Source organism: Anabrus simplex, chromosome 1 (genome assembly GCF_040414725.1).
Source record: "Anabrus simplex isolate iqAnaSimp1 chromosome 1, ASM4041472v1, whole genome shotgun sequence".
In the NCBI taxonomy this organism is placed as follows: domain Eukaryota; kingdom Metazoa; phylum Arthropoda; class Insecta; order Orthoptera; family Tettigoniidae; genus Anabrus; species Anabrus simplex.
In genome coordinates this window covers 68,239,557-68,527,914 of record NC_090265.1, presented here as the reverse complement: position 1 = coordinate 68,527,914, position 288,358 = coordinate 68,239,557, and the positions used below count along the sequence as shown (strand labels likewise).

At 38.0% G+C, this 288,358-nt stretch overlaps 1 protein-coding gene across 2 annotated transcripts; it reads left to right on the top strand.

Annotated features, from left to right (window-relative positions):
* The first annotated feature begins 112,262 nt into the window (after positions 1–112,262).
* On the top strand, positions 112,263–287,054 carry Sgt1 (suppressor-of-G2-allele-of-skp1). 2 transcript variants are annotated; one of them, XM_067156303.2, is made up of 6 exons: positions 112,263–112,430; positions 136,289–136,480; positions 207,137–207,244; positions 224,510–224,603; positions 251,006–251,196; positions 285,977–287,054. In XM_067156303.2, exons 2-6 carry the CDS (start codon positions 136,301–136,303, stop codon positions 286,082–286,084), a joined length of 681 nt encoding a protein of 226 aa, XP_067012404.1. In that variant the 5' UTR covers positions 112,263–112,430; positions 136,289–136,300; the 3' UTR covers positions 286,085–287,054. The 2 variants fall into 2 exon arrangements, with proteins under 2 accessions (XP_067012404.1, XP_067012395.1); XM_067156294.2 differs by having other exon boundaries at positions 112,278–112,354.
* The last annotated feature ends 1,304 nt before the right edge of the window (positions 287,055–288,358 follow it).

The following is a 288,358-nucleotide window of genomic DNA, read 5'->3' as shown; positions in this document are numbered from 1 at the left end:
TATACTGAGGGAACTGCATGAGAAGAAACACAAGATATGGGAGGAATTCTACGTTACTGACGCTATGACAAGCTGTGAATGGACGCAGGGAGGATACGAACTCTGCCACACAGTGACAAGACACTCAGTGCATGGATTTCACCACAAGCCGTGCAACATCCAGAGTTTTCACGAGGTTGGCACGAACTGTACATGCGCAAGATGCGGTGACCAATGTGAGAGATAGGCCTACCACGGGTTAAACTGTAAGATGAGAACAGAGTCGCTGGTGAAATTCTGTTTTGAATAAGACCTGTAAATAAGATTTGTAAATTCATGTATTTCACATACTAAATGGCCAGTTTGGCTGCAATAAACATATTATTATATAATATTACCTGTATCTTTAACTAAAGTACAATGTGACCCTATTATAGAAAACTTTGCGCATCACCACTGCTGATACCAACAGGAAAAATCCTATTTGCTTTACGTCGCACCGACAGAGATAGCTCTTATGGCGACGATGGGATAGGGAAGACCTAGGAGTAGGAAAGAAGCGGCCGTAGCCTTAATTATGATACAGCCCCAGCATTTGCCTGGTGAGAAAATGGGAAACCACGGAAAACCATCCTCGGGGCTGCCGGATGAAATGAAATAGCGTATGGATTTTAGCGCCGGGAGTGTCTGAGGACAAGTTCGGCTTGCCAGATGCAGGTCTTCTGATCTGACACCTGTAGGCGACCTGCGCGTCAGGATGAGGATGAAATGATGATGAAGACGACACATACACCCAGCCTCCGTGCCAGCGAATTTAACCAATTCAGGTTAAAATTCCCGACCCTGTCGGAAATCGACCAAAGGTCAGCATGCTAACCATTTAGCCATGGAGCCGGACTCACGGATGCAATACAGGGAAGAAACCTGACCTCCAATTAAAATCAACATTCAAACAGATAACCAGAATAACTCAACGACTTACATATAACGGCGCCTTCGGACTGTGTTAAAAACAGGAAATATATCGTAATAGTTCCTGAAGACAATCATGAAAACACGAAAAGACCCCCAGCCATTTACAGAATGTAAACATAAGAGATATTAAAGCCCTAGGATCAGAAAACATCATGGTAAACTTTTACTCGAAAACACAAAATAACATAGAGCTCGGGTAGTAAATAAGAGACTGCCAGAAAGAAGTGTAACGCCTACCAGTTAAGAATTATCTGGCAATGGAGCAGATATAAACAATTACAAAATAGTATTCATAAGAAACAATAGTCGTACCTGAAGCTATTATACCTTTAAGTTCCACATAGTCAACCAGAATTGTAAGAAAAATAAGTTCTGTCCATTAAAATTCACTGGCAGCGTAAGAATGACACCAAATTACTGTACCGAATACACACTTAACAAATTGACATACGTCTTTAGCCAGATCAACTCAAACGCTTTAACTGTCACAATATCACTCCCTACAACAGGTTTCATAAATATGCAATTAAATCAAAAATTAAACGATGAAATCCAATAACAACCCAATAAGTTCTCAAGTAAACAATGACACCTTCACAACTTCCTTCCAAGTTTCAACTACAAGTCACAGATGATGTCAAAGATCTTCCAAAAAAATTACGAAGTCTTTTACATCTCTCAAAGAATAAATAAGAACAGGGATTCAACCTTCGAGCAAAGAAATAGGAAGAGAGGGCGCTCCGTAAGTTTCAAACGGCCGAGCGTGGCACCAACATCAAACTCTGAGGGAACAGCTGATGAAGGACCAAACAAGGTAGTTTTCCATAAGAAGTGCATTGCGGAGTGTTTTTAAATCCCGATTTAAGCGTGCTGCTTATGATAATTGATTTAAACTATTAAGGATGGTGATAAATGTAATTCCCTAAGAATATTTTCGTCCCCTCTTGTATGAAAAGTGCTAAGTATCATTTTATATGTTTGATAATCTGATGCGTTTATGTATCGGTTAAGCGATACAGTGACATGAATAGGTCTCACGTTGTTAACTAATTTTAGTTACTTGTCTCCTAATTTCACAAGTTTCATTTTTCTCCGTAATATTCGTCTGAAATAGTTATATTAAAAATATTTTCACAGTGCTGCAAGTAATAAACTCAACAAATCATACGGTACCAGTAACCTGCATTTCTAATAATGCAGATTTTATGCTGGTTAAGCCGTATATATCAAGAAACGTGACCGATAATAACGCAAACGTCCCCACTGCACCTATAATAATGATCGTCAAAGAACCTCTGAAATTACCAATACTTAATGTAGGTGATAACATCAAGGTTCTGTCGTTAAAAAAAAAAAAGAGCTATCACCATCATCACACTTATTCACAGACCTTCACATTTAGTTTAGTGATGTACATTCAGGCATGATGATAATTATTCTTACAGGGTCTAACATCTAGGTTATCAGCCACTAACATGCATGAACGCACATACAACAACCTGACATCTAGGTTATCAGCCACTATCAAATATGAAAACGCACGCACACACACACACACACACACACACACACACACACACACACACACACACACACACACACACACACACACACACACACACACACACACACACCCACACCCACACCCACTGTTATTCGCTCTCCCCAAACATTCGTATCTTACATTAAATAAATGATGTTGTTGTTACTTCATTTGAGTGGCTTGGGACATATTGGCCATCATCCCGTTACACTTAGGGTGTTTGTTGAATTTGTCTGATAATCTACTGTGTGTAACTAGTTTTAATATTCCATGATTCAGGCAGTTGGGAGGGAATTTAAACGACGTACCATCAGGGCATTTTCATGGAAGGAGTATTGAAAAAGCCGGGGAAAATCACTACTCTAAGGATGGCCAGTCAGCACCGGGGTTCGAACTATCTATCTAGGGATAACCGGCTCAGTCGCGTAGTCATGGTGCGCGGATTACGGCTGTGCTGCGAGGTTCAGAAATACATTTACGCTACCAGGAAAAACGAGTTTGTCAAAAAAAGTTCAAAGTAAGATAAGCCCACGATGTAGTTATAAGTCAGAACTGAACTATATGTAGGCCTTACTGCAACACCCCCTAACAATGATGAAAAATTACGTACTGAAGAGATCGTCCTAGGGAAGTGCGCACACAAGACAATGTTAAAAAAGCAAATAATTCAAAATAGATCACATAATAACACATCAAATATCCAAGGAAGGAGGAAGAGGGCTGGAACCTACCAATAAAATTAGAGGTGGGGCTCACTAGAAATTGCGAAGGAATTCACCAAAACGTCACCAAAATTCAAGATTTTAAAAATAAATATATACTTGAGTAAATCATATTTACATGTCATAAAAATAAAAGAAATCTTTTATGCCCTGAAAAAATAAAATGAACTTGAAAGAATGAAAATCTTAATCTGCACACGCGGGGAGCTCCTTAGAAAAACGCGGCACCACCAGATCAGATCCTTCATTGCCGCAGAACTGAGAAAGAAGGGATTCAGTGTACATGAGGAGGTACACGGACTGGCCGTAAATGGTAGTTCGCAAAGAATTGACATCATAGCCTTTAAAGAAAACAGCTCTCAAGGATTCATATTAGATCCGACGGTCAGGTTCGAGCACCATAGCGGTCAGCCAGAGGAGGTTAATCTAGAAAAGATTAACAAATACAAACCAACTATCCCTTACTACAAATCAAAATACCACCTTCAGGAAATTGAAATAATAGGGATAATGGTCGGAGCTCGCGGTACCATACCTCGTCACTTCGTCGCCACATGGAAGCGCTTCCAACTCCCATTGAAGCTCATCCCGGAAATCGCGACCCTCGTCCTCCGAGCCTCCATCAAGATCATGAGGCACCATCTCTACAGCTAATTTTGAATGTTCTTTTATTAATACATATGTACATAAAATTGATATGTTTTACCTAATTCCTTCATTTTAAAAGAAAATCCTGGTGCACCGGATTGCTTAAAACCTCACAAGTTACTAGTAAATATTGTTAAACAAAATTAAAATTTTAATTAGAATACCAAAATTGCTTAATAGAGGGCTTCCGACACACTCTAGTGGAAGTGTCACGTTTACTCCGAGTGTTTGGCTGTATTTTTATGGTGATCTTTGGAAAAAAAAAAAAAAAAAAAAAAGAGAGAAAAGATGGCTGACAGACTGTAATATGTGATATTGTATTTTCCGTCATATAGTGTTTCGTTTTTAAAGCAGTTGTGTTTATTATATGATTAACTGGTTATAGCTATATCGGGTAGGCATAGGTCCCTAACAAATTGTGGCGACCCTGCCAGGATACGTATTAATTCATACAACTTGTAGATTGTACTGAAATGGAGAAGTTAACGAAAGCTCGGAGGCCGGTAAGAGCGACTTTTACGAAAACGTACAATTTGCTCGTGCAAAATTTAAGTCAAGAAATACAAGACGGCATTCATGAAGACACGTTGCAATACTTGATAAATAAATTGAAAAGGTTAGGAAAGGAACTGGCACCGTTGGACGAAAAAGTGTTCAATTTGTTGCTTATAAGAGAAGGAAACTACGTGTATGACCGTGAGTACGAATCTATAGACAGTTTTCGAGACAAATAAGATGATGCAAGACAAAAATGTGCCCTGTGGTTACAAGCTAATAATGCCAATGTGTTGGAAATAGTGTAAGGTAGATCAACTGTGTCAGCTGAGAATAAAAACAAAAGGCAATTGAAATTACTAAAGATACAACTCGTGAAATTCGATGGGGAGGTTAGGAATTGGTTGGAATTTTGGGGACAATTTCGGCGCATCCATGAGGACTGTGAAATTGAGGATGAAGATAAATTTCAGCACCTAATCCAGTCCACGAATGTTGATAGCCGAGCTGGAGATTTAGTTACCAGTTTCTCCCCCCCCCCCCCCCCCCACTGCTGAAAATTACTCTAAAGCAGTAGGATCCCTTAGGGGTAGGTTTGGAAGAGAAGATTTATTGACAGAATTCTATGTCAGGGAACTCATGTCTTGTAGTAAAAAATGTTTCTCAGACAAGGCAGAAGTCTATGCTTGCTAGTTTATACGACAAGCTAGAAGCACAGCTGAGAGCTTTAGAATCAATAGGCGTTACTCGAGATAAATAGGGCTCGATGCTCTTTCCGTTAGTAGAATCTTGCTTGCCTAAGGAGTGCATCAGCGACTAAAACGGATTAGGATAATGGACATGCTGACAAACTGACCACGTCATTGGTTATCTGAAGGGTGAAGTAAAGAGTGAAGAGAGAATTGCATTCGCTCAAGCCAGTTTTGGACTCTCTAATAAATCGAGGAGTGCTAAGATTAAAGAACGGGAGCGGGAGGAGCAAGGTTTAGCTACTGCTAGTGTAGTTTTCGCTGGAAAGGTAAACAGTTTGGAGGTTGTCTTCTGTAATAAACCGCATGACAGCAAAGGGTGGCATCTGGCTCAAGAATTGAACTTAAGGGATAAACATAAAAGGTTGTCAGAGAATAAAGCTTGTTTTTCATGTCTGAAGGTGGCACATAGGGCTGCTAATTACGAAACTAAAATGTCTCGTGTGCAGTGATAAACATGAGGCTATTATGTGTCCCAAATTAGATGTAAATAAAGGTAGTTATAAGTGTGATGAGAAGAACCAAGAAAGGGGTTCAAACTTGTCAGGTGGTCCAACTGTAACCCTTAACAACTAAACGAGTGATGTTTTGGAAGTACTGTTACAAACTTTTGCAGTTAGGTTAAGTCATCAAGGGAAAGAAAGAACTGTACGGGCATTGCTGGATACAGGCTCGCAGAGATCCTATCTACTGGAGAAAACTACCGTGGAAACGGGTTATATTCCATCAAAGACTGAAAAATTGAACATAAGCTTTTTGGGGTGCTTCAATCAGTGCAAACGATCATAACCTGTATGAGATAGCTATTGTCAACCTACGTCATTCAATTTCTCAAAACATTAAGGTACTCGGACAAAAGGTAATTTGTGGTACAATCCCACGGTTAAAAGGGGGTCCTTGAATGGATGAGACGAGAGAAAGGAAAATGTGGCTCTCTGATTATGGTCCAGAGTCATCGGAGATTGAGTTACTCGTTGGTGAAGACAACGTGGGAAGTTTATTGACCGGGGAAACAATCAAATAGAGGTCTGGTTTGGTTGCTGTTAGGACCACATTTGGTTGGACAGTGATGGGATAGCTATGGAAGACAACTGAGAACCCTAACACAATGTCTATGGTGAACTCTCTGTTTGTGAGAACGGCTTCTTTGGGTGAACTATGGAACTTGGAAAGCATAGGAATTCGTGATCCGACTGAAACGCTGTCGAAGAAGAAAACTGAAATGGCAACATTGAAACATTTCCAAGGAAATATTTAGATAGATGAGGAAGGACGTTATGAAGTCGCACTTCCATGGAAAGAAGATCGGCGGCTATTGTCAGACAACAAGGATGTTGCATCCAAAAGACTGGTTTCTGTAACACACCGCTTAATCAAGGAGGAAAATATGAGAAGTACTAGCAGGTGCGCCATGACTGGCAAGGTGAAGGGATAATTGAAGAAGTTAAGAAGCTGGCCAGGAAAGCTCTCAGAATGCTGGGTACTTTTTACCGCACCGAGGAGTTTTTAAGGAAGGACGACTACAGCAGTGAGGCCGTTGTTTGATGCTTCATGTAAATTGAAAGGAGGACTTTCACTCAACTACTGTCTGGAGAAGGGACCTAATCTATTAGAAGTAATTCCATGTATTTTGAACCGGTTCCGTTTAAACAGGACTGGCGTGATCTCAGAAATAAAGAAGGCCTTTATTCAAATCGCAGTCTCTAAAAGGGATCGAAATTTTTGAAATTCCTGTGGTGGGAGAGTTTTGCTGAGGGAACTCTTAAATTGTACCGCCACAAGCGGGTTGTTTTTGTAGTTAACTGCAGTCCGTTTCTTCTTGGAACTGTACTAGATTTTCAATTAAGAAACAATTCATGCTTCCGTGAAATCGCACATAAACTGATAACATCTCTGTATGTGGACAACAGCGTCACTTCCGTGAGGACAGAAGAAGAATTTAAACTGTTTGTGAATGAGTCGAAGGAGCTACTGTTGCAAGAAAAAATGGCCTAAGGGAATGGGAGTACACCAGCTTGACTCTGGAGGATGAAGTACCTAAAGTGGCACCTGTTTTGGGTTTGTTGTGGGACCCCGTAGCTGATGTTTCGTCATGTAAAATGGTGAAGTTGAATGACTAATGTTCTCACAAGGAGGACATTTTTGTCAATGACTCGAAGTATTGGTTTTACTTGTCCGGTTTCCATAGTACCTAAGGTTTTACTACAGAAAAGTTGGAAAGAGAAAGTGAGTTGGGATAGTCCGTTAAGTGAAGACACCCAAATCTAATTCAATAAGTGGTTGAATGAGTTGTCCTCTGTTGATAAAATTAAAGTGCCTGGAAGATGTTCTAGTTGTGAGGACAAATCATCATGGAGTATGCATGAATTTTGTGATGCCAGTCAATAGGCTTATGCAGCCGTTATTTTCTTAATATCTTTCAATGGAAAAGAGTTTGAATAACGACTGGTCACAGCAAAATCAAGGGTAGCTCCCCTAAAGAAAATAAAGATACCGAGACTGGAGTTATTAGCCTGCACTATAGGCTCAGGTCGCGCCTTTTCTGTGAAAGAAAGTTTGAATCTGACGGACATCCCGGAGTATCATTGGAGTGACTCTTCTTCTATGCTATGTTGGATGAGCAGATCAATCAATCAATCAATATATCAATCAATCAATACTGATCTGCATTTAGGGCAGTCGCCCAGGTGGCAGATTCCCTATTTGTTGTTTTCCTAGCCTTTTCCGAAATGATTTCAAAGAAATTGGAAATTTATTGAACATCTCCCTTGGTAAGTTATTCCAGTCCCTAACTCCCCTTCCTATAAATGAATATTTGCCCCAGTTTGTCCTCTTGAATTCCAACTTTATCTTCATATTGTGATCTTTCCTACTTTTATAGACGCCATTCAAACCTATTCGTCTACTAATGTCATTCCACGCCATCTCTCCACTGACAGCTCGGAACATACCACTTAGTCGAGCAGCTCTTCTTCTTTCTCTCAATTCTTCCCAACCCAAACATTGCAACATTTTTGTAACGCTACTCTTTTGTCGGAAATCACCCAGAACAAATCGAGCTGCTTTTCTTTGGATTTTTTCCAGTTCTTGAATCAGGTAATCCTGGTGAGGGTCCCATACACTGGAACCATACTCTAGTTGGGGTCTTACCAGAGACTTATATGCACTCTCCTTTACATCCTTACTACAACCCCTAAACACCCTCATAACCATGTGCAGAGATCGGTACCCTTTATTTACAATCCCATTTATGTGATTACCCCAGTGAAGATCTTTCCTTATATTAACACCTAGATACTTACAATGATCCCCAAAAGGAACTTTCACCCCATCAACGCAGTAATTAAAACTGAGAGGACTTTTCCTATTTGTAAAACTCACAACCTGACTTTTAGCCCCGTTTATCAACATACCATTGCCTGCTGTCCATCTCACAATATTTTCGAGGTCACGTTGCAGTTGCTCACAATCTTGTAACTTATTTATCACTCTATAGAGAATTACATCATCCGCAAAAAGCCTTACCTCCGATTCCACTCCTTTACTCATATCATTTATATATATAAGAAAACATAAAGGTCCGATAACACTGCCCTGAGGAACTCCCCTCTCAACTATTACAGGGTCAGACAAAGCTTCACCTACTCTAACTCTCTGAGATCTATTTTCTAGAAATATAGCAACCCATTCAGTCACTCTTTTGTCTAGTCCAATTGCACTCATTTTTGCCAGTAGTCTCCCATGATCCACCCTATCAAATGCTTTAGACATGTCAATCGCGATACAGTCCATTTGACCTCCAGAATCCAAGATATCTGCTATATCTTGCTGGAATCCTACAAGTTGAGCTTCAGTGGAATAACCTTTCCTAAAACCGAATTGCCTTCTATCGAACCAGTTATTAATTTCACAAACATGTCTAATATAATCAGAAAGAATGCCTTCCCAAAGCTTACATACAATGCATGTCAAACTTACTGGCCTGTAATTTTCAGCTTTATGTCTATCACCCTTTCCTTTATACACAGGGGCTACTATAGCAACTCTCCATTCATCTGGTATAGCTCCTTCGGCCAAACAATAATCAAATAAGTACTTCAGATATGGTACTATATCCCAACCCATTGTCTTTAGTATATCCCCAGAAATCTGATCAATTCCAGCCGCTTTTCTACTTTTCAACTTTTGTATCTTATTGTAAATGTCATTGTTATCATACGTAAATTTTATTACTTCTTTGGCCTTAGTCTCTTCCTCTATCTTGACATTATCCTTGTAACCAACAATCTTTACATACTGCTGACTGAATACTTCTGCCTTTTGAAGATCCTCACATACACACTCCCCTTGTTCATTAATTATTCCTGGAATGTCCTTCTTGGAACCTGTTTCTGCCTTAAAATACCTATACATACCCTTCCATTTTTCACTAAAATTTGTATGACTGCCAATTATGCTTGCCATCATGTTATCCTTAGCTGCCTTCTTTGCTAGATTCAATTTTCTAGTAAGTTCCTTCAATTTCTCCTTACTTCCACAGCCATTTCTAACTCTATTTCTTTCCAGTCTGCACCTCCTTCTTAGTCTCTTTATTTCTCTATTATAATAAGGTGGGTCTTTACCATTCCTTACCACCCTTAAAGGTACAAACCCGTTTTTGCATTCCTCAACAATTTCTTTAAACCCATCCCAGAGTTTGTTTACATTTTTATTTACCGTTTTCCACCGATCATAGTTACTTTTTAGAAACTGCCTCATACCTGCTTTATCAGCCATATGGTACTGCCTAACAGTCCTACTTTTAAGACCTTCCTTTCTATCACATTTATTTTTAACTACCACAAAAACAGCTTCATGATCACTAATACCATCTATTACTTCAGTTTCCCTATAGAGCTCATCTGGTTTTATCAGCACCACATCCAGGATATTTTTCCCTCTGGTTGGTTCCATCACTTTCTGAATCAGCTGTCCTTCCCATATTAACTTATTTGCCATTTGTTGGTCATGCTTCCTGTCGTTCGCATTTCCTTCCCAATTGACATCTGGCAAATTCAGATCTCCCGCTACAATCACATTTCTTTCCATGTCGTTTCCCACATAGCTGACTATCCTATCAAATAATTCCGAATCCGCATCAGTGCTACCCTTTCCCGATCTGTACACTCCAAATATATCAAGTTGCCTATTATCTTTAGAAATGAGCCTTACACCTAGAATTTCATGTGTCTCATCTTTAACTTTCTCGTAGCTTACAAATTCTTCTTTCACCAGAATGAAAACTCCCCCTCCCACTTTTCCTATCCTATCTCTACGATACACACTCCAGTGCCGTGAGAAAATTTCTGCATCCATTATATCATTTCTCAGCCATGATTCAACTCCTATTACAATATCTGGTAAATATATATCTATTAAATTACTTAATTCTATTCCTTTCTTTACAATACTTCTACAGTTCAACACTAACAATTTTATGTCATCCCTACTTGATTTCCAGTTTCCTGCTCCCTTATCACCGCTCCCTAGGCCATCCCGTTTCCCTGAATGTACCTCCCTATTACCCTTCCAAACAAATTTCCTAACTTATACGTACCACTGCGGTTTAAATGAAGGCCATCCGAGCGCAGATCCCTTTCTCCTACCCACCCATTAGGATCTAGAAATTTCACTCCCAGTTTCCCACATACCCACTCCATAGTCTTATTTAAATCCCCAATCACCCTCCAGTCAGTATCCCTCCTACACAGTATTCCACTAATAACAATCTCCGCTTTCTTAAACTTCACCCGTGCTGCATTTACCAGATCCCACACATCTCCTTGGGAAGCTTGGGGAGTATTCGTCACTAACAGAGTGAAATAAATTAGATTAATTACTAATCCTAAGCGTTGGTTTCATCTACTAGGCACAGACAACCCAGCAGACCTTCCTTCGAGAGGTTGCTCTACTTCGAAGCTGATTTCTTCTCGTTGGTGTGAGGGACACGCTTAGTTAAAGTTGGAAGATAACAGTTGACCATCGCGCATTGTAGAAATTAATGAAGAGGAGATCTATGAAGAAAGAGGAAAAGGCCTTGTTACCACTACTATTCTTGTCTCCCAGGAAAAGCAGTGGAATTTGAGATTCTTTTCTCAGTATTCAAGAATCGTCAGAATGGTGGTCTGGAAGCTGCTGTTCATCAACAATGCGAGAAAGGACGTAGAGCAGAATGTTGCTTCTGAATTGGATTGTTTTGAAATTTCAATGGCGGAGAGACGACTGTTGAAAATTGTTCAAGAAGAGAAATTTACTGAAAGGGACAACAAAAAAACATTGTGCCTTTTCAAATACCAGCTGGGCCGGTTAAGACAAAAATCACCAACAGAAAGAATAAATACGACTTCCGTACACCTCTTTTCTCACCCTCTGACTGAGGTGATAATCAGAGAACATAATTTGAGAGCTTCTCATTCTGGTGTTCAGATTCTACTTGCCATACTGCGGGAGCACTACTGGATACAAAAGTGGAGGAAGAGTTATAACCCTTCTCGCCTCTGTCTGCAAAGATTGTGTTTTGATTGGTATCAAAAGGTGGGAGAATATCACGTTTACTCTGAGTGTTTGGCTGTTGTTATGGTGATCTTTGAAAAAAAAGAAAAGAGAGAAATTTGGCTGACAGTCTGTAATATGTGATATTGTATTTTCCGTAATATAGTGTTGCTTTTTTAAAGCAGTTGTGTTGATTATATGATCAACTAGTTATATCTATATCGGGTAGGCATAGGTCCCTAACAGGAAGGATCATTCCCCGTAAAAACCCACATAACGTAGATCCAACAATGCATCACCATAAACTCAAACCCCACAAAAAACGGACCAATATGCTAAACACCATACCGCACAGAAATTAAAATAATATCAACTCAAATAATTTATGAATTAAATCACCCAACAATGTAGGCATGGAAATTAATAAATACCCAACCCAAAATAAATAATATAATGAGGCAGAACACGCAACCACAAGAAAGAAGACACACGATCTCGCCTTAATACCACAAACAATCCATAATTATATTCACAGCGGACACAACAGCGGACGCTAATCCAGACGAGTTAATAATGCCAAATTTCAGTTGCGTAACTGCCACACAACGATAAGATAAGATAAGCTAAGATAAGATAAGATAAGATAAGATAAGATAAGATAAGGTAAGATAAGATAAGATAAGATAAGATTAGCAAATAACCATCACAAGAGTAGATAAGGCCCAAGCAAAGATCGCTCCACACTAGGGGTGTCCAAACCCTCAATTAAAACCCAAGATTTACATTATTAAGGAACTACATCTTTGAAGTTAATGTGGGTATCCCCATCTAATAAGGTAATAATGAAATAAAACCACCCACAGTAATGCAGAAATATGCAATCCTAATCCATAACTCTACGTATAAAGCAAATAATAAAATCTACGAAATATCATACTCATAATAATCATAATATTGGAAAAAGGGGTGGTGTTTATTGCAAACGTAGTACTTAGGTTGGAACACGGGTAACAGGATGCCGAAACACACCAAATGATGCACAAAAAATAATATGAGAATCATAACATCAAACAAAACACGATAATGTACACCAAATAAATACCGCAATAACAGCAGTGAATAAGAAATTTACCAACAGTAACCGCACACGTATAAAAAAAACTCAGGGAAAACACATGCAGGTACACCAGAAATAAGATTACATCAAAGGAAAACACAAAATTTAGAAAAAGCAACGAGGAGTTTTGACGGTTACCTAGACCCAACAATGCACTTCGCCGTTATACACAGCACATACTTGAAGTTTGAACGCCATCACCAAACAGTGACATAATTTCAACTACAATAAATACACTCATAGAATACAGTAACACACATCAAGAATGTAATATTTACAGTAATAAATCCTAAAGGCGTACATTCATGGTGACCAATTATTCACAGGTAACCCCCTCGTGTTTCACCTTGTACCGGTTGGTACACCTATACGCCGCACATTTAATTTTCCGCCTTAAAGTACTCCTCCACACGAGGCGGTGTGGACAGGACGGCTGCGATCATGCGACATCTTGCGATGAACTCTTTTTTGGCCTTCAGCTGCGTATAGGGGCGTGTCTTAGAACCACGTGATCAAGTAAGTTGCCAAAATGGCGGTTGGCGGCAATCAGTAATTTTGTTGACGAGAAAGTTACCTTTACATGTGCAACATTATTTCTTTATAAATGTGTGAACTTATGGTGTAGGTAAAATATCGTTATCGTTCGAGCGGGATAAACATTTCAGAAGCGTGTGCAAGATTTGGTGCTTGAAAAGTATAGTAAATGTGATACATGTTTTGTTCTTTTGATGAGATATCTCTTAGCACTCGTGCACGCTTATTTGTGCAATATGCTGTAAATTCCGATGAATTACAGTTTCAGATAATAAGGACGAGCTGACAGTCGTAGTGAAAGGACGTATGTGTCTCTCGCTGCGCTTTCTCTCTCCTTGCCAGGCGCTCTGTACTTTTGAAGTATCAGCCAGGCACTTGTACTTATTAGTACATCTTCGAAGGAGCATTGTCTGAGCTGTTGCACTTTTCATTGCTCGCTCTTTCTTCTGTTTCAGGATTTCTTACAGGAGGACCAGGATGGAGAAACTATCAGCTCCAGCGAGACCGGCCGACTACAACCACAAGGGAGCGGTGGGGAAACTACAAGCGGTGCTCAGGCTGTTGGACGCCCCCGATTCTCGACGCCGTCGCTGGTGGTGTACAACCGGTTGGGGAAGAACACCTACCGGGGAACGAGCGACATAATCGATCTCCTTAGTGTGATCGCTGAGTTCCTGGGAGAGAAGATCACCGAGATCATCGGCAAGGTGATCCCTACCTGGGCGGTCATCATCCGCCCTAAGGACGCACACCGCTTCGAGGTCTACGCGGAGCTGGTGTCCCAAATGTACCAGGTCGCACGGCTACCAGGACTCAGGGAGAAGCTGGACGCCTGGGGCAGCCACGAGGATGCAGCCACCCAGTCGGAGCCGAGTACCGAGGACGACGACGGCGGCGCTTCCCAGCTACGCGACGGCGCGACCCCTGTTGGACCGCTGTGCTCTACGAAGTACATGCAGACCAACAAGGCCGCCAACCAGGACCATCGACCACCTACCAAGGCGAAGTGGTCGCAGACGCAGGCCTACCAGGAAGAACCTGTTACCCGGGCGCAAACCAGGAGAGCGCCCGTGATGGTGGAGAGCAGCACAGCTGTGGAGAAGGACGCCCTCTGGCGTTCCGAGGCTGCTGCCCAGGCCCAGCTTGCCTGCATGTCAGTCGAGCTGCAGACCTCGATGTGCCCCCCTCAGGACAGGGAACGCAGTCGAGTGTTAGCACCGACCGACGCCTCCGCCGCCAGCCAGGAGAAGGATGAAGACGGCGACGCAGCCTGCATGTCTGTCGAGCTGCAGACCTCGATGTTTGCCCCACAGGACAGGGAACGCAGTCAAGTCTTAGCACAGACCGACGCCGCCGCCGCCACCAGCCAGGAGAAGGAAGAAGACGGCGACGCAGTGGAGCCACCAGCTACCCCGGTGTCACCAGGCCGGGAGGAGGGCCACCAGGACGAGGCCTCATCCCCTGCCGAGAAGAAATCCCCGGGAAGAAGACGACACCGGACCAGGAAGCAGAAGACGACGCCGGCCCACCAGGAGAGGGCCGCCCAGCCGCAACCCAAGACTGCTCTAAGGACAGCAGTCAACCGAGGAGGCAATCAGGAGAGGACCTCAGCGGGTAGCGGCAGTCAGGTGAGAGTAAAACGTCCCCCTCAGCAGCTCTTGCAGTGTTTCCGCTGTCTGAGGTGGGTCCACCGTCAGGTCAGCTGTGGACTCGTGGTGAGGTGCAACCGCTGTGGTGGTGATCACCACTACACGGCCTGCGCAACACTTAGGGAGGCGCCGGTGTGCGCCAACTGCTCGGGGGGCCACCCGGCCTCCCATCGCAGTTGCCCTATCTACCGGGCCATGGCGCGGGCAGAGAGGAAGGAGGCCCTGCGCCATGACCCACCCCCTTCCAGGAGGCCCCCGCTTCGGCGGGCTTGGCCTCATTCTCCGGGTTCGGAGACTGGGTACGAGGTGCCCCAAGGAGGTGGAGCCGTGCTACAGGCCCTCGTGGTAGTCGACGCATGGCTCCGCAGCCGGCAAGGACCGCGCTAGCCACAGCAGTGCCCAGACGGAATGATCCCCAGACAATGGAATGGCGAGGAATGGGATTATGTTTTGTGCATGTTACCTGTTCCTAACTAACACAACCTCTGGTCTTTTTCCAGCCCACATCCTTGCATGTGCTATCAAAAGATGTCAGGTTTTACATGTAGGCTCTTTCTTCTTTCTGCCTATGTGGTTTTTCCCTGACCCTTCAATACCATACTTCAACACCATATACCTAACACAAACTCTTGCCGTGGTAGCGAGTCTGACTCGAAAACCGGCAGATACTCCTTGTGTCACTTCCCAATCCTCGCTGCTATCTCTTTCTCCTTCTTAGAAATAATAGCATGTAGGAGGCCATGTAGACTGAGTCGATGGTCACGCGGGGGGAGCGGGTTACGGGGGCCCCCCGAACATTAAAAAAAAGTTTGAGATAATGCTGCAATGCAGCATGCCTCGTCACTGGCGTGAAAGGGTGCAAGTCCAATTACACCCCAGGAGAAGCGTCTGTTTCTTGTAAACGTATCGGCAATATCCGACCTGTGTCAAGCAAGAAACCTTCCCTGGGTGTCAAGGAACTTTATTCGAAGTGACATCAATAACATACGACACATAACAATTTTGAATCACCTGCAGCTTTCTAGCAGTGAGAAAGGCCGAGAAAGAGGAGCAGACGGAAGGAGACAAGCAAGAAGATCAAATCAAAATTCAAATCCATAAACAGACCCTACAGTGCACTTGTGAGATAAAGCATTTGCCATTACATCTAACACTTCCATGCTTCATGAACTAATGGCGTCAGCTAAGGACTGCATTCAGAAAGACATGATTAGAAAGAAGTGAACACAAGTTTCTTTGTTTCATCTGTGGAGGAAAGCTTAGTGTTGTGAAGTACTGTATAGTCTATTGAGTGTTGTGGTGGAAAAAAGTTTGGAGTTGTTGTGGAGTTGTGTAGTAATAAAGCGCAGTAATAATAATTAACAAATCAGTGTACTAAAGTACTGCGTACATCAGTCTGGATAACCAAGTGTCATAGGTAGGCAAATGTAGGTAAGCTCTAAATAATACTTTACATTTCTGTATACTGTACCATTTCTAGTGTAGCAGTGGTCACGATTGGTATGTTTAGGAAAAACGTCAGAACGCTGTAAGCTTTGCCGGCTTTTAGTATCCCGCATGACACTACCATTGGTCTGGATAGGTTAGGGTAAGTTAGTGACAAAACAATTGGTTTGGATAGGTTAATGACAAAACCATTGGTTTGGATAGATTAGGGTAGGTTAATGACAAAACCATTGGTCTGGATATAATTCTGTTCCTTTTAGCAAATATGGCAGCCCTGTACTTGCACACAATGTGAGCTCTGTCAGAGACCATACGAAGTTTGTCCGGCGAATAGGAGCACATCGCAAACATTGGCCAGTGTTTAGGAAAACAGCACATGGTCGCATTCACCTGATGTACACAGTCTCGAATTTGGTAAAGCAAACTTACGCATTCTTAGTGACAAGACCAGAGCTTGGCCTGGATTTTCAAAGATAGGTTAGAGCTAAATTACATTTTTTTCTTGCCGTGCGGGCAGTATGCGCCACGGCCATCGTTACGAGCCTCTCTAAGGGAGTGTGGCCCCCGAAGCGGGCCACTGTTCTCATGACAGAGCTTGGTCTGGATTTGCAAAGATAGGTTACAGCGAGTTAGGAATTAATGGTTCTCTTACTTTTAGCGAATATAGCAGCCCTGTACTTGCACACGATGCGAGCTCTGACGGAGACATTTGAAAGCTTGTCCGGCGAATAGGAACTCTTCGCGAACATTAGCCGGCCAATAGGAACACAGCACATGGTCGCTGTCATCTCATTTACACAGTCTCAGTTTTAATTCTTCTATATAAGTTACAATACTTTTTGGGGCGGGATGGTGGGTTTCTGGCAAGCATGAAGGAAGGATTTACCCTTTCTGCTACTTAAGGTATCGTTGCACATCATTCTTATATGATTTTTACCATCCCTAAGTCTGCACACCGGGTACGGAAGTAACACCTCGAATTTCATTCTGCTATATAAGTAAGAATACAGGACCTTTTTTTTAGCCCGCTCAGCAAAGTTCAGAATAGGTTACATTTTCCAGCGCACGCATCTAGGCGCGATTGCACTGTCATTTGTTTCTCTCTCGCTCGCGTCTCGCGAAGGGCTTGATCATGCGGTGGACAGAGCTGCCAACTGTTCATATAAAGAACTAGTCCTAGCGCAGCGGCGCTACTTTTGAATTTACGAATCTTGTGACAAAGCCATTGGTCTGGATGAAGCAAAGGGGGTCTGGGGGGCTTCAGGTTAGAAGCAGCGAAGCGGCCTTAGGCCTCTAGTATCCCGCGTGGCAAAGCCATTGTTCTGGATTGGTTAGACCATCGGTCAGTGACAGAGCCATTGGTCTGGATTGGTTAGACCATTGGTCTGGATCAAGCAAAGGGGGTCTGGGGACGTAAGCCCCTAGGTTAGAAGCCGCGAAGCGGCCCTAGGCCTCTAGTATCTCGCGTGACACCTCCGTTGGTCTGGGCAGTTGCGTATTTCTTGTGCGCGGGTTGGTAACGGAATTCATTTTCTTCATTGCTACGAGTGACATATTATCCCATTGTGTCTCACCCTATCGAAATGCTGGAACGTAGTTAGGCGATGAACTATAGCGCGTGATAAGTTGTATTAGGTTATAAAAGCAAAATTACTTTTGGGGGACCGCGGGTGGGTTCTTAACTGTCGCAGTGAACACATCTCTCCTCTACAAGGTATTCCACTTAAAATTTCCAACATATTACACCCATGCTATAAAAGTAATGCAACTCTTACTGAATTTCTACCATCATCATTGATGTCCCACTCTAGTCGCCCGGGTGTGATTAACAAGTCTCCTCCACTCCTTTCTGACCTTCCACTTTTACTGCTCCATTACTTCCGCTACATCTAATCCAGCTTCTCTAATGTCCTTCCAAATCTGATCCTACCACATTCTTCTCGGTCTTCCAACTGGTCTCTTTCCCTTAACTTCTCTTCTCGCTACCCGTTCCTTTCTCATTCTTTTTACATGTCCGAAATATCTCAGTCTTGCTTTCTGTATGTTCTGTACTAACGGTTGTATAATATCCGAAAACTAAGTCCGAACATTCGCTACTGCGCATGCGCAACTAATTTCATTATTTAACATTTAACTGTGGACAAGAAAAATCATTGTGACGTCAAAGGTATATCACACCATCCCCTGTACCCCTATAGACAGGCCATGTAGTACACCTGCAAGAATGTGACGTAAGTAAGGTCCGCAAACTCTTCCTCGTGGAAGGAAGGGGTCGTAACACATGCGGTGGTTATACAGATATGCGTGGCTCATAATGGATTATTGAAAAAATACATAACCATGGCAAATAAAAACAGTGAAATTTTTAAGTACAAATGGAATCATATGATTTAATTTTTCATCACTAAAGAGTTAAGTATTAGCGTTAGGGGTTGAAGGCAATCGCCAAGTGGTTATGTTCCTTAGGTTGGTACTTCTTATGTGCATGTGTAGATCGAAGATGGACGAGCGGTTACTTGCAGCAAATACCACGTGGTCGTGATAGTTGTGTCATTACTGTCAATTTGAATTAGCATATTTAATTAATGGCACGTATATGCACACTGTACGGTCTTGTGTAATTAAGGAATGATTCGTATATTCAAGGTGGATTTATGAACGTTTTAGGCGTTTAATTGCATATCAAAGTGAGATGAAAGTAATCTCGATTGCTTTCAAATTAATGCTGGCTGGCTTTGTAGACGATGTCAGTAGTACGTGCTATGGATACCTAAGTAACCTTCTGTGAGTACCATTTGAACACACTACTTTTTCTATTCTTGCTACTGTGTGAATTTGCAATGTAATGTAGCCTCCGTTTTCTGTGTGGGTAATAAAACTTTTTTGGCTGGGACGCGTCCCTGGCAAGCATAAAGGAAGGATTTCTTCCTATCTCTGTCATGTATCGTGTCATCGTTCGCACATGCTTTTCTGATTCCTAAACATGCTATATTTCTAGAAAATAGATCTCAGAGAGTTAGAGTAGGTGAAGCTTTGTCTGACCCTGTAATAGTTGAGAGGGGAGTTCCTCAGGGCAGTGTTATCGGACCTTTATGTTTTCTTATATATATAAATGATATGAGTAAAGGAGTGGAATCGGAGGTAAGGCTTTTTGCGGATGATGTTATTCTCTATAGAGTGATAAATAAGTTACAAGATTGTGAGCAACTGCAACGTGACCTCGAAAATATTGTGAGATGGACAGCAGGCAATGGTATGTTGATAAACGGGGCTAAAAGTCAGGTTGTGAGTTTTACAAATAGGAAAAGTCCTCTCAGTTTTAATTACTGCGTTGATGGGGTGAAAGTTCCTTTTGGGGATCATTGTAAGTATCTAGGTGTTAATATAAGGAAAGATCTTCACTGGGGTAATCACATAAATGGGATTGTAAATAAAGGGTACCGATCTCTGCACATGGTTATGAGGGTGTTTAGGGGTTGTAGTAAGGATGTAAAGGAGAGTGCATATAAGTCTCTGGTAAGACCCCAACTAGAGTATGGTTCCAGTGTATGGGACCCTCACCAGGATTACCTGATTCAAGAACTGGAAAAAATCCAAAGAAAAGCAGCTCGATTTGTTCTGGGTGATTTCCGACAAAAGAGTAGCGTTACAAAAATGTTGCAATGTTTGGGTTGGGAAGAATTGAGAGAAAGAAGAAGAGCTGCTCGACTAAGTGGTATGTTCCGAGCTGTCAGCGGAGAGATGGTGTGGAATGACATTAGTAGACGAATAGGTTTGAATGGCGTTTATAAAAGTAGGAAAGATCACAATATGAAGATAAAGTTGGAATTCAAGAGGACAAACTGGGGCAAATATTCATTTATAGGAAGGGGAGTTAGGGATTGGAATAACTTACCAAGGGAGATGTTCAATAAATTTCCAATTTCTTTGAAATCATTTCGGAAAAGGCTAGGAAAGCAACAGATAGGGAATCTGCCACCTGGGCGACTGCCCTAAATGCAGATCAGTATTGATTGATTTTGATTGATTGATTTGAATTCTACATGCACCCACGTTCGTAAATTGGGAACCGTTAATTCCTCCATAATGACCGTGTGCTCAAGCTGCATCAAAGCGATGTCTGATGTTTTCTTCCTTTGTTTTTAATTTCCAGTATTTTAATGGTTCGTTGTAATTTTTATGGTGAATTTATATCATCAGCACGTATCATGTGATGTGGAGTGATAGTTTTCTGCTATAACTCATGGTGTGCATAGTTTCTGCTTTTATGTAAATTTAAATGTCAGATGTTGACTCATGATGTCATGGCTTCATAATGGCCACCGTGGCAAGACAGTCTTAGCGCTTGAAAAATATTTGCATTTAATAATTACATAGGTTTTTTTTTTTTTGGACATGGCAGAATTTGCCATTTAGGTTTAAAAATTCTGAGACCGGAATTGGAGATAGTCGGCTTATCTACCAGACCCGAGCAAAGTTTTGGGTGCTACAGGCAGTTAAGTGGCAATAACTACCATATATCATTCTTGTACTTCATTAAGATTGAGAGGAAACTCAGGTTTAAGTCTGTAGAGTTGTAACAGGGGAGTGTACTGTACGAAATGATTTTAATTAAGTAATCTAATTAGTATATACATACATACATACATACATACATACATACATACATACATACATACATACATACATACATACATACATACATACATACATACATACATACATACATACATACATACATACATACATACATACATTATCATTATAGACTGTTATGCCTTTCAGCGTTCAGTTGCAAGCCTCTGTGAATTTACTAAACGTCGCCACAATCCTCGATTTGCAAATAGTGTTGTGGCCTCATTTAGTTCTATACCTCTTATCTTTAAATCGTTAGAAACAGAGTCTAACCATCGTCGTCTTGGTCTACCTCTACTTCTCTTACTCTCCATAGCAGAGTCCATTATTCTCCTAGGCAACCTATCCTCCTCCATTCGCCTCACATGACCCCACCATCGAAGCCGGTTTATGCGTGTAGCTTCATCCATCGAGTTCATTCCTAATTTAGCCTTTATCTCCTCATCCCGAGTACCCTCCTGCCATTGTTCCCACCTGTTTGTACCAGCAATCATTCTTGCTACCTTCATGTATGTTACTTCTAACTTATGAATAAGATATCCTGAGTCCACCCAGCTTTCGCTCCCGTAAAGCAAAGTGCGTCTGAAAACAGACCGATGTAAAGATAGTTTCGTCTGGGAGCTCACTTCCTTCTTACAGAATACTGTTGATCGCAGCTGCGAGCTCACTGCATTAGCTTTACGACACCTTGATTCAATCTCACTTACTATATTACCGTCCTGGGAGAACACACAACCTAAATACTTGAAATTATCGACCTGTTCTAGCTTTGTATCACCCAAATGACATTCAATTCTGTTGAATTTCTTACCTACTGAAATCAATTTAGTCTTAAAGAGGCTAATTTTCATACCATATCATTGCACCTATTTTCTAGTTCCCAGATATTAGACTGTAGGCTTTCGGCACAATCGGCCATTAGGACCAAATCGTCAGCACAGGCCAGACTGCTTACTACATTTCCACCTAATTGAATCCCTCCCTGCCATTTTATACCTTTCAGCAGATGATCCATGTAAACTACGAACAGCAAAGGTGAAAGATTACAGCCTTGTCTAACCCCTGTAAGTACCCTGAACCAAGAACTCATTCTACTATCAATTCTCACTGAAGCCCAATTGTCAACATAAATGCCTTCGATTGCTTTTAATAATCTGCCTTTTATTCCATAGTCCCCCAGTATGGCAAACATCTTTTCCCTCGGTACCCTGTCATAAGCTTTCTATAGATCTACAAAACATAAACACAACTGCCTATTCCTCTCGTAGCATTTTTCAATTACCTGGCGCATACTGAAAATCTGATCCTGACAGCCTCTCTGTGGTCTGAAACCACACTGGTTTTCATCCAGTTTCCTCTCAACGACTGAACGTATCCTCCCTTCAAAGATGCCAGTGAATACTTTGCCAGGTATACTAATCAATGAGATACCTCGATAGTTGTTGCAATCCTTACTGTTCCCTTGCTTATAGATAGGTGCAATTACTGCTTTTGCCCAATCTGAAGGTACCTTATCAACACTCCATGCTAATTTTACTACTCTATGAAGCCATCCCTGCATTCCCACTGTACTTCACCATTTCAGGTCTAATTTCATCTATTCCTGCTGCCTTATGACAATGGAGTTTATTTACCATCCTTTCCACTTCCTCAAGCATAATTTCACCAACATCATTTTCCTCCTCCCCATGAGCTTGGCTGTTCACAACACCACCAGGATGATTTTCTTGTACATTGAGAAGATGTTCAAAATATTCCCTCCACCTCTCCAGTGATTCCCTGGGATCTATTATGAGTTCACCTGAATGACTCAAAACACTGTTCATTTCCTTTTTCCATCCCTTCCTAAGATTCTTTATTACTGTCCAGAAAGGCTTCCCTGCTGCTTGACCTAGCCTTTCCAAGTTGTTTCCAAAATCTTCCCAGGACTGCTTTTTGGATTCAACAACTATTTGTTTCGCTCTGTTTCTTTCATCTACGTACAACTCCCTGTCTGCCTCGGCCCTTGTTTGGAGCCATTTTTGATAAGCCTTCTTTTTACGTTTACAGGCTGCTCTCACTTCATCATTCCACCAAGATGTTCGCCTTTTCCCATCTTTACACACAGTTGTTCCTAGGCATTCCCTTGCTGTTTCTACTACAGCGTCCCTGTATGCCACCCATTCACTTTCTGTATCCTGAACCTGCTTACTGTCTACTGTTCGAAACTTCTCACTAATCATATCCATGTACTTCCGTCTAATTTGCTCGTCCTGGAGATTTTCTACCCTTATTCGTTTGCAGACAGTGCAGACAGATTTCACTTTCTTTACTCTAGGCCTAGAGATACTTAGTTCACTACAGATCAGATAGTGGTCTGAATCATCGAAAAATCCTCGGAAAACTCGTACATTCCTAACAGATTTCATGAATTCGAAATCTGTCAAGATATAGTCTATTATGGATCTGGTACCCCTAGCCTCCCATGTGTAGCGGTGAATAGCCTTATGCTTGAAGAATGTATTCGTAACAACTAAACCCATACTAGCACAGAAGTCCAGCAAACGCTTCCCATTCCCATTAGCTTCCATATCTTCCCCATATTTACAAATCACCCTTTCGTATCCTTCAGTTCTATTCCCAACTCTCGCATTGAAATCGCCCATTAGCACTATTCTATCCTTGCTGTTGACCCTGACCACGATGTCACTCAATGCTTCATAAAACTTGACAACTTCATCCTCATTCGCACCCTCACATGGTGAATACACGGACACAATTCTAGTCCTAATTCCTCCAACTGACAAATCTACCTACATCATTCGCTCATTTACGTACCTAACAGAAACTATGTTCCTTACAATTGTATTCCTGATAAAGAGCCCTACTCCAGACTCCGCCCTTCCCTTTCTAACACCCGTCAAGTACACTTTATAATCTCCTATATCTTCCTCGTTATCTCCCCTTACCCGAATATCACTTACTCCTAGCACATCCAGATGCATCCTCTTTGCTGACTCAGCCAGTTCTACCTTCTTTCTTCCATAAGCCCCATTAATATTGATAGCTCCCCATCGAATTCCATTTCGTTCGCCAAGTTGTTTCCAAGGAGTCCCTCGCCTGTCAAATGGGAGTGGGACTCCATTACTCCCATAGGTCCGAGGCTTGCTTAAAATGTTCTGAGCTCGGTAAATTCATGAAGCAGGATACTGCCCTACTTGCACATAGTCCAAGTGAGGATCTCTCCTCTAACGGATTATGGACCACCGGTGAATTGTATAGTCCTAGCCGCCTGAGCACAAGGAGGGCCAGGACTCAGAATATGTCCGAGATGCCCACTCCCATCCCATAGTAACTGGTATCCCGACTATCAGGACCACTTACTAGGCCACTCAGCCGTTGCCCATGGTTCACGAACTAGGACGTGACTACAGTAACCCACAAACATGAACCACCCACAAACATGAACCCACTAAACAAATATTTCCCATCACAGAGAATTGCATTGATTATTCCATTAAAATAAAAATGTCTACAGATACCTTTCAGACCTCAAATTATGCTGTTTATTTCCCCTGCACTTTTCACGATTCCTTTTTTTCAGTCGCAATTTGTAATGTGGCTGGTCGTGTAAGATGCAGAGATTATTGTCACAGTGTATGAATACTTGTAAAATAAATAAAAATGGTAGGTTATTCATATGAGCAGATGCAAGGATCATTCGTATAAGCGCAGTTGTTCGGCAAATATTGGATGGGTCATGTGGCTTCGCTCGTTCATGTGCACGCCCGGGCATGTCTTTCTTGTTGGCCTTGGCCATCATGAATTCTAATGCTGAAGACGTCACACACACATACCCAGACTCCAAACCATCGGAATTAACCAGCGAAGGTTAAAATTCTTGACCTGGCAGGAAATCGAACCTTGGACTCTTTGGATCAAGGCCAGCACGCTAACAATTTTGACTGGACATTCATTGAAATCAGCCCAATGTATAGAATCATATAAATTTATGCTGGATGTATAGTAGCCTATTTAATAACATTCATTGAAATACAGTAATCACACTGCAGAAATGTACCCTCTGGGGGTGGGGGTGCAGAATAACACTCACGGTATCTCGTGCCTGTCGTAAGAGGCCGCTCAAAGGGGCGCCAGTGGTTTTTAAGTTGGGAGTCTGGGTTGGCGACCATGGGCCTCTTAGCCGAATCCTGACATTGCTTCCACTCACTTATGCCAGGCTCCTCAATTTCGTCTATTGTATCTGACTTCCCTTGGTCAACTCTTGTTCCTTTCCAACCCCGATGGTATTAGGTTGCGAGGAGTAGGAAATCTTTCATTTTCACGCCCTTCGTGGCCCTTCTCTTTCTTTGGCCGATACCTTCATTTTTCGAAGTGTAGGTCCCCTTCCATTTTGTGCTAATAGAGGATAGTTGCCCCGTTGTTCTTCCGTGTAAAACAATAATCACAACCACCACCTATGCAGAGAAATGTCAATGTAGGCTATCTGTGCAGTATTTAATGTAAGCTGTCCCAAAAGAATTAAGATTAGTAAATATGACAAACTATACAAGTAAACATGCGTTTAAGTGATAAATTCCTATCTTTCAGCCATTAGGAAGCCAATGATACCCCTTTATAAGAAATCTGAGAACGGTACTTCAGAAGATAAGAATAGGTACAACGTAAAACAAATATACAAGAGGAAAATTAAATTGGCAAACGTTATGACCAATGAAAACCATATTAGAAACGCTAAAAGTGTAAAGCTGCTTGGGAAATTATAAATAAGGAAATAGACAGGAATGTAAGAAAGGAACAAGTTCCCATTTCACCAGATTTTTTAATTTTTAAAAATTACAAGTTGCTTTATGTCGCACCAACCCAGATAAGTCTTATGGCAATGATGGGACAGGGAAGGGCTAGGAGTGGGAAGGAATCGGCTGTGACCTTAAGTAAGGTACATCCCCAGTACTTGCCTCGTGTGAAAATAGGAAACCACTAAAACCATCCAACAATGGGGTTCGAACCCACTACCGCATGAATGCTGGATACTGACCGTACTGACTGCAGTTATCAAGCTTGGTCAAACCAGATGTCCTTAATCATGTTTTTGTGAACTCAATACGAAATATTGCCAATCCTGGTAATCATTCTGTAGAGCGACAAGACTCAACCTACAACTATGTCTACAGTCAAAGGACTGATGAGGTCATTTAACTGACAAATCAAAGTTCACATGGGAAGAAGTGACACTGCGCGATATTAAAAAGATAGTTACAGAACTTAGTTATTCCAAAACAGAAGATTATTATGGTGTGTCCAACTCCCTTTTCATATAAATTGATTTAATAGTGCTATTATAATAATTCCCTTGTGGCTATTTCTAGCCAAGTGCAGCCCTTGCAAGGCAGTGCATCCAATCAGGGTGGGCAGCATCTGCCATGTGTAGGTAACTGCGTGTTATTGTAATGGAGGATAGTGTTGTGTGTGGTGAGTGAGTTGCAGGGAGTAGTCCAAAGGTCAGTGTATGTTTCTGTTATATATTCATGACAATCAGTCAATACTGATCTGCATTTAGGGCAGTCGCCCAGGTGACAGATTGCCTATCTGTTGTTTTCCTAGCCTTTTCCTAAATGATTTCAAAGAAATTGGAAATTTATTGAACATCTCCCTTGGTAAGTTGTTCCAATCCCTAACTCCCCTTCTTGTAAATGAATATTTGCCCCAGTTTGTCCTCTTGAATTCCAACTTTATCTTCATATTGTGATCTTTCCTATTTTTATAAACGCCACTCAGACTTATTCGTCTACTAATGTCATTCCACGCCATCTCTCCGCTGGGTGCACGGAACATACCACTTACATGTTATAATTCTCATATTTTGGTCCGTATTGAAATGTACAATGAAGTCAAATAAATATCAAAGTTCAACTACTCCACCCACTCAATACATAAAAAGAGACCCCAATAAAGAACCAAATCCGTAAACAAAACTGGTTGAAGTCTTGGAGTGGTACCGTACTTTTTGTGTTCTTGCCAACGCAATATAAAATAATATAGGTCTTACGAACTTGGTTAGGATAATATCCAGTGGCGTATCCTGGAATCTCTACTGAGGCATGCAACTAGTAACCATGCAGTTAACACAATGTATTAAGTAAATTTCAATTCTACTCCCCCTAATTACATGTAGGTGAACTCGAGCCAAACAGTTTTACTGTAAGTTTCTGGATTGAACGTGCGTACACAATTCTTGTTTTCTGTTTTTAAATTTACGAGGGTCCGCCTCTGTGGTGTAGTGGTTAGTGTGATTAGCTGCCACCCCCGGAGGACCGGGTTCGATTCCCTGCTCTGCCACGAAATTTGAAAAGTGGTACGAGGGTTGGAACGGGGTCCACTCAGCCTCGGGAGGTCAACTGAGTAGAGGTGGGTTCGATTCCCACCTCAGCCATCCTCGAAGTGGTTTTCCGTGGTTTTCACTTCTCCTCCAGGCAAATGCCGGGATGGTACCTAACATAAGGCCACGGCCGCTTCCTTCCCTCTTCCTTGTCTATCCCTTCCAATCTTCCCATCCCCATCCCGGATTCTGAAGCTCCAGTACAGTGCCCTTGAGGAGATAGAGGAGGGATCCCTCTCTGAGTCCGAGGGAAAAGCCATCCCTGGAGGGTAAGCAGATTAAGAAGCAGAAGAAGAAGAAGAAGAAATTTACGAGGGAAGGTAGAGGTCCCCTGGCTTTAACTATTTGCATCTTTTCATCAAACGAACGGCCAGTAAATGGCTTTTCAAACTGGTTTACAATTATATCCGTTTTAGACTCATCCATCGTTAATACCACATGTGCGCAAAATATAATAAAACACCGAAAACACAATGAATTAACTCACTAATTAGCCACAACTCAAGCACTGGAGGTAAGTCACCCCAGTGGCATTGGTAAATTTCGTCACGTTGGGTTCTCGCTGGGGGGTAATCTGTGGGTCCCGTTCGCTGGAAAGATGCCGACTTTCTTCAAGTTGCTAACAGATGGCAGAGGGTAGCACGGGTATGGGGTGAAAAATCCTGACCAAGTTTCAATTACAGCGACATCGTTCGGAGGGTTTCAGAACTACGTCTGCCACCGAATGCAATTTTAAGATTGAATGCCTTACATCCTTAACTCCTCCATTCGCTGTCTCTTTCTTCCTAGAGTGGTGTAGCGGCGAGACTACACCAGCACCACACGTAGTCAAGCAACTGAACCAGTACAGTTGCGCGGACCTTTTGAACTTCTGAGAGATGAAATCGTTAATATTCGACTTGAAACAACCTAAAATCGTACATCAGACAGTTCTTTGTGTTATCATAACGCATGCAATGAATGCCTTGCATTCAAGGAGAATACGCCCCTGATAATATCACTAACGGTTTGCTGATGTTCTTTGACCGCACGCTGTAACAAAACCCATTCTGAAAGGTGTTTCTTTTTGCTATTTGTTTTACGTAGCACCGACACAGATAGGTCTTGTGGAGACGATGGGATAGGAATGGGAAGGAAGCGGCCGCGGTCTTAATTAAGGCACAGTCCTAGAATTTCCCTGGTGTGAAAATGGGAAACCACGGAAAACCATATTCAGGGCTGCCAACAGTGCGGTTCGAACCCACTATCTCCCGGTTGCAAGCTCACAGCTGCGCGCTCCTAACCACACGGCCAACTCGCCCGGTATTCTGAAAGGGAAGACGTCGCAAGTCGTCGTATCACGCTCGTATGTTTGAAGGACTTCGACAATAGGGTACAGCAGCTTAAACGAACTCTTCCTCTGTCCCGATGCATAATCAGTTCCATTCATCGGTGTCGAAGCTCTAGGCAGTGAGATGTTGCTGACCCAAAAGTGAAACTCCATCCTATCTTCAACAACACGAACCTAGTACCCGCAAATTAGGATTTAATTTCCTGTTTCTAGTTTGATTGTAATATTATCGTCTGGATATCTGAGGTTGTCCAAAATGTCTAAACATGAAGACGTTTGTTTTGTGATTGTCCGTCAGAATTCTTATCACAAGGAATCCACTATAAGAGGATCGAGACGGCGGTGTTACCAGTTAATTTGTTTCTAATGCTACTTTAGAGTGAGACCATTTATTTTGCAAAATGGATCTCCTTGCATCTACACAAGTTGATCAAAGACACAGCATACCAATTTAATCATAATAAATGATATTCAGCGGCAATTATAGCAATAAATGACATCCCTCGCCTAAGAATTTTATCTGTAGAGACTGCGATCAAGTTATTCAAACTCAAGATAATTTCAATAGTTACTTATGGTTCAGAACTCACGTGGGAATTCGTAACTAAGAACGACCTAGTAAAGCTGTGTATAACAAGTAAAATCCCTTTACAAAAGATTGGTATATGAGATGGCTAGGGAACCGTTCTTCATCGAGGAATTAAGATATGAAATGACCTTGACGTGTACACAGCAAAGCTTCGCACTATTACAGACTCTGTATGAAAAGAAGAGGAATATTCCTATAGAATTCTACGCCACTGAAGCTATGACATCTAATGAATGTAAAAGCACAAACTATGAATTGATGCATACGATTACCCGTTTTGTCGTACATGGATTTCACTTCAAGCTGTGTACAAATATAAAATTCCACGACCCAACCTCAGATTGCAAGTGTAAATGGAGTGGGGGATAGTGTGACAGATATCACGCTCTAGTGTGTAATAAAAGGACTATCTCAATAAGGCAACTTTGTAGTGAGTAATAGTAGAATTGCATAAATATGTATCATGCACATTGTGCGCTTTCTATTTAATAAATATTCAGACTCATATTACAGAAAATACTTCATTCTAAAAATAATTTCTTTGTTGCAGATCAATGGCTATATAAGTAAGTACTTCAATCTAATGATAGTCTATTGTGTAAATGATCAAGTTGGAATAGATGGAATGGAAGAAAGTTACCTGCCATTTTGGGTCCAGACATACGGGAGTTCCTGTAGTCAATGTTGGATGTTGGATGAAGATTCTGGTAGTGGTGTTGTAGGACTGAAATTCCTCATTAGCTAGGGACCGAATTAAAAAATGCATATGCGCATATGCAAATGCATATTTTGAACGTTACCGAATATTTTGAACGTTAGTGCATATATAGATACATTTTCCCTTATGTGTGATCGATTATCTAAGATTTCTGAACGAAATTAAAAATGTAATGGACTCTGTGCATGTTTTACATCCTTTGGCAAGACGAGAAGACTTCACTCATCAAGGACAGTGCTTTCAGTGTCGCAGACGGATAATGATCCTTTTCACAATAGCTATTTCCTTCTTTCTGACATTTCAATCCATAAGCAACTACATAAGTAGAATCAGGCAGTCTTTTCCAGAAGAATGTTCCAAGCAATCAGTTCCAGTGTGCAAGTGTTGCCCAGTCACGTGCGTCGACGTAGAACGATCATTTTCAGCGTATAAATTAATTCTGTTCGACAACACAAAGTCATTGACCCCTGAAAACATTGAAAAACTGTTTAATAACCCACTGCCATGAATCATTTTACAAGGAATGAAACATGTTTATCAATTTAACACTGAGTTAGCATTAAATAATACGTTTGGTAAGTGTATTTTGTTTTATTTTTAGTGCATATTTTCGTGCATATTTAAAAAATTTGGTGCATATGTGCATGCATATTTTTGGAGTTTTTACTGCATATGAATCCGGGCCCTACGGAAGTTATCACACATGCACTTAATCAGACTGATGATCTCCTTGGGAATGCCAAAGATCTTAAATGCTCTCCAGATCTCAGCCCTAAAAATGCTGTCGAAGGCCTTCTCAAAGTCAACAAAGAGCAAATACAAAGATCACTGGTATTCTGCTGATTGCTCTGTAAATATCCGTAAGGTACTGACCTGATCAGCACAGGAGTGGCCTTCTCGGAACTCAGCCTGCTCTTTTCTCAGCTTATTGTCCACATACAATTCGAGCCTGTCGAGAATGACTCGTGAAAGTACCTTGCTGGGCACATAGAGCAGTGTGATACCACGCCAGTTGTCGCAAACCGACAGGTCCCCTCTCTTCGGAAGTTTGATAAGCAGCCCTTTGTTCCATTCTTCTGGGAAAGTCTCCTTTTCCCACATAGCAGAAATCAGTGGTAGCAGTAAATCTGCAGAGACCTCTGGATTTGTTCTGAGAGCTTCAGGTATGACATCATCCAGTCCAGGAGCTTTGCTATTCTTTAGGTGTTTGATGGCTTTTACTATTTCTTGTTTTGTTGGTGGCTCACTGCTGATACTTCGGTCTTCTGGTATCTCTTCAGTCTCTTGTTCTTTCCTCACTTTGTTCTGTAATCTGGTTCAGGACTTCCATAAAATACTCCCTCCATCTCTTTATCTGCTCTTCCTCGGAGGTAAGAAGGCTGCCATCCTGATTCTCAGTTGGCTTACTACCATCAAATTTCTTGCTGGCCAATTGCCTTGTGATGGTGTAGACATTTCTTACATCTCCTACTTCCGCTGCATGCTCTGCTTCTGTGGCTAGCTTGTTAATAAATGTCCTTTTATCTCTGCGAAAACAACGCTTAACTGATCGATTAATGACAGCGTATTCATTGTGGGTCCTGTCTTTAGCATCTCGCGCTTTGGCAGCATTTTTCTTGGTTTTAGCGATTCTTCTCTCTCGAGAAACCCAGTCAGGTCTTCTCTTTTACTCCAAGTACCACCTCACAGGTTGAGTTTAACGCTTCTTTACCCTTAGTCCAAAGTTGGTCGATATTCTTGACCTCTTCCTGCTCCAATTTGCCTAGCTCTTCGTACCGATTTCGAAGATCTATTGATAATCCTTCTTTGATGGTAGTCTCCTTCAGCCTGCTGGTGTTATATTTCACTCTACTATATTGACCTGATCGTCTCGCTGATGCTATCTTAATGCGTACAGTTGCTGTGACTAAATGGTGGTCACTACCAACGTCTGCTCTTCTATTTCTCACATCGAGTACAGAGGTGCGCCAATTCCTGTTTATGGCAAAATGGCCAATCTGGTTTTCAGTCTTATGATCCGGAGAGGCCCAGGTTACCTTATGGCATTCTCTGTGAGGGAAAATTGTACCACCAATGACCAATCGAAACATACCGCGCAGACTGATGAATCGTTCTCCATTATCATTTCGGGTTCCTATAACATGCTTTCCCATAATTTGATCCAGGCCTTGGCTAGCACTTCAAATTTTTGCATTTAAGTCTCCCATAACCATAAAAAATAATAATATAATTGCATAAAATAAGTATTCTAGAGTCGTGGAGGAAAATGTTTGTAGTGAGCCATAATGAAATAAAATGTCCAATAATAATAATAATAATATGGGAGGTAGCGTTGATCACGTCCGTAGGTTTAACCTCTAATTGCCATACACGTGCCTCCTGGGTGGTGCTAACTGAGCAACAGTGAAAACAAGCAGCCAGACTATTCACAGGATCTCCTGGCAATGACATATTTTCGACGAAATAACAGAAACAGTTCTTCTCAGAACTCATTAACGAGAAACATTGGTCCATCTATCAGACTCCTACAACTGAATGTCGAGAACATTAGCAAGGCAAAGTGTGACTATCTGTCAAATTCCTGTTGGACAATAACATCGACATTGTCGCCATTCAGAAAACTCATGTTTCCAACGAAGAAACATTCCGAAGCAGAGGTCGAATTCCAGGATATACTGCTCTTGGTGCAACTTATCACGAGGTATATGGTATTGTTACGTATGTTCGGAGCCACTTACACAAGGCTTCACTAATTTCTGTTAATATGAAGGAAGATGTACATACGGTTGTCATACAAGTGCATGATATAACTATAACAAATGTTTAAAAGCCACCTAAGACACCCTGGTCCGATTTTGTCTTACAAACTGCAGAACATCCTGCAATTTATATAGGGGACTTCAATAGTCACCATGAATTTTGGAAAAACTCTGACAATGATAAAAATGGAAGTATGCTTGCAGAATGGGAAGTGAACAATCTTCATCTAGTGTTCGATGCCAAAGATCAAGGTACTTTCAGGTCAGGAGGAAAGGGAACCAGGGTAGAATGTTACCCAGGAATTAGGCTGAGGCAGATGTCGAGGAAAGTAGAAGAGAGGGAGGAGGGGAAGGAGAAGGTGGTAGTGTTTCACTTTGGTACTAACAACGTAAGGCAAGCTGATATAAGTACCAACATAGTTGGAGATGTGTGGGATCTGGTAAATGCAGCACGGGTGAAGTTTAAGAAAGCGGAGATTGTTATTAGTGGAATACTGTGTAGGAGGGATACTGACTGGAGGGTGATTGGGGATTTAAATTAGACTGTGGAGTGGGTATGTGGGAAACTGGGAGTGAAATTTCTAGATCCTAATGGGTGGGTAGGAGATAGGGATCTGCGCTCGGATGGCCTTCATTTAAACCGCAGTGGTACGTATAAGTTAGGAAATTTGTTTGGAAGGGTAACAGGGAGGTACATTCAGGGAAACGGGATGGCCTAGGGAGCGGTGATAAGGGAACAGGGAACTGGAAATCAAGTAGGGATGACATAAAATTGTTAGTGTTGAACTGTAGAAGTATTGTAAAGAAAGGAATAGAATTAAGTAATTTAATAGATATATATTTACCAGATATTGTAATAGGAGTTGAATCATGGCTGAGAAATTATATAATGGATGCAGAAATTTTCTCACCGCACTGGAGTGTGTATCGTAGAGATAGGATAAGAATGGTGGGAGGGTGAGTGTTCATTCTGATGAAAGAAGAATTTGGAAGCTACGAAAAAGTTAAAGATGAGACACATGAAATTCTAAGTGTAAGGCTCATTTCTAAGGATAATAGGCAACTTGATATATTTGGAGTGTACAGATCGGGAAAGGGTAGCACTGACGCGGATTCGGAATTATTTGATAGGATAGTCAGCTATGTGGGAAATGACATGGAAAGAAATGTGATTGTAGCGGGAGATCTGAATTTGCCAGATGTAAATTGGGAAGGAAATGCGAACGACAGGAAGCATGACCAACAAATGGCAAATAAGTTAATATGGGAAGGACAGCTAATTCAGAAAGTGATGGAACAAACCAGAGGGAAATATATCCTGGATGTCGTGCTGATAAAACCAGATGAGCTCGATAGGGAAACTGAAGTAATAGATGGTATTAGTGATCATGAAGCTGTGTTTGTGGTAGTTAAAAATAAATGTGATAGAAAGGAAGGTCTTAAAAGTAGGACTGTTAGGCAGTACCATATGGCTGATAAAACAGGCATGGGCAGTTTCTAAAAAGTAACTATGATCGGTGGAAAACGGTAAATAAAAATGTAAACAGACTCTGGGATGGGTTTAAAGAAATTGTTGAGGAATGCGAAAACAGGTTTGTACCTTTAAGAGTGGTAAGGAATGGTAAAGACCCACCTTATTATAATAGAGAAATAAAGAGACTAAGAAGGAGGTGCAGACTGGAAAGAAATAGAGTTAGAAATGGCTGTGGAAGTAAGGAGAAATTGAAGGAACTTAACTAGAAAATTGAATCAAGCACACATCATTACAACATCAAGGATGCCTCCCGACAAGAAACATACCAAACATATTAGACGGCAGCTTCGAGATTTGAAAAAGACGACATCTCCCTCCTCTGAATATACACGCCCCTTCACAGTTTTAGACATTGACATGGGACTGAAGGACCTCAAACCTTTCAAATCACCTGATTTCGAAGGCATCCATCCGGAATTTCTGATTCATTTGGGAGGATATGCTAAGAAATGGTTGGCAGAGTTCTTTACTGACATCCTGCTGACTGGTCAACTTCCATTGGAGTTCAAGAAGGCAAAGATAATTTATATTCTGAAACCTGGCAAACCCAGCAACAAGGTAGAAAGCTATCGACACATCGCCCTTATTAGCTGCTGCTACAAACTTTTTGAAAGGTTGATATATAACAGAATTAGTAGCGCAATTCTAGAGCATATTCCGGTTGAACAGGCAGGCTTCAGACCAGGACGTAGCTGCTGTGACCAAGTATTGTCTCTTACACACTTCATTGAGGCAGGATATCAAATGAAGTTGAAAACATCTGTAGCATTTGTTGATCTTACTGCTGCCTTTGACGGGTACTTATCAGGCAAGTCTGTACTCTATGCAGATGACATTACTCTCATAACAGAAGATAAAGAATTAAAAAAATGTAGTTACTCAAAACAGGGTAAGGTACCTGGAGTCATTGGCACGGGAAAAAGGGAATAAATTGGTCTTAAAATGCAACAAAACTCAAGAAATTTTCTTTTATCTAAGCAATACAGCTAGGGAGTACAGCAACACGTCTATGAAATTGTTAGGATTCCATTTCAATCAGTCACTACAGATCTGCATCTTGGGCAATCACCCAGGTGTCAGGTTCCCTATCTGTTACTTTCCTGTCCTCTTCTTAAATGACTGCAACGAAATTGAATATCTCCCTTGGTAAGTTATTCCAATACCAAACTCAGCTTCCAATAAACAAATATTTACCCCAATTTGTCCTCTTGAATTCCAACTTTACCTTCATATTGCTATCTTTCCTCCTTTTAAAGAGACCACTCAAACTTATTCGTCCACAAATGTCATTCTACGCAAATATCTCCACTGACAGCCCGGAACACACCGCCCATCTGAATACGTAGTCTTCCTTCTCCCAAGTCCTCCCAGCCCAAACTGTGCAGCATTTTTGTAACGCTTCTCTTTTGTCAGAAATTGCCCAGTACAAATCAAGCTGAATTACTTTTGTTTTTTCTCCAGGTCTTGAATCAAGTAGTCCTGGTGAGGGTCCTATAAACTGGAACTATATTCTAGTTGGTGTCTTACCAGAGACTTATATGCCCTCTCCTCTACATCCTTATTAGAACTGCTAAAACCCTCATAACCATGTGCAGAAATATGTACCCTTTATTTACAATCCCATTTATGTGATTACCCCAATGAAGATCTTTCCTTACATCAACACCTAGGTACCATACTTACAATGATCCCCAAAAGGAACTTTCACCCCATCAATGCAGTAATTGAAACTGAGAGGACTTTTCCTATTTGTGAAACTCTCAACCTGACTTTCAACCCCATTTATCATCATACCATTGCCTGATATCCATCTCACAACATTGAGGTCATTTTGCAGTTACTCACAATCTTGTAACATATATTACTCTATACAGAATATCATCATCCACAAAAAGCCTTATCTCTGATTCCACTTCCTTACTCATATCATTTATATATATATATACAAATGAGCTGATGCGACTGGAAGGGTACCACACAAAAATTACCAGTAACACAGTTTGTTAATTTGTATTGTTTACTTTGGTCCTCAAGGTGGCACAGAATCTCTACTGTCTACTAACATTCCCACAATTGGCCTATTCTTTGTAGCAATTCGGACACACTATATAGCCACATGTCTTGCAATTGACACACTCCCTACAAGTCTTCCAATCTTTCTTTGAAGAGCAAACTCAACTCAAATTTACTTTCTGATGCACTTGTTTCTTTAGTATAAACAGACATCTGCTGAAAAGTTGCCCATCATCAAAATTGCCCATAACAAAAAACCAACTAAGACCATTTAACAAAAATTATTACACTTAAAAGATGACCAGATGACTGTTATTTATAGCAGACAGTGTGCGAGAATGAGCTGAACGCAATTGCACCTCAAAGCTAACTGAAGAGTGGGAGAGCACAGATAGTGGTCCAGCACCAGACTTCCAACTGCTGATACAGGAAACTGAAATTCTGTGTGTCTCGGGTCTTAAAGCCATCAGCAGATAAAAATAAAATTTTAGAAGGTATAATAACTGTCGTCCTCTCCTAAAATTCACATCTACAGCACGAACAATAAAGTAGGATAATTCCATGGGACTCAGGATGTCTTTACATGGCAAAAGAAAGGTACAATGCACACTATTTAATGACAATTATTTTAATATATACTGAAATCAAGGCATTAATTGAAATCACCATACTGTACAGGAAGTTGTTAATGTAGGCAGTACCGATACATACAGTATTTAATAACACTCATTGAAATCAACACATTGATATCATCACACTGTACAGGAAATTGTCAATGCAGTCTTTATGTACATTATTTAATAACACTAATTGAAATCAACACATTGAGATCACTACCCCTGTAGGTGGTAGGATAACACACGAGATATTCCCTGCCTGTCATAAGAGGCGACTAAAAGGGGACTCAGTGGCTCTTAACTCGGGAGCCTGAGCTGGCAAACACGGGGCCCTCAACTGGGTTCTGGCGCTGCTTCCACTTAATTTATCTATCCTATCCGACCTCCATTGGTCAACTCTTGTTCATTTCCGACCCGACATTATTAGAGTATATAACAAATTCCAACTTGCAAGTTTGGGAAGTCCCACCACTTTAAAATCTTACAATTTTTTTAGATTACAATAACATTCATTTATTTTAAAACATTACTTGGTACTGTACCCGATGCATTTACTGGGCGTATTAAAAATGGCGCCTACGGAAGGTAGAGGCCAGCCAAGGCAAAGAAATGTATAATAGGATATCGACATTGATGTATGCTAGGAGGCCATGACTAACTTAAACCTACCACTTTGAAGGCGGTGTACAATGGTGTAGAATCGATAGAATTGTTTTTTAAAAAAATAAGAAGGATCAAACAGATTATTATAAAAAATGACTTTAAAAATTGACGTGGTGAGAACAAGATATTCCGAACATCGCTCTCAAAAATAAGCGAGATTGGCAATATTTAGCGTGAAGTATTAAGCTGAGAGGACGGAAATATTGAGCGAATCGAATAGATAAACGTCGAAATACTATAAAGAGGGAATAAAATCCTGAAGCTTTGAAAAATACGTCCAGATACTGAGACGCAAGGTCGTTTGAAAACAAGAACTTGAGTGAGACGTGAGAGCTCGAGATTGAGCCACATTTAGTAAAAATTATCGCAAGGACAACCTAAAATAAGAAGCAATCACCATAAAATATATATATTCTACGCAGAACCATGACGAATTTATATTTTCCAGAATCAACGTATATTGTCTACTGTGTCGCTGAACAGATGATGGCTTGCTAAATCGGCAAAGACCAACCTGGAGGGAGATGTCATCCTGGCCGTTAAAACCACCCGACCCGTGTGGAGGAGGTCACTCTACCTGAAATACCAGTGGTGGAGATCCTGCCCAGTTCCCGATCCAAGGACTACGACCACACCGAAGAGCAACTAAGGCCCGAGATATTGAATGACGAGCTAAGTAATAGTATTAAGTAGTATAATTTCTTATGTAGAGTATTACCAGTATATACAATAGATCTGAATAGCCTAAGCGTGAGATAATTAAGTGTGCTGTGGATATAAGAAAGTGCAGTGTGAAATATTTAAGACGATATCTTGTTACAGAATGGTAACGTGTTTACTACATTATTTTATACAAGGATGAAGGAATACGATTTAAAAAATGCGACATAGTATAACCGCTGTTTTCAAAGAATCCCGGTTAGTTAGAAAGATCCATGAGTGATGTAGTACTAGTCAAATCCAGTTACGCCACAGAGGGACGCATGTTGAATTGGTTAAGTTAAGTTGCCATACTCTTTGCTGTGTAATTTTATTGAAAGGAAAGATACTGAATTTGGGGTTATATATGGAATTGTATGATAAAATGCGTTTTGAGGAACGAATTCTGCGCTATTGATGAGATACGTATCGTTGTGTTTAATTAATATTGGAGGTTAAACGCGGTAGTTGTGAATATTAAATGAATTAAATATGGTTGAATTGAAGGATAATAGTGAGATAATGGAAGTGTATATAGTATTTTAATTGATATATTGCGCAGATTAACAGGAAGAAAAACATATATGATATATTTTATGTGCGATGTTGGAGCACATGTAATGCGATTACAGAATATAAGTATGCCCCAGGGAGGAACCATAGCAAGGTATGGACAATAAAATTACGCATATTTTAATGAAGTGTGAAAGTGGTTTGACAATGATAACAACAGGTGATGGGTAAATGAATACATGATTATATCATATTCTGAATGAATTGTTATTGCATGGAAGAACAAGCTTGTATGCAAGTAGTATGATAATGTAGTGTTGAAATATCTTTGTGTTGGCATTAGCACACCTATAATGAAAAATGCTTACTGGCTATATGTATATCGAGCTGGAATACGATACATAAGAAATTATTTAGCTAGAGTAGGGAAATTATTTGATATTTACGTAGGATATCATCGATGTTTTGTTAATATGAAATATTATTAGAGCGAATACTTAGTTAGGAGCCGTAATTTAAGTGGCAATCGGACCAAGAAACTTAGTGCGTCATTCAATATTTCATTTACTTTACTGTAGTCTGCACCAACGAACTCAGATAATTTTCAACGTAACTTAGGTCACTGATATTTGTATTCAGGATACTTTATTCAAATTCAGTTCATTTCTGCGGTAACTTGAACAATGTTAAGGTTGTATTTTTCGATGAAGGTATATAATTAACACTGTGAGTGATGGAATAATTTATTAATATACCGAATTTTGACCGTGATCTGAAGACTGTGATGTAATATACTTAAGTGACCAGATGTAAATTTTAAAGGGAAGATAATTCATTTCAGGAATACGTGACCTAGAATATTAAGATGTAAACTTAGTTTAGGAATTAGGCAGCGCTGACCTTAAATATTTGATTCAACAATTAAGATATTTATTTATTAGATTGATAATTGAGAGCTTATGAGCCATATTTGACATTAACCATTTCTTTTGCGAATCTTGACAATTTAATAAATGTGTTTCTTGATTAGTTTTTATATAATGAAATGAGTTTTCATTTATACTGGTAATCAATAGTTGTACTTAGTGTGTAAGGTTCTCATTGTGCGGATATTTATTTTTAAAGTTTGACTGAAGTTTACGTTCACAAAACTACTATGGAGCGTTGAATTATGTAATTCTGAACCGCGTATGATACCGTTATTTCTCTTCGAACACACGTTAAACCAAACATAGAAAAATTAACCATTTTTCTGGAGGCATGAATACCCTGAGATATATATAACTGACTAGTTGGGAATTACTGTGGTTACCCTGACCCGTAGGGTGCAGTACATGTTTCGTTTTGCATGGAAAACATCTTCAGCTGTGATCTTGAACGACAGTTAAAATATATACAAGAACACAAGTAACATAGGTAAAACACAATACAGTAGTGTTAACCCAAAAACAGTAATTATACAGTTTCAGGTGTTTACAGACTTAATTGTGAAAAATTCTCTGCTATGAGTAGTCACGTGGAGGAGTCCAGACATACACATACCTCAATTGAACAAGATCTGGAGGTAATAAAAAGAGTGAAGAAAGGGTCCCTCATGAATATAAAATGGAGAACCTATTCATTTCCCTCAGCAAGTTCTATAATAATAATCGCAATCTGAACAAAAACATAGAAAATAGGAATCCTTTATTTGATTCAATACCTCCCATATTAAACCTACTCTGCATCAATAACAAAACAGGCTACAGAATGAAGAACTTTTCCCCATCTAGAAGGACCATTTCTTCTTCACCTCCTTTTGCACCTGCTGTTCCCCCTCCCTCCACCAAGCATGCAAGCACAAACAGATGCAACACTAGAGACCCGGTGTGAGTCAACCACGAGGGGTGTCAGGTGGTCAGTGAACTTGAGGCCTCAGTAAACATGACAGCTGAACCACTTTTGCTATCAAGCTTTTAAATTAGTTCTTTCCGCATTTCGATGGCACCACATCACAAACAGTTGCTTTACATCTTGAACACAATTAGTCCATTTCACCTAGCAAGGAAATTTCCATTAACATCAAGTGTTGAATGTTACAAAAATTTTGTTGCATAGCTTTACGCTACTGTTTTAATAATTTATTAAGAAATTTGAAGACCTCTTTATCTTAGGATAATGGCTTTTCATGAATAACACATTCTTTATATCGAGAGGTGTCAAACAGTGACAACAAAGAGAAAACCGAAGAATCTTTATACATTTTAACCTTTTATCTACTCAAGGTCACGTTGTTTTACCTATGTTACTTGTGTTTTTGTGTATATTTTAACTGCCATTCAAGATCACAGCTGAAGATGTTTTCCATGGAAAATGAAATGTGTACCAACTAACCTTTAAAAATGAATGTTATTGTAATCAAAGAAAATAGAGGCCTCAGTAAATGACAGCTGATTCACTTTTTCTACCTAGTGGTGGCTATTAGCTTTACGTCGCACCGACACAGATATATCTTATGGCGACGATGGGATAGGAAAGACCTAGGAAGTGGAAAGAAGCGGCCGTGGCCTTAATTAAGGTACTGCCCCGGCATTTGCCTGGTGTAAAAATGGGAAACCTCGGAAAACCATCTTCAGGGCTGCCGACAGTGGGGTTCGAACACACTAACTCCCGATTTCTGGATACTGGCCGCACTTAAGCGACTGCAGCTATCGAGCTCGGTAATCTAGTGGTGGAACCTCCCAAACATACAAGTTGAAATTTGTTATATGTAATAACTCCACCACAGATCAAGTTGAAATTTATTACCTGTAAGGATGGTATTAGAGCACTCAAGGCCAAGGGTGATTTCATTTTCATGCCCTTCGTGGCCCTTGTCTTTCTTTGGCCGATACCTTCATTTGTGAAATGTCGGATTCCTTCCATTTTCCCCTCTGATTAGTGTTATTTAGAGGATGGCTGCCTACTTGTACTTCCTCTTAAAACAATTATCAAAGCCTGAGATCCCTACACTGAACAGAAAAATGCAGTGGTGACACGTGACGTTTTGAAAAATGTTACAACACTCCTCCTTGACAGTATATTAGTGCTCGCGCCTTCTTTCTGTAAGCTGTACTCTATTCTAGACCTTCCAAACTGAATCATATCGGCCAGTGTTGATGTGTGCTTTTGACACCTCACGGCGTATCTTTAAAACTCTGAAACTATATAAATTCTCAATAGCTTCGTTTTTCCAAGCATTCATTCCTGAGGATAACGGAATTCGCAGCCAAAAATGCAGTTTATTCATTTTTGCATAACCAAATAACCAGTGCAGATTTCTGTACCACGAGTCATGAAAATATCGTACTGTTCTTTTTGATTCCTTGATTAAATTCTTAAGTGAAGGCGAGGGTCTTAATTTTTCAATTATGTTTCCCTTTACCTTCAAAGTTTCCTAAGGAAATTGGTGTGTCCTTTACACTTTCTATTATACATGAGCATTCTGGGCCCACCAACACATTTCTTTTCGAGGTGGAAGTGAAAGCACTCATTTTAACACTTAATAAGTTGTGCAGTACTATATGCTACCTTTACGTAAGACAAATTAAATATAAATTCACACTAACAAGAAAAGTCACATCGTATTATAATAGAAAACAATAATAACACAAATTATAAGAATGCACTTTTGAGCAAGGCAGAAAGAATGGACAGAACCAACCAACTTTGTAAGTGTTCGTTACCATTTAGCATTGTGGTAACATAATGAGAGAACGTACGAGCACGGCGGACTTGGTACGAGGGTACATCTAAGTATCAGAGGGAGAAGGGCTTTGTTTGGTGTAGTAATACTCGCCGAGGTGTTAGAAGAGATTCAACGTGTATCCACTGCCTGGAGTTGGTAACAGTCTCTTTCTCAGCTTTGATGGTGGCTATCTAATGTAATGCAGTTCTCGCAGCACGTTCCGGCAAAGAAATACATATATTAAATACACTGACTGACAGAGCAAATGCAACACCAAGAAGGAGTGGTCAGAACTTTATGCCAATTGCAGGGTAGACTGACGTCACTGAGGTATGCTCATGATGTGAAATGCGCCGCTGTGCTGCGCACGTAGCGAACGATAAATGGGACACGGCGTTGGCGAATGGCCCACTTCGTACCGTGATTTCTCAGCCGACAGTCATTGTAGAACGTGTTGTCGTGTGCCACAGGACACGTGTATAGCTAAGAATGCCAGGCCGCCGTCAACGGAGGCATTTCCAGCAGACAGACGACTTTACGAGGGGTATGGTGATCGGGCTGAGAAGGGCAGGTTGGTCGCTTCGTCAAATCGCAGCTGATACCCATAGGGATGTGTCCACGGTGCAACGCCTGTGGCGAAGATGGTTGGCGCAGGGACATGTGGCACGTGCGAGGGGTCCAGGCGCAGCCCGAGTGACGTCAGCACGCGAGGATCGGCGCATCCGCCGCCAAGCGGTGGCAGCCCCGCACGCCACGTCAACCGCCATTCTTCAGCATGTGCAAGACACCCTGGCTGTTCCAATATCGACCAGAACAATTTCCCGTCGATTGGTTGAAGGAGGCCTGCACTCCCGGCGTCCGCTCAGAAGACTACCATTGACTCCACAGCATAGACGTGCACGCCTGGCATGGTGCCGGGCTAGAGCGACTTGGATGAGGGAATGGCGGAACGTCGTGTTCTCCGATGAGTCACGCTTCTGTTCTGTCGGTGATAGTCACCGCAGACGAGTGTGGCGTCGGCGTGGAGAAAGGTCAAATCCGGCAGTAACTGTGGAGCGCCCTACCGCTAGACCACGCGGCACCATGGTTTGGGGCGCTATTGCGTATGATTCCACGTCACCTCTAGTGCGTATTCAAGGCACGTTAAATGCCCACCGCTACGTGCACCATGTGCTGCGGCCGGTGGCACTCCCGTACCTTCAGGGGCTGCCCAATGCTCTGTTTCAGCAGGATAATGCCCGCCCACACACTGCTCGCATCTCCCAACAGGCTCTACGAGGTGTACAGATGCTTCCGTGGCCAGCGTACTCTCCGGATCTCTCACCAATCGAACACGTGTGGGATCTCATTGGACGCCGTTTGCAAACTCTGCCCCAGCCTCGTACGGACGACCAACTGTGGCAAATGGTTGACAGAGAATGGAGAACCATCCCTCAGGACACCATCCGCACTCTTATTGACTCTGTACCTCGACGTGTTTCTGCGTGCATCGCCGCTCGCGGTGGTCCTACATCCTACTGAGTCGATGCCGTGCGCATTGTGTAACCTGCATATCGGTTTGAAATAAACATCAATTATTCGTCCGTGCCGTCTCTGTTTTTTCCCCAACTTTCATCCCTTTCGAACCACTCCTTCTTGGTGTTGCATTTGTTCTGTCAGTCAGTGTATTAACATTAATATTAAAGAGTACTATATTTTTATATTTTCAAACTGTTACCAGTGGTAAGAGTGGATACTAGCAAGCTTCGCCACTGGAAAAATGTCAATGTAGGCTGTATATAGAACATTAAACACCAAGGTATCAATCAGTTTATTCATTTCATCGCTTCCCAGAACTTAGGTTCCCCTTTCAAGGCAGGAGAGACTTGGTTAACAAAACAAGCCTTAACCTGATGAGACTAGCAGGCACTATAGGGATGTACACAAGACACACTCAACATCACCTATAATACATATCTGAAACGTATAATTAAATATGTAAAGGAGGTAATCACAGGAAATAAAACATGTTTACAACAGTTTGAAAGAATACAATCAAATGCCTTAAGATTAACATCAGGAGCAGTTAAATAACACCAATCACAGAACTATGCTATATACAAATAACCCACCAATACAAAGATTAATACAAAATTAAAAAAGTGCAATAAACTTAGTTAAAATGGAAGCTTCATGAAAAGCAAACTGGATACCCAGAATAAGACACAATGAATGATTAAAAAACCAAGAAACACCTATAACTGCTAGTAGAAATATTTTAAAAGCACTAAGTATACGGTACCATTTGAAATTGAAACCACCCCTGAACCAATAAGCCCATTGGACTACACCTCAATACAAACCAACCTACCCCTCCCTGATAATCTCAAAAAGAGAGATGGTATGTCAGTAATGCTGAGAAGCTCAGCACTTCGTATGCTAAACGAAGAACATCCTGAAGATCAGTGGTTAAGAAGCTAGGCTGTCCTTTGTTAGGTACTCCCAGACAATCTCTAATGCTTATGTCATGACGGGGGAGATATTGATGCGGAATAAGGCTATTGCTGTCTCTATAGATAATTGTCGAAGAACTTTGATGTAATTCATTGCTGCGACTGCTGAGGCTGCTTTGTCTCTGATGTGTTTGGTAGATAATCACAAACAAAACCCTTGAAAAATGGAAGAAAGGAACAACCCAACTTACTACAATGAAGAAATGAAAAAATGACCTATGGTACAAAAGAAGCAGTGGTGATCTTCAGATTAGAAACAGGACATAATTGCTTAGCTGCACATCTAGCTACAATCAAAATATACCAGATGGAAAAGTGTACCATCTGCAAAATTACTGGATGGACCCGAACCAACGAAAACAAGGTAACTTACCAGCCCTATACTGGACAGCCAGAAACAAGATGAAACAAGAATCTGTTGTTCCCTAATAGATCTGTACATTATTACTTAAAGCCATAGGTTACAAGACATCAATTGAAATCAACACACTATACAGAAAACCGTCAAGGTATGCTATAAGTACAGTAATTAACAACAATTCATATCATCACACAGTACAGAAAAATGTCAATGTAAGCTATTTGTACAGCACTTAATAATATTCATTCAAAGATTTTTTGTCTTTTGCAATACATATGATCTGAGTCATCATCAGGCCCACTAAGAAGATTCTTAATGGCCTGTTTTTCCCCTAGACTGGGTTTACTTACAGCTCTTTCATCGTTACGTTTCAGTCTCTTTTTTAGTGCTTTCAAAGCGAATTTGCCTATTTACAATTTTATTTGATGGTTCCTTGTCAGATACTCGTGTAGCAGACTGACACAAACCAATTAGCACATCTAGAGCTCTTTCTAATTTCAGTGCATGTTCAGCATCAGGTTTGGTATTTGATACGTATGCTAGTAAATGGTTCAACTTTGATTTAATCCTGTCATTGGAGTCATGCATTTGACTTTTGTGTAGTGCAATTAGCTTGTGATCATGTTGCTCAGTTTCATTTCGGCTTACAATTGTAGTGTTCAAACCCTTAGGTGTATTTCTTACAGCACCCAACATGCTGCAAACGCTATGTATATGTTTACACAAATTACATCTTATGTAATAATCACTGCACTCACATGTAAACATATGGACACATACTCTACAGTCTTTGCATACAAGTTCACAACCTTTACTACATACATTGTTCAACAACTTCACAGTGTAATACTGGTTACTCCTCTCAGACTTCACATCCCATACATTTTCATCCTTTGCCACAATGTTATCTTGTGTAATCAACATACCCCTTCTATGCCTATTATTAATATCTTTTAATCTATAGGTCCGCTTTCCTTTTATTTTCTTCCCCAAACGGTCAAATAACTTATCTCGCACTAATTTCATCAATGCACCAATACATTTTTCCACTCGTTTTGCTTTTTTCCTTCCAAATAAACATATTTCAAGGTTTTATGCATGGATTCAAGATGCATGTTCGTATTAATCCCTAGTCCTCTACGATAACAGTATGCCCAACACTTTGGCCTTTCAGCATAATATTCTTGGAAATATTCCCTAAACATTTTGGTGTTTTCTGTAGAAAGCAACTCATTTAACAAAGAATCCAATACCTTACAAAATTCATCTTCATCAGTTGTCTCCATTACCATTCTTATACTTTTATATACAAGAACTTTCAGAGTTTGATCCCCTTGTACCTTTTTGAGCTGCTTACACCAGTTCCTATCGACATGCCAAATACACAGCAGGCGGTGTTCAGGACGTTCCATTACATTAGTCCAAGCATTGTAAAACTCAAGAGCATCATCTGACATAAACACTTCACATGTTATTGACACTACCTTACTTTTTAGCACATTAAATAAATGTGTAAGAGTATTGGTATCAACACGATTTGAAAGCAAAAATGCCACTGGTATTCCTTCACCATATTAATCAACAACCAAAAGTGATGTTAACTGAAAATCATACTGATTGGTACCATGAGAGGAATCAATACAAATCTTCTTGTTACCAAATTGCTTCAGCAGTGACTCTTGAGCAGATGTCATTATTATCAGAACAAAATCATCATCTTTGAACATTTCTGACTCACTCACCATTTCTTGTCGTTTATAGAATAAAACAGGAGAACAGTCAGTAAACTTGGACATCTGCTGAACCCACAAATCTACACTTACAGCATCATTTTTATGAAATTGAGACTCACTTTTTAACAAAAATTCTTTCTCAATATTCCTAAGAACTTGTCGACTAAGGAGATGGATTCTTTCCACGGACTGTTCCATGTTTATGCTGCCTCTTATATCATCCAAGATTCTATTGAAAGATATGCCCTGTTGAATTTTACCTGAAATGAAATAGGCTAATATTAATACTAATTTCACAATCATCATTAGTAATATGCAGCATGCTTCCCCTATATAAAAAAACCACATACCCGCTATTTCAGCTCTTTCTGCCTTGGAAAGATTTAAGTATGTTAGTGAACATTCATGACCAATGTGTGGTGTGAATAATGTGGCTTCAAATAATTCGCTATCAGTATGTTCTCTCAGTTCAAGTGTTGAAGAACAGCATGAACCCATTTTCACCAGACCCTAGCTTCTCTGTGCTTTTCTTGAATTAGGCATTTCTTTACTTGAACCTGAACGGTGGCAAATGAAATATGACCTTTTATTTTCATTTGATTGTTTTATACCCGTTACTTCCACATAAGAGCATTGCATTTCCTTTTCTTTCGCATCCTTCCATGAAAGAAAATCTGTAAGATAAAATATAGCCTACATTAGTGTGCTTGTTTAATGAAATATTGGAAAAACATTAGTGCGCTCGTTTAAGAAAATATGGAAAAACAGGCTTTCTAATTAGTCTGTTATTGTACTGTGTACTTATCGGCTAAGGAACTGAATACTTTTGTTTCCTTGAAAATGTTTTTATTATGTGTTTCAACATAATGGTCTCGAAATCCTTCGTATGTTTTGTGATACGAATCGCACAATGAACAACTCAATTTATTTTCATCTGAAACATTAGGTTCTACTTTATGAATGTTTCGCAGATGAGCAAATAAATTCTTTCTCACTGTGAACTGTTTGTCGCAATATTCACATGTCCTTTCCATTTTTACAATGAAAAACAGTTATCTAAAATTTGAAAAGAATCACACTGCAAAATAGCTTTCAAGCCACACAACCATTAACCGTGAACTACTTGTCGCACCCAATAATCACAACGAAAAGCAGTTGTCTAAAATCGTATTCGTAAAGAATCACAATGCAACAATGGCTTTCAAGAGACATATCGAAGCTGTAGGACAGGACGGAAAACATGAACTTCCGCCATATTGGAAACTTACTTGATCACGTGGTTCTAAGACACGCCCGTCTACGCAGCTGAAGGTAAGAAAAGTTCACCGCTAGAGGTCGCATGATCGCAGCCGTCCTGTCCACACCTCCACGTCTCCTCTACTGCTGAAACTCTGAACTTTAAAACTGAATTAATTCAACCGTTTACCAGAAGATGTCACTGAGTTAATTTCGAATTGTTTTTGTTTACTAATTATCAAGAAGTGTGGACATTCTCTCACAGATGTCTCTACCAAAAATTATGATCATGCACCCTGGAGCGAAGTGAACGAAATTTTCTTGAAGATATTTTGTATTTATAAGTTTGTTCTTTACTAAATGTTTTTCTTTCATTTGTGGGTTGGTAATATTAATCTTTTCTTTCCGCCAGTTTTGAAATTAGCCAATCGTAAATTTCTGTCATTAATTTTTAGCCAATGGCGTCTTTCTTTACCAATGTCGATGTGTAACTGTAAGCTACGCAATAAACGAGTTCATGAAAAGCAAACTGGATACCCAGAATAAGACACAATGAATGATTAAAAAACCAAGAAACATCTATAACTGCTAGTAGAAATATTTTAAAAGCAATAAGTATACGGTACCATTTGAAATTGAAACCACCCCTGAACCAATAAGCCCATTGGACTACACCTCAATAGAAACCAACATACCTCTCCCTGATAATCTCAAAAAGAGAGATGGTATGTCAGTAATGCTGAGAAGCTCAGCACTTCGTATGCTAAACGAAAATACTCGAATGTCCCCCGAGAGTATAAAAACTGCTGATTTTCCTGGCTCTCCGCCACTCGTACAACATCTAGCTTGCTGTATGAAAGTATAGCAGGAGGCGGGAAGCGCCTCTTTCATCCGCCAGCAGCTCTTCTACAAGGTAATGGCCGTTTAACATCTTTATTTTGCTAGCTCAGCAGTTTAACCATCGGGGAAGGTCCGAAATATTTTCAGTGTAACCTTCCTGTCTGAAAATGTAAATTAGTGCCGGCTCATGCAAAATTTTCATATTGCTTGAACTGTAAATCGGGGATAGAGAGTGCCTTACGCTCTCGAGCTCCCCTTCCTTTTGATTTGAGGTGACTACGTTTGTAACTGTTTTCCTTCTTTATGTAATGTCTTAAATTTTTCTTGTACGAGTCACCTCCATAGTATGGGAATATCCCCTGTGTAATTGGCCTTGCGCCACTTAGGTTTTAACAAGTTTCATGTAGGAGTGCAAGTTCTCGCCTCCATTCCTTTTGTATTTAGGGCCGTTTAAATTAACCTATTATTGTTTCATTTAAGGCCCATTAGATTGGGTACAAGATACCCATGTTTCTTTGTAGGCGTGCCTTGAGGGCAGTTGATAGTAATGTTGGTTGTTGCCTTTGATAGGCTCGGAAAATTGAGAGCGGGTTAGCTCTCTTACTTGTGGTGAATGTGCCTCAGAGAGGATTGAGATTTAAAGGTGGGAGCCAGGGCTCCATTTTATAAGGAGATTTCTGCCCTTTGGTAATATGTGGTTGTGAGCTGAGAGCTCAGGAATTGTAAAAATTAGGGCTTGTGGCCCAGATTGTTAAAGTCTCTCTAAATCTAGGCTTTCTTGGTCCTGTACATGATTTGACTTGTTATTTGTTAAAATCTGAAATTTTAATGTGAAAATTGTTAAGTTTTGAAAATATAACCTTTATTAAAATTTTAATTCATCTTTCGGCCTTGTAGTTAGACCCATTCCAGCCCGCACCTTCTTTCAGCTCTGCTGATCCACCAAAACATGGTAACACACCTAATTACTACGGCACTCACAAGTCAGATTTTAAAAATCTTTACATAATTAACTCCAATGTAACTAAGATACTCTAAAACACATTTTGTCCTCCTCGCTTGGCGAGGAAAATATTCGTTTATTACCCAATACTGACCGATTCAGTCATAATATCAGACGCAGTTCGGCAGCTGACCATTGCTGCGATCAGCGTCTATACTCGAGCAGTTCCAATAGCCGATAGATACACTCCACGTTTCGCCACATGGCGCGACACAGTCTAACACCGCTATACGCTCTGGCGGAGACCGCCAAAACACACACTGTAGTTGCAATATACACACACAGATGTCGTAGGAGGCCGTGTAGCTGTCTACAATACAATTATACCCTGTAGAGGCACTACCATACAGGAAACTATGTGACGAAAAGTCACATTTGCCACATTCAGACTGAATAGATGTTCAGAGCGCTCATGCATTAAAATAAGCTAAATCCACCAGATACAAGGTTTAGTCGTCTAATTCTTCAAATAGTGTTGAATTCCAGTCTCAGCTCATATACATGCACTAGGGTGCGTATACAAGGTCCAAAAGCAGAATGAAATAATTCACCAAAGATTACAAGTAGCGATAAGAGACGCAATTAAAATATATGTCGCGTAGACAGTTGATTGTCCAATTTATATCACATTAATAGTATTTTTGTATAATAATGCCTCAGACACCCCCACCTGAAGGAGGACCACAGGGGGCCGAAACGAGGCAGGTAGCGTACAGTCATATGCGCTTGAAAAAGATCCACTCAGTCACACAGTACAAGAGCGTCCAAGGAATTCGGCGTAGGTCGCAAGGTAAGTCCAATTATTGAGACGAAACCAGTTTAGTATCAGAGTTTCTCGACGTCGAGTATGTTTCCATTCATGCATAGAGAATTACTTTTGGAACAGTCTTACTTGGGACTAGATGACATCGAAGGTTCAACACAGGGCATAGCACGGACTGTTCAGTGTGCAAGAAGACGGTGTTCAGAAGGCCAGTAAGGACAGCGTACAACGCACCAGGTGGAAAACAGACAGATGAGTTGCAAACAGCAGCACCAAATGTTGAGCTCCAATGACATCCTGCGATGTACCAGTCCTCGGGTGCTTCAGAAAACAGCAGCTTCATGATGGAGAATGCGCGCGCAAGCTGACACATGAACGAGGAAGCAGACAACGGGGGAACAAGCATACCACACATATATTAAGGAATGTGAAATGGTCCAGTCACATACATTTGGGAGTTCATTTAGTTACCAACAGGGTTCTTACGACCCGAAGTAACAATAAAGTTTTACAAAAATCACGGGGCAATAGTAAGTACCAACACTTACTCTGCCATGAGATATTGTCTTAGAATATTCCACGGTAAAAGTTTTACAATTTGCCAAGGGCTACCATAACAGATACCAACCATCAAATAATACAAGGCGTAATAAGGAGGACATAACCATCATTTTGTTACTAAGAATTACTTAAGCCATCAAGGCCATACAAATGAAATTGTACATTAAAGGATGTAGATATTAGATCATATGACTAGTGCATCATTTTTACATCTGACATAAATTAACAATTTAAGTGGGGTTTACTTGGCTGAGATGTACACGGCGGATTCTTTTAGCAGGTGAGTCATTTACCAAAATAGAAACAGGGGTCAAAAACTCAAGAATAGTACAAGAACCGTGAAAACGGGGAGCAAGCTTTCGAGTGAATTTGTCAACTGACTTTCTTTGGTAATGAGTCTTGATAAAGACTTCGTCACCAACAACCAGTTCAGAAGATCGACAGTCCTTGTTATATTGCTTATCCACTTCAGCATATGAAACTTTTAATCTATGTTTAGCTTTCTTCCACACTTTTTTAATCTCCTCAGGATCTTTTTCTCAGGAAGCAACTCATCAATCCTCAGCAAATTAGAAATGGGGGAAAATAGACTGAAAATGAACATAAGTGACATAGGAGTTTGCCCATGATACTCATGAACAGCGGAATTTAAAGCATATGTTAACCAGTGTAGAGAGGAATCCCAATTTTGATGATCCTTATGATGGAATGCAATCAACGCAGACTTAAGGTTCCGATTCACTCTCTCAGCATATGATGGGGCAGGATGATTGGGGGATGTAGTGACATGTGAAATGGACAGGACGAAACAGAATTTCTTGAACAAATTACATGGTAAGTACTTACCATTATCCATTACCAGAAATTTAGGTGGGCCAAAGGAAAAAAGATGGAGTTCAAACATTTAATAACCGTAGAAGCGTTAGCTGGTCGACCCGAGAAAGTTCAGGCAAAACGAGAATATTCGTCTACCCACACAAGTATGAATCTGGAGCCTCGCTTCGAACGGGGTAACAAACCTACGAAGTCCACAAATAGCCTTTCTATGGGGGAGGAAGCTTGGCATGTTCAACGCCGGTTTGCTAATAGCACACACATGACAGGATTTGTACCAACTCAACAATTTGAAAATACATGCCCTTCCAAATGAAGAAATGTCTGAACCTTTGACGAGTTTTAATGATACCAAGATGTCCGCCAATAGCAGAATTATGATAGTACTGAAAAACAACAGGGATTAAGAGTTGAGGACATACAATTTTCCATTTCTTGCCATTACGTGCCTTGCAACACAAGATACCATTGCGCATACGATAGGGTTTTACCATTTTACCAGCATTGATATCATTGATGATCAATTTCAATTCAGGGTCTTCCTTCTGATGCTTACTAATTTCTTGATATAACAATGGGCACTCAGACAACATTGCATTGACACAACCAGAGACACAATGACATGGTTTAGAAAAATAGACCGTTTCAGGTTCATTATTTTCTCAATAGGGGAGTCACGAAACATACGACTCAGACAGTCGGCAATGACGTTGTCAGTCCCTTTTATGTGCCGTACCTGAAACTTGAAGGCAGAATTGCTAATTGGCCATCTAGTAAGACGACCAGTTCGACGTGGGCGATTCAGAACCCAACTTATGGCCATGTTATCTGTTTCCAAGCGAAAAGTAGTATGCTCAATATACATGCGAAATTTTTCCAGAGCAATGATGACCGCCAAACGTTCAAGCTCATACGCGGGGTACTTAGATTCTAATGAACTCAATGCACGAGATACGTAAGCAATGGGGCGTCTAACAAGTTCAGATTCCTGAAGAAGAACTCCGGCGACAGCGGAACATGAGGCATCAGTTTGTACGATGATTTTTTTTGGAAAAATCTGGAATGGCCAAGACGGGAGAGTTAGACAGTGCCGTTTTCAATTTTTTGACAGCTTCTTTTTGGGACAGATCCCAAACAAATTTAGCATCTTTGCGTCTTAACGCATTGAGATGGGCAGCAATTTCGGCGAACGTTGGCACAAATTTCCGAAGGAAGTTAGCCATGCCAATGACACGAGCAATGTATTTTTGGTTTTTGGGAGGAGGGAAGTCGTGAATCGTTTGAGTTCGAAATTTATCGATCGCAACCCATTCCGGAGACACAATGAAGCCAAGAAAGGACATCTGGGTTTTAGCGAAGGACACCTTAGAATTTGGACAGACAGGCCAGCTTTCTTTTTAACCGAGTAAGCACCTCATGAATATGTTGAACATATTCCTGAAAGGTTTTAGGATAAATTATAAGATCATCCAAATAATGATACACATACTGTAATTTAATGTCCGAGTATATAATCTAGGAGGAGCGTGAGAGCTGCAGCTCCAAGCGAGAGCACAAAGTGTATGCGACAGAATTCATACAGATTACAGTCCGTTGCAAAGGCAGCTAGATGACGAGACTCTTCGGCAAGAGGAATCTGAATGTACGCACTGTTCAAATCGAATGATGTATACAATTTTGTTCCATGGAACCAGGAAAAACAAGAATGAATTACAGGTAACGGAACAAACTGGAGAGCCACTTTGCGCTTCAAGACGCGATAATCAACGACAGGACGATAACTACCGTTAGGTTTAGGAACCAGAAATATGGGAGATGAATAGGCTGAGTTAGATGGCCGGATGACACCCTCATTCAGCATATCTTGGATAATGTCCTTCAAAATTTTCATACGAGGAGAATCCAAGCGATAAGGAGGGGATCTGACGGGTATGTCATCGGACACATCAATTTTGAACTCGAGGACGTTAATCAACCCAAGCTTATCGGTGAAAACATCAGGAAATTTCTCACACAAATCACGAATTTCTACAGCTTGGTCACTAGGTAAATGCTCCAAGAAAATTTTAACGGAAACAACATTAGCCGTGTTCTCGACAGAACAAATTAAACTGGAGGCAATAATATGCCTGCCAATTAATGGAAATTTGGATCAGGAGAAAACTTGAAAAATAATGTCCTTTCATGAAGGTCAATCACCAAACCAACATGAGTAAGGAAATCATCTCCCAAAATAAGATTACAGCATAATCCCTTAGCTAATACTAACTTAAATTTCCACGTGAAGTTCAAAATTCTAATTTTGATAACAATAGACCCAATAGAACCGTTAGCAGTGACACAATTTATGATTACCGGTTATAGCACAGGAAGGTTACAACAAGGGGACTTATACCTTTCATACCAAGACATGCTGACCAATGAATATGTGCTCCCAGCACCTACGAGAGCGGACATGGGCTCACCGTTGATCTCAGCTACAATAAAAGGCAGATGAACATATAAATGGGCAGAGATATGCCGACAAACAATATTACACAGGACATCGTTAGATTGGCTAGGCAAGTTCATAGATGTTGTTGAGACAGGAGAAAAACTCACAGTATCGTTAGGGTCTGCTGGTCAAGTACTGGATTTATTGGGATTCTTTGGGCAAGAACGCTTACGATGTTGATTGGATCCACAAATGAAACCGGCGAAGTTGGGGTTTGAATAGTTCTTAGGTGTAGTGGGCTGTTTCAGGCTCGGACACTTGTCCCGAAGATGATCTCTGGCACCACATGCGTAACATTTCTTAACTGGTTTATTAACTGGAGTTAACATTTGAGAAACACTGGGTGGACGACGTAACGGTGGAGGAATGTTCGCCACACGACACGAATTCTCATATCGAACACTCTCCGCTTCGATACAAGCAGCCTCCAGATCCTTAAGAGTTACCGGTCTAGCACTAAAACACATGTAGAACCGATACTGTGGCGAAATGCCCCTGAACAAGTGGTTCACTAAGTAAGTTTCAGGGATGGATTGCCTCAAGATTTTGCAATAATACTTGACGTCTTTTATGTAGTTCGATAGATTTTCGTTTAAGGACTGCCTCCTAAAAGAACAACTCTGAATCAGGGACTGCTGGGCTGTCCAAGGGATATGTTTTTAAAATATTATCATGAAAATTTTCAACAGTAACATTTTTAGAGATGGCATCACGTAATTCGTCTTTTAATATCCCGTTACAACGAGGGAGGCAGACACTGAAGATATTCAAAGAAGTCAGTTCGAAAATATATGCTGTTTCCAACAATTCGACCCAGAACCTCATAAATCGAAGGGTCTCTGCGATGGAATCAACTGAGAAATCGGCCAAACCCTTAAATACCTCTAAGACTGGGGGGTGGTACAATGAACGAGTTACCAGGAGAGAATCCTAGACACTTATTTTCATTTCGTTGAGACAAGGTACCACTCGGACTGGGGTTGAATGTAGTAAGATGTTCGACGCTACTCGCCCGGGCATCAACATCAACGAGGGTAAGCTTCTGGACATCAATACTTCAAGTGCGTGGACATCACAAGACAAAGAAATGACTTTAGTTAACAATTCGGAAACTACTAGACGATTATTACGGCTAAGATTTAAGGAAAGCACATCCTTAATTCCATTCAAGTAGTGTTCTACACTTAGACGGCGTAATATCAGCAAACGAGGAACATAATTCAATCAAATTACCGACTGACTGTTGATCAAGCTCCGGTACATTAATGGGAAAGTGGGCTGTTTCACTGAGCCTCTCGATCCTGTCAGCATTGGTCTCCCCGCTCCCAAGGCCCCGTATTTGCAACTCGTAGGCCAACTCAGCACGTCTCAGCAATAGCGGGTCAGTTACGGTGCGTAAAGCCATCATGGTAGGGTACATGGAACAATAAAGCCAAAAAAATTAGTCGGGTCCACCTTAGCTCACACATACATGCTAAAGAATTTCATTTATTGTTGGTGTCACTTTGGGTGCCTGCGTCGCAATTTTATGACTAGCCATTCGGCGTAGTTTCAACAGATAAGCCACGCCTATAGCGACCAAATGAAACACCCCCTAACAATGATGAAGAATTACGTACTGAAGAGAACGTCATAGGGGAGTGCGCACACACGACAACGTTAAAAAGCAAATAATTCAAAATAGATCAGATAATAACACATCAAATATCCAAGGAAAAAAGGAAAGAAGAGGGCTGGAACCTACCCATAAAATAAAATTAGAGGTGGGGATCACTAGGAAATTGCGGAGGAATTCACCAAAACGACACCAACATTCAAGATTTTTAAAATAAATGTATACGTGAGTAAATCATATTTACATGTTATGAAAATAAAAGAAATCTTTTAGGCCCTGTTAAAATAAAATGAACTTGAAAGAATGAAAATCTTAATGACATGCATAAGAGTTTGTAAAATAAATATAAATAAAATTAATATACTTTAAAATAATTTCTTAATTTTAAAATAAAATCCTGGTGCACCGGATTGCTTAAAACCTCACAAGTTACTAGTAAATATTCTTAAACAAAATTAAAATTTAATTAGAATACCAAAATTGCTTAATAGAGTGTTTCTGACACACTCTAGTAGAAGGATCATTCCCCGTAAAACCCACATAACGTATCTCCAACAACGCATCAACATAAATTGAAAACGCACACAAAACGGACCAATATTCTAAACACCATACCGCACAGAAATTAAAATAATATTAACGCAAATAAATTATGAATTAAATCACCCCACATAGTAGGCATGGAAATTAACAAATACGCGACACGAAATAAATAATATAATGAGGCAGAGCACGCAACCACAAGAAAGAAGACCCACGATCTCGCCTTGATACCACAAACAATCCATAATTATCTTCACAGAGGCACACAGCTGCGGCCGCTAATCCAGCCGTGACAATAATGCCAAATTTCAGTTGCGTAACTGCCACACGACGATAAGGTAAGATAACATAAGATAAGATATGATAAGATAAGATATGATAAGATAAGATAAGATAAGATAAGATAAGATAAGATAAGATAAGATAAGATAAGATAAGATAAGATAAGATAAGTTAAGATAAGGTAAGATAAGCAAATAACCATCACAAGAGTAGATAAGGCCCAAGCAAAGATCGCTCCACACTAGGGGTGTCCAAACCCTCAATTAAAACCCAAAATTTACATTATTAAGGAACTGCATCTTTGAAATGAATGTGGGTATCCCCATCTAATAAGGTAATAATGAAATACAATCACCCACAATAATGCAGAAATATGCAATCCTAATCCATAACTCTACGTATAAAGCAAATAATAAAATCTACGATATATCATACTCATAATAATCATAATATTGGAAAAAGGGGTAGTGTTTATTGCAAAGGTAGTACTTAGGTTGGAACACGGGTAACAGGATGCCGAAACACACGAAATGATACACAGAAAAATAATATGAGAATCATAACATCAAACAAAACACGATAATGTACACCAAATAAACACCGCAATAACAGCAGTGAATATGAAATTTACCAACAGTAACCACACACGCATCAAAAAACTCAGGGAAATCACATGCAGATACACCAGAAATAAGAATAAATCAAAGGGAAACACAAAATTTAGAAAAAGCAACGAAGAATTTTGACGGTTACCTAGATCCAACAATGCACTTCGTCGTTATACACAGCACACACTTCTTGAACGCCATCACCAAACAGTGACATAATTTCAACTACAATAAATACACTCACACACATCGAGAAAGTAATATATACAGTGATAAATCCTAAAGGCGTACATCCATGGTGACCAATTATGCCCAGGTAACCCCCTCGTGTTTCACCTAATTACTACGGCACTCACAGGTAAGAATTTAAAAACTTTGCATAATTAACTCTAATGTAACTAAGATACTCTAAAACACATTTTGTCCTCCTCGCTTGGCGAGGTATACCATCCTTAATTACCGAATACCGACCGATTCAGTCATAACATCAGACGCAGTTCGGCAGTTGACTATTGCTGCGATAAGCGTTTATACTCGAGCAGTTGCAGCAGCTGATAGATACACTCCACACTTCGCCACATGGCGCAACACAGTCTAACACCGCTATACGCTCTGGCGGAGACCGCCAAAACACACACTGTAGTTGCAATATACTCACATAGATGTCGTAAGAGTCCGTGTAGCTGTCCACAATACAATTATACCCAGTACAGGCACTACCATACAGAAAACTATGTGACGAAAAGTCACATTTGCCACATTCAGACTGAATAGATGACCAATAGGCTAACTGTTCAGAGCGCTCATGCATTAAAATAAGCTAAGTCCACCAGATACAAGGGTTAGTCATCCAATTCTTCAAATAGTGTTGAGTTCCAGTCTGAGCTCAGTATACACGCAATAGGCTGCGTATACAAGGTCCAATAGCAGAATGCAATAATTCATCAAAGATTACAAGTGGCGATAACAGACACAATTATATATATATGTCGAGTAGACAGTTGATTGCCCAAATTATATCACATAATAGTATTTTTGTATAATAACGCCTCACTGCCTAGACCTAATATTTCATTTGGTCCCAACGGTACAAGTAAACATCTTAATATCTATCTATGGGAGAAGAGTACAAGTAATTTTCTGACTTATACCCGCTTTCCCTGGCAGCCTAGGTATCGTATGAAATCGAGACGGTATTTTCATTTACATATTTTAATCCTTACTTGTGAAAGATATCTTACTACACTTTTCAAATCTCTGACTGCAATTGTAAGCAGACTAAGATATGACCATTTTTTGTATTGTATTGTATTTTATATCATCCAACTGATCATACAGTGATATGCCATACTCTTTCAGCCTGGCGTACTACACTTATCACATCAAGGAAATGCGTGATTTTTAATCTTTGTAATAAGATAAAATTGCATAAAAAAGCCTGGTTTGTCGACCATGAATCCCTGAAATATCCCCGCTTACGCCGATTGCCCGTGCAATTTATGATAGGGGCCCAACATTAGCTGATTTGTACTTTGGCGCCGTGCTCTGCTGGTAGTGCCATCTCTATCTATTTGTATGCTCGAAGGATTTAACCATTTATAAAAGGACAATTAGATATGACTAATGCGACGACTACCACTGAAACACATTTTAACAACACGGCCAACTAGTTCTCCGCAACCGGTACGATCTTTATACGAACTATAGTTGGGCCCACGAGATTTGAAGTCTGACAATTGAGCGGCGAAAGCAATAACTACGAAGTACGTTGCGTTGTCATAGTTACCTCAATCTGCGGCATATCACTCTTTCATACAGGCAGAATATTTGATCAAATATTTTGCCCTAATGCAATTCAATAAACTTTTACCGTTCCTAAGCTCGTGCTAATAATTCCGGCATTTAATACATAATACGTCATTGCCGATAAATATGAGATTTCATATTCATTAATCTGAGATTAACCTCAACAAATGCACATGTCAAATAGAGAATAGAACTGTACAACTAGCCACTGATTAACTTACAAAGAAATAAGGTAACAACGAAAATAATATTCAGCAAACAATCACTTACATTAGTACATAAACCAGCAAAAACTAACGTAGCTAACACAGTACTGAAAAATATCACAAAAGAGACTGAGAGCAAGCCAACCCTCGTGGCGGTAGCATTCTTAAATGTGGCATCTCTGTTATCGTTGCCATAGCAGCAGACCATTTTCGATCAGCGTTGCTCAACCTTTCCTCGCAGGTGTCGCTAAACGTTAAATTTCAACTCTCATGGGCCAAAATATAGGCAATCACTCTTGAAGCTATGTATAACGTTAAACTTGGAACGTTTCTCCATATTCCCCCTAGGGCGCTGGAATACAAGGTTACAAACCAGGTTTGCGTTCTCTTTTTCCGAAAATTACAAAATGAAAATACAACCTTAAATGACAACTGTTGACGAGGTGCTAAGGTATCGTGTATCAAATAGAGTATTTGCTTGTATATCAAAATTTTGGAATATTACCAGAATAATATTAAGTTCATGATTGTTTGCAGATGACATCACACTTTTAATAAATGACTGAGTCTCTGCAGCAATCTCTTAACGTCGCAGAAAAGTAATCATGTAATAATGAATTACCGGTATGGAAAAAGAGTTCCTCTTAATATCCATGTGACCAAAACAGGTATCCTGCCACTCTAAATTTAATTTACAACTTAGAAACAAAATGTTTAGAGATATGCATTCAGCATGATCACGTGTGGAATAAACATATACCGTATATCAATTCAAAACTGAGTACAGTGTCTAGCTTTATGCATTGTGAAAAAATGCACAAGCAAGATAACATTAAGAAATGCATAATTTCCATGCACACATAAAGAAGGAAGTAATATTGTGGGGTATGTCACCGGATATTTAAGCAATTATAATTATGATGAAAGTTAAAGTGGATAATCCAAGCCTTTAACCATCCTCTCTTTAACCTGCATCTTTATCCTTGAAGGTACTCTGTTTTCCAAGACGAATTTAATGAATAAAGGCAGTACGGTACCTTAAAAGGGAATAGCTGTATTAAGGACCAAAACACAAGAAACAAATCATTCTTATCTTATAGTCAAATACAGGTATATAAAGAGGAGCATTTCACGCAGGGATTAATTTATACAATAAAATGCCGCAAGACATGAAATTTGCCTCAAAATAAAATCATTACAACGCTCATTAAACGTATATCTATGTATAGAGTCTACGACCATAACACATGGGACAAACAAAACATGCTTATGTTATACACAAATACAAGTAAGCATCAAAAAGGAGCATTTCATATACGGATCAAATTAAAAAAACAAACAACCACAGGAAATTGGATTTTTTCTCCTAAAATAAAACCATTGCAAAGATAAGATATTTATTTGTTATTCTGTGGAGCAATAACTGATCAAGCCCTAAATTAACTAAGATTTATACTGTAACTATCTGTAGAACGTGTCGATCACTTAGATGTTCATGATTACTGTTTAGTGCACCATTCATATATTCTCCTTTTATTGACGCACTTTAGTAGCTTGCCTCTCCCTGTCAGCGGTTTGTCGTACACGCTTCCTTGCTCTGTATCACGCTTTGCAATTTCCGTTTTCTGCATTATTGCTGATATTTCTATTTCTACATGCAAGGAAGCCAAATATTGGGTTAATATTCAAAGAATTCTGACAGACGTTAAAGCCTTCTAATTGCCGAAACGATCTCCATAACAACTCTCTTTATTTCTATTGAGTTAGTTACCGGCACTTGGATTTCAAATTCATTCGACTGCTAATGGCATGTCAGTTATTATCAGCAGTATTGTCTCTCAAGTGGACTACACAACTCGTCGCAGAAGACTCTCCTGCTACTTTTGATCGGCCGGGTGGCTACATATCTCTACTGTCCGCTCGCGCCGAGCCAACAAAGCATATAGCCCGACTCCTCGTTGGATGACAGCCTTCCTACTATCTACCACCATGACGACCACCACCATCACCACTACCTTTGCGACCCCTGCTAACACCTTCTCCTTCCTTTCCATCACAACTGTTACGTCGTCCCATTCATCGCCGCTTCTATCCACCTCTCTTCCCACACTACCTCCTGTTGGTCCACGTCGATTATTACGTATTACTCCCTGGTACTTCACCCGCCCTTCTACGTTGTCTACAACTGCCTTGCCAACCACTACGTCACCACCATCTTCCGTCGTAACAGCAGCAGCAGCCGCTCATTAACTTCCATCACCGTCAGCAACATCAGCCACGAACGAAGTCTTCAGTTTATACTGTCCCGTTACGTAGATCAACCCAAACAACTACAATAACGGCAGTAACAGAAGGGCAAAACAAACTAGCAGAAAAGCAAAGAGCTAGTTCGAGGAGAAAAATGATAAACAGGAAGCGTGAACAGACTCTCACAAAACAAACAGTAGGTAACTTACCTTAATAGATGGAAGAGTGTCACTTAAAACCCGTGGAAAGAAAAGCAGGAACCTGGTATCAACCTACTAATTTTCTAAAAGAAGAACACCAATCCTTTCGTGAAAAGGTATAAATAGAATTTATTGAATAATTAAAATATTTGAAAATTGTAACAGAAAATGTCCACATAGGAAAATACAAAATTAAAAGCTAAAATTAAATTAACACATCCAAAGAAAAATTAACGTGATTAAATTGGGCAACCACCGCACAAGAAACTCAACTAAACATAACTTGAATTGATGGCATTGGGGCCCCATGATATTAGAGGAAACAGCATAATTGAAATAATATTTGTTCATAACAATTCTCTTGTTCTTTCTTTTAAAAAGGAAAAAGAAAAACGAATTTAACCACCGAGTTCTATCCAAGGGCAGGGATAACCAGGAGACCTGGTAGAATAATCACAACATTTCACACACGAAGAAAATAATTCAGGAAATAAACCTTGAAAACGCGAGTAAGAAATGAAATCATGACAAGGAATGATCATTCAATTATAAGGTAGTAAGCCCAGGAAAAATCAAAAAAATTCATCCACCATCAGGTTATTTTTATCAACAATTACCATCATCAACCTTTGTCATGGTAACCCAAGAACTCCATGACCAACGCAAAGGCAAAGAGTACAACCGAAACAGAACCCGAAAAGGAAAAAGGAAAGCATATAATTTGGTCGAAAGTACCTAAGATAGGAAAGAAGTATAAACAATACCGTGAAAATTAAATAAAACTACAGTCTCCTTGGTTAGAACTAAGTGGTTCGTAACTTAAGCTAGTTGAGGTGAATTGAAAAGCAGTATTAGAAAATAGTACACTATCATATTCCATTTTTGTTTAAATAATTTAGATCATAACTTAATTTCACCCCAGAAGAATATTACAAGGTTATAACGGCACTAACAGCATGTGATCAAAACGAAGTGCACGTCTCTAATATCTTACGCAAATGTTTTTTTGAAAAACAGATCAATAAGATTTAGCCGAGAGTAATTCCATTATCGCAATAAGGATTTAGACACACCACATCATACCGAAAACTTCCTTTTGAGTTCATAAATGCTTAAGGTGGATGTAAGGTTGAGAGGACGCCGCAGCGCCATTTTGTACTCACGTACGAATGTACATTAAATTGATATAAATAAATAATCCATACAGTCTGTGGACGTTTACATGTTGAAACTACACAACACAAATCCTGAGGGCTAGAAGGAGAGCCCTTTCACGATGTTATTTATCCTTTTTTCCATCTCGCCGGCTGTAAAGTCGTCTAGCACGACCCACCAAGCACACTCACGATGCATCTTCTTCCAACAACAACCAGTTAATAATGGCCGCTCTCTCTAAGCAACAACGAGCTCGCCGAGCTAGGGAGCTCCCATTGGCTAGTGGGCGGAGCATCGTAGTACAAAGTTTCTGAGTAGATACCATCACATACAAGGAGCCTTCATTAGTTAAGCTCCTCGCTCAGACTAGAGCGCCAACACAGAGTAGTAGTGAAAAATTAAAACTTGAGGTACCAAGAAACAGAATAAGAGATAACACCATGTCGAAAACCTTGAGAGGAGGAGAAAAACATAATGTCATGTCCATGTCAAGTTGTGTCGTCCGCGGTGAAAGCCCACTCATCCCAGCAACCGACATTCAAGAACAACTCCGCCTTCAAGCCCTACCCGTCAAGAGGGCTTTCCGTATCTACAACTCCACCTGCCCGACATAATCAGACTTCAGCTTCACAGCGCAGCAGCTGTCGCCCACCTGATCTCCAACGGAGCACTTCTCTACGGCCGTCATCATACCGTCAAACCCTCTCGCTCACCTCCCCGCCCTAGCCTTCGCACCTCCACAACTCGTCATCATACCCGGCCAGATCATCCCCGCTTTCACCGTTCTTTCCATGCCCGTCCACCTACTTCCCCTGCTAATCCCTCCCCAACTACCCTTGCACATCTCCAACACCTCATAACTGTCCTTTACATTATCGCTTCAACACTTCACCACCTTACTGTGCCATATCATATATGCCCCAAAACATCAATTATATAATATGTTGTAATATTTTGCAGTTCATATTCGAAGGGAGTCATGATGCGACCTAGAAGTTGCGTAATGCAGTATTCCGTCATCGGGTGACATCAGTAACAGCTTCTTATCTAAGTATAGCAACAGTGAAAATGTCGAGTACTCCGTATGAGTCACTCGGGGATGCACGAGAGTGTTTGAGAGCGGCCGATTATAAAAGAACCAATTACAGCCCTGGAAGCGATATGGCAGAATGAAGGGATTTACAAAACAAATTAAGTCAGTCTTACCAACTTCTAAATTTACAGTGCTGTACTACTCTTTATTTTATCAGGCAATTTGTTATAAAGCTAGACTCCACGGTTTAAATATAAAATAGAAGCCAGTTAAACATTAAAAGAACTACCTGTAGACAGTTGCAATACTTAATTTGAATTAATAAAGTAATCAACATATTTTTATTGAATCAGCGCTTTGCAGAGTAGTGGGTGAGCAGCAACGTCATCGCGTCAGTGGAATCCCCTAAGACATGACTAATACCGGGAGCTTGGTGTATATAGTAGCCTCTGGAAATGGAAAGTCACTCTGCTTTCGAAGTGTGAACCGCGCGGGTCGGTGTTTCTGATATTAAACCAGTGGTATAGGAAAGTAACTTTTTTTAAGTGACCAGTGTGAACATATGAGTAGTAAATTTGTGAAGCTGAAACGTTTTCCTTTCTGAAAATATGCATTACATGAATGCAAGTGTTAGATTGCAGTTACGAGTGTGCATAGTATATTAACAGAGCAATTACCTTTGCTATATAAATAATATTAGGTATCACGTATGTCAAAGTGCGGTGGTGACATGGGATTATATCAATAAAACGATAGTTACTGTCGATATTTCCGTACCCGCGTATGCGTAATTTGCATACGATTTGTGCAAATACTGTGTCCGCTACGCGTTCGGTTTCGCGAAGAACTGGTACGAACCGTCGTCATCGTATCGGTACAATTAAATGGTGTGTGCGAAGCACTATTACATAATGATGAAGAGAGAAGAAGAGACTTGCAGAGTATTTGATAACGCCATGCAGTTTGGTGCAATAATGGCGTAATTTGCTGGACGCTGTGGCCTGGAATCATGAAGAAACTGAGACGCTACCAGTTAAGTTCATTTTTAATTATAGGCATGCTTAGATAGAAGGAATTAGGCTAATTCGATCCCAGTGTAATGTAATGTAAATGTAAATGTCAGTCTTGTTGTGACTGAGCTATGTTGTATTTTTATAGATTAGTGTCATGTTTCAGGGAAATGCATGTTTTATATTTTACTTTATTACCTTTTTATTAGATGGGAAAGAGGGAAATGATTAGGTGTAGATGAGGATATATATGTCTAAAGGTAACTGTGTATTCCATTTTGGTACAAGATGTAGACTCTTTTAGTATGAAGGCTACACAGCCTAAAGTTTGGTCTGGGAATAAAATTTAGTAAGGTATTTTTTTTTCCTGCATGTAGCACGTTTATAGGAATACATGGCAGTGATGACCAACGTATACGTGCACCGTCGAACTAATATCTTCTAGATCCGCAGAGAGAACTAGCTAATTGGTATTGAGTTATGTTTTTACGAGAAAAAGGCAAGATTAGCCTGTAACTGAGATTACTATATGTGAATATCGGAAAGATATAATGGTGTCAGCTGCATGGAAAAAGAGAGGTTTGATTTGCCTCAAGTGTTCATTATGATTGTGAGAATCGAACTCACGGACCCCAAAGTGTTAGGCCAGATGTGTTGAGTATCATATCTGCAAGCCGTGTTATATTGGAATATGTAGTTAAGGCCATAGGAATGTGTATGGGTCCCATTGTTTGAGTTTGAGGCCTTGTATTAATTAAATGAACAGAGAAGTGAATGGCAGCGTAATTTATGTTTTCAAACATATTAGAATTTCTCAGGCAAGATTTACCAAACCAATTAGTTAGAGTCTTTTCTGGCGAAGTAAGATGTTTCATAGCAGGCGCATAGAAGTGTTCCGTGATTTATATTACAGCGTGCTAGTGAAAGATCAACAGACGGAAGGCTGAGCCTGGGGTTCGGCGTTCTTTTTAGATGAAGGAGTCTAGTATCTTATTGTTTATACTTCAGATATTGAATACACAGATGATATTATTTTTTTTATTGCATGTCATTACAGGTTTCTCCGAGAGTGTTTTTTTTGTATTAATTTGTGTTACTTGGATTGTTGTTGATTATGTCATGGCCAGCGTTGAAAAAGATTTGTTCTTAAATATGAGTCCGAAACTCATTCTATTGGGAAGCAGGCTTCTAAGCCATCCAATTTATAACAGAACGGTCTGTTAAGTAAATTCAGTGTAGATGTAAGCTAAGGTCCCTGAAATATTGATTTGATGAAAAGTGATGTATATATATAGTTTTATTATGGATCGGATTTAGCATAATTTTATTCTGTCGCGGTATGTCCTGTAATTATAATTTAAATGATATCCGTCAGGATGCGTTAAAATGAATTTAACTGCGTAGGTCGAAGCGAAGTGTGAATTTCTTCCCCAGGTCGTTGCGTTGATTTTGTAAATGTTTTCATTTTGAAACGGGACATTGCCCGTCCTTTGTAATTTGTTGTAAATTTATGTTAATTATGTGCTCGGCACATATAAATTTTTTTTGGCATTTATTTGAGCCATATTTTAATTATTTTTTGTTTATCTCGAATTTCAATAATGTTTAATAGTCAATAAATCCATCTTACCCCTTTATTTTGTATTTTATTTCGGAAATATGATACTGTTTCCCGTTCATATACCCATGGTATTTATTTTATCCTGAGATTTTTAATTTATTTTAGCCCGATCAATTTTTAAGAACCGAACACGCAGCTCTCCGATTGGCGCCGGAGGACTGTATTTCAGACGGGAACGGTACATATTTATCTTATGGCTTCCGTATGTGGGGCGGATTATCATGTTGATTGGGTAAGCTCCATAGCCAGGATAGCGCATTGTTGTCGCCCATTATCATTGCTATGTCCGGATATTATTATTCAGGAACGGAGTAGTATATTATTTAAATTTGTGTTGTTAACCCTGAATGTGCGATTTAATATTTAATGTAGGCAGACGTTATATATTTTTGTTAAGGCTATTATATCGATATTGAAACCATGAATAGTGAAAAACGTCGCACCTATTTGGAGCCAACAGAATGATGCTCTTCGCACACATAGCAAGTTGTTATATAGGCCTTTATAGGATTTTGGAATTCGAAATTTTGGGAATGTCCATAATGGATACCTGAGCTTTAATATTTATAAATTTAGATAGGTAGAGATAATTTCGAATGGGCGGATGATAGATGATGAAGTCTGAGATTCTTATTCGATACCCAGACGGAGTCATGTGAACTGGCAACCTAACGTAGTAGACAGTTGAGTCTAAGGTCCTGTGTTCAATATTACTAGTTGGTATGAGAATACAAGAAGTCAAAATATATTTAGAAAAAATTAGTAATTACTGAATATATTAAATTACGTTCGGAAAATATCGGCATTTATATTTTTTATATGGTAGATATCGGGCATAGAATATGATAGCCGATGAGAAAGGCATGTCAAATATTGAATGATTCCATTGGAATTCGTGAACAATAAAATGATTTCACGTGAGGCAGATGCTGTTATATCCTTCTGATATAATTGATCGTAGACATAGCATGAATAATTTGTTTGTATAGCAAATTTTAAATAGCCAGTGCGTTGGTAGGTTTGTAATTTAGATTCAGTCAGGGACACGAGATAGCCTCAATCTCGGATGGAAAGGGATAACTATAGTGGCATTGTTTTTGAAGGTTGAAGGTGTATGGACCATTGTAACGGGAAATATCATCCTTTAGCTGGAGATAATATGCAAATATAGTTAGGCATTGTTGTCTAATGCATAGTTTTGAGCCCATATTAGGAAAAGCCTATTTTTATTTAAAATATTTCGGGCTATGGATTAAATTATTTTTTTATATACTTGAATACGCGTGGATTTTATTTTGAAGACGCGTGATGAAAACATTATTGACATTCGGTAGGTAGTTTCTGCATGGCGTATTGTAAAGCCATATTGTTTGTTTTCCTTGAGTAACGTAAATCGCAGAAACTGATGAAATTAATCTATAAACCTGGGGAACACACTTAAAGTTTTCGGAAGTGATTCTAGGCCGCGTAGTCGTATTTGATTTGGTATTATGGCAGTAACCTTAGCTGACCTGTTGGCTAAGATGGACTTGGCGGAGAAAGAGGCGAAGGAGCGTGAACAAGAGGCGCAGAAACGCGAGCAGGAGCGTATGCAACAAATTAAGGAGAAAATAGACTTTGTGACTGCGGAAGTAGACAGAAGCATGACAGGGATCATGGAGGCAATGGAGTTAGCAGCGGTTGAAGGTGAGAAACGTGAACAGGAGCGTATGCGGCAGATTACGGAGAAAATAGACTTGGTGACTGCGGAGGCGATAAATCGCGAACTTAAAAACATTAATGAACTTTCTGGTAAAATATCAGAGGGGAATTGTAAACTGGAGGAAAAGATTGATCATGTTCAAAAGTGCTGTCAGGAAGGGATGATACGTTTAGAAAAGCGTATGGATGATATAGAGAATAGAAATGAGGAACAGGTAGACCGGATTAGAAAAACCGTTGAGGAGTTAACTGGCAAAATAACAGATGGAGCCGTAAAGACTGAAAAGCAATTGGAGGAAATGACAAATAGCTTAGAGGAGGCGCGAACTGAGATAGGCAAGAATCGAAGCGCGATCGACCACTTAAGCGAGGCTACAGAAGAAAGATTTTCCAATATTACGGAGGAAATTAGTGCCCAGATAGCCGAAGTACAACGGAAGAATGCGGATCAGTTGGAAGCGAAGTTAGGTGAAAAACAACGGGAAACTGAGTCAAAGATGAGAACGATGGAAAAGGAATTGAGAAAAGAGGTTGTAGATCAAATTGCAGGCAAGGGTGAAGAGATCAAGAAGATGATTTTAGTAGATAGAGAGAATGCTAGAGTCAATATACAAGAAGTAGGTGCAAATATTGAGGCATGGGCTGAATCTTCGCAGAAGAATACGAATAAGTTGATATCTGTGGAAAAGGAAGTACAATATTTGAAGGAAAAAATAGAATTACTTGATCTAAGAACAAATAAGGAGATGGATAAACTGAAGTGTTCAATGCAGAATGATAGTCTTGAAAGAGAAGCGAGTCAAGCTAATGAACCAGCTCTACTTAGCGATCTGTTAAATTTACCAAGACCGGAAGAAAAATCATCTACGCCAAGAGAGACGAATGGAGGCCAAATTTATAACATATTTCGTACATCTTCAGAAGATAAACCCCGTAAATTTAGTGGACTAGATGATAGAACACCAAGGGCATTTCTTCGAGAGATAGAAGATTATATGACAGATGCGAAGGTACCAGCTGATAGAAGATTACGTACAATTAGCAAATTCTTATCTGATTCGGCTTTAGAATGGATGATGGCATTCCAATATACATTCAGTACGTATGAGGAATTTAAGGTAGCATTCTTAAAGAAATTCTGGGATGTATCTATACAGCAGTCATTACGTATGGAGCTTTATTCAAAAAAATATCCTACTACTATTCCAACAAGGTTTGCTAATTATTTTATTTCCCAAATTATCAAATTCAGAGATTTGGACACGCCACCTTCCGAATCCGAGATGATCGTAGCGATATCTAGACAATTACCGTTGGAAGTGCAGAGAACTCTAATAGCAGCAAATGTTAGAACAGCGACTGAGGCGGAATTGACTTTACGTCAGTTGGATTTAACTTCTACACAAAATCAACCAAGGATCAGACATTCGGAGGCTTTACATACGATTGATTTAACGGAAGATAGAAGTCCACCACCTAAGATGAGGAAGGGAGGTCGAGTGCAAAGTTCAGGAACGCAGACGATATCACAGCAAGCTAGACCAGTTGAAAATGAGCAATCACGGAGAGGTGAATGGAATTTCAATAATTATCCAGATGATAGAAGAGGACAAGGATATACCCACGATAGGAATGATAATAGAGGAAATAATTATTCATATGGAAGGAATGGACGAACATTTAGATATCGGCATAGAGGTTATGCAGGTCAGCGGCGACCTTACAATAGATGGGAGAATAGAAGGAATGTGGATTTTCGGAATGATTTCAGACAAAGATCTGATTATCAACAAAGGAATGCTGAGTCGCAGAGATACGTGACGGAGTTGAGAAGTAAACGACAGGACGGAGATCAATGGCAACAGGCCATACAGGGAAACACGAGTGGCCAAAACCATGGTGCAGAGAGCAATGCTTACCGCGAATTCCGGGAAGCAGAACAAATTAAAGGATTGAATCCACATGCATCAGATTTCAATACGAGGGACAATGGGGCTAAAAAAAAGCTCAATACTAGTATGCGGAGATAGTCTGAAGAAAGCAAGTAATACGGATGATGGCAGATGGGTAATAGTTTCGGTGGATAGTTGGGTGATTCAGCCTGAGGATTTGTTAGAAGAAAATGAAAAATTAAGTCAAAATTGCTTAAGGAAATTACCAGTGATTTATGTCAGAGTAGGAGGAATGAGAGTTCGAGTTTTGGTGGATACCGGCGCTACTATCAGTGTTGTTTCTCAAACGCTGATAAACGAATTAAAGACCAGGGTAAAAGTTCCTACAATACCCATTTCAAGATTAAAAGTTCGTGGAATTGTACCCGACAAAACTACTATTTGTAAAGAACAAGCTTTATTAGATCTAGAAATTGGGAATTCAACAGTATCACATCCTTGCGTTATCCTACCGCGCATGGAATATAACTTAATTTTGGGTGCTGACTTTTTAGGAACTTACAATGCTGTGATTGACATGGGGTCAAATACGTTAATTTTTCGGATGGAAGATCAAAATGAAAATTTGCAGTTAAATCAAGCAGAGGAAGAGTTTGGCGAAGAGCAGATATGGACAACAGTTGTGGACGAAGGAAAGGAAGTGGATGATTTTCCGGTAAATTGGATTTCAAATTGTGAAGAACTTAAGGAAAACTTTGAAATTATGTTAGCTAATTTAGAAGAGGATGATGAAGAAGCAAAATTTAATCAATTATTACCGACTAAAGTAGCGGAATCACCAGTAGATGATGAGCATCGGGGAAAGCTACGGGAAATACTAGTTAAACATAAGACAGTTTTTGGTTCAAAACCCGGTAGAATACCAAATTTTGAGTATAAGATTGTAGTAAATAACTGGGAACCTTTTAAACAACGCCCATATCCTGTACCGGAAAAGCTTTTTCCTCAGGTGAAAGAAATTATTGATGCAATGGAAAGGAACGGCATTATAACCAAAGCACCTAGTCCGTTTCTCAATCCAATTTTGGCAGTACCAAAGGCAAATGGGTCTATTAGGGTGTGTCTTGATGCACGAGCCATCAATAAACGCTTAGTCCCAGAGTACGTGCAGGCTCCACCGATTAAAGACTTGTTGAAGAAGTTTGGAGGAATGGAGTATTTCGGAACCGTAGATCTGACGTCATCATTTCATCATATTGTTTTAGATCCGAGTACGAGTATGCTGACAGGTTTTATGTTTGACAATCAGACATATATTTTCCAGAGATTACCCTTTGGTCTGGCTAATTCAAGTTCAGTATTGATCAGAGCTTTAGAGAATAATTTAAGTCCAGCAGTTAAAGAATTTACAGTAAAATACATAGATGATATCATATTTTGCTCCAAGACATTAGAAGAACATTTGAAGAAAATTGATTTGTTATTTGAAGATTTGAATAGAAGTAATTTTAAAGTGAATTTTGAAAAATCTCACTTTTGTCAAAGAAGTACTTTGTTTCTTGGCCATGTCATTGATGGAGAAGGGGTTAGGCCAAATCCTGTCAAAGTTTCAGCAGTACAAAATTTTCCTAAGCCAACTCGAATCAAACATATTCGTCAGTTCTTAGGCCTATGCCAATTCTTTGCAGATCATTGTATATCATATACAGATACAGTTGCTCCATTGCAAGAATTATTAAAGACAAATAATCGTTGGAAATGGACTGAGATTCATGATGAAGCTTTTCGTAAAACCAAAGAGATGCTAGCTAATGCTGTCAAATTAGGATATCCACAATACGACAGGCGGTTTATTATCCAGACAGATGCGTCAAGTGTAGGTATTGGAGCGATTTTATACCAGGAGACACCGGAAAAGGAACAGAAGACGACGTATCTTGCATTTATGAGCCGAAAACTCAGATCTCATGAGTTGAAATGGACGACCACGGAGTTAGAGATGTTATCCATTGTTGTAGCTTTAACTCAATGGCGTAAATATGTATACGGATTCCCGATTACTATCCGTACTGATCATAAGGCTCTGACGTTCATACAGAAAGCAAATGTGGGTAGCGATCGAATTTGTAGATGGTCATTATTTATTCAACAGTTTGACCTAACATTTGAGCATTGTCCTGGTAAGCTCAATGTTGTGGCGGATGCACTCAGTAGGAACCCGAACCCAGATGAAATCACAATTAATCTTACAGTTTTGGATGATGGAGATCAAGCCGTTATTAATCGTTTACGAGAAATGAGGCAAGAACAGGAGAATTATCCACCTACACGTCTTATGTTGGATTATTTTAGTAAGCAGATTGAACCCGGTACCGCGAGATTCAAGGAAGCTGAGAAGAAAGCAACATCATTTCATTTATTCAATAATCTTCTACATAAATTTATTGATGAAGATCATACAAAATTTAGAATTGTAATTCCACCAATACTTCAGGTTGATTTAATATGGTTGTCACATCATATGACTGGTCACGCAGGGATTGAGAAGGTGACGGCAGTTCTTCAGGAGACATTCATATGGCCAAGAATGAGACGAATGGTACAACAGGTCATTCGTACTTGCGATAAATGTCAGCGAGTAAAACCAAATACATTTTTACTGAAGCAGTCACCGAAGCCCATTTTGCCTAACGAACCCCGACAGCTGTTCGCAATTGATTATTTCGGTCCCCTTCCAACTAGTCGTCGTGGAGTTAAACATATATTAGTATGTCTTGATGTGTTTACAAAATTTGTAACTCTGTGTCCTGTACAGAAGGCAAACACGAGATCAGCCTTGTACCAGATTAAAAACAAAATTATAACTAAGATGGGTACTCCTCAGAAGATATTAAGTGACCATGGGCCACAGTTTACTTCGCCTGCATTCAAGCGTGAACTTGAGAAATTAGGGATTCAGCATGTACTTAGTTCAGTACGACATCCAGAATCCAATCCTAGTGAAAGAATCATGAGGGAGATTTCAAAATATTGTAGATTGTTCATATCTAAGGAGCATTGGAAATGGTTGGATGTAATACCGATTATTACTGATAGTATTAATTCGACACGTCATGAATCTACAGGCCAAATTCCTATGGTTTTGCATTTGAATGAATACCCAAATAGACCGTGGCATAATGTTATTCCGTGTCCGGTAGATCCAAAGCCATCACTTGAATTATGTGTAAGAGAGACAGCAGAAAAAATGAAAAGTCAGGCAGAGAAGAGGGCGCGCAGAACCAGAGGGAAACGTTTTCATCGTCCTTTGCGCATAGGAGAATTGGTATTGGTAAAGCGACCTGCTAGTTCTGATGCCCCGGCACGCTTTTACCATAAGTTTGCAGAGCTCTATGTTGGACCTTTTCGTATTGTTCATGATTATGGCAATAACTCTTATCGTGTACGTAACATGGATGGAACAATGGAGAAGACATTCAACGCTTCTAATTTAAAACTTTATTACCCACCTGGTCAGATCCGTATTGATGAAGTACAAGAAGATGATGACTTAGGAGATGACGAAGATGATGATGACATTGACGAAGAAGATGACCCAGTAGAAGAAGATGTGGACCAAGAAGACGAAGAAGAAGCTACAGAGAATGTAAACATGGCAAATATAGAAGACACAGACCCATTACCAGCAGAAAATTGTCATCAATGTGACGGAAATGAACGCAAGTTTCAAGCTCTTTTGGAAATATTTTTTGAAGCTCAGAAAGAGAAGGAGAGATTGCTAGCTGAACGTGAAATATTATTATCCGGGAGAATAACTGAAATGGAGCCATAGTAGTGAATCATAAAAATAAAAAAAAATACGTTTTCACATATTTTTTTTACGGGGTATGGGGAGAATGTGCCATATCATATATGCCCCAAAACATCAATTATATAATATGTTGTAATATTTTGCAGTTCATATTCGAAGGGAGTCATGATGCGACCTAGAAGTTGCGTAATGCAGTATTCCGTCATTGGGTGACATCAGTAACAGCTTCTTATCTAAGTATAGCAACAGTGAAAATGTCGAGTACTCCGTATGAGTCACTCGGGGATGCACGAGAGTGTTTGAGAGCGGCCGATTATAAAAGAACCAATTACAGCCCTGGAAGCGATATGGCAGAATGAAGGGATTTACAAAACAAATTAAGTCAGTCTTACCAACTTCTAAATTTACAGTGCTGTACTACTCTTTATTTTATCAGGCAATTTGTTATAAAGCTAGACTCCACGGTTTAAATATAAAATAGAAGCCAGTTAAACATTAAAAGAACTACCTGTAGACAGTTGCAATACTTAATTTGAATTAATAAAGTAATCAACATATTTTTATTGAATCAGCGCTTTGCAGAGTAGTGGGTGAGCAGCAACGTCATCGCGTCAGTGGAATCCCCTAAGACATGACTAATACCGGGAGCTTGGTGTATATAGTAGCCTCTGGAAATGGAAAGTCACTCTGCTTTTGAAGTGTGAACCGCGCGGGTCGGTGTTTCTGATATTAAACCAGTGGTATAGGAAAGTAACTTTTTTTAAGTGACCAGTGTGAACATATGAGTAGTAAATTTGTGAAGCTGAAACGTTTTCCTTTCTGAAAATATGCATTACATGAATGCAAGTGTTAGATTGCAGTTACGAGTGTGCATAGTATATTAACAGAGCAATTACCTTTGCTATATAAATAATATTAGGTATCACGTATGTCAAAGTGCGGTGGTGACATGGGATTATATCAATAAAACGATAGTTACTGTCGATATTTCCGTACCCGCGTATGCGTAATTTGCATACGATTTGTGCAAATACTGTGTCCGCTACGCGTTCGGTTTCGCGAAGAACTGGTACGAACCGTCGTCATCGTATCGGTACAATTAAATGGTGTGTGCGAAGCACTATTACATAATGATGAAGAGAGAAGAAGAGACTTGCAGAGTATTTGATAACGCCATGCAGTTTGGTGCAATAATGGCGTAATTTGCTGGACGCTGTGGCCTGGAATCATGAAGAAACTGAGACGCTACCAGTTAAGTTCATTTTTAATTATAGGCATGCTTAGATAGAAGGAATTAGGCTAATTCGATCCCAGTGTAATGTAATGTAAATGTAAATGTCAGTCTTGTTGTGACTGAGCTATGTTGTATTTTTATAGATTAGTGTCATGTTTCAGGGAAATGCATGTTTTATATTTTACTTTATTACCTTTTTATTAGATGGGAAAGAGGGAAATGATTAGGTGTAGATGAGGATATATATGTCTAAAGGTAACTGTGTATTCCATTTTGGTACAAGATGTAGACTCTTTTAGTATGAAGGCTACACAGCCTAAAGTTTGGTCTGGGAATAAAATTTAGTAAGGTATTTTTTTTCCTGCATGTAGCACGTTTATAGGAATACATGGCAGTGATGACCAACGTATACGTGCACCGTCGAACTAATATCTTCTAGATCCGCAGAGAGAACTAGCTAATTGGTATTGAGTTATGTTTTTACGAGAAAAAGGCAAGATTAGCCTGTAACTGAGATTACTATATGTGAATATCGGAAAGATATAATGGTGTCAGCTGCATGGAAAAAGAGAGGTTTGATTTGCCTCAAGTGTTCATTATGATTGTGAGAATCGAACTCACGGACCCCAAAGTGTTAGGCCAGATGTGTTGAGTATCATATCTGCAAGCCGTGTTATATTGGAATATGTAGTTAAGGCCATAGGAATGTGTATGGGTCCCATTGTTTGAGTTTGAGGCCTTGTATTAATTAAATGAACAGAGAAGTGAATGGCAGCGTAATTTATGTTTTCAAACATATTAGAATTTCTCAGGCAAGATTTACCAAACCAATTAGTTAGAGTCTTTTCTGGCGAAGTAAGATGTTTCATAGCAGGCGCATAGAAGTGTTCCGTGATTTATATTACAGCGTGCTAGTGAAAGATCAACAGACGGAAGGCTGAGCCTGGGGTTCGGCGTTCTTTTTAGATGAAGGAGTCTAGTATCTTATTGTTTATACTTCAGATATTGAATACACAGATGATATTATTTTTTTTATTGCATGTCATTACAGGTTTCTCCGAGAGTGTTTTTTTTGTATTAATTTGTGTTACTTGGATTGTTGTTGATTATGTCATGGCCAGCGTTGAAAAAGATTTGTTCTTAAATATGAGTCCGAAACTCATTCTATTGGGAAGCAGGCTTCTAAGCCATCCAATTTATAACAGAACGGTCTGTTAAGTAAATTCAGTGTAGATGTAAGCTAAGGTCCCTGAAATATTGATTTGATGAAAAGTGATGTATATATATAGTTTTATTATGGATCGGATTTAGCATAATTTTATTCTGTCGCGGTATGTCCTGTAATTATAATTTAAATGATATCCGCCAGGATGCGTTAAAATGAATTTAACTGCGTAGGTCGAAGCGAAGTGTGAATTTCTTCCCCAGGTCGTTGCGTTGATTTTGTAAATGTTTTCATTTTGAAACGGGACATTGCCCGTCCTTTGTAATTTGTTGTAAATTTATGTTAATTATGTGCTCGGCACATATAAAAAATTTTTTGGCATTTATTTGAGCCATATTTTAATTATTTTTTGTTTATCTCGAATTTCAATAATGTTTAATAGTCAATAAATCCATCTTACCCCTTTATTTTGTATTTTATTTCGGAAATATGATACTGTTTCCCGTTCATATACCCATGGTATTTATTTTATCCTGAGATTTTTAATTTATTTTAGCCCGATCAATTTTTAAGAACCGAACACGCAGCTCTCCGATTGGCGCCGGAGGACTGTATTTTAGACGGGAACGGTACATTACCTTCCCACGCAACTTCCTTCCCGACACTCTGGTGTAAACCTCCATCTAAAGTTATTTCCCCAAGCCGAGTGGTTCCTCCATAATATTCACATCGCTTACCCATCTCCTACACCTACAAGCATCACATTACTCTCTTCACTGCTCCTGGCCCGAGAAATCGCGTTACGATCTAGGGGGCCCGACTCGCCCTCCGGGCGGGGAATGAAAACATTTCCGTCGTCGTCAGCAGTATCGGGGTTTCATCGACATCTCCAAGAAGACATCTCTAGTGCAGAGGACTCGCTCCTCGTACAAATCCTCACACTATTTGTTCGGCCAGGTTGCCATACCATCTCTACCTCAGCACCTCGCCGAGTCGCCAAGACATCGGCTGGCCAAAGTTGATGGACGGCCAATCCCAGTCATGTATTCCCGCGTCGTTTGTGACGTTGACCTCGCTCTCTCGGACGAGGATATTTATGCTGACCTCCGCCCGACTGGTGTCTCCTTTGTTCAACGTCTCTTTTGCGGCTCTGATCCTGCACCGGAGGTCCTCCTCTACTTCAACTCGGCCACTGCCTGCCTCTCCGTTCAAGAACATGGAGCGATCATCAATCGCGCCTCCATCAAGTGCTACCTACACCGCCTCACCTTCAAGACGACTCCGACGCCGATGAAGAACCTGCAAACCGGGCTGTCCAACCGCCTTCTCTGTCTTCCTCATCGCCATGATCTACGTCTTCCCGTCCTACCACTCTTCCCATGCCCACCCCGTTACTCTTTCATCCACCCTACCTGTCCCTACTACCAGAACTACCACCATCATCACCACTTGTGCGCACTTCTCTCCTCTCCATTCTCCTACTACCACGACTTCGTCCCAAACTTCCCCCTATTGATCACTTCTCTCACCACCCTTCCCACCACTGCTCTACCACCTCACCCTTCATCGACCCAGCCATCTCCCGAGGGAATTTCCAACGCTCCTCCAGCGGCCGTAGTACGGCCACCTCCTACGCCAACGCCATCTCCCTAGACTTGCAGCTGTGTCATCAGAAGCGTAGATCCCAGCATTGAGCCTGGCATCATCGCTCAGGACCTTCGCCAGGCTGGCCTTCCAGTACGACGGGCATTCCGTATATACAACTCTGACGGACCTACCTTTCTGGTACGGATACAACTGCCAACTTCTACCGACGTCCAGCGCCTTATCGTCAGCGGCATACATATCTGTGGTCGCCATCATCGAGTGGAACCCGCCCATTCTCCCACCAAACACTCCAAAGTCCCCCTACACTTCGCCGTCGCCACCGGACTAACCCTTCTCCTCCACTACCCCGTCCTCATCTTCGTTCATCTTCAGTCCCACATCCAACACCCTACGTACTCCACCTTCTCCAGACTTCCTACCCCTTCTCCTTATTTCCCCACTTCTTCCTTATCCACATCACCTCTTTGGCCAAGGCTGTAACCCACTAGTTGGCCCGCCCCACCCCTTCAGGTTGGGGATAAAAACTTCTCGACAGACATACAGACAGGCAGACAGACAGACAGACAGACAGACAGACAGACAGACAGACAGATAGACAGCAGTATCCATTAAGGATCACACTCTACAATTATATCTCGGTGCACGTGGACATATCTTCGCAGCAGAACCTCCAGTGTTTTATGATCGGCGGGTGGTTTCACATCTCTAATAACTGCTCCTTCCGACCTGAACTCCTAGTTGGATGTTGGCCTTCCCGATACCTAAATCATGACCATCACCACACTATCACCACAAAGACTTCCACCTCACCTTCTCCTCCCACTCTATGACGACTATTATGTCTTTCCATCTTAAACCACTTATGTCTACGTCTCTATTCTTGCCACAAACATTTCCTCAGATCAGTGTACTACCTCCTCGCTTTCTGCACCGCCGTTTACCACCTGTTTCTTTGTCTGCACAGCCACCAACTACGACACCGTCAACTCCAGCAGCATCAGGATTGGCCGCCCGTCAACCAGCATCACCATCAGCACCACCAGCTACCAACACAGTTTTCAGATGCGTCGTTCGCGGCGTCGATCCACTCATCTCCGTAAGAGAAGTCCAACGTCAGCTATGCCTTCATGCCATACCGGTCGGCAGGGCGATTCGCATCTTCAACTCCAGCGGCCCAACGTACTTAGTACGCCTACAGCTACCCTCTGGAGCAGCCGTCGACCATCTCATCTCCACTGGTGCCCCTATCTACGGCTGTCTCCATGACGTCGAAACCTCAGCAGAAAACACAACAAGAATGGGGTACCTTCCTTCTGGCGCACCAACTTCAGTTATTTTTGTTTTACACACAATTAGGGAATTCCTCGTAGTAAATAAATGGATAAATGAGTAAAGTATGCTAAAATCGTATTCAGACATTACACATCGCAATTCTCACCTTCGCAACGTTCTGACTGCCAGTTAACTTGTCAATTTTTAATAGTTATAGTTTAACCATGAATTCCAGATGTACATATTCTACCATTAAAACAGACACCCAAGTTTTGTGAAAACATTAAGAACTATATAAATATCTATAGTTAACGTTATTGTAATTTTATTTATATGCGTGAAGTTTTATAATCCGTTGGGGTGCGAACACTAATTGATTTTTTGAAACAATATACATATGAAAGAAATCAGACTAAATAGATAATTTTGTTTCCTATTTATACACTTATTCGTGTACGCGATAGATGGAATATTATCATTCTCTTACGGAAGTTACCTCTGTACTGACAGAGCGTATAAACTTCCCCATTTTAAAAATTGTGTATTAATGAATATATTTATCTACTAACATCTCAGATAACAACAACAAATTATTGCTTACAACATCATGCCATAGGAAAACATTAGGTGCTTATGGTAAAATGTTCCCTCCCATACACATGTTCATAAAAAATTAATTCGTGAGAGGCAGACTTGAAGAAAGAAGTAAAAGAAATGAGTCATTGTACTGCATGTGTACTGGCCTCCTAGTTCGACAATATTACCCAATTGCAAAATTGATAAACTTTAACAGTAGAAAATAATACATAATTTGGCTATAGGTAGCTTTTCATATTCAAAATATTATGAAAATTATCTACAAATGATTTTATGCAGATTTTTAATGTTTTGCAATTGCAAGTTGTAAATTAATAAAATTCGCGTATAATATATAAACAAAAAACTATTAAATATGGAACCCGGGTGGCATCAATTTTAATAAACATACAGAAATATTTTCAGGATATCGAGCTACAATAAGGTTTTCTGATATATCAAACCTGTAAAAGATTTTTATAATAATTATGGTGCAAAAGGAAAAAATAACAGATCTCTTTCTAGGCAGCCGTGACTTTATGTTCAACACTTAACACGTTGAGTTGTAAATGGTGCTGCTCTAAAAATGTTTGAACATTTAAATACGATTAAATATTTCTGATGAATAAAATCAATCAATCAATCAATCAATCAATAGTGATCTGCATTTAGGGCAGTCGCCCAGGTGGCAGATTCCCTATCTGTTGCTTTCCTAGCCTTTTCCGAAATGATTTCAGAGAAATTGGAAATTTATTGAACGTCTCCCTTGGTAAGTTATTCCAATCCAATCCCTAACTCCTCTTCCTATAAATGAATATTTGCCCCAGTTTGTCCTCTTGAATTCCAACTTTATCTTCATATTGTGATCTTTCCTACTTTTATAAACGCCACTCAAACTTATTCGTCTATTAATGTCATTCTACGCCATCTCTCCGCTAACAGCTCGGAACATACCACTTAGTCGAGCAGCTCTTCTTCTTTCTCTCAATTCTTCCCAACCCAAACTTTGCAACATTTTTTGTAACGCTACTCTTTTGTCGGAAATCACCCAGAACAAATCGAGCTGCTTTAATTTGGATTTTTTCCAGTTCTTGAATCAGATAATCCTGGTGAGGGTCCCATACACTGGAACCATACTCAGTTGGGGTCTTACCAGAGATTTATATACCCTCTCCTTTACATCCTTACTACAACCCCTAAGCACCCTCATAACCATGTGCAGAGATCTGTACCCTTTATTTACAATCCCATTTATGTGATTACCCCAATGAAGATCTTTCCTTATATTAACACCTAGATACTTACAATGATCCCCAAAATGAACTTTCACCCCATCAACGCAGTAATTAAAACTGAGAGGACGTTTCCTCTTTGTGAATCACACATCTTGACCTTTAACCCCGTTTATCAACATACCATTGTCTGCTGTCCATCTCACGACATTTTCGAGGTCACGTTGCAGTTGCTCACAATTTTGTAACTTATTTATCACTCTATAGAGAATAACATCATCCGCAAAAAGCCTTACCTCCGATTCCACTCCTTTACTCATATCATTTATACATATAAGAAAACATAAATGTCCGATAATACTGCCTTGAGGAATTCCCCTCTTAATTATTACAGGGTCAGATAAAGCTTCACCTATTCTAATTCTCTGAGATCTATTTTCTAGAAATATGCAGCGTTTTAATTTGTTGATGGTGGTGGTTATTGCTATAAGATTCAAGATTCAAGATACCCGTCTCCCTTAATCTCGAAAATCATAGATTACGGAGAGGGTATTATTTATTGTAATCGTTTCATGATTTCATAATTTGTGATTCATGCCGTATACAAAATTAGAAGGAGTAACTTAAATAACTATTGTGAATAGTGTTAATAATTCGTACATGCGATGAATGTTCATATAAAGCAGGTGCATAGAAATTGAACAGAGAAAGAATACTATAAAGTGAATGTTGGAGTTCCATTTATATATAGTATTATGGTAGAAAAAAACCAAAACATCTATTCACAGTGATATATTTTCAGATTATCAAAGATAATATTGCCTTTGTAGAAAAGAGAGAAAACGGAAATTATTACTTGACAATACATGAAACTAGTAGAACTACTGTAACGAGGTAGTTCCATGCTATCCCTTAAGACTATGTACCTAATGGCTCTAGACTTCAACGGAGTTATATTGTCTAGGTTACCTTAGGCACAATTCGGTTCCTGGCTGACATGTATCACATCCTTTCTTTCCTTCAATTTTCTGCTCCACCTTCCCCTAATAATGTTAAATAATTTTGCAATTCTATCCGGATGCATCCATTCTCTGTTCAATAACTTTACAATTGTATACAACTGATTTTCGTTCTCAATTTTCTTTACATCCTCATCGTCTATGAATTTTTCTCGTATTTCCTTTGTCATAGGGCAATCTTTTATAAAGTGTGCCCATCCCATCTCTTCAGAGCATATTAAACATTTATTTTCATCCCTGTTCCTTGTATATGCTTTATTTTTATGTATCCCCATTAACCACCATATTATACCCCTCATTCTTTTTTTGTTATAAACTCTACACATATTCTCATTCTCCCATTTATATTACAAAATTCTTCTAATGACCTCTTACTTCTACATTGTGCATCAATGTCTTGTTTTTCAATATCCTTAATTCTTAGAACAATTTTTTTTACATATTTTCCACTTCTTTATACATTCTTTTTCCCAGTAACATCCAATCCAATCGTTTCTAAAGTATTCCGTATCCCATCCACCCAGTATCCTTGGTTCTGATGTTTCATTTGGTGTTCATATGCTATCTGTAAAATTTCGCCCCCTTCTCGCAACTTCATTCTCAACCAATACTTTATTATCCTTTTAATAATGTCCACTCGCAGACTTATATCTTTGCACATCTTTCTCACTCCACAATTAGCTGTACAGTTGGGTAGACCCTATTTTCCCAAATCTACTCGTAATTGTATCAAGTGAGTCAACCCTTTCTTCAACTCCCCAAATTTCCGCTCCGTACAACACTCTAGATTTATCTACTGCTTTAAAAACATTTTTATACACTCTGTAGTCTGTGTTGGGCATCTTCTTCTTCTCCAGTATGCTAATGGCTGACAGTGCACTTATGCCTTTTAGCTTTGATCTTTTTATTTCCTCTGACCACTTTACGTTTCCACTTAAAATCATACCCAAGTATTCTACTTTCTTGACAACTTCTATCCTCGTCTCGCCCATCCACCATTTTTCATTCTTTGATAATTTATGTCGTTTTTTGCACACCATCACCTTGGTTTTCTGTACATTGATTTTTAAATTCCATTCTTGACAGTAATTTACCACCACATTTATACTACCTTGCATACTATTGGGTGTCAAAGTGAGAAGAAGGATGTCGTCAGCAAAAATGAGGCCCGGAATATCCCGGTTCTCAAGACTTGGGTAAACCCCTGCATCGAAGCTTTTCGATTGAGAGATATCATTTATAAAGAGTAGAAACAGTACTGGCGACAACCTACAACCCTGTTTTAATCCTACATTAGAGAATATTTCTCCAAATACTACGCCCTCCTTAGTTTGTATTGCGCACCTTACTTCTGAATATATATTTTCAACTGCTGTTATCATCTTCTGGGACACCCCTATCCCTCTCATCTTGGCCACGACCGCCCCTCTGCTCACAGAATCAAATGCTTTCTCCAAATCAATAGTAGTAATGTATACTTTTCCTCCTTTCTTTTTACATACTTATCTATTATTGTTTTCAATACAAAAATATTATCTGTTGTCCTCATTCTTTCTCTAAAACCTGCTTGCAGCCTCTCCAGAATCAATTCCCCCTCTGTCCACTTCATTATCCTTTTTGCGAACACACCTGTATATATTTTATTTAATGTATCTAGCAACGTTATACACCTGTAGTTGTTAGGGTTATTTTTATCTCCCTTCTTCTTATAGATTGGGCAGACCACTCCCTCTTGCCAAGATTTTGGGAACTCACCTCCTTCAAATATTTTGTTAAATAGTTTCGCCATTCTTTCTAGGATATCCTCATTCTGCGCCAGCTGCTTCCAAAATTCGTTAGTGATACCCGAAATCGCTCCTGATTTGCCTTTCCTGGCTTTCCCTAGTACCTCCCTTATATCTTCTTTCGATATTTCCTTGTCTAATGCCGGCACAGTACACCCTAGCCCTACCGATATACCAGTATCGTTTAATCTCGGTCTCCACCTATCTTCAGCCTCTAATAGTTTCTTATAGTGCTCCACCCAGATAGCCTGACTTATTACCGTCTGCCGCGGCAGCTTCCGCATTCCACAAATCCCCTTAATTGTACTCCATACTTTTCTACTATCATTCTGTATTGCATTGCTATTTAATTCGACAACTCTCTGCTCCTGCCATTCAGACTTAGTTGCATACAGTAATTCCCTATATTCTCTTCTCAAGTTACAGAATCCCATCCTATGGTTTCCTCCCCCATGCTTACGAAACTCCTTCAAAGCTTTCATCTCTTCATACTTTTTATGCCTGCATTCGTCATTGTACCAGCCTTTTCCTATTATATTCTGCCGCTCCTTTATCCTCATCTTCTCCCCTGCCATCTTTACAGAATTTTCAATTATTTTAACTGCTGTACTCGTTTGGTTAATCTCGATCATTGAATTTATTCCAGCTTTCACTATCTGTCCTATTTCTCCATCATAATAATTCATAAACTCGTTTTTTAGCTCCTCTCTCCACCTATATTTAGTGACTATCGTTTCTTTGTATTTTATCATATTGCTTGTTGGTGTCTTACCCTCTCTAACATTTATACTGACAATAATTGGTAGATGATGTGCCTCACCCCATTCCTTAATCTCCATCCTTTTAATCACAGGCAACGCATTCCTGGAGCATAACGCCAAGTCTATGCTACTATGTGGTAGTTAAAAATAAATGTGATAGAAAGTAAGGTCTTAAAAGTAGGACTGTTAGGTAGTACCACATGGCTGATAAAGCAGGCATGAGGCAGTTTCCAAAAAGTAGCTGTGATCGGTGGAAAACGGTAATATAAATGTAAACAGACTCTGGGATGGGTTTAAAGAAATTGTTGAGGAATGCGAAAACAGGTTTGTACCACTAAGGGTGGTAAGGAATCGTAAAGACCCACCTTATTATTATAGAGAAATAAAGAGACTAAGAAGGAGGTGCAGACTGGAAAGAAATAGAGTTAGAAATGGCTGTGGAAGTAAGGAGAAATTGAAGGAACTTACTAGAAAATTGAATCTAGCAAAGAAGGCAGCTAAGGATAATATGATGGCAAGCATAATTGGCAGTCATACAAATTTTAGTGAAAAATGGAAGGGTATGTATAGGTATTTTAAGGCAGAAACAGGTTCCAAGAAGGACATTCCAGTAATAATTAATGAACAAGGGGAGTGTGTATGTGAGGATCTTCAAAAGGCAGAAGTATTCAGTCAGCGGTATGTAAAGATTGTTGGTTACAAGGATAATGTCGAGATAGAGGAGGAGACTAAGGCCAAAGAGGTAATAAAATTTACATATGATAACAATGACATTTACAATAAGATACAAAAGTTAAAAACTAGAAAAGCGACTGGAATTGATCAGATTTCTGGGGATATACTAAAGACAATGGGTTGGGATATAGTACCATATCTGAAGTACTTATTTGATTATTGTTTGGTCAGAGGAGCTATACCAGATGAATGGAGAGTTGCTATAGTAGCCCCTGTGTATAAAGGAAAGGGTGATAGACATAAAGCTGAAAATTACAGGCCAGTAAGTTTGACATGCATTGTATGTAAGCTTTGGGAAGGCATTCTTTCTGATTATATTAGACATGTTTGTGAAATTAATAACTGGTTCCATAGAAGGCAATTCGGTTTTAGGAAAGATTATTCCACTGAAGCTCAACTTGTAGGATTCCAGCAAGATATAGCAGATATCTTGGATTCAGGAGGTCAAATGGACTGTATCGCGATTGACCTGTCTAAAGCATTTGATAGGGTGGATCATGGGAGACTACTGGCAAAAATGAGTGCAATTGGACTAGACAAAAGAGTGACTGAATGGGTTGCTATATTTCTAGAAAATAGATCTCAGAGAATTAGGGTAGGTGAAGCTTTATCTGACCCTGTAATAATTAAGAGGGGAATTCCTCAAGGCAGTATTATCGGACCATTATGTTTTCTTATATATATAAATGATATGAGTAAAGGAGTGGAATCGGAGGTAAGGCTTTTTGCGGATGATGTTATTCTCTATAGAGTGATAAATAAGTTACAAGATTGTGAGCAACTGCAACGTGACCTCGAAAATGTTGTGAGATGGACAGCAGGCAATGATATGTTGATAAACGGGGTTAAAAGTCAGGTTGTGAGTTTCACAAATAGGAAAAGTCCTCTCAGTTTTAATTACTGCGTTGATGGGGTGAAAGTTCCTTTTGGGGATCATTGTAAGTATCTAGGTGTTAATATAAGGAAAGATCTTCATTGGGGTAATCACATAAATGGGATTGTAATTAAAGGGTACAGATCTCTGCACATGGTTATGAGGGTGTCTAGGGGTTGTAGTAAGGATGTAAAGGAGAGGGCATATAAGTCTCTGGTAAGACCCCAACTAGAGTATGGTTCCAGGAAGGGACCCTCACCAGGATTACCTGATTCAAGAACTGGAAAAAATCCAAAGAAAAGCAGCTCGATTTGTTCTGGGCGATTTCCGACAAAAGAGTAGCGTTACAAAAATGTTTCAATGTTTGGGTTGGGAAGAATTGAGAGAAAGAAGAAGAGCTGCTCGACTAAGTGGTATGTTCCGGGCTGTCAGCGGAGAGATGGCGTGGAATGACATTAGTAGACGAATAAGTTTGAATGGCGTTTATAAAAGTAGGAAAGATCACAATATGAAGATAAAGTTGGAATTCAAGAGGACAAACTGGGGCAAATATTCATTTATAGGAAGGGGAGTTAGGGATTGGAATAACTTACCAAGAGAGATGTTCAATAAATTTCCAAGTTCTTTGAAATCATTTAGGAAAAGGCTAGGAAAACAACAAATAGGGAATCTGCCACCTGGGCGACTGCCCTAAGTGCAAATCAGTATTGATTGATTGATTGATTGATTGATTGATTGATTGATTGATTGATTGATTGATACTACCCCCTGTTTCCATTATGTATGTCAGGTTCCCTAATTCGTCGCCATGCCACCATCCATTAAAAATATATAGTTCTATCGTACCACATAGCTCTAGTAACTTTTCTCCATTTTTATTACAACCCTTATCCTGGCTCACTCTCTTTTTACATAAACAGCTTCTGTCTCCTTGTCGTACACCGGCTTCTGGTCTGCAACCCTCGCATTGAAATCCCCCATTATTAGAATGCCTGTATCCTCAAAAATATTTTGTACTCTATTGATTTCTAATGCCAACTCATCAAAGAAAACCCTTTTCGCAAATGGCGAGGTTTCAGGAGGGTTGTAGACAAAACCAATACATAAGTCTGACTCATTCTCATCATACATCTTTATTCTGACCCACATCATTTCCTTCATTTCTGATTCTATCTGAATTATTCTAGCTTGCGAATCCTCCCTAACCATCACCATTATCCCACCCGGGTATCTGCCCCTTTCGGTTCGTCTCTCTTTTGACTTATAGTAGACTGTGAACTCTCCTATTTCTATAATAGTTTTCGGTGGAATCTAGGTTTCCACACATGCGAGAATATGCAAGCTATGTAATAACTCTTTAAAAGCTTCATTCTGTAACTTACTCCTAAGGCCTTCAATATTGATTCACCCTACTCTTATCTCTAGTTATGTCTTTCTCCCCTGTCCCTCACTCTGGCTGATCTTCTTGGACCTCGTAATCCTTGTTACACCTAGATCTTCAGCGTTCTCATCTAGAGTGTTAACACCTTCTATATCAAGGCTACCCTTATTTACATTACCTTTACTGAGCAAGAAGTCCTTGATACTCACACGTCTGCGCTTCGGTGTTGCTTCTTTCAAAGAGTCCGCACTCAGCTGCCGCTGAATGTCGCCTGGGCTCCCTTCGCCATTCGTTGTCTCAGCACCTGTTACTTCCTCTCTCTGTCCTTGTTGCATTGCTAGCTGGTTGTCCCTCACTGCTCCGCATTCTGCTGGTCTCAGCTGCCTCGTACGTTCACCTTCCTCCTCGGCCAACGTACTCGCTGTATTGTACATATTATTTAGCTGATCTACTCCCCAAGTCCTCGTCCAGTTGATGTCCCCCACCAATAATTTGTTGCGCCTTATGTAGGCCTTTAATCCTTCACGTCTAGCTTTCCCTAGGTGAAACTGTAGCACTTTCTGGTTCCTGAGGGCTTCTTTTTCCATCTCCTGTTTGACCCATATGTTCTCACCTTTCAACCGGCTTGTACTATGCAGAATCTTTCTCACTAGTAGGTTTGATACAAATCTCACTCTCACTGGTCTCTTGCCTTTTGTTTTCCCCATTCTCTGTAGTTCTTCTATATCGGCCTCTCTGCAGCTAATCTTCATCTTCTCGTTAATTAGCTCCAGCACTTTGAATACCAGGTCTTCTTTAGTGTTCTCTGGTAGGCCATATATAAAAATATCTTTCTTTCGGGTTTCCTCTTGTCTTTTTTTCTTCTCCCATCTCAACTCTTTTATCTCTTCCTCCATTCTCCTCACCTTATCCCTCAAACTTGATATTTCTTTATTATTTTGGACCGCCCTTCCTATCACTTTTCCTATCTCCTCTTTCACCATTTCTCGTAGATCTCTAGATTGCTCTCGTAATAGCTCTCTCAATTGTTCGGTTTGGGCCTTACTAAATTCACTTATCTTCTCCATGTCTTCCCAACCAACCACATTCTCATGATCAGGTCCAGGGTTCATCTCGACCCCTCCAATAACCAACAACACTGCCATCACTGATGCAGCCATCAAAATTGAAACCAAACTCACCTGCTGTCCGGTTCTGCCACTCATATTGCGTCTCGTATTCCTTCCTCTACCGTGCCAACGACCTACCGTCGCCCGGTATAATTCTATTGAAATCCCCATGTCAGCACTCACTCACTCAACAACCTTCCTCTTCGCTTGCACGATTACAACTCTTATTGCTTTAAAATGTAGTTGACCTCTGCAACATCCGGCTTCGTAGCGTAACAGTCAATGCTACTAGCTGCCGCTATCAGAGCCGCAGATTCTTTTATCAATACTGCCAGAGATTTAAACTTGACAGAAGGGCTTGTTAGACACATGTATATTGTAACCCCTCCCCCCTTGGAACTGACCCTGAAGAGGTCTGTCACCTCTGGACGAGGACAGCCGTTTTGTCCGGCTCCATGTTAAATAGTTATCATAGTATCCCACGATCCAAGAATGCAGGGTTCGATTATTACAATATTTATGCAGTTTCCTTCTTCTCATCCCATAAACTCTTCATACTCTAACAATGCTCCTTTTCTTGTTTTTCAGTCCATCCTGTATTTAGTTGGGTGGGCTTAAAAGAAAATTTACATTTGTGAACTAAGCTTCTGAATTTCATTTTATCTTGAATTGTTTCTTCATAAATGGCAATTTCATTTTGGTCTTCACTAATTTCTCTAAGGCAATTATTGTGATATTTCATTGATAAGGCTACGTTTTAATTTATCTTTGTGAGCATGTTATTATCCAGTCTATATAAGTGTACGTGAAATTATAATCGCCGTTTCCGGGTAGTATCTGTGATTTTTCTGTTCTTTGATTGATTTCATATGATTTCTTTCTCATTCAAATTCCTTTTTCGCATTTTCGTCCTGAGATTTTTCTGAGAATGTTTCATTCTCGATCATCTTTATTCGAGACTTGCAACCAATTACAATCGTTTCAGATGCGTAAAGTGCTTCTGTTTTAACTTCTGTGTCATAATGTAATAATTTTGTCTTTTTTTATATAGTCCTTTTATTGTATCTGTTCAGAAAAGGACCGTAGATGTTTATGCTTGTCAATTGTTTGCTGCTAGGCAAGGGGTAGGTGAATCTGTAGTCCACTGGGCGCATATAATAGATCAGACGGAAACAGATTTTAGAAACACCGCAGTACACGGGGAACACCAGTAGCCAAAGATCATCAGGCACGTTTACCCGAAAAATCGTGAAAGTCAGTTTTGTGCAGGGCTTGCGCGATGAACGAATTCAGAGCTTGATTAAAAGCCGAAATGCACAAACACTTGAGCAGGCTATAGTCATTACGCGTGAAGAAGAGACGGCTATATTATCTAGTAGGGATAAACCGCAAATGATGGGCCAAGCTAGAAGACCGACCGGATCGCCGGGAATTCTACCGAAGCCGAGACCTTAGGTGCAGCAACCGGCGCACAGGTCTGGTAACCAGGAATTTCATGGAAGTGCTAAAGTGGAGTGATCTGTTATAATTATTGTGACAAGGAAGGGCATATAGCACGAGACTGTAAGGCTTCGAAATTCCGAGAAACGGAGCCTCCCTTGTGCAGAAATTGCAATAGATCATGCCACACGCAGAAAGAGTGTAGGAATAAGCGCCGGGAAAAGGAAAAAACGGGTTACACGAAGTTAAAATTTGTGCTATAATTCGCTGTTATAATTGCAAGAAAATGGGTCACAAACAGTCCGAATGCTGAGGGGGCAGATGTCGACATTTGAAAGAAAATGTTTTACCTGTGGTCGCATGGGCCACCTGCAGCGTAATTGCTGGTTCAGTAAGACAGACAGTGTCTCTGGAATGAATAGGCAGGGTAACCATTCGAAAGAAAAAGTGGCCGTCCTCCCAAACCTCTAAATGTACGGAAGAGCAGAAAGGGTGAAAAAATAGTGACAAAAGGTTAAACGAAACAGGAAGGGCCAGGATGGGTCGAAGAGCGAGTCCCAAGAAATAGGAGGCCAGTGGAGGGGTGCAGGTTTACCAGTGAAGGGAAAGTCACGTATCCCACCCCAGAATAAGGACAATACCTATGGAAGGCGTAATAGATGTAAAATGGGAGTTGCCCGAGAGCAATCTATTAACGAGTAATTTGGAGCAGTCCCGAAGGGAACAGGACCGAACTGGTTCCACAGAGGTCTGTATTAGGGGACGGAAATAGTTTTATCGTTTTCTTGTGTATACAGGGGCTGATGAGACCTTCAAACGGGAGAGGGCTGTGCGAAAAGAAGAAATAAACTACCGTAAGCCAACGACAGAATTGCATGGTGTGACTGGCCGAACTTCTCGTACTAAAGGGAGTGTCATTTTGAAAATAGTAAACTACTCTTCCGAATTTTATGTTGTAGAAGACGAGTTTCGATTGTCTGTCGATGGTCTGATAGGAAGAGGCTTGTTACCGAAAAGTGTTATAAATTACCGTGATGGTTCTGTAGAGATTTTTGGAAGAAGATCCTCGTTGGGCATGAGTGTTTAGAAGTGTGTACGATAACCGTACCCCATAGTAAAATTCCAAACTCTGTAGAGAACAGAATAGAAACTGGTGTACTTGGTCAGGAGAATTTACTTCAATTTATGTTGTATACAGGAAGCAAAGTATCCCTGATAAAACGGCATTGTGTGCCACGTGAGTCAAAGATTGTCAGGGAGACTGCCTCTCAGTTAACGGGTGCAGATTAGGAACAGATCAGACTTGAAGGGAGAGTAAGATTCGCAGTGGGAGAGTCAAACTGATTTTTTTTAGAGTTGGCGAGGATGTACATCTTAACAGTGATGATATTCTTGGCAGGAATATACTAAAAGATAGCATCATAAACTTTAATGAAGGCTATACCATTGAAAAGGGAACTCAATATTACATGAAGGAAAATAGTGCTAGAGTGCATACGATTTGTCTCAAACCCAGGACAGGGACGATCGTTGTAGTAAGAACAGACAAAGAAGAGGCAGAAGTTGTGATTTTTAAACAAGAAATTCTGCCAGTGGTGTACATATCTAGCTGTATAACTAGGGCTTGCAATCATAAGGCTTTATAGAGTACAGTGAAACCTCGGAATGCGAGTAACTTGGTCTACGAGTGTTTTGCAAGACGAGCAAACATTTTAAATAAATTGTAACTGATAAGCGAGTGAAGTTCCGCAATACGAGCGTCACGTGCGCCTACTTTTCCCCTTCCCCTGTGCCTTTTTTGAATGGATGAACGTGGTCTTTGGTCCTGTTGTGAAGAAATACCTTTCAGAAAATAATCTGGCTCTCGAAGTCTTGCTGGTTATGGACAATGCTCCTGGTCATCCTCCAGCAGGAATTCAATTTCGTTAAGGGTAAGTTCCTTCCTCTCAAAACTACTCCAGTCTATGGATCAGCAAGTCATTTCGGACTTCAAGAAGCTATACACCAAAGCACTATTTCGGCGATGCTTCGAAGTGACCGAAGGAAGAAACATTACCCTCCGTGAGTTTAGGAGAAATCATTTTCCCATCGCGAACTGCCTGAAGATCATAAAAAAAAGCCGGGGATACAGTCTCCAAGAGAACAATCACTTCCGCTTGGGGAAAACTGTGGCCTGACTGTGTTCTTGGACGTGAATTTGAGGGGATTGTTGGTGTCAATGAGCCGCCGATTGTTGATGAAATTGTGTCTTTAGGGAAGACTATGGGGCTTGGCATCGCGAACAACAGGAGGAGGTTATGGAGGAGTTCTCGTCCGGGGAAAAGGAAGAAGAAAAGCCAATGGAATCTCTCACTCCAAATGAGATTCAAGAGAAGTGAAAAATATGGGAAACGGTGCAAAATTTTGTAGAGAAACACCACCCGAATAAGGCTGTAGCAGTGCGAGCGATGAATCAGTTCAATGACAATGTAATGTCACATTTTCGTGAAATCCTCAAAAAGAAGCAAAAACAACAGTCATTGGACAGGTTCCTCGTTAAAGATGCACAAAAAGAAAACCATTCCAGTGAGCCAACAGATGGCAGTGATGCCGTTAGTGGAATTCGTGCTACACAGTAACTCTGCTCATGTCATCTCTCGTCTCCCTCACATTAACAATTATTCTATGGTAAGGTGAAGTGCACTTTAATTTGTTTTACGTTATATTTTGTTTTAGAAATGGTATGCAAAAAATATTTTTGTGTTGTGGACGAATCATCCGCGTTTCAGTTGTTTCTTATGGGAAAACTTTCTTTGATATACGAGCGCTTTGGATTACAAGCATGTAGCCGGAACGAATTATGCTCGCAATCCAAGGTTCAACTGTATGTTAAATACGAGAGAGACTGAAGTTAATTTTGAGAGCCCGTTGTTTAGTATTCAAGAATTCGAACCCGTTGAATCCTCTGAAAGGGTACAGTCGAAGGTATTAACTCGGGTGATTCAGGTGCAAAAAGGTGAAAAACCCCGAGAACAGAGAGTAATAGAGCAATTAAGAGTAGATCATTTAGCACCCTGGGGCAAGGGGCAATTGTATGGTATATGTGCTGCATCCAATGTTATATATCATTTAAAGACACGGACACGGATTTAATGCAGAATGAAATTCGAATTAGGGAGAATCAGCCTCCGATTAACGTGATCCTTATAGGGTACCCGAATCTCAGAAGGAGGAAGTTCAAAGGCAAATACATACAATACAGGAAGACGATATAATTACTCCTAGCACGTCAGCTGGGCGTTCTCCATTGTTACTCGTACCAAAGCGAATGGATGCCTCAGGGAAACAGGAGTAGCTTGTGTGTATAACCTAGAGCTTTAAACTCTGTTTCTATAGGTTCTGTTTAACCAATGACGTTAATTTCAGAGTTGTTAGATGCGCTAGGGAAGGCCCGTAAGTTTTCAACAATGGATTTAGCATCAGGCTACCATAAATTATTGTTGAGATTTGAAGATCGTCAGAAGACGGCATTCTCTGTCTTATGTAAGCATAACGAGTACTTAAGATACCGATGGGTTTGAAAAATGCCTTTAGTACCTTCGTGAGGTTAATGAATGTAGCAATGTAAAATGTGTGATTTACCTTGACGACATTATTCTATATGCTAATTCTATTGAGGAACACAATCAGAGACTTAGAGACGTCTTCCAGAGATGTCGTCCGATGTTGCAGCCAGATAAATTGAATTCCGTAGAATGGAAGTAGCACTTCTAGGACACATTATTACTGCTAACACGGTACAGCCAGATGAGCGACAGATTGAGGCATGGAGTCAATTTCTCAGGCCTACAAACACTAAACAGTTGAAAGGATTTTTAGGTTTGAATAGGTATTATCGTCATTCCGGAATATAGCAAGATAGCAAAACCTCTGTACGGACGTCTAAAGAATTCTTCTTCTTCTTCTTCTTGAAAGGTGTGGTTGGACTCATGTGTTATCGTCCAGTCACGAAAACATTAATTACTTAACACTGACACATGTATCACTCGTATTGTACTTTAAAAAGTAATTGATAGAAAAAAGAAAAAGAAAAAAAAACATTCCATAGGAGTCACACAAGAAACGATGTTAACATATAGACAGAGGGTAAAGAGATTTATATCCTACCAAAATTATGATAAACATTTTGCAATGGAAGAGAGAGCATAAAGAGACTGTCAGAGGATTACAATATAATATGTGCTTCATCAAGAAACTGATTTATGCTGTTCACAAGAGTAGGAGTTAGAGAGGATAATAAACACGAAATACTTGTGGGGAAGGGGATGCCCATGTTAAGCAAAGAGGATAGGAAGCGCTGGCGGGGAACATCAAAAGCAGGACATTGTAACAGAAGATGATTACTGTCAGTATCAGACAAGCCACAAGCACAGGAAGTTGGGGGAGGAAGATGAAAACGATTTTTATATTGGGGAGTAAGGGCATGATTAAAACGTAGACGTATAATAGATGTGATATGGCGTCGAGAGTACGTACCATAATAAAACCACGGTTTAAGAGGAATAACAGGTTGTAATTGATGATAAAAACATCCCTTTTCTCGTGACGTTTCATTCCAATCGGACTGCCAATGTTGATATGCTATATCCCGCACTTCATGAATGAGATCAGAAGGGGGGATCGCAAGAAAAAGAGAGGGGGATTGTTGTGATGCTCGTTTAGCTGCCTGATCAGCAGTCTCATTCCCCATGATACCAGAGTGACTGGGAACCCAAACTAGAGTTATATAAACACCAGAACGAGTAAGGATATATAAGAGATACTTAACGCTATATAAGTACCAATTAGGGGAAGAGAGAGGCGAGCATAAGGCATACAGAACATTTTGTGCATCCGTGAAAATCGTAACCTTATCATAAGCATGTGACCTGATGGTAATGAGGGCTTGTCGAATAGCAAACAATTCGGCGGTAAAAACAGAAAAGGCAGAAGGGAGGGAAAACTCAGAGAGAGTATATGGTTGGGGGATATAAAAGGCTGCTCCAACGCCGTATGCTGATTTTGATCCGTCAGTAAAAATGCTTACTTCCCTTATGTAGAGGGAAAGTCGAATACGTTTAGTTGCAAGAGAGGAAAGAGGAGTAGAATGTGTTAGACAAGAAAATGATTCAGAAGAAGATATAATTACTTGAGGACAAAAGGACTGACTGTCATAAGGGATAGAGTATAAAGGCAATGTGGGTAAACGGAGGAGCTCATCTTCTCTTGGTATAAGAGAACGAAATGCGGTATATAAAGCAGGGACACGGTTTCCACGGGGAGATTTGGAAGAATAATAAGAATGTAAAAGTCGTAGCTTGGGGATAAGCTGAGACCGGGTGACAGTAAAATGTTTGAGGACATACTTAGCGGCTATAGTCTGTCGCCGAATCTTTAAAGGCTGTTCACCGGCTTCTATTAATAAGGCATTGGTTGGTGTAGTTTTAAGTGCTCCTAAACAGACACGTAGTGCGCGGTATTGTATTGTATTTAAACGTGCAAGGGTAGTAGCAGAAGCGGTGTCGATAAAAAGAGCACAATAATCTAGTAAGGATCGAATAGTTGCTCTGTAAAGGAGAATAGCTGTAACGGGGTCAGCGCCCCAACTTCGACGGGTGATCGTACGTAAAATAGAAATAAAACGATCAGTTTTACGTTGAAGAGAGACCACATAAGGAGTCCATGATAATTTGTGGTCCAATATGACTCCAAGGTAGGGATGCTGATTAACAAAGGGGATAGTAAGACGATCAAGAAGGGGAGGAGAACGGTTAGGTGCTCGAGTATGGGTAAATAGGATTGCAGCACATTTGGAAGGCGAGAGTGAGAAACCATGTTCATGTAACCAGATAGCAACCTCATGAAGGACACATTTAATTTTTCTCCTACACACATCAACACTATCATGTGATACGTATAAAACATAGTCGTCTGCGTAAGCTAAAACTCGTGCGTTCTTTGTAATTATACGTTCTAAATCTCGCATATAAAGCGCAAAGAGGATACCGCTTAGTATATCACCCTGTGGGACTCCATGCGAAACGTGTCTTCCTGGAAACGGGGGGAAGGGGGATTTGAGAATGAGAGTGCGAGAAGTATATAGGCGTTCTAATAGAGAAATAAAAGCAGAGGGAAAGCCAAGCGAATCAAGGCACGACCATAATAGATGTAAAGGAACGGAATCATAAGCTCCTTGAATATCAAGAAAAACAGTAATAGTGCTATGTTTACGATGTCTAGCTAGTAGGAGATCAGTCAACAAAATATTGAGTGGATCTTGTGTGCTACGTCCTTTAAAAAAGGCATACTGATATTTAGGAAGGATCTGATGTTTCTCCATAACCCAGAGAAGACGCCGTAGTAGAATTTTTTGAAAGAGTTTCCTAACACAGGAACTTAAAACAATGCCACGATAACTTAAAGGAGAAGAGGGATCTTTTCCAGGTTTAAGAATTGGGACTAAATGAAAGTTGTTCCACTGTGCCGGTACCTGTAAGGTGAGAAGGATATTATTAAAAAGAGAAAGTAAGACAAGAAGACCGGTATGGGGTAAAAGTCGGAGCATAGTGTAAGTGATACTATCAGGACCAGGAGATGAACTACGAACTACTTGTAAAACGGACTGTAATTCGGACAGTTGGATGGGTTGAAGTAAAACAGAAAATTGGGGGGATATGGGACGGAAAGAAGAAAAGGGAGGCGGAATTGTGAAGTCAGGTGTTATAGTATATAGAAAAGAAAGAAGAACATTAGGCAGAATAATCGAATGCGCAGGGTGTACAGAAGTAACACGGGTAAGTGCGCGAATGGCGTTCCAAAGGGATGTTGCAGATACGCGATGATTAAGAGAGGAGATGAAGGCCTTCCAAGACTCGCGTCTCTTTGCATCAAATATGCGTTTGATACATGCATTATGACGTTTCAATGTTAAATAATTAGCTAGTGTCATATTCTTACGATACAATTTAAATAAAGCTGTTCGCCGCAGTATTAACTTGTGACATTCGTCGTCCCACCAATGTATTTTCTGATAAGGACGGGGGCAGAGGGAGGGGATCAATTTGAATGGATGGAAAGTCTCAACATATGAGGAGAGAATGCGTAGAAGGGTAGGATAGTCTAAGGTATCGGGCGTGTATTGAAGGAAATGGGTGTGAAGGAAACTACAATACGATTGTTTATCAAAATTTCGGAAAGACCGAATATTACTGAGCTGAGAGGGTGGGGCTGAGGAAAAGGGTGGTTTACAAACACCAAAAGAAATAATAATAGGGAAATGATCACTCAGATGAGTGTCACTGAGTATATGCCACACGGTATTAGGAGTCATGTGGTCATGGCAGAGCGAAAGATCAACAGAACTAGGGGGTGAACCAGGAGGGGTGAGTCGAGTTGGGGACCCGTCATTTAAAAGGGTAAAGTGATGGGATTGAGTTGCCGTAAGAAAATTTGTCCCTTTAGATGTATCTTTAGAACTACCCCAGGCAGTATGGGAACAATTAAAATCACCAAAGAGAAAAACATTGTCTATGGAATTAAATTGGGTAAGGAAGTGGGACCAGTGAGAGGTAGAGATATAAACATCAGGAGGACAATACACATTGATGAAATATATATTTCGCACGATAATACCTAAAGCAAGAGTATTTGGAATGCAATGCGTCAGAGGAAAGGGGACATATGGAATAGACTTATGAATAAAAATGGCAAGGCCTTCACTTCCATTAGTATCAAGGCGTTCGACTCGAAAATCAGGAAGATGAAAAAGGGTGTTTGCATAAAACCACGTTTCTTGTATTATAATGATGTTAGCACATGTTTCCTGAATTAACAGTTGAAGTTCATGTTTTTTATGAAAAAGACTTCTAGCGTTCCACTGCAAAACGCGTATCATATAGGGTAAGGATATGAGCGATGCGATCTCGTAGTTGATAAATTACCGGTGAAATGGGAGACTCTCCTCCCACATTCTGAAGAAGCAAGAATAAGATTTGTTGGATTTCTTGATGTACTTGGTTTCTTTGTATTAACAGTTGAGAGTCGTGGGATCGGGGCGGGTAACTAGGACCCGAAGTAGAGGGAGGTGATGCTGTGGGAAGAGAAGATGGTGTTGTAGCAGGCGGAGGAGAAGAAAATGGAACCCGGCCCGTAGAACCAGGGTCAGGGCGTACCAAGGCAAGATAACCAGTTCTATCATAACCCGGAGTCAAAGGCGGAGGGGCAGATTTCTGGATTACTTGTGTAAATTTACGTTTTCTAGAAAAATCTTGAACAGGGGAAGAAGAGACTTGTTCTGGTACCAGGGGGGGAAAATCCTGGGGGTGTTGAGACGGATGATAATGAGGGAGGGAAGTCTTGTTCTTAGCATCTTGAAATGAGATATGTTCCGTGCTCATGACCTTCTTTATCTCTTGTTGGTATTTGTGTTCCGGACAAGTTATTGCTCCCGTTGGATGTGGGCCTTTGCAATACACACATTTTGCAATTTGAGATGTACAATGATCGGTGGCGTGCTCCATTGAGCACTTTCCGCAGCGTGCTACCTGTGCACGACATTGGGCCTGTTTATGACCATATCGGAGACATTTTCTGCAAAGAACAGGGGAAAAAATGAAAGGCTCAACATGCAAGTAGACTTGGAAAAGAGACACTTGTGTAGGCAACTTTTGGGCTCGAAAAGTAATTTTAATTGACCCAGTGGGGACATAACCAACACCATCATTGGAAACAATGCGACGATTGAGACGTTGTACTGCTTTAACCGGTACGGTTGAAGTAAGATAAAGTCGAATGTCGTCTTCAGAAAGGTTCTTATCCACATCTCGAATAATCCCCACACGAAAAATATTAGATGACGGGATGTATGCCTTAAGATGTAGAGATGTGAGCAGAGGGTGGCACAGAAAATCGTTGGCTTGGCCCGCATTATTAAAAATTATTTGTAGGCGATTACGACCTTTACGGGAGATAGACTGGACGGGAATATTACGTTCATAAAAATGTCTCCCAAGGGCCATAGGATGGAGTTGCCCTAAATTTTTGTTTTCCAGAGATTCAACGTACACAATATAAGGTCCAAGGTGTGAATGGGAATACTGTTCACGTTCCATAGGCGGCAGTACATTGACACCATTAGAATTAGAATTTTGTGATAATTGTGAGTCTGTCAAAATTGATTGAGTTGCCAGGTTTCCAGAAGATTCGTCTTGCATCCGAACTTCTTCCTCCTGCGCAACAACTAACTTATCTCCTAACAAAAGGCTTTCACCTCCACTGGAGGTAGCCATAATAACACACGGCACTAGCACTTAAACAAGAAAAAAGAATCCTCACAACCAAATACTGAAAACACGTAGCACACGACTAAGCGTATCGTAATGTGTAAGTATTAGGTAGCGACTGGAGGCACAAAGTTCTTCAAAATATACCAGTAAATAAACTTCAAACTATTTGCTGAAGTTCAAACAACACCTCTCACGGTTGCCAAGGAAAACTACGTCTAAAGAATAATGTCCCTTATGTGTGAACAGATAAACAGGAGACAGTTTTCTGTACTTTGAAACAAAAGAGAAACCGATCTTAGAGTATAGAGATTTTGCGAGACCATGTAGTAGTAGTAGTAGTAGTAGTAGTAGTAGTAGTAGTAGTAGTAGTAGTAGTAGTGGTAGTGGTAGATTTATTTCCTCCAGATTTTACTGTTTTTCAATCTAATTAATATTTACGGGGAAAAAGGTAGAACAAACAAAATATATACCATACAGGAACAATACAATCAAGACAAGATATAAATAATGGACAACTTGTAGGATTCCAGCAAGATATAGCAGGTATCTTGGATTCAGGAGGTCAGTTGGACTGTATTGCGATTGACTTATCTAAGGCATTTGATAGGATAGATCATGGGAGACTACTGGCAAAAATTAGTGCAATTGGACTTGACAAAAGAGTGACTGAATGGGTGGCTCTGCTTCTAGAAAATAGAACTCAGAGAATTAGAGTAGGTGAAGATTTATCTGTCCCTGTAATAATTAAGAGGGGAATTCCTCAAGGCAGTATTCTTGGACCTTTATGTTTTCTTATATATATATCAATTATATGTGTAAAGAAGTGGAATCAGAGATAAGGTTTTTCGCAGATGATGTTATTCTGTACAGAGTAATAAATAATTTACAAGATTGTGAGCAACTGCAAAATGACCTCGATAATGTTGTGAGATGGACAGTAGGCAATGGTATGATGATAAACGGGGATAAAAGTCAGGTTGTGAGTTTCACAAGTATGAAAAGTCCTCTCAGTTTTAATTACTGCGTAAATGGGGTAAAAGTCCCTTTGGGGATCATTGTAAATACATAGGTATTAATATAAGGAAAGATCTTCATTGGGTAATCACGTAAATATGATTGTAAATAAAGGGTACAGATCTCTGCACATGGTTATGAGAGTATTTACGGGTTGTAGTAAGGATGTAAAGGAGAGAGCATATTTGTCTCAGGTGAGACCTCAACTTGAGTATGGTTCCAGTGTATTGGACCCTTACCAGGATTAATTGATTCAGGAACTGGAAAAAATCCAAAGAAAAGCAGCTCGATTTATTCTGGGCGATTTCCGACAAAAGAGCAGCGTTACAAAAATGTTGCGATGTTGGGCTGGGAAAACTTGGGAGAAAGGAGACGAGCTGCTCGACTAAGTGGTATGTTCCGAGCTGTCAGTGGAGAGATGGCGTGGGAGGACATCAGTAGACGATTAAGTGTGAGTGGTGTCTTTAAAAGTAGGAAAGATCACAATATGAAGATAAAGTTGGAATTCAAGAGGACAATTTTGGGCAAATATTCGTTTATAGGGAGGGGAGTTAGGGATTGGAATAACTTACCAAGGGAAATGTTCAATAAATTTCTAATTTCTTTGCAATCATTTAAGAAAATGCTAGGAAAACAACAGATAGGGAATCTGCCACCTGGGCGACTGCCCTAAATGCAGATCAGTAGTGATTGATTGGTTGACCATTTAATAAATTATTTCGGCAAAACGGCAAACAATGAAAAAACAAACAGAAAATGGCTAACTATAACAGTCTACTTACTATGGACGTGCACACGAGCGGGTGTACCGTCAGTCATCTGTTCGAATTTTCCGGCAGAGTCTGGCAACTGAGCCCTGACCTAGGACACCGCTCGTACACACACGGTATCTCCCCCACTCTGCTATCGAGCAATGATAGAAGGTCTTAACTCTCTGTTGCTTACCTAAATCACTCCCTGCTGTCCTCTATTCGCAGCAACACAATAACTACGACAGGAGAAACAATATATATATCTACCCCACTACTATCTTCTTACTTTAGCTTCCTTTAACCTCTTAATGCAGCGTTTTCTGACAATCTCTAAAAACTTGTTTAAGTTCCCAGGTTCTTTCCACTCTCTCGCTGTCCAGTTAACAATCTCCTGTTCATTGTACGACCGTTGAATGTCCCTCACTCATGAATTTCTCTCACTCCGTACGAGTTCCTTACATGCTATTAACAAGTAGAAATCCTCCCTTGTCTCCCCAAACAAGAAACAAATCGAGTTGTCGTTCATTCTTTCCACCCTTTAATCCTGTAAATAACCAACATCCACCAAATTATTGCCCTTCTCTTTCATCTGTTCACATTACCTATTCTTATATCCGGCTCCATAGCTAAATGGTTAGCGTGCTGGCCTTTGGTCACAGGGGTCCCGGGTTCGATTCCCGGCAGGGTAGGGAATTTTAACCATCATTGGTTAATTTCACTGGCACTGGAGCTGGGTGTATGTGTCGTCTTCATCATCATTTCATCCTCATCACGACGCGCAGGTCACCTACGGGTGTCAAATCGAAAGACCTGCACCTGGCGAGCCGAGCAAGTCCTCGTACACTCCCGGCACTAAAAGCCATACGCCATTTCATTTCATTTACCTATTCTTATATTTACTACTTGTTTGATTCTAATAAACAAGTCAAGGACGTCCTTCTCCCACATTCAGACTCCAGCTCCTGTAATTGAATATCTTTAAACTTTCTTAACGTATTCCTCCAACAAACTGTATGCAATCTTTCCCAATCCCTCTCCCAATAATTTCCTAAGCCCAACCTCTCAATGATATTTTTTACCTTCTCAATCCAATAATCTCCAAAAAGAACTCTTCATTTGTTGCTGGTAGACAGTTTGTAAGAATAAGCCGCCCCCAACCGTTACCAATCTTCTCCAGTACCCCAACACTCTCTTCATGATATCAACCTTTATACACTCATTGCACATACCCTGACGGCTGCGTTAGCCGTACAATTTGAGAGACCCATTACAATTTTGCCAAGTCTACTAACATTCTGATTTATTATAATACGATCCTTTTCAACTCTTATATATCTGCTCCATATAACACCCTACTTAGAACCACTGTTTTAAATACCAATTTCTGTATTTTGTAATCCACCATTGGGAATTTATTTTCCATTATTCTTATAACTGAAAGTGCTGCTATCCCCTTTCACTCACTTGATTAATTTGGTCGGACCATTTACCATTCCTACTTATACTGTCTCCCTCGAATTGGGTCAAATTAGATAATTTACTACAGGTCTACATTGAATAATTTATTGTTTGCCATGAGTTGGATTTTATCATTTAGAGAGCTGTGTTAGTGCACCAGACTGTGTTTTTCCAATTCAGAGGGAGCAAGTATTGATCCGTCTTCGATTCTATCACTTGCCATCCTGGAGCGTTTGGAAGCACAAGTCGAACATCAAATAGGTGAATACCAAGGAGGGTTCAGAAAAGGTCGCTCAACAGCTGAACAGATACAAAATCTCAAAACGATCATCAGATATTGTACACTAAGGTCCAAGCAGTATGTGTCTGTCTTTGTGGACTTTAAGAAAGCTTACGACTCCATTGACCAGGAAGTCCTGCTAAACATCTTAAATTAATTTGGAGTTGATTTGAAACTGCTGGCATTAATTAGAGCCACCCTGACCGATACAAAATCCAAGGTGAAGTTCCACGGATGTCTCTCGCATTCCTTTGACATCAAAACAGGAGTCCGACAAGGTGATGGGCTATCCCCGATACTCTTCAACTGTGTTCTTGAAAAGATCATCAGAACCTGGCGGGTGAGATTACAGGAAACCAACTACAGTCCATTGAGAATAGGAACCAAATCCAAGGGGATCGCAACCGACTGCTTAGCATTTGCCGATGATATTGCTGTTCTCTCAAACGGCATAGACACCGCTAGAGCTCAAGTTGAAATTTTAAATGAAATTGCCGAGGATACTGGTTTGCAGATATCGTAACATCAAAGAGGCTCCACCAAACCTCCATACAAAATACCGGGACATCACCCGAGTAGACAAATTCAAATACCTGGGTGAGATCATCATGAAAAATGGTATGGACAAAGAAGCACTTCAGGAGCGAGTACGCAAACTTGAAATAGCCTACCAAACATCCCGCATAATCTATAACAAAAATGCCTTTACCAAAACACCAAGATACGTCACTATGAAACAGTTCTGAAGCCAGTAGTTCGATATGCAGCCGAAACCCTGTCTCTAAATGCCAACAAAGGACTCCTTGAAGAACTGGAGAAAAAAGAACGCAAAATTGTGAGAGGAATCTTGGGATCAAAGTACAGAAATGGAATCCATCAAAAGAGATCCAACAAGGAAGTCTACAACAAAATAGAGAAAATTACCGACACAATCAGAAAAAGACGGGCACGATTTTACGGTCATCTGAAAAGAATGGACGGAAGAAAGTTAACTAAAGAAATCTTTCACGTTTTTTATTCAAACCCCAAAACCACAATTCTCTGGTTTAGAAATACCAAAGAAGACCTGCAAATGCTACATATCTCAGCTGAAGGCGCCCTTAACAGAGATCTCTTCCGCAAGAAAATATTGAGGAACGGGCTAAACCGAGACGAGCAACCGAAGAGAAGACACGGTACCCCATGGACCGAGGAGCGTAAGCAGGTCCACTCACAAAGAATGAGGGAAATTTGGGCTCTAAAGAAGGCCAAATTCAGTGTCAAATGCAACAAGACTTAACGTGGTCCTTGATGAACCCAGCGAATTATATAATAATAATAATAATAATAATAATAATAATAATAATAATAATAATAATAATAATAATAATAATAATAATAATAATAATTTCAAGTGAGACCGTGGTAAAAATGTAATTAATGGTCGTGAGCCATAAACTGGCTTAGAATATTCTCGTATGCGAGATTTGAAGTGCTCTGTTCTTAATTACGCCTGGAATATTGGTGATCCTGCGGGATATTATTTTGAATAATTTGTTGCATGTGTCTTTGGAACACAGTGGATTGTAATAAATGTGGAGCACGTGTTGAATGCATTTCATGAGTGTAGGGAATAATAATAAAGTGATTGATGTTCACGAACACAATACTTGGGACTTGATAACCCGTGTGATGGTGATGATTATTAAATTCTATTTGAATCTTCGAGTAAATTTCTGGAATTTAGAAGGATCATCGTTGTCCTTTAAAGATGGTTTCTTTTAAAGTGATAACTCTAATTCGATCACTGGTCACTAATTAAGTCGATAATGTTATCGGACATGAACTCATCTACTGAATCCTATTGACCGACAATGTTTAAAAATAATTGAATAAGTGATCAAGTCAGGATTCATGAGGCCGAATGCTTTTGTGAAGTCTATAAACACTGCGTAAAACTTATCTCCTTTTTCAAGGAGTAGTAATTGGATGGCGTTAATAGCTGATCTTCTTTTCCTGAATCCGAATTGATTTTCCGGTAGATACTCATCTATTTCTCCTCTGACTCTCGCCACGATTGCTTTTGTGAATATCTTGAACGGTATATTCTCCAGAGCGATGCCTCTGTATGTGTTTGTGTCATATGGGTCACCATTTCCTTTATAGAGTACTTTAATAGTTGAATGTCTCCATCTCTCCGGTATTGAGGCCGTATCAATGCATTTATTGTATAAGTTTGTCCATTTAGGCAGTAGGAGATGAGCAGTGTCTTTTATGTACTCACTATATATGTTGTCTGGTCCTGCAGCTTTGTTTTTCTTTGTGCTTGAGATGATGTTTTGTACTTCATTTGTTGTCAGTGGAGTCCATGCTGTTGACGCTAGTGTATTGGTTCTTTGATAATTTTCTGGGATATTTGTTATTCCTTCCTTGTTGAGTATATTGCTAAAGTGTGTCATCCATTCTTCCATGTTTATGTAGTGTGTCTGTGTTTGCTTCCTGGGACGTAGAGCGAGATATGGGTCTTCTTTGCCTCTTCTACTATTCTTTTACCTTCTTCCTCCCAGTATATCCTCCCCCTGTGGGTGGGGGCGGTAGAATAACACCCACGGTATCCCCTGCCTGTCGTAAGAGGCGACTAAAAGGGGCCCTAGGGGCTCTGAACTTTGGAGCGTGGGTCGGCGACCACGGGGCCCTTAGCTGAGTCCTGGCATTGCTTCCACTTACTTGTGCCAGGCTCCTCACTTTCATCTATCCTATCCGACCTCTCTTGGTCAACTCTTGTTCTTTTCAGACCCCGACGCTATTAGGTTTGCGAGGGCTAGGGAGTCTTTCATTTTCATGCCCTTCGTGGCCCTTGTCTTCCTTTGTCCGATATCTTCATTTTTCGAAGTGTCGGACCCCTTCCATATTTTCCCTCTGATTAGTGTTATATAGAGGATGGTTGCCTAGTTGTACTTCCTCTTAAAACAATAATCACCACCACCACCACCTCAGCTGAGTCCTGGCATTGCTTCCACTTACTTGTGCCAGGCTCCTCACCTTCATCTATCTTATCCGACCTCCCTTGGTCAACTCTTGTTCTTTTCCGACCCCGACGCTATTAGTTTTGCGAGGGCTAGGGAGTCTTTCATTTTCATGCCCTTCGCGGCCCTTGTCTTCCTTTGGCCGATACCTTTATTTTTCGAAGTGTCGGACCCCTTCCATTTTTTTTCTCTCTGATTAGTGTTAGATAGAGGATGGTTGCCCAGTTGTACTTCCTCTTAAAACATTAATCACCACCACCACCACCACTTCCACTTACTTGTGCCAGGCTCCTCACTTTCATCTATCCTATCCGACCTCTCTTGGTCAACTCTTGTTCTTTTCCGACCCCGACGCTATTAGGTTTGCGAGGGCTAGGGAGTCTTTCAATTTCACGCCCTTCGTGGCCCTTGTCTTTCTTTGGCCGATATCTTCATTTTTCGAAATGCCTGGTCCCTTCCATTTTTCCCTCTGATTAGTGTTATAAAGAGGATGGTTGCCTAGTTGTACTTCCTCTTAAAACAATAATCACCACCACCACCAGTATATCCTTTTCTTTTCCCGCGTGAGCGTTTTATAGAGACTTCTTTTTCTGTTGTATACCTGATAGAGTGTAAGGCTCTTCTTGTTTGTTTTTAGTTCATGCAGGGCCTGCAGTACTTCTTTTCTTAGCAGGTAGCATTCCTGGTCGAACCATTGTTTCGCCTTTCGGTCCTTTCTTGGGGTTGCGGCTTGTATCCGCAATTCCTCTAGTGTTTGTGCCGCTTCTTCTAATCTTAGTTCCTCAGTGAGCTCTTCTATTTTTCTTATCTGGTCGACTTGTCCTTCTACTACTTTTTCGACGTCAATTTTTCTTGATAATAGGCATTTTTCTTGTTTGTTTGGTGATCGCCAATCTCCATGAATTTTTAATTTCATGGGTATATGCTTTCTTATTGGTGTGTGATTTGCTGACCATATAGGGGTTATTTCTCCTTTTATTTGCCCTTTTATGAGTGCAACATCTATCACGCTTGTTCCGTTGTGAGATATGTAGGTTGGAATGTTTCTGTTATTTAATAGGAGAAGGCCATCTTCTTGTAATTTTTCCATTACTAGTTTTGTTTTGTAATTGTGTACATCCAATCTACAGTTTAAGTCTCCTGCTATGATTGGGGATGTCTTGTGTGCTCTGAGTTATTAGTTGCCTTAATTCGTCTATTATTTCCAAGGCCGTTGTATGTGGTTGAAAGTAAGTGGCAATAATTGTGATGTGTTTTGTTGCTATTAGAAGAGAGTTTTCCAGTTGCGTTATCATTTTTATGGAACAAAATAAGAATCTCTGACAATATCTCTCTCTCAGAAGCGATATTTCAAACGAACGGGGTATTACAGGGTGATCCAATTAGCCCGTTACTTTTCATCCTGGCAGCAGAAGAAATAATGAGAATAACCCATAAGGAAGACGTAGTATTGTACGCCTACGCTGATGATATAGTGATCGGATCAAGAGGCATCACGAAACTACAAAAAGTGATAAAAGATATGGAGGAATGGTGCTACGAACATAAGTTTGAAATTAATATATCAAAAGTAAAAATGATCGTATTTAGGCAAGGAGGAAAGATCCCAGCAATGCGCGAGATCTTCATAAAGAGGCAGAAAGTAGCCGTAGTAAACGACTTCAAGTACCATGGCATTACTCTGCAAACAAGTGCCAAATGCTTTACAAAACATGTAACAGAGAAAGCAATACAGGCGGTACGGGCGATGCATGAAATCAACTACATAAGATCACGCAGCCTAGAGACGGCGATGGCACTATTTAGATCAAATATCATGCATATAATAACATATGGGATAGAAATCATATGGCCGTACCTCACAGAAAACAACCTATCCTCTCTAGAAATATTAAAAGCTCTATACATAAAAAGAGCGATCGGTGTATCCAAGACTACAAGATCAAGACTCGTCTACCTTCTAGCGCGAGAATCCTTCCTCATTGAAGACTTCAGAACACATCTGACTCTACCCAACACCAGAGCATCAGAAAATCTCCTAGCAACACTCAGCAAAAAAAGAGAAGACATTCCTTTAGAATTCTTTGGAACTGGGGCCATGATAGACCGGACATGGACAACATCCAACTTCGAGATGAGGCACGTATTCACAAGACTGGCAGTACATGGTTTCCACCATCTAATTTGTACCAACACCTCATACCATGAACCGACAGAGACATGTAAGTGCAAACTATGTGGATACATGTGTGAACGTTACCACGTAGAACTCTGCATCAAAGGAACAAAAACTATTAAAGAATATGCAATCCAAGGCGCAAGCGCGCGAGTACAGTGTATATACATGTATTATTTTTCTCTCTTTCTGTATGGCTATTTGGCTACAATAAATATATTATTAATATATTATTATTATTAAGTCAGGATTCGTATGTAAATATTGTAAATAAAATACGTGTTACCCTTGTGTGAATAAAATGTGTGAATGAAGTAGTTAGGAATTATTTCATGTGTCTAATTTTTCATTGTGCTCTAATCTGGTCGTGCGTTAATGGCGACGACGCATATTATTTCAGCGTTGGTTTGCCACCGTGTTAATTTATCTGATGTGTATTTTAAGGAACAATTTGTTGAGATTAAGTTCAAGTAAGACAAGGTTTGAATTTATTTTCCATTTAATGCTGATTTAGACGAAAGATCGTTTAGTTAACACATCAGCAAAAGCAAACGGTTTATTAATAAATGTTCAAATTAATTTACACGTGGTTATAATTAATTTGTGATGGATTTATAATTAATTTTTCGATGGATTTCTAATTGATTTCGAAAACTTTAAATGCTGTGTAGGTATAAATTAAATGTCTTCAGACGACATGGTTAACCTGTAAGCTAAGGAGGTAACAAATAATAATTATAATAATAATTAAATAATTAATTTGGCAAGTGGTTCATGAATAAATTGAGAGTTTATATAATGGAATACATCAATTTTGTGAACGTGAATCGTGTGATTACCAAAAGTAAATGTTTCCCAGATAATTTATTGACAATTATTATTAATAATAATAATAATAATAATAATAATAATAATAATAATAATAATAATAATAATAATAATAATAATAATAATAATAATAATAATAATAATTTAAAAAAATTGAAACTTTGAAATAGGCTCATATTCAACTGTAGAATTTCTACTGATTTTTTAGTGAGTGTTAACTACCTTGAAGTAATGCATTTGATCATTAGCTAACAGTGACCACGTGTTAAATTTGTAATGAATTAATGAAATTTTCAGTTTAATTTTGTTTCTGAAATAATAGATGAGACAGCTGCCAGCTGATATTGTAAATGCTATTGTGAATTATAGGAGGCTCAGTTTACATTTTCATTTAAAATTTTTTAAGGCAGTAGGGGTTGTAGTAAGTATGTAAAGTAGAGGGCATATAAGTCTCTGGTAAGACCCCAACGAGATTATGGTTCCAGTGTATGGGACCCTCGCCAGGATTACTTGATTGAAGAACTGGAAAAAATCCAAAGAAAAGCACCTCGATTTGTATCGGGTGATTTACGACAAAAGAGCAGCGTTACAAAATATTGCAAAGTTTGGGCTGGGAAGACTTGGGAGAAAGGAGATGAGCTGCTCGACTAAGTGGTATGTTCCGAGCTGTCAGTGGAGAGATGGCGTGGGAGGACATCGGTAGATGAATAAGTTTGAGTGGTGTCTTTAAAAGTAGGAAAGATCACGATATGAACATAAATTTGGAATTCAAGAGGACAAATTGGGGCAAATATTCGTTTATAGGAAGGGGAGTTAGTGATTGGAATAACTTACCAAGGGAAATGTTCAATCATTTTCCAATTTCTTTGCGAGCATTTTTAGAAGAGTCTAGGGAAACAACAGATAGGAAATCTGCCACCTGGGCGACTGCCCTAAATGCAGATCAGTAGTGATTGATTGAAGCATTGAACCTTATTTGATAAGGTTTGTGCTGTTTGTGGCTGCAATAACTTTGAACTTGTTCAGCTATAGAAATCTTTCTTCCGCTTTCCTCGAGACAAAACATTGTAAATAAATTCCATTATTCTAAAATATTAGTTTATAAATCTCATTAGGTTTAACATTTAGTTGCCAAGTGTTCTTGTCTTAGTTTAATTATTTGACGGACATTTAAACGAAGTACATAAACCAAAATAAATCTTCTTTCCCTACCGCTTTTCTCAGTTCTGTGGGTTTGTGTGTGCCAGCTGTGTCGCAGATGTGGATCTGGCCCTATTTTATGACCGGATGCCTTTCCTCACGCCTACGCCATATGGAGGGATTTGTTCACTCGACCTCGGATTTTTGGGCAAGGGCTTTTTTTTTTAAAAAGATATAACTTAAAATGATGTTGTATTTACACGTCTCATGTATTTATAATGTTATAAATTGTGGTTCAATAGTGTCTAAAAGTGCCTGAATTGGCATTAGAAACTATATTTGACTATATTCCTGTAATTCGTATTTTTATCCCTAAATCGGTTAACATGCTTTTAATATTTTCGAGAAAGTACAATATTTGCTTACTCGTTTTCAGTATCTTAAGTAAAATCTTAAAATCGTAAAGGTGTAAACCATACACTGCGGACAGCCTTAAGAACCTCCTGTAGCGAACACTTCCGTAGTCTGTCACGAGGTGGGAGATAGTATCCACCGATCTGCTGGAATAAAAATTCCATTTCAATCTGATAGAACATTTTTGTATTCCCGTTCTTTCAGTATGTGTATTATGCCGAAAGTGCCATGTTCCAAGTCATTTTAATTAAAAAGTTACATGAGTTTCACCATTTCACATCGCATGATAAAATTATAATCTGTGTTGTTTACAGCGAAGATGTGAGTGTAACTTGTTGTGTATTTCCGCCTAACGAGATGTTTTATCAATTTGGCAAAATAAACGTTGTATTTTAATGGTTGCCTATTAATGTACGTAAAATTAAACCACCTAAAATATTTTAGAACCTATTTGATAGCTCTTTCTAGGGAGCTAAATAACTTTTTAGCACCCAGTGATCTGGGGTCTAGTAATTACTATTGCATGTGTCAGTGATTGTTGGAAGTGTAGTGTGTTACCTGAATATGATGGTAAATTTTAGAACAAACAAGAACACCCAGTACACGAACCAGAAGAATTAATTAGACGCGATTAAATCTCCGATCCCCCGGAAATCGCGTCTGTGACCTTCTGAATAGAACTCAACGCTGACCATTCAGCGGAGAATTCGGACAAGACGATGCAATTATTGAGTTTTATTATGTCTATGAGTATTAACATTTGACTTTCGTAGTAGAAGATCGCAAACATAATTATTTAGTTTCATTATTTCTATCAATTTTAGCGTGCAACATGTGTAGTTTCAATCTTATCACCTGAAATTTAAGGTCAGACCGTCACGTGCGCCACTGTCAATATGTATCGCAGTTTAGAACGGAACGGGAGAATGCCGAGTTTATTTGAGTTTACCTTAGAGTAGTTAAACCATCGGCAACGGCCCTGCTCTGTCCTGCAAAGAAAAGTCTTTACCCACTCTTTAACGTGTTGCTTTTACTCGGTTGTTATAACTATTTTTGCTCTTTTTTTAAATGGATTTTTCTCTTCAATTTAGTGATATTTATTCTTTGATTTATTTGTTTGTTGAGTTTCTATGGCAAATCAGAACTCGGGAGGATCTATCTTAAATTTCTAGACTATTCTACGTCATTGTGCAATGCTGAGCAATGTTAGTGTGGAGGTGAAGCACCAGTGTTGTGTTGATAACTTTGGCGTAACCTTATAGACTGCTGTTGAATTTAGCTGTACGTTTTGGACGCTTTTTATTTTAATTTAAGTTTATGAGGTTATGTTACATTTTATATTTACAAGGGGATGATTTAATCTGTAATTATCTCAATGTTTTACCTTGTACGTTGGAAGGGGATTTTTTTTTTTTTCCTTTTGGAATACTGAAGGAACCTTTTGCAGGGGATTTCTGACTTAAATATTTCTGCAGCTTGGTTCGCTGTGTGGACGAGCTACTGTTGCTTATTGTACAATACAGGGCCGACAGTACCACATAATCTTGGTGCAGCACTATTCTGAGATCCAGGCACTGAACCGGTAATTTCTCAACGAGAGAAGATTGGATTCTTCATAGCTCGCATTGGTTCTTTGTTCGCAAGTGTGTTTTGAGTGGTTATCTTAGCAAGCTGTTAACAGTATACTGATGGATTTCATATATGTAAAGCGTTAGGTGATGAATTGTTTTATTTATCCCTGTTTTTTTTTTTTTCAATCTTGGTGAGGATACACTCCATCCGTATTTCTTCTCTTTGCGATCTGTTTTAGAGTGAAGCGAGATATTTTTGAAACATTGTTTTTATAAAGTGGGAAGGTAGATTTCTTGGGGGAGTATAATCCAGTTCTCTATCGTCTCGTCTCTTTGAACTTCACACTCTGGAAATTACATTTGTTGTTACTTTTCCCTTTCATATGTTATCACCCTAAAATATACCGATTTGCTTTCCTGAACAAAATGTTATTTTATTGAGTCTTGCCAGTCTACCTCGTCAATCTATGTAGAAAAAATTAATTCCTACAGAATTATCTTCAATCTGTTTTGCACTGTATTAAATCTATTAACTACTTTGCAATTGTAATGTTGTGTTTATTGTGAATTGACAGTTTTCTGGGTTATTCCTCTTGTATTGTGCTGTCATACTGATGTATCTGAATGAAGGTTTTAGCAACACCAAGTCGTAAACTCTTCTCGTGTGTTACTTGCCTGTAATTCAATGAGGTTTCTGGACATGCTTTGTACGTAACTTTATGGTGTTCAAAATGTACTCGTGTTATTGGAAATTGTTTCCCTTCATGAAGCAACTCTGTTAGTGTTTCATTTGATAGTCTTCTCCTTTAATCTTGGCAAAATGTATATATTTTCTTATCGAGACTGTTGGGTCTTTCTTTTTTTAAAAATTAAAGTATGTGAGAAAACTTTTACTGGGAACAAAATAGTGGGGTCCACCTATACAATACAATGTTTTAAGATGAATTATAACATTTTATTATTAATGGGACTGGTTTTGATGCTGGTGTGCTTTATTAGGATCGAAACCAGTCCCATTAATAATGTTAAAATTCATCTTAGGTGGAGCCCACTATTTTGTTCCCATTAGATTCAGTTCAATACAGATTTAATATGAAGTTTTTAAACTTGAAAGAAAACTTTTAAACATGCATCTGGATGTAATGGATTCTTTTCAGTGCTTGATTCTGGATTTGATTAGAATGCATCCACATACATTTTGTATGTTTTCACTTGCTTCTAATAGGATGAAGTTTGTGTGTGCTTACATCACTGAGGATGGTAGTCCAGTGGTTCTACCTCTAAGCAATGATCGCTACTGGTGCTTCAGGTTAGGCTCCTTACATGCAGAACTTTGCAGCATTTCTACCCAATTTTTTTTATTCTTCCTGTTTTCCCTTCATTGGAATTCGAAACTTTGCGACATGCAAGTGCGTGCTCTGTTTAAAAACAAAAATGATATGCATATATATTACTTTAAACTGTTGGACAAGGATTTTTTTCCCCTAGTGGTTTAATGTCTAAAGTTTTAGGCGATAGAAGGATGGAAAATTAATAGGATTTGGGAAGGTAACAGCTGTGGCCTTAAGGGACAGCCCAAGCATTTGCCTGGCATGAAGATGGAAAACCCTGGAAAACCATCTTGAAGGCTCCCAACAGTGGGATTTGAATCTACCATCTCCCAAATGCAAGCTCACAGCGATGCAACCCTAATTGCATGGCTAACTCCGTGATTCTGGTTCTGACAAACAGCATAGAACCTATTATATACTGAATCCAAAAATGTTTCAGGTTTGTTGCCATCAAATCAATGGTCCACAAGAAAAGTGACACAAGTCAAAATGCATCATTTTTCAGGAGAGCCATTTAAAGATTTGTAATTCTTTTGAGAGCGAGTTTCTTTTCCTCTTTCGTAAAATTGGTTATTCCTATGATCGAGAAAGACTTAATATAATATAAGTTTTAGGAAACCATGGATAGTTGAACGTCAGTGTTATTCAATCCAATGTGCAATATACATAAAAAGTTTACAGTAAAAACTGAAATAAGATGTAAATTGGTAATGTAGGAACACAACATAATACTGTAATAGGCCTAATATTAATACAGAAAACATTTTTAAAGCCAGACTGACGTCAGCTGTCGTTTCCTACATAAATCATTATAGAGGAACTATATCAGCGTAATTGCATAGGTACATATTTGCAGTAATCACCAAATCTTTAACTACAAACTATTATAATAACACGAATAAGATTTAGGAATTACATTTTAACAAGCCCTGCTTTTTAGTTTCTTTGATCAGTTTGTTTTTATACACTACCTTCAGCTGGATGTTTGCAGTAGAACTTGATCGTGTCTTTCTTACTGCATAGCACGGAACTCCGCATCTGCATAAGAAGTTTTGAAAATAATTCTTTCATGATTCTTTCCTTCAAATCGAATTGCTGAGATGCGACTAATGGTCACATGTTCACTTCAGTTTTCAGGACATTTAGACCTATTTTACATGTCAAGTCCTTTAAGTCTTAGAACATTTTTTAGTTCATTTCAGTGTCTTGGTAAGGTTTCCCCGTCTTCTTGGCTGTACGAATTAGTGTGACATATTGCTGTGGAACATAAATGGGTCCAGATTTTAGGGATTTTGTTACCTCACGTTCAGTGGTTGCATGTGCACTATCGCCTTCATTCTGGCCGTTTCCTTTAACCGAAAATTTGTGTGTAATGGTGTTTATAAATAGTTATTCACAGCAAACAAATAGGGGTATACATTGAAAAGATGAAGCGATACTTTTGCTGGCCGCAAGTTATCTGAATAGAATATTACATGCAGTTTTTTGCTCTCTGTGTTCTTAGCTTTCTCTTCTAAACCTTCAAGGTATCTCAAGAGACAAGTTCCGATTTCATTAGCACCCCGATTCCCTTAGGTCTCGTCCCATATGAAACATTGGACTGTATTACACTGAAGCTCAAATATCGTAAAATTGAAAAACGTTTATTTTTGAAGTGTAGTAAAAACTGGAGGCATCACCCCTGGGACACTGAAGTACTGCCTGTAAATCATATACAGCTACTCATGTTGCCTTTGTAAGTCTCCCAAATTCCAATATTCATCAAATATCTTCTGACGGTCTTCTTTAATTTTTGTACTGCATTTCAACCTGCATTTGTCACTACAACTTCCTCCCATTGTCTTAACGACTTTTCCACTCCTAGAACTGGATACATACTCCTCCAGAGTTTCTGCACTGCTTTGCTAATGTTTTCTTCCATTCCAGTAGTCTCGCCCGTCTTTTCCTTCCTTTCTTTTTTTTCTACGTCAGCATTATCCTCCACAGCAGGGTCTTCTTCGGATACCGCTTCTGCGGACGAAGAGGATGAAAGGTAGGATCTTGAATGTCATCATCAGATGAGATGTCCGATTCTGATTCTGATGTGTGAGAATTAAGAAATGAGCTGCTACTACTTTGTTTGCTTATATCTGAAATGAAATAAAAGGACGTTTTCAACTATTGAAGATTATTTACGTACATTAAGATTTGTTTTCTATAGATACGCAGCATACATAGTCTCTTAGCAATAAATCACATGATTGATTTATAAGGAAGAATATCTAAACAAGGTAAATGCTGTAACCTTGTTGCGGTGATGGCAAAGCCACTTTGTCTTCGGATGGGTCAGTAGAGTCTGAATTCTGTTGAAGCTGTGGTCCACAATGCGACACTAGTACCGTTGTAGTGACTGAAGTAATTCCAGTGGCATCTGAAACAAGGTTTAAAATCTGATCTGAAATGTTAGCCGGGAGCCATAACCATTTATAAGGAAACATCAGATAAAATAAAAATACAGATTATGAATATTTAAAACTACTTACATAGGTAATTCCCTTCACTAACCTGCTTGATGAAATGCTGATGTAACGTCTCTTCTTGAATCTACTGGTCAGAGTTGTCTACTCACAGTTCTTATCAGTTGACTCACCATTGCATTCCAAATGACCATATTTCATTTTTGCCAGCTTCAAGATAACTCTTATGTGCTGGGACACCATTGCTCATAATATCTGATGGCTTACTAGGAAAGAAAAATGAAAGAAAGCACGAGCAACTTCAAATATACATACCGACATCGCGGAATTACATATTAAGAAATGAGGAAATGCGTCACAAGTTCAAAGTTTACTGCAGAATTTTCCCACAGCAATGCTCTGTTTATATTGAAAAGTGACACAATTAAAGATATGCTGCCGTAGGATATCATATTGTAGAAAAATGTCTTAACCCATTAGCGCCTAGCGTTGCCATATGGCAACGATTTTCGCACCTTTTTCTTTTAATGCTGTAGGCAACAAGAAATAATCTGGAAGATTGTGGTGTCATCCGACAGTTAGAGAAGGGTTTGTAGAATCTAGTAATCATGTTTATTTCGTTTTAAAATCTATTGTTGTGACACAAAGACTGGTGGACTCTTGGTTATTTTAAGATTCATGCGAAATGGCTGCCGGCTTCACGTAAGAAGGATATAAAATGTATAAATGAAGTTCTTTCATTGGATTATATTTACAGTAGTGTTGTGCACACTTCATTATATATGTTGTAAGCATTTGAAACAGTACGGGCGCACAATGCCGTAGTAGTACTTGTTGAATCATTAGCGTTGCCATATGGCAACGCTAGGCGCTTATACTCGGTAAAATAGCTGCAGCTGTCAGATCATGATACTTTATACTGATTCATACATCTTCATTCATTTCAGGAAGGGATTTTCCCTTTTAGAAGCACTGGATATGCTACTGACTGAAGATCTCGATGGTGATATTTTTGTGGAACTGCCCTATGTAAATGTACTTACAGATGAGGGCTCCTGCTGATGAAGATGATGGTGGGCTTGTTGATAATCTCTCTCTCGAAAGTTATGTGTCAGTGCTGAAATGAAGCTTGTAAATAATGAAAGAATCGGGATTAGTTACGATGGTGAAGGTCTGTTACCAGAGGACGGAGTGCCTTTTCTCTCTACTGATGCAAAATCTGTTTCAATACCCGATGCTGCGAAAGAGCGGATAACTGATAGAAAAAATAATAAATCAAATAAAAAACCAAGATAGACTGATGGGGCTGATTTTAATATTGGGCGACTGTTGACATTTCCGGAGCCTAGTTATAGCAAGTGAAAATCCATGACTGTTGTTGACATTTTTGAATTGTTTACAGATAACCAGCTGATCGAACATTTAGTTCGAGAGTCTAAAATGTATGGGGTGTTTTTAAATTGTACGGACCCACAAATAACTTCTGATGAAATTCGTTGCTTTGTCGCCATACTTTTCATTTCTGGATATAATAGGTTGCCCTCCAAGCGTTCTTATTGGGACACGCAGGATGATATGAAGACAGTGAAAGATAGTCATTCTCTATCTCTGTGGCTAACGCGCAAGTATTGAGGGTGGGCTTTTATATGCCTCCGAAAGTATAGACTAATAGTTTGTAACTGCATCTGAAGTTCTTTGATTCTTCTTCTTATTCTTCTTCGTATTTTTGATTTTATTCTATTGTTCCAGTGAGTGTTTTATTTTGACAGGCAATGAACTGTACATATGTGTCTATATACTGTAAACAAATACTTTCTCCTTTGTTCAATAATTCTATTTTTCTTACCGTGATGTGAATAAAAACTGATATTCCATATCCTTACAATAAATAATGCTAAGATATTTCAACATTGTTATTGCACGAAAAAAAAAAAAAAAACACTTTGCAACCTAAATTTGACTTTCAAAACTCATTGTTTAAAAATAGGTAGTGCAAGCGCCTAGCGTTACCATATGGCAACATCAAATATCTTATGACCTAGCGATTCCAAAATTCTGAAACTTGTTTTATTAGTTTATTTTGGTCTCAAACATGCGGCAAAACACAATAAGTAAGCAAATCTCAGAAAAAAATTAATTCAGGCACTAATGGGTTAACTAAAAATAATTTACGGCGATGAAAAAAGATGTGTTGTGTTAGACTTACCTTATCATTAAAAGTGGCTTAACTCAAAATATGTCACTTTTCTTGATAATAAACTATAATAATATTGTCACAACTTGAGATGTGACGTTATTCAAGATAACAGCCAGTCGTGATTCTTCCGGCGGAAAAACGACATTACTCCCATCTAGCGGCCAATTTTATAGATAGATTTACGACGTTTTCCTATGTAAAAATATGCAACGAGAGCAACATGTTCCACTTCGTAACTCAAAATTGCATATTTTTTTTTGACTGGTGTCACTTTTCTTGTGTACCATCGAAATGTGGGTTAGTAGAATCATAAAATTACTTCATTAAAAGTTAAGGGCTTTATGATTAGCAGCCATTTGCTCAATCAGTTCATAAGTGTATACGTCAACCTTTATTATACTCTCAAGTTGTCGACAGTGTACTATTTAACTGGTGTTAACGTGTGGAAGCAACTCTGTACTGACTTGTTAGTTGTCTCACACTAATGTGAGCTGTGTATTGTGTTACTGATGACTCTCCTTCAATTTGTTCTGTGGCACTTCCGCACCCTGTATGCATATTTAGCATAGAAAAGCATAGGGAAATGATGTATAGTGGTACCTTAAGTAGCTGGAAAGAGAGATTCTTCCTTTATGCTTGCCAGGGACCCACCATCCTAATGAAGCAGATAGCTGAGCTGCAGGTGCAACCGTATCAGATGGGACGGGTATCTGTTGAAAGACCAGACTAACGAATGGTTCATCGAAAGGGGGGTAGCAGCCTTTCGGAAGTTGTAAGGGCGGCAGTCTAGATGATTGACTGATATGGCCTTGTAATAAACATGGCTTAGCTGTGTTGATACTGCTACACGGCTGAATGCAATGGGAAACTACAGCCTTAACTAACCCCCCAGGACATACAGCTCTCTCTGTATGAATGGTGTACTGATGATGGCTTTCTCCCGGGTAAAATATTCCGGAGGTGAACTAGTCCCCCATTCGGATCTTCGGGTGGGGACTACACAAGAGGGGGCGATCATCAGGAAGATGGATACTGATATTCTAAGAGTTGGAGCGTGGAATTTAGAGGTTTGAATTGTTGTGGTGAGTTAGAGAATCTGAAAAGCAAGATGGTTAGACTAAAGTTAGATGTATTATCTGCGCACATTTTATTGATATATTTCAAATCAAATCAAAATCTCTTTATTTGCAAATGAGGTGTCTACCTTGGTGGCAAATGGTACACTAAAATACATTGTCAAGCACTAAATTTTAAATTAACAAGAGAAGAAAATTTTTTCTAGAATACAATAATATACAATTTATGCTAACAATAAAATTTTTCTAGAATACAATAATATACAATTTATGCTAACAATTTTTTTCTATTAAACAAACAGATCATCCTTAATAAATTTATATTTACAAAATTCTACTTATAATATCTCCTATACTTACATATACATATGGAATTACTTCAACTAATACTATGCAACTGGTATAAGATTAAAATTTACATTGCATTTATTTACTTTTTTAATATATTTTTTTTTTTTACCCATTTTGGAACCTAAGTAGCATAACGACCTGCTGTGTCTTAACCTTTGTTATCTTAAGCCAACAACTGTGTCACACACACATTATATAACGTTTGTTGATGCGAATCTTATTCCTAGAGTGAATTCTATAGTTTGGCTTTGCTGTGTAAATAACAGTACTAGTACGTAAAGTGTACGCCAAATGTCGCACAGCGATGCATAAGTGATTCATAGTTTGTGTTTCAAAGGTTGCCAGTACGAATCTCGAAGATTGCTGAGGTCGACCAATTCAGCACTAGGGTGTAAATATATCCAGAAAGGTGCACAGATAATAGTTGGTATAAGTAAAGTACGTTGGCAGGAAGAACAGGATTGGGTCCGGTACACAATCCCACTATCTCCAATTCGGGTCTCAGAAATATTTTAACCTAAAGGGCGAATTCTGCCATGTCCAAAAAAGGAACTTAGATGCAAAAATTAAGAGTTTTTGCAATTTGTTCATGATTATTAAATGCCAATACTTGCCAAGAGCTACAACTGTCTTGCCAGGGTAACTATGTTTATGACGTCATAGTTCATCACGTCAACCTGTGGAAGGTCAGCCATGATGAAACAGACGTCACGAGTCAACATCTGACATTTAAATGTACGTACAAACACAAAGTACGCATCCCATGGATTACAGCAGAAAATGTGCACTGCACATCACATAATGCATACTTATGATATAAATTCACTATAGAAAGCACATTGAACCATTCAAATACTTGAAATTAAAAACACAGGAAGGAAACATCACAAATCGCTTCAGTACCACTTGAGTGCCCAATGCTATGGAGCAATTTACGGTTCCCAATTTACGAATATGCGTGCATGTTTAGGTATCCGAAAAACATGTACGAACGATATGAAACGATACGTGAATCAGCAATGAGGAGCGATACTACGTTTATGCTTGCAGTGATCCACCGACCCACGCACAAAATGTGTTATTACGCAGAAAGCAAAGGTAAAATGGAGGCTACATTACATTGCAAGTGCACACAGTAACAAGAATAGGAAGTAGTGTCTTCAAATAGTACTCAGTCAAGTACCCACCTAACGAACGTAACCACTTGGCGATAGTGGACATGACGTCACAGATGATGGAACGGTGGCCTGTTTCAGTAGCATGGATGCAGAATGTAATAAATTCACACATTATAATAAGTAGCTTACTCGCCTTATTGAGGGTATCGCTCTGCGATGTGGCGCAAAACCCCTAACAGCACTACTTACCTGTTTATTGGCGAAAAGCGTACATAATATGATTATCATTTTCCAAATATTTTTACAAACTATTCACAAGTGTTATACGCCATCGGTATGCATTAGTTTCAATATTCCATTATGTGCCATGGGTGTGTACATATTTAGAAAAACTCACTCTCATCGGGACCGCAGGTGTTACACCCCCTTCCCTCTGCACGGAAGGGTTGGCGGGCCTGGCTGACGTCACATTCTCGCGGTGTACCTCGTGCTGTTTATGGAGGTATAGAGGGTGGTGTGACGTCGGTATGACGTCACGATCATTTTTCTTGTTCACGGTGAAATGTTAAGTAATAACATTGGTGGCGTATGCGCAGTAGCAAAAATTCGGACTTAGTTTTCGGATATTAATTCCCTGTCTCTCTTTTACACCCTGTGATGTCATCACCCCTCCGTCACCAAGTAAACATGGTCGCCATGTGCTCTACCAGTCCTATATAGTGTCCTCTTCAGTGTTCTATATGGCAGGTAATAGTAAAAAACCTAGTATTTTTTCACCTCTACTCCTTCCTTGTGCCCTAATGAACATATATAATTGCATATGACGGCACCTACAAGTGAACTGGAAATAGCGTGATTGTGTAACATAACCACAGGATTTTTGGTCAGGCAACTACCGAATTATCGACACAAAATCAAACGGGGCATGCAGGAGTTGGTTTAATAATGAAAATAGGTCAGCAGGTAAGCTACGACCAGCATAGTGAAAGAATTATTGTCAAGATAAACACCAAACCAATGCCCATCACGATAGTGCAGGTCTGTATGCCTACTAGTTCAGCGGATGATGAGGAAATCGAAAGAATGTATGAAGAGATAGAAGATTTAATACAATATGTAAAAGGTGATGAGAATCCAATTGTGATGGGAGACTGGAATGCAGTGGTAGGCCAAGGAAGAGAAGGTAATACAGTAGAATTCGGATTGGAATAAAGGAATGAAAGAGGAAATCGGCCAATACTTGGTTCAAACACCACAAACGACGGCTGTATACGTGGGCGCTCCATTGAGACACTGGAAGGTATCAAGTAGACTTCATTATGATTAGGCAGAGATTCAGAAACCAGGTGTTGGATTGCAAAACTTTCTCAGGAGCAGACATGGGTCATGAAATGCCATCTGAAGTTGAAGAAATTGAAGAAAGGAACGAATGCAAGGAGATGGGATATAGACAAGTTGAAAGAAAAGAGTGTGAGGGATTGTTTCAAGAAACAAGTTGCACATAAATTAAATGAAAAGGCTGAAGGAAACACAATAGAGGAAGAGTGGATAGTCCATGAAAAATGAAGTCAGTAGGGCTGCTGAAGAAATGTTAGGAAAGAAGAAAAGATCAGCTAAGAATCAGTGGATAACTCAGGAGATACTAGACCTGATTGATGAATGATGAAAATACAAGAATGCTAGAGATGAAGAGGGCAGAAAAGAATACAGGCGATTAAAGAGTGAAGTGGATAGAAAGTGCAAGGTACGGAAGAATGGCTGAAGTGCAAGGATCTCGAAGGTTGTATGGTTCTAGGAAAGGTAGATGCTGCATAGAGGAAAATCAAGGACACCTTTGGAGAAAGGAAATCTAGGTGTATGAATATTAAGAGCTCAGATGGAAAGCCACTTCTAGGGAAAGAAGACAAAGCAGAAAGATGGCGGGAACATATTCAACAGTTGTATCAAGGTAAAGATGTAGATGATTTGGTTATGGAACAAGGAGAAGGTATTGATGTTGATGAAATGGGAGACCCAATTTTGAGGTCAGAGTTTCTCAGAGCTGTGAGAGACCTAAATGGCACTTGGAATTTATGACATTCCCTCTGAATTACTGACTGCCGTAGGAGAAACTAGCATGGCAAGGTTATTCCATATAGTGTGTAAAATGTATGAGACAGGAAAATTGCCATCGGATTTCGACAGAATGTTGTTATACCTATTCACAAGAAAGCCAATGCTGACAAGTGTGAAAACTACCACACCATTAGTTTAGTATCTCATGGCTGCAAAATTTTAACACGTATTATTTACAGAAGAATGGGAAGACAAGTTGAAACTGAGTTGGGAGAAGATCAGTTTGGCTTTAGAGGAATGTAGGAACACGTGAAGCAATCCTGACTTTACGTCTGATCCTAGAGGATCAAATTAAGGACAAGCCCGCGTACATGGCGATCTAGAACGAAGAATTATCTTCAATCTGTATAAAAATCGGTCTGCAGTGATAAGAATCGAGGGCTTTGAAAAAGAAGCAGCAATCCAGAAAGGAGTTTGGCAAGGCTGCAGTTTGTCCCCCCTCCTTTTCAATGTTTACATAGAACAAGCATTAAAGGAAATCAAAGAGGAATTTGTAAAGGAAATCATAATCCAAGGAAAGGAAATCAGGACCTTGAGATTTGCTGATGATATTGTGATTTTATCTGAGACTGAAGATTTTGAGAAGCTGCTGAATGGTATGGGTAAGAAGTACAAGATGAAAATAAATAAGTCCAAAACAAAAGTAATGGAGTGCAGTTGAATGGAGGCAGGTGATGTAGGAAATATTAGATTAGAAAATGAAGTCTTGAGGGAAGTGGATGGATATTGTTACTTGGGTAGTAAAATAACTAACGATGGCAGATGTAAGGAGGACATAAAATGCAGACTAGCACAAGGAAGGAAGAGCTTTCTTAAGAAAAGAAATTTGCTCACTTTGAACATTGATAGGCTATAGGAATTAGAAAGATATTTCTGAAGACTTTCATCTGGAACGTGGCATTGTATGGAAGTTAAACATGGATGATAACTAGCTCGGAAGGGAAGAGAATGGAAGCTTTTGAGTTGTGGTGTTACAGAAGAATGCTGAAGGTGAGATGGATTTGTTGAGTCACGAATGAAGAGCTATTGAATCAGTGAGAGGAGATAGATTTGGCTCAATTTGACGAGGAGAAGGGATGAAATGATAGGACACATCTTAAGACACCCAGAACTTGTTCAGTTGGTTTTTGAAGAAAGTGGAGTCGGTAAGAACTGTAGGGGTAGACCAAGGTATGAATATGACAAGCAGATTAGAGCAGGTGTAGGATGCAATGGTTACGTTGAAATGAAGAGGTTAGCACAGGATAGGGTGGCATGGAGAGCTGCATCGAACCATTCCATGGACTGATGATTCAAATATAGAATTTGGGTAGGACAAATTTCTGGCACATCAGCGTCTCCGAAAATTATAAAAGCCGTTAGTGGGATGTAAACCAACATCATTATTGTTACAAAAGATTGGAGGTTATATTTTATGTAACATAACACAGTTTCTTAATACAGCTAAAATATTAATGGAGAAATTAGAAATTCTTGTTTTGCTCCCCTTATTGTTATGCCACTGTGTACTGATGAGAGAACATAAGCCTGTGGCTCTCTCCAGATATCCCTGAACTTTAATACTGTGTTTCAAGAAATTCTGTCGATGTTTTCCTGTGATGTTCAGACAGACATGAATTGAACTGAACATATTTTTGACTGCCTGCCAAGAATATCAGAGGGGATTTCTCATGCTGACCGCACAACGCCTCAGTCTGCAGGCCTTGGGCTGAGCACTGGTCACTTGGTAGGCAAAGTTCCTTCTGCGCTGTTGTGCCATGGTGTTTTTTTTACTTTTTTATACCTAATTTGAAATAAAATTGAAGGATAAACCCAAAATATTTGAGTTGTACGGACAAAATTATAGTTTTACTTATATAGTTTAACACAAGATTTAAAATACAAAACCAGTACACTCAAAATATTGAAAGATAAACACACTAGACTTCAGACAAAAATCAACAAGCAGAGAATAGGAAGACTGATTCCAGGAGCAGAAAGAAAATTGGGTTCAGAAAGGATGAAACGGTATTGGGCTGACAAAAAGAAGAAAAACCTCCATGAACCTAAGTAGTCCTATGTTGGCTAAAAAAATGAAAATAAATAAATAAATTAACATAGTCTATACCTCATATGTCCTAAAAATTATTTCTCAAAAATTATACATTGTAGATATCTGGTTTCAATGTATTATTTTCTGTACAAATCACCTACCTAATCCCAGAACCATAAAAGAAAGATTTAAATTTGAATAGTGTTGGGTATTAATATTTCTACTATCAATAATATTCTTGATTATTAGACCAAATTTAATTAGAATCTTGTTAGGATGAGATGGGTTGGGGCTTGTTTCTTATTGTTTAGTTATTTACTACCAAAATGTTAAATCTCATAATGCGGGTTTTTTAACAGCTTTATCTAATCGAATTGGGGATGTAGCATTATTAATAGCTATTGCGTGAATAATGGCATATGGGAGTTGAAATTATGTATATTACTTGGATTTTGGAAAGGATTCTTTTATTATAATATTGATTAGTACTATATTTAGTGTCGTGACTACCAATTCAGAAAAGTGAAAAGTACATGCGTGTGGAGCCAAACCTGCATGAACTGCTGGAAAATTATGGTGTTCCATGTATTGTTTTCTTTTTACTGTTAAACAAGTTACTTCAAACTTATAAAGACCTGACCTTTTGCTGTCAGTTGTATTGTTTCAAGTGGTACAGATAGTTGTATATTATTATTACCACCCTATTCTTACATTTCCTAAATCGTAGTATAAAATTATCAACGTTTCGTTTGTTAATCTTGTCAAATATTGGAATTCGTACTAGGATATGATGGGTTGAATGTAAATAGTCAAAACCATTTATTGTGACCTTGCTTTTAACGATTAATTCGATATGACAAAATCTGTCTCAATCGTATATAAATGTTGTATTTTAAAAAATTGCCTAGTACGACATCGCTTATTACTTTTATCACTTTTATAAACGTTGATTTTTGTTTGTCGCGCGTTTGGGGATTGCTGACAATGTAAAGCTTATTTTCAAACTCTTGTTTTCGGTAGATTGTAGATATCAAATCAGTATGTCTGTTAAATAGTCAAAGCAAGCATAATGTGAAGATGTGGCAAAAGAAAGGGAATGGTATTTAATCTTGAAGAAAAATCGCAAATAATATGGCGATTACAAAATGGGGAGACAAATGTCATTGTCGCGAAGGTATTGGGTGAAACACTCGATGATTTCTACTATTTGGAAGGACAGAGAGGATGTCTCATTTATTAGCTAAGACCGTGTGTGACATTACTGATCAATTCAAAATTTGCTACTTCTTTCCTCACCTATTACTTAATATCGTTAGAAGAAAAATTCCTCTCAATCAGACTTCACAAACATTTCATTAATGTTTTTTGAAATTTTAACTTTATTCTGTTTATTAATCATGTAAGTGTGCAGCCTAGAAGTTCCAGATATACAGGGTGAGTTGGCTGTGAAGTTAGGGGCGCGCAGCTGTGAACTTTCATTTTGGAGATAGTGGAGGCGAACCCCACAGTCGGCAGTCCTGGAGATGGTTTTCTGTGGTTTACCCATTTTCTCACCCTGCAAATGACAGACTGTCAGTTCTGAATTTTCAACACAGCGATTTCGTCCCGTTTTTTAATTGTATCAAACTGCAAAATTTTAGACTAAGAGGTCCGCAACCTCAGTATTAAGCACTTATTGTTCATTTCCGTCTGTATCATTTGTTTTCATATCTTTTTTAACACTTTTTTTACATTCAATTATGTATAATATTAACCTTTTACCTGGCGAGTTAGCCGTGCGGTTAGGGCCGCGCATCTGTGAGCTTGCATCCGGGAGATAGTGGGTTCGAACCCCACTGTCGGCAGCCCTGAAGATGGATTTCTGTGGTTTCCCATTTTCACACCAGGCAAATGCTGGGGCTGTACCTTAAGGCCGTGGCCGCTTCCTTCCCACTCCAAGCCCTTTCCTATCCCATCGTCGCAATAAGACCTATCTATGTCGGTGCAACGTAAAGCAACTAGCAAAAAAAATTAACCTTTTTTTTTTTTTTTTTTTCACTGAATTTGTCTCAGAGTTATTTATTGCTCCATCTAATGATGGAAATGTTGTATATTGTATTGTTTTTAATTTCTGTCAACTCTCTTCTGTTTATATTTGTTCCTTCATTATGTTTGTTGCACATTTTTAGCTTGTATTATGTAAATAACTTTAACAATAGAATGGCCAGAGCGGTCATTTTGACCGTCAGGGAATTTCAAGGTATTTCCATGCTCGTAATTTTTTACGCACGAGGTTGTGCCTTTGCGACTTTTAATCCTTTAGGGTTATGTATATTCACGCCAAATATTACATCCGTAGATGATAAGGAAACACCGATATTGTCCATTATGCCTAGGAAGGCCAGGACCGCTTCACTTCCTTGATACGGAGAGCTCTATTCTCTTGCTTCCTATGATTGTGTGATTTGCAAGTGGCGCTATAAGGGCGTATGATGTAACTAAATGGTAATGGTCGCGAGTGGACGAGTTAGTGCCTGTCCCTTGTGTCGTATAGTGCGTAATGGCTTGGCGGCAAAAACTTAGTAATGTTCAGTTATTAGCAGAACTTGAAAACCTAGGGGAAGATGAATCAGGTGACGAAGATACATTATAAGATATAGACGCAATGAGTGATGATGAGGATTTTATACTTCAGCAGTGTGATAATATGTTACATAGTGATAGTGATGATATAGATGTTGATTCCCATAGGGAATCTGAAATATTTGTCCTGAATGAGTAAATTTATAATACCAATATAAATGGTCCGTTATTGGACATTATAAATTTCCCAGCTAACTCATTCTTGGTTGCCAGCGTTTCGCCCTCGTGTGCTAGGGTGGGCTCATCAGTTGGTACCTAGCACACCTACCAATACACTGGCTAGTGCATACCGTGGAGGCCACTGCGTAGGCTAACTGGAGCCACCGGCACTGCCAATGCACTAAGAGACTTTGTCTCATTATCAAAAACTGATGCCTGCTTGGCCATCAGATGATATAGATGTTGATTCCCATAGGGAATCTGAAATATTTGTCCTGAATGAGTAAATTTATAATACCAATATAAATGGTCCGTTATTGGACATTATAAATTTTCCAGCTAACTCATTCTTGGTTGCCAGCGTTTCGCCCTATGGGAATCAACATCTATATCATCTGATGGCCAAGCAGGCATCAGTTTTTGATAATGAGACAGTCTCTTAGTGCATTGGCAGTGCCGGTGGCTCCAGTTAGCCTACGCAGTGGCCTCCATGGTATGCACTAGCCAGCGTATTGGTAGGTGTGCTAGGTACCAACTGATGAGCCCACCCTAGCACACGAGGGCGAAACGCTGGCAACCAAGAATGAGTTAGCTGGAAAATTTATAATGTCCAATAACGGACCATTTATATTGGTATTATAGTGATAGTGATTCGGCTAGTGAAAATATGCACACACTGGACTTCGCACCTACGAAGTGTTGAATCTTGCAGCAGAGGACGATCTCTTAGCAGCGTGCAACCTGTTCGAAGAGGAAGGGGACGAGGTGGAAGGGGCCATGAACTGGTAACGTCTCCTTCATTTTCACCAGGGAATCAGTTATGTGGTAAGGATGGAACAACTATTTGGACTGTTATCGACAATAGTGGGAACCCCCCTGGAAGGATGGCTGCTCAGAATGTACTAAAGGAGGCAGCAGGGCCTACTTCTCACGCGAAACGTAACGTAGAGACTAATAGCAAGGTTAGTGCCTGGCGTTTATTCATTGACGCATCCATGTTGAAGCATATAAAGATTCGCGCAGAGACTGAAGCTCATAGACAGACAATGGATAATAATTGGTCTATTTGGAAGAATTAGATGCTTTTATTGCTTTGCTACACGCCCGTGGAGCTTATAAGCTTACTAGTCTAGCTGTAGATCATATGTGGTCTTCTTTATGGGGTCCCTCTGTTTTCACTAACACTATGGCAAGGAACAGGTTCAAAGAAATTCTAAAGTATATGTGCTTTGATCTCCGTAAAACTAGATCCACTCGTTTGCAGACAGATAAATTTGCTTTGGCGTCGGCTATTTGGAATAGACTTATTGAGAATTGTTATGCGTGCTATAAATCAGGAGTGAACGTCACAGCTGATGAACAACTCTTCCCCAGCAAAGCTCGGTGCAGATTCACGCTGTACATGGCCAACAAGCCGGGTAAATTTGGCATAAAATTTTGGCTACTGGCAGACGTTGATTCTAAGTTTGTGTGCAGTGGGTTTCCTTATCTTGTGAAAGATGAAATGCGACATGCCAATGAGTGACTGCCTGAAAGTGTCATGAAACTTATGGACCCATACCTCATGAAGGACGTGACTTGACGACTGATAACTTCTTTACATCGGTAAAGTTGGCTGAGAGACTGAAAGTGAAGAAAACTAGTATTGTTGGAACAAACTATCAAGTGAGGTAGGAAATCCTGGAGTCAATCAAAGCACTACGTATGAATCTGTACGAGACTGGCATACTTCAGAAGGAAGATCACACTACTCTCACAGTATATCAAGGAAAAGTGAAGAAGAATGTGCTTCTGCTAAGCACTCTACATCCGAGCGTTCAAGTCAGTGAAGATAACAAGAAACTCCCTAGTACTACTGAATTTTATAATGGAACTAAGTATTGTGTGGATGTAGCTGATCAAATGGCGTGTAAATACACCACTAGAGCTGGATGCCGAAGGTGCCCTGTACATGTATTTTACAACGTACTTGATCTAGCAGCAATAAATTCTTGGATTACAAGGAAGTTACGGGACAGAGAATCTCTCGACGTGATTATATTATTGAAGTAATACAAGAACTAAGATCTGATTTTTTTTTTAACACAAGATCCCAGTTGAGTGAACTCCCTACACTTCAGCTTGAGCCTCAGATTCAGGTTCAATGTGCCAGTCGTAAGCGACGATAATGTCAAGTGAATTCCAATTGTAAACAGAACAAAACCTCTGACACATGTTCTTCGTGCAGCAAAGTAGTCTGTGGAAAATGTTCGTGTAAGGTAATAACGTGCATAAATTGCTTGTCAAGTGCCCAAATAGGATTGTAAACAAATAGAGACTGTTATTTTTATCATAAATTTTCACAAAGGCATTCAATAGCAAGTCCGCAAAAATATTTCGTTGCTACCTATTAGAAGTGAGAGAATATGAACAATTACTAATATTTAACAATGGATTTACCTGTATACAATACATCATAATGGTTAACTGTTGTTTTAAAATAAATCATTGAACATTCGCATGTTTGCCAGATCCTGGATCCTAGGTATATGTCCTAAGCGGCAGCGGTCAAAATGACAGTCTGCGGCCTTTATAGGTATGAGGAAAGTTCGGCCGTTCTAGTGTTAACCCCACTTATTTCACTGAAGATGTCTCAAACGAGTCGAAACATGTTTGAATTTTATTACTCCATCCAATGATAGAATTATAATATGTATTGAAAGGAGAATACATTTAAAAAATTTCATTTGTAACGTGAAAACCGTCAATACGGAATTATTCTAATATCTTGTAATTAAAATGCTGGGGTTGTACCTTAAGTCCACGGCCTCTTCCTTTCCACTCATAGGCCTTTCCTATCCCATTGTCGCCATAAGACCTATCATTGTCGGTGCGACAAAAAGCAAATTCCAAAAAAATCCGCTTATGGCATTGTTAACAAGAACGAACGATTTGTGCGACTATCGCCTATAACGACCGTTATTTGGTGGTCACTTCAGAGTAGTTAAACCGGTTTCAACTGTATGTATATGATGTGCTTTTAAAAATTGTTAAGAATTGAGCAACTGGTTAAAAAAGTTGCAGTTTAATGTTGAAGTAATAATCAACTGAATATAACACTGTTCAGAGGAAAAGTCCGGGCTCCAGGTCGCCATCTGCTGAAAATTGTTTCTTTGGCACCTTTTTCGAGCTGAGTATATATCAAGATAGCATTTGATGCAGTGAATAGAGAGAAGGTGTGGGAAGCACTGAAGAAAATTGGAATACAGGATGACATGATACACCGAATCAAGAATCTGAATGAAGATACCCGAAGTAAAGTCAAAACACCTGTAGGAATGACTGAAACCTTTGATATAAAATCTGGGTTAAGACAGGGTGGTGTTCTGTCTCCTCTTCTTTTCATCACTGTGATGAACGAGATTCAGGGAAAAGTTCATCAAACCATTGGAGGTAAGAAAATGAAAGTTATATTGTTTGCGTATGATATATGATTGTGGGGAGACTCTAAAGATGATCTTCAAGGACAAATAAACTCCTGGGTAGAATCTGCTAAAGAATATGGACTCATCTTGAGCCAAGAGAAAAGTGAGGTTATGGTCATGAAGAGATACGGGCAACCAATGGGACACGTTGAGATTGAGGGCAAGCAGCTACAGATGAACCATCAATTCAAATATCTTGGAAGTGTTATCTCTGATACTGGTTCTATAGATAAGGAAATTTCCCACAGAATTCAGGCAGGTAGCAACTTTTACAAAATATCAATATCAATCAATACTGATCTGCATTTAGGGCAGTCGCCCAGGTGGCAGATTCCCTATCTGTTGCTTTCCTAGCCCTTTCCGAAATGATTTCAAAGAAATTGGGAAATTTATTGAACATCTCCCTTGGTAAGTTATTCCAATCCCTAACTCCCCTTCCTATAAATGAATATTTGCCCCAGTTTGTCCTCTTGAATTCCAACTTTATCTTCATATTGTGATCTTTCCTACTTTTATAAACGCCATTCAAACCTATTTGTATACTGTCATTCCACGCCATCTCTCCGCTGACAGCTCGGAACATACCACTTAGTCGAGCAGCTCTTCTTCTTTCTCTCAATTCTTCCCAACCCAAACATTGCAACATTTTTGTAACGCTACTCTTTTGTCGGAAATCACTCAGAACAAATCGAGCTGCTTTTCTTTGGATTTTTTCCAGTTCTTGAATCAGGTAATCCTGGTGAGGGTCCCATACACTGGAACCATACTCTAGTTGGGGTCTTACCAGAGACTTATATGCACTCTCCTTTACATCCTTACTACAACCCCTGAACACCCTCATAACCATGTGCAGAGATCGGTACCCTTTATTTACAATCCCATTTATGTGATTACCCCAGTGAAGATCTTTCCTTATATTAACACCTAGATACTTACAATGATCCCCAAAAGGAACTTTCACTCCATCAATGCAGTAATTAAAACTGAGAGGACTTTTCCTATTTGTGAAACTCACAACCTGACTTTTAGCCCCGTTTATCAACATACCATTGTCTGCTGTCCATCTCACAACATTTTCGAGGTCACGTTGCAGTTGCTCACAATCTTGTAACTTATTTATCACTCTATAGAGAATAACATCATCCGCAAAAAGCCTTACCTCTGATTCCACTCCTTTACTCATATCATTTATATATATAAGAAAACATAAAGGTCCGATAACACTGCCCTGAGGAACTCCCCTCTCAACTATTACAGGGTCAGACAAAGCTTCACCTACTCTAACTCTCTGATATCTATTTTCTAGAAATATAGCAACCCATTCAGTCACTCTTTTGTCTAGTCCAATTGCACTCATTTTTGCCAGTAGTCTCCCATGATCCACCCTATCAAATGCTTTAGACAGGTCAATCGCGATACAGTCCATTTGACCTCCAGAATCCAAGATATCTGCTATATCTTGCTGGAATCCTACAAGTTGAGCTTCAGTGGAATAACCTTTCCTAAAACCGAATTGCCTTCTATCGAACCAGTTATTAATTTCACAAACATGTCTAATATAATCAGAAAGAATGCCTTCCCAAAGCTTACATACAATGCATGTCAAACTTACTGGCCTGTAATTTTCAGCTTTATGTCTATCACCCTTTCCTTTATACACAGGGGCTACTATAGCGACTCTCCATTCATCTGGTATAGCTCCTTCGACCAAACAATAATCAAATAAGTACTTCAGATATGGTACTATATTCCAACTCATTGTCTTTAGTATATCCCCAGAAATCTGATCAATTCCAGCCGCTTTTCTAGTTTTCAACTTTTGTATCTTATTGTAAATGTCATTGTTATCATATGTAAATTTTATTACTTCTTTGGCCTTAGTCTCTTCCTCTATCTCGACATTATCCTTGTAACCAACAATCTTTAGATACTGCTGACTGAATACTTCCGCCTTTTGAAGATCCTCACATACACACTCCCCTTGTTCATTAATTATTCCTGGAATGTCCTTCTTGGAACCTGTTTCTGCCTTAAAATACCTATACATACCCTTCCATTTTTCACTAAAATTTGTATGACTGCCAATTATGCTTGCCATCATGTTATCCTTAGCTGCCTTCTTTGCTAGATTCAATTTTCTAGTAAGTTCCTTCAATTTCTCCTTACTTCCACAGCCATTTCTAACTCTATTTCTTTCCAGTCTGCACCTCCTTAGTCTCTTTATTTCTCTATTATAATAAGGTGGGTCTTTACCATTCCTTACCACCCTTAAAGGTACAAACCTGTTTTCGCATTCCTCAACAATTTTTTTAAACCCATCCCAGAGTCTGTTTACATTATTGGACATATTATGGAACAAGAAAATACCAACCAAATGTAAGAGAGTCATATATGAAACTGACTACGTACCAATGCTGACCTATGGTTGCGAAACATGGACCATGAGAAACAAAGATTTTAGTAGAATCCAGGCAGCAGAAATGAAATTTGTCCGTAGCATGATCGGCAAAACACGGAGGGACAGAGTCCGTAATGAGGAAATCCGCAAGCAGGCTCAAGTTGTAAGACTGCAGGACAAAATAACAGTGCAGCGACTGAGATGGTATGGAGATATGAGACGCATGGGTGACAACAGATTACCAAAAAAATGTACGATCTAAAACTTGAAGACAAAAGACCAAGAGGGCGACCAAGACTCGGGTACAAGGACATGGTGAAGATTGACATTCAACAGAGGACATACTTTGGAAAGCATTGAAGAAGGAGAGAAGTTCAGGGACCGCAACTGGTGGAGAAGCCTCGTTTGCCGACCCATCGCTTAAGATGGAACGACGTGGGATATGTATGTATGTATAATATCCCCCTTTGTATATATTTAATTTCCTGTTTGGTGTCGCTGAACTATTGCAAAGCACATGTAATAATACACAACCCCTTGACACTCCATACCATTTATCAAACTCGGATTAACAAGAGAATGAGGTTCGGTAACGCAGGGATCTTGAGAAGTATGGGCGATTTATGTTTTGATATTAATGTTCTTAAAATTTTAGTTAATAATCAACTCAACATTACGTAAGCAACAGAGGAAAAATTAATGTTAATGTACGAACGTTGGGGTGTCGAGAAAACCTCTTATTGCCAACATAGAAATTACTCAAATGTACTTTTGGTGTAAATGATAAGAGTAATATCCTGCGATACTCCTTTACTATGAAAAATAAAAGCCTGCTTGGTTGCCATGATCGTTAAGGCGTTGAAGTCTAAACGGTCTGACACCGATGTTAGCCAGTTAGAGTCCCGTTGGTCGAAAAAATCGTCACCATCAGAATGTTGGCTGGTAGGTGGTGGTATACAATTTCTAATCACTATATTTGCGTGCCAAAAGCCTGGATTAATTTCCAACCTCTCCCCATTGCTCATATGGAGTGAGGGCATATGGCGCTGTTGATGGTGATTCGTCTGTCGGATGGAGAATTTAAGCCTTGAGCAGTCCCCTTGGTGCTATTCGGGAGGAGTAGGTTACGTGCCTGCACCGGGTTTCACCCTCTCAATTTCTACCATCATATGTCAGGTCATTTATTTAATCTTATTAACTCCTCTGAGGTTGAAGTCAGGAAGGGTGCCTGGTCATAAAAACCCGCCATGACAGATTCATCTCACCTCACCTCATACCCGACCTCGTAGAGAAACGGGACAAGGGTTGGACACACACACACTCCTTTACTATGGAACAATCTCTTTTGCTATTGAAATTGGTTATTTTAACAGAACTGAAAGTGAAATAGAATGTACTCTCGTGGAATTTATTTCTGTATGTTGACAGCCTGCCTTTGCTGGCGAGATGTAGTGTTTACAGTGCACTATGTCTTCTGGTATGGGCTATATCAAATTTACTTTCATTGACCTGTCTCAGTCTCATCCTTAGCTTTGACAATATGAAAGTGACTCTGGTATGAGTGATGCTAGTAATACCATTGCTTATGCAGTCAGTCCCTGTTATGAATGGTATGAAAATATCGCTCATAGGGTCGGTTGGTGCATGCATTTCAGTGGGCTTGGCATACTGATATGTAATAGCAGTGGCTGGCTCAATGAGGAAAGCAACGGTAAACTACCTCACTCCTCATTTCCCTAGTACGCCTCTTCAGTAATGCCTAGGCTATTTATGACAGCTGTTGGCGGAGCTGCAGAGGATCAAACCAGCCTTCGGGCTGAATACCCAATACATACATACATGTTGACAGCATAGATGTTTATTTAGTTCAGTGTCCTGGCTCCTAGGTTTGAGTGCTGGCACCTAGATATAAAAACATTTGTCATGGCCTGGTACTGTTTAACAGTAAAGAGAAATCCCACAGGGAATCAATTTTCTCAAGATTACATTATAGGGTTTGTTCGGATTCACTTCAAGTAACTGTTGTGTTAGGTTGAATTTAGATGGTTGTAACTTTTGTTATTGTTAGAATTTACTGCATAACTAAATCTGTAGTGCATCATATTAATCATAAACAACCAAAGAATTTAAAGAGCTACAGCCATCTAAATTCAACCTAACATGATGGCTACTTGAATCTGAACTGGATTTAATCATAAACTGTTGTAAGTAGTAAAGAACTTGAGTAATTGGATTGTTTGATATTTCAGCAACCCGGTATCATGGCAGCACCTTCCGAAGAAACTAATACTCCTATGGATTCTGCTGGGGCTGGTGAAGCTCAGGCATCATCCCCTAAAATCAAATATGATTGGTACCAAACAGAGACCTCAGTAGTCATTACCATATTGGCAAAAAATATCGACAAAGATGGTGTGAAAGTAGATTTCCGTGAAAAAATGGTAAATAATGCACCAATTATTACAAATTTTAAAATTAGTACACAACCTTTTCTTACTGTGGGGAAGGGTCCAGTATTAGTAGAATTGTTGGTTTTAGGTATTCAGTTGTGCACTTAAAGCTGTAGAACATAATCTTTTTACTGTGAGCATGACCTTTTATAAACCGATCCTGAGATTTTCAGGCATGTTAAAGACACACTTTACAGGGTAAAATACTGGCATCAGGTAAAATCTATAACAATTGAAGGGACATTGACCAAACATTTTAATATCATGTATATTGAGTACTTATCCTGAAGGCTGGTTGGATCTTAAACAGCTCTACCACCAGCTGTTGTTGATAGTCTAGACCTCACCAAGGAGTCACACTTTCTTTCTTTCGTCACTGAGCTAGAAGTTATTACTAGAGACGAGAATTATAGGCACTAAAAACAGTTAAAATAGGCAGGCATATAGGCTCTTAAATTAGCCAAAATAGGCACTAACGTATAAAATAGGCAACAACATAGGCATGAAAAATACTTATAGTTCAATAACACGCTCAATTACTATAAAATGAATTTACAACATGCAACGTTTCAATGTTTTCGGGTAACAATCTTGTTCTCCTGTCGTGCAGAATGTTTTGTACTGAGAGAAATCTCTCAACATCACAGGAAGTGATTGGACAAAACTTCAATGAAGCCACTTCTGGTTTTGTTCAACTGCTTAATCTACCCCACCTCGTAGCATGCTGGCTACTTTTACCGTCGTTTTCCATCATGGATTCTGCTGCAGGATTCTTATGGAACTTTTAACTGACAGCAGCTACCTTCCCAGAGGTTCGGTCAAAATTTCTCCAGACTTCTTCCACAACGCTAAATGCATCCACCGGGGGAAAGCCACTCGTCTCCAACTCGGTGATTGCTCCCGGCAGCTTGTTGAAGTCTGAAGATGCTCCAGTTTATGCAGGAAGGGGGACATTAGCTACCACCATTATAGTGCACAGGTCTATAGAAAATTGTTGTTGGTCGCTGTTCACAGTGGACTGGTAGGAAAGCTGCGATAACACCGCTTTCTGTACTCGTGTCAAATGCATCGCAGTATTTCTATGTTAATCTATATGGTATTTTTTCACATTTAATCTGAAAAATAATAGAATTGACTTAAATTACGATGTTCTTATATTCCTATGGCTGGACTAATTGGCAATAATGCTTAGTATAAACATAATAATGACGTATGGCCTCCGGAGAGGCCTGGTGCGGGTCTTTTTCTCGTAGACAGCCTATTAGGCGACCTGCATATCTGTTAACCTAGGATGATTTCTAATGCTGAAAATGCCACACATACCCAGCCCCAGATCCATTGGAATTAACCAATTAAGGTTAAAATCCCTGACCCGACCGGAAATCGAACCTAAGACCAGTACGCTGACCATTCGGCCAACAAATCGGACAGTATAAACATGCATTTGTTTCATTAAAAATAGAGAAAGACTGTTAGTGGTGATGTTTCTAGAAGTAAAAAACTTAAATATTAACAAGAGAATTTGTAATTTACATGGAAATATGTCCTCAAAAATGTTCAGTTATAATCTGGCAGTTTCCTGTCGAGTTCACCGGGTGAAGAAAAATCATAAAAATGACTCGAAAGGATACCTGAGGAGCGTAGAGGGGAGAACCTTCCTATATGCTTGCCACGGACTCACCAAGCTGCCTCTAGCAGTATTCTTAAAGCCCGCTCACACCTAGCGGAAGCGCGGCGCGAAGGCGGAAGATATTCTTTCACTGCGTATTAGATGCAGTGGCTCACACTTGCACAGACTGGAGGGGAAATGCGCCGCGCCGAAGACAAGGAAGTTGCTTGGCTAGAATATTTCTTCCGCTCCTCCCGCCGGAATATAACTTCGGTAACATTCGTAAAGTAGTCGGATGTTTTCGTAGAGTCCATGCGGTGCACTGGCGGTACACAGCAGTGCTTGCTTCCCCTACGGATATTCACATTCCTGAGAGACGCTTAAACTGTTAAGTTACTACTTTTAATAATAAATTACATTGTTATTCGTAATTATTTAAAATTATATGTATTAACAGAACGACTTGAGTACTAGTACATCGCTGATTTTAATATCTAATATATATTATCATGTAGTTCTAGTTGTGTTTATTATATGCATGCCACTAGAATTTTGTAATAAATGGAACATTAAGAACTATTAAAATATGCAACATAATTAACTTACCTTAAACATACAACCTGTCATAGGGTCGCTGATATAGGTTTACGAAATCACGTGAAATGTTTATTTAAATGTTCTTCAACAAGCTGAAATAGCTGTTGAAATTTCTAAATGCTCATTCAAAAATACACTTCGAATTTCTCTTCATCGCGCAACAGCGATTGAAACAATGTACAAAATTCACCATTTAAATTCCTGGGTAAATTTATGTCGTGAACCCAAAATCTTCAATTTTGCCTTTGTTCTTCCCTCTCAGCATCTTCAGTCAACAGAGCAAGAGCCAACAAGCGATCCATTAGTTGCGATCGACTGAGTCACGCTTCATACACACTACTGTGACAGAATTATAACAGCTATCCAAATGGCGAGGCGCGCTTCCGATAGGTATGAGTGCATACGAGAGAAATTCTTCTCGGAACTTCTTCTCTCCGCGTCTCCCTTCCGCTAGATGTGAGCGGGCCTTTACTTACATAGAAGAATTAAAATGGAGGCGCTATAAATCTCAGATTTGTGAACATTTTGTATGTTGGTATTCGCCTGCTTTGGTCACCCGGGTCAGCTGTCATGAAGACTATTTTCTGTTGCCTGCAGTAGATCCTGCATCATGTGTGCCCACAAGGCTGCCACCCTCACTGAAAGTTAGAAAACCGCGTGATTTGAAATTGTCGTGGCATGCGCCCATAAACTACTTTTTGTCACAATTTAGCAAAACTCTAGATAGGATGCTAGAGCTTACGCACCCCAGACTCTTTGCTTGCCCCCTCCCAAGCACAACGGGTACAAACCGGACCTTACCAATCCAGACAAATGGTCTTTCCACTGGCCTGGTCTTGTAAAGATAGTCTTTGTAGCCTTGTTAAACACGCTGTGGCATCGTCCAAGCCTTGCCATCTTGTATATCTAGCCTCTGTGATATCGTCCTAGTTGCACCACATTCGATCTTCAACCATGTTTCGCGAAGGCATAGCAGAAGCGTAATAGAGTTCACTAGAGCCTACACATACTACTGGTGAAAGTTACTTACGATTTAAAAAAATTACAATTCAGTTGTAGTCCACTACTGTGGTGTAGTAGTTAGCGTGATTAGCTGCCACCAACGTAGTTCCTGATTTGATTCCCGGCTCTGCCACGAAATTTGAAAAGTGGCACGAGGGCTGGAACGGGGTCCACTAAGCCTTGGGAGGTCAACTGAGTAGAGATGGGTTCGATTCCCACATCACCGGGCGAGATGGCTGTGCAGTTAGGGGCGCGCAGCTGTGAGCTTGCATTCGGGAGATACTGGGTTCGAATCCCACTGTCGGCAGCTATGAAGATGGTTTTCCGTGGTTTCCCATTTTCACACCAGGCAAATGCTGGGGCTGTACCTTAAGGCCACGGCCGCTTCCTTCCAACTCCTAGACCTTTCCTGTCCCATAGTCGCCATAAGAACTATCTGTGTCGGTGCGACGTAAAGCCGCTAGCAAAAAATAAAATTCCCACCTCAGCCATCCTCGAAGTGGTTTTCTGTGGTTTCCTACTTCTCAGGTAAATGCCGAGATGGTACCTAACTGAAAGAAGCGGCCAATTCCTTCCCTCTTTTTTGCCTGTCCCTTCCAATCTTCCCATGCCTTCACAAGACCCCTGTTCAGCATAGAAGGTGAGGCTGTCTGGGAAAGGTACTAGTCCTCCTCCCCGGTTGTATTCCCCGACCCAAGGTCTCGCTCCAGGACGCTGCCCTTGATACGGTAGAGGTGGGATCCTTCGCTGAGTCCGAGGGAAAAACCTACCCTGGAGGGTAAAAAGATTAAGAAAGAACGAAAGAAAGACAGAAATAAAATATTTCAGTTGTAAATCTCTATTTTCGCAGGAATTGAATCAGAGTTCAAATGACCAAATTTTAATTTTCATCCACTCCGTGACAAGAGACCATTGGCGTTATAACTCCTCGTTCAGTAATAAAATTATCTACATTTTAGTAATATAAATTATTGAAAGTTCACGGCTAATACAGCATTGCAACAACAGGGTATCCACCCGTATGGGAAACGGGGAAATGTCAGGGAATTCGATAAGTAACGGGAAAACCTGGAAATGTCAGGGAATTCAGGAAGAAATGTGGAAATTCATTCTTCTGCCAGATAAAATTGACATGCCGTATTTATCCGTGGAATACAAACGCAGTTTTCAGTTTTTATAAACATTAATCTAGGGCATGTCTTTTATGCCAGAAATAAATTTTAATGAAAAGTTAGTGTGATCTCGAATGTGAAGTAATCAATAATATCAATAGCTATATGGTTGATCAATTGAATTTTCAATGTTTGATCTGCTTACTATTAAATATTCTGTGTTGTTGGGGAATGGTGAGCTCGATGAATTAGACCTATACTGCGTTCTCAGTTTTTTCCAGTAATGTTTCCAGACTCTGAAACAGCTTCGAAAGTTCAGCTGCACAGAACAAAAGTTGCATATACAATCACTCATGGTTTCGCTCTCTATTTCCATAAACAAGTTATTGAGATGGGTAGTAAGTGCACACATTTCACCGTTGGATTTGACAAGTCACTGAATAAAGTTTCTCAGATAGGCCAAATGGATCTTGTAGTTCATTGTTTCAATCCTGATACTAATGAAGTATGCACTTCTTATTTTGATTCCATGTTTCTTGGTCACTCTACCTCCTCAGATTTGTTAAATGGTTTTTTGCAGGCACAGCAAAGACTCTTATCTAAAAAAAATTACAAATTTCAGTGGATGGTCCAAATGTTAATAAAAAGTTCCTTCAGAATTTTGGTAATTTATTAGATGTAGATGTTCCTATTTTGTTGAACATTGGATCTTGTGGCTTGCATAGTGTGCACAATTCATATAAAATGGCAGTAAAAGAAACCCAGTGGAATATTGCAGAATTTCTTCGTGCTCTTCACTTTTTGTTTTGCTATGCTCCTGCAAGTCGTGCTGATTATATACATTATTCAGGTTCAAATGTATTTCCTTCGAAATATTGTGCTATAAGATGGCTTGAAAATTTTCAAGTCATTGAACATGCTATAGATATCCTACCTAATGTCGAAAAATATGTGGAAGGAACAGACAGGAAAATCCCAAGCTGTAACAGCTTCAAAATAGTATCAACTTCACTTAAAAGATAAGGTTCTTGAGGCCAAGTTGTCATTTTTATTATCACTTGTTGGAGATTTGGAACCATTCATAAAAGTTTCAGACAGATCTCCCATTTGCATCACTCCTTTATGAATCTTTCTTTGATGATAAATATCATGACAAGGTTTGTTAAGTCTGAGTCACTGCAGTCTTCAGAAGATCTCCTAAAACGTATTTAGACAGTAAAGAAAATCTTCTGCCTGCATCTAAAATTGACATAGGTTATGCTGCTAAAGCAGCACTTCGTGGCAATCCTGGATTAAATGATAGAGAGATATTAGTGTTTTGCACGGATTGTCTAAGAGGAATGGTAGCTTTGTGCAAATAGTTACTGGAAAGGTCACTGCTGACATATCGTCATCATCTGCAGTTTCCAGCTGTTGGCCGCATCTGCTCACCGCTAGCATATAAACTGACTAAATTAATTTCTTGTTTCGATCCAAGTGTAGCCAAGTAGCCTCTAAGCAGCAGACTGCTAAGGATAGCTTTAAATGCCTTTATTGAAAACAAATGGATCTCGGGTAGTGAAGCCATTCATGTACAAAGGGAGTTCACTTCTGTTTGTGAGAATGATACTTTGAAAGAAGTGAATTCTTTGTATTCTAAAGACAAGAGGTTAATCACTTTTGGCTTCGTACTGTTCTTCCAATAGTAAATTTGAAAACAGAAAAGTTGGCTTCATGATACTAATATTGTTTCATGGAAATGCTTCACTTGAATGTGGTTTTCCTGTTAAAGAAATTATAGTAGAGAACATGCTACAAGTATCCCTTGTAGCACAAAGAATAATATAGGATTCTATCCCAAACCCTGGTGGAATTGAAAAGGTCTCCATTAATAACATGCTCCATGCTGCAAGGAGTGCTCATGCTTTGTACGTTCAAAATCTAAAGGAGAAACGTGAAATATTGGAAGTAGAAGATTCTTTGCAAAAAATAAGAAAGGCCGCTTTGTTGCTGAAAGAATTAGAAAAAAAGAAGTGGAGGGTGATGGCAGAAGCTCGAGTCGTTGGTGGCTACAAAGAAGTTTCTTCGCTGAAGCAGTAATGGTAATACAAAAAAAAAAAACTTAAAAGTGAATTTAATCAGACTAAATTAAACTTCCAAGTTTTAATATGCACATTAATTGCTAGTTTATTTTTTTGGATGTTAAGTTTTAAAAATGTATTTTAATATTACTGACACTTCCTTTATAATTGTTTTTTGTCATCATGTGTCAGGGAAAAAACTTGTTTTTATGTCTGAAAAACAGGGAAATGTCAGGGAATTTTAAAATCTGGATTTGGTGGACACCCTGAACAAAATAACTTTCCACAATACATAAATTAATTGGCCTATAAATGCTACAATGAAATGCGATCAGTTCAGTCACAAAAAGAGGTAAAAGGAAAAACGAACTTACCGAGCTTGGCAGAAAGCTACCTTTCCATATGTAGTGAAATTGGGATCCCCTGTGATCCAACGCTTCAGCCAGTACGACTTCGACGATTTTTCTTTGCAATTACATTTTTTACGTCACGCTGACACAGATAGGTCTATGGGGACGATGGGATGGGAAAGGCCTAGGAGTGGGAAGGAAGCGACAGTGGCCTTAATTAATGTACAGCCCCAGCATTTGCCTGGTGTGAAAATGGGAAACCATGGAAAACCGTCTTCAGGGCTGCCGACAGTGGGGCTCGAGCCCACTATCTCCCAGATGCAAGCTCACAGCTGCGCGCCCCTAAGCGCACATCCAACTCGCCCGATGATTTTTCTTCGGGCATTGCCACAGACAACCTTCTTCTTCACAATAAATCATAACACGTTCTGAAGACCAAGCGTATGCGCACAACAGTTCACATCGAGAATGAGGTATAAGGGTTCGACGTTGATTGGTTCTCGCATATGTCTTAGAATGTTGGAGGGGTTGAAGGCTTCGAGGTCGAATTGTTCCTTGTTTCTCCTGACAGAAATTTCCCAAGAACTATCATATTTACTCGCGTATTAGACCCCTTTTTTCCCCACTTTTACAGCCAAAAGTAGTAAAGGGGGGTCCAATATGCGATAACCTCAAAATTTTGTGCAGCGGACACATGGCTATAAAGAGCTATAAATTTTACGTGTAAACATTCTGTACTATTATTTAACAAACTTAGAATGTGTTTAAGTTATACTGGCTATTTTCCTCGGAAGGCAGTATTTCTAAACGTAACCAAGACAATAAATGGTGAACACGACGACTTTTAGGCCTACGGTACATATGAAAGTCTGTTCAGTTACTTATATCACGTCTTTTGTTACATCTCATTAATTCCTCTGGTGAGGTTGACGTCAGGAAGGGCATACGGTCGTAAAAACTTGCTGTGAAGATTCGGCTCACTTCATACTCGACCCCATAGAAAAAAGGGATAAGGGTATCGAGTTATCATATACTTAAATATTGATACGAAAGAACTTAATGGCCAGTCACTTGTCTCCTTCAGTTAAGCAGTAGGCCTACCACACAGTAAACCTGATCACTGCTTTCATTTGAATTATCGCCTTGCGCCGCCAACTTCCCTGCCCTGTTACCGGCGTGTCTGCAATTCAAGTGACGTCATCTTCATTGCCATCTCGCCAGTCGCGTCAGCCGTGCTTAAGAACCTTGCTTCATTCTCTTTGAGCCATGCTCTGCAATCAAGAGCGTACGAGGTCCCGTCTTTTTGAACCTTTTAAAAATAATTTTGTTCCCGTCTATAGAGCCTAAACAGTGTGAATCTATTCCCAAATGGTTTCTGGAGGTGGTCTCTGATATTCCCAGTTACTGTATATGTAGCAGAAGCCACTCCTGAATAAAGCCGTACTGTAGAAGGCATGCCAAACCATCAGCTGATACCTAGCGTACGTTACGAGTTGTACTTCCGAATGTAATACATAGTAACTGGAAACATTCTTTTGATAACTGCGGTTGTTGAAACACACCCTTATTTTTAAGTACATTTCATGCTTGTTCTCTACATTTATCACATCCAGATTTACGTAAACAAGCTGTCCATGAGATAAGACAGACCACATTGTTTAGGTTAGGTATATTATCGCCCCGATAGTGCCAAAAGTTCCTTGACGGAAAGAATAAAAATAATAGGAAAATATACCGCATTTATGGATACCTACAGGTGTGGCGGTAATGCATTTTATTATCATAATGTTTAATTCCGTACGTCCGTTGTCTCCTTTCTTATTAACGCATACCCTAGTATGTTTTGTTTGGCGTCCCCGAAAATCGTTTAAAGTACATGGGGACATAAAATTATTATTATTATTATTATTATTATTATTAGGTACGTTGGCGGGTAAAACAATCGTTTTAATTGGATAGCTTTTATCACGTTTTAAACTTACTTCTCTCCAAATATATACCTATATTGGCCCGAGTTACGAGATATTAAACGACCACTTTGTTAATGATCTCGCCTGCTGTATAAATAGCAACAACCGTGAATATTTCTCAACTAAAGTAAACTCGTTTCCTCATCACGAGGTGGTACAGCCCTTTTTAGACACGCCCCCAGTGGAGGGGTGTTACATGTACCGCTTTTACCGCATATCACCCTTCCTCCCATTCATAAATCTCTGGCAGTACGGTACCGGGAATCGAAGTCAGACCCCCGAAAACAGCAACTAATTTTGCTAACCATTACGCTGGCAGACATTATTAACTACAAAACACAGACATGACTGATGCATGCTTGCAATGCGCGGGTTGGGCACGAAGCTAGGCCTATTCATCTATTTGTGCGACGTCATCAGAGCTGCAGTAGACCTACGCTACAGAGGCGGACATGGATTCGACGCGTTTTCATTGCGTAAGTCGTAGGGACGAAACTATTCACAAATTCGTGCGATGTCATCAGCTACAATAAGACTTGTACCAACTTCGAAGCAGAATCGTCGTTCTCTGACGAATTACGTTGGGGGGTCTTATAGGCGAAATTTATTTTTTTCATTTTCTTCATCTCGAAGAGCCAGGGGGTCTGATACGCGAGTAAATACGGTATTTCTGGTGACTTCCAAGAATTCTCATTTTTGTTCATGGGGTAAACAGATCTTGAGAAATAGGAAGATAATACTGTCAAGCACATCGGTTACCATACAATGCAGTGGAAGAAAACCGGCTTCTTTAAAATAGATTAAAAAGGCATCAAATAGGCAATTATACTCCAAATAGGCACAAACCCCTGAAATAGGCATTTATTGGCACAATAAAACCAACTAAATCCAGCTTAAAGGAACCTGAAACGGATTTATATCTCAAAAGCCTAAGTTTCTGAACACAGGAATAAAATAGGCAAATTCCTGTCTCTAGTTATTACACATCAGTATGCCATGCTGAGCTGAAATGGATGCCCCATCTGACCATGTGAGCAACATTTTCACACCATTCATAATGGACTGGCATCGCTCATATGTACTAAAATACTTGTAAGTATGGTCACGGGCACGAAAAACACTGAGATTTATTTTCAATTCCAGTCACCTCTTATATCGTTGTCTTACTTCTAAAACCTCGTAAGTCATTTTTAGCAAACTTTTCAGGAGGTGGAAAAAATGTTATAAATTTCACAGAAATTGCTCAACCGTTGTAATTTTTGAGTTTCCACATTGTTTAGCGTTAGTATCGCTGTTGAAAAGCATAAATAAGCATTTCAAGTAAGTCTTCATATATCCGGTAGACTTCCGTGGTTTTAAGAAATGAAATTCTAACCTTATCTGGACATACGAGGTTTTAAGGTTTGATTTTCGTAACATGATTAATGTTATTAAACTAGTTTTAATGTGGATCAGCTTATGGAAACCACATGCATAAATTAAAAAAAAGTATTCAAATTACTTGAAAATGCTATGAACTTTTTTCCAGAGTTCTTGTGTGTGGTAACAAGTAGAACAACAATTCTTACAATGACAAACTTAGAACTGTTGTCCGCGTACAATGTTAAATAATGTTAAGTGTTTTAGAATTCTTATCGACGTAAAACTTTGTATAATATAATTTAAACATTTCAGGTGTTATCTAAACATTTTCGTCTTCGCTCAAGAATTATCCTTTTTAACCAAGAATTTTGGTCCCTATTATTCAAGAATTTGGGCTGTCTCTAATCATATTGTAGGTTATCATAAAAAGTGGTAATCTTGAGGTATCAGCTGTTTCAGTTGCTGGAGATCCAGATATTTGTCCTTCTTTATTTTTAAAGATGCACCGTAAAGATTTTTCACTGTCTCCAATGAGTAACTTCCACTGCTCTTTCCTCGTCTTTGAGGAAGTTCTTTCCAGGCACCTGAAAGTAATAGCAGAAATTTACAATGGAGAAAATCTGAAACACACGTAGAATATTTCGCCATGAATGAAACGCATCTTTGAAGTCCGTCTTGATCCTTACTTTCAAGTCTGGGTGGTAGCGGATGCAGCAGAGGTCAGTAACTGTAGGATCCCCTTTTTTTGCGGCCTGGTCGGGTGGCATAAACTATCTTCACACAACTGTAGTCCTTAAAGAAGGAATGTGTCAAGTAAGTAATGTATGGTTTGGGTTTCAATCTTGCAGACTTTACATCCTGACAGATATTCCGCAGGCACGTAGACTTCTTTATTCCTCAGTTTTCTTTCTATTGTAGAGTGCATTGAATCACACTCCACTTGTGTATGTTCTTTAGCGAGAAACTTCTGAGTGATGGATTGATCTTTTCTTTAGCTAATAACAGAAACACATTTGCCAGTATACTATTTCTGTTTTGGTAGCCACAGCCATTGCTTTAAAATATGATCTCATCTCCTGATTCATAAGCAACATTTTTCAGTATGAAGTCACACATGATGCTTGCAAAGTCATTTGCAGTTAGTCCTCTTTCACCTTCATGCCATAAGTAGCAGTATCCTCCTCGAGTCTTGAGATCGTACAACGTTAAGTTATGTACTTTGAACTTCATTTTGTAATAGATGGCTGATGCTTGTAGATACGGGCAGAGTAAAACAGACTGCAAATCCACAGTGAACACATGCTTGGCATTGTCCTTATCGAAGGCCTTTTCCTCTCTGGCCGATTCCTTTTTGAGCCTGTGTGTTATATATAGTCCTCTTCTGACACATTTCCTGCTTCGTAGCTACAGCACATATCACATCTGTCTTTCTTGGGACAAAAGAGACCTAGATTCATTTCATCAAATACCTCATGAAATGTTTTTATTGACAAAGCTTGAACATTCAGCCTTTCACAGTAAAGCTGATATTCTCTATGCAGGGCAGCTTTTGAAGTCCATGTGGGTTCAAGGTATTTTTTTTTAAATGTAGTTGCTCGGCAGTAGTGTGATTCTAACTTCGGAATCTCTTTGGAGAACGCAACCAAATGAGCTTTGTGTTCTGCGCTCTCACTTTTGTTCTTCAGATGACGTTCTGGTCCTATTCTTCTCGGACGTACCAGGGGTTCCTTAACCAAAGCATGTTCGTCCCCATTTCTATCACCTTCTTCAGTTCGGTGTTCTTTCACCCAGTTATGCACTGACCATTCGCCTATACACAGGGTATTTAGAAACATTTTTTTACATACCCTTTTCCTGACCCCATTTTGTTTTAGGTGGAAGTAGAAGCTGCTCGATCTTAGAGGCTCATCATTCTTCTGATGTTTATTTATTCATTTATTTATTTATTTATTTATTCACAAAGCACAAGATGCAGCTACACTGAGCAAATTTCACTTGCACTGTCAACAGGCTATTTAACAAACGTAAACTTTCATAATAAAACATAAGAAACATAACAAAATATAACAAGATCAGGTACACAGCCTACTAATAACTGTCCAAATCAAAAACCATGAGAATGTCCATGTTCATAGCCAAGTCGTCGTGGGTCAAGATGGCGGTATAATCCGTACACATAAACTTATCTTTAAGATACTATTTACACACCTCGAATACACTTTTATTTGATGCTAGATCAAGCTCTTGTCTCCTATTAATATTGTTAAAGAGTGTTGGGAGGCAGCTTAGGAAAGATCGTTGAATTATTGAGTGCTGAGTGTGGGGAATGTGGAGAAGGTCTTTGGTTCTGGTGGAGCGGGAAGGAACACGGAGAGAGAAGAGCGAGACAAGATGTTCCGAGCGGTAATGTCATTTAAGATCCCGTGAAGGAATCTCAGGTCAGCTATCTGTCGCCTGATGTGCAGCGGTGACATATTAATTGCCATTAATACCTGCTGCGTAGATTGATTTCTGAGCTTGGGGTTTCAGTTCCTTACAATTGCAGCAAAGGAGGACACTGCTATGTCTAACTGCTTAGTATTGGAGGGGGAGGCTGTTGTCCAAATCGGAGAGCAGTAGTTTAAGAGAGGTTGAATGATCATGAGGAAGAAGTGACGAAGAGCAATGGGGTCAGAAATTTCTGTGAAGCGATAGAGAATGCCTAGTAATTTCATAGCCTTGGTTGTATATGTTGCTATATGGGTCTCAAATTGTAATTTCTTGTCCTTCGGACCCTGTACATCTACAAGGCGTCTTACGATCCCCTTTTCTTTCCACGAGCAATCTTTCCAGAACTCGTCGAAGATCTGCTTTCTGTCACCTTCCATGAAACTCCTGCAATGCACATTGGCTGACTTTGTACTCAAAATACAATTGCAGTGTGGTTTCATTTCCCTAGACATTCTTGCCAAGTCGTATTCCCAGCTCCAGTCCGTGGATTTCCGTGTTCTCTTGATCTTTTCCTTTTTCTTCCACGGCATGCACTGTTCCCATTACTGTATACACTGACATCTTTATGGGTTTCATTTGGGGGTTTTGAGGTATTCGCAGGGCTAAACGTTTGGTCCAATACCGTTAAAGTGGTTTGCACTCTATTTTCTTCCCTTCTTTGAGCCTCAATTACATCTTCAGGGCATTGTATTCCTTTAGCTCTATTTCCTGTAGGAGGAGAACCAGAAATTGGAAGGGTTTGGTCTGATGTTTCTTTACCAGTATTTGCAGTGCTGTTCTTTTCGTCTGCAGACTCATTTACGGCTTGAAGACAACCAGTGTTATCAACCACAAACTCTCCCAAAGATATCACACTGTTTTGAACAACATCGAAATCCATATACAATTCGCTTGCCTGAGTTTGTGAATACAATTCTTTTTCATCAGTGTCATAAGAAACCGTCTTTTCTTCACAGTCGGGGTCATATTCTTCGTGTCTTTCCTGTCATCTGTTTCTTTTACGCAATTCGCATGTGAAGTTCTTGCATGTTCCACATCAATACCCAACATACCCAGCATTCTCAAACTTCTGCAACTCATTTTCTCTGAAATGAAAAGACAACGAAGGAATGTTTACCGCCGACTCAAAGAAAATTATCTATACGAGAGTGCCTAGAGAACACCACTGATTTATGAAAGAGATGTTAAATTATTTCTTTGACCATCAGACTGCTTTACAATTTTCCACGGGCACCTTAGTTATAGATAGGTACTTACCGTATACGTGGAAATGCAGGTGGCGAACGACAGCTCACAGAATAATCACTGACATTACATAGCTTTTCTAGCAATAGGCACTAATAGCAACTCATCAATTAATACTTCGCGTGTATTGTAACACCACACTAATCTTAGCACGGTACTATTTGAGTTGATTCAACAGTCGTTTACCTACCATTCCTGCGAGTACAACAGAGGTCGACTGTTGTTTAATTCATTGTTAGAAGTGGCGGACAAACGGGCAGCTCTGTTAAGAGCAGATTTACGTGGTCTTACGTAAACTTCATTCCATCGCCTGAGATATAAAAACACGTATGTCACACCAGGAGACTTACAAGGTTTTATAGTAACATTCTAGGGTCGAGAATGATACGAGGTTTAATTTATTTTAAATAACTCTTTACAAATCTGAGAAGGATTAAAGAGGTTTTATCCAGCAGAAAGAGTAAGCATAAATCCATATAATGCGCTCCAAATCTAAAAATCATGAAAAATCGGACTTACGAGTTTTTAGAAATAAGCCGACGATATACAATTTGATCAAAATTAGCAAGGGACTAATTTTGAGGAATCTCGCAAAGTTAATTCACCTTTGTTTTGGTTCTTCACTTCACTGACTCTTCAAAATCTCTATTTGCAAATGAGGTGTCTACCTTGGTGGCAAATGGTACACTAAAGTACATTATTGTCAAGCACTAAATATTAAATTAACAAGAGAAGAAAATTTTCCTATAATACAATATTATACAATTTACGCTAACAATTTTTTCTGTTAAACACACAGCTCATCCTTAATAAATTTATATTGTTTACAAAATTCTACTTATAATATCTCCTGTACTACTTACAAATATAGTCAACTCATATACAGTATGTGGAATTACTTCAAATGATACTATACAACTGGTATAAGATAAAACTTTACATTGCATTTATTTACTTTTTTTTTTTTACCCATTCTGGGACCTAAGTAGCATAACGACCTGCTGTGTCTTAACCAGAGCCCCTTTTGCCACCACTTTTCAGTGTTCCTGAAGGGCCTTCACAGCTACCGTAGCGGTCCCAGGGCCCTCGAAGTCCCCACTGTACTTCACCCCTACAGGCAGTCCCCTACTTTGGCTGTCCAAACTCCTTAGACCAGGGGATGGAATTAATTTATTCACACACATTTTTTAATTTACATTAACCTGACTGGTCGAATGCCCTCTAACACTTCATTTATTTTCTCTGTTGCTGTTTATTCTCTTCTTGAATATTTGTACAGATATTGGAAAATAATCAAACACTACCCCTGGTAAACTGTTCCACTCCTTCACACCCTTCCCAATGAATGAAATCGCTTCTGCTAAAATTCCTTCTAATTTTATATTTGTGGTCTGTCCTGCCGATACAATTATTTTCCAACTGAGCCTCTCACGGATATCTCCCCATGCTGCTTCTCTTGTATAGGCTCAACATAATCTTACAAGTCTAGTTTTCTCCCTTCTCTTACTTAAAGTTTCCCACCCAATTTCCTTCAACATTTCTGATACACTACTCTTTCTCCTGAAATCCCCTCTTACAAATCTTTTCCTTATCCTCAGAAGCATGTATTAACCTCCTGTTGTACCAATCATGGCATCAAACATTTCAGGCATGCTTGTGGATTGAAATAATAACATTAAGTTATTTATTAGACCACCTAATCAATACAAAATCGTCTTGGATGATTTACATAAATTTGTTAGCTAATAGTGGGACATGTTTCGCCTTCTCTGAAGGCATCATCAGCCATAGTCTTAACCTTAAATTAAAAATAAGCGTCTAAATAACATGTAGTGATGAAATGAATTTTAAAATCTTTAAGAGATTTGAAGTAAAATAACATTAAAAATAACAATGATGGTTTGAAAATACAATGTGATGAGATACAATAGTGGAAGTATTAACAAAATTAACCTTAGAAGGCTGCTAAAATAAGTACAATGGAATAAAACAACAGATTGTTATACAACAAGTAGTAAGATTGCATAAAAGTAAAGTTGATAGTAATGGCGGTTATAATTAGACGATGGCGAAAAATCTTATGTAATCAAAGTAAAGAGGAGAGAGTAAAAGTCAAAGTTAGTCGAGAGATCCGAAGTTCATTATGATCTTGAAGATAAAGGATGAAAGTCAGATGCATATGGTGAAGTTGTAGAACACGTTGAGGATATGAAGTTGGTGAATAGAAGTTGAAGAACAGTTTCAAATAGGATCACTATGGACCATCTCAAAATTTGAAGTGATGTTCAAATGTTGTAAATTGTGAGTTTGTAGATATTCTAGTTGAAAAAGCATATACAAGTGGAATCTGTAAATGGAAGCAAGAAACGTAGAGTTAATTGTGTGAAAAGATATTTGAAAAATCTTGAAGTAGAATCGTATGCACTTACCACTTGACGGTGACAAAGATAGCTTGTAATATTATGAGTAAGAAGTATTTGCAACAGTAGACTTCTTGCTACGTGTGTTATAACTGAAGTTTTGTGTTGGAGGGGGATCTGTTTGCGTTGACGTAACTATTAGAGGGGGGCTGCTATTGGTGGGAGGGAAGGAAGAGAGTGTATTACTGCGCGTGTTGTAACGGTGTAAGGCTATTGGAGGGAGCGATGTTCCGGTGGGTGTGGCTATGGGTTTATTGGTTGTATTTGAATTAGAGGTACTAGCGGTGGGGGGAAGGGAGGGGGGTATATTAGCTGTAGGGGAGGTGGGAACTCTAATTGATGTGAGGTTGAAGATTTTTAAGAATTTGTTGGTGAGGGAAGTTGATTCTCGTAATAAAATAAGAATCTGTTCATACAAGGGGCTTTTTTTATCAATAGTGTCATTTAGATTTTTATCTTTATTAAAATGTTGGTCGAGGAAAATAAATAAGTTTTCATATTCTGTCATGAGTTTGCTTTTATCAACTCTTTTTAGGATATGGAGGTCTTGTTCTATTGTGGTGAATTTATGCCCGGTGTCCCTCATATGGTTGGCCATTGCGGAGAATTTGTTGTGTTTTTGGGCATTGTAATGCTCGGCGTATCTGGTAGAGAAGCTGCGGCCAGTTTGGCCAACATAAGAAAAATTACATGTAGAGCATTTCAATCTGTATATTCCTGATCCAGAGTAACTATTGTCTGTGATGTTGATAGAGTTGTGATTGAAGAATAAATTGCGATTAGTGTTTTTTGTTGTGTAGGCTATTTTTATTTCGTGCTTCATTAATGAATTGGTTATCGGGTAAATGCTATGGTTAGTGAACGTGAATTTAGCGTATTTTGGTTTGACGGGTTTTAATGGAGTTAAATTGGTAGCTAGTTTTAGTTTGGTTTTATTGATGATTTTATCAATCATATTCGTGTTAAATCCATTGAATTTAGCTATTTCCTTGATGAATAGTAATTCTTTCTTTAAATTAGTAGAGGACATAGGGATCTTTAATGCTCTATATATTAAACTGTGATAAGTGGCTTTTTTATGTGAGTTGGGATGTAAAGAATCATTTTTTATGGTTGTTGGAGAAAAGGTGGGTTTTCTGTATATTTGGAAGTCGAATTTGTTCAATGCTCGTGTGATTTTGATATCTAAGAAGTTCAGAGAGTTATTGAACTCATCTTCTTTAGTGAATTTAATATTATTATCTAAGTTGTTGAGGAATGATAGTATGTTATTGCTGTTGTTGATTTGTTTATCAATGATAGCTATGGTATCATCAACATAGCGATGCCAAAGACAGAGTCCGTTGATGTTATTAATAATCTTACTATGTTCGAGATTATCTAAGTATATGTCGGCTAGTATTCCAGATAACGGGTCTCCCATCGCTAGACCTTCTTGTTTGTAAATTTTCTTATTGAAGGTAAAATAGTTGTTGTCTAAAACGAAATTAAGTAATTTTAACCATTCATCAATTTCGATTTTACTCAATGTGCTATGTTTCAACAGATTGTTTTTTATGATGTTAATAGTATTGTTGATAGGGATATTAGTATACATGTTGGTGATGTCAAAAGAACATAAAACGTGGTTTGGTTGTAGACTGAACTTATTTAGGGAATTACAGAGTTCGATCGAGTTCTTTATGGGGTTGGAGTTGTGAAATTTGAAGTGTTTTTTTAGGAATTTGTGTAGGAATTGAGAGGTTTTATAGGTAGGACTATTGATACTATTAATTATAGGTCGAATGGGGACGTCTTTTTTATGAATTTTGGGCAGTGATCTGACTGTAGGTAATTTTGGGTTCATTACAGTTAATTTCTGATAATCTTGATCATTTAAAATGAAGTTAGAATTTTTCAGAAGGTTCTTTAAGTTACGCTGTATTTTGTTTGTAGGATCTTTGTTAATTAAGGTATAGGTATTGTCTGAAAAAAAGGTTTCAGTTTTATTGATGTAATCTTGTTTGTTCATTATTACTATGGTGTTGCCCTTATCTGCTTTTGTAATTACTACGTTGTTGCTATGGATTTTGGATTTCAGGTTTAGAATTTGTTTCGAGACATTGTGGTTATTATTAGATGTTATCTCATTAATCAAAGTTGGGAGTTTCTTTTTTACTTCATATCGTACGTCATTCTGTTTATCAATTGGGATTTGTTTATCGATATTAGTTTCGGTTTCAGCGATGGTAGTGATGATGTCTTCTGCCTTTTTGTGATTAGGCCAATTATGTTTGATGCCTTTATCTAATAGATTTAATTCTTGGTTAGAGAAGGTTGCATTAGATAGGTTGATTGTAGTGGGAATGTTAGTCAAATGGGAAGGGGACACTTTGTTGTTTGTATTTTGGTCAGGAGTTTTACATTTGTTTTCTTGAAGACTAAGTAATTTATGGTTTAGGGTTTTCTGTTTCTTGTCTAATACGTAAGATAGTTTGAGGTCAGTGTACCTTAAAAATGAGCTCCATTCAAGTGGGGGTAATTTCTGAGAGATGGTCAAATGAGTCCTATATAATTGTAAATTTAGTAAAGATTTCTTCTTGTATAATAGTTTAATTTCATTTTTCAACCATATGTTGTTTACTTTCTTTTGAGTGGCATTAGATTTTGAATAGGGATGACTTTTTCTTTGTAAAGATTTGAGAAATTTAGGTACCAACTCTAATTTCAAGCAATCTTTAAGAAACTTGATATCTCTAGAAATCTTGCCTATTTTAATTTTTAGGTTTAAGTACTTGTTAGGTTTTACTAATGCCTGGTTGGCATTGACATTACATGTAATAAATATCATTTTTGGTCCGTATTGATGATGTAGATTGAAATAATAACATTAAGTTATTTATTAGACCACCTAATCAATACAAAATCGTCTTGGATGATTTACATAAATTTGTTAGCTAATAGTGGGACATGTTTCGCCTTCTCTGAAGGCATCATCAGCCATAGTCTTAACCTTAAATTAAAAATAAGCGTCTAAATAACATGTAGTGATGAAATGAATTTTAAAATCTTTAAGAGATTTGAAGTAAAATAACATTAAAAATAACAATGATGGTTTGAAAATACAATGTGATGAGATACAATAGTGGAAGTATTAACAAAATTAACCTTAGAAGGCTGCTAAAATAAGTACAATGGAATAAAACAACAGATTGTTATACAACAAGTAGTAAGATTGCATAAAAGTAAAGTTGATAGTAATGGCGGTTATAATTAGACGATGGCGAAAAATCTTATGTAATCAAAGTAAAGAGGAGAGAGTAAAAGTCAAAGTTAGTCGAGAGATCCGAAGTTCATTATGATCTTGAAGATAAAGGATGAAAGTCAGATGCATATGGTGAAGTTGTAGAACACGTTGAGGATATGAAGTTGGTGAATAGAAGTTGAAGAACAGTTTCAAATAGGATCACTATGGACCATCTCAAAATTTGAAGTGATGTTCAAATGTTGTAAATTGTGAGTTTGTAGATATTCTAGTTGAAAAAGCATATACAAGTGGAATCTGTAAATGGAAGCAAGAAACGTAGAGTTAATTGTGTGAAAAGATATTTGAAAAATCTTGAAGTAGAATCGTATGCACTTACCACTTGACGGTGACAAAGATAGCTTGTAATATTATGAGTAAGAAGTATTTGCAACAGTAGACTTCTTGCTACGTGTGTTATAACTGAAGTTTTGTGTTGGAGGGGGATCTGTTTGCGTTGACGTAACTATTAGAGGGGGGCTGCTATTGGTGGGAGGGAAGGAAGAGAGTGTATTACTGCGCGTGTTGTAACGGTGTAAGGCTATTGGAGGGAGCGATGTTCCGGTGGGTGTGGCTATGGGTTTATTGGTTGTATTTGAATTAGAGGTACTAGCGGTGGGGGGAAGGGAGGGGGGTATATTAGCTGTAGGGGAGGTGGGAACTCTAATTGATGTGAGGTTGAAGATTTTTAAGAATTTGTTGGTGAGGGAAGTTGATTCTCGTAATAAAATAAGAATCTGTTCATACAAGGGGCTTTTTTTATCAATAGTGTCATTTAGATTTTTATCTTTATTAAAATGTTGGTCGAGGAAAATAAATAAGTTTTCATATTCTGTCATGAGTTTGCTTTTATCAACTCTTTTTAGGATATGGAGGTCTTGTTCTATTGTGGTGAATTTATGCCCGGTGTCCCTCATATGGTTGGCCATTGCGGAGAATTTGTTGTGTTTTTGGGCATTGTAATGCTCGGCGTATCTGGTAGAGAAGCTGCGGCCAGTTTGGCCAACATAAGAAAAATTACATGTAGAGCATTTCAATCTGTATATTCCTGATCCAGAGTAACTATTGTCTGTGATGTTGATAGAGTTGTGATTGAAGAATAAATTGCGATTAGTGTTTTTTGTTGTGTAGGCTATTTTTATTTCGTGCTTCATTAATGAATTGGTTATCGGGTAAATGCTATGGTTAGTGAACGTGAATTTAGCGTATTTTGGTTTGACGGGTTTTAATGGAGTTAAATTGGTAGCTAGTTTTAGTTTGGTTTTATTGATGATTTTATCAATCATATTCGTGTTAAATCCATTGAATTTAGCTATTTCCTTGATGAATAGTAATTCTTTCTTTAAATTAGTAGAGGACATAGGGATCTTTAATGCTCTATATATTAAACTGTGATAAGTGGCTTTTTTATGTGAGTTGGGATGTAAAGAATCATTTTTTATGGTTGTTGGAGAAAAGGTGGGTTTTCTGTATATTTGGAAGTCGAATTTGTTCAATGCTCGTGTGATTTTGATATCTAAGAAGTTCAGAGAGTTATTGAACTCATCTTCTTTAGTGAATTTAATATTATTATCTAAGTTGTTGAGGAATGATAGTATGTTATTGCTGTTGTTGATTTGTTTATCAATGATAGCTATGGTATCATCAACATAGCGATGCCAAAGACAGAGTCCGTTGATGTTATTAATAATCTTACTATGTTCGAGATTATCTAAGTATATGTCGGCTAGTATTCCAGATAACGGGTCTCCCATCGCTAGACCTTCTTGTTTGTAAATTTTCTTATTGAAGGTAAAATAGTTGTTGTCTAAAACGAAATTAAGTAATTTTAACCATTCATCAATTTCGATTTTACTCAATGTGCTATGTTTCAACAGATTGTTTTTTATGATGTTAATAGTATTGTTGATAGGGATATTAGTATACATGTTGGTGATGTCAAAAGAACATAAAACGTGGTTTGGTTGTAGACTGAACTTATTTAGGGAATTACAGAGTTCGATCGAGTTCTTTATGGGGTTGGAGTTGTGAAATTTGAAGTGTTTTTTTAGGAATTTGTGTAGGAATTGAGAGGTTTTATAGGTAGGACTATTGATACTATTAATTATAGGTCGAATGGGGACGTCTTTTTTATGAATTTTGGGCAGTGATCTGACTGTAGGTAATTTTGGGTTCATTACAGTTAATTTCTGATAATCTTGATCATTTAAAATGAAGTTAGAATTTTTCAGAAGGTTCTTTAAGTTACGCTGTATTTTGTTTGTAGGATCTTTGTTAATTAAGGTATAGGTATTGTCTGAAAAAAAGGTTTCAGTTTTATTGATGTAATCTTGTTTGTTCATTATTACTATGGTGTTGCCCTTATCTGCTTTTGTAATTACTACGTTGTTGCTATGGATTTTGGATTTCAGGTTTAGAATTTGTTTCGAGACATTGTGGTTATTATTAGATGTTATCTCATTAATCAAAGTTGGGAGTTTCTTTTTTACTTCATATCGTACGTCATTCTGTTTATCAATTGGGATTTGTTTATCGATATTAGTTTCGGTTTCAGCGATGGTAGTGATGATGTCTTCTGCCTTTTTGTGATTAGGCCAATTATGTTTGATGCCTTTATCTAATAGATTTAATTCTTGGTTAGAGAAGGTTGCATTAGATAGGTTGATTGTAGTGGGAATGTTAGTCAAATGGGAAGGGGACACTTTGTTGTTTGTATTTTGGTCAGGAGTTTTACATTTGTTTTCTTGAAGACTAAGTAATTTATGGTTTAGGGTTTTCTGTTTCTTGTCTAATACGTAAGATAGTTTGAGGTCAGTGTACCTTAAAAATGAGCTCCATTCAAGTGGGGGTAATTTCTGAGAGATGGTCAAATGAGTCCTATATAATTGTAAATTTAGTAAAGATTTCTTCTTGTATAATAGTTTAATTTCATTTTTCAACCATATGTTGTTTACTTTCTTTTGAGTGGCATTAGATTTTGAATAGGGATGACTTTTTCTTTGTAAAGATTTGAGAAATTTAGGTACCAACTCTAATTTCAAGCAATCTTTAAGAAACTTGATATCTCTAGAAATCTTGCCTATTTTAATTTTTAGGTTTAAGTACTTGTTAGGTTTTACTAATGCCTGGTTGGCATTGACATTACATGTAATAAATATCATTTTTGGTCCGTATTGATGATGTAGATTGAAATAATAACATTAAGTTATTTATTAGACCACCTAATCAATACAAAATCGTCTTGGATGATTTACATAAATTTGTTAGCTAATAGTGGGACATGTTTCGCCTTCTCTGAAGGCATCATCAGCCATAGTCTTAACCTTAAATTAAAAATAAGCGTCTAAATAACATGTAGTGATGAAATGAATTTTAAAATCTTTAAGAGATTTGAAGTAAAATAACATTAAAAATAACAATGATGGTTTGAAAATACAATGTGATGAGATACAATAGTGGAAGTATTAACAAAATTAACCTTAGAAGGCTGCTAAAATAAGTACAATGGAATAAAACAACAGATTGTTATACAACAAGTAGTAAGATTGCATAAAAGTAAAGTTGATAGTAATGGCGGTTATAATTAGACGATGGCGAAAAATCTTATGTAATCAAAGTAAAGAGGAGAGAGTAAAAGTCAAAGTTAGTCGAGAGATCCGAAGTTCATTATGATCTTGAAGATAAAGGATGAAAGTCAGATGCATATGGTGAAGTTGTAGAACACGTTGAGGATATGAAGTTGGTGAATAGAAGTTGAAGAACAGTTTCAAATAGGATCACTATGGACCATCTCAAAATTTGAAGTGATGTTCAAATGTTGTAAATTGTGAGTTTGTAGATATTCTAGTTGAAAAAGCATATACAAGTGGAATCTGTAAATGGAAGCAAGAAACGTAGAGTTAATTGTGTGAAAAGATATTTGAAAAATCTTGAAGTAGAATCGTATGCACTTACCACTTGACGGTGACAAAGATAGCTTGTAATATTATGAGTAAGAAGTATTTGCAACAGTAGACTTCTTGCTACGTGTGTTATAACTGAAGTTTTGTGTTGGAGGGGGATCTGTTTGCGTTGACGTAACTATTAGAGGGGGGCTGCTATTGGTGGGAGGGAAGGAAGAGAGTGTATTACTGCGCGTGTTGTAACGGTGTAAGGCTATTGGAGGGAGCGATGTTCCGGTGGGTGTGGCTATGGGTTTATTGGTTGTATTTGAATTAGAGGTACTAGCGGTGGGGGGAAGGGAGGGGGGTATATTAGCTGTAGGGGAGGTGGGAACTCTAATTGATGTGAGGTTGAAGATTTTTAAGAATTTGTTGGTGAGGGAAGTTGATTCTCGTAATAAAATAAGAATCTGTTCATACAAGGGGCTTTTTTTATCAATAGTGTCATTTAGATTTTTATCTTTATTAAAATGTTGGTCGAGGAAAATAAATAAGTTTTCATATTCTGTCATGAGTTTGCTTTTATCAACTCTTTTTAGGATATGGAGGTCTTGTTCTATTGTGGTGAATTTATGCCCGGTGTCCCTCATATGGTTGGCCATTGCGGAGAATTTGTTGTGTTTTTGGGCATTGTAATGCTCGGCGTATCTGGTAGAGAAGCTGCGGCCAGTTTGGCCAACATAAGAAAAATTACATGTAGAGCATTTCAATCTGTATATTCCTGATCCAGAGTAACTATTGTCTGTGATGTTGATAGAGTTGTGATTGAAGAATAAATTGCGATTAGTGTTTTTTGTTGTGTAGGCTATTTTTATTTCGTGCTTCATTAATGAATTGGTTATCGGGTAAATGCTATGGTTAGTGAACGTGAATTTAGCGTATTTTGGTTTGACGGGTTTTAATGGAGTTAAATTGGTAGCTAGTTTTAGTTTGGTTTTATTGATGATTTTATCAATCATATTCGTGTTAAATCCATTGAATTTAGCTATTTCCTTGATGAATAGTAATTCTTTCTTTAAATTAGTAGAGGACATAGGGATCTTTAATGCTCTATATATTAAACTGTGATAAGTGGCTTTTTTATGTGAGTTGGGATGTAAAGAATCATTTTTTATGGTTGTTGGAGAAAAGGTGGGTTTTCTGTATATTTGGAAGTCGAATTTGTTCAATGCTCGTGTGATTTTGATATCTAAGAAGTTCAGAGAGTTATTGAACTCATCTTCTTTAGTGAATTTAATATTATTATCTAAGTTGTTGAGGAATGATAGTATGTTATTGCTGTTGTTGATTTGTTTATCAATGATAGCTATGGTATCATCAACATAGCGATGCCAAAGACAGAGTCCGTTGATGTTATTAATAATCTTACTATGTTCGAGATTATCTAAGTATATGTCGGCTAGTATTCCAGATAACGGGTCTCCCATCGCTAGACCTTCTTGTTTGTAAATTTTCTTATTGAAGGTAAAATAGTTGTTGTCTAAAACGAAATTAAGTAATTTTAACCATTCATCAATTTCGATTTTACTCAATGTGCTATGTTTCAACAGATTGTTTTTTATGATGTTAATAGTATTGTTGATAGGGATATTAGTATACATGTTGGTGATGTCAAAAGAACATAAAACGTGGTTTGGTTGTAGACTGAACTTATTTAGGGAATTACAGAGTTCGATCGAGTTCTTTATGGGGTTGGAGTTGTGAAATTTGAAGTGTTTTTTTAGGAATTTGTGTAGGAATTGAGAGGTTTTATAGGTAGGACTATTGATACTATTAATTATAGGTCGAATGGGGACGTCTTTTTTATGAATTTTGGGCAGTGATCTGACTGTAGGTAATTTTGGGTTCATTACAGTTAATTTCTGATAATCTTGATCATTTAAAATGAAGTTAGAATTTTTCAGAAGGTTCTTTAAGTTACGCTGTATTTTGTTTGTAGGATCTTTGTTAATTAAGGTATAGGTATTGTCTGAAAAAAAGGTTTCAGTTTTATTGATGTAATCTTGTTTGTTCATTATTACTATGGTGTTGCCCTTATCTGCTTTTGTAATTACTACGTTGTTGCTATGGATTTTGGATTTCAGGTTTAGAATTTGTTTCGAGACATTGTGGTTATTATTAGATGTTATCTCATTAATCAAAGTTGGGAGTTTCTTTTTTACTTCATATCGTACGTCATTCTGTTTATCAATTGGGATTTGTTTATCGATATTAGTTTCGGTTTCAGCGATGGTAGTGATGATGTCTTCTGCCTTTTTGTGATTAGGCCAATTATGTTTGATGCCTTTATCTAATAGATTTAATTCTTGGTTAGAGAAGGTTGCATTAGATAGGTTGATTGTAGTGGGAATGTTAGTCAAATGGGAAGGGGACACTTTGTTGTTTGTATTTTGGTCAGGAGTTTTACATTTGTTTTCTTGAAGACTAAGTAATTTATGGTTTAGGGTTTTCTGTTTCTTGTCTAATACGTAAGATAGTTTGAGGTCAGTGTACCTTAAAAATGAGCTCCATTCAAGTGGGGGTAATTTCTGAGAGATGGTCAAATGAGTCCTATATAATTGTAAATTTAGTAAAGATTTCTTCTTGTATAATAGTTTAATTTCATTTTTCAACCATATGTTGTTTACTTTCTTTTGAGTGGCATTAGATTTTGAATAGGGATGACTTTTTCTTTGTAAAGATTTGAGAAATTTAGGTACCAACTCTAATTTCAAGCAATCTTTAAGAAACTTGATATCTCTAGAAATCTTGCCTATTTTAATTTTTAGGTTTAAGTACTTGTTAGGTTTTACTAATGCCTGGTTGGCATTGACATTACATGTAATAAATATCATTTTTGGTCCGTATTGATGATGTAGATTGAAATAATAACATTAAGTTATTTATTAGACCACCTAATCAATACAAAATCGTCTTGGATGATTTACATAAATTTGTTAGCTAATAGTGGGACATGTTTCGCCTTCTCTGAAGGCATCATCAGCCATAGTCTTAACCTTAAATTAAAAATAAGCGTCTAAATAACATGTAGTGATGAAATGAATTTTAAAATCTTTAAGAGATTTGAAGTAAAATAACATTAAAAATAACAATGATGGTTTGAAAATACAATGTGATGAGATACAATAGTGGAAGTATTAACAAAATTAACCTTAGAAGGCTGCTAAAATAAGTACAATGGAATAAAACAACAGATTGTTATACAACAAGTAGTAAGATTGCATAAAAGTAAAGTTGATAGTAATGGCGGTTATAATTAGACGATGGCGAAAAATCTTATGTAATCAAAGTAAAGAGGAGAGAGTAAAAGTCAAAGTTAGTCGAGAGATCCGAAGTTCATTATGATCTTGAAGATAAAGGATGAAAGTCAGATGCATATGGTGAAGTTGTAGAACACGTTGAGGATATGAAGTTGGTGAATAGAAGTTGAAGAACAGTTTCAAATAGGATCACTATGGACCATCTCAAAATTTGAAGTGATGTTCAAATGTTGTAAATTGTGAGTTTGTAGATATTCTAGTTGAAAAAGCATATACAAGTGGAATCTGTAAATGGAAGCAAGAAACGTAGAGTTAATTGTGTGAAAAGATATTTGAAAAATCTTGAAGTAGAATCGTATGCACTTACCACTTGACGGTGACAAAGATAGCTTGTAATATTATGAGTAAGAAGTATTTGCAACAGTAGACTTCTTGCTACGTGTGTTATAACTGAAGTTTTGTGTTGGAGGGGGATCTGTTTGCGTTGACGTAACTATTAGAGGGGGGCTGCTATTGGTGGGAGGGAAGGAAGAGAGTGTATTACTGCGCGTGTTGTAACGGTGTAAGGCTATTGGAGGGAGCGATGTTCCGGTGGGTGTGGCTATGGGTTTATTGGTTGTATTTGAATTAGAGGTACTAGCGGTGGGGGGAAGGGAGGGGGGTATATTAGCTGTAGGGGAGGTGGGAACTCTAATTGATGTGAGGTTGAAGATTTTTAAGAATTTGTTGGTGAGGGAAGTTGATTCTCGTAATAAAATAAGAATCTGTTCATACAAGGGGCTTTTTTTATCAATAGTGTCATTTAGATTTTTATCTTTATTAAAATGTTGGTCGAGGAAAATAAATAAGTTTTCATATTCTGTCATGAGTTTGCTTTTATCAACTCTTTTTAGGATATGGAGGTCTTGTTCTATTGTGGTGAATTTATGCCCGGTGTCCCTCATATGGTTGGCCATTGCGGAGAATTTGTTGTGTTTTTGGGCATTGTAATGCTCGGCGTATCTGGTAGAGAAGCTGCGGCCAGTTTGGCCAACATAAGAAAAATTACATGTAGAGCATTTCAATCTGTATATTCCTGATCCAGAGTAACTATTGTCTGTGATGTTGATAGAGTTGTGATTGAAGAATAAATTGCGATTAGTGTTTTTTGTTGTGTAGGCTATTTTTATTTCGTGCTTCATTAATGAATTGGTTATCGGGTAAATGCTATGGTTAGTGAACGTGAATTTAGCGTATTTTGGTTTGACGGGTTTTAATGGAGTTAAATTGGTAGCTAGTTTTAGTTTGGTTTTATTGATGATTTTATCAATCATATTCGTGTTAAATCCATTGAATTTAGCTATTTCCTTGATGAATAGTAATTCTTTCTTTAAATTAGTAGAGGACATAGGGATCTTTAATGCTCTATATATTAAACTGTGATAAGTGGCTTTTTTATGTGAGTTGGGATGTAAAGAATCATTTTTTATGGTTGTTGGAGAAAAGGTGGGTTTTCTGTATATTTGGAAGTCGAATTTGTTCAATGCTCGTGTGATTTTGATATCTAAGAAGTTCAGAGAGTTATTGAACTCATCTTCTTTAGTGAATTTAATATTATTATCTAAGTTGTTGAGGAATGATAGTATGTTATTGCTGTTGTTGATTTGTTTATCAATGATAGCTATGGTATCATCAACATAGCGATGCCAAAGACAGAGTCCGTTGATGTTATTAATAATCTTACTATGTTCGAGATTATCTAAGTATATGTCGGCTAGTATTCCAGATAACGGGTCTCCCATCGCTAGACCTTCTTGTTTGTAAATTTTCTTATTGAAGGTAAAATAGTTGTTGTCTAAAACGAAATTAAGTAATTTTAACCATTCATCAATTTCGATTTTACTCAATGTGCTATGTTTCAACAGATTGTTTTTTATGATGTTAATAGTATTGTTGATAGGGATATTAGTATACATGTTGGTGATGTCAAAAGAACATAAAACGTGGTTTGGTTGTAGACTGAACTTATTTAGGGAATTACAGAGTTCGATCGAGTTCTTTATGGGGTTGGAGTTGTGAAATTTGAAGTGTTTTTTTAGGAATTTGTGTAGGAATTGAGAGGTTTTATAGGTAGGACTATTGATACTATTAATTATAGGTCGAATGGGGACGTCTTTTTTATGAATTTTGGGCAGTGATCTGACTGTAGGTAATTTTGGGTTCATTACAGTTAATTTCTGATAATCTTGATCATTTAAAATGAAGTTAGAATTTTTCAGAAGGTTCTTTAAGTTACGCTGTATTTTGTTTGTAGGATCTTTGTTAATTAAGGTATAGGTATTGTCTGAAAAAAAGGTTTCAGTTTTATTGATGTAATCTTGTTTGTTCATTATTACTATGGTGTTGCCCTTATCTGCTTTTGTAATTACTACGTTGTTGCTATGGATTTTGGATTTCAGGTTTAGAATTTGTTTCGAGACATTGTGGTTATTATTAGATGTTATCTCATTAATCAAAGTTGGGAGTTTCTTTTTTACTTCATATCGTACGTCATTCTGTTTATCAATTGGGATTTGTTTATCGATATTAGTTTCGGTTTCAGCGATGGTAGTGATGATGTCTTCTGCCTTTTTGTGATTAGGCCAATTATGTTTGATGCCTTTATCTAATAGATTTAATTCTTGGTTAGAGAAGGTTGCATTAGATAGGTTGATTGTAGTGGGAATGTTAGTCAAATGGGAAGGGGACACTTTGTTGTTTGTATTTTGGTCAGGAGTTTTACATTTGTTTTCTTGAAGACTAAGTAATTTATGGTTTAGGGTTTTCTGTTTCTTGTCTAATACGTAAGATAGTTTGAGGTCAGTGTACCTTAAAAATGAGCTCCATTCAAGTGGGGGTAATTTCTGAGAGATGGTCAAATGAGTCCTATATAATTGTAAATTTAGTAAAGATTTCTTCTTGTATAATAGTTTAATTTCATTTTTCAACCATATGTTGTTTACTTTCTTTTGAGTGGCATTAGATTTTGAATAGGGATGACTTTTTCTTTGTAAAGATTTGAGAAATTTAGGTACCAACTCTAATTTCAAGCAATCTTTAAGAAACTTGATATCTCTAGAAATCTTGCCTATTTTAATTTTTAGGTTTAAGTACTTGTTAGGTTTTACTAATGCCTGGTTGGCATTGACATTACATGTAATAAATATCATTTTTGGTCCGTATTGATGATGTAGATTGAAATAATAACATTAAGTTATTTATTAGACCACCTAATCAATACAAAATCGTCTTGGATGATTTACATAAATTTGTTAGCTAATAGTGGGACATGTTTCGCCTTCTCTGAAGGCATCATCAGCCATAGTCTTAACCTTAAATTAAAAATAAGCGTCTAAATAACATGTAGTGATGAAATGAATTTTAAAATCTTTAAGAGATTTGAAGTAAAATAACATTAAAAATAACAATGATGGTTTGAAAATACAATGTGATGAGATACAATAGTGGAAGTATTAACAAAATTAACCTTAGAAGGCTGCTAAAATAAGTACAATGGAATAAAACAACAGATTGTTATACAACAAGTAGTAAGATTGCATAAAAGTAAAGTTGATAGTAATGGCGGTTATAATTAGACGATGGCGAAAAATCTTATGTAATCAAAGTAAAGAGGAGAGAGTAAAAGTCAAAGTTAGTCGAGAGATCCGAAGTTCATTATGATCTTGAAGATAAAGGATGAAAGTCAGATGCATATGGTGAAGTTGTAGAACACGTTGAGGATATGAAGTTGGTGAATAGAAGTTGAAGAACAGTTTCAAATAGGATCACTATGGACCATCTCAAAATTTGAAGTGATGTTCAAATGTTGTAAATTGTGAGTTTGTAGATATTCTAGTTGAAAAAGCATATACAAGTGGAATCTGTAAATGGAAGCAAGAAACGTAGAGTTAATTGTGTGAAAAGATATTTGAAAAATCTTGAAGTAGAATCGTATGCACTTACCACTTGACGGTGACAAAGATAGCTTGTAATATTATGAGTAAGAAGTATTTGCAACAGTAGACTTCTTGCTACGTGTGTTATAACTGAAGTTTTGTGTTGGAGGGGGATCTGTTTGCGTTGACGTAACTATTAGAGGGGGGCTGCTATTGGTGGGAGGGAAGGAAGAGAGTGTATTACTGCGCGTGTTGTAACGGTGTAAGGCTATTGGAGGGAGCGATGTTCCGGTGGGTGTGGCTATGGGTTTATTGGTTGTATTTGAATTAGAGGTACTAGCGGTGGGGGGAAGGGAGGGGGGTATATTAGCTGTAGGGGAGGTGGGAACTCTAATTGATGTGAGGTTGAAGATTTTTAAGAATTTGTTGGTGAGGGAAGTTGATTCTCGTAATAAAATAAGAATCTGTTCATACAAGGGGCTTTTTTTATCAATAGTGTCATTTAGATTTTTATCTTTATTAAAATGTTGGTCGAGGAAAATAAATAAGTTTTCATATTCTGTCATGAGTTTGCTTTTATCAACTCTTTTTAGGATATGGAGGTCTTGTTCTATTGTGGTGAATTTATGCCCGGTGTCCCTCATATGGTTGGCCATTGCGGAGAATTTGTTGTGTTTTTGGGCATTGTAATGCTCGGCGTATCTGGTAGAGAAGCTGCGGCCAGTTTGGCCAACATAAGAAAAATTACATGTAGAGCATTTCAATCTGTATATTCCTGATCCAGAGTAACTATTGTCTGTGATGTTGATAGAGTTGTGATTGAAGAATAAATTGCGATTAGTGTTTTTTGTTGTGTAGGCTATTTTTATTTCGTGCTTCATTAATGAATTGGTTATCGGGTAAATGCTATGGTTAGTGAACGTGAATTTAGCGTATTTTGGTTTGACGGGTTTTAATGGAGTTAAATTGGTAGCTAGTTTTAGTTTGGTTTTATTGATGATTTTATCAATCATATTCGTGTTAAATCCATTGAATTTAGCTATTTCCTTGATGAATAGTAATTCTTTCTTTAAATTAGTAGAGGACATAGGGATCTTTAATGCTCTATATATTAAACTGTGATAAGTGGCTTTTTTATGTGAGTTGGGATGTAAAGAATCATTTTTTATGGTTGTTGGAGAAAAGGTGGGTTTTCTGTATATTTGGAAGTCGAATTTGTTCAATGCTCGTGTGATTTTGATATCTAAGAAGTTCAGAGAGTTATTGAACTCATCTTCTTTAGTGAATTTAATATTATTATCTAAGTTGTTGAGGAATGATAGTATGTTATTGCTGTTGTTGATTTGTTTATCAATGATAGCTATGGTATCATCAACATAGCGATGCCAAAGACAGAGTCCGTTGATGTTATTAATAATCTTACTATGTTCGAGATTATCTAAGTATATGTCGGCTAGTATTCCAGATAACGGGTCTCCCATCGCTAGACCTTCTTGTTTGTAAATTTTCTTATTGAAGGTAAAATAGTTGTTGTCTAAAACGAAATTAAGTAATTTTAACCATTCATCAATTTCGATTTTACTCAATGTGCTATGTTTCAACAGATTGTTTTTTATGATGTTAATAGTATTGTTGATAGGGATATTAGTATACATGTTGGTGATGTCAAAAGAACATAAAACGTGGTTTGGTTGTAGACTGAACTTATTTAGGGAATTACAGAGTTCGATCGAGTTCTTTATGGGGTTGGAGTTGTGAAATTTGAAGTGTTTTTTTAGGAATTTGTGTAGGAATTGAGAGGTTTTATAGGTAGGACTATTGATACTATTAATTATAGGTCGAATGGGGACGTCTTTTTTATGAATTTTGGGCAGTGATCTGACTGTAGGTAATTTTGGGTTCATTACAGTTAATTTCTGATAATCTTGATCATTTAAAATGAAGTTAGAATTTTTCAGAAGGTTCTTTAAGTTACGCTGTATTTTGTTTGTAGGATCTTTGTTAATTAAGGTATAGGTATTGTCTGAAAAAAAGGTTTCAGTTTTATTGATGTAATCTTGTTTGTTCATTATTACTATGGTGTTGCCCTTATCTGCTTTTGTAATTACTACGTTGTTGCTATGGATTTTGGATTTCAGGTTTAGAATTTGTTTCGAGACATTGTGGTTATTATTAGATGTTATCTCATTAATCAAAGTTGGGAGTTTCTTTTTTACTTCATATCGTACGTCATTCTGTTTATCAATTGGGATTTGTTTATCGATATTAGTTTCGGTTTCAGCGATGGTAGTGATGATGTCTTCTGCCTTTTTGTGATTAGGCCAATTATGTTTGATGCCTTTATCTAATAGATTTAATTCTTGGTTAGAGAAGGTTGCATTAGATAGGTTGATTGTAGTGGGAATGTTAGTCAAATGGGAAGGGGACACTTTGTTGTTTGTATTTTGGTCAGGAGTTTTACATTTGTTTTCTTGAAGACTAAGTAATTTATGGTTTAGGGTTTTCTGTTTCTTGTCTAATACGTAAGATAGTTTGAGGTCAGTGTACCTTAAAAATGAGCTCCATTCAAGTGGGGGTAATTTCTGAGAGATGGTCAAATGAGTCCTATATAATTGTAAATTTAGTAAAGATTTCTTCTTGTATAATAGTTTAATTTCATTTTTCAACCATATGTTGTTTACTTTCTTTTGAGTGGCATTAGATTTTGAATAGGGATGACTTTTTCTTTGTAAAGATTTGAGAAATTTAGGTACCAACTCTAATTTCAAGCAATCTTTAAGAAACTTGATATCTCTAGAAATCTTGCCTATTTTAATTTTTAGGTTTAAGTACTTGTTAGGTTTTACTAATGCCTGGTTGGCATTGACATTACATGTAATAAATATCATTTTTGGTCCGTATTGATGATGTAGATTGAAATAATAACATTAAGTTATTTATTAGACCACCTAATCAATACAAAATCGTCTTGGATGATTTACATAAATTTGTTAGCTAATAGTGGGACATGTTTCGCCTTCTCTGAAGGCATCATCAGCCATAGTCTTAACCTTAAATTAAAAATAAGCGTCTAAATAACATGTAGTGATGAAATGAATTTTAAAATCTTTAAGAGATTTGAAGTAAAATAACATTAAAAATAACAATGATGGTTTGAAAATACAATGTGATGAGATACAATAGTGGAAGTATTAACAAAATTAACCTTAGAAGGCTGCTAAAATAAGTACAATGGAATAAAACAACAGATTGTTATACAACAAGTAGTAAGATTGCATAAAAGTAAAGTTGATAGTAATGGCGGTTATAATTAGACGATGGCGAAAAATCTTATGTAATCAAAGTAAAGAGGAGAGAGTAAAAGTCAAAGTTAGTCGAGAGATCCGAAGTTCATTATGATCTTGAAGATAAAGGATGAAAGTCAGATGCATATGGTGAAGTTGTAGAACACGTTGAGGATATGAAGTTGGTGAATAGAAGTTGAAGAACAGTTTCAAATAGGATCACTATGGACCATCTCAAAATTTGAAGTGATGTTCAAATGTTGTAAATTGTGAGTTTGTAGATATTCTAGTTGAAAAAGCATATACAAGTGGAATCTGTAAATGGAAGCAAGAAACGTAGAGTTAATTGTGTGAAAAGATATTTGAAAAATCTTGAAGTAGAATCGTATGCACTTACCACTTGACGGTGACAAAGATAGCTTGTAATATTATGAGTAAGAAGTATTTGCAACAGTAGACTTCTTGCTACGTGTGTTATAACTGAAGTTTTGTGTTGGAGGGGGATCTGTTTGCGTTGACGTAACTATTAGAGGGGGGCTGCTATTGGTGGGAGGGAAGGAAGAGAGTGTATTACTGCGCGTGTTGTAACGGTGTAAGGCTATTGGAGGGAGCGATGTTCCGGTGGGTGTGGCTATGGGTTTATTGGTTGTATTTGAATTAGAGGTACTAGCGGTGGGGGGAAGGGAGGGGGGTATATTAGCTGTAGGGGAGGTGGGAACTCTAATTGATGTGAGGTTGAAGATTTTTAAGAATTTGTTGGTGAGGGAAGTTGATTCTCGTAATAAAATAAGAATCTGTTCATACAAGGGGCTTTTTTTATCAATAGTGTCATTTAGATTTTTATCTTTATTAAAATGTTGGTCGAGGAAAATAAATAAGTTTTCATATTCTGTCATGAGTTTGCTTTTATCAACTCTTTTTAGGATATGGAGGTCTTGTTCTATTGTGGTGAATTTATGCCCGGTGTCCCTCATATGGTTGGCCATTGCGGAGAATTTGTTGTGTTTTTGGGCATTGTAATGCTCGGCGTATCTGGTAGAGAAGCTGCGGCCAGTTTGGCCAACATAAGAAAAATTACATGTAGAGCATTTCAATCTGTATATTCCTGATCCAGAGTAACTATTGTCTGTGATGTTGATAGAGTTGTGATTGAAGAATAAATTGCGATTAGTGTTTTTTGTTGTGTAGGCTATTTTTATTTCGTGCTTCATTAATGAATTGGTTATCGGGTAAATGCTATGGTTAGTGAACGTGAATTTAGCGTATTTTGGTTTGACGGGTTTTAATGGAGTTAAATTGGTAGCTAGTTTTAGTTTGGTTTTATTGATGATTTTATCAATCATATTCGTGTTAAATCCATTGAATTTAGCTATTTCCTTGATGAATAGTAATTCTTTCTTTAAATTAGTAGAGGACATAGGGATCTTTAATGCTCTATATATTAAACTGTGATAAGTGGCTTTTTTATGTGAGTTGGGATGTAAAGAATCATTTTTTATGGTTGTTGGAGAAAAGGTGGGTTTTCTGTATATTTGGAAGTCGAATTTGTTCAATGCTCGTGTGATTTTGATATCTAAGAAGTTCAGAGAGTTATTGAACTCATCTTCTTTAGTGAATTTAATATTATTATCTAAGTTGTTGAGGAATGATAGTATGTTATTGCTGTTGTTGATTTGTTTATCAATGATAGCTATGGTATCATCAACATAGCGATGCCAAAGACAGAGTCCGTTGATGTTATTAATAATCTTACTATGTTCGAGATTATCTAAGTATATGTCGGCTAGTATTCCAGATAACGGGTCTCCCATCGCTAGACCTTCTTGTTTGTAAATTTTCTTATTGAAGGTAAAATAGTTGTTGTCTAAAACGAAATTAAGTAATTTTAACCATTCATCAATTTCGATTTTACTCAATGTGCTATGTTTCAACAGATTGTTTTTTATGATGTTAATAGTATTGTTGATAGGGATATTAGTATACATGTTGGTGATGTCAAAAGAACATAAAACGTGGTTTGGTTGTAGACTGAACTTATTTAGGGAATTACAGAGTTCGATCGAGTTCTTTATGGGGTTGGAGTTGTGAAATTTGAAGTGTTTTTTTAGGAATTTGTGTAGGAATTGAGAGGTTTTATAGGTAGGACTATTGATACTATTAATTATAGGTCGAATGGGGACGTCTTTTTTATGAATTTTGGGCAGTGATCTGACTGTAGGTAATTTTGGGTTCATTACAGTTAATTTCTGATAATCTTGATCATTTAAAATGAAGTTAGAATTTTTCAGAAGGTTCTTTAAGTTACGCTGTATTTTGTTTGTAGGATCTTTGTTAATTAAGGTATAGGTATTGTCTGAAAAAAAGGTTTCAGTTTTATTGATGTAATCTTGTTTGTTCATTATTACTATGGTGTTGCCCTTATCTGCTTTTGTAATTACTACGTTGTTGCTATGGATTTTGGATTTCAGGTTTAGAATTTGTTTCGAGACATTGTGGTTATTATTAGATGTTATCTCATTAATCAAAGTTGGGAGTTTCTTTTTTACTTCATATCGTACGTCATTCTGTTTATCAATTGGGATTTGTTTATCGATATTAGTTTCGGTTTCAGCGATGGTAGTGATGATGTCTTCTGCCTTTTTGTGATTAGGCCAATTATGTTTGATGCCTTTATCTAATAGATTTAATTCTTGGTTAGAGAAGGTTGCATTAGATAGGTTGATTGTAGTGGGAATGTTAGTCAAATGGGAAGGGGACACTTTGTTGTTTGTATTTTGGTCAGGAGTTTTACATTTGTTTTCTTGAAGACTAAGTAATTTATGGTTTAGGGTTTTCTGTTTCTTGTCTAATACGTAAGATAGTTTGAGGTCAGTGTACCTTAAAAATGAGCTCCATTCAAGTGGGGGTAATTTCTGAGAGATGGTCAAATGAGTCCTATATAATTGTAAATTTAGTAAAGATTTCTTCTTGTATAATAGTTTAATTTCATTTTTCAACCATATGTTGTTTACTTTCTTTTGAGTGGCATTAGATTTTGAATAGGGATGACTTTTTCTTTGTAAAGATTTGAGAAATTTAGGTACCAACTCTAATTTCAAGCAATCTTTAAGAAACTTGATATCTCTAGAAATCTTGCCTATTTTAATTTTTAGGTTTAAGTACTTGTTAGGTTTTACTAATGCCTGGTTGGCATTGACATTACATGTAATAAATATCATTTTTGGTCCGTATTGATGATGTAGATTGAAATAATAACATTAAGTTATTTATTAGACCACCTAATCAATACAAAATCGTCTTGGATGATTTACATAAATTTGTTAGCTAATAGTGGGACATGTTTCGCCTTCTCTGAAGGCATCATCAGCCATAGTCTTAACCTTAAATTAAAAATAAGCGTCTAAATAACATGTAGTGATGAAATGAATTTTAAAATCTTTAAGAGATTTGAAGTAAAATAACATTAAAAATAACAATGATGGTTTGAAAATACAATGTGATGAGATACAATAGTGGAAGTATTAACAAAATTAACCTTAGAAGGCTGCTAAAATAAGTACAATGGAATAAAACAACAGATTGTTATACAACAAGTAGTAAGATTGCATAAAAGTAAAGTTGATAGTAATGGCGGTTATAATTAGACGATGGCGAAAAATCTTATGTAATCAAAGTAAAGAGGAGAGAGTAAAAGTCAAAGTTAGTCGAGAGATCCGAAGTTCATTATGATCTTGAAGATAAAGGATGAAAGTCAGATGCATATGGTGAAGTTGTAGAACACGTTGAGGATATGAAGTTGGTGAATAGAAGTTGAAGAACAGTTTCAAATAGGATCACTATGGACCATCTCAAAATTTGAAGTGATGTTCAAATGTTGTAAATTGTGAGTTTGTAGATATTCTAGTTGAAAAAGCATATACAAGTGGAATCTGTAAATGGAAGCAAGAAACGTAGAGTTAATTGTGTGAAAAGATATTTGAAAAATCTTGAAGTAGAATCGTATGCACTTACCACTTGACGGTGACAAAGATAGCTTGTAATATTATGAGTAAGAAGTATTTGCAACAGTAGACTTCTTGCTACGTGTGTTATAACTGAAGTTTTGTGTTGGAGGGGGATCTGTTTGCGTTGACGTAACTATTAGAGGGGGGCTGCTATTGGTGGGAGGGAAGGAAGAGAGTGTATTACTGCGCGTGTTGTAACGGTGTAAGGCTATTGGAGGGAGCGATGTTCCGGTGGGTGTGGCTATGGGTTTATTGGTTGTATTTGAATTAGAGGTACTAGCGGTGGGGGGAAGGGAGGGGGGTATATTAGCTGTAGGGGAGGTGGGAACTCTAATTGATGTGAGGTTGAAGATTTTTAAGAATTTGTTGGTGAGGGAAGTTGATTCTCGTAATAAAATAAGAATCTGTTCATACAAGGGGCTTTTTTTATCAATAGTGTCATTTAGATTTTTATCTTTATTAAAATGTTGGTCGAGGAAAATAAATAAGTTTTCATATTCTGTCATGAGTTTGCTTTTATCAACTCTTTTTAGGATATGGAGGTCTTGTTCTATTGTGGTGAATTTATGCCCGGTGTCCCTCATATGGTTGGCCATTGCGGAGAATTTGTTGTGTTTTTGGGCATTGTAATGCTCGGCGTATCTGGTAGAGAAGCTGCGGCCAGTTTGGCCAACATAAGAAAAATTACATGTAGAGCATTTCAATCTGTATATTCCTGATCCAGAGTAACTATTGTCTGTGATGTTGATAGAGTTGTGATTGAAGAATAAATTGCGATTAGTGTTTTTTGTTGTGTAGGCTATTTTTATTTCGTGCTTCATTAATGAATTGGTTATCGGGTAAATGCTATGGTTAGTGAACGTGAATTTAGCGTATTTTGGTTTGACGGGTTTTAATGGAGTTAAATTGGTAGCTAGTTTTAGTTTGGTTTTATTGATGATTTTATCAATCATATTCGTGTTAAATCCATTGAATTTAGCTATTTCCTTGATGAATAGTAATTCTTTCTTTAAATTAGTAGAGGACATAGGGATCTTTAATGCTCTATATATTAAACTGTGATAAGTGGCTTTTTTATGTGAGTTGGGATGTAAAGAATCATTTTTTATGGTTGTTGGAGAAAAGGTGGGTTTTCTGTATATTTGGAAGTCGAATTTGTTCAATGCTCGTGTGATTTTGATATCTAAGAAGTTCAGAGAGTTATTGAACTCATCTTCTTTAGTGAATTTAATATTATTATCTAAGTTGTTGAGGAATGATAGTATGTTATTGCTGTTGTTGATTTGTTTATCAATGATAGCTATGGTATCATCAACATAGCGATGCCAAAGACAGAGTCCGTTGATGTTATTAATAATCTTACTATGTTCGAGATTATCTAAGTATATGTCGGCTAGTATTCCAGATAACGGGTCTCCCATCGCTAGACCTTCTTGTTTGTAAATTTTCTTATTGAAGGTAAAATAGTTGTTGTCTAAAACGAAATTAAGTAATTTTAACCATTCATCAATTTCGATTTTACTCAATGTGCTATGTTTCAACAGATTGTTTTTTATGATGTTAATAGTATTGTTGATAGGGATATTAGTATACATGTTGGTGATGTCAAAAGAACATAAAACGTGGTTTGGTTGTAGACTGAACTTATTTAGGGAATTACAGAGTTCGATCGAGTTCTTTATGGGGTTGGAGTTGTGAAATTTGAAGTGTTTTTTTAGGAATTTGTGTAGGAATTGAGAGGTTTTATAGGTAGGACTATTGATACTATTAATTATAGGTCGAATGGGGACGTCTTTTTTATGAATTTTGGGCAGTGATCTGACTGTAGGTAATTTTGGGTTCATTACAGTTAATTTCTGATAATCTTGATCATTTAAAATGAAGTTAGAATTTTTCAGAAGGTTCTTTAAGTTACGCTGTATTTTGTTTGTAGGATCTTTGTTAATTAAGGTATAGGTATTGTCTGAAAAAAAGGTTTCAGTTTTATTGATGTAATCTTGTTTGTTCATTATTACTATGGTGTTGCCCTTATCTGCTTTTGTAATTACTACGTTGTTGCTATGGATTTTGGATTTCAGGTTTAGAATTTGTTTCGAGACATTGTGGTTATTATTAGATGTTATCTCATTAATCAAAGTTGGGAGTTTCTTTTTTACTTCATATCGTACGTCATTCTGTTTATCAATTGGGATTTGTTTATCGATATTAGTTTCGGTTTCAGCGATGGTAGTGATGATGTCTTCTGCCTTTTTGTGATTAGGCCAATTATGTTTGATGCCTTTATCTAATAGATTTAATTCTTGGTTAGAGAAGGTTGCATTAGATAGGTTGATTGTAGTGGGAATGTTAGTCAAATGGGAAGGGGACACTTTGTTGTTTGTATTTTGGTCAGGAGTTTTACATTTGTTTTCTTGAAGACTAAGTAATTTATGGTTTAGGGTTTTCTGTTTCTTGTCTAATACGTAAGATAGTTTGAGGTCAGTGTACCTTAAAAATGAGCTCCATTCAAGTGGGGGTAATTTCTGAGAGATGGTCAAATGAGTCCTATATAATTGTAAATTTAGTAAAGATTTCTTCTTGTATAATAGTTTAATTTCATTTTTCAACCATATGTTGTTTACTTTCTTTTGAGTGGCATTAGATTTTGAATAGGGATGACTTTTTCTTTGTAAAGATTTGAGAAATTTAGGTACCAACTCTAATTTCAAGCAATCTTTAAGAAACTTGATATCTCTAGAAATCTTGCCTATTTTAATTTTTAGGTTTAAGTACTTGTTAGGTTTTACTAATGCCTGGTTGGCATTGACATTACATGTAATAAATATCATTTTTGGTCCGTATTGATGATGTAGATTGAAATAATAACATTAAGTTATTTATTAGACCACCTAATCAATACAAAATCGTCTTGGATGATTTACATAAATTTGTTAGCTAATAGTGGGACATGTTTCGCCTTCTCTGAAGGCATCATCAGCCATAGTCTTAACCTTAAATTAAAAATAAGCGTCTAAATAACATGTAGTGATGAAATGAATTTTAAAATCTTTAAGAGATTTGAAGTAAAATAACATTAAAAATAACAATGATGGTTTGAAAATACAATGTGATGAGATACAATAGTGGAAGTATTAACAAAATTAACCTTAGAAGGCTGCTAAAATAAGTACAATGGAATAAAACAACAGATTGTTATACAACAAGTAGTAAGATTGCATAAAAGTAAAGTTGATAGTAATGGCGGTTATAATTAGACGATGGCGAAAAATCTTATGTAATCAAAGTAAAGAGGAGAGAGTAAAAGTCAAAGTTAGTCGAGAGATCCGAAGTTCATTATGATCTTGAAGATAAAGGATGAAAGTCAGATGCATATGGTGAAGTTGTAGAACACGTTGAGGATATGAAGTTGGTGAATAGAAGTTGAAGAACAGTTTCAAATAGGATCACTATGGACCATCTCAAAATTTGAAGTGATGTTCAAATGTTGTAAATTGTGAGTTTGTAGATATTCTAGTTGAAAAAGCATATACAAGTGGAATCTGTAAATGGAAGCAAGAAACGTAGAGTTAATTGTGTGAAAAGATATTTGAAAAATCTTGAAGTAGAATCGTATGCACTTACCACTTGACGGTGACAAAGATAGCTTGTAATATTATGAGTAAGAAGTATTTGCAACAGTAGACTTCTTGCTACGTGTGTTATAACTGAAGTTTTGTGTTGGAGGGGGATCTGTTTGCGTTGACGTAACTATTAGAGGGGGGCTGCTATTGGTGGGAGGGAAGGAAGAGAGTGTATTACTGCGCGTGTTGTAACGGTGTAAGGCTATTGGAGGGAGCGATGTTCCGGTGGGTGTGGCTATGGGTTTATTGGTTGTATTTGAATTAGAGGTACTAGCGGTGGGGGGAAGGGAGGGGGGTATATTAGCTGTAGGGGAGGTGGGAACTCTAATTGATGTGAGGTTGAAGATTTTTAAGAATTTGTTGGTGAGGGAAGTTGATTCTCGTAATAAAATAAGAATCTGTTCATACAAGGGGCTTTTTTTATCAATAGTGTCATTTAGATTTTTATCTTTATTAAAATGTTGGTCGAGGAAAATAAATAAGTTTTCATATTCTGTCATGAGTTTGCTTTTATCAACTCTTTTTAGGATATGGAGGTCTTGTTCTATTGTGGTGAATTTATGCCCGGTGTCCCTCATATGGTTGGCCATTGCGGAGAATTTGTTGTGTTTTTGGGCATTGTAATGCTCGGCGTATCTGGTAGAGAAGCTGCGGCCAGTTTGGCCAACATAAGAAAAATTACATGTAGAGCATTTCAATCTGTATGTTCCTGATCCAGAGTAACTATTGTCTGTGATGTTGATAGAGTTGTGATTGAAGAATAAATTGCGATTAGTGTTTTTTGTTGTGTAGGCTATTTTTATTTCGTGCTTCATTAATGAATTGGTTATCGGGTAAATGCTATGGTTAGTGAACGTGAATTTAGCGTATTTTGGTTTGACGGGTTTTAATGGAGTTAAATTGGTAGCTAGTTTTAGTTTGGTTTTATTGATGATTTTATCAATCATATTCGTGTTAAATCCATTGAATTTAGCTATTTCCTTGATGAATAGTAATTCTTTCTTTAAATTAGTAGAGGACATAGGGATCTTTAATGCTCTATATATTAAACTGTGATAAGTGGCTTTTTTATGTGAGTTGGGATGTAAAGAATCATTTTTTATGGTTGTTGGAGAAAAGGTGGGTTTTCTGTATATTTGGAAGTCGAATTTGTTCAATGCTCGTGTGATTTTGATATCTAAGAAGTTCAGAGAGTTATTGAACTCATCTTCTTTAGTGAATTTAATATTATTATCTAAGTTGTTGAGGAATGATAGTATGTTATTGCTGTTGTTGATTTGTTTATCAATGATAGCTATGGTATCATCAACATAGCGATGCCAAAGACAGAGTCCGTTGATGTTATTAATAATCTTACTATGTTCGAGATTATCTAAGTATATGTCGGCTAGTATTCCAGATAACGGGTCTCCCATCGCTAGACCTTCTTGTTTGTAAATTTTCTTATTGAAGGTAAAATAGTTGTTGTCTAAAACGAAATTAAGTAATTTTAACTATTCATCAATTTCGATTTTACTCAATGTGCTATGTTTCAACAGATTGTTTTTTATGATGTTAATAGTATTGTTGATAGGGATATTAGTATACATGTTGGTGATGTCAAAAGAACATAAAACGTGGTTTGGTTGTAGACTGAACTTATTTAGGGAATTACAGAGTTCGATCGAGTTCTTTATGGGGTTGGAGTTGTGAAATTTGAAGTGTTTTTTTAGGAATTTGTGTAGGAATTGAGAGGTTTTATAGGTAGGACTATTGATACTATTAATTATAGGTCGAATGGGGACGTCTTTTTTATGAATTTTGGGCAGTGATCTGACTGTAGGTAATTTTGGGTTCATTACAGTTAATTTCTGATAATCTTGATCATTTAAAATGAAGTTAGAATTTTTCAGAAGGTTCTTTAAGTTACGCTGTATTTTGTTTGTAGGATCTTTGTTAATTAAGGTATAGGTATTGTCTGAAAAAAAGGTTTCAGTTTTATTGATGTAATCTTGTTTGTTCATTATTACTATGGTGTTGCCCTTATCTGCTTTTGTAATTACTACGTTGTTGCTATGGATTTTGGATTTCAGGTTTAGAATTTGTTTCGAGACATTGTGGTTATTATTAGATGTTATCTCATTAATCAAAGTTGGGAGTTTCTTTTTTACTTCATATCGTACGTCATTCTGTTTATCAATTGGGATTTGTTTATCGATATTAGTTTCGGTTTCAGCGATGGTAGTGATGATGTCTTCTGCCTTTTTGTGATTAGGCCAATTATGTTTGATGCCTTTATCTAATAGATTTAATTCTTGGTTAGAGAAGGTTGCATTAGATAGGTTGATTGTAGTGGGAATGTTAGTCAAATGGGAAGGGGACACTTTGTTGTTTGTATTTTGGTCAGGAGTTTTACATTTGTTTTCTTGAAGACTAAGTAATTTATGGTTTAGGGTTTTCTGTTTCTTGTCTAATACGTAAGATAGTTTGAGGTCAGTGTACCTTAAAAATGAGCTCCATTCAAGTGGGGGTAATTTCTGAGAGATGGTCAAATGAGTCCTATATAATTGTAAATTTAGTAAAGATTTCTTCTTGTATAATAGTTTAATTTCATTTTTCAACCATATGTTGTTTACTTTCTTTTGAGTGGCATTAGATTTTGAATAGGGATGACTTTTTCTTTGTAAAGATTTGAGAAATTTAGGTACCAACTCTAATTTCAAGCAATCTTTAAGAAACTTGATATCTCTAGAAATCTTGCCTATTTTAATTTTTAGGTTTAAGTACTTGTTAGGTTTTACTAATGCCTGGTTGGCATTGACATTACATGTAATAAATATCATTTTTGGTCCGTATTGATGATGTAGATTGAAATAATAACATTAAGTTATTTATTAGACCACCTAATCAATACAAAATCGTCTTGGATGATTTACATAAATTTGTTAGCTAATAGTGGGACATGTTTCGCCTTCTCTGAAGGCATCATCAGCCATAGTCTTAACCTTAAATTAAAAATAAGCGTCTAAATAACATGTAGTGATGAAATGAATTTTAAAATCTTTAAGAGATTTGAAGTAAAATAACATTAAAAATAACAATGATGGTTTGAAAATACAATGTGATGAGATACAATAGTGGAAGTATTAACAAAATTAACCTTAGAAGGCTGCTAAAATAAGTACAATGGAATAAAACAACAGATTGTTATACAACAAGTAGTAAGATTGCATAAAAGTAAAGTTGATAGTAATGGCGGTTATAATTAGACGATGGCGAAAAATCTTATGTAATCAAAGTAAAGAGGAGAGAGTAAAAGTCAAAGTTAGTCGAGAGATCCGAAGTTCATTATGATCTTGAAGATAAAGGATGAAAGTCAGATGCATATGGTGAAGTTGTAGAACACGTTGAGGATATGAAGTTGGTGAATAGAAGTTGAAGAACAGTTTCAAATAGGATCACTATGGACCATCTCAAAATTTGAAGTGATGTTCAAATGTTGTAAATTGTGAGTTTGTAGATATTCTAGTTGAAAAAGCATATACAAGTGGAATCTGTAAATGGAAGCAAGAAACGTAGAGTTAATTGTGTGAAAAGATATTTGAAAAATCTTGAAGTAGAATCGTATGCACTTACCACTTGACGGTGACAAAGATAGCTTGTAATATTATGAGTAAGAAGTATTTGCAACAGTAGACTTCTTGCTACGTGTGTTATAACTGAAGTTTTGTGTTGGAGGGGGATCTGTTTGCGTTGACGTAACTATTAGAGGGGGGCTGCTATTGGTGGGAGGGAAGGAAGAGAGTGTATTACTGCGCGTGTTGTAACGGTGTAAGGCTATTGGAGGGAGCGATGTTCCGGTGGGTGTGGCTATGGGTTTATTGGTTGTATTTGAATTAGAGGTACTAGCGGTGGGGGGAAGGGAGGGGGGTATATTAGCTGTAGGGGAGGTGGGAACTCTAATTGATGTGAGGTTGAAGATTTTTAAGAATTTGTTGGTGAGGGAAGTTGATTCTCGTAATAAAATAAGAATCTGTTCATACAAGGGGCTTTTTTTATCAATAGTGTCATTTAGATTTTTATCTTTATTAAAATGTTGGTCGAGGAAAATAAATAAGTTTTCATATTCTGTCATGAGTTTGCTTTTATCAACTCTTTTTAGGATATGGAGGTCTTGTTCTATTGTGGTGAATTTATGCCCGGTGTCCCTCATATGGTTGGCCATTGCGGAGAATTTGTTGTGTTTTTGGGCATTGTAATGCTCGGCGTATCTGGTAGAGAAGCTGCGGCCAGTTTGGCCAACATAAGAAAAATTACATGTAGAGCATTTCAATCTGTATATTCCTGATCCAGAGTAACTATTGTCTGTGATGTTGATAGAGTTGTGATTGAAGAATAAATTGCGATTAGTGTTTTTTGTTGTGTAGGCTATTTTTATTTCGTGCTTCATTAATGAATTGGTTATCGGGTAAATGCTATGGTTAGTGAACGTGAATTTAGCGTATTTTGGTTTGACGGGTTTTAATGGAGTTAAATTGGTAGCTAGTTTTAGTTTGGTTTTATTGATGATTTTATCAATCATATTCGTGTTAAATCCATTGAATTTAGCTATTTCCTTGATGAATAGTAATTCTTTCTTTAAATTAGTAGAGGACATAGGGATCTTTAATGCTCTATATATTAAACTGTGATAAGTGGCTTTTTTATGTGAGTTGGGATGTAAAGAATCATTTTTTATGGTTGTTGGAGAAAAGGTGGGTTTTCTGTATATTTGGAAGTCGAATTTGTTCAATGCTCGTGTGATTTTGATATCTAAGAAGTTCAGAGAGTTATTGAACTCATCTTCTTTAGTGAATTTAATATTATTATCTAAGTTGTTGAGGAATGATAGTATGTTATTGCTGTTGTTGATTTGTTTATCAATGATAGCTATGGTATCATCAACATAGCGATGCCAAAGACAGAGTCCGTTGATGTTATTAATAATCTTACTATGTTCGAGATTATCTAAGTATATGTCGGCTAGTATTCCAGATAACGGGTCTCCCATCGCTAGACCTTCTTGTTTGTAAATTTTCTTATTGAAGGTAAAATAGTTGTTGTCTAAAACGAAATTAAGTAATTTTAACCATTCATCAATTTCGATTTTACTCAATGTGCTATGTTTCAACAGATTGTTTTTTATGATGTTAATAGTATTGTTGATAGGGATATTAGTATACATGTTGGTGATGTCAAAAGAACATAAAACGTGGTTTGGTTGTAGACTGAACTTATTTAGGGAATTACAGAGTTCGATCGAGTTCTTTATGGGGTTGGAGTTGTGAAATTTGAAGTGTTTTTTTAGGAATTTGTGTAGGAATTGAGAGGTTTTATAGGTAGGACTATTGATACTATTAATTATAGGTCGAATGGGGACGTCTTTTTTATGAATTTTGGGCAGTGATCTGACTGTAGGTAATTTTGGGTTCATTACAGTTAATTTCTGATAATCTTGATCATTTAAAATGAAGTTAGAATTTTTCAGAAGGTTCTTTAAGTTACGCTGTATTTTGTTTGTAGGATCTTTGTTAATTAAGGTATAGGTATTGTCTGAAAAAAAGGTTTCAGTTTTATTGATGTAATCTTGTTTGTTCATTATTACTATGGTGTTGCCCTTATCTGCTTTTGTAATTACTACGTTGTTGCTATGGATTTTGGATTTCAGGTTTAGAATTTGTTTCGAGACATTGTGGTTATTATTAGATGTTATCTCATTAATCAAAGTTGGGAGTTTCTTTTTTACTTCATATCTGGAAGTTATCTGGAATACTAGCCGACATATACTTAGATAATCTCGAACATAGTAAGATTATTAATAACATCAACGGACTCTGTCTTTGGCATCGCTATGTTGATGATACCCCCCTCCCTTCCCCCCACCGCTAGTACCTCTAATTCAAATACAACCAATAAACCCATAGCCACACCCACCGGAACATCGCTCCCTCCAATAGCCTTACACCGTTACAACACGCGCAGTAATACACTCTCTTCCTTCCCTCCCACCAATAGCAGCCCCCCTCTAATAGTTACGTCAACGCAAACAGATCCCCCTCCAACACAAAACTTCAGTTATAACACACGTAGCAAGAAGTCTACTGTTGCAAATACTTCTTACTCATAATATTACAAGCTATCTTTGTCACCGTCAAGTGGTAAGTGCATACGATTCTACTTCAAGATTTTTCAAATATCTTTTCACACAATTAACTCTACGTTTCTTGCTTCCATTTACAGATTCCACTTGTATATGCTTTTTCAACTAGAATATCTACAAACTCACAATTTACAACATTTGAACATCACTTCAAATTTTGAGATGGTCCATAGTGATCCTATTTGAAACTGTTCTTCAACTTCTATTCACCAACTTCATATCCTCAACGTGTTCTACAACTTCACCATATGCATCTGACTTTCATCCTTTATCTTCAAGATCATAATGAACTTCGGATCTCTCGACTAACTTTGACTTTTACTCTCTCCTCTTTACTTTGATTACATAAGATTTTTCGCCATCGTCTAATTATAACCGCCATTACTATCAACTTTACTTTTATGCAATCTTACTACTTGTTGTATAACAATCTGTTGTTTTATTCCATTGTACTTATTTTAGCAGCCTTCTAAGGTTAATTTTGTTAATACTTCCACTATTGTATCTCATCACATTGTATTTTCAAACCATCATTGTTATTTTTAATGTTATTTTACTTCAAATCTCTTAAAGATTTTAAAATTCATTTCATCACTACATGTTATTTAGACGCTTATTTTTAATTTAAGGTTAAGACTATGGCTGATGATGCCTTCAGAGAAGGCGAAACATGTCCCACTATTAGCTAACAAATTTATGTAAATCATCCAAGACGATTTTGTATTGATTAGGTGGTCTAATAAATAACTTAATGTTATTATTTCAATCTACATCATCAATACGGACCAAAAATGATATTTATTACATGTAATGTCAATGCCAACCAGGCATTAGTAAAACCTAACAAGTACTTAAACCTAAAAATTAAAATAGGCAAGATTTCTAGAGATATCAAGTTTCTTAAAGATTGCTTGAAATTAGAGTTGGTACCTAAATTTCTCAAATCTTTACAAAGAAAAAGTCATCCCTATTCAAAATCTAATGCCACTCAAAAGAAAGTAAACAACATATGGTTGAAAAATGAAATTAAACTATTATACAAGAAGAAATCTTTACTAAATTTACAATTATATAGGACTCATTTGACCATCTCTCAGAAATTACCCCCACTTGAATGGAGCTCATTTTTAAGGTACACTGACCTCAAACTATCTTACGTATTAGACAAGAAACAGAAAACCCTAAACCATAAATTACTTAGTCTTCAAGAAAACAAATGTAAAACTCCTGACCAAAATACAAACAACAAAGTGTCCCCTTCCCATTTGACTAACATTCCCACTACAATCAACCTATCTAATGCAACCTTCTCTAACCAAGAATTAAATCTATTAGATAAAGGCATCAAACATAATTGGCCTAATCACAAAAAGGCAGAAGACATCATCACTACCATCGCTGAAACCGAAACTAATATCGATAAACAAATCCCAATTGATAAACAGAATGACGTACGATATGAAGTAAAAAAGAAACTCCCAACTTTGATTAATGAGATAACATCTAATAATAACCACAATGTCTCGAAACAAATTCTAAACCTGAAATCCAAAATCCATAGCAACAACGTAGTAATTACAAAAGCAGATAAGGGCAACACCATAGTAATAATGAACAAACAAGATTACATCAATAAAACTGAAACCTTTTTTTCAGACAATACCTATACCTTAATTAACAAAGATCCTACAAACAAAATACAGCGTAACTTAAAGAACCTTCTGAAAAATTCTAACTTCATTTTAAATGATCAAGATTATCAGAAATTAACTGTAATGAACCCAAAATTACCTACAGTCAGATCACTGCCCAAAATTCATAAAAAAGACGTCCCCATTCGACCTATAATTAATAGTATCAATAGTCCTACCTATAAAACCTCTCAATTCCTACACAAATTCCTAAAAAAACACTTCAAATTTCACAACTCCAACCCCATAAAGAACTCGATCGAACTCTGTAATTCCCTAAATAAGTTCAGTCTACAACCAAACCACGTTTTATGTTCTTTTGACATCACCAACATGTATACTAATATCCCTATCAACAATACTATTAACATCATAAAAAACAATCTGTTGAAACATAGCACATTGAGTAAAATCGAAATTGATGAATGGTTAAAATTACTTAATTTCGTTTTAGACAACAACTATTTTACCTTCAATAAGAAAATTTACAAACAAGAAGGTCTAGCGATGGGAGACCCGTTATCTGGAATACTAGCCGACATATACTTAGATAATCTCGAACATAGTAAAATTATTAATAACATCAACGGACTCTGTCTTTGGCATCGCTATGTTGATGATACCATAGCTATCATTGATAAACAAATCAACAACAGCAATAACATACTATCATTCCTCAACAACTTAGATAATAATATTAAATTCACTAAAGAAGATGAGTTCAATAACTCTCTGAACTTCTTAGATATCAAAATCACACGAGCATTGAACAAATTCGACTTCCAAATATACAGAAAACCCACCTTTTCTCCAACAACCATAAAAAATGATTCTTTACATCCCAACTCACATAAAAAAGCCACTTATCACAGTTTAATATATAGAGCATTAAAGATCCCTATGTCCTCTACTAATTTAAAGAAAGAATTACTATTCATCAAGGAAATAGCTAAATTCAATGGATTTAACACGAATATGATTGATAAAATCATCAATAAAACCAAACTAAAACTAGCTACCAATTTAACTCCATTAAAACCCGTCAAACCAAAATACGCTAAATTCACGTTCACTAACCATAGCATTTACCCGATAACCAATTCATTAATGAAGCACGAAATAAAAATAGCCTACACAACAAAAAACACTAATCGCAATTTATTCTTCAATCACAACTCTATCAACATCACAGACAATAGTTACTCTGGATCAGGAATATACAGATTGAAATGCTCTACATGTAATTTTTCTTATGTTGGCCAAACTGGCCGCAGCTTCTCTACCAGATACGCCGAGCATTACAATGCCCAAAAACACAACAAATTCTCCGCAATGGCCAACCATATGAGGGACACCGGGCATAAATTCACCACAATAGAACAAGACCTCCATATCCTAAAAAGAGTTGATAAAAGCAAACTCATGACAGAATATGAAAACTTATTTATTTTCCTCGACCAACATTTTAATAAAGATAAAAATCTAAATGACACTATTGATAAAAAAAGCCCCTTGTATGAACAGATTCTTATTTTATTACGAGAATCAACTTCCCTCACCAACAAATTCTTAAAAATCTTCAACCTCACATCAATTAGAGTTCCCACCTCCCCTACAGCTAATATACCCCCCTCCCTTCCCCCCACCGCTAGTACCTCTAATTCAAATACAACCAATAAACCCATAGCCACACCCACCGGAACATCGCTCCCTCCAATAGCCTTACACCGTTACAACACGCGCAGTAATACACTCTCTTCCTTCCCTCCCACCAATAGCAGCCCCCCTCTAATAGTTACGTCAACGCAAACAGATCCCCCTCCAACACAAAACTTCAGTTATAACACACGTAGCAAGAAGTCTACTGTTGCAAATACTTCTTACTCATAATATTACAAGCTATCTTTGTCACCGTCAAGTGGTAAGTGCATACGATTCTACTTCAAGATTTTTCAAATATCTTTTCACACAATTAACTCTACGTTTCTTGCTTCCATTTACAGATTCCACTTGTATATGCTTTTTCAACTAGAATATCTACAAACTCACAATTTACAACATTTGAACATCACTTCAAATTTTGAGATGGTCCATAGTGATCCTATTTGAAACTGTTCTTCAACTTCTATTCACCAACTTCATATCCTCAACGTGTTCTACAACTTCACCATATGCATCTGACTTTCATCCTTTATCTTCAAGATCATAATGAACTTCGGATCTCTCGACTAACTTTGACTTTTACTCTCTCCTCTTTACTTTGATTACATAAGATTTTTCGCCATCGTCTAATTATAACCGCCATTACTATCAACTTTACTTTTATGCAATCTTACTACTTGTTGTATAACAATCTGTTGTTTTATTCCATTGTACTTATTTTAGCAGCCTTCTAAGGTTAATTTTGTTAATACTTCCACTATTGTATCTCATCACATTGTATTTTCAAACCATCATTGTTATTTTTAATGTTATTTTACTTCAAATCTCTTAAAGATTTTAAAATTCATTTCATCACTACATGTTATTTAGACGCTTATTTTTAATTTAAGGTTAAGACTATGGCTGATGATGCCTTCAGAGAAGGCGAAACATGTCCCACTATTAGCTAACAAATTTATGTAAATCATCCAAGACGATTTTGTATTGATTAGGTGGTCTAATAAATAACTTAATGTTATTATTTCAATCTACATCATCAATACGGACCAAAAATGATATTTATTACATGTAATGTCAATGCCAACCAGGCATTAGTAAAACCTAACAAGTACTTAAACCTAAAAATTAAAATAGGCAAGATTTCTAGAGATATCAAGTTTCTTAAAGATTGCTTGAAATTAGAGTTGGTACCTAAATTTCTCAAATCTTTACAAAGAAAAAGTCATCCCTATTCAAAATCTAATGCCACTCAAAAGAAAGTAAACAACATATGGTTGAAAAATGAAATTAAACTATTATACAAGAAGAAATCTTTACTAAATTTACAATTATATAGGACTCATTTGACCATCTCTCAGAAATTACCCCCACTTGAATGGAGCTCATTTTTAAGGTACACTGACCTCAAACTATCTTACGTATTAGACAAGAAACAGAAAACCCTAAACCATAAATTACTTAGTCTTCAAGAAAACAAATGTAAAACTCCTGACCAAAATACAAACAACAAAGTGTCCCCTTCCCATTTGACTAACATTCCCACTACAATCAACCTATCTAATGCAACCTTCTCTAACCAAGAATTAAATCTATTAGATAAAGGCATCAAACATAATTGGCCTAATCACAAAAAGGCAGAAGACATCATCACTACCATCGCTGAAACCGAAACTAATATCGATAAACAAATCCCAATTGATAAACAGAATGACGTACGATATGAAGTAAAAAAGAAACTCCCAACTTTGATTAATGAGATAACATCTAATAATAACCACAATGTCTCGAAACAAATTCTAAACCTGAAATCCAAAATCCATAGCAACAACGTAGTAATTACAAAAGCAGATAAGGGCAACACCATAGTAATAATGAACAAACAAGATTACATCAATAAAACTGAAACCTTTTTTTCAGACAATACCTATACCTTAATTAACAAAGATCCTACAAACAAAATACAGCGTAACTTAAAGAACCTTCTGAAAAATTCTAACTTCATTTTAAATGATCAAGATTATCAGAAATTAACTGTAATGAACCCAAAATTACCTACAGTCAGATCACTGCCCAAAATTCATAAAAAAGACGTCCCCATTCGACCTATAATTAATAGTATCAATAGTCCTACCTATAAAACCTCTCAATTCCTACACAAATTCCTAAAAAAACACTTCAAATTTCACAACTCCAACCCCATAAAGAACTCGATCGAACTCTGTAATTCCCTAAATAAGTTCAGTCTACAACCAAACCACGTTTTATGTTCTTTTGACATCACCAACATGTATACTAATATCCCTATCAACAATACTATTAACATCATAAAAAACAATCTGTTGAAACATAGCACATTGAGTAAAATCGAAATTGATGAATGGTTAAAATTACTTAATTTCGTTTTAGACAACAACTATTTTACCTTCAATAAGAAAATTTACAAACAAGAAGGTCTAGCGATGGGAGACCCGTTATCTGGAATACTAGCCGACATATACTTAGATAATCTCGAACATAGTAAGATTATTAATAACATCAACGGACTCTGTCTTTGGCATCGCTATGTTGATGATACCATAGCTATCATTGATAAACAAATCAACAACAGCAATAACATACTATCATTCCTCAACAACTTAGATAATAATATTAAATTCACTAAAGAAGATGAGTTCAATAACTCTCTGAACTTCTTAGATATCAAAATCACACGAGCATTGAACAAATTCGACTTCCAAATATACAGAAAACCCACCTTTTCTCCAACAACCATAAAAAATGATTCTTTACATCCCAACTCACATAAAAAAGCCACTTATCACAGTTTAATATATAGAGCATTAAAGATCCCTATGTCCTCTACTAATTTAAAGAAAGAATTACTATTCATCAAGGAAATAGCTAAATTCAATGGATTTAACACGAATATGATTGATAAAATCATCAATAAAACCAAACTAAAACTAGCTACCAATTTAACTCCATTAAAACCCGTCAAACCAAAATACGCTAAATTCACGTTCACTAACCATAGCATTTACCCGATAACCAATTCATTAATGAAGCACGAAATAAAAATAGCCTACACAACAAAAAACACTAATCGCAATTTATTCTTCAATCACAACTCTATCAACATCACAGACAATAGTTACTCTGGATCAGGAATATACAGATTGAAATGCTCTACATGTAATTTTTCTTATGTTGGCCAAACTGGCCGCAGCTTCTCTACCAGATACGCCGAGCATTACAATGCCCAAAAACACAACAAATTCTCCGCAATGGCCAACCATATGAGGGACACCGGGCATAAATTCACCACAATAGAACAAGACCTCCATATCCTAAAAAGAGTTGATAAAAGCAAACTCATGACAGAATATGAAAACTTATTTATTTTCCTCGACCAACATTTTAATAAAGATAAAAATCTAAATGACACTATTGATAAAAAAAGCCCCTTGTATGAACAGATTCTTATTTTATTACGAGAATCAACTTCCCTCACCAACAAATTCTTAAAAATCTTCAACCTCACATCAATTAGAGTTCCCACCTCCCCTACAGCTAATATACCCCCCTCCCTTCCCCCCACCGCTAGTACCTCTAATTCAAATACAACCAATAAACCCATAGCCACACCCACCGGAACATCGCTCCCTCCAATAGCCTTACACCGTTACAACACGCGCAGTAATACACTCTCTTCCTTCCCTCCCACCAATAGCAGCCCCCCTCTAATAGTTACGTCAACGCAAACAGATCCCCCTCCAACACAAAACTTCAGTTATAACACACGTAGCAAGAAGTCTACTGTTGCAAATACTTCTTACTCATAATATTACAAGCTATCTTTGTCACCGTCAAGTGGTAAGTGCATACGATTCTACTTCAAGATTTTTCAAATATCTTTTCACACAATTAACTCTACGTTTCTTGCTTCCATTTACAGATTCCACTTGTATATGCTTTTTCAACTAGAATATCTACAAACTCACAATTTACAACATTTGAACATCACTTCAAATTTTGAGATGGTCCATAGTGATCCTATTTGAAACTGTTCTTCAACTTCTATTCACCAACTTCATATCCTCAACGTGTTCTACAACTTCACCATATGCATCTGACTTTCATCCTTTATCTTCAAGATCATAATGAACTTCGGATCTCTCGACTAACTTTGACTTTTACTCTCTCCTCTTTACTTTGATTACATAAGATTTTTCGCCATCGTCTAATTATAACCGCCATTACTATCAACTTTACTTTTATGCAATCTTACTACTTGTTGTATAACAATCTGTTGTTTTATTCCATTGTACTTATTTTAGCAGCCTTCTAAGGTTAATTTTGTTAATACTTCCACTATTGTATCTCATCACATTGTATTTTCAAACCATCATTGTTATTTTTAATGTTATTTTACTTCAAATCTCTTAAAGATTTTAAAATTCATTTCATCACTACATGTTATTTAGACGCTTATTTTTAATTTAAGGTTAAGACTATGGCTGATGATGCCTTCAGAGAAGGCGAAACATGTCCCACTATTAGCTAACAAATTTATGTAAATCATCCAAGACGATTTTGTATTGATTAGGTGGTCTAATAAATAACTTAATGTTATTATTTCAATCTACATCATCAATACGGACCAAAAATGATATTTATTACATGTAATGTCAATGCCAACCAGGCATTAGTAAAACCTAACAAGTACTTAAACCTAAAAATTAAAATAGGCAAGATTTCTAGAGATATCAAGTTTCTTAAAGATTGCTTGAAATTAGAGTTGGTACCTAAATTTCTCAAATCTTTACAAAGAAAAAGTCATCCCTATTCAAAATCTAATGCCACTCAAAAGAAAGTAAACAACATATGGTTGAAAAATGAAATTAAACTATTATACAAGAAGAAATCTTTACTAAATTTACAATTATATAGGACTCATTTGACCATCTCTCAGAAATTACCCCCACTTGAATGGAGCTCATTTTTAAGGTACACTGACCTCAAACTATCTTACGTATTAGACAAGAAACAGAAAACCCTAAACCATAAATTACTTAGTCTTCAAGAAAACAAATGTAAAACTCCTGACCAAAATACAAACAACAAAGTGTCCCCTTCCCATTTGACTAACATTCCCACTACAATCAACCTATCTAATGCAACCTTCTCTAACCAAGAATTAAATCTATTAGATAAAGGCATCAAACATAATTGGCCTAATCACAAAAAGGCAGAAGACATCATCACTACCATCGCTGAAACCGAAACTAATATCGATAAACAAATCCCAATTGATAAACAGAATGACGTACGATATGAAGTAAAAAAGAAACTCCCAACTTTGATTAATGAGATAACATCTAATAATAACCACAATGTCTCGAAACAAATTCTAAACCTGAAATCCAAAATCCATAGCAACAACGTAGTAATTACAAAAGCAGATAAGGGCAACACCATAGTAATAATGAACAAACAAGATTACATCAATAAAACTGAAACCTTTTTTTCAGACAATACCTATACCTTAATTAACAAAGATCCTACAAACAAAATACAGCGTAACTTAAAGAACCTTCTGAAAAATTCTAACTTCATTTTAAATGATCAAGATTATCAGAAATTAACTGTAATGAACCCAAAATTACCTACAGTCAGATCACTGCCCAAAATTCATAAAAAAGACGTCCCCATTCGACCTATAATTAATAGTATCAATAGTCCTACCTATAAAACCTCTCAATTCCTACACAAATTCCTAAAAAAACACTTCAAATTTCACAACTCCAACCCCATAAAGAACTCGATCGAACTCTGTAATTCCCTAAATAAGTTCAGTCTACAACCAAACCACGTTTTATGTTCTTTTGACATCACCAACATGTATACTAATATCCCTATCAACAATACTATTAACATCATAAAAAACAATCTGTTGAAACATAGCACATTGAGTAAAATCGAAATTGATGAATGGTTAAAATTACTTAATTTCGTTTTAGACAACAACTATTTTACCTTCAATAAGAAAATTTACAAACAAGAAGGTCTAGCGATGGGAGACCCGTTATCTGGAATACTAGCCGACATATACTTAGATAATCTCGAACATAGTAAGATTATTAATAACATCAACGGACTCTGTCTTTGGCATCGCTATGTTGATGATACCATAGCTATCATTGATAAACAAATCAACAACAGCAATAACATACTATCATTCCTCAACAACTTAGATAATAATATTAAATTCACTAAAGAAGATGAGTTCAATAACTCTCTGAACTTCTTAGATATCAAAATCACACGAGCATTGAACAAATTCGACTTCCAAATATACAGAAAACCCACCTTTTCTCCAACAACCATAAAAAATGATTCTTTACATCCCAACTCACATAAAAAAGCCACTTATCACAGTTTAATATATAGAGCATTAAAGATCCCTATGTCCTCTACTAATTTAAAGAAAGAATTACTATTCATCAAGGAAATAGCTAAATTCAATGGATTTAACACGAATATGATTGATAAAATCATCAATAAAACCAAACTAAAACTAGCTACCAATTTAACTCCATTAAAACCCGTCAAACCAAAATACGCTAAATTCACGTTCACTAACCATAGCATTTACCCGATAACCAATTCATTAATGAAGCACGAAATAAAAATAGCCTACACAACAAAAAACACTAATCGCAATTTATTCTTCAATCACAACTCTATCAACATCACAGACAATAGTTACTCTGGATCAGGAATATACAGATTGAAATGCTCTACATGTAATTTTTCTTATGTTGGCCAAACTGGCCGCAGCTTCTCTACCAGATACGCCGAGCATTACAATGCCCAAAAACACAACAAATTCTCCGCAATGGCCAACCATATGAGGGACACCGGGCATAAATTCACCACAATAGAACAAGACCTCCATATCCTAAAAAGAGTTGATAAAAGCAAACTCATGACAGAATATGAAAACTTATTTATTTTCCTCGACCAACATTTTAATAAAGATAAAAATCTAAATGACACTATTGATAAAAAAAGCCCCTTGTATGAACAGATTCTTATTTTATTACGAGAATCAACTTCCCTCACCAACAAATTCTTAAAAATCTTCAACCTCACATCAATTAGAGTTCCCACCTCCCCTACAGCTAATATACCCCCCTCCCTTCCCCCCACCGCTAGTACCTCTAATTCAAATACAACCAATAAACCCATAGCCACACCCACCGGAACATCGCTCCCTCCAATAGCCTTACACCGTTACAACACGCGCAGTAATACACTCTCTTCCTTCCCTCCCACCAATAGCAGCCCCCCTCTAATAGTTACGTCAACGCAAACAGATCCCCCTCCAACACAAAACTTCAGTTATAACACACGTAGCAAGAAGTCTACTGTTGCAAATACTTCTTACTCATAATATTACAAGCTATCTTTGTCACCGTTAAGTGGTAAGTGCATACGATTCTACTTCAAGATTTTTCAAATATCTTTTCACACAATTAACTCTACGTTTCTTGCTTCCATTTACAGATTCCACTTGTATATGCTTTTTCAACTAGAATATCTACAAACTCACAATTTACAACATTTGAACATCACTTCAAATTTTGAGATGGTCCATAGTGATCCTATTTGAAACTGTTCTTCAACTTCTATTCACCAACTTCATATCCTCAACGTGTTCTACAACTTCACCATATGCATCTGACTTTCATCCTTTATCTTCAAGATCATAATGAACTTCGGATCTCTCGACTAACTTTGACTTTTACTCTCTCCTCTTTACTTTGATTACATAAGATTTTTCGCCATCGTCTAATTATAACCGCCATTACTATCAACTTTACTTTTATGCAATCTTACTACTTGTTGTATAACAATCTGTTGTTTTATTCCATTGTACTTATTTTAGCAGCCTTCTAAGGTTAATTTTGTTAATACTTCCACTATTGTATCTCATCACATTGTATTTTCAAACCATCATTGTTATTTTTAATGTTATTTTACTTCAAATCTCTTAAAGATTTTAAAATTCATTTCATCACTACATGTTATTTAGACGCTTATTTTTAATTTAAGGTTAAGACTATGGCTGATGATGCCTTCAGAGAAGGCGAAACATGTCCCACTATTAGCTAACAAATTTATGTAAATCATCCAAGACGATTTTGTATTGATTAGGTGGTCTAATAAATAACTTAATGTTATTATTTCAATCTACATCATCAATACGGACCAAAAATGATATTTATTACATGTAATGCTTGTGGATGTCTGGATAGTTCTGCCAGGCCCTTCACTCCCAGCGATTAAATTGAGAAATAAAGATAAAATGATCTCTCACACTTAAGTCATAAATTCATCACACAAGAGCAACTTGAACATGTAATCTTCCACCAAATCCAGATACTGAATCAGTTATGATAAAAACAAAATATTCATTGTTATAATAATATAGTTAACTAAAACGACTGGATAACAAAATTAAAATGAGTCATTAACATATTCAATATCACATTTCCAAACAAGGTTTTGGTGAATTTTCACTTAATTACTCTGTTTTATTATTTCAAAATAACACAAATGGATAGACCCCTGAAAGCATTGACCTCTCAAATTATTTGTAATAGAAATTAACTTTGTTTGCTAGAGCTGAGCGGGAGCTGGCAAACATCAAAGCCAGGAAAACAGCTTATTTAGGCCATGTACAACAAGGTAGAAGGTACAAGCTTCTACACCTGCTATAAAAAGGCTCGATAGAAAGCAAGCGTGGAACTGGTAGACCACCATTGACATGACTCTTAACGCATCAAGACTGGGCTGGCATAAACAACAATGAACAACTCTTCAAGTTAGTTAAAGAAATTGGTGTTTTCTCCAGTGTAATTGCCTACTTCTCGGGAACCGGATATGGCACTAGAAGAAGAAACGACTACAATTAATTACGCAGAGTTACTTGTTTCAAATAATAAAATAAGGAAGAAGAGCGAGAACTTATCAGCTCAATAGTTTGTTGACCTCCGGGATTACTGTATTTTCTTGTGTATTAGGACACCCCCCCCCCCCCCCCTCCCCGGCTTTTTGGGACAAAGATGTTGAAAAAAAATCTTGCATACAGAGAAGATCGATTCCGCTTCGAAATGGGTACAAGCCTTACTGCAGCTCTGATGATATCGCACAAATTTTGTGAGTAGTTTCGTCCATACTACCCACGCAATGAAAATGCACATCAGTCGTGAGGTACATCTGTGTTTCATTGTTAATAAATGTCACCTCCGTAGCAGCTCTGATGACGTCGTACAAATAGGTAAATAGTTTTGTGTCCGACCTATGCAATTAAAGCATGCATCAGTTATGCTGTTTGTTTTTTGTAGTTAAGAATGTCTGCCAGCTTAATGGTTAGCACAGTTAGCTGCTGTATTGAAGAATATTTACAAGTGTCAATACTGTGGATGCAAAAATGTTTACAGTACAAAAATAATGATTTAAACAGAACTTATACTAAAATCACTTTGAAAAATTGAAACGTTCGTCTAAAAGTAATTGTCACACATTGTTTTAAAAAAAAAAATCTTTGTCTGACACTGAAATGGATCTTTTTGATAAAAAGCTTGAACAATACATATTACATTTGAAAAACAGAATATAAAAAATAAGGCGTCACAGGACAAGAACAAGACAGTTGAAAGATACATCCTTATTTTAAATTTTAGCCTCAAACATGAGCAAATACTGTACCATTTAACGTATGTCATGCTGCACAAAACAATACCTCACACGCAGGTGTATTACCAACTAAACTTTTATTCGTTACTGTTGAAGTATACTAAAGAACATCGATAAATTCACGTTCATTTCCAGAACACAAACGGAAATGTCCAAACAGGGGCGAAAACAAAGTGATTACAGTCCTCCAGGGTGGATTTTTATCACAGTTGAAGAGCTTCAGTATGGTATGTCCTCCACGAGCATTTATCACAGCTTGGCACCTATGTGGCATGCTCCGTATAAATCGATGGAGGTCATGTTGCAGTATCAAGTCCCATTCTTCAGTGAGAGCCTGTTCGAGGTCTTGGAGAGTCTGTGGTGGAACAGGACGCCCACGAAAACTTGTGTCGAGCCTATCCCATACATGCAATAGTAAACACGGAAATGAAAATCATAATCTATGGCTATCCCATACATGCTCGATGGGATTGAGGTTGGGATTCACTGCTGGCCATTCCATCTCTGGAAGGTCCAGTTCTCACACGACAACTCTGGTAATGCGCACTACATGAGCCCTGGTATTGTCGTGCATGAGCACGAATCCAGGACCAACACCGTATGCAGCAACCAGTACATGCTGTAGCAGTATCTGCTCAATGTACCCCGCAGCGACAAGATCGGTACGGCCATCAATACTGATGCTACCCCACACCATCACAGAATCTTGTCCGAATCTGTCACGTTCTTGGGCAACATTTGGCATGTACTGCTCACCACGGCATCTCCTTACACGTTGACGTCCATTACGCTGCGTCAGGGGAAATCTGAACTCGTCTGAACAACACAGGTCTCCATTGGCGTACGGGCAAACAAGGCAAGCTGCATGATGTTCCTACTTTAAATGGGGCACTCAAACGGGACATCTGGGTTGTAAGGACAGTTCTCTTAACCTTTTCCGTACTGTCTGGTCAGACACCGTGACTCCAGCCAGTGACCCTCGTGATTGATGTCTTGATGCAGTTGTCTGGCAGTTGCTGAACAACGCCGCAATGCACGGATGGTCAGATATCGGTCATTTTGTGGGATTGTCATGCTTCCACGACCTTGTGTAACATTCCTTGTGAACTGGCCTGTCTCATTGTAGCTATTCCACAAGCGATGAATAACTGACGGAGAGTCATTGAGATCCACAGTAACACTATGAAAAGTCCATCCTTCCTGGATCAAAGTGATGGCCCTTGCGACTTGAACTTCCTTAAGATGTCTCATGGGATGTGCTGGTTTATGTACATCGTGCTCAAATGACCGCGGTAGTCTGTGTACCTCACGACACACGGATGCACTGCTATTTGTTTTGTTTAGAGGGGTCACCTGACAGTTTAATGCATGGCTATGCCTGCAGCTGGAGTATAACTTCGATTTGACATACCCTGAGTAGCTAAGGTCTGAAAGTATGCTGTACGGCCATTGGAATCCCATCTACCAAATTAACATTCATATACCAGACGTTACAAAACATGTTCCCCTAATGTTTTTGAACTGTTCATCTCGTCTTGTCTTTCCCTGTATGCTTCTCAAGAATCTCGTTTCACCTGCTTGTATCTTACTTTGGTTCCGCTTGGTCACCGTCCAGGCTGCTGAAGCATAGGTCAGTATAGGTTTATAATAGGAAGAGTACAAAACCTTGCACTTCATTGGCACATCTTTGTTCCATACAATGTGTCTCACAAAGTGGTAAAAACTTCTGCTGTATTAAATAAATTTTCCATCCAAATTTCCATCTTGTGACGACATGCTACCCAAATATTAAAAAATTTTCTCTGCTTCAAGTGGTCCATTTCCTATTTTTATCACTCCCCTGGATTTTCTGTTACCTCTTGTCATGATCAAAGTCTTGCTTTTTGCAGTACTGATCTTCATTCCAAAATTTATATCTCCTCATTCCATAAATCAACTTGTCTGTACTTCCCCTTCATTATCTCCTCAAACTACAATATCAGCAAAGAGCATAGACTTTACTTGCTTGCCCATCATCTTCTTGACATTATGTAGAATTCTATCCATGATGATAATGAAGAGTAAGGGAGACAATACACTTCTGTCCTAAGCCTGTCTCAACTATGAACAATTCAGTTTGACCCACTTTGTTTCTAACACAGCTTTGACAATTTTGATACAATGCTATTGCCATCTGCATTTTTCATTTCCAATCTGTGCCTCTGTCAATGTTTTTCATACCAAATTCGTTGGAGCACTGTCATATGCCTTTACAATATCTAGAAATGTTACTACCATGTCCTTTCCATATTCCCAATACCATTCCATCATTTGATTTGACACAATGTAAATATTGGGTCAAATATGGACCTGCCTCTTCTGAATCCATACTGGTGTTGTGCCAATTTTCCCTATACTGTCTCTTATTTATTTATCCAAAATTCTTTCAAGGATCTCAGCTGTTTGAGGTATCAGTGTCACTCCTTGCAATTTTCACCTTGTTTCTTGTCCCCTTTCTTGAAAATTGGTACAATGACCCCTTTCGTCCACTCTTTTAGAACAGTCTTGTCTCTCCATATCACTCTGGAGAGTCTATACCACCTCTGTAGGCCAATTTCTACTGCTATTATCATTTCTATGGTGACCTCGTTAATTTCAGGCAATGCTATTGCACCCTTCCGTGTCTAGGTGAACCACAGTTATTACTAAAGCTAGTCAGATTTCATCTCAGGGTATCCTCGAATAAGAAAAATGTTTGATTTTTCTGTAAATGCAATTTTACATGGATTCCGAGAAAGATATCCGCACCTTTCGCGACTTTAATCACAGAACGTTTTCATCTAATCGAAAAATTCACAACTTCAACTTCGACCCTCATCTTATAATGCAATTCACTTCAGAACTACCTTACATGCTAAGTCTGACTACTATCTATCACTACAAATGATGACTCATTGAATTATAAAAAATAATTAAGTAACATATTTATTAAATTGACGAAATCTCGAAAGAAATGAGAATTGGCCTAAATATCATCATGAACTCATTACCTCAAAAACAAATGTTCTTCTGTAGGAATTAAAATTTAAGTCAGCGCTGGCTTATTCTTAATTATTATAATATCATGAACTCAATATTTCTGAAGTGATACCAAGTCTTTCTTAATCATCCTTGAAAAACTAAGTTATTCACTTGTGTGCACAAATATAGCACAATTATTTCAACATTGATGAAATTCAGGATTCCTCCACATAATTAATACATTTTATAACATTTAAAAAATTAATCATAATCTGAATTCATTGCTGTCGAATATGATAAAGAAAACAAGGAATCGACTGATGTGCTAAGATACTCGGTCCTACTGCCATTTAAGCTATGGCTCCTAGTCTATTATTTACTCTTATAGTGTTTCAATTTAAAAATATAAACGATACTCAACATATAAAATATTCTATTTCCGTACTCTACCTATATAATTCCTCAATCGACGTATTATGGTTCAATATGCGCTCAGCCGATAAGCTTCTTTTACATATACTCTGTGTGCAAGAAATTCAACAAGTATTTGTAATATGATCTCTTGGTATTGTGCTATTATGTCGGCTACGTATATAATCTTGCCTCCCTCACAATCTATATTCACTGAGAATACGACACAAAATACACAAATTTATCTATCATCAGTTATAACTACTGCCAAATCACTTTCAACTCTCAACTAAATACGTATTTTAGCCATCCATACCTTGCTATAAGTCATCCCTGGGGCACATTCCCTTTCAGTAATTGCATCAATTAACTGCACCAATTCCATCCATATATGTCGTCTATACATTATACACGTCTCATTACTTACCGTGACGCGCAATATTATATTTAAATCGTATCAAACATCTCTATATTATAATTTATAACCTTCACTTAACACATTCTTGACTTCCACAACATCCATATATAACACGTATAATCTCCTCTATATTATTTAATACTATTGGGATATGACGTTTATTTCGTGCAGTATTCCTTTCTCAATACTAAACTCATTATAAATACGACATATAACCCTACTTTCAGTATCTGTTCTTTAAGTAATATCATGCAGCAAGGAATAGCATGACTCTAACACTCCTGAATACGCAATCCACATATGACGTAATCTAAGTCTGTATGGCTCTATGACACTCGTAGATCTATTTATTATTTGGCATTCTTTGAAATCGGCTGTCATATGTCACTTCTTAACCGTATTCTCATTCACCTGGTTGAAACTACTTAATAATACGTAACCATATGTCACGAGATATCGTTTTAGTTCTACACTGACTTAACATTATAATAGCATCTTAAATATATTATTTTGGGTCCACCTTTTCAATACAAAATGTAAATAGTTTAAATTACATAGGGACTAGTTTTGACCTAGTAATAGGTCATCATCAGCTTGAAGTAAATTAAAGCATAAATATCGAAGAAAAAATAAGCAATGTAAACAGAAGTACAGTCTTTTTAAAAGTACATACCATGTGGGGTATTGAGTAGCAATATATTAAAAATAATAACTTCCAATTGACGAAGCACTGAGCGGAAGTTATGTTGTTTATTTATGAATAAAGTTCAGTGTGCACTAAAAGATGTTATAAAGAAGAATTATCAGTTGAATGCTGGCTTCTTGAGTTTGCTGTTGTATAATCAAAGAAGTTTACTTTTAGTGCACACTGGACTTTTAATGCTATACGGCGCACTGAACTTTATTCATAAATAAACATAACTTCCGCTCAGTGCTTCGTCAGTTGGAAAAGTTATTTTTAATATATTGCTACTCATTACCCCACATGGTATGTACTTTTAAAAAGACTGTACTTCTGTTTACATTGCTTATTTTTTCTTCGATATTTATGCTTTAATTTACTACAGGCTGATGATGACCTATTACTAGGTCAAAACTAGTCCCTATGTAATTTAAACTATTTACATTTTGTATTGAAAAGGTGGACCCAAAATAATATATTAATTTATTCTATTGTAATCACAGTTCAATACGGATCTATCATTATGAAACTTATTTCTTTTAATCTTAAATATATCGCACTTCACTTCATTACTTCACTTGCACACTTAATTATCTCATGCTTAGGCTATTCTGTTCTACCGCACATACCATAAATACGTAAATTAGGAATTATATTACTTACTATAGGTACTTAGCTCGACATTCGACATCTCAGGCCACAGTTGCTCCCATTCCGTCCGTCACATGGCTGGATCTCTGGCCATGGTTCGACGACTGGTTGGATTCCTCATCTCAATTTGCTCTGGCTAGGCGACCTCCTTCTCTCATCTTGGATAGTCATAACTGCCCGGATGACATCTCCCTCCAGGTTGGTCCATCTCGGTTTTTAGCAGGCCATCATCTTCTTAGAAAAACTGACAATACCAAATATCTCTGAGTAGTACATATTCATTTTGGATTTCTGTTAACTTAATATTCCTCCTGATATATAAATTTTCTAGTTTTCTTTCGTGAGGTCTGCGTAAGATAATTCACGCCTCGTCTTGCTCAAGTATTCGAAATTAAATAATTTGACTTTGGAAGTATTATCTTCCTACAATCTCTCTTCTAAATACGGAAATTCTGCTATAGTTTTCTCTTCCTGCAGTTCTGGTTTCTGCTCTCGTAGAACAAATCTTGTCCTTCAAGACAATCGGTATATTTATCTGGACGAAATTTTCGTATTTCTAAGGATTTCTTATATTCTTCACCGTATTTTTTAATGTTAATACGCTGTCCTCTTCAATATTATTGGTGTTTTAACTCTGTATTTGTGTTAGAATTTGAATAATCTTGTTTCTGCAGAGCAATATCAGCTACTTCTTATCCTCTTGAGTTGAAATTTTTAAGTATCGTTTTTCTAATAATCCCTTCCATTCTTGTTTTTTTATATTTTTAAACAATCCAGTTGATTCTACTGTCGCCCATCACCTTCGTAACATCATGCCGAATAATTCATGGCCTTCTAATATGCTTAAATGTCAAGACCTTGCTAAGTATTCCTATATCTCGGATGGTCTCTACCTTCCGTAGGTGCCATTTTTGAACACGTCCCAGAATTGCAATGGGGACACTATCATAGTAAAATACTCTTATCATATGAAAAACCGCACATTTCCTCGCTTTTAACGAACGGTATTATGCTTATGATAACTGTAAGAATTTTATTACTCTTCCACCTAATATTCCTTATTCCCCACCTAATAGGTGGAAGAGTAATGAAATTCTTACATTTATCATAATGTACTTTCAATACAGATTTGCAATGATTTTAATTTTTTATAACAGTACTACGCTGTCGATCCAACAGTCCATAGCTCTAGTGCTGGAATGACCAGGAAGAAGACAGCCACGAACACTCCTCTTTCATTATTCTGTTAAATGTGCACACTGCTCATTCTAATCAGTGCCTCGGACTAGGGATTGAATAGCGGGAATGCTATGATAAAGCAGTGTGTTATGTACTATTATAGGTCTTCTCTACTCCGATGGCGGGCGGCCTACATGCTGTCAGGGGAAGTGGGGTGCGGGCAGTATGTCACTGCCCATCAGGCAAAAGATCGCCCGGCGGTGGTGCTGAGAACTACTCAGTCTCCCAGGGAGTTTGCCGTGCTCATTTCGCTCTCCGAACTGCTGTGTTGCCGAGTAGCCTTTCAGTGTGCGTGTGGGTATTACAAAGAGCTTGCTTGACAAGTTTGTTTTAGGATAATTCTTGTTTTATGAGTAATTCTTGCTGCGTCCCTTACTCTGGCATGTGATGTGACGTTAGTTTGTTTCTATTGGCATTGCTCTATGTTGTCAAAAACATATCAGATGTAAGGCTTTTCAGGCGTTTGCTCTATTAACCAGCGTTTCGTCTTAGGTCTGACACTAGACTCATCAGACTGGGATGTGTCAGACCCTACCCACTGACGCTGGGGCGTATGCAGGTGAACTTATCAGAAGCCCTTATAAGAGGCACAGCCTGATATCTGCATACGGGAGACAAATCTCCACAATGGAATTATTGCCCGCCTAGCTCTATGTTGTATGTAATAACTGCACTATATATCTTACAATGGTGAAGAGAGAGAAGGAGCCAGGGTAGAAAAATGATCAACAATGTTCATGAATATTTTCAAAAGGAAGCAGAAAATAATGGCCCTTTAGTGAGTGTGTATAAAGTGCAGAGTGTGTCGGAAGCTTGTTGAGTTAGTACGCGAACTGTTCAACTTATAGTAAAGGAAGGTAAAGACCTTACCTACCCAGTCATCTGGTTCCATCTCATTTCAATCACCGCGCAAACGAAAGAAAGGGAACTGCATAACGAAGGCAATCGACAGATTCCATAAAGAACAACTCTCCTCACTTACTGTATCATGTAAAGGGTGAATACCCGACACTGAACAAATGTGTTGTGCAACTCTACTTTCGAACAAATTATTTTCCTGTCTGTTGTCAATGCACTTTTTATATGCATTATTAAATAACTCGTATCATACATCATCGGAGATAAAATATTTTAAAAAACTCATTCACAGGCCATACTCGAACTATAACATACAAAACTCTGTATTTCAGAATTGCGTGGAATTCAACACAACTTTAAAACGCGCGCTCGGGCGCTCCTGGCAATGTTGTAATAGTGGCTTGTCTCTTTCCCTTAACGGCCTCTTATGTCGTGCTGGATTGGTCGGCCCCATGCTGCCCACTTCCCCTGACAGCATGTAGGCTGCCCACCATCAGAGCAGAAAAGATCTATAGTATCGGATAATGTATGAACCTGAGGAAAGGAATGGCAAGGTACAGCAGAGAGATCTAACTGCCCAGCTACTTCTGCCAATATTCAGGCACGCTGTTATACTTGGTACGCAGCAGTAATCCCATCTATCGGAGACGTGTGGTAGCAGAAGACATATCACAACAAACAATGGTCAGTGTAATGTTATTGTTGATCAATTTTATGAGCTTCTTATATTGTAGGCCTTCACATCTAGTTTTCATCAAACTCTGTGATATTAGGGCATTTTGTAAAATTATAGTGTAAACTGTAATTCCTTATTCCCCGACTTTGCATACCGATTTTCATTAAATCTCTTTACCCATTTTCTCCTGACTCAGGCGCTGATATGGAGTTTACAACCAAAATACAAATTCATGAATATCTCTGTTATAACTGGTACGTTAAAATATATGACATAAGTGATTGGAAATTTAACACTATGTATCTTAGTTATGTAGTATTTATCGATAGGACCACTAATTCGACAAACTTGACCATTTTACAAAAGTGAAATTTAGTGTATCCTAATTCAATAAATCATATAATTCCATCACTAGATGGAGTAATCAAATTCAAACATGTTTCGACTTGTTTGAGCCATCTTCAGTGAAAAGGGGGGTTGAAGTAATTTACATAATACATGCTAAAAATGTGCCCAAAAACGTATGAAGGAACAAATGAAAAAACGTCTCATATTTTGTAAACTTGACCATTATAAACATTTGAAAATTACATTTTAGGCCTTCCCCTAAACTACGGTTTCATTCAGTGTGAATAAAATTATTTATGGCCTAGATTGTAGTGACTTATTCTTCGACTTTACAGATTTTCTATAAATTCTATTCAGCCGTTTTCTCGTGTTGCGTGTACATACAGACAGAAATTACAGAAAATTAAAAAGTGCATTCCCTTGTTAATGTGGACATGAGTGATACAGAAATACAATTATTTTTAAATTCTGAGCACTACAAAACTCTTTTTTATATATATATATATAGGTTCACTCCCTGGGTATTTGAAACTGTCAGCAATTTTAAGGCTTTGACCACCAATTTTCATAATGCCATACCTGTATCATTTTGCTCTTGATATCACTATGATCTTGCTTTTCTCTGTATTGACTTTCACAGCATACTTCTCAATTTTCTCATTCAGTGCATCAAGTTATTCTTGTACTTCTTTTGCTGTTCGTTCCACAGACCACAATATCGGCTCAGTTTGGCAGGTTCGATCCTAGCTCCGTCCAGTGGTATTTGAAAGTGCTCAAATATGACAGCCATGTGTCTGTAGATTTGCTGGCACGTGAAAAAACTCCTGCAGGACTAAAATCTGGCACTCAGCATCTTAGAGGGACGTAAAGCCAGTAACATCATTAAATAGTAAAATAACTTCATCTCCTAGTTCGCATATGTTTGTGTTGACTCCTTTGTCCATAACCATTAGAAACGAAATAGGTAACAGCACACTGCCTGTCTTAGTCCAGTTTCATTTCGAAACCATTCAGTCTTTCCAACCAGAGTCTGAACATTTCATGCAGTAGTTGTTCATTGCTTGCACCATTTTTACAGCATGTGTATGTCTCTTTTTGACCATGGTTTACTAAACCTACTCCCTGGGAACACTATTGTATACCGTTGTAAGATCTACGAATGCCATGACCAGATCCTTTCCATATTCCCAATTTTTTTTTCCTTTAATTGCCTCATGCTGAAGATTGGGTCCACTGTAGATCGTCCACTTCTAAAGCCATGCATTCCTCTTGCAACTCACCCTCTCCACACCAGGTTTGTTTCACTCTGGTAGAATCTATTTCCCTGTTGAATCCTTATAGTGATCTTTATGTCCAGTCCTGCATCCTATGTCAGTTAGCATCCCAAATACTTGAAGCTCTCCACAATTTCAAGGTTTTGTCCCTTTATTTTTATAACGCCTTTCCCTTTGTAGTTGAAGTGTTGTAGTTTATAATTCGATGAATATGACCCTTTCCAAAATTATGCATAATTAAAATTGTATTTTTCTTTCTTTTTTCTTTCAGCTTAGTTTAACTGCCAAACTTCCCAGTGGATCAGACTATAGTTTGGAACTTGATTTAGCTCATCCGGTTGTACCAGCTCAGTGTTCATACAAAGTACTCCCTTCAAAGGTATTGATTTTAGCTAATTGTATTGTTTTTGTGGGTGTATTGGTTGTTGCATATTTTCTTATTAGTGTATCATTACTATATTGGTTACATTTAATATCTAGGTCATTGGTAAGAAAAGGGGTGAAATATTGAAGGAACGGTATAATATCGGAATAAGCACCTAAAAGTGTATGGCAGTTTTAAAAAATTGATTTTAAGATCATACAGCAGAATGTTACTCATCTGCCACTTATGGGACTGAAGGCACGGTCAGAATGCAAGTCAGGTCAGGTTATCAGACAAGTAGTATTGTTTACTGTAATACTGTACATATTAGTAGAATAAGTAAATACAATACAATAGTAAATAGCTAATAAAGTCATCTCCGTACTGGCCATGAAGGCCCTTGAAGGGGTGGAAGGTAAAGGCTGCCACTATCCGTAACCTTGGCACTTGATGGGGTAGAGAGGTTAGCTCTGTGCTTGGCTGCCTTAGCCCCCACGAATTAACCTTATACTTATTTTTTGTATATGTTGAGCGATTCTCAGGACCATTTGCACGTCCAGAAGTAGAAATCTTGTTTCTTGAATTTTTAGACTTCCTGGCGGGGACTCGAATCCACGTTCTTCCAGATGAACCGAGCACGCCTTTACTACCTCGGCCAGGCAGCCCCTCAATAGTAAATAGGCATAACATGAACATTTAAGACTGAAGGAAGCTGGTAATACTCGTTTGTCTGGGAGATGACGTTAGCGATTTTTCTGTTGTATCTCTCCATTTCCTAACACACAAAATGTCTATAGGTATGGAACAAGAATTCTGTTCACTGTACAAAAGAGCTAAATCTAAAGCCTTCTTGGACGTCTGCATGAGATACTCGACTGGGAGATTCTTAGTTTTCTTTTTTCAGTATCATCTGCACTCTGGATAACAGCCGTGATGTCTGATTGTTGTCTGGTTCATTGTGCTGTCTACGTTATTTTCAGAAAGCCTCTCGTCAACATTGTTGGCTTGAACATCAGTTTTCATGATTTGTAAATCTTGGACAATTGCCTGTGTATCTTCATCTACATTTTGATAAATTTAAACTGCCATTGTCGCCAAACCTTATGCCAGAATTGTTCAAATGTTGATGCTTTCATTTCTTCGTAAGCCTCAGCGGCTGTGTAAACGGCATCCTTTATATTACAAGGATCATTCTCTGAAACAGATTGCTGCCTTCTTCCATCTTCTGAAAAGGAGCATCATATTTCTGGCAATCTCTCCTCATTAGCCATTCAGTTACTAGTTGATTCACAAGTTGGATGAGAGAAGGGATGTTCGGTGAAAAAAAGTTTTTATTTCCCCCCTTTATTAGGAATTCAATAGCGCAATATCCAACACCAAAAGGGCATGTATGGGCAGTTACTATTCCTTCAAGTGTTTTGAATTGCAGGCACAAATTATTCAAAGAATCACAATTTAAAAAGGCTGCTGATACTGCTGTAGGTAAGTCATTGGTGTGCAGAAACATCTTGCCTTGTTCCATTCAAGTAATCTTCCTTTCCTCTGTTCTATGCCTTAACCTCTCTAATCTTTATATCTGGGCTGGTGACAGAAGTCCAGGGAAATGCAGGTGGTACTGCATGTAAATTCAGCTGTGACCTTTCACCTACAAAATCAAAATATTCGTTGTCATTTGAACGATAATATTAAAATAATAAATTCAGTAGCAATTGGCATCTGCCTCTCTGCTGTACCTGTACACATTTTGACTCATTTAATGTTCAATAGCCTATAGGTGTACTATTAATCATTTTATATACTTATTTAGCTAATAATGTCCTTTAATCATCATTCCTATAATGTGCTGAACAGACTCCTTATTCTTTGTAATATGGCACAGTTTCAGATTCTTCCTTCTGATTGCATGTATCCACTGTTTTCTTAGTTTCACATCTTTTGGATGATGGAATGAAAATGGCACCCCTTGGTTTTTGCACATATATCTGTTGACAAGTCAGGCTTGCTGTTTGGTTAGTCTGTTTCACATTCGTAGAGTATGACAGATTTGAGGTTGGAGTTGAATATGTGCAGCTTTGTATTGATAAGAAGCTCCCTTGATTTCATATTGGTTACAGCATGGCAAAAGTGCCTTTGAACTTGCTGAGTCTATTCTTGAAATCGTATGTAGTTATCCCACAAGAGATGATGGTCGCTGTGGAGCTAAACTGTTCAACCTTGTGATTGTGTAGAATGTGTACCTTCAGCATCACATCTCTTTGGTCTTCTTGGCAATGGTCTTGAGCTCAGAATCTATTCTGCTGACTTTCAGGCCATTGAACTTTCTTTCCGTCTCTTTGAAGCTGTCTGTTAGCAGACGTAAGTTGTTGCTGAAGTCTAAATCCTCCGACTGATAACGTTGGTCACTACTGTCTGCATGAGTTTTTGATCGGTGCCTTTCTCATTGCAAAATCTAGCACCATTAGGAACAGAATCGGAGACATCTTTGTTTTACACTAGAGTTGACTGGGAAGGGTTTAAACGGCAATCTGTGATTCTGGACTTGACATTTGTTGGCATACGTACTCCTTACTTTAATAATATTTCACAGGAGCCCAACATTTCAATAACTCCGCAAATCTTTGTTCTTGCACTGCTGTCAAAGGCCTTCTCAAAGTCTATGAATACTACGTAAAGCGGGGATTGGAGTTCTGTGAATTGCTGCGTGATACACAAGGTGTTAATCTGGGCTGTACATAGTGGCCTTCTCTGGAACATGCTTGCCTTTTTTTTTTTTTTCAGATATTGGTAGACACGCTGATTGATACGATTTAGAATCACTTATGAAAAGGACCGGACTTCGTATAGAAAGGCGAGTGGTCTTGCCAGTTGTTGCATTCGGTCTGATCTCCTTTCTTCAGGAACTTGATCAGCGTACCCTTCTTCCATTTGATAGGTAGCTTTTTGTGGTTTCAAACTTCCTTGAAAAACGGAAGCATCGGTCTTCATTTCTTCAGTAGTTTTATTCAATAACCCTCGACCTTTGCCATTGCTAAGTTGTTTGATCTCTTTAACAATTTCCTGTCTTAGTGATGGTTGAGTTAATAGCCTCATCAGCATGATCTTCTAATGGTTTATCTGTCTATTCCTTTCCTGGTAACATGCGGTTCAGGACCACAAACCAATGTTTTCTGCATCGTTCCAGCTGTTCGTTTTGGATGGTCAACAGTTTAAATTTACTGGTTTTGTCTGAGCTCGAATGTTCTTGGCAGTCTCTTGGTGATAGTGTTTTGCTGTCTCCAGTTTTAGCCGTGCTTTCAGCTTGTTCTGTGCGACTGTTGATAAATGTTCCCTAGTCTCTGAAAGCTCTACTTGACAGCCTGGTTGGATTGGTCATAGTCTGTTCATGTATAGGCATTCTCCTCTCATCTTTGCAATCTAAAACCACCCTGAAAAATTGTCAGTATCGACTGCTCTTCCACTCAGTCCCTCAGTCTGTTCGCTAGTATACCTGTATAAATCTTACTCAAGGAGTCCAGTAAGGTTATACTATAATTACTCGGGAGATTCCTCTCACCTTTCCTTTTATAGATTGGGGATATGATCCCCGTTTGCCACTCTTTTGGAAACCTACCCCCCTCGAAAATATTTTTGAATAGTTTTACTATGCCCTCTATCATCCGACTATATTTACCAATTTCTTTCCAAAACAACTTATTGATACCATTGCTTCACCCCCTAATACTTTTGACATTTATCAAGCTCATATATCTGTGTATCTACTCCCCTCTGTATGAACTTCTCCCCCCCCCCCCTCCCCCTCGGTATCTGTCCATCTATCCTTCCCTCCTAATATTTGAGTGGAAATGGAAAACGACGTGCCACATGTCATTTTGAGGTTTTTGTTACGACATGAGCGTGTGTTATGGTGATTCCTCTGGAAAGGATTCATGTACCAGAAACATTTATATTCGTTCCAAGCACGGTACTGTAACCAATCATGACATCTTCATATGGATATAGACACATCCTGCATAGAGAATATGCTGTTTTCCGCGCAGTTCTATGTTAAATAGTCGCCAAACGAGGATATTCTTGATGGTTCCGGGACTCGAGCCGCCCGCCGTAGAGTCGCGCGCCCATCCTCTCGCTGTGCGCAATTGGGAAAAAGAGGGAGTACAAGCGGTTGTAAGTGGAGTTCGCTCTCTCTCTCTCTCTCTCTCTCTCTCTCTCTGAGTGAGAGAGCTGGAACAAGAAAGATGTCGCATGACTGAGAAGTGAGGTCACGAAACAGCCTCAAAGAAGTCTTCTCAGCATATGAGACGATACCACCCCATGTATTCCCCTAAATCTCTAGTGGTACCAATGTGTAGCTTTCAACTGTTTTGAGGGTATTAACATTAATAACTCGGAAATACTTTACGGATAATTTCGAGTTACGACTTCGATGAATGAGGAGATTTTATGCGGATTTATCATGCAGGGAACCATTTTACATAATAAGAATAATAGGAAGTACGCAGATAGTTGATGGCATGAAGAGAGTGAAACCAGATGCCCGACTGTGACAGGACCAGGGAAACTTAAAAATCCCCGGAGTCAGACTCCACCTACTGAGAATTGCTACTGGCGCTTTGGTGATTGCATTTTTTTTATTTTTTTTTTATTTTTTTTATTATTTAAACATAAGAGTTTCATTTTTGGTCCGTATTGAACTGAGAATGGAAGATAGGAAAAAATAGAAAGGGTCCACCTTTTCAATACAAAAATGTTATAGTTTATTTATAACATGTATTTGCACTTGGGACTAGTTTCGACGCTGTGTTGGCGTCATCATCAGCCAAAAAATGGGAAAATAGGCCAGTGTGTAGGCATTCATATTACACAAGGTGTTACATTAAACAATACAAATCTTGCAAGGAGATAAAAACATGGATGAATATAGAAACAAATGAATCGTTGAGAAAACAAAAGTTATACATGTTAAAAATAACCTTAACCACACATCTTGCAGTGCGAAAATATTCTTCTTGAATGATTCCTGAGTATAAAACACACGCGCACACATTTCTGAAGAGCCAGCAGGCAGGACAAAGTAAAGTGAAACCTTAAGAGTTCTTCTGAGAAGAGTTCATCATTTTTCTATGTTCCGATTAAATAATGAAGTCTCCCTTGAGTTCCTGATAAACATACACAACAGGAAATTCCCCTTCACTCTCAACAATAGCTATAAAGACCAACGGTAAATTTCATTTTTCAAAGACGTGAAAGCATGATCTTGAACGTGATGTAACTCCTTTCATTAAACCCATTTTTTACACAAGGTGTTACATTAAATAATATATCTCACGAGGAGATAAAAACAGGGACGAATGTAGAAACACATGCATCGTTGAGAGAGCAAAAGTTGTACATATTAAAAATAAGCTTAACCACACAACTTGCAGTGCGAAAATAATTGAATTTGAAAGATTCTTGAATAAAGGACGCACGCGCACACACTTCTAAAGAGCCAGCAGGTAGGAAAAAGTAAGGTGAAACCTTAAGAGTTCTTCTGAGAAGAGTTCATCATACTTTCAATGTTCTGACTAACTAATGAAGTCTCGTTTGAGTTCTTGATAAACATACACAACAGGAAATTAAACAATACACATCTTACAAGGAGATAAAAACAGGGAAAGATATACATATTAAAAATAGTCTTAACCACACATCCTGCAGTGTGAAAATATTCGTCTTGAATGATTCCTGAATACAAAACACACGCGCATACAATTCCGAAGAGCCAGCAGGCAGGAAAAAGTAAAGTGAAACCTTAAGAGTTCTTCTGAGAAGAGTTCATCATTTTTTCTATGTTCCAACTAGCTAATGAAGTCTCCCTTGAGTTCCTGATAAACATATACAACAGGGAATTCTCTTTCACTTTCAACAATAGCTATAAAGACCAACGGTAAATTTCATTTTAAATATTGTGCAGAGACGTGAAAGCAAGATTATGAACATGATATAACTCCTTCATTTAACCCAATTTTTACACAAGGTGTTACATTAAACAATACACATCTTACGAGGAGATGAAAACAGGGCCGAATGTAGAAACAAATGCATGTCCGGTATTCAGCTCGACAAGAATATAAAATTGGTATTCAGGAATACGTTTTTGAGAGTTTGGAGGTTGACTGTGCCAGTATTTGTGGTGTATTGTTATGCATATTAAAAATGAGCTTAACCACATAACTTGCAGTGCGAAAATATTTGTCTTGAATGATACCTGAATACAAAAACGCACGCGCACACATTTCTAAAGAGCCAGCAGGCAGGAAAGAGTAAGGTGAAACCTTAAGAGTTCTTCTGAGAAGAGTTGTATTTTAAATACTGTGTAGAGATGTGAAAGCATGATCTTGAACATGATATAACTTCTTCATTTAACCACCTATGAAAGTCTCTCTCTATATTACATAGCTTCATTAACACACCATTCTGAAGATGCACAAATAATCTTGTAATCTTCACAGGTCCGGTATTCAGCTCGACAAGAATATAAAATTGGTATTCAGGAATACGTTTTTGAGAGTTTGGAGGTTGACTGTGCCAGTATTTGTGGTGTATTGTTGCAGCGTTACGTGTAGGGGGGGGGGCAGGTTTCTGTGATGTTTATTGCGGGAAATGAGGCGGAAAAACTATGTCGCGAGATGAAGAAGAAACAGAGCGTGTTGTATAGTTTAGGTCTGGGGAGCGACCTAAACTATACAACACGCTCTGTTTCTTCTTCATCTCGCGACATAGTTTTTCCGCCTCATTTCCCGCAATAAACATCACAGAAACCTGCCCCCCCCCCCCCTACACGTAACGCTGCAACAATACACCACAAATACTGGCACAGTCAACCTCCAAACTCTCAAAAACGTATTCCTGAATACCAATTTTATATTCTTGTCGAGCTGAATACCGGACCTGTGAAGATTACAAGATTATTTGTGCATCTTCAGAATGGTGTGTTAATGAAGCTATGTAATATAGAGAGAGACTTTCATAGGTGGTTAAATGAAGAAGTTATATCATGTTCAAGATCATGCTTTCACATCTCTACACAGTATTTAAAATACAACTCTTCTCAGAAGAACTCTTAAGGTTTCACCTTACTCTTTCCTGCCTGCTGGCTCTTTAGAAATGTGTGCGCGTGCGTTTTTGTATTCAGGTATCATTCAAGACAAATATTTTCGCACTGCAAGTTATGTGGTTAAGCTCATTTTTAATATGCATAACAATACACCACAAATACTGGCACAGTCAACCTCCAAACTCTCAAAAACGTATTCCTGAATACCAATTTTATATTCTTGTCGAGCTGAATACCGGACATGCATTTGTTTCTACATTCGGCCCTGTTTTCATCTCCTCGTAAGATGTGTATTGTTTAATGTAACACCTTGTGTAAAAATTGGGTTAAATGAAGGAGTTATATCATGTTCATAATCTTGCTTTCACGTCTCTGCACAATATTTAAAATGAAATTTACCGTTGGTCTTTATAGCTATTGTTGAAAGTGAAAGAGAATTCCCTGTTGTATATGTTTATCAGGAACTCAAGGGAGACTTCATTAGCTAGTTGGAACATAGAAAAAATGATGAACTCTTCTCAGAAGAACTCTTAAGGTTTCACTTTACTTTTTCCTGCCTGCTGGCTCTTCGGAATTGTATGCGCGTGTGTTTTGTATTCAGGAATCATTCAAGACGAATATTTTCACACTGCAGGATGTGTGGTTAAGACTATTTTTAATATGTATATCTTTCCCTGTTTTTATCTCCTTGTAAGATGTGTATTGTTTAATTTCCTGTTGTGTATGTTTATCAAGAACTCAAACGAGACTTCATTAGTTAGTCAGAACATTGAAAGTATGATGAACTCTTCTCAGAAGAACTCTTAAGGTTTCACCTTACTTTTTCCTACCTGCTGGCTCTTTAGAAGTGTGTGCGCGTGCGTCCTTTATTCAAGAATCTTTCAAATTCAATTATTTTCGCACTGCAAGTTGTGTGGTTAAGCTTATTTTTAATATGTACAACTTTTGCTCTCTCAACGATGCATGTGTTTCTACATTCGTCCCTGTTTTTATCTCCTCGTGAGATATATTATTTAATGTAACACCTTGTGTAAAAAATGGGTTTAATGAAAGGAGTTACATCACGTTCAAGATCATGCTTTCACGTCTTTGAAAAATGAAATTTACCGTTGGTCTTTATAGCTATTGTTGAGAGTGAAGGGGAATTTCCTGTTGTGTATGTTTATCAGGAACTCAAGGGAGACTTCATTATTTAATCGGAACATAGAAAAATGATGAACTCTTCTCAGAAGAACTCTTAAGGTTTCACTTTACTTTGTCCTGCCTGCTGGCTCTTCAGAAATGTGTGCGCGTGTGTTTTATACTCAGGAATCATTCAAGAAGAATATTTTCGCACTGCAAGATGTGTGGTTAAGGTTATTTTTAACATGTATAACTTTTGTTTTCTCAACGATTCATTTGTTTCTATATTCATCCATGTTTTTATCTCCTTGCAAGATTTGTATTGTTTAATGTAACACCTTGTGTAATATGAATGCCTACACACTGGCCTATTTTCCCATTTTTTGGCTGATGATGACGCCAACACAGCGTCGAAACTAGTCCCAAGTGCAAATACATGTTATAAATAAACTATAACATTTTTGTATTGAAAAGGTGGACCCTTTCTAGTTTTTCCTATCTTCCATTGGTGATTGCAGACGAACCCGCGAAGGACTCGGAACGAAAATTGATCAGTGGAAAGAAGGATGTACTGGCTTTAATTTGATATCAAATTCAACATTTAAATATACCGCCCAACGAACCGTTGTTTGACATGGGGACGTGGTCTGACTCCCCCTCCAAAAAATAAGGCCTCTCACTATAAAGGCGAGTGGCAAGAGGGCAGTTTACACAGTATATCCAGTGCATTCTGTCTAATCAGTAGACCCATTCTTTAGTGAACAGTTAGTTTCAATATTCAGTGTTTCACATTGTGAAGATTCTTATTGAACAGTATTGTGTAGTGGTAAATGACAACACATAGTGACAGTGCGCTGAGTACCAAATATTCGTAACGTCTTTAATTCAGTATGCTATGACCCGTATGTGATTTAAAAAAAATTTACTTCGATTGTGTGTCAGAGCGGGACGGGGTTTTAAAAAGAAAAGGTGGTCGATTGAAGTGAATTATTACATGTGCAGTTATGAAATTGATCTGAGTGAATGTGGTGGATTATGTCAAATTCTGCGAATTATATAAATGAGGTTAAATGAAAGAAGTAATTGAATACAAGGATAGTCCAGTAGCAGTGTTACCGTAAGGCTTGAACCTACAATAACAGCGAGCGGCTTATTAGCTATCAGTTTAGTAGATCGGGCGGCACTCTCCGTATTCTCTCAAATGCAGTGAGTTGTATATCATATCAGTGATTAGTGAAATGGAGTGGGTCGACTAATGGCCAGTAAAAGAATATTAATACCTAACATTCATATCCTGTGACGGTGACCGGCTAGTGTGTGATGCTCCGAGATTAAATTATTTGTAGAGAACTGGAGTATGCAAATGAAAGTATCGATATCGAGTTACAGGACAAATACCGGTATAGGGCTAGGATACTCGAGTTTATAAGTATCCTTAGTCATAACATAGTTATAATGCATGACACAGTTAGTGCATTTATGACAAATTAGTTCCTCCTCATTTGCATATTTGGGGCCGATGACGTTCAATGTTAGGCCCCTTAAAACAACAGGCATCATCATTTGCATATTTGACCTCCGAAAGCTTCTGGTTTGAAGAGGGCCTGTGAGCAGTCCGCTGTGCAGTCACTCCAACGCAGTAGAGATATTCCAGAGCTTCCGACGCCAGGCGAGGATCCAACCAACATGCAGGCGAATCGACAGAGAATGATTCTGGGAGCCACTGCAAGTGAAGGCATGCTGATGGCAGCTTAAATACATGGCTGTACTCCCTGAGGAAAGCTGATTGCAGATATCTGAATGTTGAGTACCTTTTAACTTATCATGACAGTTAGTCACATTCATATAACAAGTAACTTGCATGTAAATAAGTTAAATATTATTTGATCATGACGGCGTTCAGAGTTGTTTTTTTTGTAAGATTTTCTGTGAGATTTTCTTCGTGGTGTTGAACCACTGATTTCACTCATTATGGGAAAATATTGCACGAAGTTATAAGACCCTAGCATAATTTATAGGTGATGTGACGTAATGTAAAGGGATAAATTTTCGTAGTATGATCCAGTCGTCTTGAAGTTACAATTAAATGCTATGATTCATCATAATATTTCCGATTATCCATTCTTGATTGCACGTCACATAAAGGTAGAAACTCCTGTCTAGATTTAAGACTGCAAACTCCACGATGACCAAGGTCAACTGTGGGGGTGTACGTGAATTATGTAGATCGCGATTAGTCATGTTTTTTTTTCCCCCCCTCTGAAGATTACTGTAGGATCCTCTATTTAAATAGGCATGTTTCCGGGATGTGAGGAATGAGAAGACGGAACCTGATATGTGAGCTTGTAATTTTGAGTGTGTAGTGGTGTTAAATATGATTTCCCCTGCTGAATATGTATAATTAGGGCGATGTAGAATGCCGCCTTGAGAATGAGATAATTGAGGCCAAATGTAGGCTAGTATATGATGTTACGCTGATAATGTTAATGAGTCGAAGAAAGAGATTGTGTTTGTGATGATATGAATATTTAAGAACAGCAGGTAAACTGAGGCTTTGCTTTGCAGGGAAGAAGAAAAAAAAGGGGACTATGCGGGCCGACCCGTCTGACAGTTTTATGGTGAAGGGAAGCTCTAGCAAAGTTTGTTTGCCACTTTGTAAAAGGAGATACATTCATTTCGTTATTTTTTTCCCGTAGTTTAACGAAGACATGCATAAATCAAGAAATTGACATCGTCGTGTAGATCTCAGATTTGATAAATGAATGAAATCCTCCAATCATTGTTATTTTTTTCTTAGTTAAAGTAAAAACCGTTATAAGGTTTTCGGGTTGTTATACCCTCACACGCCGAAGTTCCTGGGTTTGAGTCCCAGATTCTGGCGAGGATTGTTGCTCACCTGTGGCAAATGAGATGGATCATGCCAGATACTGTTCTTTCATGGAAATGAAGTGCACAATTTTATATTATTTCTTCAAGTGAATGTTTATTATATCTCATATAATGCAATATATATTGGTTGTTGAGTTGCTATATGTATAGTTTTTTGGGGGGGGGGCACCATTGAATTGGAATGTCGCGTGTTATATTAACGCATAGGCAATCCCAATGAAACAGGTGTTATGAGGGAGTTAATACTCCGCACGATAAATTAGGCGAGGTCATTAACGTAGACAATGTGACATAACTATTGTGTTTAAAATGCGCTCAGGAAATTTTGCAGTAAACCTCAGCTAACAGGATTTCAGGGCATCGTGATGTACAAATTGAATGAAATAATTCATGCCGTAAAGAAGATATGCCTTTGTGAAAGATATGTATAAAGTGTTTTAATATGATATATGATAAGATCTTCCGTGTGCTAAATAGTTCTGGAAGGGGACGCCCTTTTGATGTATTTTCAATGATTTGAAGGTTATGAAGTGATAAATGCTAATCTGAGAGAGACAGGAAAGGACATTCATAGCTCAGACCTGAATCTCATTCCGTATTGACGGTTATCACTTTACAAAAGAAAATATTTATAAAATCCTTTATCCCGTAAGAATTTTAGAAAGGAAATCAACACCATTTATGCAATAGCCGAAGGTAATGGTTTCAGTAAAGCTTTCGTGAATAAAATTCTCAATAAATTTAGAAATAAACCCAAGACCACCTTAGAAAAACAATCTTCCCATAAAGAGAAGTTCACCACATTTACCTTTAATAATAATAATAATAATAATAATAATAATAATAATAATAATAATAATATATATCCTATTTCAATCATCTTTAAAAAGCACAAGTTAAAAGTAGCTTTCAAGACCGTTCACACCAATACAAAAATGTTTTTTAATTCTCATACTGTCAACAGCAAAAAATTTTCTAACCCTGGAATATACAAATTAAAAATGCCAATCATGTCTTTCAACGTATATTGGGCAAACAGGCCGCAGTTTCAATGTAAGATACTCCGAACATCTTAATGCCCTAAAGTATAATCGCTACTCAGCCATGAGCGAACATTGTAGAGAGAAAAATCATAAATACACAACAATTGATCAAGACTTAAAGATCCTGCATTATGAACAGAAAGGTCCCTTACTTAATATACTAGAGAATATATATATAGATATCGACCAATATAACAATCCCGTCTATAACTTAAATGAAATCAACGAAAAGAAAAATATTTTATTGGAAACCTTTGTCCCGCTCATCTGCGAACAGTTCATTAATAAAAAAGTTTCACTACCGACATTCTAGAACAAGACGCGCCCTTCCATCAAGACCCTCCTTCCGCGAATCACAACGTCCCTCCCTCCCTGCCCCTCCCCCTCCATTACCCCTCCCAACCACATCGACACAGATACACAGTAAGCCACACACAGGCTTAGTTGTCAATGTGACTTGAGACCGACAAGGTCATCTCCATTCGAGACGACAACTTTTAGTTACAAGTAAGTCATATGAGTTTTCTTTTTGTTCATCATTTTAACTTGTTCTTCATCCACTCATATATTCCTTTTTTCTCATTACAGATGTTATACACGTTTTATTCGTAGTATTGACGGTCTCACTACACTCCTCAGCATAGTGTTTTTATTTAACAGTCAGCAAGATCTATTAGACGAGAGGACTTTGTACCTCAATGTGTTTTTAACTCACTAATCATGATAACTGTCACTTCACATCATTACGATTTTTAATTTGTTTGTATACTACTGAAGTTGGCCTTGAGAGTAGGCTGAAACATGTATAGACTTTGCTTCATCTAACAGATGACTTGACTTGTATTGATAGGATTTTATAAATATTTTCTTTTGTAAAGTAATGTTATTGTATCGGTAAATATCTCGGCATATCTTTATGTAATGTAATATACCAGTGTTTCCTTAGTTAATTAAAGGTGTTTGTGCAAAAATAGATGATTATCCTTCTCATTAGTAGTGTATTCGTATTCCTTTGATATCCGAGACTTTCTCCCTACTTAGAATTAAATAGCTTAAGCCCCTTTCCGGATATACCATGTACCCAAGCTCTTGAGCCAGCCGAGGAAAGACTCGAGTAGGGGTGATGGACTTCGATTCCAGGGACTGTTCGAGGGTCTCGTCAAATAAATCCTTTCAGCCACTTCATAAGCCAATGAAGGTAAATTGTTATCCACTGGAACCCTGGACAGCTGCAGTACAAAGGTAGCCTTAGTATTTCGAGCAGACACTAGTGCCAGTTACCGTGGCCTGGAAAGTGACGCAAGTGCCTAGGGAGGTCTGGTCGTCAATGTATGTAGTAATGATACCAATATAATGGTCTGTTATTGGACATTATAAATTTTCCATCAAACTCATTCTTGGTTGCCTGCGTTTCGCCCTCGTGCTAAGTTGGGCTCATCAGTTGGTACTTAGCACACCTACCAAGACGCAAGGCTAGTGCATACCGTGGAGGCCACTGCATAGGCTACTTGAAGCCACCAGCAGTGCCAATGCACTATGAGAGGCTATGTCTCACTTCCAAAAATTGATGCCTGCCTGGCCATCAGATGATATAGATGTTGATTCCCATAGGGATCATGAAATATTTGTCCTGAATGAGTAAATTTATAATACCAATATAATGGTCCGTTATTGGACATTATAAATTTTCCAGCTAACTCTTTCATGTATGAAGTGGCGCAGCTCTCAATGCATTACATTGTACTACCCAGTGCTGTTATAGTGGTGGTGTGACACGTTATTACGTTGGGTGTGTGTAATGCAGATGAACCAGCATGGAACCTCATACGTCTCGGAAGGTTTACAAATCAACGATAAACAAGAAGTGTAAGGAGAAATGTACTGCTGGTAAACCATACACAACATCTACAGGTCGTGAGATTCCTGGCAAAGTTCCATTAGAACAACTTACATGGAAGTGTAAGTACCTGTGCTTGTAAGATCACTACGCGAGTACAGGGAGAGTCTGTTCACCCAGTTCTACACTTTGGGTAAAAATGAGACAGGTACATACCTTTTAAATAGAATGGAACTTGTGAGCGTAAACATAAGACGACACGGAACATACCACCATCTGTCAGAAAGTATGAGACAAGTTACAGTGTGCAGTAACACGTTCAAGGACCTTTTTTCTGTGACAAATCGGTAGCTTCAGACACTTCAAGAAAAGAAAAAGGAAGGTGTTATGGTTTATGAAGACGGAAGGATTAAGTGAAGGCTGAAACAAGCATAAGGTTAAGTCCACCACAAATGACAATTCTTTCCTTAAATTACAAAAACATTCTCTTTTTGCACTCCTCCTGTGTTTTCTATATTCTTTTAGACTTTGACTATTTTCCTCATTTCCTTACACTCATTATTGTACCACCCTTCCCTTCCCTCCTTTCTTTTCTTACATCTAGCTGTCTGTGCTACCCTCTTAATTTGGGTATTCAATTATTTCCAGTGCTCTGTCAACGTTGTCTTCTCTCAATGCTACCTCCCATCCAATTAATTGCAGTTCATTTTCTATAAGAACCTCTAAATCCTGCTTTACATTTTCTGACCATTTATATTTAATATATCTTCTACCCCTCTCAACACTCCTCTTTTTCTCTCCTTTTCTTTTCCCTCACGTCTTACCATCACTCAAACCAGGCCATGGTAGGATTCAACCCAGTCCCTTATTTCTGTCCTCTTAATACTCCCTAACGTGTCTTCCGAGCTAATTACTAAATCTGTAACACTTCCACCCTGCGATGTAATATACATCAGCTTCCCTTTCCTATGCCCTTCCTACCAGCCATTCAAAATATAATTTGCTTGTGGCACATAATTCTAGGAGTTTTAACCCATAACTTTTCCTTTCTTTATCTTTGCTAAATCTTCTTTCCCTTATCTTATCCTATGTGCTGTATGTTGGACAAATATCACTTATCCTAGCGTTCCAGTTACCAAATAACAACATTCCATCTTCTTCGTATTTCCTCCCTATGACACTTTTTTCCAATAATAAATCCTCAAAAAAATGCCATTAGCGTATGTGGAGCCCTTGGGGTGACAGTATAGAAAAGCAAAGCATGCCTTCTTTTCTCTTCCTTTCTCATTCCCCATATTGAATCTGACCCAGACCACCTCTTCCATCTCATTATCAATGTCTTCTCTCTCTCTTTGCGTTTAGGCCATCTGTGGACCACGGTGCTTGTGTTCTAGCTGTGTTTTTGTCTTCGTCTGTCCCTTTTAGCATACTGGATTGTGTTCTTAGTGGCCTCTTGAGCCTTCCTGTTGGCCCAGTATTCCTTCATTTTCTCGCTGAATTCTTTCCTGCGCTCCTCTGACCAATTCCCGGCTCCTTTGTGGCTAGCTGATGTAAGGGATGTTAGGAAAGGTTTAGTTTTGACCATTAAACGGTATGCATTTCTGTCAGTAATGGCGGCTTGATTAATATTAAGCTCTGCAAGATCTTTGTCCACTTGTTTGGTCCAGGGGAATCCAGTAGCTTTGCCTTTGTTAGCAACCTTGAAGATCTTATGGGATAATCTATTAGGATCCATTCTGTATAGGTGTCCATAGAAAGTCAGACGTTTTCTCCTGATGGCATCTATGAGGTTTTCTTGATGCTGGTAGAGCTCATTGTTGGGTTTGTACCATCGCCTTCCATCTGGTAGGATCCTTGGCTCTATTATTCTTCTCAGGAATTTCCGTTCTTGCACTTCCAGGGCTCTCAGTGGGGTTTTTTTAGTTAGGGATAGGCATTCTGCTGCATAGAGGACTGATGGTCTGACTACTGCATTATAGTGTCTCAGTTTTACATTCTTTGATAAATGCTTTGAGGCATACAGTTTTCTGCAGGCATGGTAGGCCTGGTCTAATTTGATTCTCCTTTGTTCAAGAGCCATCGTTTCACTTAGGTCCTCCGATACCCACTCTCCGAGGTACTTCACATTTTTAGCTCTCTTGATGTGTTTTGTATCACTGACTCCCATTGTTGTAGGGGCATCTTTGATGTTGGTCATAAACTCGGTCTTTCCAATGTTGATCATGAGGCCCGCTTTAGCTGCAATAGAGTGCAGTGTTTGAAGCTGCATACTGGCCTCATGCATGTCGTTTGCTAATAAAGTAAGGTCATCAGCAAAGGCCAGGCATGGAATCCTCAGGTTGTCTGATTTAAACCCTATTCTTAATCCGGTGTTCTCAGGTAATGACCTGGTCCATTCTCTTATGATCTTTTCCAGGACACAGTTAAATAATATGCATGAGATACCATCTCCTTGCCTCACCCCTGTTTTGATTGTGAAGCTCTCTGATAATTGACCTCTAAACTTAACTTTGGAAGTGGTGTTGTGCAGGGTGGCTTGCACCAACCTATTAATTTTTTCGTTTAGTCCCAGTTCTCTTAAGGTGTTGAAGAGTGTGATCCTATCCACGGAGTCGTAGTATGGCATTCTATTAGCTTCTACAAAAGCATTTTTCAAATCTGCAGAATGGCATCAAAGCATGCGAGCCTTCGAATTCTTAGAAAGGCCATGGCTACTCAGTGGTAGAGTCTGTTGTACTTGAAGCTTAGTAAAATTAAGTTTTATAGGCAGCAGTAATATTTTCATGATGGATAGTCGTATTATAAAGATACTTGGAGAAGGTATTGCCGGCAAATTTTCCTGGTCAGTATTATAACTCAAGGGAGTTGCCTTTTTTACAGGAGATAAAGGCTAATTTAGGAATGAACTCGATGGATGAAGCTGTGCGCATAAATCGGCTTCGGTGGTGGGGTCATGTGAGGCGAATGGAGGAGGATAGGTTACCTAGGAGAATAATGGACTCTGTTGTGGAGGGTAAGAGAAGTAGAGGGAGACCAAGACGACGATGGTTAGACTCGGTTTCTAATGATTTAAAGATAAGAGGTATAGAACTAAATGAGGCCACAACACTAGTTGCAAATCAAGGATTGTGGCGTCGTTTAGTAAATTCTCAGAGGCTTGCAGACTGAACGCTGAAAGGCATAACAGTCTATAATGATAATGTATGTATGTATATTTGACTGTTGGTCCAAATTTTCATATTACTTTAATGTTATCTTATAAACGTAAAATTAATGCTTGGAATTATTTGCAGATAGAAGTTAAATTAAAGAAGTGTGATGATATTCGATGGCAAATGCTTGAAGGTGATCCAGAGGCACCGGATGTTCCTCAACCTATTCCTCAAGGTAAAAACCAGTTCTTTCTTAGTCTTTTGGTTACTAGTTATTCAATGAAATGAATCTAATCTTATGTATCTTGAAAATTGTAAAGTATGTTTTTAAAATGTACATTGTTTTACTGTAATGTTATGGTACGGGTGTTTAGACTGTTTTCTTAATGAAAACTAAGCAGATTTCAGGACAAAGCATTGTTATTCTCTATACTAATCTTTCCAAAGGTTAGTCCATCTTGCCAGCAATTTTCGATTCTGTTCTTACGGAATTAGGCTGCTTGAAAATGTAGAAGTAATCTTTGTTTTAACAGTACTAAAATTGCCAAATTAGTTTCTTTCCAAGGAAATGTGTGAAACCCAAATAACTTTATAGCTGGTTGGTACCACTGCTTCACAATCTTCAGTTGTCCTTTGGGCTCCACTGTCTCCATTTGATTTGTTTGTCAGACATGTCTAGTTGAGGATTTATGCTTCTATCTCGTGTAATGTATTGGTTGACTGGTGCTGAGGTGGTTCTGGTTTGCCTTTAGTGAGTAGCCGTTCTTTCCAATCTCATTGATATTTGCATGCAGCATGTGTCCAAACCTTCGTAGTTGGTTTCGTCATTCATCGATGGATCAAACCAACTCCAAACTACCATATTTACGCGAATACCTGCACCCTGATTTTAGGAAGGCTCATTTTGAAAAAAATAAAATGAACTAAAATTCCTTCCATTGAAAGAGTAACGTGGGCATAAACATTTGATGTCACTCTGCGAGGTCCATGTGGTCTTTACGCAAATATGAACATGTAAATTTACGGATATAGTTGCTTTGCTTGAGATAATTAAAAATACATCATCACTAGGGAGCAGATTTTTATGTGCTAAAAATGTGAAAAATATTTATTTTTTATGTGCTGAAAAACTTTAAAATATGTGATAAAAAATTGAAATTAATTTCCTTTAAATATCACATAACTAGTCGCGCTTAAGAAGTAAATAATAATGTTTTGTATTAGAATATGGTGCTACCAAACGTGCTCCTTAAGGCAAAATGATGTCTGTGTATGGAAACATGCTGTGTGGTATATTAATTTTTGATATGCCAGAGTAGATATTATGAATGGTTATTTTGTAAAGGTAATATTTTGTTTAATATGGCAAAAGCAACCTATCTTCTTTGAAAAAATAGTACCAGTTCGTACTCGCCCATCATACGCTGGAATATTAGTTGCTAGAAGTAGTCTCAGAATTGCAGTGAACAACAAAGGTCATCTCCAAATTGTCCATCACAAATGCATGCCGATTATCTCTAAAGAACGCCTTATACTGCGAAAACGATCGCTCCACATCACAGGAAGTCAGACGAGCATAGTTAAAGAGAGGAATGTCACCAACAATAACGCCAACAATTTCGCGTATCAATAGGCAGAGGAGGAAGCGCAAGATCCGGGTTTTTCTCTTTAAAGACGATTCTTGAGGGTGCTTTTATGAAGACTTTTTTGCCATTAGACACTAATTTATCCACTTGAGGATAGTTTCACATAATCTGTGTAGAGCATGACAACGCAAGTTACGTGTATCATTTTCGGAAAGCTCACAGAAAGGCCTTCGGCTGCCTTTTTCATGTAAGCTGCACTGGCAGTAAGGAAAAGCAATACATGGCTGTATTTTATACCTTTTGGCCAAAGTAAGTGCATGGCTTCATTGAATAACCTAGCTACAGTGACATGATTTGCAGCAAGCATTTCTTTACACGCTAGCAAATAAGAATGTTCGCAAGCAGTTTTGTCATTCTTCAACACACAAACTACAACATTTCCTACTTTTCTGCCACTTGAATCAGTGGTTTCGTCAAAGCTCACCCACAGTTTTTCGCTATCACATACTGCCCGAATTCTCTGTAAAGTTTCTTCGTAACATTTTGGGAGATAGTTTTTCTTTAAAGTGGATTCGTCTGGAGGCTCAAAATTAATGTACTTTGTTAGGAAATTTCTCAGTCCCGGATTATTTATTTTACCAAGAGGAATGTCGGCGCAAACAAATGCACTGCACACATCTAAATAATACTGGGAATATTTAGATAGGCCTGCATTTGAAGTAGCTGATTCAGCTATTAGTAATTGTCGCGAACGCACACGCGAAGCAGCCGCAGTATGCTAATTTCCAGACAAATGCTGGATTACTTGAGAACGTTGATCTTCGCGTACTGTTTTACCACCGGTTGGCAAAATAAATACTTTTCCATCGGTAGTGAAAATGCTTTTAAATTCCACCACATATTGTTGAAGACGCGACCTTGTACTCGACTTCTCTTTTGGCATTATTTTGCAGGTTACGACACACGCATTTACGGTGAATCACTGTTTCAATAAAAAGAATAGCAGCGTACACTGAAGGAAATATTTTTTATAAATCCATACAAAATCACACGACCACGGGAATGATACATGGACCCGAACAGCTAACCTTAACTCTTAGGAGTGATGAAATTCCACTACCTAATGGTGGGGCAATATTCTTCTGAGTCGCCCATGTCGTAACAGAATTACGTCACCTTATCACTCCGTGATTGCCTTTCGCTGATATTCTATAAACAAAACCCGAGAGGGCTGACTCATAAAGAGTTGGAATGACATCATGCAAATAAACATCTTGTGTAGCAAATCAAATCGCTGTCTAAATGTAACGACGTAGCCAGTGATCAGCAAGTTTTAGAACTTATGGAGGGAAGTCCATAAATAGCCGAAACATTTAGATACATTATGTTAAATACACTGTTAAAAACAATACCGTAATCGTAAAATGAAAATATGAGCATTGTTTTATAACACGGAAGCATTTTAAATTTTATTGATCAACAAATATTGCCAATTTATGTGCTTATTATAGATTTTCTTAAAATATGTATTTACATTAAAAAATGTGAAAATAATGTGTTTTTATGTGGAATAAGATTCAGTTTTTACACTTGGGGATGTACAATAGGAATAATGAACTTCGTAACTTGCGTTAAAACTTACGCAAAAAAATATGTAATTACATAAACATCCGCTCCCTAATTATCACTGCTATAAAATACTTACGTGAGGGGTATTTCATCAATCTGAACTTGCAATAGGCTCGGTTCCCTACAGATCGGAAGATTTGTTCTCTCTTGCATCATTAGAATCCTCTCCTAAATTACTTACACATTCGTCACACTCCATATCTAAAATACTTCTCACATGCAGTCTCTTTGTACTCGGATAGTAACACAACCGGTTGTGGAAAATGCTTTTCATGCAATGTAAACACTTGAAACAGGCACACCAGCAAACTCGGAAGTTAACCACTTTATTACGCTATTATGAATTAACCACCAACTCATAATTCAGAAATGCCAACCCTTGCCACGTCACAAAATATTCTAATACCCACTTCTACATGCAATTAACATTGATTCACAGTTTAAATCTTTTAAATGTCATGGGGAAAAAATATTTCCAAAATGTGTACAAGGTGCATTTACAGTATTCAATTAATGAACTTGGATAACTTGCTAACTTTGGGAATCGCATCCCATGGCCAAAATTCTTGTTATTAACCCCAGCTGACTTAAAGTGCATCAGTAAATGCACTATTAAATCGGATTAACAAGTAAACCCCAGCTGAAAAAAAAGTTATTCAAGGACTAGAAATGTATGCTGACTCTCCTGTTCAAGTGCTTTATTCTTTAGATTACTGTGCTGTGGGCATTTTAGATGCCTTTACTTGCACAGAAAGTATTCGATGCCCTTAAATCGTGGCTTATCGAACTTTCCGCTGATGAGGGGAGGAAGTAGGAAGTCTCTTGCTTCCATCTGCATTACAGCATGGGACAGTGACTCTAGCCTTGTACGATTTCCTGCCATGGCACTTCTCTCGTAATTCAGAAATGCTAACCTTTGCCGCGTCACGAAGTATTCTAAGATCCATTAATGCATGTAATGACTTTGATTCACAGTTTAAACATTTAAATGCCATGAAAAAAGAACTATTTCCGAAATGTGTCAAACAAGGTGCATTTACATTCAAATGACGCACTTGAATAAATCGCTGGTAAACATAACGTCACTCAATGAAAGGAAAAGAAAACACTATTCAAAGAAAAGTCCATCTGGGTTCGACAGTAAAAAAAAAAAAAAAAAAAAAAAAATCATTGAAGTTTCATTGGCATTGACAATATTGTTCAGTGCGTGCAAATTGATTATAATTATGAGCCATGCTTTTTCACCAACTGTTGGCATCACCATTATTCGCAGATTCTGGTTCTCCGTACACTGCCTGTTATGTGATATTGTGGTGTTCCTTAAAACGCAGAGTACAAAAGAAATGAGATTTCACTCCAACTTAGCAACTATGAAACACACTATAGACACACCGAAGTGAAAGTGCAGCAAGCTACCCCTGCACGTTACGAAAGACGCATTCTGTTGTGATGCGGAGAAATTTCGAATTGAAATTACTCTGTAAAATACAAATTATTTTTAAAAATGTAAAAGCAGTTTAGAATTAAGTCAGAATAGTTTTCCACTTAAATATGAAATATGGGGACAGTTGTATTCCTTCTGTGGTTACACAAAGCATAACTGAATACCCAACATAAAAAACTAGGTGAGGCAGGAGCATATTGCCAGCCTTGATGCAAATAAAACCCACTCCCCAATTTCGTACCTTAATTTTTTTTTTAATGTGCAAGGATTATTCGCATAAATACGGTATTGTCATATATCTTCATCACAATCAAGATTCAACATACTGAACATCTTGGCCTCAATGACACTACTGCAGTTATGTTTTGTCTCTTCTGTACTAGGCCAACTTTCTATTGTAGATTTTGGCATGCTTTTTTTTCTACTGATCACTCACATTTCTTTTTGTCATTCGCCACTTCATCTAGACTGGATTAAGCCTTGTATTCTAAGTTGGCCATTTTCAGCTGTCATGGACAGAAGATACCCAACCTTCATTACCCACAGCTGGTCTTTGGCATCTTTTGAATTGGTCTGGTTTTCTTTGCTTGGGTGTAGGGTTTTGGCATTGTACGAAGCAGCTGCATTCAATTGACAAGGTACTCCCAAGACACCCTATTGTCAAAGTGCTAGTCAAATTATGTTGTATAGAGTACAATTGAATGATGACTTTTGTGGGGTCAAGGTAAGTCAGTGGAGCAGTTTATTCATAAATGTTTCTGAAGTAGAGAAACCATGCAGCACAGATTGCATTGTACTATAAATTTTCTCAGATTTGCCATAAGTTCGGCTGGGCCAGGGGCTTTTCCTGGCTTCCAAACCTCTATACAGTAGAACCTCGATAATTCGAAATCGGTTAATTCAAAATCCCACGTAATTCAAAGAAGCTCTCATTCCCGGAAACATGAGATACAGTTTTGCATGTTATTTAAATTGTTTAATTCGAAATACGGATAATTCGTAATTCGAAGTACATTGTCGGCCCCATTACCGAAATTCAGACTTTTAATTCAAAACTGCCTTTACATTTTAAAACAATAGTATGTTACAGAGTAATTTCAACTCGAAATTTATCCGCGTCATAATAGAACGCGTGTTCCGGAACGTGGAGGGGTAGCTTTCCACACTTACACTCACTTCGGTGTGTCTACAGTGCGCTTTATGATTGCCAAGATGAATGAAATCGGAATTCTTTTGTATTCAACCTTTTAAGGAACGCCGTAATATCACGCAACAGGCAGTGTGCGGGAAAACAGAATGCACGAACACTGGCGATGCCGACAGTTAACGAAAAAGCGTGGCTCATATAATAAATTCGTAGGCACTGAACAATACTGTCGTTGCCGATGAAACTGCATTGCTTTATTTTAATGCGAGCCCAAACGGTCTTAAAGGAGAGTGCCAGCCGGGGAATCGTACAAGGGTCGGGGATGATGGTCATTGTAGTGCGTTGCAATTGCAATGCACATGGAAGCGAGAAACTTTATCCCCTCGTCATAGAAAAGTTCGATAGCTACAATGTTTTAAGGGCGCCGGGCACTTTCCATCCCAGTACAAAGCATCTAAAAATGCAAACAGTACAGATATCCAAAAAATAATGCATTTGCACAGGAGAACCAGCATAATTTATCCTCGTCTTTGAATTGTGTGATTTGTTTTTCTTTCGTTGCGTGAGGTTATGTTCGTCAGTGATTTATCCAAGTGTTGGATACATTTCGGAAATAGTTTTTCCATGGCATTGGAAAGGTTTAAACTGTGAATCAAGGTGATTGCATGTATTAATGGGTCTTAGAATACTTTGTGAGGCGGCAAGTGTTTACATTTCTGAAGTTCGAGAGAAGTGCCATGGTGGGAAATCGTACAAGGTTAGTCATAGGAAAGTTTGATTTTAAGGGCATCGGGTACTTTCTGTGTAAATACAAGGCATCTTAAATGCATACAGTATAGTACTCCAATGAATAAACCACTTGCACATGGGAGCCAGCATAGATTTCTCCTCGTCTTTGAATCGTGCTTTTTTTTTTCTTTCTTTCGTTGCGTGAGGTTATATTTGCCAGTGAGATATGCAAGTGCATTATTTGAATACTGTAAATGCACATTTTTGGATAAATTTTGGAAATATTTATTTTTTCATGGCATTTGAAAGGTTTAAACTGTGAATCAAGTTTAACTGCATGCAGTTACGGCCTTAGAATATTTCGTAACGCGGCAAGGGTTGGTACTTCTGAATTGCGAATTGGCGGTTAATTCGAAATCGCGTAATTCGAAGTCCGATTTTTGAGTCCCAACGACTTCGAATTAACGAGGTTTTACTGTACTTTTAATCCCACGATTGCTTTGATGGCATTGATGTTTGGGATTGACGGGTAGGGGAGTTGTTCTTGATGTAGCTTCAGTCATTCTTGATATTTTTTCTAATCGATTGTCAAATTACGTGTAACGTTATTGATGCCATACATATTTTCTATGTTTTTGGTTTTGTGGTATCTTCATTGTTGAGCCAGTCAACATTACACTTGTTTTTACAGAGTTCCACATAAAGGTCTTCAATGAATGGCTTTTATTGTGAAGATAATTTTCTTTAATTTCGTCTAGATTTCTTTGGTCGTAGTAATGGATGACAGTGTTGTTCATGTTATGTCAGCCTCCTCCTTGAGTGTCAGGGCCCAAGTGTGCTTCGTACTTATTTTCTTTTGTGGCTACTCCTACCACTACTCTTACTATTAATTTCCTCCACACAATATACTATACATCGGTTGAGTGCCAGTTGCTGTAATACGCAACAAAATTAGGTGAGCATGCCTCTTATCTCAATTATCTCAAGTCGTGAGGTGATACTCTCACATCTGGCGATATACAGAAATATGGATCAGGACATTTGTAGATTACGGTTGTATTTCCACAATTGAGGATTGTACTTGGAAAAGAATCACTTATTTTAAAAGAACTGAATTTATGACTATACTTAACATCACAATGAACTAGCATTGCCGTACTTTAATTTAACACAAAAAATATACCCAGTAAGATTTGTTGTTACACATACAGAAAATTAAATCTAAATAAAGAAAGCTATTGGCATGAACTTGAAATACACTATGATATTGCTGCTGAATACATTCTTCTTCGTGTTATTTATGCATAACATGTCTGATACTGTAATTACCTGATGTTTGCACACACCACTGTTGAACTTGAAATTCCTGGAAAAACCTTCGGAAGCCATCTGCTGTTATCTTATGTAACCTGGAGTTGACCTACATTTCCTTTCTGAGTGTAGTGACCTCCAATGCGGTTACGTCCACTCAATATTTATAAGTAGAAATTGGAAAACTTTATTGAAACACATGTAGTATCCAGGCATACTATCTAGTTTCACACGTCCTGATAGCTACTATAGGCTCCGTGTGCTGCTGAGAAAAATGCACCGCTGCGCTGCGAGCGGCGAATATTGTAAGTTAATGCGATCACCACGCACATATCTGTCGTTTCACAGCGTGTTGCCATGGTCGACTAAATAACAGTGGGATTCCAGAGTGTTTTATGTAACAACAATTGGCCAAATTATTCCAAACTTCCAGAAAGTGGCCATGTATTAAATTTACAAGAAAAACTGTTCACAGGAAATAGCAACTGAGCGAATAACTGCAAATATGAGAAAAACGTTGGTTCACAAGACACTACCATTTCACGGTAGAGGCAACATAGTAATTTATGTATTTGTGGTGATAACGAGATTCATTTTCACGTACACATTCAACAATGTTGTCTTCAGAAAAATATATTTGGCCTATTTATAATACGATATCATGTTAATGTAGGTTAATGTTGCGAGGGAGGCCTTGGTAAAAGAATAAAAATATTTCCATGAAATATAAGCATATTTCTGCTGTTATTTATACAGTTGACTTCAATCTGGTCTGGACCTCGTATCTCAAGAGCGGGGAAAGAGAAATACAACTAGGAGAAGAGCTTGGAGAAACTTTCTCCGATAAAAAGGCACAGGTTTGATATTGGACCAATTGAAAATATCAGAACATCTTAAAGTTTCCACTAAATTATTGTCTGTATTTATAATATGATCGCGACCACGACCACCTCTGTAATATAACGGTTAGTGCTACTAGTTCCTTTCGTCGGGGGCCCGGGTGTGATTCCCGATACAGACATTTAAGATTGACATGAGGGTACATACAGCTCATGTTCATTGTGGGTTGCTTGAAAAGTTTCACCACCTTGGGGCAAGGACAGAATTTTACGTATGTAAAATGCGGTATTTCTGTGAGCTGTTGATATTGTGTAATGGAGGCCTATTTCTATAATTAGTCTATATTTGTCTACTGCCTTCCTAAATCCATTTTGTGAGGTTGTGACAGAATACTATAAAATTTCACATTGTGGTCTGTAGTACAGTCTTCTCAATCTGCTTACCCTCCAGGGTTGGTTTTTCCCTTGGATCCAACCCCTACCGCCTCAGAGGCAGTGTCGTGGAGCGCGAGTAATTGGGTTGGGGGTACAACTGGGGGGGTGACTAGTACCTTGCCCAGGTGGCCTCGCCTGCTATGCTGAACAGGGGCCTTGGTGGGGGATGGGAAAATTGGAAGGGATATTCAAGGAAGAGGGAAGGAAGCGTCCATGACCTTAAGTTAGGTACCATCCCGGCATTTGCCTGAAGAAGTGGGAAACGATGGAAAACCACCTCCAGGATGGCTGAGGTGTGAATCGAACCCACCTCTACTGAGTGGATCCCGTTCCAGCCCTCGTACCACTTTTCAAATTTCGTGGCAGAGCCGGAAATCAAACCCGGGCCTCCGGGGGTGGCAGCTAATCACACTAACCACTACACCACAGAGGTGGACCTGTAGTACAGTACGGTATATTATTATTATTATTATTATTATTATTATTATTATTATTATTATTATTATTATTATTGTTACCGTGTTTTGGTGGTAGGTAGAGGTGAAAGAAGGTGCGGGCGTGAATGAGTCTCAAACTACGGAATCAAAGTTACTATAAAATTTAACAAGGTTATATTTTCTTTTCAAAATTAAGTAATAACAAAGAACAGGTACTTAGTAGCCGAAACACAATTTGAAATGTACAATTACAGAGATTACAGAATTTGGGCTTCGAGCCCTGAGTTCACAATTCTTGAGCAACTAGCCCAACTTTCCGATATACAAAATTTTAACCAAGGGGCAGAAGACCCCAATCAAACCCTGGAGCACTTGCTCCAAATTACACAGTAAAGCCTCCCCGAGGCATACAAAAATTGAATTCCAAAAGCGCAATCTGCTCTCAAAGTGTAAGCCAATCACAGGCCACACCAAACTTCACCTTCAAGCTGTCCTCTAAGGACATATACACAGGGGTAAAATACCCAACCTACTGAGGTCTATTAAATGAAAAAGAAGGTTAATAAAATGACCTCTAAAATAACAATTTGGGAGGAGGCAAACTTGCACTCCTAGTACACTTTGATTAAGACCTACTTGGCACTAGGCCGTTAACACAAGGGCTAATCCCATACTAAAGAGGTGACTTAAGAAGAGAACACTTGTTTTACGTTATCGAAGAATAGGTTGAGAAAACTAAGTTCACCTCACAACAATATGAGTGGGAGCTCGAGAGGGTTAGCACTCTCTATCCCAATATGAAGCTTTAAAAGAGAATATATAAAAGAGTAGTTACATTTAGGAAAAGGTTACATGGTAGAACGCTTAGAACCCGCCCCGAAAGTTAAACTGCTGAGCTAGCAAAGAAAGAAGTTATTAATCGGCCATTACCTTGTTGTTGACCGCTGCCGAAGAAAGAGGCGCTTCCCGCCCCCTGCTATGTACTTAACACACTGAAAGATGGAACAGAAGTGGCCCGGAGACCCAAAAATCAGCAGTTTATAACCTCTCGTGGAAGGTTCTAGGCGTTAGGGGAAAGAAAACACCCGCCCACAACGTTTTTATTGGATAGGACCCCGCAACAGATTCAAGTTGGGGGAAGATACCCCTGATTGGTCAGAAATTAATTAAAGAAATTCGGGATTGGTTACATTCATAACAAGGGGAAGAAAGGGGTAAATATTGCCAACTTAAACAATGACAGAAAGAAATTTAACAAAGAACAAACTCTTGAAATTAAATTTTCTCCAACAAAATAGTTCTTTGACTCTGCACTAGGTTGCACTATTGTAGATCTTCAGTAGTGTCCTCTAGAAGAGAAAGTTCACACTTCTTACTTCAAGCGAAACAAAAACACATCAAAAATGACACAGTTCAAAAACTCAAATTTTTCCACATGGTGACATCTTTTGAGAAAGTAAAGAATTAACAGCGTAGATAAAGTTCAGCCCTCCTCCAGCAGAGGAGTTCCAACAGGCGCACATTTTAAATTAACGGAGTGGAGGTGTACCGCCCGGTACAATTATTAAAGACTATTTGAATAGAATGCAGTGTATCTGTTACAGGATGATATGTGTGCTTTAGAAAAGATGGCCTATTGTAGCTTACTTTGAAATTTAACGTTGCTATAATGATTTGTTTGTAATTAAACTTTACATTCTGTAAATAGTTATTGTGTATTTAATAAATGTAAAAATACGCCAAGTGTTGGGCGGCGGGAAATAACCTGACTCCCTAAGGGGGCCAACGGCTTCGGGCTAATGAGCCCCTTTGGGTGGGGTGATGGTCCCCACAGTGGAGGAAATGCCACTGGAATCCATTATGCAGCGTCTGTTCTCCAGGTTAGGGGCGGCTGCACAAGGCGTCTGTACTCCAGAGGAGCGGCCTCATTATCACCTCACTGGATCACATCCAGAGTTGTAATTCGGGACCTAGTCCCACACAGGTGACACCTTGACAGTCAACCATGGAAGGTCTTTTAAGGAATACTCCACCGGCTGAACCAAGAGTTCAGAGAAGGGAGCATTCGGATACGGTGGGCTGCCACCTGAAAGATACCGTGAAGTCGGAGGCACGGAAATACCCCAGTACTACATACACGAATGAGACAAAATCAAGAATCAAACCAAAGCAGATAACATACTTCTCTACACACAACATAAACTCACTCATGCAAACCGGTAAACTAAAAGTGATCACCGACATAATGGACCAACACAAAATTCTTATCATTGGATTACAGGAAATTAGAAACACTGACCATGATGCCTTGGAATCTCAAGGGTACAGACTTTATAAAGGTATACCCGGGAAGAGAGTGATGAAGAATGTCCCACAATTTGGAACAGGATTTTTGGTCAGCCTTAAAATAATAAACTCAGTTCAAGAATTCAGATCACTGTCTCCACGACTCTCAACGCTCACCTTAAAGGCATCTAATAAAATCTATACTATAATAAATGCCCATGCTCCCACTAATGATAAAAACAACTCCTCAAAAGACCAGGAGGAAACAGGAGAATTTTGGGACCTATTGGACCAGACCATAGATAACATCCCCAAACACCATATAAAATTATTAATAGGCGACTTCAACGCTCAACTAAGCAGAGAAAGAAAATACCGTGACATCATCGGAAAAGGGCCAGCACACAAGAAAAAAAAAAAAAAATGGAGAGACTAGTTGACCTGTGTAGAAACCATAATTTAATCTCAATCTACATGTTTTATGAGGAAACCTCAAAAACTCAAAACATGGAAACACCCTGACTACACTAAAGGAGAATGCAACTGGATCACGTCTGCATGGACAAATACCACCACAAAGAGATCTATAACGTCTAGGTCCTGCAAGGAATAGACACAGGTTCAGATCACTACGTAGTTAAAATTAAAATTAAACTCACTCCCCAGAGGAGACAACAAAAACAAACCCTTAAAACTAAAAGAAAAATAGATCCTACCCAGCTAATCAACAACAAAAATTACTAGAAAGCAACTGAAAAAATAAAAATCACAGACAAACTTGAAGACTTAGTACACAACCTTAAACAAATTGCAGAAGACCTAGCTCCAATTAAACCACGTAAAAAACACCAATGGTGGAACAGTGAATGTGATGAAACAGTGGAGAAAAGACATCAAGCATGGCTAATATATCAGTCCCAAAAGACAGAAATATCCTATCAAAAGCTAGTAAAACAGAGAAAAGAAACTACCCAAGTCTTAAGAAGAATAAAAAGACATCATCATAAGGACACCCTGCAGTTAATTGAAGAACAGTTCAGTAAAACCAAATCAAGGGACTACTACAAAACCTTCAGAAAGCAGCTCCAAAAATATGAACCCCCGACCCTACTGATGAAGGATGAAGATGGTAAGCTGGCCCATAACAATAAAGACAATGCAGGAATTCTGGCTAAACATTTCAACAAGCTTTTAAATTGTGAGGAACCTACAGAACTCCTTCATTTGGACACCAACACCCCGATAAAAACATCACCAGAGAACATCAATCCCCGCCACAATAAAGGAAGTCTACCAAGCTCTGAATAAATTAAAAAACTACAAAGCGCCAGGAGAAGATCAGACCTTTGCGGAAATCTGGAAATATGCAGGAACCTCACCAAAAGTTGCCCTCCATCAACAACTTGTCTCTATCTGGATTAAAGAAGAACTACCAGAACACTGGACAACAGCCCTCCTTCATCCTCTGCACAAAAAAAGGGACAAAACCGACCCTAATAACTACAGGGGAATCTCGCTTCTAGACATAACATACAAAATATTTTCAATAATCATCCTTAATAGGATAAGTTTACAACTTGAGAAAGAACTAGGAGAATATCAAGGAGGTTTCAGACCCTGGAGGAGCTGTCCTGATCAGATCATGAGTCTTAAGTTGATAATGGCCTATAAAAGGAGAAGAAACAGAGATATGGTGATAACATTTGTAGATTTCAAGAAAGCTTATGATTGCATCCATAGAGAATATCTGTTTAAAATTTTAAGACACCTTGAACTACACCCCAAATTAATAAACATGATAAAATTGACTCTCACCAATACCAAGTCAACAGTGAAGTTTAGGGGTGAAACATCAGAGACATTTGAAATTAAAACTCGACTACGGCAGGGAGATGGGCTCTCACCACTGTTATTTAACTGTGCTCTAGAAATGGAAATGAGGGAATGGTTTAGAAAATGTCCCCCCAAAATAAAGATTGGCCAAAAAATCAAAACAAATTGCCTGGGTTTTGCTGACGATTTAGCATTACTAGCAGTGGACATAAAAGAAGCAAAAACCCAGATATCAGAACTTCAAAACATTGCAAATAAAATTGGCCTCAAAATATCATTTGAAAAAACAGAAATTATGCCCCAAAAACCAACACAGCTAAAAGAAGTCACCATAAATGTTAATAAAATCAAAATAGTAACTCAGTTTAAATATCTTGAAGAAGTAATAACACATAACTGAAATGAAAAAATCTCAATCCAAGTAAGAACAAATAGATTAGCTAAAGCACAAAAATTAACATGGGATATCTACAAAAAGAAATGTCTTTCAATAAATACAAAAATAAAACACTACAACACAGTTACAAAACCAGAAGCTACATATGCAGCAGAAACACTCTTTTACCTGAATAAACAATCAAAGACTGACAGACTTCAGAAAATTGAAAGGAGGATTGGAAGAACCTGCATCAACAAAAAATACCAGAAAGATGGACAGTGGCGGTTAATACCTAACAAAGTCGTGTACAAAGAGCTAGAACCCATTACAGATACTATGCGTAAGAGGAGACTGGGATTCTTTGGACATATCATGAGGATGCAGGACTCGAGACTTCTGAAACAACTAGTACAACACAATCTCGTCTCAAAAAATACCACAACAGGATGTAAATGGATCAGAGAAGTAAGAGAGGATCTGAAGGAAATAGGCCTTACAACAGAAGACACCACAAATAAGATAAAATTGAATACAAAACTCAAGAATACAAACCTCCGCTTTACCCTTACACAAAACAAACCAACAACACGCACATTTTCAACTGAGGAAAGGGCACGAAGATCGGAGCGTCTGAAGAAGTACTGGGAGGACCGCAAAGCCCGAACAATCCCTTCAAAGAGACCTGAACGACGGACTGACTAAAGTGATCCTATGTGGTCATAAAAGAAGAAGAAGAAATGTAAAAATCCTGAATCGCTTCCTGCGATTTACTGCTACGATCTTAAAGGTATACAAATTGTACTTCAGGCTTGCCTGCCCCAAGCTGCTCTGCAACAAGCAAAGCAGCTTAGCTTGAGCGTCAGCGAAGCAAGAGTGCACGCGTACTGAGCTGCTAGTCATAGCAAACCAAAACCTGGGTTTCCCTAAGCCTGACAGGTTGCCTGGGACCCGTTCGGACTGCCGGGCTTGACAAGAGCGAACGTGAAGTTTGCTATCGATGCGACGTGATTGTGCCGGTATATGTTAGTGTAGCTATGTATTGCGTCGAGTGCAGCTCTGTTGTAGTTTAGAGGTGTAACCAGCAGGAAAATGAACAAATCAACCGTAAAGGAAATCGAAGAAAAATTAAAAAGTGGTGGATTTATTCCAGCAATAAAACAGGGCTCAAGTCTAGCATGGGAAAAATTTTCAGGTGTTTATGAACAGGTATCAAATAAGCCAGTAGGTTACTCACAATGCAATTTTTGCAAAAAGCTACTCAACACCCATTCAGGGACCTCAAGTATGTTGCGACATGTCTGCAAATTTGACCCAAATTTTTCACAGTCTAAAAATATTTTGAACGAGGACAAGGACTTGGTGACTGACAAGTGCGTGGAAATGTGCGCCAAGGACTTGAGACCATTTACAACTATTGAGGGTGAAGGATTTTTAAATTTAGGGCAAACGCTGATAGAAATGCGCAAAAAGTATGGCTCGGTGGATATTTAAAATGTTATCTCGAGTCACAGTTGCTAGGAAGGTACAACTTTCGCGGACAAAGTGCGCAGTAAAACGCTTCCTGGTATAGTACATGCTATTAAATCAGGTATCTGTGCGAGTACCACTGACCTGTGGACAGATAAGTACAAGGGTGTGCACTATATGTCTGTCACAATGCACTATATAAAGAGAGAATGGTCTCTCAATAAGTACGGTATGTATTAATGTGTTCGGCCTTCCCTGACTGTCCAAAAACTGGTGAAAATATTCGCAGTGAATTGGAAGATCGTTTGAAAGGACATGGCGTTGCTCATGAAGATAATTGCAAAATTACATTTGTAACAGGCCAGGGAAGCAATATTGTTAAGGCCCTCAGCATATACAAGCGTCTGCCATGCATGGCTCATATTATTAATATGGTCTTGAAGCATGTTCTGAGTGAACCCTTTTTGAAAGAAACAGTTCCTAATGTGTTAGCTGTTATCTATTCAGTGAAATCTCTGGTTTCGTACTTTAAAAGAAGAGGCATATGTGTGAGGTTACAATCATCTCTGAAACCCTGTTTTTCCACTCGGTGGAACAGTTATTGACATGCTGCAATCAGTTCACTCCCAGATAGATGCTGTGAGAACTATTTTAGAGAAGGAGGGTGCCTCTGATAAAATGCTCGGTTATGATCAGGACATTACTGGCCTGCTTATAACATTTCTTAAGCTATCTAAGGAAGCCACAATTGATCTTGAGGATGATGAGGACCCGACTTTACATCTGGTCTTTCCGTGCATGGTTTTATGCCTTAAAAGCCCATTGTACTCCACAGGATGATGATGAACAGCTAATATTTCATTTCTTTTAAATTTTAATGTTTTCATACTAAATGAATTTTCATTACTTGACGCTTTTGAAACAAACCGGTGGAGCAGAAAATGGAAGTCACTATGTTACACAAAATTGCAACACTTTTGGTGCCTAAATGTCGCACATTAAAGAAACTAAATGCAGGAGAACGAATGTCTGTTTTCGAGGCAGCTCGACAAATGTGTGCTGAAGGTAAGGTTCTCTGGTTGTTGTTGTTATTATTATTATTATTATTATTATACCTATGCAAATTAGATATTTTTAACATTCTGTTATTAGCATAAAATATCAGTAACTTGGGCAGATATATTTTCAGGGCAGCTACCCAATCAAAATAGACATATGAAGAAAATTCAGTGCAACGTAAGAAAACGAAATTTGATGATTGGGCAGAAAATTCGCCAATGATACATCGTGAGGTCAGTAGGTAGTTGCAAGAAGGGTTTATTAGTGACGAAAATATACTGCGGTGGTGGAAAAATAATTCGCACAGGCTGCTCCGATTTGCCTGTGTACCGTAGCGAAAAAGGTGCTTAACATACCCGCTACGAGTGTCTCCAGCGAGAGGGTCTTCAGCTGTTTGGAAAATTTTATCAGTGAAAACGTTCCCGTCTTTATAAAGACTTAATGGCATCATAGTAATACACACAAGCGATAATGTGTCCATGCATTAAATATTGGTATGCAGTATGCATAGTATGAGGCGACCACAAACTAAGAGAGCAAATGGTAAAATTACACTTCTAAAGTGATTAGTTTTATAGTTATTTCTTTTGGTTTTGTGGGGAAGGGGTTCCTAAATTATTAAATGTATTTCAAAAAATTTACTTAAAAAATTATTCTTTTAAAGATATTTATGACCTGTAGCTACATTACGTATATCCTTGTTTCTAATTTTCTCGAATAATAAATAATGCATTATATTTATGGTCTTACTTCCATCAGCTGTCATTATGCTTATTTAAAAATATTTTCTTCAGAGAAACTACTTTTTATTAAGTAACTATGTTTGACAGAGAGAAATATTATTTGTTAATTAGTTACATAAGACGTCTGAATTACGAAATAAATTTAAACATAACTTTGTAATGATTAACATAATACTAAATAACCATACAAAATAATATTTGTGTTGACGAATACTATATAAATTCTGACATTTAAATCCCTTTCCTGCCTGCATTCACGCAAGTCTCATATCAGCACAATGAACGAGCAAACATCGATTAATGCAGCAGGAAGAAGAAAGCAAGCAAGCAAGCTAACCTGTAGCCTGCCCAAGTTGGGCTGAGCTTGATCTGGCCAGGAGTGCAGCAGCCTGCCTGTACTGTTGTTTACGTGCGGCTAGCTTGCTTGCCTGCTCTCTAGGCAAGCATGGGCAAGTTAAATGCGGAGTTTGTACACCTCTATACGATCTACCGTCTTTTCAAATCCATTTCGCGAGGTCGTGAATGAAAGCTCTGTATTACAGTATCTATTAATGCAGCCAAGAACAAGCACATTCTGTCGGAACGTTATGACATTAAAAAAAATAATCATCTAAAGACAGCACTGTAAAATAATTAAATACATGCATGTAAACGTCACACGTATTCCAGCTTATGGTGAGCTGTTGATGAAGATGTGTCCAAGTAGCTCTCGTAGTATCCACCCGCAGCAGCACAGTGTTATACGCACGGAGCCTATAGAGACTGTTGAAATAAATCCAACAGTTGTATGGGATGTTAGATGTATGTATGTTAAATTCAATTCTCGAACAAAGTTCGCGAATTGTATAATAGATTTCAATAAAGAATTCGAAGTACCATTCCGACAATTAACTGCATATATCGGTAAAATTTGATATATTTTCCTACACCTTTGCATACCACGGCACTATATCTCTGATGAATCTGCTGAAATAAACTTACATTGCGAAGTTCCACCTCAGAATTAGATGATGCTTCACTATCAGCCCAGTACCAGTCTCTACTCAAATCAGACCACCACTCGTAGACCTCTTCGACGATTCTTAGACCTCTTCAAACACCACTTAGTTCTGACCACCACTCTTAGATGGGCCAGCTATTCTTACCTCTACTTTTATAAACTTGTGATGACCACTCATCTCCCTACTATCTGGTCATCCCTTCCACATCGACACACGATAGCTAGCGAAAACAGACGCTTGATCGAAACTACGTGGCCACGCACTTTACAAAATCGGTCATGTGTCTAACCACCTTGCCCCGCGTACAAACCATGGCTATATAGCATGTGTTGGCGAAAAATTTACTTGCCTAATACATCCTTGGTTAAACATAGCCTCGATTGCAAAATAATGTCAGCTCATCTGGCCACAGTTACAAGTTACAGTAAGACTATTTCAAACCAACAAATTTCACTTAATATACAGTACAGAATAACAACAAACAAATTTCCCTTATCCTATGATTAAATGACATATGTATGATACCTAATTATATTACAGGTAAATGATGAAAATCTAATGAAGCAGGTCAATTAATGATAATAATAATAATAATAATAATAATAATAATAATAATAATAATAATAATAATAATAAATGATGAATGAAATCTGTAACCCTGTTGTACGGTTACACTGTGGCTTGGTGGGCAACTTGCAGAGGTATGAATTTGCTGCTATTGTTTTGTAGAGTAAGACTTTTGCATCTAATAAATCGTTGAGGACTCGTTGCCTGATAAGGATATGGTCAGTTTGATTGGCTTTTTGGTGCTGAAGTTGGTGATAAAATATGAATCACACTTTTTGCTACAGGTATTTGCGATGACTGATTTTGTGTTTCTGTATAATCATGAACTGGCATTGTTTTGCTCATCTGGTGTAGGCTGTATGATTTTGCCTCCTATATCTGAGGTCATTGTTGAAATTGCTTGTCATTGAAGTAGTCTTTTGAAGGCAATTTGACGTTTTCTTGTCAGCATTTTACAGTTAAAGATAAAAATTTCATGATGTTCCGTATTGAAATGTATCACAATGAAATTGAAATAATAAATAAGGTAGTTCAACCTATTCAATACAAATAAATATGAAATGTTGTATTACATTCCTATTTAATTAAAAGCGGAAGCGAAGCAATTACAGACTCGTTCGTCAAGCTATTCACAGAGTTCATTCGGGATTTGAAAGCACAGTGCTGGACATTGAGTGTGTTGCGCTGATCTTCAGGAGTTTCAATCAAGCGACTAGTCTTCAACTTCTAAACAATTTTGGGACTTCATATTCATTAATTATATTGTGACATTGCGCCTCATTCGTTGGCTCATTTAACTTTTCACCTCTTCTTGTAAACATTGAGACAGTGCTGAAATTTGCGTGTGTTTTGCTACTATTCAGAAGATCGCGCCTTACTTCTTATAAGTGACTGGCTTTCTACTTCTTCTAGATTTTACGATTTAAAATTGCACAGTGCCAATCCCAATTAACATATTTTGCCTCTTCAGCTGTTTTGTGAAAGACTCGCTCGTTAATTTCTTATTTACCTATGCATTGTTTCTTGCATTTTATTCGGCTGATGATGACCCGGATTAGGGTCGAAACCGGTACCTCTTCTGCTTTTAATTAAATAGAAATGTAATACAACATTTCATATTTATTTGTATTGAATAGGTTGAACTACCTTATTTATTATTTCAATTTCATTGTAGCATTTTACAGGGCGTCAAGTCATTGTGGGCTCCTGGCACTAAAGTGCTTTTTTTCTTCCATCTGTAACAGATGATCTTCATTAGGCAATTCTCATAGTACTGTACTCCGGAGACAGAACTGTTGAATTTTGCTGATGCAACAATCCAATACCATTTTTGTCATTCCATGAGTACCATTGTGTATTAACTGATACTTGCACGAGATGTTGTATGATTTCTTTCTGCTTTGGTGTTCTTCCTACATTACATAGGCATTGATGCATATCTTCTCATGTGTCTTCACTTGTGCATTGTATTGTCTAGGCCTACCATTGACATTTAACGATTCAAGAAGAGAGTTGGTGGCTGGCTTTTTTACCCATTGACATTAACCTATGCATATTTATCATGTCAATTCTGGATATCTCCCTAGCTTTTAAACAAAATAATTGAGATGTCTGGTAGAGGGTGTTTTTTTACAGTTGGCTTGTCTCACGTGCTGTAGCCAAGCATTTTAAAGCTGCCTGCAGGAATGAAGACATTCCTAACATGGAGTGCATATGCCTTTTCTTGCCTCTATACTTGAGTACAGGCACCAGTTAATGTGATTTACCTCTTCTGATTCACTTACCATATCAAAGTCGGTCTTTGTTGATGAATAAATAGTTGAGGTCTTCATTTATAATCCTGACTTCATATCAACCACATTTATAATAATAATAATAATAATACTAGAGCTCATTTACCCATGGGTTAGCGAATTGTTTCCAAGTTATACTAGTCCATTACATTTGCCTCAAAGGATTAGTTACCTGGGAAATATTTTACTCAGTTACAATCAAATTGTTTTCAACTTGTAATTTGTAATTTCAACTAGTAATCAATAAAATTACAATTACTTTACAGAACACTAGTCTTAAGGAAATTGCTGCCTTTTTTTTTTTTTTCGTATGGGGGCTGGAATAATACAAAAGTTTGCAAGAAAAATATATTCCTTCATTTTTGTGTTTGTTTCTTAAAATACACATAAAGTGGCTATCATCACTAGGTGAGAGTAAACATGATACTTTGGGATCTTTTCCTGTTTTAGTTATTGGCTTTTAGCGTTTCAAATAATTTGTCATTTATTTTACAAAGTAATTGGCTCTTTAAATTCTCATTATTAAGTCTTGACCTGTTTGGTCAAAGGTACATCTTTGCATTTACTGAAAAGATGTCCTAGAGGGGTATTTGAAGGAATAGCTATGTTTAATGTCAAGAACATTGTTGGGATAAGTATGATGTGTTTAGAAGTACTAAAAGAAGTAACTCATCCTGCACTGACGAAGCCATTGGTTCTGCTATACAAGAGCTGAAAAAGTTATCTTCATTTATTTTTTCCCAGTCCCTGCTTCTGTACCATGTATATCAATTACTAGAATGTAATGATTACAATTCTATTTCAAGTTGTAAATTACAATTGCGCCCATCCCGCGTCCAGATACGACTCAGTAAAAATTTCCCGACAGCCAGATGTAATCTCAGAGCAATTCTTCATAACAAAAATATACATTTTTGTTTTAGGCTGAGATTAACGTGGGCTCCAAGAGAAGACGGACTGCACACGACAATTATCGATGAACGTCTCCATCCTATCGCATTTTCGAATAAATCATTCATTCACCGCAAAAACTCTAAGAAAATCGTATGAAAAGTATCTTACCAAGTTTATCTACAACTAACCTCTACAAATTATGACTCACTTAATTAAAAATAAAATAAAAGAAGAAATTTATTAAATTAATCATGAATGAAAGAATAGAGAACTCCAATTATCATAATATTCCATCATCGACGTTTAAAATCAATCATTATTCACAATACCTTATATAAGTCAGGGCTGGCTTAATAAAAATATAAAAAAATACTAAAATGAATTCATTGGTTCTGAAATGAATTTGTATCTTCTAACATTCCATCATGTCTGAGAATTAATTCTGTTATTCAATTGCCATGTAAATAAATAATTAACTTGAAAGAAAGTTCATGATTCATACCAATAACACTATAACATTGAAATTAAAACTAAAATATTTCCTTAAAAATGGAAAAATTTGGATCTTTGCAATCTGAATTTATTTAATTCATTCACTGGCGTAAAAATGTTTCTGATGATTGATGGGCTAAGGTTACTATCCCTATTGCCTACCAAAATCTAGGCTCCTAACTTCCTAGCCTATCATCTAAAATGTTAAATAAATGATTAATCACCACTCAAGAACATAAAAATAACCTACAACACATTTCTAATTAAATAGTTCTTAATTTGCTACTATATGGCTCAATGTACATACACTCGCTCACTAGGCTCATATAATTTATATCAAGCTTGTCCAATTGATTCCGCATTAATTTTAATTATGATATCCCGATAGGCCTATTAACTACGTTGTTAATGATGGCTATATCGACTTAATATATCTCACTGTATGTATATTACGAGAATGTCATATGTTACAAATATTCTAACATCAGCAGCTGTATTTGACATTACAGTAACCCTTTAAACTATACACATGTATTCACCATTCATACCTTGCATTATGTTATTCTGACGACATATGTCCTTTGTACTTGCATCGCTTATTTGATCCTTCTACAAATATTTCAACATTTACCGACCATATTTAAGTCTTATTACAATCTAACTTCACATTACCTTTCTTAAATTGCTTCACAAATCTTCATTCTCAACTATATAACATTCAATCAATTCAATATCATCATTATCAATACCAAATTTCATATCTCATAACCTCTTCCTAAATAAACACAAGATGTATTGTTCTTCTTTGCATTAATATTCCCTTATATGGATCGATTCTCTTCTTGTATATCGATGCTTAACCTTAATATTGCATTCATGCATCTAGTGACGTGATTTAACAAGGAATAATTCGTGTATATATATCCTACTTCTCACATCACCCATTTGTGATGTAATCATAACCTGAATGGCTTCACAATATCCGTAAATAATATTTAACATTAGCAAATACTCATTTAGCTGTTCAATAGTCTACCTTCCTTCTCGTAATCTCAATTACTATGATTATCCACTCGACTTATGCATAGCCATTTTTTTTCGAGATATCGATCTAGTTACATGTTAAATTAATATAGTATCAATAAACTATGTATACACATATCACTTCACTGTATCACTTGCACGTCTAAGTATCTCACACTTATAGTAATTTATATTATATACATATGCCTAGCTTAAGATCTAATATATTTATAGTAAGACTTAGCTCGTCATTCATCAAGTAAGCCGTCTGTAGCTTTCTCTCTTCATCACATCGCTGGTCACATTTGGCCACGGTCTGCGGTTCGGCTGGAGTCGTCCTTTCGCATGAGGTCTGGTCTGCTGGCTGGATCATATCCACCACCAGGTCGGTCCATCTCGAATTTAGCAAGACATCATCTTCTTCATACTGCAGCTGTCAATATCATCAAACAAATTCGACAAGTAATCGCTCATTATGAAAATATCTTAAAATAATAATCTCCTTTTAAGTATTTTATTATTTTTCTTTGCACTATGGTCAGTCAACTATCTATATTTGCTCTTGTATCTTCGGTCTTGTCTTAGAGAAGTATCTGCTATTTTAAATTATTTATCTTCTGAAAACTTAATTATTCCTTAATTCTTCTTCTCAAGGAATGATTCTTGCATATCTTTTTATTATTTCAACACTTCTAGATTATGAGCTCCGATGTGTTGCTATATTGCTTATCAGCTCTACTGGCAAACGTATTTAAATAAAATACTCGTGTTTTATGCCGTCCTTATGCTCTTACTGTACTATAGCAAGTATCTTGCCGTATTTTCTTATTTAGAAGATATAATCGTAATTATTCTTCTTTCCGACGTCGTGGTAACGACTTGCTTCCTATTGCCTTCAGTTCAATTTTGTAAGTGTGAATATTAATAATATATAATATTTTACTTGTTTTTTCGAAACAATTCACCTGATACAGCTCTGTTCTTCACAGCCTTTTAAAAGTGTACGATCCAAGTTAGTCATGGCCTCCTAATATACTTATATTTTGAGATTCTCTTGTATACAGTCTTAGCCTGTGTGGTCCATACTTAAATTGACGCCATTCTGAAATACATCAGAAAATGCAATGGACACACAAGTAAAGATTAAATTTAGTAAAAAGTAATGATTACTTGTAAAAATTAGAATGTAATGGTTACAAGTATTCTGATTACTTTTACTCTGTTGCTTTCCAACTCTGGATATAAGATATACTACATATTTAAATAACAGTAGCCATGTACAGTAATTTATGTAGTGCTGTGTCAATACAATGTGAGGGTAACATAAGTCAGTCTTATGAAAATTCTGCTGGTGTTTCGCCAGTAGCTTGTAGCTTGAGAAACTCTTGGTTGAATTTGGATATTTTTTTGAAACTACACTTGCATTCACAATCGAACAAAGTCCTGAGTTATCTTAGTGGAACACTACACCATGTAACACTTGGATCACTAGTTGGGTATTCCAGTGTAATATCTGCATTTGTTTGCTATATGCACACCAACTGATTGCCTAATTGTTTAGGGATAAATTTGTCTGAAGTCTTAAAAAATAAACGTGTTTGTGTTTTTGTCTGACAATGTATGTGTTGACATTTCACTTACCGTGCTGTTGCCCTTGTGAAGATAAAATTATATGAGCTGGTTGAGCACCAATAATTTTGTTGAAGAGAAGTCTAGGTGGTGATGTTAGTTTTGGCTTTCCTCAAGACTTGCACAACATGGTCCAGTGTGTTTTATTCTTGTCATTGCCATCTCATAATGAAAATGGCATGCTAAATTCTAACCTGTTGCCCTCTTCTTTCTTGTTGAAACCTATTTCATGTTTCATTATTGCAATAGCTTCTCAATAGTAGCTAGAACTGTGGTTTCTTCTTATCTTAATTCATGATTCAGGGAAAAGGTTATCTGAAGCGATTTATGCTTTGTTAGTTGAAATCTCTATCAAGAAATATTGCAAACCACTTACAATGGTTTATTAACAATCAGAACAGTCTATTTGCTTGACAAATGCTCTTACTCATATCTGTACATCATTTTCTCCCATTTTATTTATGAATATAATCATGCTTTATATAAAATTTAATTCCTTTGTATTCAGAATTCAAGACCATTTATCTCTTAATGGTCTCAAATATTGCTGAAACATGCGATCATTATTCACTGTGTTAATAGTATCAGTGTATAATTTGTTTTCAAACATTTGGTTACATTTGGAATACTCGTAACATCCTGTCAAAAATAATTAGAAAGTTTGGGACATTAAGGCCCGGTTTCACAGTTTGAGTTTAAGCCGAAGCTTTAGTAAGCCACGCACGCCGCTTAAGCAAGGCTTACGCTTTGGCTTAAACACTACGAGTTTCACAGTCGGGGGACCATGTGCAGCTTTACTAAGCTGAACATCTCCGAAGTTGGTAATGCTTGCGCATGCGCAGTAATTCAGTTCTCATCTTTGTTTACATCCGTAGCCTATGATTGATTGACTTGTAGGTTATACATCGTTTATCAGCCAAGATAATTGAGAAAAATGAACGGAAAATGTGATTCCAATAATAGTAACAAAAATAAAGTTTAAAAATGGTCACTCGCCCGTCCTGCTGACACGTATTACCACTACAGTCTAAAATGGCCATAACTTCTGAACCATTCATGCAAATAATGTCCTGACAAGGTTATTGCAATCCTTATAAAATACTGGAGGAGGTCAAACAATTTATTTCGATGAGGAATTCGAGGATAATATAAAAATATTTATTTAATGTTAAGGAGTTATATTTTTTTACCACTGAGTATAGCATAAAATCGCTTGTAGAGGGCAAACGGTTGGAAATAGGTATATACCATCGCGGACTTTTTTGTAGAGGTTTCTATGCCCTACAATTCGTACACTTACACTTGGGGTCTATCGTTGATGGTTCACGCAGTGTAAGCCAAGAAAGCAAGTGACCGACCGACATTTTTGTCTCTTTTACTGTATATCGGAACACGGAAACTTTATTATTTCACGAGCCTCGAAATATATTCAGAAATATAAGTTATTTAATGTTAATGTTATTGGTTTTACTTCCCACTGACTATGAATTTGAGCACTTTCACCACAGGACTGAGACAGGATCGAACCTCCCAAGTTGGGCTAAGAAGGCCAGCGCTCTACCATCGGAACTGAATCCTTAGCTTAAACCTCAGTTTCATACAGCTTAAGCCAGTCACAGATAAGCTCGGTTTACCACTTGCACTCCCCACTGTGAAACTCGTCCAGAGTTTAAGCTCCCGCTTAAGCCCGATCCAAGGCTTAAGCGTATACTGTGAAACCGGGCCTAACTTTCTATGAATAAATTTGTTTGTAGGGTCTGTTATCTTGATGTTTGGCCCCTTGAAAGAGCAATCATCATAATCATAAACTTGTGGTGGCTTTTTTTTATGAAGTATTTTTGTGTTATATTGATTATGTACAAATGTTGCTGAATGAACTTTCCTTTCTTTATTATTTTCTCTTTCCCATTTAAGCATTTCTCAACAGTGGACCTCCCAAGTACCCTAGCTCTGCTTCAAAACCTAAAGATTGGGATCGTGTGGTTGGAGAACTTGCCAAGGAAGATGATGACAAGGCTGAAGGAGAAGCAGCTCTGAATTCCCTATTTCAAAAAATTTATTCACAAGGCTCAGATGAGGTGAAACGAGCGATGAATAAATCCTTTGTAAGTACATTTTTCAGAAATCTTTCTTGATGAAACCTGTTTTTATTATGAATCTCTGGGAGTTTTTCATTTTTTTATCAGCTATTCTAGATGATAATTGGCATTGTAATACTGGCATCGCACACTGTTCCCACTCTTCCACCCAGACATCCTACAGGACATAATGCTGTCAGGCATGCCAACAAGTAGTGATTCTCCCTGCACAAGCCATGGTTGCCCACGTGGAAGAGTGGGGGCAGCAATGGCTCCACTCTGTATTGCTGCGTGCCTTAACTACCCACAGCAACACTGCACACCTCATCGACTTTCAGAAGGTTACAAGTAATTACTCTTATTATTGTGACCGTATTGAAGCTTAGTATATTAAAAAGTTTCAAATAGTTTATTAATATCCACCTGTTCAATACAATCCATATAGTTAGGATGCAGTTATTACATATTGTGTAATGTTTGACACGTTTCACTTGACATGGCAAGCATCTTCAGTTAGGTCAGGGCCCTGAGTCAGATGTTATGTACAGTATGAGACTAACTCTTAAAATAGTTTATGATAATATTGTAATTAATGGTCATTAGTTCTTTTGAAACGGTGGAAGTTAGGCTGATTTTAAATTAAGTCATAAAACTTTAATAAATAGTTGTTTTGTTGATTTCATATGTAACAGAAGGTTGTCCACAGATCATATCCCTGCCTCCTGATGCCCCGAACATTCCTGCACAACATCATGAAGGAAAATTGAAATGATTTTCACAGATATTTTTGCCTCTGGTTGTACAGGGGATACAGAGAGAGTTGGCTGTGCAGTTGGGGGCATGCGGCTGTGAGCTTGCATTCAGGAGATACCAGGGTGGGTTTGAACCTTACTGTCTGCAGCCCTGAAAGTGGTTTTCCGTGGTTTCCCCATTTTCATGCCAGTGAAATACTGGGTCTGTACCTTAAGGCCATGCTCACTTCCCTCCCATTCCTAGCCCTTCCTATCCCATTATTGCCGTAAGATCTATGTGTCGGTGAGACGTAAAGCGAATTAAAAAATATACAGGGTGTATCTTCATTATATCAAAAGAATCAAGAATGCTCTTCATATTATGTAAAGGCCAATGGCACAGTCGGATTGTCGGAGAGTTTTCCATTTAGAAAAAATGAGGTTGATTTGTTACTTCCAGGCGCGTTTCAGATTGACAACTCGCCGTGTTTACTCTGCCAGAGCACAAGCCGCAGCCCAGTGCTGTGTTTCAGGGAAGGGAGGGTAAGTGGGGTGAATGATAGATGGAGATAGAGATAATACTCCAGTAGTTTGTTCTGCACACACTGGCTGTTTTCAGTAGAAATTGATGTGAATGGCTGTTTTGGTACACCAACGAATAAATGGCTGATTCACACCTGGCCTATAGTGCAGCAAATTGCAACGGGAGAGAAGCTGCACAGATTTGTGACGTCCGGAACCGTTATCGCCGCCACCTCGTCGTTCAACTTCCATGTCCATTGGCAGGCAAGTGCATGAATGAGGGCGGACGGAAACCCTCCTGTGATAGTATTACACACATTTCAGCATCGGTTTAGCATCATTATTTCGACTGGCATTGTTGATGACTTATTTACCGTATAATCTCGAATACCACCTGCCCTTGAATAAGACCCGCACCCTTATTTTGAAAGAACAAAATTTTTTAAAAAAAAAGTGAAATCAAAATTATTTACAATCTTTACTAACACACACCAAATGATTAGAAAATACAAATAAAAGTAAAGAAACATTTCCAGAACGATATCCAACGAGTTCCTTTGCGATCTCTAATGCCTTTAGCTGACATTTCGGTTGACACACCATATCCCAATTGCTGCCTTTCGTCCCATATTTATAAAGTTGTTTTTTCCCCCCTCTATTTCTGGAAACTGTACACTCGGTCCACGAAAAGCTCTATGATCACCACTACATGTTAATAGCACATTTTCTTCTTTCTCCAATCGCGAATACACGACTCGTCAATATTGTATTTCCTACCGGTGGCACGATTTTCAATAATTTCGGCTTCCCGAACTACTTTCAGTTTCTCACTCGCAGTAAAAGATCGCAAATGCTATGTGGAATGCATGGTGATACTGCGAGAACGTGCGCGAGACTGACGCCAAGCGCGGAAGTAGCGTATACTGAGAACGGAGAGAGCCTTGTTGACAAGCCGCGCCATAGGTGATGCCCGATTTATGCGCATTCGGAAAGATAAATTTCCCAAAATTTTAAATAATATCCGCACCCAGTTTTGGAAGCAATATTTTCGAAAAAGCAGTGCGGGTGGTATTCAAGATTATATGGTTCTTGGGCCGCTTGTCTGTCCTCTAATGGACAGTGAGGAATGCTACCTTTTCTTGGTAGAATCAATGCCTAGATTATTGGAAGAAGTTCCTGTATTTAAAGTTAAAAACTTCATCATTGATCCGTATTGAACTAACAATTACAATGCTAAAAAGAGAAAGATGTTCCACCTATTCAATACAGTAATAAATTGTTGCACAAATTAATGTAGCAACATGTTTAACCCTCCAAGTAATACGTAAAAACCTCTTAAGAGATAACATCTTAGTACAAGTTTCTTTAAATAATTCATAAAAAATACAAAATGACAGTAAAATATGTCATATCGTTTTGTTCAGTATAAACTAGAGAATGTGATTATGTAATAATATTGGGTAGATGCTTTCATTCCATTTTATTGGGGGGGGGGGGGGTGAATTACAATTTTTCACTTTTGAAAAAAGAAAAAACAATGTTTCAACTTTCACTGTACATAGCTTCAAAACTATAAAAGACCGAAACACAAGGTAAATGTATAAAATGTTCACCATTTTGTTAGCAACAAAAGACTTAAGAGTACATATTTACCATAAAACTAAAGAACAGAAAGTTATGTACAAAAAACCAAAACTATGTACATCTCCTCTTCGGGCATAATTCTTTACTTCGAGTCATTTGCAAGAGTTTTTCTTTTCCTCCCCTTTACCATGGGACTGTAGAAGTGTTTCAACTTATGGCAGCAAATAGGATGAATGCCACAATTACACCTAGGGCACCAGAATTTGCTCCGCTTTCTTTTTATCACCCTCGTTTTCTGACGAGTCACCACTCAAAGAAACTGCTTTTGGTATTTTGTCACCTGGCAAATCACTGTCATCACTGAAAACACAATTTTCATAATCTTCTTCTAACATATCCCGAATATCGTCAGAACAACATGGATCGCACATTTTAGTTTATTGAAACACTAACCAATCAAGTAGAACAACATTAGAACACTGCCATGCGGTGAGGCACTTTGAGCAACTAACGCTAAGATTTGTTTTAGACGGTACATAAGCAGAAAAACCTATTCGATAATTCAGCTAGATGAATCAAAATAGGCAATGAACTGAACTATTGATTAGTGCAAAGTTCGACGATATTCATGAAATGGTTGCCCAGCAACACAGCTCTAAAGAAATGAGTCGTTAATAACGACTGTATCATTACACAAAGGCATAAATGAGTCATTATTAAAGACTCATATCACTTGGAGGGTTAATATGTTATGGGACCAGTTTCGACATATATCCATTACATCATCAGCCGATACAAAAATGGCAAGAAGTCAACACACAAAAACATTCAAGGGTAATTGTAACACTTATGACACTTTTCTTGAAGAATTAATAATTGAAGTTCATGTAGGACTTTATAGTGAAGATGATTTTTTGTAGATATCTTAGGTTCTTGAGCACTCTTGCTGTAGATCTTGAGGTTAAAAAAAGGATGCAGCATATTTCACAATTGTTGTTATGCAAGGAATAAACTTGTTGCTAGTAACAAATGACATGATTTTGTTTTTGTGCTTCAAAAGTTGGATAGTGGTATATATAAAAACTCTTAGAATATGTTGTAGGATATGAACCTATCAGTACTGATATGGATTTTATTAGATCTAAGGAAAAGAAAGTAAATTAAAAATAAGAAATAAAAAGTGAAAAATGGTAAGATAAGTAATACTATGAGGCTCACCTAAGGGGGTGTTGTGGTAAGGGCAAGTAGCGCGAGAAGGTGTTGTGTATAACATGGAAGATCGATCGCCTACTTGTCAGCTTGAAGCTTTTGAAAACTAAGATAAGGAAGTCAAAAAGGAAGTTTGGTTTTTCAGACAAATCATTAACCCTGGTACTGGCAAGCAGTTTACCTTCAAGTGGCAAGCATTTAAGCGAGATTTGCCAGGAACTTTTAAAAAATTCATTAAAGTGTTGTTTTTCAATTTATTTTTATGTATAACAAGTCATTTTATTCAGAAAAGTACGAATACTATAGTAAGAAATTAAACCTACCAATTTAGTATCCTGAAGCAGTATGGGCGAAGTATCCAACACATGCTAAGTATTCCAAAATAATCCGAAAGTTCTGGGCAACGTGTACGTAAAAAGTAATATTATATGATGATTTTAATATATACAAAAATTGCAAAATTTCATGCTGATTAAAAATATATAGAAAGGTTTCACTACATTGAAGTATTGTAAAGTAAAATAGAACTGAAACAACACAAGCACATCGCACCAACACGTGAGTCTACTTACTCAGATTCATCCTCTCTACCTTTGGGGTGGCTCCTCTTTCTTTCTGCTATGATGGGCCTCCAAAAATGTTCTAATTTACGGTAGTACTCTTGATGGACACCACAATTCCGCCCTGGGCATGAGAAGTCCAGGAGGAATGTTGTGAAGAGTTTCTTCATCTACAAGACCTTTGACAATACTAACCATAAATTCCTCATGTTCAAGGGGTTTGTCAGCATTCAAATTATAGAGTATGTAGGCACATTATAGAATATTTCTTTCCAGTCGAAACGTTTTAGTGACATGACTAGAAAAATATGGAAATATTTGCGATTTTGAAGTGCACTACTATTTTTCAATGTTGTTATTAGGGTTCAGACGCATATTTATAACTAGAGAAATGGATTTTTCATTTCTGATACTGCAACGTCAACCCATCTGTGCAGACGAGAATACGGACCCATGTTTCCGGAATTTGTTTTATTTTGAATAATTTCCTGTGCGTATTTATTATTTTCAGTCACTAAAAGATTGCAGATACTGTAGCATTGGAGATAAACAAATAGAAATATGTTAGAGGAGGACGGATTCTCGGAGGGCAATTTCATATACTTGCGTTTCGAACCTTGAACTTCTCTTCCACTTTTATTTCTGGCCCTGGAGGATACTCTTGTACACTTCGGTTCTGTTTGGTCAACTGCATTATCGTCATTATCATTGTTATGAGTGGTTGGTTCATTGTGCTCCACATCATCGTCAATATCAGTGTCGAAATCACTTAGCCTAGGCTCATATAATCGGGCGAGTTGGCCGTGCGCGTAGAGGCGCGCGGCTGTGTGCTTGCATCCGGGAGATAGTAGGTTCGAATCCCACTATCGGCAGCCCCGAAGATGGTTTTCCGTGGTTTCCCATTTTCACACCAGGCAAATGCTGGGGCTGTATCTTAATTAAGGCCACGGCCGCTTCCTTCCAACTCCTAGGCTTTTCCTATCCCATCGTCGCCATAAGACCTATCTGTGTCGGTGCGACGTAAAGCCACTAGCAAAAAAAGAAAGGCTCATATAACTCGCCACTACCTGACAAATTATTGTCAAAATCATCGCTAATTCCTTCTAAAAAATAGGGCACTATCACCTTCGCCGTCCAGATCAAACAGTTACGAATTTCACTACTTCCTGACAGTTCACTCATTTTACGCCACGAAAGCTAATGCACATCGGACAACCACAGCAAACACAACGGAATGACCTTCTGCAAAGCGTTCTCGTTTTTCCACGTGTATAGTGCACACTCTGTCACATTAAACTACTTCAAAATTGCGCTGTATTTGTAGATGATGCAAAATATGTCTTAAGGATGTTGAGTGTCAAGACGCTATCTCGAAATTAGTCAGCGCTGGCGTAATGCATCTTGATAGTGACTCTGCCGGTTGAGTAACAGGGAAATGAGTCGCGATCATGACAATTGGCGGTTCCAGGGTTAAGGTTTTGGTTAGGATTAAAATATTGATCAAGGTGTATTAAACAATTTTTAGTGATATCCAGAAGAGGGCCTTTGTTTAGGGTACTGATAATTTCAATGTCTTGGTCTAACGTAGTGAAATCATGTTTTACGTCTTGCATGTGGTGCTCTATTGCTGAAAATTTATTGTATTTTATTGCGTTAATGTGTTCTGAATATCTAATTTTGAGGCTGTGTCCAGTTTATACAATGTAAGAAGAATCGCAGATATTGCATTTAAAATGGTATATGCCAGATTTTGAAAATATGTTAGTTCTGTTTAAAGATTTGAAGTTATAAATCATTTCCATGTTTGTATTGTTAGTTCGAAAGGAAATTTTGGAATTACATTTTTTTAAGATATTGGCAATGCAGTAGTAGTTTTCATTGAAAGTGAAGGTAGAGTAAGCTGCTGGTTTAGGATTGTCATTTGATAGCGTTGTATTTGTTCGGTGTTTAAATTTATCGATTATTCGTTCAATAAAAAAATCTGCTGTAACCATTAAATTAAGCGATGGAACGTATGATATTAAGTTCTTTATTTAAATTATATTTAGATAAAGGTATTTTGAAAGCGCGGTTAACCATACTGTTGTAAGTGGCACATTTATGTGATTGTGGGTGTGAGGAATCTTGTCTTATGGTAGTAGCCGTTTGTATGGGTTTCTCGCCTAAATGCTAGCCGCTTGAATATAAACTGCTTGACAGTTCCAGGGTTAATGGTTTGTCTGGAAAACCAAACATCATTTTTGACTTCCTTATCTTAGTTTTCAAAAGCTTCAAATTAACAAGTAGGCGATCGATCTTCCATGTTATACACGACACCTTCTCGTGCTACTTGCCCTTACCACAACACCCCCCTGACCCACCTTAAACTACTCCCCTTACTCCCTAACCCCCTCCTATCTCCTACCTATGTTCATTTTTCGGTTCTTCCTCTTTGTACTTCATGGCAAGGCTAATTTAAGGTGAGCCTCATAGTATTAATATTTTTCACTTTTTTATTTCTTATTTTTAATTTATTTTATTTTCCTTAGAACTCATAAAATCCATATCAGTACTGATAGGTTCATATCCTACAACATATTCTAAGAGTTTTTATATATACCACTGTCCACCTTTTGAAGTACAAAAACAAAATCATATCATATATGTTAACTAGCAACAAGTTTATTCCTTGCATAACAACAGTTGTGAATTATGCTGCACCCTTTTTTAACCTCAAGATCTACAGCAAGAGTGCTCAAGAACCTAAGATATCTACAAAAAAATTATCTTCACTAAAAAGTGGTACATGAACTTCAATTATTGATTCTTCAAGAAAAGTGGCAAGTGTTACAATTACCCTTGAATGTTTTTGTGTGTTTACTTCTTGCCATTTTTGTATTGGCAGATGATGACATCGATATATGTCGAAACCGGTCCCATAATATATTAAACATGTTGCTACATTAATTTGTGCAACAGTTTATTATTGTATTGAATAGGTGGAACATCTTTCTCTTTTTAGCATTGTAAGAAATTCCTGTAGGTATGCGGCAGCAAATGTGGCTGCGTCATGATGGCGCTCCACTGCATTTCACTCGCTGTGCCACGCAGCGCATTATACAGGGAAATGGGTAGGCTTTGGTGGGCCAGTACAATGGCCTTTGCGCTTTGTCGATTTAACCTCCATGGATTATTCTTGTTACATGAAGATCGAAGTAGGAGGAATATTGAACAGTTAACATAATCAAACTGTTGGGCGTATTGTTTCTTTCGTTGAGTATTTAATTCCTTTAACATTCCTACTACCCACCTGGAGGTGTTACAACTAACAGTAATATTAATCCACAGCACCATTTGTAAAGTACTTGTTGGGAGGAGGGCATAAATACTTTGGCAATGTTTCTCATTTATTGTATCAAAATATTTTCTTAACCCCACTCGAGAGGACAGACATTTAGTTGAATCCTGTATAAATAAGTAACGTGTGTTGAACTGTTGACAATGAAATGTTGTTCTTGTTGTTTTGAGTCATCAGTCCAGAGTGGTTTTATGCAGTCCTCCATGCCACCCTATCCTGTCCTAACCTTTAAATATCTACGTAGCTGCTGCATTGATTTCAGTGGTTAGTTTACATTTTCTTGCATCAGTTTAAATTTTGGAAAGGCTATTATCATGTAAATTTATAGCGTGCACTTTTCTACTGACGCTTGGTGTATGTTTTCTTGGTACATACTCGGTTATGGTAGGTTAGCTGACACTGTTTGAATAGAAAAGCTGAAGTGTTTGCCATAAAATGCGACCTTTGGTATCGTTTTCTGTTGCGAGCTCTCTTGTCGGCATTTGGAGGCGATGTCAGTCGATTAGTAATACCCATCAACTGAAGTTCCTTTAAGGAAATCAGAAATGAAAGAGGACGACACGTTTTCATAGTAAATATATAAATAACGTGGTTGATAGTAGTTAACTCGTTAGAATTAAAAGCTAAGTGAACAATCACTGAATTTTAACACTTTACACGGGGTGAGTAACAGTGCGATACATCTCAAGATATAGCAGAGCGTATCACTGATTTCTGAGGTTAGATTATATTTTCTCACGTCTGGTTAAATTTCGGTAAGGCTGTTCCCTTGTAAATTTATAGCGAGAAGGTTACCGGTATCTTTTTTCTACTGGCGCTTGATATGTTTTCATTGTACATACGCAGTTAAGTTAGGTTAGCTGACACTATTTGATTAAGAAAACTGAAGAATTTGCCGAAAAATGTGACCATTGGTATGGTTTTCTCGCTATGTGCACCTGAGAACTCTCTCGTTGACATTCGAAGGCAATATCGGAGTCGATTAGTAATACCTGTCGACTGCTGTTCCATAAATAAAGAAAGAACAACATATCGTAGTTGTTCAGGCAGAATTCACTAAGTCAGAAATCTTACTTCTGAGTTATAGCTGTTTTATTGTTTCAAACAACTCCAAAAATCAGTTTTGCATTATCAGTTATTATTAATATGTTTTTTGGTGTTGTTGCCACTATTACTTTGACTTACTTCCATAATTTCACTATTTTTGCAAATTTGAAGTACCAGATTTAAAAGAAATCTAATATTTTTTGACTTAGTGACTTCTGCCGGGAAAGGAAGGAACATCCTCGTAGGTTGTTATAAAGGCAAAAATAACAAGTACTGGCTCACAATAAATGTGTAGGTGCATGAAATTATTATTCATATTATTATTATTATTATTATTATTATTATTATTATTATCTTTGAACTATTTCTCATAACTACACAGTATGATTCAGAGAACGAAAGTGTGACAATAAAAAAAAATTTAAACACTCGTGTCAGTAAATCAGTAAACCCTTCTCATTGTTATGTGTCATGTTTTATTCATTATCATTAGCTTCACACTCACTTTCACTGTCCACACTTCGTTCTGGATTTCGATCCCTCACTGCACCTGAATGCGATAAGGAGCGGTACCATGTTTGAAATTATGTTGGAATAACTCATATATTGCAGAGACTAATAAGATCCTTGTACTTTTGTTCTGATATAGGGAAAAAGAGTTTTGTAAGCCTTCTGAAGGGTGGGCATCTTTTTTGGGCGACCTCACCCGAAAGTATTTATCCCAAAGTATCTTCCACAATGACTATATTGATATTTGAGAATACCCGGTGCATCCTTTTCGAATCTAAAGCACTTGACTTTCAACCAGTTTACTTTATTTCCATCACTGTCCTTGGTATTGTTACACATACAAAGGGCACTAGGAAAGTTCTTCAATGTGGGTGAACGCTTTAGACATTTTCAAAATAATTTCCACTACACTCCATACACTTCTCCATATGTCGAAACCAGTCACTGAACCAACTCTGCCACTTTTCTTTGGTGACATTTTCACACTCTTAATTCCATGCTGCCAGAAGCTCCTCGTCAGATGCAAAATGCCGCCCTTTCAGCATCATCTTCACTTCTGGGAGGAATGCGAAGTCACATGGGGCAAGATCAGGACTGTATAGAGGGTGATGAAGCACAGTCAACCCTGATCTGGCAAGAAAATCCATTGTTACATTAGCACGATATGCTGGAGCATTGTGATGAAAGAGCCATGTGTTGAGCCGTGACCTTGGACGGAGCTGCGCGAGAGCCTGGATGACCTGAGGCAGACAAGTCTCACTGTACCACTTCGCAGCAACTGTCCTTTGTGTTTCAAGCACAACCCGAGTCAGGATGCCCCGTTTAGAGAAGAATACTGCAATCATCATATCATCATTTTCTTCATTGACCTTGACTTTCGCACAGTCACAGGAGTACGCTCATCTTCAAACACCCACACCTTATTCTGGGATTTTGTTGGGACATCGTAATAATAAAACCAAGTTTCGTAACCTGTAACGATGCTATTGACGTTATGCGAAGTCCCATTTTCAAACTGTTTTAGCATTTTTTGGCACCATTTCCTTCGATGTGCCCTTTATTCCTCTGAAAGTGAATGGAGCACCCAAAGGGAACAAACCTTTCTAACATGGAGATGGTCGTGTAGGATTGAATGAATAGCTGGTGCAGGGATGGGGAGGGTCTCTTCTACCTGCTGATAGGTCAACCGCCTCCCTTGCTGCAACATTTTCCTCACAGCTTCAATGTTTTCCTCAGTCACTGATTCAGATGGGCGCCCAGAACGAGGATCGTCTTCAACCCCAAAATTTCCCCTCTGAACTCCTTGTACCAGCAGAAAATTGTTGCCCGATGTGGATAGTCTTTCCCCACCACAGGGGTCATTTCCTTCGGGCACTGGTCAACAGTTAATCCACGAGCAAAATTGTAGCGGATAATCGCACGATATTCACCTTTAGACCACATCTTAACCTGCTTCAATCCGACTGCTTGTTAACAATTGGTGTGAAGGTTGCGCCTTGCTGTCTCCTAGACCGGTTTTCACCCCTCTTTTCATCCCTCACCATAACAGGGATGTCCATCCAACCATTTTTGCGTATTGCAAAACTTTCCTAGAGCCCTTTGTATAAGGTGACTTCTGCTTTCTTAAGATAAATCACATATGTTACACTTCAACATTATTGCAAACTTACGGATTTCAACCAGCTTTTAACACAAATAGCAGCTTTCTGGCAACTGAAAAAACATTGTAACAATGACACAGCCGTACTGTAATTATTACGGCCAAAAATGGACAGAGTTATTGTTATAACAGCTGCATAATAAGATGTGAATTCTACTGAACAATAATCAAAGGAAGAACTTGCACCAAGCAGAAGTCACTAAGTGGACTAAGGAACTTCTGCCTGATGAAGAAACAGGAAAAATGCACTTAGTGAAAATAGCAAGTGCAGTTTGCAATGGAATGCTTCTCAATATGACTTAGTAAGTTCTACCTGCCGATAGAGCGTCATTTTGTTAGTATGGTTTTGCACCTAACTCAAAACCGCCAATTTTTGACTTAGTGACTTCTGCCTGAACGACGACTATATTTTCGTAACAAATTCATTAATAACGTGGTCGGTAGCAGTTGTGAACTCGTTAGAAATAAATTCTAAGTAAACGATCGCTTAATTTTAATACTCTACACTGAAATAAAGTAAGAATGCAATACACTTGAAGATATGGCAGGGCGCATCACTGATTTCAGAGGTTAGTTTATATTTTCTCATGCCCGGTTAAATTTCGGAGAGGCTATTCCCATGTAAATTTATAGAGAGATGTTATAAATTCTCTACTGGCGCTTGGAATATGAGGCGCTCGGGGCTAGATAATGGTAAGCCACATTGAGGAAATTTTACAGGATAGCCATATGAAGGTTCAAAAAATTCCATAAATCAGGTGATGGACATAAGAGATATGTTTATTGAGTGATAAGGTACTATATACATTAAGGTATTATTGTAACATGAAATAGAACCTTTTTAACTAATGTACATAGTATAAAAAACATTAATACACCTAATTTTGTGGCTTGTCATTGTCTATCACCAAAGTTTCAGTGCCAACATTTAGCTTTACTGATCACCGATCACGTCACTCTCACCGTCATCTAAGAAACTGCCATTAATTAATTCAGGTTCCTCAACCTGCTCTGTGGTTTCGTACCGAGTCAGAGATAAATAATATCCATGATGCACCGCAGGTATGTAGGGAAGCTGGTCCATGACGTCAGACAGTTTCTTATGCCGTATAGAAATGGGCCTACGATTTTTTGGTGTTAAGGTCGCAATCCACGATGTCTGTGTAGGACAGCCATGCTTCTTGACATTAATTTCACAGAAGTCTCCGTGCACAGTGTACTCTTCACCCTTAAAAATAAAAAATAATGTCCATCTTACGTGTTTATGAAACATATCGTATTGCTAATTTAATATTAATTCGATATTCTGTGCCGGCTCTCCTAAATAATATTAATTATTATTTAATTAAAGTAATTATTTTTCTAATATTTTTAATTCTGGTTAATAGCTATGTTTAAGTGCATACCCGATTACACCAGCGTTTATGTTTAGCCCTTTTACTCAACTCCGGTGTTTACTGCCACCATTGATGCCTTCCATTCTTAGCAGATGGGCTCCTCTCTAACAAGGGGAGCTAAGTCTTCATCCTTGCAGACGAAAAAAAGAATAAAAAACGAATAGCATGAACCTATGAAACTGCACTGAACAATACAGCAATTCAACAGCTGTATAATGGCAAGCCGCAATAACCCCTATAGCATTCACTTAGTGATGCCCATCTTAGTCCAACAGTCGTTTATGTTTACTTGGCTCCTTATAAATATCTTAGAAGTAGTCCCATAGTTTATACTTCCATTAAATATTAGCGTTATCTTACAGTACTACATGTACTGCATTGTCATGATATGCCACATTGTCATATGCAATAATATGGCATGCCACATAATAACATGTTGTTGATGGCTTACCTCTGATGTTGATGAGGTATCACATGGATTTGGCTGATAATCCACATCTACAACACTGTCATCGCACGAGGATTCACTCTCAAGGCAATTGGCTTCCGTCTCTGTTCCAAAATGCATTTTTCATCGAAACAACAGCTCACGCTGTTTCCTCTGCAAGACGCCATCTTGCTGCGGCTTACCATACTAAAGCACAAAAATGACGTGCTGTGTCTTGGTGCAATACATAACAACAGAGCGTGTGCTGCCATCTGTTGGTTTCTTCAAATAGCATTCTGCCAGTGGCTTGCCATCCTCTAGCAGATAAGAAATGCGTACAAATCTAAATATTGCTCAATGTGTGGCTTACCATTATCTAGCCCCGAGCGCCTCATGTTTTCATCATATATATAGTATGGTCATGTTAACCCATAGAGAGCCAGACAACGATATATTGTTGTTTTGTATATACGCGTAAAGTGCCAACCACGATATATCGTTGTTTGGATAACGCGCAATTCTATACGAGTTAGTACAACTTGGGCCGTCAGATTGCAACATCTTATGTGTCGAGTCCATAGAGAATTGTCATTAGATTTTAACTATGCCGCTAGACAGTGCGTAAATTCTTTCGCTATCATGCATTGAATTTCTAAAGTCCGTGTTCATCTACGACGTATGATCTCCATGTTGCGTGATTAAAATGGCGACTAGTGGGAGAAGTTATTTTGTTAACGACGATGAACTGGCTGTATATCTTAATAATTTTTAGTGAAGAATAGGATGATGAAGACTGAGGAATTCATTCCTCCAGTAAGTGAGGAAGGGGAAATTGAAAGTGTTATTGGGAGTGATAACGCCGCGTTGTCTGTAAACACTCAACCACGTGCTCATTGTCAGAGTGTAAACAATGAAAATGGTAATGACCGCCTGAGTCACAGTACTGATGATGATGACGGCTGTAACAATATCCAACAGCAACAATTTCCTGTTTTCCATGAAATTCAATTTCGTCAAGATGCAAAATACCAACCCTAACCTGATTATTATGTTACTCCCGCCCGAGACACGCCTCTTCGTCAGACACAAACCTATAGAGTATTTTTATTTTATTTTTCACGGCTCAGTTATTGAATCTCATAACGACAGAGACAAACAGATATGAGAAATCATGTCTTGTCACCATATGCCAGAGCACAGCAGTGGCGCCCGGTTACATTGACTGAAATGAAGGCTTTCATTGCTGTTTTGTTGGAAATGGGTATAACTAGAAGGCCGAGCATATTTTCTTATTGGATCAAAAACTCCCGTTATAATCCATGGTTTGGAAATATGTTCTCAAGAAAGATTCCAATTGATCCTGAGATTCTTTCATCTTGTGAACAGTGATAATGTGTCACCATCTGGTCACCCTGACTACAACCCATGTGCCAGGTTCGATCCCATTGTTGAACATGCCAATTGTATATTACGATACCATTGTACATAACTCTTAAACTACTGAAGATAAAAATGTAAAATTTTACATGTTTATTCATATAAAATAGGACAGTCATCAATATTTATCGTTCAGTTAAATTTTCTCTTTTTTTCTGTTTTGTTTCTGATTTTTAATTTTTGGTGTTTTAAAATTGTTTGGAAAATCTTTTTTTTCAAAGTACCCAGGAGCATTTTAGTGCTGTAAATTAGTTCAGCGGTAAGAATGTTTTCTTGTTAACATTTAGTAAGAATTTCAAGTCATATTTATGATATTTGTGAACTATATAGTCCAGAGAGTGAGAACCTGCAAAATTCTCTAAATCTGTTCGGCACTCTTGGCATAGTGTTAGCATGTAGGATGCTAAAAGGTTTGTTTTTTCACCTATTCAATACATATAAATTTTATAAATTAGGAATTTATTATTGATTCCACTTGAGACATGTTTCGCCCTTCATTGAGGGCATCATCAGTCAAATTATCACCTCAAGGTAAAAAATCAGGTACCTGGTTAGTAGTTGACATGCACAAATAAATACATATTATTAATACACATACAAAAAATTAAGTATGGGAAATAGTTGTAAAAAAGTGATGGTTGAGCATATAGGTTTATAGATGAAAAGTCAGCACCAATGCGTAAAATTAACATAGTAGAGTTCGGCAGTGGTGCTCTGGAGAAACAATTGACGCAATCGTAGGAAAATAAAAAGTTTAAAAATATTTACATTATAACAATTAAGGGAGAAAAGGTATAGTGTTCGGCGTCAATGTTTGTAACCGAAAATTAATGTCAAAGGTTGTTAACTATACAGTATTTACATTGTTCAATTGAACAGTTGAGATTAAGTTTTAAAAATAATTACATTATAACATTCAGCGTAAATGTTTGTAATAAAAACTAATGTCAATGGTTGGTAACTATATAGTAATTACATTATCTAATTGAACAGTTGAGAATTTACAAATATATACATAATTACACAAGAGCAGCTTGGTGTGCAAGGATAAAAAATTTCTAGTACCAAGTGCGTCCTGATGTTTTAGAGGTTGGAAGAAGGAATTAGCATTGACATTTCAGAAATATGTAGATCAGTTTATTTTAGTTAAAATCACCGGGGGTAGGGAAATATTTCATAGCCATATGAGGTTTTATAGGCTTCAAGTTGAAAGTTGTCCGGTTGCAGCGCCGAGATCGGTATGGAGACTGGTCAGTGTGGATGGAGATTCATGGGTAATCCGTGCGTTTGAATGGCAACAATGGTGACAGTTATTAGTGGGTAATTGCTAATTAGGAAAATGTTGCGGGTTGAAACTTTCGCTTATTCTTTTAGTTGACTTCTGTAGCATCGAATGTGATGTGAAGACATCGGTGTGAAATGCCGGTGAGACAAATTGATATTGTTCCGTGGAATAAAGTATGGCGGACATTGGGATGAAGTTATTGTTCTTTACTGGTCTGGTGAGATAGAATAGAGTTGCTTGTGTTGTGAACTGCTGTGGAGAGATTAGAAAGTATACGGCAACTGCAGAGTCAGAGCGTTATAGCTGGGGTGAGGCATCTTCTCATTCTGACTGCGAAGAGGAGCCGTAGTGGCACGCCATATTCGTGCCGATGTGCGCTGGGTTCCGGCGTGTTGTTGAAAGTTGTATTGTATGAAGTGGAAGTTATCTGATGTGTCGCTGAGAGGTAATTGTTGATGAGCAACCGGCCCTGGCACTAAGAGGGTTAAGTTAGGTGACGTAAGAAAACATTTGCCACAAAATGCGATCTACCATCGAACAGTATCATTTTTACATAAAATGAGTTTCATGGTCCGTATCGCACTTCAATAGATTCACAATTAAGTATTTATTTATTTTCCACCTAGTCGATACAATGATTGCTTAAGGCAATTTTAAAGGTCAAAAGTGGTACATGTTTCGTATAATATCAACATCTTCAGCCACATAACACTGTTTAGATGAAAAATATATAAAATTGACAAAGTAATGCTTTAGAGGAAGTGTCCTTAAAATTAACATAAGATTGACAAGATTAAAACAAACAAATAACTCGAGAGAAAATATATAAATTATTTCTACAATAGAAAGCAGTCGTCAAGGAAATAATTTATATATTTTCTCTTGAGTTATTTGTTTGTTTTAATCTTGTCAATCTTATGTTAATTTTAAGGACACTTCCTCTAAAGCATTACTTTGTCAATTTTATATATTTTTCATCTAAACAGTGTTATGTGGCTGAAGATGTTGATAATATACGAAACATGTACCACTTTTGACCTTTAAAATTGCCTTAAGCAATCATTGTATCGACTAGGTGGAAAATAAATAAATACTTAATTGTGAATCAGTATCATTTTCTCGCTATGTACAGTTCCGAGCTCTCATCGACATTCGAAGGTGATGTTGGAATCGATTATTAATACCCGTTGACTGCTGTTCTCTAAAAGGAAATTCAGAATAAGAGGATAACACGTTTGCGTTATGCATGCATAAGTGACGTGACCCTATAGTTGTTGTTAACTTGTTAGAAATAAAGGCTGAAGTAAACGATCGCTTAATTTTAATGAAATTTACTGGAATTAAGAATGTGATTCACCTCAAGATAAGACAGAATACATCACTGGTTTCAGACGATAGTTTATATTTTCTTGCATCTAGTTAAATTTCGGAATATTTCCGTGTAAATTTGTAACAAGGTGGTTGTAATATCTTTGTGTGTTTGAAATGTTTTCGTGATTGATATACGGTTAGGTTAGGTGATGCTGTTTGAAGAAGAAAACTAAAACGTTTGCCACAGAGGCCTCGGGGGTGATGCTATCATTTTTTTTTTTTAGATTGTAATTAAACACACGCTTTCACGTAGTATTGGATTTCAAAAAATGACATACGAGTAAGCCATAGTGTGGATATCATCCGGGAAAACGCAAGTTTTGAACAAACTAATTGCCGTTTCATACCAGTTTTAATGTGTATGTATATATACCCCCCCCGATTTTTATGAAAAATCTGATACGACGACAATCCTATATAACGAGTAAATTTTTCACTGTTATGAATTCTCGCAATAATGAACTTCTACTGTATGTACTATCAAATACAATACTGTTCTTTTACATTTTTCTTAACATGTTTCATGGCAATTTTCCTTTTCCATAGGAAACAGTTCGCTTGTTTTAACGTATCCACACAGGTGCATACGAAATGCTGTCACCTGGTACAATTATTTTTATTCACATATATTCACAAATTAGCACACACATAACCTTAATCACAGTATCATAACAAAACACTTCACTTTGAGGACATCAACAAAGCCGTTATTATTAAAAACGACTACCAAACGCTGCACATCGAGATGACATTGGAACACAAAACAGTTGACTGCTTAAAAGCATTTAAAGATAAAAACTTTATTATTCCGTATTGAAATTATTGATGTTAAAAATTAAATAATTGAAAAGGAGGTTCAACCTATTCAATACTTAAAAGAAAGAAATGCAGTAATCACATTCCTATTTAAATGGGACCGGTTTCGACCTTAGTCCAGGTCATCATCAGCCGTAAAAACATGTACAATGTTTATGAATATTGGAGGTCAGTTTCACACTTTGATAGGCACAAAGACACGACACCACATTCTGTCATGCACAAAGTCACAACACTATCAACTAATATACGAAGATCAAAAATAACTTGAAGTCGCAGACGAATAGATTTGTAGTAGAAAGCCGCCAGCTCCTGGTGATCAGCGCGGCACATTCAAGGTCATGCGCTGCGGTCGAACGCCAAAGTAGAGTGGAGAATGTTTTGAAGGTCCAAAATTATTCCCCATTATAAACAACAACCTAAACAAATTCAGTAACCTAAGTAAACTTGAAATTCAAGACTTCATGTCTGTTTTAAAATTAGTTCTCAACAATAATTATTTTACCTTTGACAACACCATTTATCAACAAGATGGCTTGGCTATGGGCTCACCTGCTTCTGGCATTCTTGCTGAAATTTACCTCGACTTCTTAGAAAACACAAGAAATAATAATAATAATAATAATAATAATTTCTCCAACATCCTCTTTTGGGCGAGATATGTCGATGACACATTAGTAATATTAAATGAGGAATCAACCAACGCAGCCTCTACACTTCTTCATCTCAACAACTTAGACTCTAACATTAAATTCACCCTCGAATCAGAACACAACCAAACTCTTAATTTTCTAGACCTAACTATTACTAGACATCCTTCTTCTTTATCTTACAAAATTTTCAGAAAACCAACCCAAACAGCAACTACAATAAGACAAGATTCTTCGCACCCCCAAGCTCATAAACATGCTACTTATAACAGCTTAATTTTTCGTGCTTTCAACACCCCTATGTCCAAAAAAGATTTAAATTATGAATTAAACACCATCCGCAACATTGCTAAATTTAATGGCTTTAACAACTCCTTCATTAACCGCATCATCAACAAATTCAAACACCGTCCAAAAACCACTTTATCTAAAGACACAATTAAACCAACTGCTTTTTCCACCTTCACTTTCACTCAGGATGCTTATAAAATAACTAATATTTTTTAAAAACATAGTATGAAAATTTCTTTTAGAACTAACAATAGAAGTCTTGATATCTTACACAACTCTAAATCTCTAAATAAGTCTAATGCTTTTTCTAAATCTGGTGTATACAGATTTAAATGCAACAACTGCAATTCCTCCTACGTCGGACAAACTGGCCGCAACTTCAATATCAGGTACTCTGAACATGTCAACGCCATTAAATACAACAGATTCTCTGCCATAGGACAGCACATACAAGACTCAAAGCATAGTTTCACCAGTATTGACAATGACATAAATATACTTAAAATCATTAACAAAGGCCCCCTCTTAAACATTACTGAAAATTGCTTTATCCACCTTGACCAGTACTTCAACCCTAATTTCAATTTAAACGACATTTCTGAAAAACCCAATATCCTTTTTGACTTCCTAATTCTTCTTCTCAAAAATTCCAAATTCCAAAACCCCAATTCTATTTTCTATGCCTTACATAGTTCCCACCCACATTTTCTACCTCCAATAACCCACCCTCCTAACCCACCCTAAACTACCCCTCCTTCATTTCCCTATCTTATCCTTCCTCATTACCATCTAACTTCAATTTCTTTTATTCTTTCTCTTATTTCACTATCACTCTTCCTCGTTTAATTTATTCTTCCTTCTCTATTTAAAAAAACAAAAAACAAAACACGACCTTCATTTCGGTTCTCCTCTTTCAAATTTTAAGTCTTGTCTTGCGCCAACTTCGACTACTTCAATCATAACCTAAAAATTTTTCATTTAAAAAATAGCGCACTGTGCATATATGTTTTCATTTGTTTTCCGATATTGCGCTTTTTACTACATTTTTTCTTCTCTCTACAATTGTTTTTTTCAAGTCAACTGTTTTCCAAGAACTTAGCAGGAGTACAAGTACTCATTCAATTATACTGATTTGCGTCGTAAATCTTTATATACGTACTTAACTTCCCGCAACCGTGACAAATTCTGGACCTTCAAAACATTCTCCAGTCTACTTTGGCGTTCGACCGCAGCGCATGACCTTGAATGTGCCGCGCTGATCACCAGGAGCTGGCGGCTTTCTACTACAAATCTATTCGTCTGCGACTTCAAGTTATTTTTGATCTTCGTATATTAGTTGATAGTGTTGTGACTTTGTGCATGACAGAATGTGGTGTCGTGTCTTTGTGCCTATCAGAGTGTGAAACTGACCTCCAATATTCATAAACATTGTACATGTTTCTACGGCTGATGATGACCTGGACTAAGGTCGAAACCGGTCCCATTTAAATAGGAATGTGATTACTGCATTTCTTTCTTTTAAGTATCGAATAGGTTGAACCTCCTTTTCAATTATTTAATTTTTAACATGCTTAAAAGCATGTCGTCCACGTGGTCACAAGTATATTCTTATTACACCATAACTCGTCAACCAGTAACTCCCAAACAATAAGCTGCCTCTGTGGATCAGTGGTAGTGTCGGCCTCCGGATCCCAAGATAGCGGGTTCAAACCCGGCAGAGGTAGTCGGTTTTTTGAAGGGCGGAGCAAAGTCCATTCGACACTCCATGTCGTACGATGTCGGCGTGTAAAAGATCTCTGGTGACACATTTGGTGTTTACCCAACAAAATTCATTAAATCTCAGCCATAGACGCCCAAGAGAGTTCCGGTTTACTTGGTCTGCCATCTAGTGGGCCTAGAGTAAAATGGAACGTCGAAATTGACGAGCAGACAGCCAGATGGCGTCAAATTGAAATGTCTGCACACGGTAGCGGAGGCCATACAATTATTATTTTATTCCCAAACAATAACTAACAGTAACTTAAATAACTCACTTCACTGTCAACATCGTCTCTTTATATACAGTAGGTGCCTGGCCAAGTTTCCAGAAAGATATGATACAAAAAACTACCTTCTTGAATATGCTAGAGTGTGTAACACATAGATTACATACATTGTATAGAATATTCTCAAACGTTCTAGTGCCTTATTACCGTTATGGAAGTTACAGTGTGTTTCACAATTACGGATTACGATTTATATATACAGGTAAGAATATATTATAATATTAATTTACAGGTATTTTCATTAACGGAACTGATATAAATGTATGTGTACAACACACAACCTCATACACAATACGATCATTCGACTACGTAAATACCAATAATACTAAAACTTACTGACATAACGTCACGCACAGTTCAGTGCGGATAAAAAATGAAATTCCTTACGCTTAACAATGCAATTGTATCTTAATAATACAAATACTAACATGATCTAACACTTCAAGCCATACATAGTATTAGTAGTAGTAGTAGTAGTAATAATAATAATCGTAAAATAATAACCCTAATAATTCAAGCTCGATATCTGCATTAGTTATCGATGGGTGAGAGAATGTTGTTTTCAAGTTATACCTGTTATCGCACTTGGGTCAGTTAGTGCCAAGGTTACGAATATGGAATGTATACCTTAAGTTGGTATAAGGTCTGAACTCTTCATTGTAGAGGCCTAATTTTTCCAACAGGCGTCAATTGCTGATTCCCGCTTATCAACTCGTAAAATCGACTTAAGGGGTCTTTAAATAGTTTCTTAATGCATACACTGTATGTCTAGTGGCTGCAAAGATGATGCTAGGCTACTGGGAATGACTACCTGTTGTCTTAATTTCATTGAGAAGTTGCTTCACTTCATTCACGAGATGACCTCGGAATCTAAAATAAGTAAAGCCTGCTGTTTAAGTAGTGCACTGAGTCTTCTATCCCACACAGTTTTAACCAAGTCCAGCATGAGTTCTATGACCATCCAACCCTTTAGTTGCATTCACACATGAATTCCACGGGGAAACTATTTGCTTGGGCGTCGTTTTCTTCTTGAAAATGATCTATACTGCTGGTTTTCATTAATGCACTCCAGGATCCTTGTAGTGCTGTTGTTAGGCATATGGTATTGAAAACGACTGAACATGATCATCACAGATTTGAGAAAGTAGGTATGAATTTTTCTGGGCAAACATAAGACAAATCGGTGACAATTTGCAATTTTGTCCGTGTAATCAGCAGGCAGTCTTTGACACAGTGTTGTCCTTGGCACCGAAAGATTGCGTCATTGCATGCACCTCATAGCTCACCCACAATTCGCCTTAACCCTTTGGCACTCAGCCAATATTCAGGGGTTTGCTCGAAGACACTCAAACTAATTTCTGTGATTTTCCAAACCAAATTACAAAAAATCAACACGTAAACAGTTTTTAACACACATTAAAATAAAATAAATCACACTAATACAGGGAACTATATGAGCATTTCAGAAATGAATATACCTAGGACGTATTGTTATTGGTAAAACAAAAAAAAAACAAAAAAAAAAAACATTAAGTTTTGAAAATAATTTTAAAAATATAAATTATGGTTTTCATTGATAGAAAAATCAAACATTATCGCGTCATCCTTCTTTACTCTTAGGTGTGATAGAAACAACATTTAATTATGAATAATTTGATATCAATAGGATGTGTGCTGCAATTAACTCATGAAGCATGGCACAAAGTTATTCACTGTACATGTAACGGTCATCGATCTCAGGTCCTCGCGGTCCGATGCACGGTGAGCAGCTGTGACTGTGTCATTTCCTACATAATGGGAATCCCTTTTGGCAAAAGGTCATTATTACTGTCTAAATCATCTGAAAATTCAAGGATATCAGCCTCATTCGGCCTTGAATATGGCCTAGCCATTACGACCAGAAAGATGACACAAGCACGTGCAACAACAGAGTTTTGAAAAGGAGTAAATTATAGTTTGCGAAATATAGCAAACACACGATATACAAAAGAAATGAAATACACTCTAAACTCATAGCAAGATGAAATTGTTGTATTCATAAGCTAACCAAAACAGATCCACGCAATAACAACTTCAAATAACCACAATATAAACATTCACGGTCGACAGATTTCATTTGTCGAAAATAAAACTTTTTTTGCAGGGCTGGTGGATATACCTGTAGAGTAAAACGCAAATTAAACGCTTGAAGGTACCGTCACGATCAACTGTTACGATTTAACAGCCACGCAAATAACCAAAATCCCTAAATAGGACAAAGTCGATGTATGGGCGCGGTGAGCATTCTCGCCATAACCTCTCACGCCGTTAGATCGGCGTGCTGAGTGCGAAAGGGTTAAACAGAGTATGGGAATGTTATGTTCACCTGCTACCTCCTGCGCCCTCATTTGTAACATTTCATATGAAATGAAATGGCGTATATCTTTTATTGCCGGGAGTGTCAGAGGGCATGTTTGGCTCTCCTGGTGCAGGTCTTTTGGTTTCCCTTAGGCAACCTACACGTCATGATGATGATACATGAACCCAAGCCCCATGCCAGCGGATTTAATCAATGATGGTTAAAATTCCCTACCCAGCCAGGAATCAAACCCGGGTCCCCTGTGACCAAAGGCCGGCACGCTAACCATTTAGCCATGGAGTTGGACATTTCATATGATACACTGCAGCCATTGTTATGTATTTCATTGATGTACACACACTTCATCTATGTTTCTGGACATCTAAATGCGCATCTAGAATTTTTTTTTAGCTTTTTTAATTTCTCCAAGTCACGTACCAAGTTTCCACTCAAAACACACATGAATCTGTACATTGCGGAGCAGTTGATTCCTCTGCGAGAGTACCTAATAAACATGAAATGGAAACCTACATATCCCCACAACATGTCGGAGCAACAGGTGCACCCCTTCACTGTGCAACGCATAATTATAAAATTTCTTGTTCGTGAAGGAGTTACAGCGGCGGAAATTTGCTAGAGATTGACTGTACAATTCAGTGATGAAACATTAACGAGTACGCGTTTACCTGGCAGTAAAGTTCAAGGAAGAATGAGAACGTGTGGAAAATCAGCAGCACAATCGTCGTCCTCGGACCAGCATGACGGGCGAATTACATTAGTGCAGTTAAAGACATTACCGTATTTCACGGCATAATCGTCGCATCCTTTATTTTCAATACAAAAATCGGACTTTAAACCTTTAATTACATAATCGTCGCACGTCCAACTTTTGTTCACTAATCTGGTTAAAAGGTAAATGGAACTGCAACGTAAGTTGCACATGAATGCGCAATTTAACACGTTCAGTACCAGCTTCTGAGCGGGACATTTGAATGCCTGGACCGGCCATTTTGATGCCCGGCCCTCTTGACTTGCATCACTTAATAAAATTTACAATTACTCCTAAACTATAAATGTTAGAAAAATGATACTTTGTACTTACCACTAGTAAATATTTAGGGTGTGATATCTGGTGTCACAGGTTTCAAAATACGTCTAATTTTATACAGCCTATCTGTGTTTTCGGCATAATGATTACTGTCACCGAAGTGAAGAAATGAAAGAATATGAAGGAAGCGTATTCGGAACATTATATTAGAAAATATCGGAGTATGAAAAACAGGGTCTTCGGTCCAGTACATTTTTATATCAGGATTTTGGACTAATTGGTTTCCACGATTGCATGATCGAAATCTTTGTGAAAGGCCGCGCGCCGCACTTATCACTTGACTCGCGTATAGATTGGTCTGCTCACACACATACTGATAAAATTCATCATTCATGAATATACTCACGTAACTCAAAATATCTTGCTTATATTTTATTTGAACGTTTATACCTGAATTCTCTGTAAATGGTGGAACGGGTGGACAATAACTAGGATGATATGTATCAAGCACTTCACTTTTCTCTATAGGCTTATCGGATTTGGGAATCGGAATTTTCTCGTCACTCTCACTTTCACTCTCTGAGTCTATTTCAGGAATAAGTTCAGCACCAGAATAATCATTGTGAACAATACTTAATACTTTTTCTTCCATAAGAAACTTTGTTTTATAGGCCATTATACTACACTCGGTAAGAACGACATGCACTGCATTGAAATGTCAAGTACCGTCTTGACGCGCGAGGAAGTACTGAGATATTCCCGCTAAAACAGCTAAGATAAACATAAGCCCACTCAACGCGACGGTTATCTCAAAAAGGTCAACCAACTTCCTGCTACAACCAGTAACGCTGGCTAATGTGTAAGAATGCATAGATGACGAATATAAACAGCATTGCTTCGCGCGGAACATTAAACGTCTTACGCCGTCCACGGCCCGCAGCATAGAAGCAAGCTTAAACGTCTTACGCCGTCCACGGTCCGCAATGAGTTAAATACGTGTATGGTTTATGGGCAATTTGGCAACACAGTCACGTTTGCGACATGTTGCACAACGTATAAATAAATAATACCGGTATATGTACGACGCATGGCTTACCGGTAGACTATCGGCAGTTCGACAACGTGGTCGCGAGACAGTGTACTATTTATTCACCACCTACATATTATGCTTACCGGTAGGCTATCGGCAGTTTGACAACGTGGTCGCGAGACAGTGTACTATTTATTCACCACCTACATATGAGTTCCCATTTGAAATACGTAAGGCTGTAAGTTATCGCTTATCGGCAACGTCACCAGGAAATACCGGCTAGGTAGGTTGAATGGACCTCGAACCAGCCCTCAGATACAGGTAAAATTCCCTGACCCGGCTGTGAATTGAACCCGAGGCCTCTGTGTAAGAGGCAAGCACGCTACCCCTACACCATGGGGCCGGCTCCTGTGTTATTGCGCACGAAGTGAAATCCAAGACGATAACGCAGATTTCCACGGAATTATTCAGCCGAATTATTTACGATGTCTCAGTTGTCATCGCTAGATTCTTATCTTACTACTACGTCATAAGTGTCCGGGCATGGGATGAAAACTTTTATCCAAGCAGTCAAGATAATTATTATCCAATGCTATTAAAGTTTTATTTTATAAACTTGTCAGTAATGTAATGTAAAATCATCAATAACTGGGAAGAAATATTAACCTAATTACCGTATGTTTAAAAGAAATTGAAAAAAAATGAATGTTTGTTACTGACGTCTCGGAATACAGTCAACTAGAGGCGGAAAACTATCGATAGTGCTATCGATAGTTATCGATAGCGATCACTATCGTCTGGCATCGATAGTCAGTTGCCTACTATCGATAGTCAACGACAGTTTTCTTTTTCGTCATTGGCTTATTTTTTGCGCTAACAGAAATTGTGCAGCTGTTTGCAGTTAACTGGTGAAGAGTTTGTTCCAATTCATAGGTGTGCATTTAAGAATCTCTGTGTACCTGCGACTTCAGTGCCGGCAGACATACTATTTAGCATTTTGGAAAGTTGGATTCTCCATGCAACATAACCTTAGTTGACTTGATGCCAATACGGGACAAAAAATAAGATTGATATCTTATCAGAGATTTTATGTATGCACATTTTAGGTCAAAGAAATCATGAAAGCAACTGAAAACTCTCCTGCCATCTGCTGAGACTGCTGTAAAACATTTTTCCAAATATATTACAATACCTGAGAAAATGTCGGGCGATCGCAAAACGAACACTGCAGCAGAACGAGAATTTCTCGGGTGGTCAATGAAGAGATTTGAGTAATTCAGATTTGAATTTCAGAAATTACATAGCATGAAATAGTTGTGCTTTCTACTGATTTTTTGTGTATTGTGTTCAATAAATGTTCTATTTTCAGGCATAATGATATTATTCGTTCCACTTTTTGAAAACTATCGATTACAATCGATAGTAGAGCTCATAATATCGGAAAATATCGATGGCGATTACTATCGATAGTTTGCCGCCTCTACAGTCAACTATTCAGTAGATCTACACCGCGCTAGCTAGAGCTCCGGTTTGCGAGCTTTCCGCAAGCGCAGTAGTGTTTCGCAATCAACGAGCTAAACCAAATACTTTATTAAAGTATTTGGCTAAACTGATAAATTGTTGCATGCTTCCTTGCTGCCTAACAGTATTGGCTGCAGTGGAATGGACAGATCACAGATGCATTTATCTGTTTCAGATTTACGTGATTACTGTAGACATGTGTGCGTGAGAATTTAAGTTTTTAATTTGTGTTTTGGGTGTTTGCAGAAATAATTTGTTTTAATAGTGAACAATTACGGAAAGTCATTTATATCGCAAAACATTAACGTGTGAAGCATTTATAAGCGATTATGGGTAAATATAGAAACTATTCTGCGGGCTTCAAGCTAAGCGTAATTGCCTTCGCTGAACAGCACGGGAACAGAGCTGCAGAAAGAAAATTTTCTGTGAGTGAAAAGTTGGTGTGTGACTGGCGGAAAGTAAAAAACAAGCTAAAAAGCACAAACCCTTCTAGACGCGCGTTTAGAGGTCCTAAAACAGGGAAGTTTCCTATAATTGACGAAGAAGTGTTTAGGTACGTCAGTGAAATACGTAACAATGGCTGCAGTGTATCATATGAAATGTTACAAATTAAGAGACAGGAGGTAGCGCGCAAACACAACATACCGGTAACTCAGTTTAAGGCGACTCGTGGGTGGATTAAGGGGTTCATGCGACGACACAATCTGTCAGTGCGAAGGAGAACAACACTAAGCCAAAAGTTGCCTGCTGATTACACGGACAAGATTGTAAATTTTCACCGATTTGTCATACGTTTGCGCAAGGAAACTTCGTACTTGCTTTCTCAAATCGGTAATGCCGATCAGACTCCAATCTTTTTTGATATGCCTCGCAACAGCACTATTGCGCTAAAAGGATCACGGGAGTGTATTAATGAAAACCAGCGGTAGTGAGAAGTTGCGATGCACGGCAATGCTAGCCATTACAGCTGACGGGAGAAAGTTGCCGCCTTACATCATTTTCAAGAGGAAAACGATGCCTAAGAATATACAGTTTCCCCGTGGAATTCATGTACGAGTGCAACGAAAGGGTTGGATGAACGTAGAACTCATGCTGGACTGGGTTAAAACTGTGTGGAATAGAAGACCTGGTGCACTACTAAAACAACCAGCTCTGCTTGTTTTAGATAGTTTCCGAGGTCACCTCGTGAACGAAGTGAAGCAAATTCTCACTACAAATAAGACACGACAGATAGTCATTCCTGGTGGCCTAACGTATGCTTTGCAGCCACTAGACGTATGTGTTAATAAACCCTTTAAAGACCACTTATGTAGATTTTACAACGAGTGGATGATGAGCGGCGATCAGCAATTGACGCCCGCCGGAAATATCAGGCGTCCACCCTTGGACTTGTTATGCTCGTGGGTGAAGAAGAGTTGGGATCTTATACCACCTGAACTAGTCTCCAAGAGCTTCAAAAGGACTGGAATTTCGAATGCACTAGACGGTTCCGAAGATGACGCAGTGTGGCAGGGAGACGAAGAATCTGATACTGGTATTAACAGAGGCGAGGACGGCGCATCAGATAGCGAAACCTGCGATAGCGACACCGAAGATTTGGAATAAATTGCGTACCGGTAAGTCCGCATTTCACAACAAAGCGATAATTTTTTGCAAGTGTAATATTTTAACTTTAATACTCAAATTAATGACAAATTAACTTAATACGTTCATTTTTATTTTCTGGTTGGAAAAACGTTCGCCGAATTGTTGCGAAAAATTATGAATTTTGTTTTAGACTATTTTAATTATTTTGATGTATAAACGCGAGTATTATGTGCATCTTAAATTTGTATCAAATACGATTTAGTTATAAATACATTTTTTGAGTAATACAAATACTGGTATTAAATATTCATCGTATAATGGTCGCACCCTACAATTTTTTTTCGAAAATTTTGGCAAAAAAGTGCGATTATGCCGTGAAATACGGTATTCAAATACAATGAGAAGAAGGCCTCATCCTAATAAATACTTATTTATTAAATTAAAAATTAAACTACAGGACCAGTTTTGACCTTTCTAGGTAATCTTCAGCTGGTCACACAATCGCATATAACATATCATGCAATCATAAAACATTACTAGATCTAACAAAAATGTCATACGACGATAACATGTCAAAATTATTCTCATGCTTTAGTAAATAAGTACTGATTAGGTGGAAGCCGCTTCTCATTGTATTTGTGTGTAGCATCAATACGGAAATGAAACTTATAGGTTACGATAAAGACATTATTGACGACGATCGACGGGCATGAGCGACGCACAATCAATGCTGCTTACTATTGTGAGCTGTTGGAACATGGTGAGGCTTGCATATTGGCACAAAAGACGAGACCAATCGATTCAACAGATCATCTTCCTCCACGACGCTGCGCAGCCCCATACTGCTGCTCTGTCTCCAAGCTACAGGAAATGCACTGGACTACACTTGATCATCCGCCTTACAGCCCGGATTCATCGCCCTGCGATTTCCATTTGTTCGGACCGCTTAAAGAAGCTCTAGGAGGGCAACGATTTGAAGGTGACAAGAGTGTGGAAGACTAACAGCACACTCTCCTTACTCCTAACGGTCCTGCCTAAGTATAGCAGAAGCGTGGGGCCAGTCCTACCAACTGTTGATGTTCAAGAACAATAGTCCCATTTACATTTGGATCGACCTTCATATGTATAATGATGAGAAACACGTAAGAACTTTTCCACAAAAGAAGATTGCGATTTAAGGACATGACTCTTACAAGAGGCTTTTCACACAATGTCTTTATACACTGGGCGACCAAAATTCATGGGAAGATACTGAATGTGACGTTAATGAGTTGCCCCTTTGCAAGCCCTCAGAACGGCAGCAATACAGTGAGGCATCGACTCTACAAGGTGTTTGAATAGTTCTGGAGGGATCTGGACCCATGCATCTTGCATTGCTGGAGTTCATGGAGCATACACTATCATTGACAGCATCCCATAAATGCTCTATTGGATTAAGATCAGGGGATCTGGAGGGCCAATCCGGGGTCGTACCTTCACTGGAGTGCTTCTCCAACCACCTGCGTGCCACCACAGAGCGGTGACATGGTGCATTTTCCTGTTGAAGCATGGCATCTCCATGAGGGTCTTTAGGGCCAGAAAGGGATGCAGATGGTCTGAAAGAATGTCCACAAAACTTGCACCTGTCAGCACTCCCTGCAGCTGGACAATGGGCCTACTTGCAACCATGGGAGCGCCGCTCTGACCAGAACTGAGTACCTCCTGCCTGAACACAACCTTGTTGACACGCAGCATCTGTAGCTTTATGGGGCACACTCACATGCCCATCAGCTCGATACAACTGGAACCGGGATTCATCGTTCATCAGACCATACCACACACTGCCACTGTTCCATGGTCCATTGCCGATGTTCGTGGGTCCATGCACGTCGTTGACATCTGTGTCAAGGTGTCAGCAAAGGGACGAAAGTTCATCCTCGGCTGGTGAAGCCTATGCGGTGCAGTTGCCTCCTTACAGTTCTTGTAGAAATGGGTTCCTGACTCCCAGTATTGTACTGGGTGGTGATCTTTCTCACTGTAGCCTGTCAAGCGCCCAGTATGGTTCTGCGGAACAGACGTGATGTCCGTTCATTAAACCCCTGTGGCCTACCTGTGCGGCCGTTTACACGGCTGGTACAACATTGTCTCTGTAATATTGTAGATCCACCCTTGACACTGTTGAACTCAGAAACCCAAATCTGCGTGCAATCTTCGCAATTCCATGACCCGTGCGCTGATTATCATCCCACGTTCAAAGTCGGTTAACTCGCGACGTGTTGCCATCTTCTTGACACTGGTGTCTGTGACAGACTGCTTAGCTACGCCGCAGCTAACAGCAACGCTCAGGGGTCGTACGTGTCGCATTTTTTAATGGGATACCCCTTGCCACGACTTTTAGATTTTGGCTTTTGGCCAAGAGATCAAATAATGTCTATGCTTTAAACTATTCATGTGTTAAGTTTGGAGTTAGCAATATTGTGTATTTAATAAGGTGGATAAAAGTTCTATATTTTAATTTTCAAAGACCTCTGAGGACGACAGAATTTCAGACATGGCATACACATCCTCAGAAAGGAAAAGGTGTGATCCTATACAAAGATTTCACTCCTCCTAACAGCTGGGTTCATCAACCAGAAGGGCTTAGTAGCAGTGAATGGAAAGAAGCACTAAATTACAGCAAATGTATGTATTTATGCCATGCTAGGCAGGTCTCACAACAGTCGCCACTAGTGCCATTGTGACACTGAGATCAAAACACTTGCTTATGTCCTTGGGGCCAGTCCATTTGGTGACAACGTTAGAAATAGCAGACATCATGTTGTGGATTTGATGATAGCTGAAGTTCTTAGGTAAAACGATATCATTGTTATGAGGAGGTATACTGTGTTTGATAGTGGTTCGCATAGAAGAATCTATATCATAGCCATACAATCTGGCAGCCACTATCATATGTGAAAATGAGGAACAGCCAATCGGTCCACAACGAAAGGTCATTATGAACCATTTTATTTTCCTATTACTTGCAAAGAAAGCCTTCAAACTGTGAGTCTCTGATCTGAGTATGATTTAGTATGCTTTATTCAGCCATAAAACACACACAGTGCCTCTCTCTCTCTCCTTCTTCACAAATCTTAAACTAATATGTACATTGGACAATCAGGAAGAAGTTCAGAGATTCGGTATAAGGAACTATGAATGCAGTGAAGCACAGAAGATATTCAGCTATGTGCGAACATATGCATATCAACCTCCAAAGTTTTACTAGTATAGAAAATTAGATGAAGTTACTATACATAGTTCAGAAAGGAAATTACATGAATATCTTGGAGAAATTGTTTATATTGTAATAATCGTGGTCGCCACGACATTTACATAATTTAATTGCCCACCCGAATTAATTGTATATATATGTATCATGTATCATGTGATTTTATTCATTATTAACGTCCATCATCATCATTTATGTAATTGTACGTAAGAACGAGAAATAATTTTTAATTGTAATATATTCGAATATTCCGTGGTAATGTCAAGACAGGTCTTGCGCTAACAGGCTACTTGGTGTCTCGCAATAGTCCAGGAAGGTTAATTTTGGATGGTTCTTGGAAACGTACGCAACAACAAGAGGAAGATGCCTAATTTCGTTGTTGCGACGCTAAATTACCCCATATCACGCGCTCCTATCAGGAGGGCTTTTTCTGTCAAGGACAGACGCTTCATCTATATATCGACAGGGTAGTGACGTATATCGGTTCTCATTTGAACGAAATGTCATGTGACAAGGGAGGAAGTGGGAATCTGAAGAGGATTTATATAGATCTACACGGCATGGTGAAGTTCTTTAGTCTTCATTCTATATTCTGCATTCTGCATCCAGCTTTCTCGAGTCTCCATTCTCAGGTAGTCCACGGGCTTTTAGAGTCACTCTGCTTTCTGAGTGCATCACTTACAATGTGCTTATACTCAACATTTCTTATTGGCTCTGTGAGACTTACTCAGATTAGTTAGAAAGACAAGTTCAAATAATATAGAAGGACTGGATGTTTTCCGTTCTCTCTATTCAATTAATTCTGATGTGGAATATCACATTGTAAGGCTGGTACCATGTTTTTGGTACTCAGCACAATAGGGAGGGATAGATTCAGGGTGGAATCCATTCCATGAAGCAGATGCCAAGGATGATGCTGGTGGCAGAGGGACGACAACGATCAACCACAGAAGCAGACGACGAAAAGATCAACCTACGGTGAGCATTAGTAATCCCTGTTAACGCAAGTCTGCGCATGTAGTAATGAACTGTAATCTCAGTCAGTAATTTTTAATTTTGGTATAAACTCATTTTTACGTAATTTCATCTTTTTTTAAATGAAACTTTTCTTTTTACGTCGTTAAATAATTGACTTTTTAGTAGGTTCCCAATGTTTTTCCACATGGTATGTAATGGTTAGCATCCCTATACCTCACGACCGAGATAGTCTCATTAAATTATGTTTAGTACTTTTTATATCTAAATTAGGTTTCAAATTACATTTATTTCAAAGCCTGGCGTCCAGCGTGCAATTGTTCTTAATTATCTATAGGGGGTGTTTGATCCATTACAATATACTAGTCCCAAAGGGTAACAGTGACTTATTTTAATGAAATTTCAGCAGAGAGAACTCATTGTTTAAATTGGCAAACTCATATGTTAAAAAAATGCATAGTAATGAGTCTGACCTTCATCCCCATCAAGGTTCAGAACAAAAAATCTCTACTGGGCGAGTTGGCCGTGTGGTTAGGGGCGGGCAGCTGTGTGCTTGCATCTGGGAGATAGTGGGTTCGAACCCCACTGTCGGCAGCCTTGAAGATGGTTTTCCGTGGTTTCCCATTTTCACACCAGGCAAATGCTGGGGCAGTAATTTAAGGCCACAGCCACTTCCTTCCCATTCTTTGGTCTTTCCTATCCCATTGTTGCCATAAGACCTATCTTTGTCAGTGCGACGTAAAGCAAATAGCTAATAATAATAATAATAATAATAATAATAATAATGTCAATAAGTTGCCACATGTGATTTGCATTCAGTCTCAGAGGAAAGTGTTCAGTGCTATCTGAGTGGACCCTTTTATTAGTTTAGATCTCTGAAAATGAAAAAGACATTATGTAATAGCTGTATTTCAACTGTTTTAAGTAATGTTATGGTAATAATTGAATGTCTTATTTATTTTAAACAATTCTTTGAAATTGTTAAATACTTCCGCTGAAGAAGGGAATGATGTGTTCTTGAAATATGTTTGAGTAATTAATTTGTTTTATGATCAGTATTGACAAGGCAGATTCTTTATCTTCTGTTTATTCAGTGCAGTAAGCTTATCACTGGTCCTGTGCACTGAAAGGATCGCTCCTCATTTTGAAAAATCCTTTGTATTGCACTCAGTAAGAAAAGTATTTCTATGTTTAGAAAAACTATTCTTTTGTCATTTAAAAGTTACGTTTTTCATTTCTTTATCCCTATTTTCTTAGTATGCATTGTATACAGCTGTCTCTGGTTGAAGGAAGCAGAATTTTTTTGTGTGCGTGCATGTGTAATCCTTCTCAATGCACAGGTGTAAGAGACCTACACTGACTGGCGAAAGAACGTGGACTCTGTTCAGTTTTTAAAAATTAATTTATATTTACCCGAAACCTTGTTTTCTTATATATTTTATTACACAACACATTGCATTGTCAAGTTCGTTTTACAATATGTTTCGAGAATTTTCAAACTTTTCACTGAATTGAATTAAAGGATCTTGTATCTGAACATTTGCTTGCTGTCACTCGTTACTTTCCTTACTCTAGTATCGTTTCCATCCCTGGCAACGTTGACATACTCCATGTGCAATGGCATGTTACCCCGATGGTCCTGGATCATTTTCTGGGGGATGCTCATTCGCTCTTCCGATAATGCTAGTCTCATTTTATTCAGGGTGTAAACATTTTGACATCAGCCATTTCGCCCGTTCATGTTTTTTTTTTTAAATTTCTACACACAACTAGCGATATGAGAGCGGGCATTGTCATATATAATCTGACGTTTACACTGGCGAATGGAGCAAAGTTGGGGATCGCATGTTCTGCTTACATTTGTTCAATGTCTTGGTATGCATTCAAAGCACCTCCATCGTTAACAAGTTCCGCCTACCACTTAGGGTTGAACAGCAGTTTTTGGAGGACCATTTATGATTTACTTCAAAATTATTGATGACTTGTTTCTTAGTTCAAAAAACTCCCAAAATGGAAGCTATCTCTGTATGTTGGTGTTTGTTTCCACTTCTCTTTTGCCAATGTAGTTTTGCAATGGTTGCTGTTCTAATTTGACCTTGTCTTTTTCATTATTACTTCTTGATGTGTAGGCTGTTACCATTTAATATCTTGAACTCTTACTCGACTTTTCACTTTCTTGCAGCAAGAATCTGGTGGAACTGTACTGAGCACAAATTGGAATGAGGTATCAAAGGATAAGGTTGATGTGAAACCTCCTGATGGTATGGAATGGAAGAAATGGGATTCATGAGATTATACCAAAAAGAGAGTTTTATGCTTTGTTTTATTTTGAGACTGACTTTTAAAATAAAATTTCCTTGGGTTTATATCGAGTTTTAAGAATGGAAACTATCTAAATGAAATAGAGACAAAATCAAAAACAAGTCACAACAAATATTCCATTCTTAATGCTGCATGATATTACCTCTGCTTGTTTTGACTGTGTTTTTACTTCAGTGTGTGGCCAAAGTTTGAGATTTTATTCTTACATTTATATGTGGGTTTGGCTGTGCTTTAATTGCTTGAATTCTACAATAATATCAGCTACTTGATCATACATAGTTTATTAATTTATTGTTTCAGCAATTGTTTATGCTACAGCAAGGTTTCAATCATCGCTTATCTCTTCTGTTTTGTTGTAGAAATTTAACTTGTTGCTGTGACTTTGTGATATTGAAAACTATTTGTAAGCCATAATTATATGAATTTAGTGGATACTTAAAAATATGAGGTTTGATGTTCTATTATGAAAGAGTTTAAGTAGATGACATCTACCTTTCGTGTCTTAAAAATGTTAAAAGATATATTAAGAAACCATCACCAAAATATCTGGAAAACATTTTATTTTGTCCATGTAAATAATAAATGGCATTTAGAAAGACTATTTGGAGAAAGTATGCTGAATGTGAAGAAAAACATTTTGTATTAAATGATTTCCTCAATATCATTTAAAAGAATGATTCAATCCTTGATATACTAAGTGCTAGAGAAGGCATTTATTCAAAGATAATATGTTCATAAACATTCGTAACCTGACGTTGAATAGTTAATCTTTGCTACCTTTGTTGGTTGGAGGAATAATTTATATTCTATTTCGTGAAATTATGATTATTGGCTTAATTATTAAGGAAACCACTGTATGATACAGTAGTACTGTGTTTTGCAACAATAAGTCATTTGCATGCAGGCCAATGCTTAATACTATATAATAAAAGATGTTTTTATAATATCTGTGGCATCATGGTATAAACCATGCAATTATAACTCTGGCCATCTTTTCAAAGACTTTGTTTCATATGTTATTTGTATTTATATACACAGAGTTATAGATCACATGTAATGTCATCATAAAGTGGAAGTTTGATAGTCTTTGGTCACTCACTGTTGAACACAAATCTACATTATGTTAAAATCTGAAGAAAGTTGTTTAGTGTTACAGTACTAATATTTTCCTAATTCTATTGTAATTTTATTTTGTCCATGTAAATAAATAATTTTTAAGAAATATAATCTTTGTACTGTGATTGCAAGTTTTCTTCCTGGCTGGGCCGAGTAGTTCAGACAGTTCCGGAATGCAAGTTGTTAGATTTGATCCTGGCCTGGTCTGCTGGTTTTTGAAGGTGCTCAAATATGACTGGGTTCAAATCCCACTGTGTCGTATGACCATAGCTGCTACCTTTCCAATCCTATCGTCCCTGAAAACCTGCGATGTGGTAGTATGGCCTTAAACCACAAGCAAAAAAAAAAAAAAAAGATAGAAGACAGAAAAGACTTAAGAATTCCTGCAGGACAGCACCACCATAAAAGTAGTTAAAGGAACGTATAAAACCATCAAGATTATTTTCTCCTTCCTAGTGTGATTTCTGCACAATAGGGTCCGTTTGTTGGTACATACATCTCTGCGATCCATCCATTGTTTTTCCAGTCAACCCCATTATTGTTGGCGTTGAGGTCCTAGATGCATGGCTGTCTTTGTTACAAAGCTCTCTTTGCTGCAAATGGCACGTCCATATAATCTAAACCACAGGTGTTCACGCTGGGCATTTCGTCCATTGGGCGCACAGCACTGTAAGCAGGCCGGCAGGCAGGCGATGGGGGTTATGCTATTCAACCACAGTGATGTGGTTACATCACAGGCTGTGAAGTTTGGGCAAAATTCTTCCAGTCACTTCTGATCCATGCAGTGGTATCAGACTTTGAAATGGAGGCCGAAAATCATGAAAGAAAGGGGGCAGAAATTGGCATCATTTTAAATGTACTTTGTAAGAAATAAGTTGTTTATGTTCATTGCAGTTTGTATTTTGATCAGATATAATAAGGACCTCAAATGTTTTTGTAATGTACTTAATGAATTGCAATTTTCACTATTCAATTTTAAGAAGTGCTTTAGGAACATTTCTGATATATTACGCAGTTAAGGTGGATAAGTTGTGGCTTGTGGTTGCTTGGGTTTAAATTATCTGATAAACTCACCAACAATCCAGTCATGCTTAACCAGGAATAACATAAGTTAGGTCATTTATTT

Coding starts and splice junctions, on each gene's coding strand:
- Sgt1 (XM_067156294.2), top strand. Junction 207,245..224,509: donor ACAAAGTACTCCCTTCAAAG/GTATTGATTTTA, acceptor AATTATTTGCAG/ATAGAAGTTAAATTAAAGAA. Junction 224,604..251,005: donor TCCTCAACCTATTCCTCAAG/GTAAAAACCAGT, acceptor TTCCCATTTAAG/CATTTCTCAACAGTGGACCT.